The following is a 288,358-nucleotide window of genomic DNA, read 5'->3' as shown; positions in this document are numbered from 1 at the left end:
ATAAATATGTCTCCAGTGTAAAGGTCTTTCTAGACTTACCTGAAAGAAGGAAACTTTATCAGTAGTACTTACTTAAATTTCTGAAGAAACAAAGTCCTCCATTAAAATAATTTCTCTCAGGTCTAATCCTATTCTCTTAGGAAAGTATACAAAAGGTCAGGGATAAAAGCTAGTGCTCCAGAAAATAGATTAAAAGTAGTAACCAAATTTAGGATTAAAAATGCCTTGAGTCTAGTTATGGTTAATGTCTTCCCTTAAGGGCTCAAGCAGTTGGTGTTTAACAACCTGCTCTCTGTGGGAAAGAAGGAAATGTCTACTCATGACATTTTAAAGTTTAAGTTGCATTCTTAACGTTTTCTCCATCACTTTCTTAAGTTGGGCAATCAATAATACAATAGTTCAATCCATGATTTGTAGCATTTGCCAATTTCAGAGCCATAAATACACTGAAAATTTAACAATCAGGTTAGAGTTGATGTTAGCACACCCTTGGAACCAAAATTTGAGTGGAAAATACCTCATATTTATTAAGATTAATTCTTCCCCTACCCTCTAAAGAGACTCCAGGGACCTACCCAAGAACAGTACCCTATTTTCTCACTTCCTAAAGAGATTAGGTAGGTATTGATCAAGGAGTGGGGGTTCTGTTAATCATTTTAGGTCAGCAGCTCCCACTTGGGAAAAACTCTTGTAGCAAGTGATCACAGAAGGATGAGTGATTTTAAGAGAATAATTTCCCAAGAGGTTTCCCTCCCAAATCAAGTGACTGTTCTTCTATTAAACAAAATAAAATATTAACCCCAAACTGTTTTATCTTTCATATCATGGCATTGTCCATGTTACAGGTTCCTATAAATGTTAGTTCAAAATGTTTTGTGTTAAAGATATGTCCAAGGGCATGAGGGAGTTCTGCCAATTTGTACACCTCTCTATAAGTTAGAAATGCTTGCATTTTGAGTAATATTAAAGATTTGAAAGATGTTCCTGGAATTCATGTGCTTATAATACAGAGTAAAGTATTATTTTTTTTCTTTGACACTAGCTTTGAGACCATGAGGAAATCATTTAAGCTCTTATTGAATCAGGGAACTAAGGAGGTAAATTTACAGGGGAGTTGCCAATCTACATTGGTGAAGGGAATTCCCACAGTGGGAGTTCTCTATGCTGATAAAATCACAGGTTTTGATATATAACAACTGATGGCTTACTATCAGTTTTGAAATATGACTTCTCAGGAAATAAATTCTTAAAGAGACATCCCTGGAAGAGAAAGAAGATAATGTTCTTAGTTGTGATTTTCTTGAATTAGATTCTATAATGACAGTTCCCTTTTCTCAACCTTAACTGTAACTACAGAATTTTTTTAAAAAATATGAAATGAAAGAAGAATATCAGAAAAAAACCCAACTACTTTATTGAATGTCATCTGAGATATACTGATAGTATATTTAAGGAATTATTTACATACACCGACTTCATCCAAAACTTGCAACCAGGCAGACAAAATGAGAGGAATACCACAGAGCCGAATGCTGAGGAAGTTGGTTTTTATATAAGGTCCTTTGAACTAAGCAGTACAATTCACTAATCCCTGCTACCTGAGAGATACTTAACGTGCAATGTCTGGGGAGAAAAAGAAAGCTTGGAGAATTATAAAGATAAGAGTCACAGAGAACACACTGCAGACTATAAACAAGGTCTGGAATAGTCACATAATATAAAGGAAGCTACTAGTGAAAAAAGAGTGTGAAAGTATTCCTTTGGAGCTATTCGGAAGAGTAGAAGCTATGAGTATTAAAATATGATCAACTTCTATAGCCTTTTTTCCCAAACATAAGAGGTAAAGAAAAAAATATAAAGTCTATCCAGTTAATTTTGGTAATAATGGCTAGAGCATAAAACTTAGAGTTAGAAACACCTGGAATCCACATACTGACTTTGGAACTTTCTAGTTGTGTGACTCTAGGAGACTCCCTTAATCGCATTGTCTCAGTTTCCTCATCTGTGAAATGGTAATAATAACAGTACCTACATTCCAGACATTTCAGATTACAATTGCAATTAAATTACATAAAAATGTAAAACATTTCCTAACTTTGAAGTACTAGATAAATGTTGGCTGCTATTATTAATAATTATACAGTATGAAATATTTAAATTCAAGTCTGACAATTAACCTCGATGATATAGGATTCATGTAAACTCCTTGAGAACAGGGAATATGTCATTTTTTGTGTATGTAACTTTAGAATCTAGTACATGTATATAGGACTACAGGAACTTAATAAAAGTTTCCTTCTCAAATGATCTCTAATATATCTTGTATATATTTTATTTATGCACAGTTGTTCGCATATTGTTTACCTCATTAAACTGACCTTTTTGAGAGCAGGTGTCTATGTCTTTCTTTTTTACTCTTAGCATTGGCATACAGTAAGCACTTAAAAAATGGGAGTTGATTGGCTGACTGGTTGATTGATTGATTGAGATGAGGGTTATCAGGAAGGCAAGGTGGAAAGAAAAGGTGGAAACATACCACTGCAAAGGAGATAAATGTTTACCTTGACCTTTCAAGAATTAACATTTGATTTCCTAGTTTGTAATGTTCTGTTTTTTCATCACTTCAGCATTAATGAACTGAACAAGGTAAGTAGCCTAGAAAAAGAGATGGATATACTTTACAGCTAGATAAGAGAAAATGTGAGCAGATTTCTGGAAAGCTTTCTGAAAAAGCGGACGCTATGTGATTCCATAGCTGGGATTCTTATTAACACCTGGTATCAGAAAGCACTCATGTACTACAACATATTGGAGTCCTTCCTCAACTGGCAATTGGTTTGACTTCCTATCTTTCCCACAATAGCTGATTGCCTATTTCTTGTATTCCTGATAGAATAGAGATCCCGGAGAAATGGAAAAATCCCACAATTTTGTTCTACATGTGACTGGAAGCAATTGGAATCTTCTGTGAAATGACGAGTAAATATAGAACATTGACCTGTGATTGAAAACTAGTCCCAGAATACAATTATTTAGGCTCACCTGAAAATGTGGCTCTGAGTTTCCCTTTCTCTGGAATCTGTACCATCAAAGAAAAATACTTAAGGAAAGAAATAGCACCCTCTCATGTTGTTTCAATTAAATCCACCAAATATGTGGGATACCTTGCTAGGTTTGATGAAAAATGACTGCCACTGTCTTCAAGAAGTTTGTAGTCTATTATGAGGATAAGTTATATGCTTACCAAACTACAACACATATTAAAAATATAATTAAATAGACAGAAAAGATCAGTGTTACAAGATTCATGAAGGGAGGAATTAATTTTGGTTAGGAACCAGGATAAATAATTGGGGATGTTGCCCCCAAAAAGATTAAAGAAGGATCCATGTGCACAAAAAAATATAGCAGTTCTTTTTGTAGGGGAGAACTAGAAATTAAGAGAAATGGCCAAAATTGGATATATGAATGTAATGGAATACTGCTGTATCATAAGAAATTTTGAAAAAGACTTTTCAGATAAACCTGGGAAGATTTATTTGAAATGATACAAAGAAGACTTGGCTGAACAAAGTATGGCATATGGATATAATGAAATGTTGCTCTTCCATAAGAAATGATGGAAGGGAAGTTTCAGAGAAACCTAGGAAGACTTCTACAGATTGATGCAATATTAAACAAGTAGAACCAGAACAATTTACCTGACAACAAAAATATTGTAAAGACAAACAAGTTTCAGGGAATAAGAACTCTTATCAATGCCAGAACAGCCATGATCAAGAAGACTGATGAAGACACATGCTAATCACCTCTTGACAAAGAGGTGATAGACTCAAGACATAGAAGGAGATATTTATTACAAAAGTTTTGCTTTTTTTCTTTTTTTCCTAGTGGGGAAGAAATGTGGGGAGAAGATAAATGCTTATTAATTGAAAAAGAAAAAATACAAAAGAAAAGTATCACTTGAGATGAGTTTTATACAAAGTTTTTGCTTTATTAATGCAGTAGTTTTCTGTTTTACATGTACATGTACTATTTGCTGAGCTGGACTGTAATGTTCTTGTAGACAAAGATTTTATTCTATATTGCCTAATGTAATTCTAGTTAGTCAGCAAGGTGACCAGCATTTCTTAAGTGCTTATTATATGCCCAGCTCTGGACTAAGTGCTAAGGATGCAGCAAAAGGCAATAAACAGGTGTTGCCCTCAGAGAACTGACATTCTAACGGGGAAGAGAATGTGCAAACAGCTAAGTACATATAAGAGAATATGTGTGTGTGTATATGTGTATATGTATGTATACATATGTACATACACATATATATACACATATTTAAATACATACACAATGTGCGTCTATATGTATGTAGCCTGTATATATGTGTGTTTATGTGGATATATATATACATATATATGTGTGTATATGTGTATATATATATATATATATATATATATATATATATATATATATATATATATATATATATAGTGTGAGTGTGTGTATGTGTGTGTGTATGTATCAAAAGGAGGTAATCTCAAAAATCTCAAAAGGAATAATTGATGAGCACACATAAAAGGACATTTGTAGAAGGTAAAATCTGAACTGAATTTTGAAGAAAGTTAGAATATTTCAGTAAGCACTCATTTCTTAATTTTATTTCAAGGAAATGCTAACCATACTTACATATTTACCTTGGTATTGCCAAGCTTGGTGTAGACATCCCTCTAACTCACAGATGGGTTTGTTTGAGGCCTGTCAGTTACCCTCAATCTGTTTAGCCTATTCGCGGAGATGGTTTTACTGGACTGTGGCTACTGTACATGCTACGGCTTCTTGGAACCACCCTTGAGAGTTGAGTGAAAGGTTGATATCAAAGGTGGATAAGCAGCCCTGAAAAGGGCTTGTCAAGTCCAAACACCAGAAGTGTTAGTCCTTTCCACACATCCAGTAGAATGAAGAGATGAGAATAACTTGTTCCAATGGCCTTGAAGGTGGCTAAAGCAGGCTCTGCAGAACACTTAGAGCTTGGTCAGACATCGAAAATGCCAAGGTCATCCACTACACCACAGACTATTGTCAGTCAACTTGACTTTCATCTTGCCACTGGATTCCAGTGACTCCAGAAAAGAGAATGAGGCTAATGACTTTGTGCAACTCTGATTCACTTAAATCTAACATACAGGCAAGTCAAGACATTGTGTTGTCCTTGTTCTTCTTTGAAAACGAGGGATGAACCACAGTGTCCTTAGGATTATTTAGAAGGAATTTTGAAAACTGCTTTTTAATTTTATTCTGCCTATATTTTATTTTGCCTGTCTTACATTGTGTAATTAACCCTAGGAAACAAAGGCACACTAAGTTTAAGGGAAGGTACTCTCTCCAGAAAGGTAGAAGCAGTTGCCATGACTAGAAAACAGACACTGAAGTTAGATACTCCTTTGAAGTTAATAGAAAAGAGTCTTATCAGTACAAAAGCCCATGCAAGGACAGTCCAGCTGCTTAGTAAAGAACAGTACTCCCAGGAGAATTGTAAATAAACATTAAAATCTCCAACCAGAAGTTCAATCTAAGAGGAGATTACTAAAATAGGATCAATGTTTCCATATTGTCAGAGCACTTGGAGTAACACTGTGGCAGACTTTGTGAATAGCATTATTAAATAGCCGAATTATTAGTGTGGCTACCACACCAGTGATGATGTCTGCACCTGGTGACTTTTCTGCCCCTTGCATATGTTTTCTGTGGTTTTCTCTAGTTTCCTACTGAGGAGATAAAAAAAAAAAAAAAAACAACTATGAGAAATTTTCATTTGTTTTTGCATATCTACTCAGGCAGAGTCACGAGCCAGGAATTCAATCTGCATCAACTAAACAAAAACACTGATAATTTTCCTATAAGAAGAGTAAGCACCTTATTTACCTCATAGCTGAGAAGGTCATCCAGTTCCTTTTTAGTTTGCGCCCCTCATGAAGGCATCAGAGATCAGGGACTGGGTTCATCCTTAATCTGGACGTGGGGCTGAGATGCTATGTTGTAGTGAGTGTGGGCACAAATGGTTCCCTTAACCAAAGGCTCTATAGTTCCATTTTCCTACAATGCTTTTTGTGCCAGCAAATCATGTGACTCTCTATCTGCCTCTGACTGAAAAATTGATTGTGTTATTCCTGTTGCACCTCCTAATGGAATCACTCATTGGATCACTGGATTTGGACTCAGCATATCCACTTTAAAGTTCAGAGGTACACTAAAGCTATTTTGACTCAAGAGGAGATTGTTAAATGTTCAATATGAGTATTTTCACTTCAGAAATAGGCAAAACTACCATTCAGTGTTTGACTTATTGTTCTGTTGATTGTCCAAGGTTCTAGCCTTAAGAAAGTAACAGAAATATTAATGATGCAGATTAAATTTAAAAGTGTGTTGTGTGAACATTTTTTCAGAAGGACTTTGCCATTGTCCCCTCACAAAAGAATTTTCCTTCATGAGGGAATTTCTTTTGAACTGCTGTTTTCTCTGATGACTCCTTTTCTTTGCTTTTACCATCTTGAGGATTGCTTTTACCATCTCCAAACATTTTTAACAGTTGTTAAACATTTGCAAGCACACCACTGAAGTCAAAAAGTCAACATTTATTAATTGCGTGACCTTGAGCAAGACGTTTAACATGACTAGACCCAGTTTCCTCATTTGTAAAAGGAGGTCCCTTCAGGCTCTGAAATTCTATGAGTCTCACAGAAATGACAGTAATACTACTATGGTGAATTTCTCCTCTCATTTGAATGGGAATTTCTTAGGTTTGCCCCGCATTGATTTTTAGGATATTGTTGTATACTTTGGGATTAAGGATACTACTGATAAAGTACAATATGATGCCCCTGCCTATAACTAATAATTTGATGATGGTGATGGTGGTGAGTGGTGATGTTACCTGCAAAGTCAAATCCATTGTTCATATCATAAGGGGGTAATGGCAAAGTAACGGAACGCCAAACAGGATAAGGGACAGAAGAGACTCTGTCTGCCCTGGAACTTCCTTGGTAACTACGAAGGCATGGCAGGAACACTGAAAAGTTGACCAATTGGACTCTCATACCATTGATTAGATCAGCATCCTATCTCATGTGGTACAATTGCTTCAGTGAATCTAAGAAATTGATCCAGTTAGAACCATCGAAATATCAGCTTGACACAAAGGACAATTGAATGTATGTTACTCTTTCACATTCTGTTACCCCAAGAAGGAAAAATAAATCAGATCAAATCAGAAGTATCATACCTCACTTATTAGAAATCTTTCAGGGTCAATTATGCTAACAACTAAGGTGGACAAATGCAAATGAACATCAAATAGCCTGAAGATATGAATTTTTAAATTGTGAACTAGCCAAATCAAAACATAAACAAAGAACAAAATTGAAAACAGGGTTTTTTTAGTTATCGGCAGGAGCATCTTAGTGTTCATTATCAGTAGTATCCTTAATCCTAAAGTATACAACAATATCTAAAGATCAATGAAGGGCAACCTTAAGAAATTCACTGATATTAGATGAAATGTGAGTGGAAATTGAGGAGTTAATAAATTTTAAGAGAGAAAAGCTACAGAATCTGAAGGCATTAAAATCTATACTTAGCACAAATTGCAGAAATGCTACTTAATAATGAAATGGATGACTTAAAATAATGTCAAGGACTTGAACAAGCATATTTAGACAGGAATCTTGAAAAGCCTTTTGTGAATTTTATGACATAAGCTCAGCTAATATGTAAAGAGGTAATAATTATAAAGCACTTAGCACAGTACCTGGCACATAGTAGGTGCAATATAGATCTTTACTCCCCTTCCCTTCCCTACAATATACCAACTATACTGAAATAATGAACTAAAAACAAACAATTCACATAACCCTGATTTCTTCTATAATCTTCATTCACAAATGTGTTCTCTCATAATATTTGATAGAACAAAGACATGTCATATCCCACATATAACAGTATGTGCTATAGCTATTGACATGATAAAGACCACAGGAAGAAAAGGTAGAGCTATCTAGTAATACTCTAAGAAACAGGTGTCAAATACTGCCATTACAGCAATGGCTTAAGAAAGCTAATGAAGATTTGTGGAAGACTACACCAGCATCTAGCTAGTGTACATAGTATAGTACTTGAACAACACACACATCTTCTACTTAAATGTGACACAAAAGAAACCTGTGAAATAGAATTCCATAAACAATGACATACTGGAAGTTTTGATGTCCTTTATCAACAAGATAAAATGAGAACAAAAAGAATAAAATATTACATAAAATCAAAACAGTGCAAGAGGGAGAAAAAGCAGTTTAACAACCATCATAAATTACATTGTACAGGCCTGAGAAATAAAGAAATTAGAGGGGAGAGAACGGCTAAAGATGGAGAATGTGGAAAATACCTGAAATTATATAGAATCCAAAGAAGTTCAACATAATGAACACAAAAGTTGAGTCTAATGTGAAACAGAAAACTTGTTTACTGTTACTATAATAAATGAAAGAATGGTTACATTGAGAAAGGTGACCGATATGCTAGCTTCCCCCCCAAACTGAAAAGCAGCAGAACTAGGTAAGCTCTACAATTACTAACTCAAATAATTAACTTCCCATCGGCACACAAATTACTCGTAAAGCATTTTGCCAGCTTCTCTGATACAAGTTCATACCACATTTTCTTGAGAGAAGGCATTGTTTATTTATTGCCAGAACATAGGAAGACCTATGACCCCTCCAGATATTGGCCAGTTATGCATTTATGTGCCTTATACAAAGCATTGACAATTTGTTACACAGAAAAAAAATCTACAAAACTGATAAGAAAACAGTACATTTGCTGAGTAACAAAATAAAAGATGTTCTAAGAAGTCCAAGTGGTATCAATAGCAAATATTGTGGGTAAAGCTCAAATTTAGACTTTTCTAGCAGGTTTTAATGTTTTTTTTTCCTTTTGTAAGTGCAACATGCTGTACTGAAACATAAATTCCATTATAACTGCTTTAATAATGGAATAATTAAAGCACATAATGCAAAAATTTTAAAGGATATAAAATACAACTTGATTGCACTCAATGAATTGAAACTTTAGGGGGCTTATTATAAGGACTTGGAGCTCAGGAAAAATTCCTAACAACATTGTCAGGCTGCTAATCCTTTCAGAGATCACACTACCAGATGTATAAAGCAATATGGAGCAGGAGTAATGCTGAGCTGAGGAGTATGAAGGATGACCAGCTGTGGCCACAAGACCTGCAAGAGCTCCAGGAGGATCCCTGAACTCCCACTACTTCCCCTCCCATGATGTTAAAATTGAGACAATTTTCTAGGGAAACTTTAACTAGTAAAAGTTTCTCAAGACATCTCTAAAACTGGGCGGTTCTATGATATCAGTTCCCTGAGAATTTTAAGGAAAATGGATAACCTAACAAATATGATGAAAACTGGTTCAACCCTAGAGCTTTTACTTTGTAGTAGAACAGATCAGAGGGTACCAATGAGAAAGAAAACAATATTCTGTAAAGGTCATGATAGTGGCTAAAGCAAAAATGGAATTAACTGGTACTGTATATCCACATCTTAAATGGACCTTGACTGCAGTAAAGGTCAATCTCTTACCTTTAGATAGAGGAAGGAGGCCTATACAATTTGTCAGTGGGTGGAACCGTACCAAACTTATGCCTCAAAGGCAGATGCTTTGACTTAGTATGAAGAACATTGTTGGGCAAAAGTGGTTGTATCATCCTTACTTAAGGGAATCGTATGGCTCCCCACCCACTGCAACATGTTATCAGAACCTACATATCCATATGTATGTGAACACAACTTTCAGTCTGTGCTGCTCTTATAAGGACATCAGTCTAGTTATTCAGTCCTCTTGGGCAGGGGTCCCTTAGGCTAGAGGAAGAGGCAAAGCAGAAGGGCTGGGACTTGAGGTCCTATTCAAGAAGCACACTAATGGTGGAGAGCCCCAGGAATGGGTACAATCAGATATACCCTTTCTTATTAACAATGGAAACCTTTTGTGCCCTACATATGATGGGTAATTCTATATGAAGGGTAATATTACCAACAGCAACCGGGGTTCAATAACATGAAAGTAATCATTTCTCAAATATAGTCTACCAAGTAGTCACTTTAGGGCTTTTATGACTTCAGAAGCCACTTAATCTGACCACCACTTAGTGCTTGTCAAATACTTTATTTGGACTGGTCCTTATGAACAGAGACTTCCAGGAGTTTAAACCCCATTAGATCATATAGGCCCAAATCAAGAGACTTCTAGACAGCCTCATTTAAATTTCCCAAGACTTTAAGCTGTTCCACTCCCCCATTCAAAAGAGGCAGATGTACTATTAACTCAAAAGATAAGGGTCAGGGGCAAACTTTTGTGGGCCAGGATGCTAATAGAACTGGGGTAGCTTGGGTTAGCCCCACATTTCCATACTACCAACCTTGGCAGTTGTGAGCCAAGATGCTTTGGAGTAAACCTATGTATGTTTGAGTTTATTTTGTCCCAGGTGTATTGTCATGGAACCAAACTGTGGGTCCTTTAATAGAGATATATGTCAAGACAGGGACAGGACTCTGGTGGGAAATTCCTGAAAAGGAAAGTCACTTTTGAGGGATCAACAATCTACTTTGATCAAACACATATATCATGTACTTAGTTCAAGGGGAAAAGTCAGCACCCTGAATTTCAGAGAAAATACAGAGAAGCAAAGATCAACAAACAAGGCTTCCAACTGTCTGACCATAAGCAATACATACATCATAGATCAATGGACAGATCCAACTGTCTGACCATTACATACATATATAGTTACCAGAGAGAAAAGAACCAACATCTGAGTTTTCAAAGCCAGGGGCTCCTTAGCTGCTTCTCAGAGTCTCATCTGGCACACAAACCTTCTTCCAAAAACTAAGCCCCAAAGTAAAACCTCATCCCAGAGTGTTTATACACTTTTCAGAGCTAGAGGGCATCACAGCCCTTGAGAATGAGTGCCTCATTAGAAATCAACAAAAAGTATGGGCTTCCTGCAAAACAAATCTCCCCTAATAAAATGTCCTAATTGGCCTATTAGTGGGTGGGGAAGATCTTTAACTCTCGTAATTACCATTACATAGGACCAAAGACCAGCAGTGACACAGTGACTTTGACAATGACATTCAATCTACAGAAAGTAGCTTGAACATCACCAAACAGGAGATAGTAGATATGGCAGTAGCACCCTGGCTTCCAGGCCCTGGTCAATTTAATGAGTGGATCTAAAGCAGTCAATTGGATAAAACGGAAGTAGAGTAGGTAGACACCAGGGAAAGACACCAATAAGGGTTAGACTATTTTGGCCCTTCGTTGCCATTTTGATGGTGCACATTCAGCTTTGCTATAACTATGAAGGGGTGTGAGCTGTGCTTTGAAACTGATATTTAGGATCATTGAAACTAAGGTCATTTGAAGCCGTAGATGAGAGACTGGCTTATTATAGCCTAAGATATGTGGGGCCTATATATTCTTACACCACCAACTTGTGAGCCAAGATACTATGGAACAAGCCTGTTGTATTTCAAGCTAAATTCAGTCCAAGGTAGATTCACATGGAATCCAGAAGTACAACCAAAGATCAAGGAACCTATGGAGACATCTCTAGAACTCTGACAGGAAACTCCTGGGTCCCCAGGAAAATTCTGTGTGGACTGCTTTTATCTCTATGTGAAGAATATTTATTTGCTTTTATCTCTTTATGGTCTATTTTTTTTCCTGGGAATGATTGGATATTTTTACTAAAATAATTGCATTTCTTAACCTTCAGGCTTCATGTGACCATTGCACTGAATGTGGAACCATAACAGAAACTTCTTGATTTGATATTTATTGGACAATCCACCTAAAGGGAACATAATATTCATCCCTTTTTCATTGGTTGTCACAAAGCCTATGACTCAGTTCAGCATTTATGGCTTAGTCATATATTGCAAGTATATAAAATAATGAGAATGCTGAAGCACTTGAAGTTCAAGTGGAAAATTTCATATTATTTAAGGCATGCTACCCACATCATGTAATTAAAAACAAGTTATATAAAATAGGGTATCTTCGGTGAAAACATTTTAAGTTTATTATGGTTCTGTCTAGCCATAAGCCAATTATCGCCACTCCTAAATAGAATTGTGTCTGGCTTTTAAGTCAAAGAGGGAGTCATAGTAAAACATTGATTTATTGATTAATGTACATGTACATGTACATCAAGTGTTATGGTTACACCAAAAACATGAAATAACTCCTTCATCTAGTGGGATTTTTCTCCAATGATATAAGTTTCCTTTGAACTTGATAAGTGCAAAATTAGTTTTTAAAAATGTATTTCTTTTTAATTTTCAACATTTACCTTCTCTCCCTCCACTCCCCCCACTTCATGACAGCATGCAATCTGATATAGGCTCTTTATATACATTCATAATAAACATATTTTCACATTAGTCATGCTATAAAGAATTATAACCAATGGGAGGAACCACAAGAAAGAAGAAAGATACAAACAAAAAGATAGCAAATAATATGCTGTGATATGCACTCAGATTTCATAGTTTTTTCTCTGGAAGTGGATAGCATTTTCCATCATAAGTCTTTTGGAGTTGTCTTAGATCCTTGCATTGCTAAGAAGCGTTAAATCTATCAGTTAGTCATCGCACACTGTGGCTGTTATTTTGTACAATGTTCTTCTAATTCTGCTCACTTCATTCAACATCAGTTCCTATAAGTCTTTGCAGGTTTTTCTGAAGCCTGACTGCTCATCATTTCTTATGGAACAATAGTATTCCATTACATTCATTTGCCACAATTTGCTCAGCCATTCCTCAATTCATGAAAATCCCCTCAATTTCCAATTCTTGGTCACCACAAAAAGAGTTGCTATAAATATTTTTGTACATGTTCATTCCTCATATTTATGATCTGTTTGGGATACAGACCTAGAAGTGGTGCTGCTGGGTCAAAAAGTATGCAGTTTTATTGCCCTTTGGGAATAGTTCCAAATTGTTCTCCAGAATGGTTGGATTAGTTCACAACTTCATCAACAATGCATTAGCGTTCCAATTTTCCCACATCTTCTCCAATATTTATCATTTTCTTGTTTTGTCATGTTGGTCAATCTGATAGGTGTGAGGCGGTACCTCAGAGTTTTTTTGATTTGCATTTCTCTAACCAATAGTGATTTATAGCATTTTTTATGTGATTATAGATAGCATTATTTCTTCCTCTGAAAATTGTTTGGTCATATCCTTTGTATCAATTGGGGAATGACTTGTACTCTTATAAATTTGATTCAGTTCTCTATATATTTTAGAAATGAAATCTTTATCAGAGATGCTGGTTGTAAAAATTGTTTTCTAACTTCCTACTTCCCTTCTAATCTTGGTTGCATTGGCTTTGTTTGTGCAAACTTTTTCAATTTAATGTAATCGAAATTATCCATTTTGTATTTCATATTGTTCTTTATCTCGTTTGGTCATTAATTCTTCCCTTCTCCAAATATCTGATAGGTAAACTATTTCTTGCTCTCTTGGTTTGGTTACAGTATCAGACTCTATATCTAAATCATGCACCTATTTTGACTTTATCTTGGTGTATGGTATAAGATGTTGGTCTATGCCTAGTTTCTACCATACTGTTTTCCAGTTTTCCCAGCAGTTTTTGTTAAGTAGTTTGTTAAGAGTTCTTATCCCAGAAGCTGTAGTCTTCGGATTTATCAAACCATAGATTGTTATAATCATTGACTACTGTGTCTTGTGTACCTAAGCTATTTCACTGATCCACCACTCTTTCTTAGCCAGTATCATGTAGTTTTGATGATTGCTGCTTTATAATATAATTTAAGATTTGGTTTGACAGAGTCACCTCTTTTACATTTCTTTTCATTAAGTCCCTTGATATTCTGGAATTTTGTTCTTCTAGATGAATTTATTATTTTCCTAGCTTTATAAAGTATTTTTTTGGTGGTAGATTGGCATGGCACTGAATAAGTAAATTAATTTGGGTAGAATTGTCATTTTTATTATATTAGCTCAGTCTTCCTCTGAACAACTGATATTTTTCCAATTATTTAGATGTGACTTTATTTGTGTGAAAAGTATTTTGTAATTGCATTCATATAGTTCTTGAATTTGCTTTGGCAGACAGACTCCCAAATAATTTAAAATGTCTATAGTAACTTTAAATGAAATTTCTTTCTATCTCTTGTTGTTCAGCTTTGTTAGTAATTTATAGAAATGCCAATGATTTGTGTGGGTTTACTTTACATCCTGAAACTTTGCCAAAGTTGTTTATTATTTCAAGTAGATTTTTACTTGATTTTCTAGGATTCTTTAAGTATGCCATCCTGTTATAGGCAATGGGTGATAGCTTTATGTCTTTGTCTATTCTAATTCCTTCAATTTCTTTTTCTTCCCTTACTGCTAAAGCTAACATTTCTAATACAATATTGAATGACAGTGATGATAATGGACATCCTTGTTTCACCCCCAATCCTATTGGAAATGTTTCTGGCTTATCTCCATTAAAAATAATGCTTGCTGATGGTTTTAAATAGATGCTACTTATTTTAAGGAAGACTCCATTGATTCCTATGCTCTCTAATGTTTTTAATAGGAATGGGTGCTGTATTTTGTCAAAACATTTTCTGCACCTATTGCAATTCTTAATGCACACCAAGGAAAGGTAGAGACTGAAGTCTTGTAGTTTTAAACCAGAGGTTAAATGGAAACAATGGACATAGGCAATATTTTATCTTCATTAGACACATCAAGTCTAAAGCCATAAATGAGAAAGCTATTATTCAATGTGTTAAAAGACTTGCTGACATCCCAAAATCAAAGGTGAATGGGAAGAACTCATTTATAGCATAATATCTATGCAATGTCAATCTTCATATAAATATTCAAAATACTAAAGTGAACCATAATAGAATTGGAAAGTATCCTAATAAAAATCTATACTATATGTATAAAATACAGAACCCATAATCCTCCCTAGCCAAAAACAAGAAAGAGGATTAATATAGATTCTGAGAGTGCATGCTACGTGAATGAAAAACCTATAGAAATGCTTTTGGAATAAGCAATCATAATTTTGTCAAGCAACAATAAAGACTCAGAACAGATGCTCCCAACTACAATCCATGGTTGTATGATTAATATTCTCTATCTCTCCCTCCTCCCTCATTCCCTTTTCTATGCTCCCTGCCTTCATTCACCATCCCCATACCACCATCTTCCTCTCTACCACTTTTCACTTGTCTCTGCCTTTATGGGCTTTTTGTTCCCTCAACCTGTGTGTTTGCTGCTTTGTTGCCCTCTACAGATAATTTTTATTTCTTACACATACTCGGAAAACTGGGTCTTCCTGTCTCCATTTTATAATTTCATAACTTAATTATCAATTCAATTATACAAGTCTAATACAACGATTGTTGCTGAGTCCAAAGGGTTGGAGCCCTATGCCTCACTCCCTTTCCATTAATGAGTCCATCACACCTGAATTGGTGTATATGGTCTAACTGCCCATTTTCAGTCCCAGGGAGTTTGGTCTTTAATAAGAGGCTCTCTTTTCTCATTGCCTTTAGCTTCTTAGGGCCTCACTACTGTATCCTAGGGGAAAAATGCTTTAAACTTAGGTTCTCACTCATGACCAAGGTCTCTCCAAAAAAGGAAGTAGAAAAGTGCTCAATATGTAATATGAATCAGTTATGGAACAGGAATTTATTGGCTAAGCAAAAAATGTTAAATTCAAAGCACTGAAAATCTACATTTCATAGAGATGAACTTAACCAAGTAGTGTTAATAACTTATCTTATGTTCTCCTGGGAATTTGACACCTAAGACTCATCTAAACAAGTCCTTTTGCAGGGAACTAAAATAGGCATTTTACATTTCACCTGTGTTCTGTACTATACCCATCATGATAGATATCTTCTGCCAAGCCATGCCAGTGACTGGGTTCATGCTCTTCTTGTGGTCATCTGTTCCAAGAGCACTAAAACAGTTGCCGGGGCTTCCTCCCCTTCCCATTAGTCAGATCAGAGAAACCAAGACCCATAAACCTATTGAACCCCAAGGTGACCTTCAAACTGATGTGCTCCCATGTTGGAATCACTAGTCATTCACCTAAAATCGAGAAATAGCAAAGTATCAGGCTCATATGGAAGAATATATCCTTTAATCATCATGTATTTCACGGAACAGAGTGACTCAAGTACAGGGAATGAGATGAAGAATGGTCAGTGGAGCAGTCAGAACATACACAATGTTTATTGATTAAGTTCGTTTTCTTCTGTGGACATGGTTCATGGAGCACCAAAATGATTAAGGAAGTAAAAGTACAATATTGCAAAAGTAATTGTAAATAATAACAATGAAAAAGCTTGGAATACTGAAGGAATTACCAAAATATGAGAAGAAACTTAATGTGAGCATATGCTGTTGGAAAAATGATGCAAATAAGTTTGCTCAATACAGGTTTATCACAAACCTTCAATTTTCAAAAATAGTAATAATACTTGCAAAGCACAACAAAGTGAGATATATGTGTATAGACCTCAAAATGTCCTTGAGAACTCAACAAATAAACTCTACTGGGAACATTGTCATAATCCTGAGGGGAAGATGTAGCAAGCTTCACTCTGGGGAAGTGAGGTTAGAGTATACTTGCTAGATAAAAGCACTTTTTAAATCATACAGCACTACCCCTATAAACCTAAATTATTAAGAATAAGTAAGTATCTATTCTATTTCACTAAAAATTTGTAATTACTGAAAGGTAGCCCACACCAAGTTTTAGGTTATGGTTATAAGTCAGTGTGTCAGTACCTATATTCATCTGTACAATGAAAACAATACTTCAATAAGTAGCAAGAGTAATTGATATATTTTGAGGCTAGGAATTTGAGAGCAGGGATTTCCCTGGGATAATGGTTTAGATAGATAGATAGATAGATAGATAGATAGATAGATAGATAGATAGATAGATAGATAGACAGATAGATAGACAGACAGACAGACAGATAGATAGATAGATAGATAGATAGATAGACAGATAGATAGATAGATGATAGATAGATAGATGATAGATCTATATATTTATCTACAGCCATCTAGATAAATCTATACTTCTCTATAGGTTTATTTATATTTGTACCTACTTCTGTGTATCTATATCTACTCTAATTGAGATCTATCTCTCTATACATCTACAAAATATCCATTTAGATACATCTCTATGTGTCTTTCCATCTATCTAAAGTTAATATAGCTCTTTCTCAATCTCTTTGTCTCTCTCTGTCTCTGTCTCTGTCTGTCTCTGTCTCTGTCTCTCCCTCCCTCCCTCCCTCCCTCCCTCCCTCCCTCCCTCCCTCCCTCCCTCCCTCCCTCCCTCCCTCCCTCCCTCCCTCCCTCTCTCTCTCTCTCTCTCTCTCTCTCTCTCTCTCTCTCTCTCTCTCTCTCTCTCCGAGCCAGGACTTTGACTTTAAGTTCATTGGTGTAAAGAACCATTGGTGTAAAGAACTCCTAGTGTGGAAACTTTCTTTTATGATCTTAGAAATTCATCTATAAAATATTCCTAAACAGTTCCTGGGAGAACTGAGAGGTTAAGTGACTTGCTCATCATTATATAACTATTATGTGTCAGAAATAGGGCTTGGCAGACAGCTGGTCTTCCTGCCTCTAAGACCAACCCTTTACCCAGCATGGGGACATGCTGTCTCTCTACATGTTTACAAATACAAAATAATGATATCATCTCAGCATTTTATTAAAATTCTACAGAAACCCAAGGTGCACAGTGCCATTCAAAGCACCTTCAACAGATATTTTCTCTATTTTTAGTAGTTTGCAGGCAGTTTTTAATGTGTAGTGTTAAGATACCTTTCATCTTTATAAAAGCCTGACATTGCAATAGAGAAAACAGCCTGAAACTAAAGTAAATAATTAAAAGAAATATCTTTTATCTCTCTCCTTTCTCTGTTAGTGTACAAATCTTTATATATCAAAATAGCATGGTAACCTTCCAGTAAACACAAAATGAATAAAATATATAAGATATCTTGTTTAAATGTAGCTTTGTAGGAAACAATGAATCCTAACGTAAGATAAGATATTCAATTTTTTTGTTATGAATTTTTTAAACCTTTTTAGCGATTATTTTATCGCAGCTTCATATGACATTCAAAATTTTTTCTAATGCCTTTGCTATGATATTGCTGTGCAGATACCTGAATTATGTCACATCTACAGATCACATGAGTTTGTTTCCATGGCAACAGACAGCATAGGTAATGGTTCTGAATTTATTTAGATTCATATAATGTGTGTCTGAACAAAAATAAGTGTTAAAACTAGAACTTTTTAAGCTTAAAAACACTTCATATTTAGCAAACATAAGAATCATATTTTCAGATAAAAGAATTGTATATTCAAATGTGTTTATAGTGAGGTCTTTGGAATAGTTATGAATTAAAAGACAATGTACAGACAATATGTGCCATGTATTTTAACATTTCTGATCCATAAACTATTCCCTTAAAAGATAATATAAATTCAAATGCCTCAAAATGTATTAATTCAGATTGATTGAGAAAGAGAGTCTGAATTACAGAGTGTGTTAGAAGTAACTATAATCTTACAATTCTCATACTAGTTAGACTAATTAAGGAGGGTATTATCCAGTAGAAACCATCATTTTATCTGATTAAATGAACAGAATAGAGTGATTTGAAACACGTTTGGAGGTAGAGAGGGAGATGTGCTCAGGATACCCTTAATCAATTCATTCACTCTATTAGCCCAGTTGAGGGACTCACAAGAGTTGGGAAACAAAGATTATCAGTATTAATATACTAATAAAAGTGAAAATATGTGTCTATACTTTCTTAACTCTTTGTAAAGTCTGAAGAAGTTCCTTTTAACGCAATTAGAGAACAATTAGTTACTGATTAAGACGAGTCCATGCCACTGTTGTCAAATGCAAAGAGAAATGGATCTCCAACCAAAGCATGACTTAGAAAACAACAACAACAACAACAAAAAAAAAAAAACAACTCAAAAACATCTAGGTAGTATTGTATTTCTATATATTTCATTAAACATTTCCAAATTACATTTTAATTCACTTTTTCTCCCTCTTGGTAGTTGTGCCAACCGCTTGTGGCCAGGGCCTCCAGTTTCACACTTCTGGATCACATCCTTTAAAAACAGGACACATTTTGAAGAGAGACATATTTGAAGCAGCTGATGAATAGTTATGGAATGTGAGCCTTGGCAGTCTAAATGAGAACCATCTGTGGAAAAACAATTCAGCTCTTTGTTTTTTCAGTTTACTACTATTTATTTTTAACATTTTTTTATTTGGAGTTTAAAATTCTCTCCCTTCTTCTAGCCTCCCCCATTCACTGAGAAAACAAGCAATATGGTATGAATTATATGTGTGAAATCATGAAAAAGATATTTTCAGATTAGCCACCCCACCACAAGAAAGCAACAAAAATAAAGAAAGAAAATTGTACTTCAATTGGCATTTAGAGTTCATCAATTCTATTTCTGGAGGTGGATAGCATTTTTCAAGAGTCCTTCACAATTGTCTTGGATCATTATATTGACCAAAGTAATTGAGTCTTTCACAGTTGATCATCACTACCATGTTTCTGTCACTGTGTAGAATGATTTCCTGGTTCAACTCACTTTACTTTGCATCAGTTCACATAAGTCTTTTTTAGGTTTTTCTGAAACCATCTTGTTCAACATTCTTTACAGTACAATAGTATTCCATCCCAGGCATATACCACACAGCTTGTTCAGTCATTCCCCAACTGATGGACATACCCTCAATTTCTAATTTTTGCCACCATAAAGAGCTGATAGAAATATTTTTTACACATATAGGTCCTTTTCCTTTTTCTTTGATCTCTTTGGAATAGTAGTCGTATTTCTGGGTCAAAGGGTATGCACAGTTTTATAATCCTTTTGACGCAGTTCAAACTGTTCTCCAGACTGGTTGGACCAGTTCAGAATTCTACCAATAGAGCATTAATGTGCCTATTTTCCCACATACCTTCCAAGACTTGTCAGATTTATCAGAGAAACTTGGTGGATTCTTGTTTCTAATCCATTCTGTTATCTACTCCCATTTTATGGATGAGTTCATCTCATTCACATTCACAGTTATAATTACTAACTATATATTTCCTCCATCCTATTTTCTTCTGTTTCTCCTTCTCTCTCTCACTTTTTACCCTGTCATTCCTCAAAAGTTATTTTACTTCTGATCAGTTTTTGCCTTTTATAACCTTCCTTCTTTCTTTTATCCCTTTCCCTTCCTAATTCCTTTTTATATAAGATAGATTTTTATTCCCCAACTTACATGTGTGTAAATATATATGTATTCGCACATACACATGTGCATATATATGTATATACACATATATGCACATGTGTATATGCATAAATGTACACACACACACACACACACATATATATATATATATATATATATATATATATATATTTCCATCTTTAAAACAATTCTAATGAGAGTGAGGTTTGAGCATTGTCTGCCACCATTCTCCTGCATTCCATTCTAATATAAAATTACTTCCTAGTGTGCTTCTTTTATATGAGATAATTTCCCCTATTCTTCTTCCCCCTTCTTCCAATGCATCCCTTTCTTATTTTTTCGTCTCTTTGGAGATCATCTCAACATAATCAATTCACACGCATGCCCTCTTATCTATGTAGACTCCTTCTCATTGTCTTAATAAGAATGATAAAGTTCTTACGAGTTATATGCATCATCCATTTACTACAGGAATGTAAACAGTTTAACCTTATTGAGTTTCTTATGAGTTTCATATTTACTTTTATGTGCTCCTCTTGAGTCTTGTGTTTGAATGTCAGATTTCCTATTTAACTCTGGCCTTTTCATCAGGAATGCTTAAAAGTCTTCTATTTCATGAAAAAGCCTGTATTTTTCTCTTAAAGGGTTGCACTCAGTTTTGGTGAATAGATTATTCTTGAGTATAATCCTAGCTGCTTTGCCTTCTGAAACATCATATGCCAAACCCTCTGCCCCTTTACCATAAAAGCTACTAAAACTTGTGTACTTCTGACTATGGCTACATAATATTTGAATTGTTTATTTCTGGCTGTTTGAAATATTTTCTCCATGATCAGGGAAGTCTGAAATTTGGCTATAATGCTTCTGTGTATTTTCTTTTGGACATCTCTTTCAGGAGATAATTACTAAATTCTTTTAATTTCCATTTGGCCTTCTGAATCTAAGATATCGGGATAATTTTATAATTTCTTGAAATATGATGTCTAGAATATTTTTTTTATCATGGCTTTCAGGTAGATAAAGAATTTTAAATTATCTCTCCTTGATCAATTTTCCTGTTTTTTAGTTGTTTTTTGATGAACTATTTCACATTTTCATCTATATTTTTTGTTCTTTTGACTTTATTTTATTGTTTCTTGATATTATGTAGAGCCATTGGCTTCTACTTGCCCAATTCTAATTCTTAAGGAACTATTTTCTTTAGTGAGATTTTATATTTCTTTTTCCATTTGTCTATTCTGATTTTAGTGATTTTTTGTGCTTCTTCTATGATTGGAACAATTCTGCTTTTAAAATATTATTTTCTTCAATATTTTTGTTTTTTTTTTAAACTGAGTTGTTAATTCTCTTTTCATAATTTTTCCTCTATCATTTTTATTTCTTTTCCCTATTTTTCTCTACCAGTTTTATCTCTTTCTTTAACTCTTCCATGAATTCTTGTTGGGCTTCTGTCAAATTGGCATTTTTTTCTTTGAGGCTTTACTTGCATTGTTTTCACACTGCTATCTTCATCTGTGTATCTTGCTCTTTCCATCTACTGCAGTAGTTTTTTATGGTCAAGTTCTTTTTTTGTTGTTGCTCACTTTTCCAGCTGTTGAGAGCTCTGTTCATCTAGGGGTGGGAGGCACTGTTTCAAACTTCAGAGTTTTTTGTTCTGCTGTTTATAGAGCTGATTCTGAGGTCTGCAAGCTTTTGGTGCTTCCAAGCCACAATCCAGGGTAAGTGTCATCACTGCTTTCCTGGTCTACACTCTGGTATTTACCTAGGAAGGGCCCCTGATCCCCTGCAGACACAAGTACTAGTTTTTCTCAGCATTGAGCCTATGACCAGGTACCTAGCTTTCCTACAGCAGTGAGTTTCTATTGTTCCTCTATCTTGGAACTGTGACCAGTTCCCCTGCTCCCTTCTGATTGACCACAAGCACTCCTCTACAGCCTGCAATTACAACCCAGAACTACATATTGGCAATAGAGTTCCTAAATTGTACCAAGCCCTGTAGCCACCGCTGGTAAAAAAAAATCTCTTGTAATCTCTTTATGACCAGTTGTCCAACCCTCTTACTCTCTCTGGCCTGAGAGTTCCTGCTGCTGCTACTACTTTTACTGTCCCATCCAAAGCCCACCTCTGGCAATGCTTCTGTGTGTGTGTGCCAGGCCAGCTTCCACCCCTATGTCACAGACCTCTCCTGATCAGCTTTTAATTTGTCTTAGGCTGAATGAATGTTTCATCATGTTGGCTCTGCTGCTCAATTTCAGGCATTACTTTACAGTTGTTTGGAGGGGAATGTAAGAGAGTTTGACTGGGTTACTGCCTCTACTCTACCTTATCGACTCTTCCTGAGAATCCAGTGATTTCTTTTTCCTTCTTCCTCCAATAACCATGGCACTTTGAAGCAGAGATCCTGGTCTAGCAGGAGACATAAAACAGGAAGCAGACTCAGATGAAAATTGGTAGAGATAGTTCCAAGGAATAGGACAGATCCCTAACAGTGGGAAGAAAAAAATCCAAAAATGGTTTCAAGAGAGGATCATCCGTGGTAGTCATAGTTCTGGAGTCTAGTTTCAAAGAAGAGTGTGTCCAGGTAGACCCCAGAGTAACGTGTCCAAAAACAAAGTCATATCCAAAATGTGCAACTTGAGGACATCATGAGAAGAGAATGGATTCCAGGGCCCTGCAATGTCAGAGGTATGAGTTGCCTGGGCCAAATGTGTTCCCTATATGTGTACCTCATTACCAGTATACTTCATATATGTGCCCCCACTTTCCACTAACAACATTTTCAGGTTTGGGAAATGAACTCTACATTTATGGAAGAGGGATATTATATAGCTATCATCCTTATTGTTTGTCGTTGTTGTTCAGTTGTTTTAGTCCTGTCCAGTTCTTCATAGTCACATTTGGGGTTTTCTTGGTGAAGATAGTAGAGTAGTTTGCTATTTGGTTCTCCAGTTTATTTTATAGATGAGGAAACTGAGGTACACAAGGTTAAGTGATTTACCCAAAGTCACACAACTAAGAAGTATCTGAGGTCAGATTTGAACTCAGATTTTCTTTTTTTTAAATTTTTAATTAATTTTATTTATCGTCAGTATTCTACAATAACTACCGTATAACTTAGATTATTATTGTTCTCTCCCTCCCTATACATTTTCACTATAGTCATGTTGTGTAGAAGAATTAAAATGAATGGGAGAAATCATATAACAAACAAAAACAAAATACACACAAAAAAATGATCTGCTACATTCTGCGATTGAATTCCATAGTTCTTTCTCTGGATGTGGATGGCATTTTGGTTAGAAGACCATTGGGAATTTTTTTTAGGTCCTTGAATTGCTACAAAGTTCCAGGTCTATCAGAAAAAACTCTCACACACTGTGGTGATTGCTGCGCACAAAGTTCTCCTGGTTCTGCTCCTTTCACTCAGTATTAGATCACATAAATACTTCCAGGCCTCTCTGAAGTCTTCTTGTTCATCATTTCTTATGGCACAATAGTATTCCATTACATTCATATACCATAATTTATTCAGCCATTCCCCAATTGATGGGCATTCCCTTGATTTCCAGTTTTTGGCAGCTACAAAGAGTGCTGCTATAAATATTTTTGTACATGTGGGACCCTTTCCCATTTTTATGATCTCTTGGGGATACAGTCCTAGAAGAGACAATGCTGGGTCAAAGGTTATTCATATTTTTGTAACCCTTTGGGCATAGCTCCAAACTGTTCTACAGAATGGTTGGATCAGCTCACAATTCCACCAACAATGTATTAGTGTTCCAACTTTCCCACATCCTCTCCAACATTTATCATCTTCCTGTTCTGTCATGTTTGCAAATCTGATAGATGTGATGTGGTATCTCAGAGTTGTTTTGATTTTCATCTCTCTAATCAAAAGTGATTTAGAGCATTTTTTCATATAACTATAGATATCTTTAATTTCTTCCTCTTGAAATTGCCTGTTCATATCCTTTGAACACTTATGAATTGGGGAATGACTTGTGTTATTGTACATTTGACTCAGTTCTCTATATATTTTGGAAATGAGAACTTTATCACCAACACTGGCTGCAAAAATTCCTTCCCAGTTTTCTATATCCCTCTGAATTTTGGTTGCATTGGGTTTGGCTGTACAAAAACTTTTCAGTTTAATGTGATCGAAATTATCCATCTTGCACTTCATAATGCTTTCTATCTCTTCTTTAGTCAAAAATTCTTCCCTTCTCCATAAATCTGATAAATACATTAGTCCTTGCTTCACCACTTTGTTCGTAGTATCAATCTTTATACCTAGATCATGTACCTATTTGGATTTTATTCCTGTGTTTGGGGTCAGGCATTGGTCTATGCCTAGTTTCCGCCACACTTTTATCCAGTTTTCCCAGCAATTTTTGCCAAACAGTGAGTTCTTATCCCAGAAGCTGGGGTCCTTGGGTTTATCAAACAAGAGATTGCTATATGCTTTGTCTACTGTGTTTTGAATACCTGGTGTATTCCACTTGTCTACCCTTCTCTTTCCTAGCCAGTACCAAGTGGTTTTGATAATTGCTGCTGTATAATACAATTTGAGATCTGGTAGAGCTAGGCCACCTTCCCTACCATTTTCTTACATTAGTCCCCCTGATATTCTGGACGTTTTGTTCTTCCAGATGGATTTTGATGCTATTTTTCCAGTTCTAGAAAATAATTATTGTTTAATGGGTATGGCACTAAATAATTAAATTAATTTAGGTAAAATTGTCATTTTTATTATATTAGTTGTATTCTGAGTGGCCTACCCACAAGCAACTGATGTTTTCCCACTTAGTTAGATCTGACTTTATTTGTGCAAAAAGTGTCTTGTAATTGTGTTTATATGATCCCTGGGTTTGTTTTGGCAGGTAAACTCCCAAGTATTTTATAGTGTCTACCCTAGCTTTAAATGGGATCTCTCTTTCTATCTCTTGCTGCTGGGCTTTATTGCTAATATAAAGAAATGCAGAAAATTTGTGTGGGTTTATTTTGTAACCTACAACTTTTCCAAAGTTGTTTATTATTTCAAGGAGTTTTTTACTTGAATCTCTGGGATTTTCTAAGTATATCATCATATCATTTGCAACGAGTGGTGATTTAGTTTCTTCTTTGCCTGCTCTAATTTCTTTATCTTGTCTAATTGCTATAGCTAACATTTCTAGTACCATGTTGAATAATAGTGGTGATAATGGACATCCTTGTTTCACCCCTGATCTTGTTGGAAATGCATCTAGCTTGTCTCTATTGCATATGATGCTTGTTGATAGTTTTAGGTAGATACTGCTTATTATATTATGGAAAGTTCCCTTTATTCCTTTGTTCTCCAGTGCTTTTAATAAGAATGGGTGTTGTATTTTGTCGAAAGCTTTTTCTGCCTCTATTGAGATAATCATATGGTTTTCGTTAGTTTTATTGTTGATATGATCAATAATTCTAACAGTTTTCCTAATATTGAACCAGCCCTGCATTCCTGCTATGAATCTTACCTAATCATAATGTATTATTCTCGTGATAAGATGCTGTATTTGTTTCGCTAAAATCTTTTTTAAAATTTTTGTATCTATAGTCATTAGAGAAATTAGTCTATAATTTTCTTTATCTGTTTTGTCTCTTCCTGGTTTAGATGTCAAAACCATACTTGTATCATAAAAGGAATTTGGGAGGACTCTTTCTTCCTCAATTTTCAAAAATAGTGTGTATAGTATTGGAATTAACTGTTCTTTAAATGTTTGATGGAATTCACTTACAAATCCATCTGGCCCTGGAGATTTTTTCCTAGGGAGTTCATTGATGGCTTGTTCAATTTCTTCTTCTGAGATGGGGTTGTTTAAGTATCCAAATTCTTCTTTTAACATAGGCAATTTATATTTTTTAAAATACTCATCTATCTCATTTCGATTGTCAAATTTGTGGGCATAAAATTGGGCAAAGTAATTTCTAATTATTATTTTAATTTCCTCCTCATTGGAGGTGAGCTCACCCTCTTCATTTTTGATATTGGTAATTTGGTTTTCTTCTTTTTTTTAATCAAATTGACCAAAGATTTATCAATTTTATTAGTTTTTTCATAAAACCGACTTTTGGTTTTATTTATTAGTTCAATAGTTTTCTTAATTTCAATTTTTTTGATCTCTCCTTTGGTTTTCAGCATTTCTAATTTGGTATTTATTTGGAGATTTTCAATTTGCTCTTTTTCTAGCTTTTACAGCTGCATACTCAAGTAATTTATCTCCTCTTTCTCTATTTTATTCATGTAGGCATTCAAAGATATAAAGCTTCCTCTGAGAACTGCTTTTGCAGTGTCCCATAAGATTTGGTAGGCTGTCTCATTATTGTCATTCTCTTGAATGTAGTTGATTGTTTCTATGATTTGTTGTTTTACCCACTCCTTCTTTAGGTTTAGATTACTTAGTGTCCAATTGATTTTTTGTTTATCTTTCCATGGCCTTTTTTTACATATAATTTTTATTGAATTATGATCTGAGCAGGATGCATTGACTATTTCTGCCTTTCTTCACTGTATAACCTAGAATATGGTTAATTTTTGTATATGTGCCGTGTACTTCTGAGAAAAAGGTATATTCCTTTCTCTCCCCATTCAATTTTCTCTGGAAATCTATCATACTTATCTTATCCATTTATTTTCTCATTTATTTTAAGGTTAGATTTATCAAATTCAGAAAGGGGGAAGTTGAGGTCTCCTACTAATATGGCTTTGCTGTCTATTTCTTCCTGCAACTCCCCCAACCTCTCCTCTAAGAATTTGGATGCTCTACCACTTGGAGCATACATGTTTAGTAATGATATTGCTTCATCATCCATAGTGCCTTTTAGCAGGATATAGTTTCCTTCCTTATTTCTTTTGATTAGATCTATTTCTGCTTTTGCTTTGTCTGAGATTAGGATTGCTACCACTGATTTTTTTACATCAGCTGAAGCACAATTTATTCTGCTCGAGCTGTTGACCTTTACCTTGTGTGTATCCCCCCTTTTCAAATGTATTTCTTGTAAACAACATATTGTTGGATTTTGGCTTTTAATCCATTCTGCTATTCATCTCCATTTTATGGGAGAGTTCATTCCATTCACATTCACAGTTATGATTACAATCTGTATCTTTCCCTCCATCCTCTTTCCCACCATTTGTGCTTTCAGTTCTCCCATCTCCCTTCCCCTCCTCAATAGAGTTTTCACTTTTGACCACCACCTCCCAAAGTCTTCCCTTCCTTCTTTCAGTCCCCCTCCCTTTTACTCCCCTTTACCCTTACTACTTCCCCCCTTTCATCTTCCCCTCTCCTTTCTACTCCGTTCCCCTCCTACTGCCTATAGAGCTAGTTAGATTTATATACTTAATTAAGTTTATTGTTCTCTCCTTGAACCACATCAGATGAGACTACCTCTCAAACAATGCTCATCTCCCTCCCCTCTTTCCCTCTATTATAATATAGTTTTGCACTTCTTCCTGTGATGTAATTTGTCATTTTCTGCTTCCTCCTTTTTGCCTCTCCTCTTACAATCCCTTTGCATGCTTGAATCACATTTTTATCATCACATCATTTACATTATATCCTTTCTCTCTATCTTTGTATATCCCTTTTATAATAGATGTACATTTCTCAAGATTAATAAGCATCATCTTCCCTTATAGGGATGTAAATAGTTTGCTCAAATTGAGCAACAAGTTTTTCTTTTCCCCTGTTTACTGTTTTATTCCTCTCTTGAGATCTGCCCTTGAAGACTGAATTTTCTATGGAGTTCTGGCCTTTTTGTCAGCAAGGTCTGGAAATCCCTTATTTTGTTGAATGTCCATCTTCTTGCCTGAAATGTTATGTTGAACTTTGTTGGGTAATTGATCCTTCCAGGTAGCCTCCACTACAGTAAGAAGAATCCCTCTTAGCTATTTCCTAGCCTCAAATGCTATGAGACTGTTTGCCCCCTCATCTGTTCCCACTGATCCAAGATTTTTCTGGGGAAATATTTTATGGTTCTTTTGAGGTCAATAAGGGGGGTGGGGAGAGAGCATTTACCTATCACTCAGCCATTTTGGATCCTGAAAGACCTAGTAGGTGACTTACAGACATTTAATCTGTGTGCTGAAAGTCTCAGGAGCAGTTGCAGCTGATACCTGGGGCTTAGCTGCTGTCACTCACTTGGCTTTGCTGGTTTCCTGTCCTGGGCTGCCACTCTGCCTCTCCCCTGTGCTGCTGCTGCCTGAGGTCGCCGTAGGGGTTTCCTGCTCATCTGAGCTGCTGCCGGACATGCTGCTATGTGTGCTGTGGGCTCACACCAGTGGAATAGATCCTTCCTATCTATCTTCCAGTCTGTCCTGGTCTATGAATCTACCTCAGTCTGTCTCCTATTGGATTCTGCACCTCCAAAATTTAGTCAGATGCTCTTTTTAGAGGTATCTGAAGGAGTTTGTCTAAGAGCTTAAGTGAGTTGTTGCTGTCACTCTGCCATCTTGGCTCTGCCCCCTTGAACTCAGATTTTCCTGACTCCTAGCTAACTAGATGCCTAGTTATGCCCACCATGCCTTGACAACCACTAAAATATCAAAAAGACAAATGTACAAATCAGACTTCATTTGTATAATAGCCTGACAATTTTGAGATAGATTACAGCAAAACTCCAATCTAGATAGATTGGTTGCTCCCACTGAGTCATATTCTCCAGAACAAGAATTCTAGCTTAGCTTTTTTCCCCTGCAAGTACCTGGAAATGTGATAAAGAGATCCAATATTGTAGGACTCCCATATGATCTATTCAGTTAGCATTACTTTGATATTCTTCCTAGGTTTTTCTAAATAGTTAATGTGTTAGAGCAGAAAGGCTGAATTTGAAGTACCCAGCTTCGAATAATTACTATCAAGTGTGCCACCATAAACATACCCTCTAAATCTCAATTTATTGATCTGTATGACAGAATGGAGAGAATGCTGGACTCAGTCAGGAAGAAATGAGTTTGAATCCTGCCTCAGACATTAATTAGCTCTGTGATGCAAGAAAATTTTCTTAACCTCTTGCAATTTCCATTTACTCATTTATAAAGTGGAGATAACAGGTTTGCTGTGAGGATCAAATATAATAATACATATAAAGTGCTTTGCAACCCTTGAAATGCTATATAAATGCTAATCATCATCATCATTATGATACCTGAAATGCCTCCCTCACATCAGTTTTGTGAAGATCAAATGAGATAATATAAAGTACTTTATCAACCTTAATACACATTTATAAACATAAGCTATTAAACAAAATTCCAGTAAAGGAAATGGCATTAAAACAAATGAGAGACCATACTGCCCTTGACGTTTAGGGGATTTTATTTTTGGGGGGTTGGGATGGCTGTTTTATGAATTTTGTTGCTAAAGTGATGATTCATTGAAACCACAAATGCTACTTATCCCAGAGCAGGATACAAAAATTGACTATGTATGTATTCTAAATTAAAATTGATTTTAGCAGTTTGCCATCCACCCACTATTCTGTTGCAAATTAGCACCTTTTCATTTGTTTTATTTTTAATTTATGGAATAAAATAAGCATTTCTGAAGCTTTCTTTTAGCTTCAGGTGTAGTATTATTTATAGCCTTATTTCAGCCCTCCACCATGATTTATGTATCTATCCCATTCCTTTTTCTCTATGTCTTTATTAAGTCCATTCTCAAGTTCTCCAATCATTTGATACATCAGCATACCTCTAGTCTAGGACACAGTTTGGATTCTACTGTTTCTCCTTGGCCCACTCTAAGCCTTGTCTCTGTCATTAATACCAAGCTCAAGTAAAGTTATTTCCCTCAACTGTCCTCATTCATGTTTTTGAGAAATGTAGAAGAGTAGCAAGAAGATAGAAAGACCATCAGACTTACCTGCTTTCTTCTGTAGGAAGTCTTTTCAGGTCCTCTACAGGTTGCCACTGCAATAAAATTTAAAGTTACCTAGTATCTACTAATGTATGTATATATATATATATGTGTGTATATATATATATATATGTGTGTATATATATATATATATATATATATATATATATATATATATATATATATATATATATATATATATATATATATAGTGTAGTATATATGTGTGTGGGTGTGTGTAATCCATCCTGAATATTTCTAAATATGTACATATTATTTGCTTCAATAGGATATAATTTCCTTGGTGGAAGAAACTGGTTCCCCTCCCCCCAAAATTTTTTTTTGTTTGTATTCCTAGCATTTAATAAAGGCTGTGTCAATACATCAGGGTCCAAATTAACTGAAACAAAGGCAGCTAGGTGGTTCAGTGGTTAGAACGTTAGACCTGGATTTAAGAAAGTGTAAGTTCAAATCCAACCTGAAACAATTACTAGCTGTGTAACACCGTGCAAGTCATTTAATCTCTTTCTATCTCAGTTTCTTCATCTGAAAACTAGGGTTAAGAACAACACCTACTTTCCAGGGTTGTTGCTAGGATAGAATAAAATGTTTGTAAAGAGCTTTATAAATTTAAATGCCAGCTTTATTATTAACAAAGTAAAATAGTCAAATTTATTTACATACAATAAACATTAGAATGTTTTATATCTTTAAAAACTTCTAACATGCAATATCTTTCTTTTGCTTCAAACATTTGCTTTACATGTTTTGACACTGAATTCATAAGATTTTGACAATATACTTTAATATTTTATAGTGAAACTATAGTTTTTATCACATTGATGTTGTTGTGTTCGTCCTTCATTGTCAAAGAAGACCATGCTCTCAGAGAAATGATAACATGACTTGACCTTGACTTTGTTTTGAGTGAGGGAGGACTGTGCAAGGTCATCAGCCTCACTTCTCCTTCAGAGCTATCTGAATTTAATGATCAGATATTCATCAGGATGACTGGAGATGACCCAGGATACATCACATTGATATTTGGCACACTTTCAAAAACAGTTCATTTTTCTAAGGTTAGACTTGACTATAGTTCAAAGTTTCCAAAAGGTTTTTAAATTAGTAGAATTCCCCAAACATTAAAACATTTATCTCTATTTATGGGGTAAATTTCTTTACCTTTTTTGACATATGACATTGTAACATGTGGCATGATACAGGGTCTTATCATATTTTTTCAACATCCATCTGAAAAATTCTATAATTTTTAAATAATTCAGCTTCTCAACATATCAATAAATTTATCAGACTTCAAAATTTTCGCAATGGGTGCAAAGCTTTCTGATCCATTTAAAAGTTTAAAAAAATCTGCAAATATTGTTTGTAAACATTTTGTCATCTGTTGGAAATATTCTGATCTTACAAGTAGGAGATTTTTCTTTCAAAAATATTTTTACATAGTTTTGAGTGGAAAAAAAAGATTTCATAAGTAAAAATTCCACTTTTCCAATCTTTGTATTGTTTTGTTCTTACAAGTGTGTATTTTTTCTTCTTCACAGTTAACACATTATTCTTTAATGCTCTTCTCTTTCCTACAACTTTAAGATTATGCCATGATTTAGAGTAATTTTTGACAGTGCTGTCCTTCACATTTAGAACTATGACTGGTACTGATTCTTAAATGTTTCTTTAAAGTTTGACTTTCCTATATCAACGGCTTATACAATATAGTCATTGAAGTATACTCCTTAAGAATTATGACATTTGAGGGACAGCTAGGTGATGTAGTGGTTAGAGCACTTGTCCTGGAGTCAGGAGAACATGAGTTCAATTTTGGTCTCAGACCCTTAATACTTACTAGATGTGTGACCCTGGACAAGTCTCTTAACCTCAGTTGCCTCACACCCCCCCCCAAAAAAAAGAAAAAGAAATATGACTTTGCATTTGAGGTGGGAATAATATCCATTCTTCAAAAGAAGTAGTCATAACCTCGGTAATGATCTGTTTAATGCGCATTTGTGTTTATGTGTGTGTCTGTATAACGTGTAATAGATTCAGGGTTTCACATACCCCATTTTCCTGGCATTCTTCATGTGTGGAAATGATCATTTTTGTTGATCATTGGAACAAAAATTCATTGAATTATTTTTAATTGTGAAGATGATCTAGAAAATTTCTAAAAAACTCTATTCATTCGACATTTATTAAGCAATTGCTATTATCTAGCACACAAAGATTCTGTTATGATAAGAAAAGGAGTAATATGTAGCATTCATGCACATTTTGTCTGATATGTGTTATAATACAATTTTCCCCAGTGGATAATTCTTAAAAGAACTTCATAGATATGAAAATCTCTCTATGCTTTCTGATTTAATCTCATGATTTTCTTTCTGAAAAACCTGTGACTGCCCTCCAGATAGGATTGAAATGATTCAAATCTTATTGAAATATCTGCCCCCATTTGAATCCAGCTTACAGCCCTTTTGTCATCCCCTACTCTGTCAATTCTTATTATTCTGAGATTCTACATATTACTAATAAATATTGATTCTTTCTCATTGTCCCGTGTGATAGGTATAATAACCCTACTTCCTGCATCGTTTCCCTTTCCCATCTCACATCAAATGTGACTATCAAAAAGTCAATCACTATTCTCTGCTTTTTCTTTTTAATCTTTCTATGATGCTTAAAAATATAATTAAAAATGAAAAGCCTATCAAAGGAGAACATTACTTATCAGATTTGCAAATACATGATATATCAAATATGAATAGGTCCACAAAATTTGTCTTGCCACCCTTACCATTTTTCTTGTCTTTATCCAGGAAGCCTCAGCAGGCTAAGAAAATAAACTCGTTCTACAGTTCACATTCTCACTTACCCTCTGCCTGCTCCTTTCTCTTCCCAGATAGATTTCCATCAAAAGGCAACAAAAAGAAATGCAGAGGGGTAAGATAAGTGAAAGAATTCCTACCACTTATTTGGTCAAATCTAATTTCTTTTAGACTTGAAGACACACTGAACTGAAATGTTCATAAACACATGTGGATCTGTCTGTTTGCCTGATTATCTTGTACTATAGCCTCTCTATATAGTAACATATGTGTTATTTGACTAAAGACTGATAGACACACAGATGTGAAATAGATTAGACAGATAGAAGAAAGAATTAGTCAGTACAGTTCTCTTACCAATGGTGAGCCATTTGGCCATTGAATTTTTATTTAAATCTTCATAGTAGTAGGAATGTCCACTGGATCGACACCCTTGGTGAGAAGATGGGGGAACTCTGAATGTTACATTTCCTTTGTAATTTATAGAGACTGAATCTCAGTGAGTAGAAGGGAGCTATCCATTTCTGCTGGCCCTTCAAGAAGGGGGGTCAATTGCAGAGTCATAGCTTTTCTTTTTTACCCTTTCTTCCTTTTCTTGATAAAACCTGAGAGAATAGAAAACCAAGACTAGAACAGGTCAAGGGTAGGGCATGAGCAATAGTTTCCTTCTTAAGGGTCAAAGATTACCTTGTCCCAAGTAATTGGGAAGGTGAGTTTCTGGACCTGAGTTATGGAGAGGCAGTGTTGAAAGTTTCTGAAAAATCTAGTCTGTTAGAGAGAACAGGAGTGGGATATGTCTTATGCAGAAGTTTTACTGTTTGCTCCATGATCAAATGGCACATTTGAGAGTTGTGGGATACATACTTTTCTAGAGGGAGAAAGTGGGGTTCAGTATCAATGTCTTGGTAAGAAAAGAATCATTTATGTGGTCCCTAAGGCTGAAAGGGTTGCAAGGGACTACACAAAATTATAGGGGCTTTGTCTTGATTTACTCAGAGTACTCAGATCAAAGGAGAGGGCAATTTCTCCTTCTGTAATGTAGAGGAATGTAATCTACTTGAAAGTAGGTATTATCTAACTTTTGTGTGCTCAAAACTTAATACAGTTGCTGGAACATAGTAGAACATTGATAACTATTGATTTGGTAAGTGATTGCAACCCTTTTCCTTCTAGAAGCAATCTAAGCCTCAATAGAATGTGGAGAAGGGTCTCTTCTGTAGTAACATGAAATTTCTTCCTATTCCATAGGTAAACTAAATCATGGAGTGGTGTTTTAAATCTGAGGAACTCTTTAGGACCCTGGGGGAAGGTAGAACTCACAAGAAAGTGAAAAGAACTATTTTTGGGTTACTGTGAGTTCTTTATGAGTTTTCTTTATTTTCTGTGTCATGAAATGAAGACAATCTTGTATGACCCCACACTGAACAGTGAATAGAATGCTGGGGCATAGTAATAGTACTAGCATGTTTCTCCAAGGGTTGTTGTGAGGATCAAATTAGATAATAATGATTGTAAAGCACTTAATACAGTGCCTGGAACATCTTAGACTCTGTATTAATGTTGGTTATTTTTATCAATTATTATTACCTTGAAGGCTATTAAGAGAACTCAGGATCATATTACCAAAATCTTTGGACATTTAGATATGAACTATATTAAAACAATATGCCTATATTTGCCAGAAAAATTCTAGTTTGGGGAAAAATGAACCAAAGAAATATGATTTTAGGGGGTTTTCTGAGATTGAAACTAGCCTATGTAAGTCCACATTCTGGAGCATTGGGAAGTTGTCAGTTATTACTATAATCCTAGTTTTTTTTTTTTTTTTAAAGTGGAACCCAAGAAGAGAAAGGCTTACATAAGATTTATGTACCATAGAACCATCTGCACATATAGTAGCTAGTTAGCCATAAAATATCACCCATTTCCATGTGTATATGTGTATATATGTGTGTGTTCACACATGCATGTATGGGCATATATGTGTGTATACATGTCTGTGTGTATGTATGTATATATGTGTATATACCTATATTTTTGTATATAGATATACAGATATATGTATATAAGTATAAGGCTCACAATATGTTTTCCCTAAAATATATTTATGTATATATATTATATATATATACATATATATATAAAATACATACAAATAAAGAAACTAAGACTCAAGAATGTGAAGTGAATTGTCTGTGGTCACAGATGGTTGCACTGTTGCATCAATTAGCGCAGATTCCAGTTCAGATCTCCTGATTTCAGATCCAACGCTCTTACCACTGTACAACATTGAATGAAAAGAAGTGTGAACTTAGGAAAATGTTAGCTAAAACTGTCTTCCTGCTGTGAAACGCAAAAGCTGTGAAATTCAAACATTAAGAAATGTGACAACACTTATTTAATGTAGGTTATCAAAGCAGAAATTTATTGAGTTCTTTTCCAGATAACAGGGAGCAAGCCCCTGCAGAGTGAGATACACAATAGACAAATATTGTTAAGTAAGAGATAGGAGAGAATGGTACAGAGCCAGAGAGAGGAATATGAAGGACAGGCAGGCCCATGAGTATCAGGGGTGGGAACAGCCCAGAGATACCCTAATATTAATATTAAGTGACCCTTATCAAGTTTCTATGAATTGTGAAAATATGTAAGTTTTTTTTTCTATTTACTCACACTTCCCCAAGATGTCATGAACACAACTCGGACTCAAACCCAGGACTTCTGCTTCTAAGTCCAAACCTCTCAGGATTGGAGGCAACTAGGTGGCGCAGTGGATAGAGTGCTGGGTCTGGAATAAGGAAGACCTGAGTTCAAATTGACCTCAGACACTTACTGGCTGTGTAACCCTGGGCAAGTTGTTTTAATCTCTTTTGACCTTAATCCACTGGAGAAGGAAATGACAAAGCCTCCAGTATTCTTGCCAAGAAAGCCCCATGAACAGTACTGATATGCTATGGTCCACAGGATCATGGAGAGTTGGACATGATTCAACAGCAATCAATCCCACCTCAGGATTATTCCTGAGGGAAGAAATAGTTTTCTCCACTTGGATAACCTAACTTGTCAGTGCAGTGTGGGATAGACAGGTAGCAAAAGTGACATGGGGGCTTTTCTCAAAAGTTTTGCTAGAACTCTAGGTAAAATGTCTGTGTGTGTGTGTGTGTGTGTGTGTGTGTGTGTGTACAACATTCTCCTAATCAATCACTAAACACTTAATGTTTGTTGTGGATCAGGTCCTGAGGATAATTAGCAGGTAGCATTTAATAGTTCCAAAGGACTTTATAAGTATTACCTCATTTGATCATCAGAGCACCACTGGGAAGTAGGTACTAATTATTATTCCCCTTTTACAGATAGGGAAATGAAGGCATGCAGAGGTCAAGTGACTTGCCCAGGGTCACACACCCAGTAAGTGTCTTGGACTAGATTTGAACTCAGGTCTTCCTGACTCCATGTCTCATGTTAGATGTCATCATTCCACAAAGCTGTTGGAGGATGCAAAGATAAAAACGAATATTCCCAGCTCTCAAAGAGCTTATACTCTATCACAGCTTACATTTAAACACACAAATAAAAAGAAAACACATAGATAATTTTAGGAAGAGAGCATTAGCAACTGGGGTGATGTGGAAAGGTTTAACATAGAGGGAGGGATGACCAACACATTGCCAGACACATAATAGTTGCTTAATAAATGTTTATTGATTGGCTCAGTGATTGACTAGTAAAAAATGAAGAACAACCTGTACTCTTGAGGAAAAGTGAAACTTTGGGATGATCACTTCTATTCCTAGATGTTTCCCACGCTTTCAGTATAATAATTTGATATTTTATGAGGAATTGAAGTCAAACCTATAGTATCCAGGTTTCATTCTTTCTTTTTCTCCTTTTCTTTAAAAATTCAGAAATTTGTCCTCCAGGTCTTTCTTCTTCTTCATGATCTTTCAAAAATCACTGATAGTCACTCAGCAATCATATTCAATGGTTCTTTCCTTCCAGGAGGACATCCTTCAACAAGTCATTCCACCTGACCTCATCATCAAGAACAAGTAGGTCCTGTCTTACTAATTCCCTACTCATCTCAGGTAAGTATCATGATGCAGTGCACAGAGTGCCAGTCCTGGAGTCGGGAAGACTCATCTTACTGGGTTCAAATCTGACCTCAGACACGTAAGTGTCTGTGTTACCCTGGGCTAGTCACTTAGCCCTATTTGCCCTGGTTTCCTCCAAAGTAAAATGAGCTGGAGAAGGAAATAGCAAACCACTTCAGTATATTTGCCAAGAATGGGGGCATGAACAGGACATGACTGAATGGCAGGAAATCATCTCAGGTAGCAAGATTCTATTGACCATTTTTGTTCCAGCCATTTGAATGTGAAGATATTCTCCTTGGCAGAGAAAACAAAGGCAAAGAAAAGGGATAAGAGTACCTGCCTTTTTGAAATCTATCATCATTTTCTTCTTTTCCTATTTTCTCTCATAGAGTTGTGTGCCAGTGAAAACCAGTTTGATGAAGATGGCCCCACTTCACCCTCTTCCACCCCATTTCAGTCTCTTGCTAGAATGGTACTAAGGTTAAAACTCTTACTTCTTTTTTCATCATTCCTACCTCCCTGTTCCACATTCCTTCCTCCTTATTAGGTAATTTAGAAAATACCTTTATTCTGTTGGTTCTATCGATGACTGAGGAGTCTATCGTTGGTATCATACTGGCTTAGTTATCTCAAATAATACTTAATGTTGAGCCCTGAGGTTCTCTGGGCCTTTGACTGGAGAGCAGATATCTTCTCCCACCCTTTTCCCCCTCCCACCCTAGGTGTGTTGCCCACTTACAGCATAGAGGCCTCACACTGAGACTTTACCTGCTAGTAGCTGTTTTCCTGTTTCTCTTGTGAGCAGCGATCAAGTTTGTTGAAGCTATCTCTGTGTGAGATCTCACTTTTCATCCAGACTACCCAGTACGATAAGAGTTTAAAAATCAATCTCATCTCTGTAACTTAGCTCTAAGTTTTCAGCTGTCCTTCCTCAGTTTTTCTTCTGTGCCAAATTCTTCAACTTTCCAACTTCCTGTCACAGATCAAGACTACCTTTTATCTTTGTGTTATTTTTCTGCTTTGTTTTCCCATTGAAACCAGTCTTGTGTTTTGTTTCTTCTTTTAGTTGTAAAGGAAAGCCTCATTCTCAAGATGATCTGGAGAGTGGAAAAACATTCCTTATGTCCCTTTACTTTTATCATGATAGCTGGCATATATACAGGCATAACTTGTTTTATAGAACTTCACAGAGGTTGTGTGAATTTACAGATTGAAGGTTTGAGGCAACTTTGCAATGAAGCAAATCTATCAGCACCATTTTTTATTCCCCAACAGAACGTGCTCACATCATGTCTCTGTGTCACATTTTGGTAATTCTTGGAATATTTTGAGCTTTTTCATTACTATTATTTTTATATGGTGATCTTTGATCTATTATAATTGTTTTGAGGCTCCACAGATGTGCCATATGCTACGGTGAACTTAAATGATAAATGGTGTGTGTGTTCTGTTTACTCCAACTATCATCCATTTTTATCTTCTATCTCCCTCTTTTCTGGCCTCCCTAATCTCCTGAGACATAATAATATTGAAATTAGGCCAAGTAGTAACCCTGCCGTGACCTAAGTGTTAAAGTGAAATGAAGTCAATTAATTGGCAAATTTCACTGTTGTCTTATTTTAAGAAATTGCCACAAAATCCCAGTCTTCAGCAGCCACCATCCTGGTCAGTCAGCAGTCCACAGAACTGAGGCAAGACCCTCTATGCACCAAAATATTACATCTAGCTCAAGGCTCAGATAATGATTAGCACTTTTGTCAATAAAACATTTTTATTTAAGGCATGTACTTTTTTTAGACATAATGTTATTGTATCTTTAATAGACTACAGTACGGTGTAAAGATAACTTTTATGTATACTGGGAAACCAAAAAAAATCATGTGATGTATTTTATTGTGTCATTTGATTTATTGTAGGAGTCTAGAATTGAACTTTCATTATCTCCGAGGTATGCCTTCATGGTACTTACTCTATGGCAGCGTGCTAAGTGCTTTAAAATTATTTCATTTGATCATTACAACAACTCTGAAAGGTAGGTGCTATTATTACCCTCATTTTACAGATGAGGAAACTGAGGCAAGCAGAGGTTAAATGACTTGAGTCACACAGATAGCAGGTGCCTGAGGCCAGATTTGAACACAGGTCTTCCTGAGTCTGGTGCTCTATCTACTGCGTTACCTATCTGTCACATCACATTTGAATGGACTCATTAAGCGATGGCTATAACACAGACCACACATTCTATGGACCTTCATGCAAAACTCTTTCTGCTCCCCTCATTGGCTGGAAATGAAAATAATCTTAATTCTTTTTGTTTCTTCACACCATCTCCCCTGCAGTATTGCTGCTGCCAAATGGTGTTATTCTCCAATCCCAGAGGGGATATCTCTCTTCACCTAGCTGACATTTTCTCATCTCATTGGCACTAACTTAGAATGGTATGACCTTAACCAGGATGCCCAGCTTCTTCTCTTTCTTCTCTTACCCCTAGAATGTTTTATTCTTGGTCCATGAAAGCATATGTCACCCACAGAAGGTAAAGTCCCTATGGTGTGGGTGTAATGGCACACTACCATCGCTGATCCTATGCAGGGCAGGTATAAGAGTTCCATCCTATCTTCTGGTAATGCTTTCTCTTGGTTGCCAACTTCATAGATGCCATTCAATGGGTGTCACAGCCTGGAATGCTGTAATGCCACAGATCCTCCTTATGGCCCACCAAGCCAATGACATAATGTAGCCACTCTCTTATCTCTTGGCTTCATTATTCTATCCTTTCTACTTCCTTCCTCCTCACCTTCTTGTCCCTCTGCAGCCACTGCTTCATGCTTTTGTCATATACCTTTGACCCATAGCATTCTGGGAAAGTGAGTTTCTACCATTGCTATGTCTGCTCCAAAATACCCTGCATGTACCTCCTGAATGCCCCCTCTCCTTCATCAAAGGAAGGAGAAAATGTAGGAATGGTTCCCCACATACTCTGGGCTATATTGTTTAAACATTAATTTGTTTTTTTTTTTGATTGCTTTATAATGGAATGGTTGGCTGTGGCAATGGACTAGAGAGATATTGGTTGGTTAGTTGCTGTCCTTCGCTTTTGAAGAGGACCAAAATGATATCACCATGATAAAGTCAAGTTTAAGAGTGTCTGACTGTGTCTGATCAGACCAATACATGCTCAAAATGCTCTACCACAGGTTGGGCACAGATAGTCCATATGAATTTTTGGAGTGGATACTTCAAATTTGCACATCCTACATGTACTTTGTAATATCTCAGTTCTGCTTTGCTCATAGAGCACAGCACCTTTTCTGATGTGAGCATGTCATGCTGAGAGGTCCTGTGCCAGTGTCTCCCATGTTTCACAAATCCAAAGTTCTTCAGAGAGACCTTGAGAATGTCCTTGTATCGCTCCTTCTGATCACCATGTGATTGCCTGCCTCATGTGAGTTCTCCACAAAATAGTGCTTTTGGCAAGCATATATTTTGCATTCAAACAAGGTGGCCCGCCCATCAGAGTGGCACTCCCTGAAGCATAGTTTGAATGCTTGACAGTTCAGCTCAAGCAAGGACTTCACTGTCTGGTACCTTATCCTGCCAGATGGTCCTTAGAATCTTCCTAAGACAGTACAAATGGAAATGGTTCAGTTTCCTGACTGATGCACCCATTGCCAGAGCTAGTTCAGTGTTTGGGAAGCTCCAAAAAAAAGTTTGGGAGAGAAGAGATATTAGACTGACTACTAAACTGAAGGTCTACAGAGCTGTTGTGCTGGACCTCATTGTAGTATGCCTGTGAAACATGGACAGAGGGATATAGGGAGGATAAGTAGTTGGGAGTTGATGGTTATGGGTGGGAGTTTCAGAATATGAGATTCTGCATCAATATGTAGAGAACTGTAGAAAGAAGGAAGCCAGGAGACAGAGCCAAGATGACGGAGTAAGAGCAACTACTCACCTAAGCTCTTAGACAAACTCTTTAAGATACCTCTAAAAAGAGAATCTGACTGAATTTTGGAGGTGCAGACTCCAATAAGAGACAGATTGTGACAGATTCAAAGACCAGGACATACTGGAAGGTCCACAGGAAGGATCTATTCTGCAGGGGGGAGGCCACAGAGCACAGCACAGCGCCTCCAACTCAGCAAAGCAGGAGGGCCCCAGGGAAACCTGAGACAGCAGCAGTGGAACTGGAGGAGTGGCAGCCCAGGGTGAGAGATCAGCAGAGCTGAATGACATCTCCTGAGCATCAGATATCAGCCGCAGCAGCTCCTGAGACTTTCAGCCTGCAGATTAAACATCTGTAAGTCACTTACTTGAACTTCCAGGATCCAAGATGGTGGAGTGATCAGTAAATGCTCTCTCTTCCCCCCTCGATGATCTTGAAAGAATCATAAAATATTTCCCCAGAAAAATCCTGAATCGGCAGAAGCAGCAGAGGGGGCAAATAGTCTTATACACCTGAGGCTAGGAAAATAGCTAAGGGGGATTCCTCCTACAGTGGCAGAGGTGAACCAGAAGGAGAGGGGCCCCAGCACAGTGGAAACTCCCACTAGGACCTAGACAAGCCTCAGTGCTAGGAGAGTAGTCCCAGCAGGGGTGGAAACTCACCCTGGGATCTAGGTGTGCCTCAGCACTCCAGGGGAAATGGGAAGACAATAGGGCAGCTGGGATCACTATCCCCTGAGCTTGCTTTTGCCTCAGTTCAGCTGAGGAGATCTCCTGTGACCAGACCACCACTCCCCCACACTTAACAAGCTAACCCCAGGGCAGATTGGGGAAGCACAAAACAAAAAGATAAAAAGACACTTGTTCTTAGATTATTCACAAAAGTCAGCTCAACACCAAGTTCTGCAGCTTCTACCAAGCATGAAAAAACTGTAGAATCTTTCTGTGGGGACAAGGATCAAAACACAAATACCAAAAAGGTCAATAGTGAGACTGTACTTCCATCTGAAACTTCAGAAGGGACTATGAAGATGCACAAATAGCTCTCCTGGAACAGCTGAAGAAGGAAATAGAAGAAAAACCGGCCAATGATTTTAAAAGTATAAAAAAAGAATTCACTGATGAGAACACCTCTTTAAAAAGGAAAATTGAACAAATGGAAAAGAAAGTACAAAAATTAACTGGAGAAAATAACTCCTTAAGACGAAAAATTGGACAGATGGAAAAGGAGATGCAAAAGTTAACTGAAGAAAACAATTTGATAAAAATTAGAACTGAGCAAGTAGAAACTAATGGCTCTGTGAGCCAGCAAGAATCAGTCAAACAAAATCTAAAGAATGAAAAGATAGAAGAAAATGTAAAATATCTAACTGGAAAAACAACTGACCTGGAAAATAGATCCAGGAGAGAAAATTTAAGAATTATTGACCTGCCAGAAAGTCATGATGAAAAAAAGAGTCTGGACAATATCTTCTAGGAAATCATCAAGGAAAACTTCCCAGAAGTGTTAGATCCAGAGGGCAAAATAGTCATTGAAAGAATCCACCTTTCACTTCCCAAAAGGGATCCCAAACTCAAAACCCCAAGAAATATTGTTGCCAAATTCCAGAACTATGAAATTAAAGAGAAAATACTACAGGTGGCCAGAAAGAAACAATTCAAATATCAAGGATTGCACAGGACCTTGCAGCTTCTACGTTTAACGATCAAAGGAATTTGAATCTGATATTCCATAAGGCAAAGGAGCTAGGACTACAACCAAGGATCAACTACCCTGCAAAGTTCAGCATAATATTTCAGGCAAGGAGATGGTCATTCAATAAAGTAAGGGATTTCCAGATCTTCCTGACAAAAACGTCAGAACTTAATAGAAAATTCTATCTTCAAATAAGGCCTCAAGAGAGGCATAAAAAGGGAAATGGGGGGGGGGGAACAAAACTTGTTACTCAATTTGAGCAAACTGTTTACTTCCCTAAAAGGGAAGATGATACCTGTTAATCTTGAGATTTGTACATCTATTATAGAATATAAAAGGGATATACATAGAGGGAAATGTGTATAAAGTAAATGATATCATGTTACAAATATGATTTAAGTGTGCAAAGGGATTGTAACAGGAGGTTTGAAAAGGAGGAAGCATAAAATGATAAATTACATTACAGGAAGAAGCACAAAATTATAATAGAGGGAAAGAGGGGATGGAGAAAGGTTTGTTTGAGAGGTACTCTCATCTGATTTAGTTCAAAGAGGGACAATAAACTTAACTATATAATTCCAACTAGCTCTATAGGCAATAGGAGGGGAAGTGGAAAAAAGGGGAGGGGAAGCTAAAAGGGAGGGAAGAAACAGTAAGGGTAAAGGGTAGTAAAAGGGAGGGGGGCTAAAAGAAAGAAAGAAAGGCTGCAGGAGGAGGTGGTGAAAAGTGAAAACTATTTAGGAGGGGAAGGGAGACGAGAAAGCTAAAAGCACAAATGGTGGGAAGGAGGATGGAGGGAAATACACAAATTGTAATCATAACTGTGAATGGGAATGGAATTAACTCTTCCATAAAATGGAGATGGATAGCAGAATGGATTAAAAGCCATAATTCACCAATATGTTGTTTACAAGAAAGACATTTGAAATGGGGGGATACATACAGGGTAAAGGTCAAAGGTTGAAGCAGAATATATTGTGCTTCAGCTGATGTAAAAAAAGCAGGGGTGCCAATCCTAATCTCAGACAAAGTGAAAGCAGAAACAGATCTAATCAAAAGAGGTACGGAAAGAAACTGTCGTGCTAAAAGGCACCATAGACAGTGAAGCAGTATCATTCCTAAACATGCTTGCTCCAAGTGATATAGCATCCAGATTCTTAGAGGAGAGGCTGAGGGAGCTGAAGGAAGGAATAGACAGCAAAACTATACTAGTGGGAGACCTCAACCTCCCCCTCTCTGAACTTGATAAATCTAACCTCAAAATAAACAAGAAAGAGGTTCAGGAGGTAAATAAAACTTTGGATAAGGTGGATATGATAGATCTCTGGAGAAAACTGAATGGGAATAGAAAGGAATATAACTTTTTCTCAGCAGTACATGGCACATATAAAAAAATTGACCATGTACTAGAACATAAAAACCTCACAATCCAGTGCAGAAAGGCAGAGATAATCAATGCATCTTTCTCAGATCATAATGCAATAAAAATTATATTTACTAAAAGACCATGGAAAGATAAATCATTTGGAAACTAAATAATCTAATCCTAAAGAAGGAGTGGGTTAAAGAAGAAATCATAGAAACAATCAATAACTTCATTCAAGGGAATGACAATAATGAGACAACCTACCAAATCTTATGGGATACTGCAAAAGCAGTTCTTAGGGAAAGTATTATATCTTTAATGCCTACATAAATAAAATAGAGAAAGAGGAGATCAATGACTTGGGCATGCAGCTGAAAAAGCTAGAAAAAGAGCAAATTGAAAATACCCAAGTAAATACCAAATTAGAAATACTGAAAACCAAAGGAGAGATTAATAAAATTGAAACTAAGAAAACTATTGAATTAATAAATAAAACCAACAGTTGGTTTTATGAAAAAACTAACAAAATTGATAAACCTTTGGTCAATTTGATTAAAAAAAAAAGAAGAAAATCAAATTACCAATATCAAAAATGAAAGGGGTGAACTCACCTCCAGTGAGGAGGAAATTAAAACCATAATTACAAATTATTTTGCCCAACTTTATGCCCATAAATTCGACAATATAAATGAGATGGATGAGTATTTTAAAAAATGCAAATTGCCCAGATTAACAGAGGAAGAACTTGAATGCTTAAACAACCCCATCTCAGAAAAAGAAATTGAACAAGCCATCAGTGAACTCCCTAGCAAAAAATCTCGAGGGCCAGACAAATTTACAAGTGAATTCTACCAAATATTTAAAGAATAATTAATTCCAATACTATACAGACTATTTTTGAAAACTGAGGGAGGAGTCCTCCCAAATTCATTTTATGATACAATTATGATTCTAATACCTAAACCAGAAAAGAGACAAAAAAGAGAAAGAAAATTATAGACCAATGTCTCTAATGAATATAGATGCAAAAATTTTAAATAAGATTTTAGCAAAATGAATACATCATCTTATCATGAGAATAATACATTATGATCAGGTAGGATTCGTACTAGGAATGCAGAGCTGGTTCAATATTAGGAAAACTATTAGCATTATCGATCATGTCAATAACAAAACTAACAAAAACCACATGATTATCTCAATAGAGACAGAAAAATCTTTCCACAAAATACAACACCCATTCCTATTAAAACCACTGAAGAACATAGGAATAAAGGGAAGTTTCCATAAAATAATAAGCAGTATCTACCTAAAACCATTTGCAAGCATTATATGCAATGGAGATAAGCTAGATGCATTTCCAATAAGATTAGGGGTGAAACAAGGATGTCCATTATCACCACTATTATTCAATATGTTACTAGAAATGTTAGCTGTAGCAATTAGACAAGATAAAGAAACTGAAGGAATAAGAATAGGCAAAGAAGAAATTAAATTATCACTCTTTGCAGATGATATGATGATATACTTAGAGAATCCCAGAGGTTCAAGTAAAAAACTACTTGAAATAATAAACTTTGGCAAAGTTTCAGCTTACAAAATAAACCCTCACAAGCCTTCTGCATTCCTATATATTAAAAAAAAAGTCCAACAGCACAAGATAGAAAGAGAAATCCCATGTAATGATAGGGTAGACACTATAAAATATTTGGGAGCTTACCTGCCAAAACAAACCCAGGGACTATATGAACACAATTAGAAGACACTTTTTGCACAAATGAAGTCAGATCTAAGTAAGTGGGAGAACATGTAGGCTGAGACAATATAATAAAAATGACAATTCTACCTAAATTAATTTACTTATTTAGTGCCTTACCAATTAAACTATCAGATAATTATTTTCTTGAGCTGGATAAACTAATATCAGAATTCATCTGGAAGAACAAAACATCCAGAATATCAAGGGGACTAATGTAAGAAAATGGTAGGGAAGGTGGCCTAGCTCTATCAGATCTCAAACTGTATTATACAGCAGTAATTATCAAAACCACTTGCTACTGGCTAAGAAACAGAAGGGTAGACAAGTGGAATATGCTAGGTACTCAAGACACAGTAGACAATGCATATAGCAATCTCCTATTTGATAAACCCAAGGACCCCAGTTTCTGGGATAAGAACTCACTGTTTGACAAAAATTGCTGGGATAACTGGATAAAAGTGTGGTGGAAACTAGGCCTAGACCAATGCCTGACACCATACACAAGAATAAAATCCAAATAGGTGCACGATCTAGGTATAAAGATTGATACTATGGTCAAATTTCTGGAAATAGTGTATTTATCTGATTTATGGAGAAGGGAAGAATTTTTTACTAAAGAAGAGATAGAAAGTATTATGAAGTGCAAGATGGATGATTTTGATTACATTAAACTGAAAAGTTTTTGCACAATCAAACCCAATGCAACCAAAATTCAGAGGGATGTAAAAAACTGGGAAAGAATTTTTACAGCTAATGTCATTGATAAAGTCCTCATTTCTAGAATATATAGAGAACTGAGTCAAATGTACAAAAATACAAGTTATGCCCCAATTGATAAATGTTCAAAGGTTGTGAACAGGCAATTTTCAGAGGAAGAAATTAAAGATATCTATAATCACATGAAAAAATACTCTAAGTCACTTTTGATTAGAGAGGTTCAAATCAAAACAACTCTGAGGTACCACATCACACTGATTAGATTGGCAAATATGACAGAAAAGGAAAATGATAAATGTTGGAGAGGATGTGGGAGAGTTGGAACACTAATTCATTGTTGGTGGAGCTGTGAGCTCATCCAACCATTCTGGAGAGTGGTTTGTAACTATGCCCAAAGGGCTACAAAAATGTGCATACCCTTTGACCCAGCAATATCGCTTCTAGGACTGTATTCCCAAGAAATCATTAAAATGGGAAAGGGTTCCACATGTACAAAAACATTTATAGCAGCACTCTTTGTAGCTGCCAAAAACTGGAAATCAAAGGAATGTCCATCAATTGGGGAATGGCTGAATAAATTATGGTATATGAATGTAATGGAATACTATTGCACCATAAGAAATGATGAACAAGAAGACTTCAGAGAGGCCTGGAAAGATTTATGTGATCTAATGCTGAGCAAAAGGAGCAGAACCAAGAGAACTTTGTGCACAGCAACGACCACAGTGTGTGAGAGTTTTTTCTGGTAGACTTGGATCTTCATAGCAATGTAAGGACATTAAAAACATGTCCATGTCCCAATGGTCTTCTAAGGCAAAATGCCTTCCACATTCAGAGAAAGAACTATGGAATTCAGTCACAGAATGTAACAGATCATTTTGTGTGTGTGTGTGTGTGTGTGTGTGTGTGTGTGTGTGTATCATGTTTTGGTTTGTTTTATGATTTCTCCCATTTAATTTAGTGCTTCTACACAGCATGACTATAATGAAAATATACTCAATAGGAATGTATGTATAGATCCTATATAGAATTGTATGCCATCTTGGGGAGGGACGGGAATGGTGGGAGGTAAGTAGCGGGGAAAATATCTAAGTTTTATGGTAGTAATTGTAGAGCATTAAAAATAAATAAAATGAAGAAAAAAAAAAGAAGGAAGCCAGGTATCAAGGAACACTTTAAGAAGAACACTCATCAGAATGAGAAGGCAGCTTAAAAAGTGGAGACCAGATATGAATTCTATGTCTTTGCCTCCATCATCTTTCTTCGGGAAAGCCCTAGTTAGGTATGGACATGTGTCTTCCAATGTACAGATACAGATATATGGCAAGGACTGTACACAATTATAAAATGTCAGAGGCTATCATTAGGTGAAGGAACATCAAATATGGAATCAGAAGGCTTGATTTACGATATTGGCTCCATTATTTGCAGACCTTGGAGAAATCATTTAAACTTTCTAGGTCTCAGTTTACTCTGTTAAAAGAAGAAAATGGAGATGATCTATGAAGTCCTTCCAAGGCTAGATCCTATAAACTAAGGACTAGAGGGAATATTTGAGATGATTAACTCAGCAATAACTAGAGGGATTACAGGATGCATCCAAGTTCTCACAGGTAAGTGATGCAGAGATGAGACTAGTTTTCTAGACTTCCAGTCCATTGTTACCTCTGTGACTTTGGTATGCTCCACATTGTACCTTCAAAGTCAATAAACATTAATCGAGGCAAAAATGAAGTCTTGATTTCTTTAGTTCTAAATTGAAACAACATAAAAATTTTCATCAAGAATCAGCAGCATCAAGAATCAGTCATGATAATTGTTTAACCAATTCCCAATTATAGATTGTACTCATATGAAATTGCATGTCACCAGAAGCAAGCTCGGGCTACAATAATACTTTTCCATGGTGCATGGTAAAATTCATTAAAGCTCATCCAATTTCTCTATAATTTGTAAAGTAAAGCAAACAGTCCTGATTTCTCCCATTGTTTTTCTAGCTAGCATGTAATGCCATCTTTCTACAAGAAATAGATATTTCATTTCCCATATTAAGTGATTAAGCTATGTGACTCTCACCTTCTGCCAGTTTCTACCCTTCAGTTTTCCCTTGTATTATCATGTCATATCTTACAAGATGAAACCAAATGCTAAAGTATGTATGGAGTGTTGTAGCTTTAATATCATCTTTATTTTTGGAGAATTAACTTTATACTAGAAATATGTTATCGTAAAGTAAAAAATGCAAAAAATGATAATTGTATTACTTTTAATCCATGAAATGTAAAAATCATGTCTTTTCAAAACCTTCAGTCTAAAAATAGTTTATCTTTTGTCTTTGTAATCCTGCCAAAATGTGTGCTTTTTAGCCTTGAGAATGGTGAATTTTAAAAATATATTTTGAATACAATTTAACCAGAGACATCAGGGAAAGGCAAACTAAATACTCCATGCAACCTAGATTGCAATGTCCAATCTTGAACATAACAGGAACTAAAAGGACAGTGTTGGAGTAGAGATCCATCAGTGAAAATGCGTTCAGTGAGAATTTGTTTCAAATCTTTCCCCAGACACTTACTAAATGTGTGACTGTTGGGCAAGAAACAATCTTTCTGTGTCTCATTTTCTTCATGTGTAACGTGACAAAATTAGACTTGATGTCCTCAAAGGTCCAGGTCCCTCTTAGCTCTAAATCTATGATCCTGGGCAAGTCATTTAACCTCTATATGCCTCAGGCAGCTTCCTAAGACTTATCCATGGGATGGGGACTCCTATCCCTAGAGTAAAAAGACCATCCATCCCTAGAGTGATGGGTGGGAGGGAAAATGTTTTGCACTACAATTCTATTGGAATCAATCACCTTGGAGTAAAGGCGATTCAAAGTGCAGAGGGCTGTATATGAAGAGCACCAGCTTTACCCAACCTGACAAGATCATTAGTGCAATTTAAGACATTGGGATAAAGTGAGGCTGGTGCTACCAAATTCAATGTGGCTGAAAAGTTCCTTCTAAAGCTCCTGTCACTGAGAAGCAAGATGGAATCAGCATTTGCACAGGAATGTTGAAGGGTGTCAGAAAGTAAGAAAATGACAATCAATGAGTGATGTTATATGCCAAGACAGGAGTATTTGGGCAGAATAAGTGGGAAATTTTTCTACTAAGGTCTGATCTTTTCAACAAGTGTGCTTGGAAGTCCTGTATTTCATTGAAATTCCATTGTTTTCACTGATATATACTCAGCTTTGTTGAATAGATGACTGTTGGTTTTAATCCTAGCTCCTTTCACCTTTGGAATATCGTATTTCAAGTCTTCTGATTCCTTAGTGTAGAAGCTGTTAATCCTGTGTTATCCTGATTGTGTTTCCAAAGTACTTGAATTGTTTCTTTCTGACCACTTGCAATATTTTCTCCTTGGCCTGGGAACTCTGGAATTTGGCTACAATATTCCTAGGAGTTTTCTTTTTGAGGTCTCCTTCAGGAGGTGATCAGTGGATTATTTACATTTCTCTTTTACCTTCTGATTCTAGAATATCAGGGCAGTATCCTTGATAATGATGTCTACCTCTTTTGCGGGTCTCCTTTAGTAAGCTATTGACTCCTTTTTACATGGTTTTCTTGCATTGCCTCGGACCTATAACTCCCATAGTTCAGTGTCCTACTCCCTTTCTTTCCTTCTCTGTGTTACATTCTTCAACAACTACATCCAATTCCCTGACAAAGGTTTGGATTCTCCATTGCTTTTTCATTTTCCTCTTACAGTACTTCTATTCTTTAAAAGACCTTTTCATACCCTCTAATAAGTTAGAGTGTAGTGATGCATTCTTCTAACTCTTTCATTTTTGTCCTCTACAATGAAGAAGAACCTTTTCATTATTCTTTTTATTTATTTAATTTTTAATTTATGGAATAAAACAAACTTTTCCATAACACAGTATAATTTTTAAAAAGATGATTTTACATGAAACTGTGGAAGAACCTGCATTTCAAATACTTGTAATAATTACTCCCAGAAGGAGGGTATGAATGGGGGCCTAGAATATTATCCTTTCCTTTTATACCTGCTAAACTTAGATCCTTATTTAAGCACCAAAAGCCTTTATGACTCGTACTGCTACTTTGGCAATCTGATGGTGTCCACTTTCAAAATTATTTTACTCTTTGATCTATTTCATGAATTGCAGTTATAAGAAAATAAAGTGACTCAGAAAATATCAACCTATAAGAAGAAGGATTGCATAGTAGAAAGGGAGCTAGCCTCAAAGTCAGGAAGACCTGGGTTCAGGTCTTGCCTCTAACACATACTGAAGTTGTGACCTTAGGCAAAACATTTAATAGCTCATTGCCCTAAGCAATGCTCTAAGACTGTAAATTACTGAGGGAAGTCCAACCTGCAATGATAAATAATTTCTTAATCCAGGAGTTCTTAAAACCAATAAAATCACAGGTTCCATCATTTTCTGAGTTTCAGTTTCCTTATTTATAAAATTAATATGATAATAAAGTACCTGCCTCATTTGGGTATAAGGACAGTTAGTTGGCTAAAAACATACAATTACCAAAAATATATATGCATATGTAAATCACTTTATAAGCCTTCAAGTGCCATATAAATATTAACTATTGTTACTGTTATTGTCTCTGCCCCTATCTTATTGCAAACTCTTGGTACCAACTGTGTATCTTCTTCTTCTATGGAAGTGCAGACTCGAAGTATCGCTTAAGTAAGGCTTTTTGATAATGGGCTTTCCTACTATTTTTGAAGGTTTTCATCTTTTCTTTCATAATGGATTACTCAATCAGATGTTTTGGAACTATAATTAGCAACTGTCTACCATGACCCTGTTAATAATGGCTGTCCTAAGTGATTGTCTTAATTATAAAACAATAGATTTTTGAGAGTTGGAGGGAATCTCAGCAGTCACCTAGATGTAACCCATATCTTAAGGGAATCCCCATCAAAAGATAATCACCACATGGTCAAGCAGTTTCTTCTTGAATATGTCCAACAAAGGGGGAATCTACCACTTTTCAAAATAGTATATTCCACTTTGATAGAGTTCATTATAGGAGTCCCCTCCCCGACATCATCCCTAATTTGACTCTGCATCTTCTCTCATTGCATCTGGCCCTTCTCTGCAAGATGAAATAGAACACATTTAATTATTATTTCACTTGACAACTCTTCAAATTTGTGAAGACAGTTCTTATGTCCCTCCCAAATACTATTTTCTTTTCTAAACCAGACATTCTCAGTTTCTTCAATCAATTCTTAAAACAATCAACACCCTTTGACATCATGGTTACCATCTTCTGGTCACTTTCCAGCTTATCACCTTCTTTATTAAACCATGGCATGCAGATTTGAACAAAATACTCCAGCTGTGGACTGACCAGAGCAGAATACAGAAGGATCATTATCTGCTCATTCTTGAAAACTATACTGATCAGTGCAGTCTAAGATCACATTAGGGTATTTGTTTGTTTAACAAACACATTATATTGTTGACTCATATTGAGTTTGCAACCGACTAGTCTACTTTCAGATTTTCCTGAGGCAAATTGCTGTCTGGAGGTAGACTGAACAAGTCAGTCTTCTTAAAAGATAAAAAATAGTATTTAAAAAAATAACTTATTCTTTTTTATTTCTCCATAGGAAGGTTGGTTGTGTTTTTTATATGTATATAACATGTATCGCATTATGAGGAACAAAGGAGTTGGGGTCTTAAGAATTTCAATTTATAATAATTTTGTGTATTCCAAGGACATTTTTCAGTTATTTTGTTGCATACCATAGAAATGGATTTCAGGAATGTGATGAGACTCCAAGAAGTCCAGTGTAATTGAAAAATATTTAATTCTTGCAGATGTAATCACAGATTATAATGAATTTTTAAATTTGAGAAAATTGTTCTGCATACATATTTATATACATTTCTTTGTGAGAAATGTAACATCTTACAAAAGGAAAATAAACAATTCAAAACTTTAATTAAACATTTTCATTTAGAGAACCTCTTAGGTTCTTGAAGTCAATTATATCTATCTGGCATTAACATGAAGCTCAGAACAAAATTCTGAACTTTTATGCTTAACTAAAAAACAATATTTTTGAGCCAGGATACACTGTAACTAGTTTAGAAAAAAATGCAGAGTACTTCTGTTAAAATGAGTATTTGTCTTCTTTTGAGTAATTTGAAAATACATTGTTTGGGGATTTCTGAGATTTTGTTTTGTTATGTTTTTGTTTGAGGTGAATGATTTGTCTCATTATGAGATAAATACACACACATATTTACATCCGTAGATTCTAATTGAGCCTTGTTTGCCTATTTGTAGTTTCCTATGCAGTTTTATGAAAAGCCCTCAGCTCAGGAAAGGGAAACATCTGATTGGAGATGTCAATTTTTACTAAATGAGAAGCAATTTCAGTTGGCAGGATGATTCATTTGCAAAGCACAGAAAGCAGCAGAACCTATAACATTTCAAAGAGACATTTCCCTTGAAAGTAAGACATATTATTTCCTTTCACATTAGGCCTCAGGAGAGCAACAGTGAGCATCTCTTAATTTAGATGAGACAAATGTTATTTTTCAAATAGACTCATTCAAGAAACTCTTCCGACTGGGCATTATTTTCCTCATCACTGGCTTGTTTTCCATAGCATATATATGTACACAGGTGAAATCCAAACCAAAGTATTGCTTCAGATATGAATGGGTGATAATATATACATAAGTCATGAGCATTCAGCTGGCAATGGAGGGTCAGCTACCTTGTATAATTTAGGCTTTCCAACGTGCCTTGATTTTTGTTTGAAAGATTCTCTGTGCAGAGCATATTAATAAAATGATATAGCATTTATATCAAGCTTTGCATTTTCCAAGGGCCCTGAAGCATTAGCTAATTCACAAGCTGCCCTTAGCAGGAAGTATTATCCTTATTATCCTCAATTTAAAGATAATGAAATTCTGGTACATGGAAGGTAAATGATCAAGGTGATACAATGTGTCAAGCAAAGATTCTACTTTAGAGTTTCTAACTCTTAGCACTGAATCACCCATTATCCAAAGTATTTTAATTAAATGTTGCCTATTATGAATACAATATACATAGAAAATGAAGCAGAAAAATGACAAATGCTTGAAACAATTTTTTATCTTTAATGGAATTTCCAAACATTACCATAAGTGAGAAAACATTAACATTTAAAATGTAGACACATAAAGTAGCAATGTTGTCTGTGGCAATGAACTGCAGAAATACACTCCAAGTTGTATGGCTGGTTGTGCCTCTGATGTGCTTGGAGGTTTTAGAAAAGCAGATGTATTTTTATTTTATTCACCTAGATTTCAGCAGTCTTCCAAAGGAGTCCATGACATGAAAAAAATATATCAAGACTTATTGGTCATATTACCTGAAGATTTTCTCGAAGAATTACTACCAAAGCAAATGGCAGTTTTGCCCCAAATATTGTCATAATGGTAGCTTGCATATCTAAGAATTTTATCATTTAGCTCTAATCTTTTATTTTCTTAAAAATCATTTATGCTTTTTTGTTTTTGTAATAGTCATATCCAATTTTTAAGGGCAACTAAGTGGTACAGTGGATAGAGCACCAGTGCAAGAGTCAGGAGAACCTGAATTCAAGTCCCACCTCAGATACTTGACACTCACTAGCTGTGTGACCTTGACAAGTCACTTAACCCCAACTGCCTCATCCTGGGTCATCTCCAGTCATCCTGATGAATATCTGGTCACTGGATTCAAATGGCTCTGGAGGAGAAGTGAGGCTGGTGACCTGCACAACCCTTCCTCACTCAAAAACAAAGTCAAGTGCAAGTCATGTCATCATTTCTCTGATGGTATGGTCTTCTTAGACAATGAAGGACCAACACATATCCAAATTTTATTCCTCCCCCCAAAAATAATCCCTGTAAGTCATTAGTCACAAATTTAAAAACAATGTAACCAAAACCGATGAACAGAGTAATTACAGCTAACAGCAAATACAATAATCCACAACATTAGAACTCCATTTCTTTGTGCGTATATGTGGTTTTCGCTCTTAGAGTTTATTTTTTTCTATTTATATTTGATTTTTAATTTATGAAATAACACAAAACATTTCCATAACATAGTAGAATAAAAAGATGATTGCATCTGAAACTGCAAAACCATTATATAGAGTTTGCTCTTTCTTTTAAATATACAATAAAATTGTCATGCAACTTTCTTTTCTTCCTTCTTCCTCCCTCCCCCAGAGATGGCTACCATTAGGCACAAATTTGTATATAAATGTAAAATCATTCTATACATATTTCTATTTATCAGTTTTTCTATGGATGCAGATAGCATCTTCCTTAATAGATTCTTTGTAGTTAATTTGGATATTCATAATAGTCAAAATGACTTAATTGCTCAAAATTGTTTTTAAAACATTATTTCTGTAATTATATACAATGTTTTCTTGGTTCTGCTCATTTCACTTCTCATTATTTCATTCAAGTCTATCCATATTGTTCTAAAATCAATGAGCTCATTATTTCTTATACCACAGCAGTATTCCATCACTATCATATATCTTTGGAGAAGAGAGAGAGAGAGAGAGAGAGAGAGAGAGAGAGAGAGAGAGAGAGAGAGATTATGAATACTTTAGAACATATAAGTTATTTTCCTTTTTCCCTAATCATTTTAGGAAGTAGATTTAGTAGCGTTTCATTTCCTTGTGGATAAGGTGTTTCCTCATCTGTTCTCTGAAACCAATATTGATCATTGCCTTTTATCCAATTTCTGCTGTTTCTTAATGTTGTTTTTATTCACATTATTGCAGTCATCATCCATGTTATTCACCTGATTCTGCTTTCTTTGTACTATATCAACTGATACAAATCTCCCATTTTTCTCTGAATTGCTCATGTCCATCATTTCTCAGGGCATAACACTATTTTTTTTTTAATTTTAGAAGACGATGGCATGGTAAATAAGAAATCAGCTAGGAAGAACTAGATTAAAGTCTTATCTCTCTAAATACTAGTTTTGTGACTCTGGGCACACTTACATGCTCTGGGCACCTGTGTAAGACTAAGTTAGAGAGAGATGCCAACTTAAATTGGTAAAAGGAATGTAACTATCACTGAAATCACAAGTCCAGTTCCTATACTACTTTCATGTAAAACAATATGTTGTCTTTCCCCAAATGGGGCCCCTGTTTTCTTTTGAGTTTCTGCTGTTCCAGAAAATAAATGCTACTATGAATGTTTGAGTAAACATGGAATCCTAATCTTTTCAAGATACCTTTTTTGAACCTTTCCTAGGTACCAAAAAATCTTTATCTACTCTTTTAGATCCTTTGTCCACAGGATTTTAGTTAGAAGGGGATTAAAGAACAATCACATCCTATTTATTTTACATATAATGAAATTGAATTCTAGTGAGGTTATGAGATTTTTCATAGATTAGTTAAAGTTAGTTAAAGGCACAGCTGGTGCTTAAACCAGGTTTCCCAACTCTCAGTCTTGTGTTCTCTGGAGAAAAAACTTCTACTTAAAAAAAAATACATTTCTACCTTTAAAAAAAGTCTTTGATGCTTCATCCTTTCCTTTGTATCTTCATGTAATCCTTGTTTGAGCACGATTTATTTTGCTTTCCTCTATAACTACTTTTGAAAATTCAACAAAAGACATAACTAGCTTCATGGTATCTAGAGAGTTTTCAGAAAAATATAAAAGATTAGGTCCTCATGTTTATCATGTTTATTATTAGCAGCATTTTTTGTGGTAGCAAAAACTCAAAATTGGGGCCCAATTTTTCATTTCAGAAGTAATTTTCTAGATAATTAGAATTAATGCATAGTTTTGTTTCTATAGTTAGATCTCTCCTTTAAGAAAATAAAATCCTTTCTCTGTGTGCATACATATACACATGTAGACACATATTGGTGTAATGCACAATTATGCACATTTAAATTTTAGCCACCTCATTATTAGCTCAATGTTGGTCACCAGATGATGATTTATTGTGTTTTGGGGGCCACAGCAGGTCATAAAACTATCTACTAATAGTTGGAAAATTTTGCCATCAGCATTGGTAGCAAGATTATTTAAAGGATCGTAGGATTTAAACATGTAAGGGATCATATGTATGGAGTTGGAACTGAAAAGATAAACCAGTCTATCCTCCTTATTTTGCAGATGAGGAAGCTGAGGCCCAAGAACGTTAAGGAGCTTGAACAAACAACATGAATGAAAACATGGATTTTTAAAAGCATTACAAAGGTACCCCTGCATTCAATAAGCACTTCTTAAACATCTTCCATGATTCAAGCACTTTTCTGATTGTTGGAGAAAGAAAGAAAGAAAGAAAGAAAGGAAGAAAGAAAGAAAGAAAGAAAGAAAGAAAGAAAGAAAGAAAGAAAGAAAGAAAGAGAGAGAGAGAAAGAGAGAGAGAGAGGAAGAGAGAGGGAAGAAAGAGAGGGAGGAAAGGGAGGAAAGGAAGGAAAGTGAAAAGGAGGGAGGAAGATGAGAAGGAAAGGATGAAGGAAAGGGAAAAAAGAAAGGAAACAGTAAAAGGAAGAAAGGAAGAAGGAAAGAAGGAAGGAAGAGAAAGGAAGAAAAAAAGAAAAGTTATCTTTTTCTTAAGGAGATTACATTCTATTGTAATGCATGCACATATACACATACACACATATGTGACTATATATGCATCATTTCACACAGTACACACGTGAATATGTGCACATTTACCAAGTTTATATGCAGAGATTAGTGTATACAGCACCAGCAATATTCCAAAATGCAGTTATACATGGTTGGAAAGGGAAGAGAAAAAGGAAGACATACAGCAACCCCTCTACGTCATATAGTATTGGTAAGACATTCACTGATGTGGATGTTTTGTTTTGTAATCTTCTCTCTTGTATCTGAGTGGCTTTTCTTTATTTGACTTTTCCTTTTCTATGACAGAAATGGTTGATTATCTGTCCTCTAAGCTGAAGTGCACTAAATGTGTGCTCACAATGCTGATAAAAAGCAATAATTCTGACCATTTTTTTATTTTGTGCAATGATTCTTACTTAGCCATCTTTTTTGTTTGTTCATTTGTTTACAGTTGCTGTTGAACTGGACATCACAGCTTTGATGAACACTAAGACTCATGTTTAAACTTAATATCCAGGGGAACTGTGCAGATAGAGTGCAAGGCCTGGAGTCAGGAAGATGAGCCTTACTGAGTTCAAATCTGGCCTCAGACACTTATTTAGTGTGTGACCTTGGGCAAGTCACCTAATCCCATTTGCCTCAGTTTCCTCATCTGTAAAATGACCTGGAGAAGGAAATGATAAACCATTCCAGCATCTTTGCCAAGGAAACACCAAATGGGTCTCAAAGAATCAGACAGAGCTAAACAACAACCTTACTCCCCATAGTGGCTCCCCCCATGCCTCTTTCCCATCCATCACAATGTCTCTGCCCTCAAGGAACATACAATCCAACTGGAAAATAAAACACGTGTAAAATAATCAAAGAGAATGTTTCTGACTTCAGACTACACCTTTTGCCAAAGGAGCTTAGAGAGAGGAGAGATGATGGTTCTAAATAATTTTCATTTTATTACAAAAAAAATAATAATAAATCAGATTCAGACTAGAATTCAAATACTATGCAACAAGCCAAGTGAGAGAGGGTTGATGAAACTTCTATAATGACAATGTACGTAAACACAGACTTGAACAGTGATTAACTTCAGGAGTTATTCTCCACTCACCAGATAAGGTCTCCCAAACCTTATCATCCCTCCTCAAAATTCCCTAGGTTCTTCATTTCCTCTATACTCTCAACTGAAAACTTTGCCTCATAATTTACTCAAAAATTGAGATCTCTCACAAAGAGCTCCCTCTTCTCCCTATCTCCTCATTTCATATTACCCACATGTCTTCTGTCACTATTTTCTCCTTTACTCTGACTCACGCAAAGAGGTGGTCCAATTGTTTGCCAAGGAAAATCCATCTATCTGCATGATTCAGTTTCATTCCATGTTCTCTAGCAGATTATCACCTTTACCACCCCTACTCTGTCACTCATTTCCAATCTTGCCCATTGGCAAAATCCTACAAACTACATACTGACCACATTTTGTGTACAAGTATGCTCATATCTCCCTTTTTCTAAGAAATCCCTTATTTTATTTATACATCCCTGCTCGCCATTATCCTTTATCCCTCCAACTTTTTGTGGCTAAATTTATTGAGAAAGCCATAAAAAATAGGTGATTCTATTTTCTTTCCTCTCACTCTCTATACAACTCTTTACAATATGGCATCTGACCTCATCATTCAACTAAAAGAGCTCTTTTCATAGTTACTAGCCATCTCTTAATTGCTCAATATTATGTCCTTTCCTCAGTCCTCACTCTTCTTGAACTCTGTTTGGTCTTTCACATTGTCATTCACCTTTTCCTTGATCTTCTCTTTGTGGATTTTTGGTACACTAATCTCTCCTGTTTATCTTCTTAACTATCTGACCACTCCTCAGTCTCCTTAGCTGAATCTTCATCCAGGTCATACCAGCTAACAATAGACATCCTATAAGACTCTTTTCTTAACCTTATTCTCTACTTCTATACTATTTCACTTAATCAGCTCCCATTGATTCAATTGTCATTCATGCTGATCTACTTATTCAGTCCCAATGTCTCTACTGACCTTCACTCTCACATATCCAACTGCCTGTTGGACATCTCCCAGTGGATGTCCTATAGATATCTTAAACTCAATATGTCCACAAATAAATTACCTTTTTCCTCAAACTCTTTCCTCTTCCTAGTTTCCCTATTACTGTTGAGCATACCATCATCCTTCCACTCACTCAGGCTTGCAATGTAGGGTATAATTCTCAATTTCTCTCTCTGTTCCTCATAACCAATCTATTGCCAAAGCCTGTTGATTATACTTGCATAACAGTTTTTGAATGTGTCCTCTTGTCTCCATTGATATTGACACTACCCTGGGGTAAGCCCACATCACTTTATACCCAAACTATTTCAAAACATGCTAGTGGGTCCCTCTGCCCCAAGTTACTTCCCATTCTAGCCCATCCTTCACTCAGTTGTCAAGTAATTTTCTTAAAGTGAAAATCTGACTATCTCTCTGTGTCTCTGTCTCTGTCTATGTCTGTTTCACTCGTCTCTCTCTCTGTGTCTCTCTCTGTCTCTCTCTCTCTCTCTCTGTGTCTCTCTCTTTCTTTGTCTCTCTCTCTCTCTCTGTGTCTCTCTGTCTCTCTTTCTCTCTGTCTCTGTCTCTGTCTGTCTCTCTCATACACACACAGACACAGACACAGACACAGACACACACACACACACACACACACACACACCAGTCAATAAACTCCAGTGGTTCCCCTGTCATTTCCAGGATAAAATATTAAATCCAGTATTTGGCATTGAAAACCCTTTATAACCTTGCCCTCTCTTACCTTTCCAGTCTTCTTGCATAATTGATATAAGGGAGCAATGGTTAAAGATCAAGTGAATGGGACACTCATAGAGAAGAAGACACACAGCTTAATCAAAATGGAAACAAAAGTTTCATGCAGAAATAAAATTTGTAAGATCTCAGGATTTGAACTTGGAAGGGGCCTCAGATGAGGCGGTGGAGGAGACTTAGAGTCCAAGTTTACAAAGGCAGTAAATATAAGTACTAAGATACAAACTCACCTATTCTTACTCCAAAGTGTTCTTTCTTTGTCCTGTATTCCAAAGAAAATTAATGGAGTTCGAGTGAGATCTCATAAGAAAATGTTTGAGAAGTACCAGTGGTCAAAACGCCACTTTGAGTAACAAAGTGAGCAAAAATCGGCATGGTGCTGACAATGAAGTACTATTCATTCCCATATTGTGCAACACACCTGTTTTGTGGGAAGTTCTGAAATCATTCTTTACCTTAGAGAAAAGCCTTCATTTCCAGGACATTGGACATAGTGGAGCCCTGGTTGAATGCCCTGACTAAGTCATTGGCATGAAAATCATAAGTGGAATCTCAGCCTCTCAAGCTATAAAGTAGCAAAAGCAACCCAACTTCCCTGCATCAGATATTGCCTTGACAATGACTCTTACTTGGTCGTCTTTCATCACCGGTGGATATAGTCTGACTCAAATTGTAGACCTGAGAACAATGAAGTGAAACTAAGGAATCTTGGTAATTTCAATCCCTAGCACACCCTCATGCAGCCTCTTCTCTTGAGAACTCCCGTAAGTAGTAATCTTTGCTTGAAACATATACTTGTCTTCCCATTGATCTTAATCCAGGCTGATTTCTGTTCATTCTCTTTTTTGACTGTTTTGCTCAAATTAGTAATTGTTTTCTGTATCATACTGTAGTTGACTCAATTTAAACTCTCATTTTTCACTATATTTGTTCGTACCCCAATGACCATGTGGAGTTACAACCACTTTACTAGCAAACATGAGTCTTATTACTCCGTCTGTCATTAAGTGTGATTGAAAGTGTCAAAAAAAATCAAACCTTTATTAAGTGTGCACAGCACTAAACTAAGTACTAAAGTATATACCAAGCTTGGATAAGATAAATAAGTCCCTTATTCCCATGAGATGACCTAGTAAATCAAATAACTATTCTCCATGATATTACATGGTAACTTCACTAGAAAGATGCAAAACAAATTGCTGTGGGAGATTGGAGGGGGGAATGTCACTCACAACAGAGAAAATGGGGAGGCTTCATGGAGGAAATGACATTAGGCTTTAAACGATTAATAAGAATTGAATTGGCAATAATGGGAGCAGGGTGGGGAGAGAAGATATTCAGACCTAAGGAATGAACAAAAAGACATGGAGCCTGGTTGCAGGAAGACATAGATAAGGAAAAGAACAACAAAAAGCGGTATTGGGGCAGTTACGTGGCACAGAGGATAGAGCACTAGCCCTGAAGTCAGGAGGACCTGAATTCAAATCCAGCCTCAGACACATGACATTTAGTAGCTGTTTGACCTTGGGTAAGTCACTTAACCCCAATTATCTCATTCCCTCTCCCCTCAAAAAATAAAAACAAAACAAAGAATAATACATTTCTCCTAGAACATGGAGTATATGAATGGAAGTAGTATGGAATAAGGCCAGAAAACTGTATGGTACCCAATTATGAAGGGCATAAGGTATCAGACAAAGAAAGGAGTGTGAACTTTATTTGGTAGGTAAGTAAGTGAGACACTGAAAAGATTTGCTAAAAGGTGTATCAGGACTAGATCTATGAATAAAAAAATTCATTCTGGCAGTAGAGAGAAAGTAAAGGTAGAAGGATTGGTTAAAAGGCTATCACAGTAGTCTAGGAACTGTTAATGCGACCCATACTAGGACAGTGGCATTTGTAATAGGGAGAAAGGGATAAATGCTGAAGATGGGCAGTTACAAATATAAAACAACCAAGTGACTTTAAAGTCAAGATTAAAATGTTCCAATCCATTAGAACTGAGAAAACATGTAGTCTAGAATATCAGATCTGGCACACTTGTTTTCCCTGGCTTTCCTATACACAGACAGACTTTCCAGTAAAAACAATAGCTAGTAGTAATAGATTCTGTGTGGTTTTGGCCTTAATCCTAACTGTCCATATCACTTCTTCGGGGAAAAGGCATTAGCAGCTCACAGGGGATAGTGTTCACCCTGACTTGGATGCCTCCTTTTGGTTGATGTGTCAGCAACCAGCCAATTTAAAACCTCTCTTCGCTTGATATGAAGGGCAAAACTGTACAAAAACAAACTTATAAAGAACAATTACAAGGAGGGAGTGAAAGGAATATAATATTCAGCAAGGAGAGGTCATAGATTTAGAGCTAGAGGGAAATTTAGAGTTCATCTACTCCAATGTCCCCATTTTACAGATATGGAAACTGAACAGAGTGCTAAAGGGACTTCCCAACATCCCAGATACGATAACTCAGAGAGCTAGCATTTGAGCCTAGGTCCTCTGCCTTCTGAGCTTTTCATTTCACTGCATCAAGCTGCCTCCCTTCTTGGAAAACATCAGGTAAGAATCGTTGTTTCATCAGAATTCATTGTGTCAAAGGGCTAAGAGAATATAGCTTCAATAATTATAGAATGGTTAACAGATTTATATGCTACACATCAACATGCTTTTATTAAGCTTCTACTGTGTTCTAGGTCTTGTTCTAAGTACTGGGGATACAAAGAAAGGTAATGCACAGACCTTGTTTTCAAGAAGTCAAGGTCAATGAAGGATGAAAGAAAACAACCATTGGATTTGACAATTAGGTCACTAGAGATCTTTGATAAAGTAGTATCAGTAAAGTAACAGCCTTGACTTATTCCATCCCCCTTATGATCAGAGGGCTAGACAGCAGGGTACTAAACTCATCTCAGTGCCTTCCTGTTTAAAAGGCAGAAGCTGAACTCTTAATCTCACTCTACTCTGTTTCTCAGTCCTGCCAGTTTTTGCTTTTGTTTTTGTTAAACTCGTGCCTACCCCCATCCTGCTTCCTTTTGTGAGCTCTCTCCCCCATTAGACTATAAGCTTCTTGAGGGTGGAGATTGTCTTTATTTTTATTGTTTGTATCCCCAGCACTTAGTACAGTGCCTGGCACATAGTAGGCACTTAATAAATGTTTAATGAATTAGATGGGATCAAAATCTAGATTATCATGAGTTAAGGAGTAGGTAGATAATGAGAAAGTAAGGACTAGGGAGTATAAGCTATTCTTCATGGAAAGGTAAATACTTTTTAATACAGAGATATATGATCCATAGGTTTCATGAAGATTTGGAGCAATTAAACTACTGATCAAGACTCGAGACGAAATAATATTTTAGGGGGAAATTTGTTCCAAAATTCCACTTTCAATAGAATTATTTTTCCTGACTTGTTGTGTTTGTCCTTTGTTGCTGAAGAAGACCATGCCATCAGAGAAATGATGACATGACTTGCACTTGACTTTGTTTTGAGTGAGGGAGGGCTGTGCAGGTCACCAGCCTCACTTCTCTTCCAGAACCATCTGAATCCAGTGACCAGATATTCATCAGGATGACTGGAGATGGCCCAGGATGCAATGGGAGACCTTGGCCCTTTTAGGCCAAGGTCCATTCAGATAACTCACTTAGGGTGAGATAATGCCCATTCAGTGAATAGGTCTTTCCTTTCCCAAAACCTTAAACCTTATTGCATTCTGAAGGCCATAGATTGGACAGCGCTAGGCCCATGCCCAAGCTCCACTTAAGAACTGTTTTCTGGATCCTCCTGGCTTAAGAGTGATTATCAATAGTAACTGTTGCTGTTTCCCCCCAACCTGGTATGGTTATTTTTCTTTGACTCATTAAAAGGGCCCTCCCCTGACTATTTTTCCTGACTAGTGAAAATTTTAGCTTGTAGGGGGTCTCAGTGTTGGTATTTGTCTTTCTCCCTGATGTCACACTGGGGCTCAGGGCCTCCTACTGACTTGCTGAAGTAGGACCTGATGCTGGTTTGCCAGGATACTTCAAGTACTGGACTATGGTCCCCTTTTACGTGAGTGAGACAGAACTTTCGTGCCAATCTTCTAAGTTTCTTGGGCTAGAAAATTTTTTCACGCTGTCTTTTTGCTGGTTCTTCCATTCTAGAATTCTTTTGGGGGTGTTATTTTATATTGGTTTGGAGATGAATATGGGAGAATTCAGGTTATTCTCTACTTGCTCTGCCATCTTGGCTCCTGGAAGTAGATCTATGGGATTTGTAGTCGTAAAACTGACAGGATGGAGAAGGTCTCACTTTCTCAATCAGGAGGACAAGAGTTAAAGACTCCAATGAATTGGGAAGAAGGGATCCCTAAACTTCTAGTTGAGATTTGGCTAAAGTTGATGATTCTCTGATGAATTTGAGCATTTTTTCTAAGGAAATAAATTGTCTACAGCTAGGGAAGATGTAATAAATCTCTACAGATTAAAAAAGCAAAGAAAACATATTGAACCTTAGTACAACATAAAGAAGTACAAGGGTAATTGATTAAAGTAGGAGCTTGGGGTTGAGGAACCAAATCTCCCTGGATAATACAAACAATGAAACAAAGATCTGGAGAAACTGGGTCACAAGTTTTTAAAATATATCTTTCTTTTTTTCTGTTTTCCTTTCTTTTGTACTCCCAAAGCAGCTACATGGAGTCATATGCTGAGTCCTAAGACTCTCTCACATCCATCCTCAGCTCTCCCTTCACACATCTACCACTGTAGTTCAAATTTCATTATCTCTCATTGAGACTATCGCAATGATTTCTCCATGTCCCACTCATCACAGTCAAGTTGGTCTTCTCTAATCAATCCTTCACAAAGATGCAAAAAATATTTTTAATGCACAGATTTGACTACATTGTTTTCATTTTCAAACCCATTCAGTGCCTTGCCAATTTTCCAAAGGAATAAAAAGAGAAAACCATCACACTGGTATTTATTAGTCCTCCATAGTTCTGTACTAACTTTTGGTAGTTCAAGCCTGGCTTTTCACTATTTCACTCATTCATTCACTGCATTCTAGTTAAACTGAACTATTTCTTGCTCCCCAATCTTTTCCACACATCTCTTATATATCCCATACACATGCACACCACTACCATCACCACAACCATCACTATCATATGATCATAAGGACCATGAATGCAGAGACTATATAGTTATTTCATCTTTTTATCCCCAGCGTGTTTTCCTGCATGCAGTAAATGCTTAATAATAATTGACATTCATATAATATTTTAAAGTTTGCAAGTACCTATTTATAAACATGCATATATGTGTATGCATGTATGCATGTATCTTTCACATAGGCCTCACACATCTTTGAGAACCATAACAGTAACTTTGTGAATTGAAGAAGCTGGGTCACACTGTGGATAAAGCACTGGAGTTGGGAAGACCTGAGTACAAATCCAACTTTAGACACATATTAGCTGTGTGACTTAACTTCTTTATGCCTCAGTTTCCTCACATGTCAAATGAAGAAAATAATAGCACCAACTCCCTAGGATTATTGTGAGCATAAAATGAGATCATATTTGTCAAACACTACATGAAAGCTAAGTATTATTATTATTCAGTTAGGTACTGAAGATATTATCAGCATTTTATAATTAAGTCCCAGAGAGTTAAAGAGCTAATTCTCCCGCTCATTCCTTTTAGCTAGTGCTCTTTAAATACATAGTTATATGATAGATAATACCTCAACACCACAAAAAAGGTGAAATAAATCAAAACTCAATGCAAAACTCATTTATATCCCACTGGGATTTATTGAAGGACATGTTACAGTTGGTCAAATCTCAGGTGAATAATGAGTATAAGGCTAAAGAAAGCTGCCAAAGCCTTCTCTGGTGCTTCTCCAAAGCAATACAAACTGTGGTATCCACATGAGGCCTGCAGTGTGTGTTCTCTGTAGCAATGAGACTCTAATTTCAATTGTTCTTTCTCGTGGAAAAAAATGTCCATTTTTCATCTAGTTCCTTATCAGCAAGCCCTTGTTTTTTTTCTGTTTTTGTTTGTGTGGTTGTTATTGTAATTGTTGTTGATTAACCTTGAAGATTTAAGCTTATTAATTGTCCAAGGCACACATTTCTGTTGCTCATCCATTTTCTTCTGGACTTTCAGGGTCACTTGACTATGACACAGACCCTTAGCAACGTCACATATGCATGCCTATTATCAAGGAGCACATTTAGGGAATTCAGTTAAGAGCTAGTCTTATAATAACTCAGTGATATATACAGTCAGTGACCTTTGGAGGTGATAGTTATATTAGGGCTAACAGATTTTTCAGCTTACACCCGAATACTTATCCTGACAAAAAATATTTGAAGCATTGCTTTTTTGCGAGTCTGGGGAGATATTGTGAGAGCAAGGACTTTTGCCAAAGTTACAAGGAAAAAAAAAATTTTAACTTCTATCTTGCAGATTTATGAAGATACAAGTGGTTAGAAAGTATAATAAATAAAACACTGGAGGTGGAGAAAGGAAGAACTGAGATAAAATTCTGCTTCAGACACTTACTAGCTATGTCACTAACAAGTGACTTAACCTCTCTGTGTCTGACTTTCTTTATCTGCAAAGAAAGGAAAAAAATAGACTATGGGTGGGTGGAGGAAATCAAATGATAGAATATGGAAAGTACTTTGCAAACTTAAAAGTGCTATGTAAATGCCAGCTACTTGTTATTATCATTATTCAAAGAAAATTCTAACCCAACATTCAAGTCAAAAGAATTCCAATAAACTTTTATTGTTCAGTTGTGTCCCAACTCTTCATGACCCCATTTGGGGTTTTCTCAACAAAAATACTGGAGTGGCTCATCATTTCTTTCTCCAGCTCATTTTAAAGATGAGGAAACTGAGGCAAACAGAGTTAAGTGACTTGCACAGTGTTACACAGTTAGTGAGCATGTGACTCCAGATTTGAACTCAGAAAGATGAGTCTTCTTGACTCTAAACCCAACACTCTACCCACTGTGCCACCTAGCTGCCCCATAATAAACCTAACTTAATACAAATGCGTCTGCTTTGAGTTAAACAGCTCATGGTTTCAGTTAGGAGTATTGTGTGTTAAGCAGATTATATTTGGCCCCTGCAATCTTCCATGGAGACAGAATGTAATAGGGTTTTAAAGGTTTGGGTTACTACAATGTTTGTAAATTGTGAGCACACCTGTTGGTATAAGCACATGTGCAGAATTTTGGACATGGAGCATTAGTTAAAGCATATTGCAGGGTCTTCATTTTATTAAAAAAATATTTGTTAAAATAGTCATAGCTTCTCAGTGATTCAGCTCTCCAGAGTGACCCTCCATGACCATGGACAAGGCTAGACATGCAGATCCAACAATCCATGCCCAATATACACTCTGATTCTCATGTACTTAACATATTACTTTCATAATAATAACAATTCAATATTCCAGTTGATAAACCTAATACTCAATGAGCAAAAAGTGCAATTAGCAAAACTTTTTGGAACATCATATTATTGGACAGAATGCTCAGCCATGCTAGGTAAGGATGACACTTGCTACCACAATGGTAGTTTGAGCTTTGCCAAACTACTATCAATCTACCTCTTTAGGGGCATAGATGTTTGAAGGGCCAAATGGGCATATCTTGTATATCACCTTTCAGATCCCTTTAACAATTGTGACTAAAACTCAAGGGGCTGCTGTAGTTTAGGTTAGCAGTATTACCAAAAGACCCAACCAAATCCCTCATTAGTCATACCATATGGGAAACTGTGATCAGCAGCATTGACTGCAATGACTTGAGTCACCAGTGCCTTAGCTTTAGTGAAAGCAGTTAGTTCAGTTGATTGCCCTATTTCCGCTTAACTCTCTTCCTTGTAATAGCATACAGTGCACATGGACATTGAGCAAGATGGGGAAAAAAACCATCAATAATTCCCCAAAGGTTTGCAACATTTTTAAAGAATCAGGACTGTGGGAAAACTTTAATTTTGTTAATTATAGTGTTGAAAATAGCCTTATTTGATCATACCACACTGAGGGACTTCACAATATGTCTGAATCTTCACACCTTTCTCAGGTGTGTTGTCCATATTCATTTAAGGAGAGTATTGTGTAGTTGATCAAAATATTGCTGTACTAAAGGGAAATCATCAGATGTTGGCACAATCTCACCAGTTCATGGTAATAATCATGGCGGACATCCACAGGAGCTGGGATGGTGTTCAGATTCTGGGGCAACTAGACCATGGCACATGGTTCAGCTGTCTATATTTTCCTAGGGTAGAATTTAAAAAGTCCACTGTTGTTCATCCCATGTGAACATAAACTGTTGTTGTTTCTGTTGGTCATCCAACAACATCATGAGGATGATGTCTTGACTTGCACATGAATTGGATATAATTGAAGCAGAGTTGTGTTCTCTTCTTCAGAGTCATTAAAGTCCAGTGGCAAGACATAAGTCAAGATGACTGGTGATCTCTGCCAAGGGGATGCTAAAAAAGGCATTTGCTAGATCAAATACAATATACTATTGTCCACTTTGGTGGTCAATCTCTAATGTAGTAATAATGTCTGGAACTGCAGGATGTATTGGAGAATCACAGCTCTCCAGATCCTATCAGGTTGTTTTGCAGGCCACATTGGACTATTAAAAAGGCTCTGATTGTAAATACGCTATTTACTTTAGTCAATTTCAAAATTGCTTCTGATATTTCTTGATTCCCTTTTTGGCCACTTGTAGTGTCTAATTTCACCACCCTCCTTGATGGTGGAAGGGAAGAGGGTGTCTATTTGGCAAAAGTCCAAAGAATTACTTTTATAATTGTTATTTTTAGCTAGAATTCCCTCACAGTAGTTTATAAGGCTGATCCCCAAAGTAAATTTATTCCCAGATGTTCTCAAGAATTGGTGTATATGTTCTTGCGGGTGATGAGCATGCAGTGTTACAAAACTTGGTTCTTTTGGTCAGAGTTTCAGTACTCTCAGCCTAGGGCACAGTGACCCTGACACAACTGTTCAAAGGATGTGAAAGAGACTCATATAGGGGAATATTGACAATGGTTTTCTTTTCTCATTGTATAAACCCCCACCCTGACTTAATGGTATGTTTACCCAGAGCACTGGAACTCTCTGTCCAGTAGCTCCTTTAAGTACTGAGCTATTATTAATTGCACTCTTTTTGCTCATTGAATATGAGATTTATTGACATGACTATTGTGTTAATTGTTGTGCTACTTGGCCCCACTGGGGACATGAGAACCAACATATAGATTGGGTGCACCATGCGGCATGTGAGGAACCACATACAGTTGTTGCATATGCATATCTGTGCCTCTCCATGGTCATGAGGGAGCACCCTGGAAAGTTGGACCACTGAGAGGCAATGGTTCTTGTGATTTACAGAGTTTTGGTAATGATACCAAGACCGTTCAGTGTTCTTTAACTATTGTTCTATTATACTTGCATTTTATGTTCTTTTCCCTTATGTTGTTCATGTGCATATATTGTTGATGTGCTTTATGCTTAAAAGTTACAAATGTCATGGCAACCAAAGCCCTTAGATCTCTGTTACATCATACCTCCAAGGATCCCTAAATGTATTGGAGAAAGAGTGGGCCTGAAAATTGTATAGGTCAACCATATATTAAAAGTGCTGAACTTAGAATCAAGATATGGTTACAATTTTGCTTTCTACACTTGCTAGACATGTGATACAGTTTTCTGAGTGACTATTTTCATTAACCAGAACTCTGTTTTTGGTGCTGTGGTCAATCTCTCATATTACTAATATATTTCTAACTGTAGAAATGAAGTTAAATGATGGATCAAGCAAGTGCTCTCAATTTTCACCACCACCACATCACTGTAACTAGTATTACTATTATACTTTTACATATAGAACTTGTGAGCACAGTTCCAATTTGAAAACCGTCCTTTTCTAAGTAAATGTTGAAGATGAGAAATTGAAGTACCTAATAGTATCCACTTGTGTTGCAGCAGTTCTGAGGAAAGAGGCATACAAAGTCAGACTAATCAGTGCAACCTTTATTCAGGGATTTACTTATAGAAAACCCCAGTAATAGCACCTTGACATATCACACAGCTTCCCTTAATAAATAATTATCAATCTGATTTAATTTCTTATCCTCTGTTTGCCTCAGTTTCTTAGTCTTTAAAATAGGGATAATGTTATAGCATTGTGAAGTTATTGTGAAGATAAATAGAATTTACAAAGCACCTTAATAAACCCTGAAGTGAACAGGAAACTGGAACAGAAAAACCTGGATTCACATCTTATTTCAGATGTCAAGTAACTGGGGAGGTGGGCAAGATGGTGGAGTAGAGAAAGCAACATAGTGAAATTTTCCAAATATTCCCCTCCAAACAACTTTAAAATAATGCTTCAACTGAATTCTGGAGCATCAGAGTGAACAAAAGGTTAGGGTGAGACATTTTCCCAGCCCAAGATAATTGAGTTGGTTTGTGGAAGAGGCCTGTGACATTGGGGTGGGGACCAGCCTGGAATACAGAAATGACAGTACTAGCAATAAGCCATTGAGGTGGCTGCAGCATTGATATCAGCTGCTACGGGTGCTCTTAGCCTAGAGCTGATAAGGAGGTAAGACAACTGGGATTACATTGAGCTAACATTGTGTATAAGGCTTAGTTACATTGCTCATATGCAGTTCTAAATCACAGTTCCAGGGCAGAGAGGAATGCTCGTGGTCCCACACAAAGAAAAGAATTATTGAAAAAGCAGAATTGGACAAAAAGAAAAAGAGATTCAAAAGCTCACTGAAGAAAACAATTTCTTAGGAATTAGAATTGGACAGGTAGAAATTTATGCCTCCATTAGACATCAAGAAAGAATAAAACAAAGTCAGAAGAATGAAAAAAGTCGAAGAAAATGTGAAATATTTCATCAGAAAAACAACTAACTTGGAAAATGGATAGAGGAGAGATAGGTTATGAATTATTAGACAATCTGAAAGCTATGATCAAAGAAAGAGCCAAGATATCATATTTCAAAAAATTATAAAGGGAAACTACCCTGATATCTTAGAACCAAAGGGTAAAATAAAGATCAAAAGACTATACAAATTACCTCCTGAGAACTCCAAATGACATTTCTAAGAATATTATACCCAAATTACAGAGCTCCCAGATCAAGGAGAAAATATCGCCAGCAGCCAGAAAGAAACCATTCAAATACTATGGAGTCAGAGTCAGAATCACACAAGATTTGTCAGCTTCCATGTAAAAAAAAAAAAGTGGAAGGCTCAGAATATGATATTCTAGAAAGCAAACGATCTAAGTCTACAACCAAGAACAATCTATTCAGCACAACTGAGGGTAATCCTTTGGAGAGAAATGAATATTTGATGAAATAGGACTTTCAAACATTTCTGATGAAAAGAACAGAATTGAATAGAAAATCTGAATTTCAAATATAAGAATCAAGAGAAGTATAAAAAGGTAAATGTGAAAAACAGACCATAAGGGACTCAATAAGATTAAAATGCTTATATTTCTATATGGAAAGATGATGCCTATAACTTCTAAGAACTTTACAATTATTAGGACAATTTGAAGGAGTTTATATGTACAGAGTGAATGAGTGTGAGTCAATTACGTTGGAATGATCTCAAAAAATAAATGAAAGGATGAGAAACAGGGAGGCATTAGGAGAAGTTGAAAGAGAGAAAAGGAATGATTAAAATTATCTCAAAAAGAAGACATGTGCAAGGAAGAGCTTTTACAGTGGAGGGGAAAATAGGAGGGTGGGCAATGCTTAAATGTCACTTCTCTAAATTGGTTCAGAGATTGAAGAATATATACACACACACATACACGCACAAACTCAGGTATAGCAATCTAACTTACCAGAGAAGTAGGAGAAGAGGATAAGAAAAAGTGAGAAGAGTGATAAAATGCAGAGATAGATTAAGGGATGCAGTACTCAGAAGAAAAGCAGACTTTTGAGAAGGGACAGGGTAAAAGGGAGAGAGAAGGATAAGCAGAAGAAAAAAAGGATTGAGGGAAATACATGCATATTAAGCAGAGCTACGAATGTGAATGAGATGAACTGACCTATAAACCAAGCAGAAGAATGGATTAGAAACGAGAATGAAACAATATGTTGTTTACAAGAGACACACTTGAAACAGAAAGACACACACAGAATTAAATTAAGAGGCTGGAGCACAATTTATTATGCTTCAGCTGAAGTAAAAAAGCCAAGGGTAGTAGTCATGATCTCAGATAAATCAATAATAAAATTAAACTAATTAAAAGTGATAATCAGAGAAAATATATTTTGCTAAAAAGTACCATAGATAACTAAATAATATAAAACAAACTTTATAGTAAACTTTTCTGATAAAGGCTTCATTTCTTAACTGTATGGGGAACTGAGCCAAATTTATAAAAAAAAATAAGATCCATCTCCCAATTGATAAATGGTCAAAGAAGATGAACAGGTAGCTTTCAGAAGAAGAAATCAAAGCTACCTATAGCCATATGGGGGAAAAATGTTCTAAGTCACTATTAATTAGAGAAATGCAAATTAAAATAACTCAGAGTTACTACTTCATATGTATCAGAAATGACAAATGCTAGAGGGGATGTGGAAAAGCTAGTATAATAATGCATGACCTTTTGACACAATTGTGAACTGGTCCAATCATTGTGGAAAACAAATTGGAACTATTCCCCAAAGGCTATAAACGGTGCATACCTTTTGACCAAGCAATAGCACTACTATATGTATGTGTGTGTGTGTGTATGTATGTATGTATGTATGTATATGCATATAAAAATATTTATCATAGCTGAGTTTGTGGAGGCAAAAAATTGGAAATTGAGGGGATCCTCATCAATTAGAAAATGACTGAACAAGTTGTGATATATGATTGTGTTGAAATACTATTGTGCAATAAGAAATGACAAAGTGAAATACAGAACCAGGAGATCATTTGCGTACAGTAACAGAAATATTATGAAGATAAACTGAGAATGACTTAGGCACTCTGATCAATACAATGATCAAAAACAGTTCTAAAGGACTCTAGATGGAAAATGCTATCCACCTCTAGAGAGAGAACTGATGAATTCTGAGTACAAATTGAAGCATAATTTTCAAATTCCATTTTTCTTGCTTTTTTGTGTCATGATCAATTTTAAAATATGTTTTGCATGATTTCACATGTATAATTACTTGCTTTTTCAGTGGGTGAGGGAGGAAGAAAATTTGGTACTCTAAATTAAAAATGAATTTTAAAAACAAGTAAATAATAAATGTAATTTAAAAAATAAACTCTGAAATAGACTCTGTGTGATCCTAGGAAAGACACTTAACCTCTCTGTACCTCAATTTTCTCACATATAAGAAGAGTTAGATTTAATGACCTCTAAGACCCCTTACAACTATAAATCTATGATCCTATTCTTTCTCCAGTACACAACATCTCCATGACTTAGTAGATGCCTTTTGAGGGTGGCAATAGCTGAAAAAGTCATCACTCTGTGACAGAACTGATGGCACTCAGATATTAGACAAATAATCATTAATTGGACTTATGCACAAAGATCTTTCAGACTAATAGGGTTTACTTGATGTGTTCAATTTACATAGCTTTGGAGAAGTCTATATTCACCCATATAGCATGTGACATCCAAATTATAATACAGAGGTCAGTTTTCACATACCATGTTTTGTTTCTTTGAGTAGATCATATAGCTATTTATTCATCATGTCATATATATTTTTAAAAAAAGAGGTCTATGGGAAATTTACGATCTTAAAGGATAAATCATGGCATATATAGAACTCTTGCACAAAAATAAAAGGAAGATAAAGAGAAACAATATCAGTTAGGCAGTGTGTGCCCAATTGAAAGAAATTTTTCATTAGTTCCTGAAGCAGATTACTGAACAGACATGAATGTAGCATGTTGTTTTAATGGAGTATGTGCATTCTCTGGCTATCTTATGGAAAGCATCTTTCTGTTTGAAAGTACTTCAATAATTTAATGGATGTCTAAACACTCCATCCAGTGGCATAAATAGTCACAGCCTAATGTCGTTTTACTTTGTGTCATTTCCCCCCACATCTTCCAACAAACCCTCCAGATAAGATTTACTCAACATGCTATGAACCTTCCTCATGTCTTTTTGACATTCTATGAGCATCAGTGTAGCAGCAGCTAGGTTGACTAATTATGATTCCTTAGGCTCACTCTCATTATGACCATCCCACTTTTTTCTCCAAGTATACATTTACTGGATGATATATTTTATACTACATTTTGTCCATAAGCTACTAGTGGCATTATACTGTAGCCTACTATTTGCCCTTTGGACTTATCAAATATTTCATTCTTTAGAAGCTGTGGTATTATCATAATTCTTTCAGACATGGGTTTTTATAGCACAGAGTAGCTTGGGGTCATTGAAAGTGCTGTGGAATTTCCCAAATATAAATCTATTTGTTTTCTTTCTTCAATTCAATTCTGGGTCCATTTCATTTTCCAACTCGTGTTTCTATTAGGATGCATGTACTATTGGACCAACTCAGTATATGTCCACTCAGTTTAACACAGAGACTGGCATATAGTAGGTTTTTTTTTAAATGCTAGTTGACTGACTGCTCATCCAAATGCATGACATAGTCTCAACAACAGGCATCCTCCATCTGTTCAGTTTTCCTTTTGTGGATTGTTAAGAATGGTAGTATATTCATTGAGAAGACATTAGATTATTCTGAAGTTTAATGTAAAATGAAAACAGGAATAGCTGAAGGACCTCATCACCTTTAAGAAATTATTATTATTTCTTCTATCTGGATCCTGTGCAGGAAAACCTGCATACTATGATGAGCACTTTTGAAGAACATGCCTCTGTCTGATCAGAGGATCATTGAACAAAGTTGTCTCTGGGGTTGAATCTATTCTCTGTTTTCACATAAGCTTGGGAAACACATCATAGAATAACATCTATCAAAGATGCACTTTGCTTTACTGAGCTAAATGCTTTTTAAAAAATCAAAAAAAAAAAAAAACAATTAGTACAAGAGGGTCTTGAATGTACCTATCAGTTGAATGGTCCAGTGAGAGGTTGTTAAAAATCATTGTGAAAACATGCTTGTTCCCTTCTTATATTTTCATCAGGGATATTATCAATATATCAGCCTTATACAAATTTCATAGAGTTCAGAAAGTGGATAAATGAGTGAGCAATCTGTGGTATTATTCCAATTGTCTTCCACCCCCCCCCCAATATTTTCCATTATTTTCAAGGCGTTTGATACTTTTACTTCTTGCAGATATCTTACGAAACTTTCTCAGTGCAGTAAAAATTGTGTAATCATCAACATGGGTTTATTCTATGTGTTCTTTAATCTAGCTGCATTTCTCAATGTTATCTTACTGAAGGCCATTTCCATTTTCTCATGTACTATAACCAGAACGTAAGAATGCAAATGTGGTCTGTCTGTCATCAATATTGAAAAAAAAATGAATCATTTCAGAGGAGCTGAAAAATTACTCCCATTTTGTCTATTTGCCTTCTTTCAATTTAATCTATATATCCTTTGGGGAGTGAATGATATGATTTGCTGGAGCCAACTTAAACCAGCTGGTGAGAACTAATTTTAAATTTTCAGTATGAGCATTTACACCTCAAAAATTGTGAACAGCTACAAATCAAGACTTAATTTATTGTTTTGTTGACTGTCTAGACTTAAGAAAATGTTACTATTACAGAATAAACTTTAAAGTAAATGTGTATACATTTTATTATTTTTTATTTCCTCTAACTATTATTAATTTTGACCTTTCTTGATCATTTCACTTATCTGTCTGATTGTAGACTTCTTATTTAGGAATGTACCTTACAACCATTTTTGTCTCCTATGATATAATAAACTTAAATTTTTGTAATGTTTCATATCCACCAAATCCAATGTCTTCCAACCCTCTTCTTAAAAATATTAATAATCGCTATGGAGCTTATTAGGTAGCTAGGTGTTATATTGGACAGCACATTGGGCTTGGAATCAGGAATACTCATCTTCATGAATTCAAATATGGCCTCAGACACTTACTAGCTATGTGACCTTGGGCAAGTCTTTTAAGCCTATTTGTCTCAGTCTTTAAAATGAGCTGGAGAAGGAAATAGCAAACCACTCTATTATCTTTGCCAAGTAAAGCTCAAAAAGAGTCTCATAAAGAGTTGGATATGACTTGAATGATTCAACAATAAAGAAATGAGACTTAATAATAGTTTATCAGCTTTGTTGCTATTAATTTCATAATCCTGGTTCACATTTTCCAGCACATAGTCTGTCTTTCCTTTGCCTACCCTGACACTGAAGTCATACTTCAGAATAAAGTTTGATTTGATTCAGAGTATGCTGTCAAGTCCTTTGTAGAATTCTTTTACTTTTTATTCCACCTACAATAGAGGTTGGCAATAATTGGCAATAATTTTCATGTAAGTCTTTTAGCTTATGCTCACTAGGAGCACTGAAAGAATAGCTGACTTAGCATCTCATGTAATAATGTTTCTTTTTGTCTTTAGGAGCTTGATGAAACCAACTCTACCACTTCTTTATTTGTCTAAGAAGTTTTGAGGTATCCTCTCACTCAGCTACAACTTCTAAAAGCCTTCTGGTTTCACAAGAATTTTTTTGAGCTCTTTCAGTTAATATAACAATCTGTTGTACGCTGAATAGAAATCTCACACTTAGGATGTCAACAATCAAATTAATGTCTTTACATGATATAAATACTCTGCAAATATGAGGGTGCTCCACTCCTTTTTTATAGGTCTATAACTAGCTGCAGAAACAGAAGTGAAATGCACAGAATGGTTCAAAAGATGGGAGGGAAGGCATGTATCCATACAACTAGAAAAGGGTATTAAGGACCTTTAAGAATTGTGGTAGGAAGGGAAATCCAGAATAATCTTTAAGTCAATTCTAACTTCAGTAAAAAGGGCATTTTATCTATGTAATAATCTTGAATAGGTCCATAATATATTCTGCTTCTTCCATTCTCCATTCTTAGAATTCTTTGCTTCATTAAAAGATCAGTTCATGTGCCTGTGGGTTCCCAAGAGAGGATTTTTCTGACCTGCCTAGCCAGTTACCTCATTAAATCAGTACACACACACACACACACACGTATGTATATATGTACATATGCATATGTATGTACGCTTACCTACTCCTAAGTTGTAGCCATTCAGTAGAACACAAACTCTTTGAGTCAGGTTTTCTTTTTTCTTTTTCTTTTTTTTTTTTGGTCTATGCTTTCAATTCCCTGGAATAATGCACAATATTTTAGGCATTTGATAAAAACTTGTTCAACTGGATTTGAATTGAAACCCTAAATAAATGACAAGATTTCAAGAAACTTCCTAGTTGCATGAAATGAGTTTAGGATAGTTGGTCTGGATAAATTAAATCTCAGAACACTGAAAAACTTGAAGATACAATTGTTCAACCACTGATATAGCTGCGCATATTGGAAAAGGGCAGTTTCAGAAAAAACAAAACAAAACAAAAAACTAGGAAAACCTGTACAAAGTGATGAAAGCAGAACCAGGATAACAATTTGTACATTAGCCACATCTGTAAAGATGAATAATCTGAAAGACCTAAGAATTCTGATCAATGCAATGATCACAATACTAAAATACCAATGATGAAACACGGTACTAATTGTTTGACAGTGAGAATTGACACAAGGTGCAGAACGAGTTACACATTTTTTTACATAACCAATATAAAGAATTGTTTTACTTGAATATATATATATATATATATATATATGAATATATATATATATATATATATTTGTTACAAGGATTTTTTATTTTCTTTTTTTTTCATTTGATAGGGAGAGGAAAGAAGGAATGAAAAAAATTGCTTTCTTATTTTAGTACTGATCTTAATACAGAAAGACTTTGGTTTGAATCTCAGGCCAGTTGTGTGACTCTGGACAAGTTATTTAATCTCTCTGAGTCTCTAATTTCCTTTATCTATTGGAATTATAATATTTGCAATATCTGTTTCATAGGTTTATGCTTTAATTTTGAACATTAATGAAACTTTATAGAATTGTGAAAAGTCTGACAAATGTTAAAGAATGGAAGGACAGATGTCTCAGTTTAATGACATTTAAATTCTTAGAAAATAAATTCTTAGAAAAAATAAGCTATGTTATTTAAGGGCTAGTTTGTAATCACCTAGGAAAGGAAGTGCTGATAATTACAAGTCAGCTTGGATTCACCAGTAATAAGTCATGCCAATCTAGGCTCATTTCCTTCTTTAACAGGGTACCCTTCACTGGTAGATCAGAGGAATATACTTCTTATCCTCAAAAAGACATTTGGCAGTCTTTCACAATTTCCTTATGGATAAAATAGGAAGAAGTGGAATATATAGTAAAATAGTTCTTTGAATTTGCAACTGGGTTAATGAACAGATGAAATGAGTGTTTATTAATGTGTCAGGCTCACTTGGGGGGAGTTTTCTAATGGACTGCACACAAAGTTTGATCGCTGTTCTTATTGGTAACATTTTAATCAGTGGCTTGGAGGATGGTATGGAGAAATCACAGGTCTAGACCAAAAATTAAAGGCAAGATATTCCTAATGAGGAGAGCAATTCAAAAACCTCACTGCCTTGACACTTAACACTGGGGCTCTTTGGTGTGCCACCAGACACTGTAATAACATGAGGAAAATTACTGAATGGATCCCTGAGAACAAGATAGTGGCTAAAGCTCTATGTCCTGTCAAAGTGTGAGGGCTGGAGGAGGGGCTGCTGAATGAGTATGTTACAGACTAGTGTTCTCTGCCCTTAACTAAAAAGGCTGTTGTGTTTAGGCTTGCTTTGAAGGCAAGTAGAATTGTCTATCTTTGACACACAATTCTCCTTTTAAGTAGTATTTTAATAATGGAGACTGAAGAATATGTCTAACCCTCCGTCTTATTCAGCACATGACCTGGAAGTCCCTTAAAACTGTTTTTACCAAAGTAATTTCTTTCATCAAAAAGTTGATTTTTACTTGGTACTGGCTAAGAAACAGAGAGGTAGACAAGTGGAATAGACTTGGCACTCAAGATGCAGTAGGCAAGGAATATAGCAACCTTCTGTTTGATAAACCCAAGGACCCCAGCTTCTGGGATAAGAACTCATTGTTTGACAAAAATTGCTGGGAGAACTGGATAACAGTGTGGCGGAAATTAGGCATAGACCCATACCTGACACCGTACACAAGAATAAAGTCCAAATGGGTACATGATTTAGGTATAAAGATTGATACCATGAATAAACTGGAGAAGCAAGGAATAGTGTATTTATCAGATCTATGGATAAGGGAAGAATTCTTTCCTAAAGGAGAGATAGAAAGCATTATGAAATGCAAAATGGATAACTTTGATTACATTAAACTGAGAAGTTTTTGCACGAGCAAACCCAATTCAACCAAAATCCGGAGGGATGTAGTAAATTGGGAAAGAATTTTTACAGCTAAGCTTGGGGATAAAGGCCTCATTTCTAGAATATATAGAGAACTGACCCATATGTATAATCATACAAGTCATTCCCCAATTGATAAATGGTCAAAGGATATGAACAGGCAATTTTCAGAAGAAGAAATTAAAGCTATCTATAATCATATGAAAAAATGCTCTAAATCACTATTGGTTAGAGAGATGCAAATCAAAACAACTCTGAGGTACCACATCACACCTATAAGATTGGCAAACATGACAGAACAAGAAAATGATAAATGCTGGAGAGGATGTGGGAGAGTTGGAACACTATTTCATTGTTGGTGGAGCTGCGAGCGCATCCAACCATTCTGGAGAGCAATTTGGAACTATGCCCAAAGGGCTACAAAAATGTGCATACCCTTTGACCCAGCAATACCGCTACTAGGACTATATCCCCAAGAGATCATAAAAATGGGAAAGGGTCCCACATGTACAAAAATATTTATAGCAGCACTCTATGTAGTTGCCAAAAACTGGAAGTCAAGGGGATGCCCATCAATTGGGGAATGGCTGAATAAATTATGGTATATGAATGTAATGGAGTACTATTGTGCCATAAGAAATGATGAACAAGAAGACTTCAGAGAGGCCTGGAAGGACTTATATGACCTGATGCTGAGTGAAAGGAGCAGAACCAGGAGAACTTTGTGCACAGCAACGACCACCGTGTGTGAGAGTTTTTTCTGGTAGACTTAGATTTTTGTAATAACACAAGAACTTCTTACAAAAAAAAAAAAAAAATCCCAATGGTGGTTCTCAAGGCAAAATGACTTCCACACTCAGAGAGAGAAATATGGAAGTCACTCACATAATGTAACAGATCATGTTTGTGTATGTGTATGTGTTTGTGTATCATGTTCTGATTTGTTATACGATTTCTTTCATTTATCTTAGTCTGACTACATAGCATGACTATAGTGAAAATATACTCAATAGGAAAGTATATGTAGAATCTATACAGAATTGTATGCAGTCGTGGGGAGGGAAGGAGGGAGTGGGGGGTAGGTGGGGGGGGTAAAATCACAATTGTATGGCAGTGATTGTTAAACATTAAAAAATAAAAAAATAAAAAAAATAAAAAATAAAAAGTTGATTTTTGTGTAGGAAAGGTATTTGTGAGGAAAAAATTTTCCCTGAAACCAGAATGATGACAAAAACAATAGAGTCCCTTCCTTTAATGCCTAGACCAGTGTTACTATTCCAAAATGTCTTTACAACTTTTGAAATGATCAGACCAAAAAACTCTGGAATTTTTTTGTTGCTTTGGTTTGAGTTTTGATTTTGAACATTAGTGAAACTTCACATAGAACAGGAGACTGATTTGAACTTTGAAAATCTCTGACAGCAAAGGAACTTAGAGATAAATGCTAATGTTAACTCTCTGGGTCTATAACATTTCTTCACAAGGTTGTTTGCACTCCCTCATCCAGTGACCATGTAGAGTTTGAATGACTTCATTAGCCTACATGAGACTAATTTGTCACTTTAAATGTGACTAATAAAAAAACAGTCATTTTTTAAAATGAAGATTAAAGTGGGTTGCCCAGTAAAGGTGGGAAAACATGTGGCCTTGATCATCATTCACTCCAAACTTATGGTTTCTAAATTTAAGACCAACTCATAGCACCATCACATTCTGTTTATGGTGGCAAAACACGATTTCTTAGTTTACTTTCTCTGAGTGACCTGATATTCTTCCCTTCCTGATGACTCTTCTGACTCTTTTTTTAGCCTAGTAACTTAAAAGGATCTCTGAAAGAAAAGATTTAGTGATTGGAAATAGAATGAACTGCATTTTGAACAATTTGTTATCAAGTTCTTCCAGTTTGGGCTCTAATACTTGTATATTTTTTCTATTTTCATGGCCACTACCATAATTCAGAACCTAATCACTTCATTTTTGTAATTCTATGGTATTTTCTGAGCAACTTTCCCAGCTTCTGCCTTCTACCTTCTCAATAATAACTTTAAACTCCACATTGATCCTAAAGGTACTATGGTATAGTGGGTCAAAGCTCCAGCTATGGAGTTACCTGGGTTTAACTGCATTAGAATATAATGGTATCTGAAAGTAGAAACTGGTTTTTGTTCATTTGTTTTCTATCTTTGACCTCCCTCTCCCAGCACCAGTCACAGGGCTTTACACATTGATCTGGACCTGTAAATTGAATAGTGTAGGGGAGTCCTTGATGAGTAATCACCCTTTACCAAAGCACTTTTCTGCAATGATTTTAGAAAGGTTTCCTTGCACACAGCAGGTACTTAATCAATACTTGCCCAAAGGCTCATTGCATCATCAGTTTAAGATTGAAAGGGAACTTAGCCTCTTTGCAGTTCCTCAAACAAGATACTCTGTCCCTGACACAGACCATTTTCGGTGGCTGTCTCCCATGCCTCTAATACTCTCATCTCCATTTCCTATCCTCCTTGGCTTCCTTCATGTCCAAACTAAAATTCTACCTTCAAGAAATAGTTCCTGATCTTCCCTAATGCTCTACCTTCCCTCTGTGATTATCTTCCATTGATCTTCTTTGTACACAGTTATTTGGATGTTATCTCTCCATACTCCATTAGGTTGGGAACTCCTTGAAATCAAGGACTGATTTTTTTTTTTTTTGCCTTCCTAATGATGGATGTTTGATAAATACTTCTTGACTTGACTAGAAGTTGTATTGACTTAAATTGAAATCCCAACTGTCATTTACTATCCATGTGACCTTGATCTGCCTCACTGCTTACTTGCCCCTGTGACTATTGGCTTGTATATTAGGACAATCTGGTCCCAAGGTTGTTCTCTTTATCCATCTTTATCCACTTTATCCATTCTCTCTTAATGCCAGATGTTCTGCCTCTAAAACTAGCAGGCTTTCTACAGTGCAATGTTTGCTCCCAAAGGCATCTTACATCATTGTTTGTTTTCATAGTTAATACTCAGAAGCTGCCCATAAGTTGAAGTGCAGTTTTAGGTTCCTTGTATGAATGAGCACAGAATGGCTTAGTACTGGAAGGGTCCTTAGTTATCTTGTGTTAGGTTTATGTATGACATTAATTTTGGTTGGAATTTTGAAGGGGGTTATGAGAGTAACTAATAAAAATAAAACTTGGAGAAACCCTAAAATTCCTCAAATTAGTATGGTAGAAATTGCCATGACAATTACAGGTGAGATTTTTATAGCTCCTCAAATTTTTTAAGTTCTTTCCATACATTATATTTAAAGTCCGCTTTTATCCCAGAGGTATCACAGTGTAGTAGTTAAAAGCACAAGCTATGGAGCTAGAATACTTAGGTTAGCAAGAAAGTTTGCTCTTATAACATCATCATGGATTGTACAAGGCTAAAGAATTAGATTTCAGAGAAAGTTCATTGAAAGCAGTCTAACCAGCAGCCTCATTCCTGCATCTTAGATGTTCACTGACCAGTTCTGGGATTCTTTCCCTCACCTCCCAATGCTTTCCTCTTTTACTGAAGAGTAACATTGCCTAACAGCACTCAACTCAACCTTAATGTCATATTGTTAGGGTTGGTCAGTCATTTTTCAGTTATGTCCAACTCTTCATTAACAGATCTGGAAGTGACTCCAGTTCAAGGGAGAAAAATCATTCAATCCTATCATAGTGTCACTTTCTATTCACTTATCAATCACATACAGCCAAGTAAAAATATACTAATTCATTAAGGACATTCCTGCTATACACTAAACAAATGTGCAGATTGAAGATTATTTCCAATATAGCTTACACCTTAAAAGTTTCTTTGATGGGAGTAAAATTGAAAAACACATAAATTAGTTTGGTTGAATTGGATTCCTTGTTCCTATAGAGGATATCCAGTGATTCTACTGGCGGACTTGCATCACTCTGAATCTATCCTGTACTCAGAGTTGGCCATGTAAATTCCCCCCCTTTTGAACCCATAGAGCACTTAACATGGATGTCCTTCACTTGGTACTTATATACCATCCAACAGTGTCATTTATCTTTGCATGCTCACACCTGCGGTATTGCCCTAAATAGATGATTTTTGTTATTTAGTTGTTTCAGTTGTGTGCAACTCTCAATGACCCCATTTTGGAGTTTTCTTGGCAAAGATATTGGAGTGGTTTGCCACTTCCTTTCCAGTTCATTTTACAGATGAGGAACTGAGGCAAACAATGTTAAATGATTTGCCCAGAGTCACATAACTAGTAAGTGTATGAGGCCAGATTTCAACTATGGAAGACGAGGCTTCCTGACTGCAGGCATAGGGCTCTCCACTATGCCATCTTCATGGTTAAAAAATATGTTAAGGACCTCTAAAGGCAAAAAACAATTTATTATGCTTTTTATCCCCTTCTGCATCTGGAGTGGTCCAGTCCATAAAAAGAAAAAAAATTAAATAAATGGTTGTTTATTAAATAGAGTGGGAGATGGTAACACCCTATACCCTTTCATTCATTCACAGCTTATTATTGTGAAGATGCAGGCAGCTGGCTGGCAAAAAGGAAAGGTTGCCAGACCTGGAATCAGGAAGACTCATCTTCCTGAGTTCAAATCTAGCCTCAAAGACTTACTAATTTTGTGACCCTGGGCAAGTCACTTAACTCTGCTTGCCTAAGCTTCCTCATCTATAAAATAAGCTGGAGAAAAACACAAAGCTCTCTATTATGTTTGTCAAGAAAACCCCTAAAAAGGTCACAAAACATTGGGCAAGCCTGAAAATCAAGTGAACAAAATTGTCAAGATGTAACGCAGGGCTTTTCTGAAGAAAAGGTTTTGATGAAGGAAATATTGGTGGCAGAGTAATGCCATTAGGTACCTCTGGGAAGGCTGATACTCTACTGACAGAGAATAAGAGCCTACAATATAGAAAGGGGAGACAGAGGATACTTAAGACAACCTTCATTACTTCCTAGCTTTGCCCTGAGGTGACATACCCACTTCCAACCTAATTCTAAGGTTTGGTTTCTCCTTTGCTGAATGAGTTTATCTAGTGCAAGATACAAAACTTTATTTCTAGGCAAAGAATAATACAATTCCTCAAAAGATTGTCTGCTTTTATTTAGGGGTTCTGTGTAGAGATTAATTTAGTTCACGGTAGACATCCCTTTTCAGGGTTGTTTCTGGTTATAAGTTACTTGTTCATAACAGAAGTTGGCTCTGATTCCCAGATATCCATTATTAATCAAAATTGCCATTCTGAAATTTCACATATTGCTACATGTTGCTTAGAGATGTCCTGGGGAACAAGTTCCCTTGGAGGTGAGAAAATTGCTTACCTCTAATTCTCTCTCTAGTGAGGTATCATTGGTAGAATAAACTAGTGTTGATGTAGTTAACTTTGTTCTGAATTGGATTCGTATTTCTTAGTAATTTGATTTGTCTTTTCTCTCTCTTGCTCATCTGAATGTGTGTGTGTGTGTGTGTATGTATATGTGTGTGTGCCTGCAAAGAGTCCTCCTAGCCCTTGAGCAGACTTCCTATGGATGCTCTTCTCCTGAAGAGTTAGGGTTTAAAATTTTCAGATATGTGTAATTTGGCTCCCAGGGGATTGATAGAAAGGTGGTACTCATTTTCTCATGAGAGAAAAAGTTTCACATCATTGGTCACTAGTAACTCTGAATTTGAAGAAAAATATTCCTCTGAATGTCACAAGCTGAGTCCTCAGGGAGGTACTAAAGGTAAATTGAGAGGAGAGGAAAATTTTCATTAGACATATGATTAAATATTACTAGAGGTTAATTAATTCCCTTCCCCTCAATAATGATTTTGAGGAGAATATGCCACCTCTTCCCTTCACTGACACTGGGAAAGACCAAGGCTACTGCTCTAAGAATTTTCTCTGAAACCTGGAGTGGGCATCTAATCCATTCTTAAGTCCTCATGCTGAATGTCTAAGTGTTTCTGTACTTTTCCATATTTTAAAAGAGCCTCTATGGGATATGATTTAATAATCTCCTTCAGCAATATATTCTAATATCTTACAACCCTTTTTCTCAGGAAACATTCCCTTAGATTTAACATAAATGCCTCCTGCTACAATTTCAGATAATTTCTTTTTTTTCCCCACAAGTAGATTCAAAAAATTACTCTCCATATTTTTTGTGTAATAAATCTTCGCATTTCCTTTTTTTGAAGACTTCCAAGTTATTCTTTGCTTCTTTTGAATGTGGACTAAATAGTTCCTATTCTTTTAATGTCTTTATTTCTTCTATTTTTCTTTTTTCAAAATAATGTGGTACTGTTTCAACTGTTACAGTCTAAGCAACTGTTTAATTGGTTTGCAATAATAATGGTAATGTTTAATTTATTTTAATGATATCTTTGTTTTTAATACTGCAAAACTTGTCCCCTTTCCACTCCTACATAGTCATTCTATATTAGAAAAAATTATTAAGAGAAAAAAATCAGCAAAATTAACTAGTACACACAAAAAATGTTAATAAGGCAATGCCCCACACCCACAGACCTCTGCCACTTCTCCAAAAGAGTGGAGTAAGGTGCCTTTGTCCCTCTCTTCTTTGGAGCCAAACTTGTTCTTTGTAATTTTGCAACATTCATTTCGTTTGTTTTTTGGTTGTTCCTTCCATTTACATTTTGTAGTTAATGAATGTGTTATTTTTCTTTGCTTCTGTTTACTTCACTTCATTTGTTTTTTCCTTGCCTCTCTATAATAAACAAATTTATTGTTTCTTACTATAGAGCAATATTTCATTACATTCATGTACCATAATTTAGTCAGTCATTCCCAATTGATGGGCACTTACCTTGTTTTCCGTTCTTTGCTACCATAAAAAGTACTACTAAAATATTTTGGTGAATGTGGGTACTTTTTTTTTTAATCTGTGACCTTCTTAGGGTATAAGCTTAGCAGCAGAATCTCTGGATCAAAGTATATGAACATTTCACACATTTTTCTTATCTAACTCCAAATTGTTTTCCTAGGACCAGTAGATTTACTAAGCTATTCCATTTTTGTACCTTTTGTCAGTCTGAATGATTTATGCAAGAGTGAAATTCAGGTGAGCTTCTGTGACATGGGGATGAGTGCCTTTGTCAGTTCTGATGGCATATCTCTGTATTTCTTCCCTAATGGGTTACAAGTAGAGAATCAGCCAGGCTGAGTGTGGTTTCTTTTCCCAGTGTTTCTTTCCCAGGTATCCATAGTCTTTTTAGCACCCATATTTCTGTTTCCAAATGATGAGGGATGGTTTTCCAGGAAGTTTTGAATCTCTGATGAGTAATCTTTTTCAAAGTCAATTATACTTGCACTACTAATAAAGTGCTAATATTGAAACTGTTGGTTGCACAAATCCAAGAGTCAGCCCACTCTCATGTCAAAATCAATAACACTAAGGGATCAGTTGGTCACTACTGGAATATCCCACTGAATAAGTCATAGCAAGAAATGTGAATTAGAGGAAGTCCTAAAAGATTGGTAGACTGGAAAGAGTGCTAGAGTTGGAGTCACTAGACCAGAGCTCAAATCTAGCTCTGTTATTTTTATTAGGCATAGTGGATAGACTGCTTGACTTAGAATCAGAAAAATCTAAGTTCAGATCTGACTTCAACTAATTTCTAGTTATGTTACTCTGAGCAAGTCATTTAGCCTATATCTACTTTAGTTTCCTCATCTGTAAAACATGTCTAATAATAACCCAGGATTATTGAGGATAAAATGAAATATTTATCAGTCACTTGCAAACCTTAAAATACTACATGTCTCAGCTAATTCTCTTATGACAATAATATCTACTCCTCTGCTGCTGCTACTACTACTACTACTACTACTACTACTACTACTACTACTACTACTACCACCACCACAACTACTAGTACCATTAGTTGTTTGATTTTGGAGTAATTGTCTTGAACTCTCTGGCCCTCAGTTCTCACAAGTGTAAAATTATGGGACTGGACTAAATGATCTCCAATGTTTGTCTCTTCTAATTCTAGAGTTTTGAGTCTATCAAAGAACACTGTCTAACAACAAAATATTCTCTATTTATCCTAATTGATATAATGCACAATTATCCAGTACCATCTATCAAGAAGTTGTTCAGTTACAAAGATCTTGTTCTCCTATTCAGTATTTTGAGCATTTTCTTCAAGTATTATCTATTGCTCTGTACTTTAAGGGCAACAAAGATGAAAAGTATGCTATGTAATATTTGACCTACTTTAATCTATACTACTCAGCTGATCACTAACATTGTAAAAAAGTCGAACTATTATTTTAAAAATATATAGAATTTATAGCAATATTTAATGACAAGAAAATACCTAGAAATAATCCAAGAAGAAGCAATTGGTTATTGTAAAGCAACTTAAATTATTTAACTCTTTATCTAACATATTTGTCTTATAAAATTGAGTATATCATCATATATGTAAATTTAGTTTCAAGATAGGTTGGTTCCTTAAAAATTATCAGATTGGTCAGTCATACATCCAGAGAAAGTGTGAATTTAAAAAAAATTATTTTAATAGTAATTTTAACAAAAATTCAATGAATTTAAAAATAATTTATCATAGTGTCAAATATCAGTACAACCAATTAAATTTGCTTTAAAACTATTTACATTTAAATGAACACATTTATTGATTGCTTTCTCTAAGTCTCTATCAGGTTTCTTTCTCTGTCTATTCATTCCCATTCATTCTTCCTTCTGCAAACAGTTAATATGGGGATACGGAGAGTAAGTGGACATGCAATTTTATTGACAAACTCAGTTGAGAAAGTCTCTTCTCCCCAGGTAGATATGATCTTCTCTGCAGTATACTATCTCAAAGAGCTGCCTAGAAGACAAAGAGGTTAAATGCCCATGGTCACATGGACAATCTGTATCAGATTCATGGTTTGATACTGCCATGGAGCTGCCAGCTCTCTATCAACCACAATATGACCCATTTCCCAACTGCTATACAACTTTTGGCCTTATCTGGAACTCTCCAACATGCCTTCTTTCCCCAGGATATTTACCAATAAGGAAACTTACCATTATAATGAAAGATTAAATCTGCCTGGTACTCACCTCCCATTAGTCCTCTCTGCCCTTCTGATTTGGAACCTGTGACTAGAGAGTATGGCCATGGCTCTAAGATCTCTTTTTAAAAGAGGTAATGAAGAAAAGATTTTCTCCTCATTTCCTACAACCTATACTGCCTTTAAACTTTTCTGGAACTCTCCATCATGCCTCACTTGGGGTACTTTGGCCCCACCCCAAGACTCTGCTTTTTTTTCCTTTTTTGTGTTGTTCTCCTTCATTAGATCATGAGCTTCTTGAGGGTAAGGACTGTCTTTTGCCACTTTTTGTATCCCCAGTACTTCTCACAGTGCCTGGTACATAGTAGGTGCTTAATAAATGTTTATTGACTAACTGAAATGCTGTTTCTCATGCAAACAACAGGTACTTAAATGTTTTTTGAAATGACTTACTGGATGGTTCATGGATACTTTAATCTTCTGGTTCTTTTTTCATTCTTCTTTTGGACAATTACAATTGTTTGGAAGACTTTCCTGATGCTATATGCTATATATTCCTTTTTTCAATTTCCACCAAATTCTTATAATTCTATCCTCTGGAGCCAGATAGAACAACTCTAATCATATTTTTTTCACATGAGAACTTGTTAAACATGTCAAATAAAAACTATACCGCCACTCAAATATCTCTTTTCCTGGTTAGATACTTCCAGTTCTTTTAGGCACAGTAGATAAAGTGCCAGGTCTGAAGTGAAGAAGACCTAAGTTCAAATCTGGCCTCAGACACATAGTAGCTGTGTGACCCTGGGTAAGTCACTTAACCACTTTTTGCCTCAGTTCTCTCATTTGTAAAATGGGGATAATAAATGCACCTATCTTGTAGGATTGTTGCAGAGATCAAATAAGATAATAATTTTAAAGCACTTAGTAGTGTCTAGCACATACTAAGCACATACAGATGTTAGTTATGGTGATGATGACGTTGATGTACTCAAGATTTTCACCATCCTGAAGAACTTCCTCTCAACATTCTCTAGGTTATCAATGTCTTTACTGAACTGTGGAATCTGGAACTCAATACAATGCTCTAGAAGTTGTCTAAGCAAGGTAGAATACAAGATGAACTACCATTTTCTTTTCTCCTGGAAGCTATGCAACTAAAGATAGCATCGAGTTTTGTTTTTTTAATGGACTAATGTATTTTTACTGTCAACTCATCTTGAACATGTAGTCCACTAAAATCCACAGAACTTTTTCAAAAAACTTGTATCTAATCAAGTTTATTTCGCCCTCTGCTTGGAAAGTTCATTTTTTAACCCAAATGTGAGATTTTTTCATTTTCCCCTATTGAAGGTTAGACCAAGTTGAAAAAGGATCCCTTGTGAATAGTGAGGTCTTCCAAGCCCACATGTTTAGAGTATCAGTTACACCATGCTGCATGCAGCATGTCCTAACATATAACAGTCCTTTGATTTCCTTGATTAGTTGTTCAATATCATTATTTGTTTATTTATCTCCTTGTGCTTTACTGAATTTTTCTTCTTTTAATTCCATGATCATTATGTTTATTATTGAATTTAATGTTTAATTTGTTTCTTCCATTGCATCAATCAGTATTTCAACTTACATATATGAAGAAGTGCCATTACTCAGATTTATAACATCTGTAAAACATCTTGAAAGTTTTAAAGTGCTTTATAAATGTTAGTTATTTTTATTGTAGATTTTCTCTAATATGTCAAAATTCTTAAAAAACTATGTTACTTTTCACACTCTCTTTCTACATCCTTTCTCTCCTCCAACACAGCTGTCATTCCAGCACAAGCCCTCATAACTGGACCATTACAATAGCCTTCTGGTTGATATCCCTGATATGTCTCTACTTAAGTCTACCCTCTATTCAGCTGCCAAAGTGATCTTCCTAAAATTTAGGTCTTAGCATGTCACTGCCTCACTCAATAAATTCTATTTGCTACCTGTTACCTTCAAGAACAAATAGAAGTCCTACTTGGCTTTTAAAGTCATTCACAGTCTAGTTCCCACCTATCTTTCCAGTATTATTATATTTTACTTCTCTTCATTTATTCTTTGGTCCAGTGACACTGGACTTCTTGTTGTTCCTCAGAAACAACATTCCATTTCTAGATTGTATCTTTTCACTTGCTGTCTCTCATTCTCTAACATTCTCCCTCCTCATTTTTCCTTTGGGTCTGCTGGCTTCCTTTAATACCCAACTCAAATCTCACCTTCTGCAAAAAGGCTCTCCTGGTTCCCCACACTACTATTGCCTTACCTTTAAGATTATCTCTAATTAAACCCATATACATCTTGAATGTACACTGTCATCTTCCTCAATAAATGGGTAGAGACTGATTTTTGTCTTTCTTTGTATTCCCAGCACTTAGCACAGTGCCTCACACATAGGAGCCTTAATAAGTGCTTGCTGACCAACACACTCTTCTGATTCTGTTGATTCCATGTATTTTTTTCCCCATTTCACTACAATTTTACACATTTAGGTCTACTGTTAGCTTCAAAGGAAAAACGAAGAGGGTGAGTTTGTTCCAGAGGACAAAAAACATAGCTGAGCAAATTTTCTGAACAACAATCTGTTCTGAATGACTGCAAGAATCAACCTGGTGAATTTAAAAGAATATTGAGCTATTGTTGTTCCTGGTACATAGCCTGGGATATTAATGGAGAATTTAAGCTATTTAAAATTTAGGTAGCTTAATCATTGCCTAAAAAGTTATTTAACTTGATTGCCAAATGAATAGTAACAATGGACAATGGAGAAGGTCATGGTGGGTGAGAACATATAACCAATGAGGAGATGCCATCAGGGGATATATGCATGATTAAAGGAAGAGCAGTTTGGTTGGATACATACCATGAGCAAAGGAAAACAAGAAAACAGAATCTTAGTATCCTCATAATGTTAAGAGAAGCAAAGGAAAATTTCCCTAAAATGGGGTAGTTCCACTATGGTAGATTTATGGGAAAACATGGAAAAGAATTACATAGGATGGATAGGCATAATTGAAGAGAATGACCAAATCAGTGAGAGCCACGACCATTTGAGTATAATAGTTAAGACAAAACTGATATATAGAGGCCCTACAAAGTAGAAAAATCTGAAAGGACCTGTGTGTAGAATAAAGATTACTCAAAAAAATGGTCAAAATGGAAAGTTCAATGAGTTTGTCAAGAACTGCAGTGGTAATTTAAATGGGAAGGTCTTTCCCATTCATTAATAGACCCATGTGACCTGACTGGGTCACATGGAAGTCTGACTCACATGAAGCCTTTGATGAGAGGAGTTTACTGAACAAGTGGAACAGGAAGTGTGGAAGAGGAAGAAGAGGAGCTAGAGCAGAGCTGAGAGAAAATTTGGTCAGAGTGCAGTCAGAACTGAAGGATGCAGGCAAGCAGACAGCTGCCTATTGTGAGTGAGAGAGCTTGTCTGTGATTTTGTTTAAGGAAGCCTGCTTATGATTTGTTTAAGGAAGCTGGTTTGTTGAAAGCCCATCAGGGGGAAGGCTTGGGGCTGGTGTTGCCCTCTGCATTGTTATTGTATTTAGAGTATGATGGATTTGGTTTTCTGATGTCTGAATAAATGTTTTGGTGCTGTGTTCCATGTGGAGGGTGTGTTGTATTTTGTGATTCAGAAATGTACCAGGATATTCATGGCTGCCACAGGCACTGTGAATATTGTGTTGGCACTACAAATGGCAATGAGGTTGGAATAAAGAAATATCAGACCTCTATTTGGCAACAGAAAGGTAAAGGAGACAGAGGAAGAAATGAATATCCCAGGGTGGGAGGATTTCCCTATTCTTCCCTAGCAAGAAAGTGGGCTAAAAACACAGGGCTCTGTGAGACCTGGGAATCAAGGCTACAGAAGGGAGCACCCAGATATTTAGAAATATATTTGTAAGGAACACCAATAGAACCAGGGAAAGAACTAGCAGGGATATATAGGAGAGGCTGGCCCTTACTAACAAGTTATCTCTTTATGTGTAAAATTAGAGACAGCCTGCTGGAAGAAAAAGCTAATATGGAAAGGGAGTTTGATCCTTGGCTTCAGAAGCCTTTTACATGGCAGCACTCAAACTCTTCTTTAGAAGAGCAAGTTAGAAAGTCTCAGGTGGCAGAAGAAAAAGCTGTTGTTAGTTTAGCTCACAAAAAGAAGCAAAAAAGTAACAAGAGGAAGTTGAATGAAGCACTTGCACAGGCTGGACTTGATTGGGGTCCAAATACACACCAGAATCAGGGAGGCCCCCCAGTGTTTGGGGTGGTAATTGAGGATTTTACTCAGCAGGAGGTCACAGATAATTTGAGGCAGTTCACTCAGAGAATGGGAGAATCATTGATATCTTGGATGATGAAAAACAGTAAAGCAGATGAATTTCCTCAAGAGAGAGGAGTAAATGACCAGTGGATTAAAAGTCAATAGATTGACAAGAAAAGAATTATTTACAGCTTTATTGAGAGCAGGGGTAGACTTTGGAAGAACAGATGGTATTCCAACTAATGAATTATACAAAAAGTATCAACAGAAGGAACTTGATATTGGACTGAGCAGGAAAGTAGATCCTCCTACAGATGCCCCTACAAATCATCCTGAAATATTGTATCCAAGTTCATCATAACTGCTGGGAGAATGAAAAGTTGGCCATGTCCCAGCTCAGATTAAAGAAAGTATACTTCTAGCCAGAATGATGAGCCCAAAACTGCAAATTAGGAAACTTCAGTGAATGTGGCTATGATAGTGGGTTCATGGATTCCAGAACCATGACTGACTCTGTTTCTGATTATTGTCCCTTGTTTCCTTTTGGTATTTTGTCTGTTCATGCTGTTTGTCAGATTTGCTTTCTACAGGTCTAATACCCTCCACCTGTAGTTGTCTGATCAATTAAGCCAGATGTCAACCCCTGTCCATGACTATGATGTGTCACACCTGGACCTGGCATCAACCAAGCTTCAGAAGCCAACTAAAGAACTGACCCCTTGAATGGGACCTCTTGGGGCAGAACAGTTCTATGTCCAATTTCAGCAGGAAATAGCTATGGAAGAAGAGACCTTCACCCCTTACCCCAAGATTTTGTGCTCTATTTGTTTGAGACAGAAGTGATGAAGTGCTTTAGCTCAAATCCCACCCTAATATATTGTTTTATATGCTTATTTTCTGTTAGCCCTGTTTAAGTTCTATTGATAGCAGTTGCCCCAAAAACCTGACTTATGTAATGAATATAAAAGATCCTGAGGCCCCATGTAATGGTAATTTAAATGGGAAGATCTTTCCCATTCATTAATAGACCCATATGTTCTGCCTGGGTCACATGAAAGTCTGAGTCACATGGAGCCTGTGGTGGGAGGAGTTTGTTGAACAAGTGTGACAGGAAGGGTAGAATAGGAAGAGGCAGAGCTAGAGAAAAACTGAAGGAAAATTTAGTCAGAGAGCAGTCAGAATTGAAGGATGCAGGCAAGCAGGAAACTAGCTAGCATGAGTGAGAGAGCTTATTTATGGTTTTGTTTAAGGAAACCTGTTTGTGATTTGTTTAAGGGAGCTAACTGGTTTGTGGAAAGTTTAGCAGAAGGGAAGGCTTAGGACTGGTATTGCCCTCTGTATCATTATTGGGTATGCATTGTGAAGGATTTGGCTTTCTGGTGTCTGAATAAGTGTTTTGGTTCTGCGTTCCATGTGGAGAGTCTGTTGTATTTTGCAATTCAGAGTTGTGCTGGAATATTCATGGCCTTTGTAGGAGAAGTGAATATTGTATTGGTGTTACAAGAGGAGAGCACTTAAGAGATCTTTGTAATTGCTGTTCTTTATTGTGTGAGCCATTTTTACATAGCTCATTTTACTTGCATTGTTCTCAAAAAATGATATTTTTCAGTAAAAACAATTATATCCAAGTATGAAGCACCTTATTCTTAGTATTCCTAGTTTTCTCAGGCCTCTATGATGTTAATTCTATATCCCTAAGCCTAGAGTGAATTAACATCTTTATGAAATGACCCAAAACCTTAAAGCATAAAACCTCAAATTTTGATTGAAATTTCGTTTATCACATCAGAAATTTTCAAAGGGACAAATGGGCCATTCATCCTGGCACACTATGTCTCATAGTAGCAAGAAAGAATGGATTGGTATTTTTAAGGATATTATGATTGTTCTTTCACACTTTGTAACATAAAAATATTTCCTTCACTTTAGTATGCTTCTATCATCTATAATTGATTTAAACTTTTTCTTTTTGCAAATCTAATTTCATCCTACACTACCTGTTGAGTTAAGAAGTTATGCTAGGACTACTAACAACTCTGTAAAATGGCATATTTTCTTTCCTTAAATGCAATTCTTTCAAGGATAGTCAGGGGCCTGTGTGAGGGTTGGGTGTATAAGGGGAAGAAGAAAGCTCATCACTCTCTTTTAGGTGGCCCTAACTTTGGAATGTGGGTATTGTCAAAAATTTTCAACCACTTTTTCTCTTCCCAACTTGCAGTGCCTGTGTTTGAGTCACTGCATCCTTAAGCAGCATTACTATCTTCTACCACACCATGTCCCTCCACTCCTCTCCTCTACTGTCCTACAGGAAGGTCTTCATAAACTTGCATGGAAGGAAAACAATGGGGAAAGAGTCACATAATCACCTGAGTAAAAACCTTGCCTCCACCAGACAGCCAAAATGATCTACCTGTATTTACTTTGAAGAACCTGTAGTCACACAGTTTGACTATCTCTGCTTCCGGGAATCTTATCAAATATGAGTCATAAGTAATATTCTCTCTTATTTAGATCTGGAACCCTCAGTCATCATTCATCCTTTTTATAATTTTCCATTTACAAATTAATGAAGCACTTAAACCAAAATACTTATGATCAAAACTATATAGCTAGAAAATTCAAAAGTAATTTAGTAGTTCTAAACTTAACTTTAAAGATCTAAGGAAAAATTAAATATTAAACATTCATCCCCTCAGTCAGAAAAAGAAGGGAGAGAGGAGAGCATTACTTTTCCATATGCATGAGTTCTCCAACAGGAGAGTTCATCAATAATTAGGCATGTCTCTTACTCTGGCCTCAGTTATCCTGTCCAACCAAGGTGAGTGAAGGACTTAGAAGCAATAGTGGGGTTTTATCAATTCTTAAAACTAGCTATACCAATTACCCCATTTCTAGTCTGTTACTTTAGCCTCCATTCCACCTCCTTGTTCTTGCTCAAGACCTCCTCCCAACCATCTATCTCCATGTAGAGGTACCTCTTACCAAAACTTTTTGTCAGACAAAATTAAAAACAAAATCCACTATATTAGTTATAATCTCTTCAGATATTCACACAGCTAGACAACAAAACCTTAAATGATGACTACAAAAAGATCAGCAGATGTTTTCCAATTTTATCATTTTAAAATTATATCAGTAAACTTACATATGTACATAATTTGTAGCTTTAATTATTTTGGACATGGTGATTATATGTATCCTTTAAGTAATCAACTTTAAAGTCTAAAAGATGATAATCATGGTCATTAGTCAGTCTGGTATCCTATTCTTTTTCTCCTTTCTACTGGAGAGTTGCTTAATTTGTTTCAGGATTTTAGGTTATTTGACAAAGAAATGGGAGAGGTGGGGGAGTGAGAGAATATAACATTTCTTAAATGCATTAAAAGGGCAAGAAGACAGCACAATGGATATAGTGCTGCATCTGGAGTCAGGGAGACTCCACTTCCTGAGTTCAAATTGGCCTAGACACCTACTAGGGGGGCAAGTCACTTCATCTTGTTTGTCTCAGTTTCCTCACCTGTAAAATGAGTTGGAGAAGAAAACTGAAAACAATTCCTGTATCTTTGCCAGGAAAACCCCAAAATGGGGGCACAAAGAATCAGACACAACTGAAACCACTTTGTGAATATAAATGCAAACAAAAATGGAGTCCCTACCCTCAGGTTGCTTACAATCTAAGAAGGGAAGACATCACATAAAAGATATCTGGGAATCAGGAAGGGGAGATGATACTCATGTGAGGACAAGATGGAAAAATCAGAAGAGTCAGGAAAGGCTTTTAAAAATTAGTTTATAAATACCTCAGTAGTTATACATGAATTTTTAAGTAGCATTACAATGCACCTAGCCAGAAAGTGAATGGGTTTCTGGATCTGAGTGAGCTCTTTTAAGTTTGTAATTAGAAAGGAAGATGTGATGTACTACAAAGACTCGATGAGAATAGTCTTCCCCCAATGACAAAATTAGCTGTTTTTCTTCCTTAGTGTATTAAATTAGTCAAGATGGCAAGAAGTAAAGGCTTAAGAAAATATATTAAGGAAACAAATGGACAGTTTTCAATAATAAGGTGAAGCATTATGGGATGTATTTTTGTTCCATTAACACATTCTATAGCAATTCTATCCATATGTGGAATAAATACAAAAGAAAGTCTTTAGATACATACAGTACCTTCTCAACTATTGCAAAATAAATCCCCACCTGAAAAAAAAAAGATTGAGACTCTGCCTTCCTTGAAAGTTGTGTAAACATTCTATGACCTCTATATAGGTCCATTCATGTTGTTTTTCACTATGAAAAGGCAAGGAATTTCATTCCAAGAAAAGAAATCTGTGGATTCCATCTAGAACTCCAACAGATCAACCTCTTACAGAATTTTCTAACTGAAAAGAGATTTTCTATTAAAGTCATTTTCTACACCCTAGCAGAAAATGAAAAGAAAACATCAAGGTTCTTTCATTGAATAAATACAGATGGTAAAGGAAAAAGGAGAAAGTTCAAGTCAATTTTAGGATTAAATTGTCGCTAAACTGTTACTTTCTGTTAGTGAACTGGCTTTACCACTGAATTATCAGTTGGAAGCATTAAAAATATCAAGATTAGAATAACAATACATTTATTAAATTAAAGGCAAATGAAATCATATAATAACAAGGCCTGCTATGTGAGGAACAAAGGACTTTATCTCAAAATTAATTTCATCATTCATTTTTATTTGAGTAGTCCATTAATATGGCATATCAAAGATGAATTATAGGGGTAATTTGTAAACATGCTCTGTGTTTCCAGAAAACACATAATTAGATAAGAGCAAAAAATCCCAGCAAAAACAAACAAAACAAAACAAAACAAAAATTGTCAATCTATATTGAGGTATCCTTGCCAGAAAAGCTTTGGAAACCTGTCATGTATTTATTGGCCCTGGTTGCCAACTTGATCTGATTTTTCTCTTGTTGAAACTGCTTCATTAATTTAATGTGCAAGAAATAAATATTTGATGTGCAATTAGTTGGAGATTATTATGGCCATAATGGAACCTTTCCAAATAAACAGCTGCTCAGCACTTTACATGCATGAAAAACAAGGCTCAAAATGGAAAACTGAATATAACTCCAATACGATAGGGGGAGGGGGAAGGAAGGACGAAGGGATAGTTAAGAAACATTGAATTGTTGAGTAAGATCTGCTCATTTCATAGTTTGGGGTTCTTCAGAATAGTATACCAGGCAAAGTCATCATGCTTACTATTAAAACACCATTTTATTTCTACATTTCAGTACTTAGAAAGACTCGATATTTCATCAATTTGGGCTTTCCTACTCCCAGTACTATATTTAACCAGCATAATCTCAACACTGTCTTCCTACATTATACCACAACCTCCTCTTCATCCCCTTTAAGGAATTTGCAGTACTCCAGAATTACATGAGATATACACAAGCATCTGTAAACAAATATCATAAGCAACACAAACTTAAAAATAAAATTTAACTAAATAGCATGATGCACATGTGGATATGTGATACATGGTATTCACACTAGAAGTACATGCAACTATCAGTGAATATAACTAGTATAACATATAACATCCAATCCATAATATATATCATGTGACAAATATTAAAAACTAAGAATACAAATCTAAATGAGGTACAAATCACATAACAAAATTAGATTTCAGGAGTCGTGTATAGATTACGTGTAGATAAATACAACACTACAATAGTACATCCATTACAGTGCATACTAATAATTCATTGTATGAAACACATAATAGTCTATGTTGAGATTGCCTGCACTGAAACAATTAACACAGCATAATTGCTCTAGAGCTAGAAGATGCCTCAGAATCATTTAGTCTAAATGACATTTTACAAATAAAGAAACTGAGGCCCAAAGGAGGATAAATGGATTGCTCAAGATCATACAGGTAGTAGGCGTCAGAGGTGAAGTTTGAATCTAGGTCTTCTGACTTCAGAGTCAATCCTCTTCTCCTTAATGGGTAACTGCTTTTCTCATTTTATTGAAGAAAAATTATGTAAGCTTTATCACTAGCCTAGGGGTTGGCCTTTCTGCTGAGATCTTTAGAATTTTAGGATGGACCAGACTGGCTGTGAACATCCACATACATTTCAGAATGCAGCTCCCACCCAGAGTATGTGAATGACTCAAGCTCTTGATCACTCTTGCCAGTTTATATGAGTATCTTCTGTTCCCTAAGTGTCTGCTCCATTCCTTAAGTATTAGACAAGAAAGGAAGGATCTCTGTGTTCAGTCCATTTTCCCTCTTGAACATAGAACTTTTGAGGTCAAGACATACTCAGTTGATTTCCCTGTACTCCTAACATGCAGTAACAACCAACTTCTTCCATATTTGAGTTACCATTTTCTATTGAACATGTTTGACCTAAGTTTCACATTCTTTATCTACTGCTACTGGAGGCAAAAAAGCCTGTTTTTTATTCGCCCAAGTGTCCTCTCTTGGTCAAAATATCTAAATCATCATGGAGATCTGCCATGGCTATAAAAAAAATGTCTTGAAAATCACATAAGTGTGGGGTCAATTACAGATTGATATAGTCCTCTATTGCAAAGTCCCCACTTCTACTATTATTTCAGCAGTAAGATTTCTTCTAAGTAATAAAGCTTAAATCCCTCAACATCGTTGTCTTTAGATTAATGGCTTATATTATCTCTCACTTTTTTCTCCCAAATTATATTAAGAAACTCCTTTATGCTTTGAATTTTCCATTACACTCAGCACAGTGTTAAGTATATAATGAGGATTCAATAAGTATTTAATCAATTAATGGATGTGTAGATGATTGGATGGATAGATGGATGGTTATATGAATAGATAGGTGGGCATCATCCTGGTACCTAAAAATGGCATGGATATTAAATTTTATCTATAGAATATCTACTTTTGCTAGATGTTCTTAAACAAATGATCTTTCCTCAGATGTCTAACAACATTTTGTACGTTTTCTTGTATGCCACTCTATTTTGTGTAATTCTATGTGATGGTTCTGTATATTTCCTCTACTAGAGAATAAGCCCTGTAAGGGCAAGTACTGGATCTTAATCTTTTTTGTACCAGACCTCCTTCCCTACCACTGTCTGATACAGCAAAACACTGAATAAACTATGCTGAATTGAATTAAAACATTTTCAATATATCACTTCTTCTGGAGTACTCCTAAGATTTAAGCTTGCCTAGTAGTTAGTCTGTGGATAGGAAAAGTTAGTCTATTACTGATATAAAGCACTTTGGCTTCATGGGAAAAAAAACAAAACTAATTCTTTGTTTTATTCAGAAGCACATTTATGTTCAATTCTTAGAAGAAAAAAATGTGAATTTATAACTGATTATGATGTTTGCTGCCTGCGAGAATGATATGACATTGAAATGTGTTTCTCAAATCAGTTGCACTCAGAGATATCTGCAGAAAAATGGGTTTTGCGGGGCAGGGGTGAGGGGATGTTAGTTAAACATGGAAAGGTGACAAGCAGAAATCAGTTGCCTAGATATTGGGGGTTGTAAAGAGAAAAACACAGATAAGATTTCTTTTATTTCAGGAGGGATGATTAGAAGAGGCAGTGAACAGTACTTGACTTCTATTCCTATAGAATTCTGTAAATACCATTAATAATGGACTGCTTCAGGGCAAAGACAAATCATAGATTTGATGATGTAGTGTTAAATTAGGTTAAGATTTACATCCAGTAATTAGGTAATGGTAATTCTACTATACTCTGTCTTAGTAAAACAACATCTGGAATTTCATATTTAGGGTTAACATATTTTAGGAAGGACATTGATGAACTGGACAGTAAAAGCAATGAGGATATTGAAGTACATCCTTTTCATGCAATAGGAAGTATAAGCATGCATAGCATGTAACCTAGGTATACCAACACAACTGATCACATGCACACCTGTGATGTGGGGATATGTCGAAAGAATCGGGAATATAAAGAATGGGAAAGGAAAGACAGGGGTGAGGATTGGGGAAAATAGGATAGCTATTTTCAAATATTGAAAGGTTCATGTGTGGGAAAATAGATTTTTTCCATTTGATCCTAGGAACAGTTCTTGGAACAATGGGTGAAGCCACAAAAAGGCAAATTTTGGAATAATATCAGGTAAAACTTCCAAACAATTAGAGCCATTAAAAAGTAGAATACTTCAGCAGGAAATAATCAGTTCTACTTCACTGGAGCTCTTCAAGCAAAGGCTGAATAATCATTTTAAGGGCATGTCATTGGGTATTCTTTTTTCCTATGGTTCTAAATGGTCAATGAAAATGACATAGTGGGTAGAAAAGTGAATTTGGACTCAGTAGGACTTGAGTTCAAATTCCAACTCAGATCCTTATTAGTTGTGTGAACTTGACCAAGTCACTAAATTTTTCTGAGAGCTAGTTTTCTCATCTGTTCTAATAACACCTATCTACTAGGATTGTTGTGACAGTTGAATGAGATAGTTGGTGTAAAAAGCTTTGCAAATTTGAGAACTCTACATAAATATTAGCATCTCAATGCTGAAATTCAGTGATGCTAAAACAATCTCGTTTGCAATTCAAGGTTCATAAATTAAATCACCAATGGAAAATATTCACAACAACCTTGTAATCTCATTGTAAATCCTACAAACTAGTATAAACTTCCAGTAATTTCCTAAAATCTCATAGAAAATCATGGTTGATAATAGAAATCTAGAAATCCCCTGCTTCTTAGAACTGTGCTAAGATATTGGATTATTATATTCTATTATATTCTATCACTAGTGATTCTACCTTAGCTTCTGCTGTAAAAGGAAAGGACAAACCACTACAGTAACCTAAAACGGGGTCATGAAGAGTTGGAGTTGACTAAAAATGACTGAGCAACAACAAACCTTAGTTACTAAGAAATCTAATATTATGCACAGTAAATTATATTTCTCCACTTTTCCCTAGCCCATATTAATTATTTGCTATAGAAAGATGGCATTTTTTTTAACTTGTTACCATACATCTTTCATAATGTAGCAGGAGAGTTGCTGTTAGATGCTAAAATTATCTGCTGGCATGGGGTAGCAAGGAATTGAGGTCAGAGTATTTATTCCTGAAGTTCAGTAGCTACCCAACTGGAGTCAGACAGAGCTGAAAGCATGTGGGGAATTAGGTCATCAGGCAATGGGTATCCCTTGTATAGCAGGAATTAGCTGGCATTTGATACATGAGAAAAAACCTGAATGATAGAAAATGGAACAAGGATATTCTAGCCTGGTAGAGTCTGGGTAATGGATGGTCCAACAAATTGAAGGTAAGTCATGAGAATTTCGGTCAAGATCAGAGGGATAGTATCTAGAGTCATATAGAAATTTCATTTATGAATGAAATCGGGTCTTATCATTGGGGATTCAGAAAAAAGGAAAGGGACTAAAACCAACCACACCAGAACAACAACAACAAAAAGCCATACATATAGGGATTATGTGGCAACAGTTAGCATTAGGATTTCTGAAATGAAGGCAAGCAAGGAAGGAGTAACTTTGAGAATTGTATTGCGAAGGCAATATTTACAGCACTGATGGTGACTAAGAACATGCTGGCGTAGTTCTGAATTGCAAAGTATAACAGACTCTCTGTACAGAAGGCTGGACAAAAACATTCATTCAGACATCAGAAAGCCAAATTCATCATAGTAACCAAGAAGTCAATACACATTAGCTTTGCAGGGCGCAATACCTTTCTCAAGTCTTCCCTCCCTCTCCCAGGACCTTCCCACAAGCAAACACTCACAAGACTAGCTATATTCATCTGTGTCCTCTCTGTCTTCCACCCTAACTGTTCTCACCATCTTCCTCCCAGCTCTGCTCCACCCTTCCTGTTGCACCTGTTCAGCAAGCTTCTCTTATCACATGTGACTTAGGCTTCCAAGTGATTTAAGCAGGTCACATAGGTCTATTAATGGGTGGAAAAGATATTCAGATTAAACAAAAATATATTAACAAGTTTGCTAGATTTCAGGAGTAATGGGGTACTTGGCTCAAGCTCCACCCTGAGATATTGTTTTATATGCTTATTTTCTGTTATCCCTGTTAAAGTTGTGTTGATACCAGTTGTTCACTGACCTATGTAATGAAATGAAAGATCTTGGGGCACAATGCAATGGTAATTTAAATAGGAAGATCTTTCTCATCCATGAATAGACCAATGTGGCATATCTGGGTCACATGGAAGTCTGAGTCACATGGAGTCTGTGGTGGGAGAAGTTGGCTGAACTAGTGGAGCAGGAAGGGGTGGAGTAGGAAGTGAGTCAAAGCAGTCAGAGCTAGGAAAGAAAGAGCAGGCAGCAATTAGCATGAGGGGGAGAGCCTGTTTGTGTTTTTGTTTAAGGGAGCTGGTTTGTGGGAAGCCTGACAGAGGGAAGGCTTAGGGATGGTAGTGCTCCCTGCATTGTTATTGTGTATAGATTTCTTTGATGCTACAATGGATTTGGTTTTCTTGTTGGGATTAGACTTTCTGATGCTTGAATAAATGTTTTAGTTCTATCTTCCCTGTAGAGGGTTTGTTATATTTTGTAATTCAAAACTGTGCTGGCATATTCGTAGCCTCCATAGGCACTGTGAATATCACATTAGCAATACAAGAATAGAAATAAGGGTATGAAAAGAGAACAATTTACACCATATCAATGAGAAATAGGTCTGCTCCATAGGGAAAGATAAAAATACCATTCAATCAGTGATCATCTATCTAGCACCTATCATGTACAAGGCACTGTGAAAGTTTCTGGAGATTCAAAGACAAAAGTTTAACAGTCCTTACTTTCAAAAAGTTTATATTCTATCAAGATAGACAAACATACATATAAAAGGATATGCAAAATACTTATGAAATACATGCAAAGTGATTTTTTAAAGAGAAGGCACCAGCCGATGTGGGGATGAGGAAAATCTTCATACATAAGCTAATCTTAAGCGAAAAATAGGATTCTAGGAGGAAAAGATGGCGAGGAAGTGCCAAGAATTAAAGTGAATTCTAAATCTTACCCAAAACATGAACCTCGTATACAACATCCCTGATAAGTGTCCATTGAGCCTTTGATTGAAAATTTACATTAAGATTCAGCTTGCTATTTCTTAAGGATGCTCACTGCATTTTCCATAGGAGAGATATCATTTATTTTTCCAATTCATCTGCCTTAATCTGGAAAATCCAGTGAGAAAAATCCAGTAGCAGGTGCCTCACTTGACCACCTATCGCCCATAAGTCCATTAAGGATTAGTGAGCAGTTGTTTCCACTAAGCAGCACCTTAATGTTATGCTAGCCAACCCATGATACTTCTTGTATTTTTTTTTCCTAAATGAATTCATTTGTTTCTTGTGACATTTTTACTTTCATTCCTGAAGGTTTTTATTAGCCAAAGAAGAGTTTAATTTTGGCCATCTCAAAAGAAACCTGTCACCCCACCTGGTGTTTGTGTATTACCACGTGTATTACCATCGTGTATTACCATAATGTCATGATAACAGTGGTAGGGCACTTAAGAATGCTTTTCAGAATTTATGTAGTGATTTATCAGTGCTAGTGCATTCAGAATCAACAAGAGCTGCAAACACTTGCCTCGAGAGTTTATCAAATAAATTGTTTTTATTATCATTGGTCATAAAACTTCTAGCCTTTTTTCTAGTTATATTTCAAGTACATTACTTTGATGAAATCATTTTTTCTTATGTAGAACAACAACAAAAATTGCTTTCTATTTTAGTCAGTTAACAAAACAAAGTACTGAAAACTTGAGATTTTTTTTCTTTCAGAATTTGGCTGAGATCACTCACAGCCCTGAAATAACTGATGTTTCTTAGACTCTTACTTTCTGATAGTTGAGTCAGATACCAAATGATTTCCTCTGTTGGCCTAAATTGTACTTATATTTCCTTACTGATAAGCCTACAAGTCTATTTATATATCTAAAATAAAGTGGCTAGCCATTTTCTATCTAGTAAGTAAGAGATATGTATTGGTTCATAGACTGCTAGACATGTATGAAAACTTAGAAGTCACTGTGTGTAACACTGACATCATGCAACTGATGAAACTGAAATCAAGAGAAGTCATTTGACTTTTCCAAATGTCTATTGAGTAAAACAATAGAGCTTTGAACTCAGGTTTCCACATACACAATTGAATGCTCTGTCCATTACATAGCCTGCCTTCTACATCTCTAAAATTCATCTTTAGTGAACAAAAGTATTTTTCAAAGTTACCAAACTACTCATAAAAGCTTATCCAAAAAATCAAAGGTATTATGCAGATTATATTTTAAAAATACCTCTACTCAGGCATGCGAATACATGGTCAAAATTATATTAGGTGAAGCTATGGGAACAGCATTTTTATGGAATCTAAAATATTTCAATGATTTCTATTAAAGTATGGTAGCATTTAATTTTTTAATGTCAACTTGTAAACTGTGAGTTGTCAATAACTGATGCAGTCTTGTGGCATAATGGAAGGACCATAAGACTCTGATACATAATACTTTAGTTCAAATTTGGGGTTTCCAACTTACTAGCAATGTGCATTTTAATTATCTTTGGCTCTTTACTTCACACCTTAAAAAGCTCAGTGAGAAGCATACTTAATGTTCAAGGTAAAGTAGCTATGTTATTGTTATTTAGTCATTTTCCAGTCATGTATGACTCTTGGTGACCTTAATTTGGGTTTTTTCTTTGGCAAAGATACTGGCGATCTTCCATTTCCTTCTCTGACCCATTTTCTAGTTGAGGAAACTGAGACAAACAGGGTTAAGTGACTTGCCCAGGGTCATACAGCTACTAAGTGTTGGAGGCTGGATTTGAACTCAGGTCTTCTTGACTCTAGGTCCTTACTCTATCCATTGCACCACCTTGCTGCCCCAGGGTAGATATAAGAAAGTTATTTATTCTGCCACTACAAAATAAATGCTTAAAGCATGAAAGGCTCATAAATGCCTATTAAGAAAGACTTAAAATATGATACTGGAATCTATAACTATTATTCTGTTTAACAAGAGTTTGATATTTATATAATTAAACCATAGGATACTTAGTAGGACTATTTAAAAGGAATTTGACTTTCACCTTAGCTCTCAAGTACAAAAGCTAAAGAGACTCACTCAAGGACCATGTCTTTAGGACAGCTAGAACATGGCTTAGACTCATATTTCTAACTATGATCACATTCTACTAGAAGGAAATAGTTGCAGAAGACTCCTTTCTGCTAATCAGATCTGGCTAAGGGTCCCAGAGCATCTTAAATTCTCAAATTCTTGTGGGTGACTCCAAGATTGAAAATACTTGTCTCAGGATCACTGTTGGTTCACCGATCTTCTGGGAAATAAACACAAACAGAAGAAGCAAGCAGATCCCTGATACCTTGACTCAGGATCGCCTAAGCATACACATGATCTAATTACCATGTAGAATCCCCACATCCTTGGCAGAGAGGAAGAGATAGGGTATCAAAGGACAAAGTCACTTCTGTTGACTACTCAAAAGGTGGTGCTTCTTGGCTCAATGCCCTATCCTCCAACATAAGTAGCCTTTTCACTGCTGCCATGGAGTCCAAGGAACAAATGGGATAGTACTTTTCCCTTTCAAAATGCATGTCCTTCAGTGCTAAGTCAAATGAATCACTGGAAATGGTTGGGCAAATTGAGTTCAGCTCCATGCATGAGCTATGGTCCTAGTAGACGCATATTAATTCTTCCTTAAAGCAGTTCAGCGTTGAAGGCAACATGGTACAGTGGAAAGTGCAAGACTTTTAGAGTTTGTGGACCTGCATGTGAACCCTGGCTAAGCAAGCCATGTCCCTTCTCTCAGATTCCATTTGCTCATATGAAAAGAAAATGAGGGGACCATAAGAGACCTTAGAGGATATCTTTTCCAACATCCCTGTTACACAGATGAGGAAACTGAGGTCAAAGAGGTTAAATACCTTGAATTTTAATTATATAGGTAGTGAATGCCATCATTCACATTTGAACCCAAGACCTCTGACTTCAGACCCAGTGCTCTTTTCTAATATATCATACTGCCCCTCATATTGAGCTTGTTGTCCACTAAAACCAGCAGAGAATTAGCCTACTGGTATTACCACCCTCCATTTAAGTTTCTCAATCACATAGCCAGGGACATTTAAGGCAATGAGGGTAGACAATAGGCAGAAAGAGTGGTGAACCTGGTGAACCTGGTATTCTACCTTTGGTTAGTTTTCCAAAGAATTTCTTCTAACCAAAGACAGAGGTATAACATCTCTCCATATTATATACAACTGGCCAAGACATTAACCTGGACCCCTCTAGGCTATAACATGAATCTGTTATGTGTTTCAGCTGAGGAATGAGCCAAGGAAGAATAAACATTTCTGAGTTCCCCCTGTTTTCATTCCTTAAGTGTCTCTGATGACTCTCCAATGACAGACTGTATGTTTGCTTGAGAATAACTATGTCTAATGTGGTATTTTTCTTATTTCAAAGACTTCCTGTTATGCTCCAGGCCAGGTTTCAATGTGTTAAGTTTGACAAAGGATCAAGGTAATAAAAAAGAGATCTTTATTTTATTTGTCTTAAGGTTATTTTAATATGTTTGTGAGAAAGGAAGTTTAGATCAGTCAAAGCACTTTCTGAGTTTCATAAAGGGTAAAACATGCATAAAGTTTTCATGAATGGAGCCAGAGGGAGGATGAAGGATGGAAATGTATCCTTACTAATATCCTTTTGAAACTGTATAAACATAAATATGAAGCAGTATAATATCTTCAAGGAAGTTTGGAAGTTTGATCGTACTGCCACTCCAGAAGTCATAGGTTAGCCCTTGGGGTTAAGGTAGTAAATGGCTCTATTGAAATAGAAATGTTATGTGGGAGGGGAAATACATTCATCTACTGACATCATTAAAACTATGGCTTAAATTATTTTATCACCTAGCTGACTTGTCTACTAGTAGAGCTGAAACAGAATAGAACATAAGACAGGTTCATAGGATCATAATTGAGAGGTAGAAGAGACATAAGAAATTGTAGACCACACCCCTTTCCTTTACAAATGAGGGGGTTGTGATAGCTACATTTTACACTTTACAAAATAAAGCCCAGAAATGAGTGACATGTCCATATATGGACTTGACACAAATATATGAACATGTAGTGTGTAATGAACTCATGATTCAAATTCAAGTCTTCTGACTTTAAACTCAATATTGTTTCCAAAGTACCATGCACCAAGTTGGTTTCTGATGAAGAAAGGGGACTAAGAAACATCCAAAACTTGTGATTCTGTATGGGCAGTGCGATAACAGTGGATAGAACACCAGACCTGGAATTAGGAAGATTCCTTGTGAGTTCAAATCTGGCCTCAGACACTTATGAGCTGGGTGACCCTGGGCAAGTCATTTAACCTTCTTTGCCTCAGTTCCCCATCTGTAAAATGAGCTGGAGAAGGAAATGGCAAAACCACTCTAGTATTTTTGCCAAGAAAACTCCAAATGGGGTCACAAAGAATGAGAAATGAGTGAAACAACTGAACAATGACAACAATGTGTGAGTTTTTACAGTGTAGAACAAATCTAATCATTTTCTTGGGAATCATGCAGAAAGGAGGAAGTATAAATATAATTTTGTCTAATCAATAAATCAATCAACAAGCACATATGTTGCCTACTACATGTGAAGCAATGTGTGCTTGGGAAACAAAAATAAAAATGAAACAATCTCTGAGCTGAAGGGGCTCTAGACTGACCTTCAGAGTGACTGACATCCCCAGGGAGATGAATGAACAGATGGGAAAATGATTGGACCAATACCAAGCCTTAAGGATGTAATATGGAGAAAAGAGGAATCATCCTGGAGAAAACTGGATGAGTAAGTCCTTAGAAAATCAAATGTGAATGTGGAAAGGATGTTCCCCAGAAAGCAAGGTCAGAAACATTGAAAGAGGAGTGATTGGTTGAAATGAAGTAGAGAAGTCAAGGAGACTTAGGATGAAAAGTTTTTGCTCCAAAACATCACTGAGAGAAGTTTCTTTCAAGTAGCTAGAACAGACATCATTTTCTAAGTGTGAGAGAATATATGCACAGAAAACGTGAAGAGGATGTGATTATGAAGCAAATAGAGACAGGGTACAAGCAAAGTTTTCTTTGTTTACCCATATTTTGCAATGCGTTTCTATGAATTGTGATGAATTTACCTTTAGTACAACTTGTCTTGTGATGCAGTAAAAAGTTACATAATCTAAAGCAATACATATAGTCCTTTTACTAGTAAATCCATACAACTGTATAAAGGTGACACTGATTTAGCAGATTCTTACAGGAAAAAATAATAAAGATATCAATAAAAAGGGATCCAGGATCTAAAAATCCCAAATACCCAGTCAAAGTGTTCACAAGATTGGATGCCAGGTGACATGGTGGTACTTTAAATCAGTAAACAGTTTCTCCCATGCATGCCAACAATGTCTATTTTGCAAGCAAGTCTGTGGATTAAAGATTTGCTGTGAATATATTCACAGGTGTGTTGCTGAATGGCTAAATTCTACAGTAATAATTATCATTGCTTTCCAGGAAGTTAGTCAGAACTAAGAATCTGCACTAAAATCATATTCTAAAAGGAAAAGGCTAGGAAGAGGCTACATCTATTTCAGCAAGAATATCTAGCTCAAAAATACTGTCACAAACATGATTTGATTTAAGGAACCAAAGAAACATTTTTGTGGTTTAAAAAATGATGTTTAAGTGCTTGGTGAGTAAAGAAAACACATTACAAAAAAGTAAGAACTATGTTTGTGGTCCCCAACTGGTCCATCACTGAATTATACATGGTTAATCAAGAGGAAGTAACTGCTCCTCCTGCCTGCACACTGCAGCTGGATAGCAAATTAAACAGAGAACAGAGAGGATGTATTTAGAAGCAACTCATGTCCAGATACTCAGAGAATCACCACCAACATCGCTTTTCCCCTTTCACTATCAATGATTTCAGGTTCTGGGGAAAGCAAAAACAAACAAATTAACCAAAAAAAAAAAAAACTAGCAAAAAGGATTGGAACTCAGTGACTAATAAAAATCTTTCTAACATAATACACTTCTGGGAATTCATCTTGTGTGACACCATATATAAGAAAGTTTACTGAATTTCTGCTACTGGCATCATGCTCCTGACTGTATCAAAGATACAAGAGCATTTTTGGGGGGCTCTGGTTGTATCTACTCCTTCAGACTGTCCCTTTGAAACTAAAATCCACTTAGGATGACTTATATGTTCCTGTAGGGAATTACCTAATAAAATTATCTTCACCTACGGGTATCTCGTCTATAATGTAACGTCAGTAATATTGATCACCTTAAGGGATCTTTCTTATGTGAAAGACCATTCATGAAAATTAGCACTGCTCCACTCACTCTAACAAAGACACTCTAGAATGTGATCATGTTGAGGGAGTGTGGCAAAGGGGAAAAAGGACTAGGTTTAAAACTAGAAAATTAGGGTTAAAAATTTGACTCTGCTATTAGTTGCCTGACTGTTAGGTCTTCTCTGAGCCTTGTTGTTGCTTGGAAGGAGAGGTGAACTAGATAATTTCAAAGGTCCTTTCCAGGTCTAAATCTTACAATCCTAAGCACAAAGAGGAACCTCTGGTAGGAAGAGATGGTACTCACAATGATTTCTTCAAAATGATTAGAGCCTCAGCAACTATGCCTTTTATCCAGAGCAATAATATGGGTTGGACAGTTCTTCCCTTTGGGGTAAAGGGGAGATACTTCCAACTTGAGTCAATTCATAAAATATCATCCTTATGCTTAATTGTCCTCCACAACCTATGCCACAGAATGTGATTCCATTCCCTTGACAGATCCTTAACCACCTGTAATGATAAGTAAAATTAGGATCCTTTTCTGTTTTTCTTTTAGCATAATTAAGTGCTTGATTGAATCTTGTCTTTATCAATCAAGAGTCTTTACTAGGAGTAAAGTACAGAAACCGAGTTTCCATAACTAGAAACAGTTTATATATTTGTATTGTTAATGGGATTAAAGATCTTCCCCACCCATTAATGGGGCTGTCCATTAAGGGGAGTTTTATTAGAGAAGATCTGTAAGAATAACTACAGCTTTGTTAATGAGACACTGGTTCTCAAGGGTAGGGATGCCCTCTGGCTCTAAAAGAGGTATAAACACTCTGAGGGTGAGGTATTTCTTTGGGGATTGTTTTTGTAAGAGTGTTTGTTTGGCCAGATTATGCTCATCCTTTCTTGCTGTTGACTAAGAAGACCATGGCATCACAGAAATGATGACATGCCTTGCACTTGACTTTGTTTTGAGTGAGGGAGGGCTGTGCAGGTCACCAACCTCACTTCTCCTCCAGAGCCATCTGAATCCAGTGACCAGATATTCATCAGGATGACTGGAGATGACCCAGGATGCTCTGGGAGACCTTGACCCCTTTAGGTCAAGGGACTGTTTAAGAGGTAGCCAGGGGATGGCTCCTTTAATGAGGCCAAGAAAAAAGAAGGACATCTGGCTGGGAGGGAAAAAACAACAGTTACTATTGATAATCATTCTAAAGCTAGGAGGATCCAGAGGAGCCCTTAGGCAGGGACTCATTGACATCCCAGCTTGGCCAGATGAGGACTCTAGGAAGTCGCTGAGGAGTCCCTCCCAGCTTCAAGAACTCAGATGCCATGATTCCTTCTCTGGAAACTATGGTCAAGCAGTTGGGGTCCAATTGTCTGTCAAATTCAGGCAGAGAAAGCTATGTCTCTTGATCTTTTGATTTCTCTATATTTTCTTTGAAATTCAGGGTGCTGACTCCCTGAACTAACTGAATGATATATGTACTTGGTTAAAGGAATAATACATATGCTTGATTAAAGTGATTGTTAACCCCTTGAAAGTTGTTTTCCTTTCATGAATGCAGGTGTAAGAACCTATAATAGCACGCCCTCCTGTGCATGTTGGGGTGCTGACTGCTACAGCACCACTTTCAAGATCTTGTCATCACAGTGCCCCTCTTCAGGGGCCTGCAGTCCCCACCTATGGGGGTACTGGCAAGATTCTCTGTAGGACTGGCTCCCTTGTCTAGCATAAATAGCACCATCTAGGTTCAGACCACACTTTACGTTGCTTCCTCTATCACCCAACCAGATCAATTTTTCTTTTGCGTTTTTTATCTCAGACAAAGAATTCTTACTTAAGGTTTTGTTTGTAAACCCCAGAAATAAAGGGAGCAATGGCAGAAAAGTAGCAGAGAAAGCTGTTGTAGCATGAGATATGCATTCAGTCCAACCCTTTTAAGATGGTTAAGACATCTAGTAAGTAGGAAAAGAAAGTAATGGTGAAGGTAGGAATATTATTTATAAGAGGATTTTAAAGCTTTTTTATACGCAAAATAAAATTAGGCTAAACACTTTAAACAATCCAACCTAAATGCCCCTTTTATGGGTTTTAATTATTTCTACTTGAGTGCTATTTTTAATTTCCTAAGTCATTTTTAAAAGTCCCCTGGGGTAAAAAAAAAAAAATTAAACACTTTAAAATAAGGTGAAAGCTTTGGGTCTTCCTGAAAAGCAGCATCGACCCTGTCAACTCTATCTTGCTTAGCAACAATTGCCTCCCCGGTAACAGAGAATGCCATATTTTGGGTTTACATTTTCAAAGCAAGAAGTAAATGAAGAATCCACTTGCAATAACTTTATTGGATTAGCAAGATAGAGTGTTGGGCTATGTCTGGAGCTGTTATGTTTATAATGTGTTTATATTTCCTTTTTACTATTCAAGAAGCTACCAATTTGGGAAGTTTTCTCATTTCTTTCTTTCCTGCCCAGATTGTAAAGATTGTCTTTCCTCCCTTGTTTTCAGAGAAAGGTTTACTGTCTCTGCAAATTGAGAAATGTTTTTATCTTCAGTTCCTTTGATTTCTGCAGCAACCTCAAGAACACCCCTCTTAATTTTTTCTTCGTTAGATTCATTATCCAACGACTCCTCATCTAACTTCCTGGAGAGCTTTAAGTCCCAGTTTTTATTTCCAATTTGCAATCCTAGTTCTATATTTCATAAGTCTGTGCTTTCTGCATTCAACTACTGTAAAATGATTTCCTATTGCCTAGTTTGGGGGCATAGATTTGTAGCAATTTAGCTCTCTCATTCCTTTTTTTTTTTTATCTGTTCTTCCCAGAAGGCAGTTTGCTGACTTTTTGAGAGTTTGGTCTATTACCTCGAGTGTGATGTGCTTTGCATAAGATTATTTCTATCATTGTTCTGGAAGCTAATGCTGCTCAGGCATGAGTTTCCATGTAGGAGGAGAGTGTGAGGTTTGTCACATTTCCATTTCAGATCTTTTCAGCATATTGGGAGAGAAAGGGAGAGTGTGCTGCTGTGCCTCAGGTGGTACCAAGAACAATTTTTTATATGAAGACGAGATTGTCCTAATTATGTTCCACAGCCAGAGTGAAGAAAAGTTCTCATGTGAATATTAATGAATCTGCTGGCACTGGGGTTGTATGCAGGAATGTTGCACTAATGGGGGCCTAGAAAGAGTTATGACTCACATAAAATGCATGTGTATAGAGTGTTTGCCCATTTGAATGTCCTTTATTTCACAAATTATTTCCCATAAAAAGAATCTATTGAGGTGGGGTGATGGAGTGGAATAGACAATGGATTAACTTTCTATCCATAAACATTTTGGCTGCTTGAGTAACATATCCATCAGTGTCAAATGTGCCAGAAATAGTATAATAATGAGTTAAAACCACTGTTGGCTGGCTTAATTGATTGATGTCAGCCAGACAGTGATAGGACCAGCAAGAATTTTAGAGGTTACTAAATATCATTTCTTCTTCCCTTTCCCCTTTCATATACTCTATATGAGAATGCTAACTGCCATTGTTAACCCAGTAATTCAGAAACAAAATACTGAATCTTCACAGTCTCCCATTTCACAACTGAAGCAAATAAGGGCTGAGTAGAGTAGAAGAACTTCCTTCTCATGCTAAGGTGTGTCCAGAAGGGGCAATTCCTCCCAAATGGTCTAGAGAGGTTTGAGTCTTGGAAGACATACAGCTCAGGTAAGAAAAAGCAAACTACAGAATGAGATATGTGAATTTCCTTTCAAAGAATATCTAAATATCAAGAATGATTTACTATTCTGTTCTTAAGTTACTTAGAGAGAAGGAGATGCTCTCACATTAGGTTTTCATTCCTCTCAAGAAAATCATTTCTCAGATGAAGAAGAATGAAACATGCCAGAAGAATAGAGCACACACTAATTATCATCATTAGATCATTGATTTAGAGCTGCAAGGGATCTTAAATATCATTTAGTAAAGCTCTCTTATTTTATAGATGAAGAAAACAAAGTAAAGGGAGGTTGAGTGATTTTCCCAAGATGGCTTAGGTGCTAGGTGAAAAAGTCAGGATTTGAACCCAGATTCTCCAACTCTCAATCCATTCCACTTTCTGTTGTATTCCTCTATATTCTCAGAGGACAGAATGAAGTAACATTGAAGTGATTGAGAGCTATCAAAGCAGAGGCTATTTTTTAAAATTTCTTTACATGTAGCTTTTGAGAAATCGGCCATTTCCCCTATGTCTTCCTCTCATTTTATGAATAAGGAAACTAGAGTTAGGGGAGTAAAGTGACTCTCAAGGTCAAGTTGTTTCCATGATAGGATTTGAATTCAGGTCCTCTAATGTGGTTCTTGCCATGATACTACACTGGCTATTCCAAAGTTCATTAGTTTGAAAGTTTCTTTCAATGAGGAAGTTTAAATCCTGTCCCTGACTGCCCATATTACTTGACTTTTATCCATGACTTCCATAAATTTGCCAAAGAGGGTCCACCCAATGTGTTGGAGGTTTTGTTTCTTCCTTGCATTTCAAAGAAACAAATAGAGAACCCTAGCTGTCCATCTGTCATCCCTTGCCTTCACCATGTGACCAATCCTTCTTTCTGTCATACATTTCCTTAATGATTTTATTCTATTTTTATTCTTGAAAATTCCTTCTCATTTTTATCATTTTGGAGCTTGTTCACATTCATCATGTGCTTCTTCATTGCCCTTTTTATAATATTTATCTTCAGTCCTTTGAGGACTGCTATATTCCATGTTTATACCATTGGTAGTATGCTGCTTTTGAAAAGATGGGCTTTTGTTCCTTGGAGAAAAAACAACAACTTGCGGCTTATTTGGGGAGCTTTGCCATTTCCTAAAACAATTAGCTTTATTCCCTTCTTTTTTTAAAAAAATGTTCCACCCAACTTAACATATATTTGTACTTTCTATCCAAAGATAAACATGTAGTTGGAAATAACTAATGCACTTTCAAATCTGAACTATTAACATTCTCTATTCACTGGTCTTTTCTTGTGTAAATGATCAGGTCAAACTCATCTGAGAAGTTGCAGATCTGTTCTAGGAGTCTTTGTTCTGTTATACAACTTTAATGCAACCAGAATAATAACATCCATGACCAGAAGCATTTGGAGGACATCACTATCACATCCCTTTAGATCTGTACTGTTTCTTCCATCAAAATGACAAATATCTTACGTGGGCCTATATATGCTTATTTTATACCTTACCTGATATCTAGGATCGAAAACTCATCTAGCAGAATTATTTCTGTTGATATCTTTCACGGAATCCTGAATGATTTTAACATATGGATTGGAAACAAATTTTTGGAAGAACATCTTTAAGGTGTCATTTTACTTTATTGAATCAAGTATTTTTTCATAATAAAAAGTATATTGGGATCTTGGATAATGGTAAAGATATAGTAAAGAATTATCATTTGCAAAAGCATGCTTTTTTCCTTATTAATGCCATCACTGTGGAGGTCCTCTGTGTGTAGATTAATCTCATAAAAATTTTTTTATAGATGGGAAATTAGATAGATAAGTAAGTAGAAGTTGACATTTTTTTTTTCCAGAGTCGAACAAGGGTTGAGCTTTATTACAGGGTCTAGTTACAAGTGCAGGAGGGTCTTCCTTAGGAGGAAGAGGGGGAGATTTCCTAAGGAGGCTAAGCTTAAGGGATTGGAAGTAGAAGTACAAGCGGGGAGAGAGGGGGAGGGGAGAGAGGAAAGAAGAGAAGCAGAGCCTACTGTCCTCTTGGCTCCACACTGCTAAGAGAGCGAAGTTGACATTTTCTTGGGCACCTTTTTCACTATTAATAAGGACATACTTTTTTTTTTAATTTTACAGGGCTATGGTGTTTTTCGCTCCTTCGGATACCTTGTGAATTGATTCATCTCTATCCTTACAATTGTGTTGTCTCTAGCATGGATCTCTTCTTTATATTCTTGTATAATTTGGCTGCTTTTCCTGTCTTCCCTTTAAGGTTATTTCTACTTCCCTGTGAACGCATCTGGGACTGCTTTAGTGCTACTGTCATGATTATGTTCTCCTTAATGAGCAAAACAACTTGTTATAAAAAAAATCTTCATAGATCTTTTCCACTTTTTGCCTGTTTGCTGTCCTTCCATTGTTATCCTTAAATGATCTCATGATGATTTGTCCTAAATGGTCTCTTGAAAAGCTTCCTCTAAACCCTCCTGTGCTTTTCTGTTCCATGAGCCAATACTACCTGTAACCATTAATCACCCTTCTATATAGGATGATACATTGGTGGTGTCTTTGATTTTCATCTCTCTCTCCATTTGGCAAGTAAGTCTGCTGATTAAGGTGATTTTAAGGTTTTTTTGATGTATCTTGTGGAAATTGATTTATGTCAGTTAAGCTTCTGTTGAAAATCATTACGAATGGTGTCGATGTCCCCTTGTCTATCCATTATCCATTTTTCATATCAATTACTTATTTAAAGAGGTCAAGATGTAGTTGTTTCAATTCTGTGACCTATTTTTACTCATTTTTTTCTTTTAGCTTTTTGCTATTTCTGACTAGTATGACTGTATACAAAGAGCTGAATGATGGATAGCTCCTGTATCAATAAATCTTTCCCTATATGTCAATACAAATTATTTTCATTTTTGTAAGTTATTTTGCATTTTCCTTTCCTAGTGCATAATTTCTCAAAGAAAGTGCTCATGATGTAAAGGTGGGAAGTTTTTTGTATTCTATGAGCTTTAGGTTTCTCCAATTTCTTTTTTCTGACTTGTGCGTTGATTTTTTCTCACTACTCATATCTATTCCCACCTTCACATTGAAGGCACCAAGCAGCAAATTTTGTGTTAATTTAATTTGAGGGATTTTATTGAGCTGTTCATTGAATTTGCCTGCCTCTTCATCCTCTACAACCTATATGGGAATACAAGCTAAAATAATTTTTCTAGTAACCTCTTCATACATATTTAACATGAATACTTTAATATGAGATAGCTAAAATAAAAATAAATAAATACAATATGTTTCTTATTACATTGGAGGCACATGATAAAATCAAAATCCAACACTAAAATCTAGCCATGATACAGAAGTGATCCTAGATTCTCAAGTGATATGCCAAAGTAATATAAACTCTAATGTGTTCTATCTTATTGGAAACATGTTAGCAGAAGACCAAGTCTGCTTTCTGAGGGTATTCTAGCTAAAATTGTAGAGAGGTTCATCACCAATGGAAGAGCCACAAACAAATGGGTCTCAGTTCTATGCATCATCCTTCCACTTTTTGAGTCACAGTGAAAATCTATGTTGAATATTGTTCAGTTAATACAGATAGAAATAGACAAAGACATTTTTAAATTGTCTTTACATTTCTTCTCTAAGTTTTAGCACATCTGGCACTACTAAATACAACCATTCTGTACTTTTGTACTTATTTACCATCACCCACTTTTTCTTCTGTAAGGGGGCTCAAAAACTGGGAGGCAAGGTGCTGACCATAGACCAAAAGCAAAAACTTGACTCAGGTCAGTGGAGGACAATGATCTTTCCTCTTTTGCCTAATTTTTATTTTAAATTAAAAACACATATACATGAAGCCCAAGATAGTCTTAGGAATTTCTACCCTAATGTCAGGTAATTGTCAGAGACAAAGGACTATAATTTAACTCCAGACACAGAGAGTTCAAAAGGCTGAATAATTTTAGCTTTGGACACTCTGTTTTTGATCCTTATGGATGTTGCTACTTATAGAGCTAAATATAAAGAGCTAGCTCCTTAACCTTACTGAAAAGGGTCTTTCCAGTCATTCAAATATAAGACAGAAGCTAAGGTGGACAACAGACACCCTGAGGAAATGAAACCCAGAAACTCAGAGCAGGTAGAAATCCATCAGTCACAAAATCAGGGGAGCATCATCCTGAAGAACCATGCAAGACTATTAGTAAGCAACTCCTAGCAGAGACTACCCAGCAAACCCAGCAAAGATAAGGTCTGAGAGAAATAGGATGATCTCACAAAACAATATAAATGGATGTGTAGCATGAGTTGTACATTCATTCCCTATGTATGAACCTCCACATGCCATCCCTACATACATCTACTCTTTCCAGTGACAGTGAATCTCTGGGAGAATATACTCCAGGTTTATGCTTAAAATATTCTAATGATACTTTTCATACTATCCAATTTCATTAGATGCATTTGCTTATAATTTTATGTTTTGAGTAGAAAAAATAAAAATATCAGCTGGCACTTGGGAGAGATAATTTGAGAGCAGATGCAAACCCATAAAATACCTTGAAGCTAGGGTAGCTTTTTCTGGGGACTCTGTAGGTTAGATTGTGTTGCCTCAGATAATACACTTTGGGAAGTCAATCAGGATCCAATTTTAGTGACCCTAGTACTGAAAAAACTCACTGGAGAAAGTTTTATTTTTTTCGGGTTGTGATAAAAGAACAGCATTTTCATGTATATATCAATATACATGTATACATATGTACCTATATACACACACACACATATATATATATACATATACATGTACTGTATGTTGGTTACATATGGATAAGCAGGCTCAATTAATTACTTTAAAATAACCATAACATGCTATTTTGGTATACTTAAATATTGACATTGTACAGTGTGAATGAAATTTATGCTAAAATAAGCAATATAGATGTGGAATCTTTAGGAAACTGATACATCGCAATATGCCTAGAACTTCTGGGAAGGCTATTAATTAAGAGTGCCACATAAGCAAAGGTGTATTTGTTAGCATTTAATATGTGGCTCTCTAGGATAGAAAAATATGCACAACACACTTTTAAGTTCTTAAGTCTAGAGAATCAACAAAGCAATAATTCAGGCCCTGATTTCTAGTGCTGGCCAATTTAGGAGGTGTAAATTCTCATACTGAAAATTTAACAATTAGCTCTTACAATATATTTAAGCTAACTCCAGCAAACACTTGCATATCACTTAAGAAGTGGAGCACTATAAGCATCTTACATGATGTCATAGATACTCTAAAGAGACATAAGGTATTTTAGAAAAACACAGACTAAACAATAAACATTTTCTGTATATTATACATAGACATGACTGTTCTAATATCCCCAGTTTTGGACATTTTGGGAGCATAGGAAACATATCACCAAGACTGTTACTAAAGGCGAGAAGATACATACATACACACCACTTATCAGAAAGAGAGTACTCAAAGGATGTCACAATTGATCTCAGGAAAAGAGATATCTGTGGTATCAGAACCTAAGCTAAAAAGTTCTTGCAAAGAGAACTTGCATCACTCTAGGGAGGAGCCATTTGAGTATGAGGTAAGGAAATGGAGTTGCCTGATTTAAAGCCTAAAGGGAACATAGGGTAGATTGGAATCATTTGGTCTCACACTTAATCTAAAGGCAATGGACTCTGTGCTAGAATGCTTAAAAAAACTGAAAATATACTTAGTCAAGTCAAATGTTCAGTTCTTTAGTATATACCAGCATGAAGAGGAAAAGGTATCTGATTTTATGATGCATGTGAACAGACTGCTTCAGAGACTGGCAGTCAAAGGAGTAGTAGAAGTGGAAGATCTGGCTTTTGTGGGACAATACAGAGCTATAAATGTACCTGACTGATGTTGCAGGGGCAAAATAGCAGATTGGATATGACCACCCTTGGAGAGAGTGGAAGTCAGACACTGAGAGCACCTTGGTGAATGAAGATATGTAGCAACAAAAACTAAATTAGACTGACTCTAGGATAATAATAACAATTATTGTTATTTGTCATAACTATATTTTAATTTAAATTTGTCCCACAAATGCATACTTAAGTGTGTCAATTGCACAAACATCAGATATAATATATATAATACATATAATTATCATTAATTTGATTATTTAGTATTGATTGTTGGTGGAATTATTGTGTGTTATATATATGCTAATATTCAATGTCACTATTACTATATGTTTGTATGCCATCTTCTTACATGCTACATGTGTAATATGAGCAGCTGTTGTTGTTTGTATTTCATTCTGAAGAGAACCAAGACATCAGGAAGTTGGTGCCATGATTTGCAAGTGAATTGGATTAAAGGGAAGGAGGGCTATGCAAAGTCATCAACCTCACTTTCTCCTTTAGGGTTATCTGTGTCCAGTGGCAAGATATAGATCCCTCAGTCAAACTGAATATTGCATGAGACATAATTTTGGTTATCGTATATGCTGACATTATGTACAATGCATTACATTTGCTTCCTGTACTATGACTAACCCTATGTAATTCTAATACGAATATAATGAATTGGGTAACTGACTACGTCTTGTTCTAAAGTTGCCAACAACTACGTATTGCGCTAATTTCTTTAACTATGTAATGTGTCATTTTCTATACAATGCATTGTATGTTCAGATATTTTGTTGCACATGATATCGTTTTCAGGGACTTCTAATCCCTCAATTGGGAGAGAATGTAGGGAGACTCACAACCTGAAAAGTTTGCTTCTGGTCGTTTAAAAATTACAAAAACAGGAATGGGAGCCAGGTTGGTAGAAGTTAATGACTTTGTTCTTTCATTTTGCTTTTCTTCTGGCTCAAGTTTATTTGCATGATGAGCTCAACAGGGTCTTGGAAATTTGTAACCCAAAATCACATATTTGCCTGGCATATAGGACTATAATTTAGCCTTACACACAGGGAATTCAAAAGTCATACAGTTTTAGCTATTCTGCTTGCCTTTTGGCCATCCACAGGAGGTACTGACTCGTAGCCTTGGGGTGAAGCCCAAAAGATAGTGACAGGAATAAAACCAAAAATCAAAACTTGAAAGCCATAAGACCAGCAGATAAAAAATGACCACAAGACCAGTAGAACAATACCCAAGACAATCAAAAAAAATATTGGAGGGTATTTTTGGTGGAGACTACAAGCCAGAGATTATATACACAATACCCAAAGGGGGAACATTTTGATTGGTAGAAATACAATAACATGACCAAAAAATTCTGGTAGCCCTGAGTCAGTCAAGGTATGAATTGTTGCACCATGTATTCGCTTTATCAATATAGAACAATTTATAATTCCAGTTTAGGTGGCACAGTGGATAGAGCACCAGTCCTGAAATGAAGATAGCCTGAGTTCAAATCTGCCCTCAGACCATTAGCTGTGTGACCTTGGACAAATCACTTAACCCTAAAAGAAAAAAATCCACAAGTAGACTGTTACATGTGCATGCACAAGACACATGTGTTTCTTTTGTATATTTATTCTTACCACTTATGATGGGTATATTTATGAGATAGTGTGCCGCAGGTTAACAGGAGAAACTGTTTCTTTGCTGCTTTTCTTACTACTCTAATTAGTCAATTGCCCTAACTTTAAAGCAAATGAGTCTCTGACTAGTAGCTGACTAGAAAAAATAAATACATTGTTATGAGCTAAGTAGACAAACAGAATACCTTGAACCTAGGGGACCTGCATGTGCATGAGGATGCCGGAGGTGCTACATTCTTGCTTCTGTACCTATCTTTAAGGATGCAAGTTCATAGGTGAGTTCCTTGTTCATTCATTTCACTCTCTTAAGAAAGTCAATTTGTTTTCCCTCCTCAAAGAAATTTTCTTTTTATTTTTGGCATTCTTTTTTGGTGCTTTAAATAATATTTTATTTTTTCTTACAGTTACATATCCAGAAAAATTTTAGCATTCATTTTTATAAGATTTTGAGTTTCAAATTTTCTTCCCCCCACATTTATCCCTTCTGAAAATGGTAGGCAGTTTGATATAGTTTATACAAATTCTATCATGCAAAACACATTTCTAGAACCATCACAGTTGTGGAAGAAGAAACATCAAAAGAAAAAAGAAAAACATGAAAAAGAATGAAGTAAGTAAAAAAAAAACAAAAACATGCTTCAATCAGCATTCAGAGTCCATCAGTTCTCCATTTGAATATGGATAGTATTTTCCTTCTTGAATACTTTGTACCTGTCCTGGATCATTGTGTTGCTGAGAAAAACTGAGTCATTCATAGCTGATCATCACATGATGTCATTGATACTGTGTATAGCATTTTCCTGGCCCTGCTCATTTCACTTTGCGTCAATTTGTACAAGTGTAAGGGTAATTTAAATGGGAAGATCTTTCCCACTTATTTATAGGCTCATGAAACCTGCTTAAGTTACATGGAAGTTACATGAGTTTGAGTTACATGAAGCCTGTGTGTTTGCTGAATGGTTGGAGCAGGAAGAGGCAGAGTTAGAGCAGAGTTGGGAGGAAATTGGTCAGAGTCTAGTCAGAGCTAGGAAGGATTCAGGCAAGCAGGCAGTTGGATAGCATGAGAGAAAGAGCTTGTTTGTGACTTTGTTTAAGAGGGCCAGCTTGTGATTTTTTTGTGGGAAGTCTGTCAGGGGGAAGGTTTGGGGATGGTGTTGTCCTCTGCATTGTTATTGTGTATAGATTTTTGTTATTGTGATGGATTTGGCTTTCTGGTGTTGAGATTTGGCTTTCTGAATAAATGTTTTGGTTCCTTTTTCCACAGAGAGAGTCTGTTGTATTTCACATTTCAGGATTGCTCTAGGATATTCATGGTCACCATATGTGCTGTAAATATCATGTTGGTATTATAACAAGTCTTTCAAGGTTTTTCTGAAGTGTGCCTGTTCCTCATTTCTTATTTCACAACTGTATTCCATTACATTCATATATCCCTGCTTCTTCAGTCATTCCCCGATTGATGGACATCCTCTCAATTTCCAATATTTTGCCACCACAAATAGGGCTGCTATAACATTTTTGCATAAGAAATTGATATGACACAAATCAATAACAAGAATCATTCCCCAATACAAAAATGGTTGAATGATGTTAACAAACATCTTTGAAGTAAAGAAACACTGTCAACAGCTCGCCTTTTTCTCCAAAAATGAGACATAGACATAGTATAATCATAATAATTATGGAATTCAAATTAAAGCAAGTCTGAAGTATTACCTTCTAATAATCAAATTGACAGATTGATAGTAAATTGATTATCAAATTGTCATAAAATGGAATAATTTAATGTTTAAGGCTCTGTTTGAAGATAGGCACTCTAATCCAATTTTGATGAAGTTGTAAATTCCAACCATTCTGGAAAACTTTTGGAATTATACAAGAAAAATGATTAATCTATTCTGATGCTTTCTTTGGTCTACTAATTTCACTACTGGGATAATTTCCCTAAGAAATTTAATGACAGCAAAATAAAATATATACTTGCACTCAAATATTCGTAGAAGCAAAAATGTTAGAAATAAATCATTTTTCCTATAGTTTTAAATGGCTAAATCAACTTAATATATGAAGGTAATGGAATAATCTTAGTAAATAATACAAATTAAATATTCGAAGAAACACAGGAAAACCTATATGAAGTGACAGAGAGGAAAGAAAGCAAAATCAGGGGTCCATTATGCACAACAGATTATAAAACAAAGAAAAACAAACAGTAACAAATACCAGGTCAAATACATTACTAAAGTGAAAGATCCATACCTTTCTTTTCCCGTAACAAACAAACTCAAACTGCAAAAGTATTATGTTCCTGGTATATGTCCAATCTTTTAAGTGGTTTTGCTCTGAGTACCTGAATAGGTCTTAGCATAAAAGGGCCAGGGTCTCCCATTGCATCCTGGGCCATCTCCAGTCATCCTGATGAATATCACTGGAACCAGATGGCTCTGGAGGAGAAGGTAAGGCTGGTGACCTTGCACAGTCCTCCCTCATTCAAATCAAGGTCAACTGCAAGTCATGTCATCATTTCTCTAATGTCACGGTCTTCTTCAAAAAAGAAGGGCAAACACATGCTTTTGATTATTTTGTTTGTGATTGAGGGGGTAACAAAATATATTATATAAAAAACAAAATATATCCATTAGAAATGAATGTTGTGTGCTTTAGCTTTAACAAATTATTTTAAATGGTGTATAATATTTTAATACTATTGCCATTTAATGCATCTTCATTACAAAAATGTGGTGTTTGTGCATATTATTCTTTTGAAAATTTCTGGGGTCTGAACTCTGCATCATATCATACAAGTACTCTCAAATTTATTTGAATTTTTCACAAATTTTCTGCCCTTAGTGAACAATAGTATTCCATTTCATTGATATACCACAAGTTGTTCACACATTCCACTAACTCTTGGGCACATAGATTGTTTCCAATTTTTTCCTCTTAGATGTAGTGCTATTATGAATATTGCTTTTTAGAGATTTGGTTTTTCTTCCTTTAAATAACCACTTTGGAGTATAAACTTAGTAGTTTACCTTTGAGCCAAAGGGTATGAGTAATTTTGCAATTTCCAGATTGCTTTCCAGAATTATCGGATGAATTCACATATCCACCAGTAGTAAATTAGAGTGTCAACCTTCCCATGGCTTTGAAAATTTGAATTTTTCTATCTTTTGCTCTCTTTACTTCTTTTTAAAGAAGACACTTGTGAAGTCAAGTCAACATGTATTTATTAACTGCTTAATTATGTTGTAGGCACCATGCTGACACAAGCAGAAAGAAAGATATTCCCACCTCTCAAGGACCTTATGATTTAATGGGAAGAGACAATATACAAAAGAGAGTGAAAAGGGGTGTGAGGGTACCTGGCACAGGGACATGGTAGAGAAAATCCTGTGGAAATGAGTCACCAGTACAGTCTGGAGAGGAATGAAGATATATATGGTAGATAAAGATACTAGATGAAACCAGCCAATTAGAGGGAAAGGCATCTGAGAGGTACGAGGAACCCTGAAATGTGAAAAGTTGTCTGATGGTGAGGTGAGTTTCCAGGACAAAAGGGTTTCCATGGCATCAGAGAAAGTCCTGTGGAGATGAAACTACAGTGCAGCATGAAGAGAAATGTGATCATTAAAAAACGTTACTATTTCCAAAATTTAATCTAACTTTCTTCTCCAATTCAATCCTAGTACCAGTTAATTGGCTATCTGTTCAAGATATATGTTCTGATGGATAAGCTCCTTGTACTGTTCATTCAGCAGCATATCATAGTATGGACAACAAGCATTCTTCTTCCACTTGGTTTTTTCCGTACAGCTACTTAATAGAAACCTTCTTGGATGATTAAGAATTTCATTAAGCAAGCTTCCATTATTTCAGCACAATATCACTTGAAAATAAAGCTTACAGAACACCTCAGCCTCCACAGAAGATACATTTTCCATTTGAAATTGGTGCTGCATGCCCACCATGCCAGTGGTAAACATCTTTGGACCATGTCAACTTTGAGATCACTTCTCACTTTGAAATCCTATGATTTTGGTGGGGGGGAGAACAAACCAAAAACTTGACATATTTTTTATTGTAATTGTGTTCTTACCGTGTGCAGAAAGCCACTGTCCTGAAAGCCTTCCATTGATCTGCCTATATTATTGTTTAAATCTTAAAATTTGTGGGATTCTTTTGTTTTTATATCACATATATTTCACAGTGAATTTCTTTCTCCAGTACCTCCCAGAGATCTATCCTCCATAATAGAGAATAAAATGAAGGGGAGAAAAAGTTCAGCAAAACCAATCAACATAAACATGTCAATACTCTTACATTACATGTGGTGTCCTATACTCCAAGAACCCCATCTTTGTAGAGATACAGGAAAAAGGTGTCTTCTCATAGATCTTCCTTGTATCCTAAGTGTTATTTTACTCTCAAATGAATAACAGTTCTTCCTAAAAGCACTTTTATTCAGCTATATTTGGGACAACTTCAAATGATATTATGGGCTACCCCAAGAAGGAAGAAAGGAAGGAATGGAGGAAGGAAGGAAGGAAGGAAGGAAGGAAGGAAGGAAGGAAGGAAGGAAGGAAGGAAGGAAGGAAGGAAGGAAGGAAGGAAGGAGGGAAACAAGAATTTATTAAGAGCCTATTTAGGTACTGTACTACACACTTTACAAATATTACCTCATTTGATAGATCTACCCTTGTGAAAAGATTTTATGTGATTAAAAATGGATCCCATTAAGCATGGTTATTTATCTAATATTTAACTATCCACATTATATACTAACATAATTTGATCCTTTGATGAATTCTTTTAAATAAAGGCAGAATTGCAACTAGGATGGTACTACTGATGTTTTGTACCAAAGGAAATTGTGGTCTTTGGAAGTATATTTTCTCCTCCTTCTTCATCACATTTTCATACTTCACTGTCATTTGCCAACCATGTGCCATGACTCCCCAAATCCTCAGAAGGCCACCTCTGCTTTCTTATCTGTCTTCAGGCTGCCATCCCTCATGCTAATTCAATGCTACTAGGTTATTCTTGGCAATCCTTAGGTTGAAGGAGATATCTGCTTTTGCACGTTTTCTCCATTATCCCATCTTTCTACCCTGATTAAGAGTACTGTTTCCTTTTTTTGCCCTAGTCCTTCTTGACCTTCTCCCTGTTGGTAGGGTTTTGGGGGTAAAACTGACTGTGGGTATGGTGTGGGCTCACTAGGGGACAAGCCACCTTTTTCCTAGTACAACTATGCCCATCGTTGCCTCTCTCCCACTAAGGCTATCTATGGAGCAATGAAGGTGAAGTCCAGCATGAGATCCCAAGACCTTTCCAAGTTCTATGCAAATATTTATGAAATGTAGAAAGATATTTGTCTGCTCAGCATAGATTGGCATCCAAGGGTCTATTGCCTCGTATAATCTTATGTCCTGAAGTCTGAGGTACACCTTCAAGGTCTCTTCCATAGTCACCATCCCTATCTTTACACCAGGTGCTAGAATTATGGTTCTGGATGTGGGTACTCCCTCCAATGTCACAGGTGGAAACTCATTCATGTTTTCTTATTTTATACAACTGTTATCTACAACTTCCTATATAAATTCTCCATTGCATGTGTATGGGGCAGGAAAGAGTTCCATTCAACATACTAATATCATTTCTCTGGCTCTCTTGACACCGCATGGAATGACATGGTACATGTACACTATCTGTCTCTTATACTTCACTATTGCTGTATGACTGCTCCAAATCTTCAAAGTCTTGTGTCCTATTTTTTCTTTAATATGGAAAAATGTACCTCTGAAACCATTGTGGGTTTGGGTGAGGAAAAAGGAGGAAATATGGATGAAAAAGTCAAGGTTGATTCCACCAAATACTTACTGAACTTCCACAAGTACAAGGAATGCTATGTCCCAGAAGACATTTATTGGTGCAGATACAGCCACAAAGCCTGTGTCTTGTTGTCTCATAAAAATCAAGACAAAAAAAAGACCTAGATTATATTAGACTTAGCCCATTTCCGTACTCCATGTGCTCTTCCTCTGATCCAATAATAAGCTTTCTCATAATAGTCAGTCCTACACTGAAATTAAAGATGTAAGAAAAATGAAATTACTGAAATAAAGTCAAATACAGATTGTTTAAACAAATAAAACAAAGACTTCCTATAATATAATACACAGTCTTGCATAGATTACATTGACTCCAAACACGAAAAGCAAAATTAAGATTTCTTTAAAAGTTTATGAAATTCACTAATAAGACTTTCTGAATAAGATAAACATCCTACTTGAAAATTTCTGGGGTAAATAAGTTCATTCCCCACTGTGAGTTAATAATCAACTACCTGGAACTGGGGAGTGGGAAGAATTGTAGAAGAAACTTATGGCTATAATTTTGGCATGTGAAAGTATAAATAAAAATTTAATTAAAAATAATTAACCACCTGTAATATAGTAAGTAATCTTAGGCCATATGTGAACTAATGGTGATACTATTCAAAATAATTTACCTAAAATCATACCTTTTAAGTCACTGAAATACCTTCAAAGATATCTTATTTTTAATGAAAAATTAAATATTTTTTCTGTAGTTCTAGATAATAGGCATTCCAATTTATTTTTCTACCAATAGAAAATCTTTCTCCTGTGATGAGTTTGGGGAATCCATCTTCATTCTCTGTGATGAATATAGAACCCTAATTATTTGTAATTCCCATAATTAACCCTGTGCATAGTCTGCAAATTATGTTTTAGAAGCTGTGATTAGGGATCTTGAGAAAATAAGGGGGTTGGACCAGATAATCTCTAGGGTACCTTCCAGTTCCAACATTCTGAGTCTTATGAATAAGTGACCTGTGTAAGCTAATTCAATTCAAGTGCTCAAAGAGAAATATCATTACAATCATTTGGATAAAAAGGGTAATTAAATTAAACAAATAGAAAAGAGATTGTCAAGTATATCTTCATAATAGGTATGATTGTCATGAATGACAAAACTTGGAGACATTGACACTGAAGGAAAGATAGCACAAACACATTAAGCTTAATATCATTGTAATGAGAAGGGAGAAATATGGGTTGAAATGGATGTTTATTCTTTCCAGAGAAGTTGTTTACAACAAGGATTGATGTAAAATTTAGGAACTATGTAAAATATACAACACTTTATTTGCCCAATAATTTTAAAGGAGGAATTGTACGTTAGGGAGTAGTGTGCAAAAGTCTGTAAAGGTAGACTCAGGTCAAAATTGTAAGGGCTGTAAATGCCAAGTCAAAAAGTGTGTTTTATTCTAGAACATAATTTCTTAAACTTTTCTGAATCATAGACCCTTTTGGCAGTCTGATTAAGACAATGGACCCCTTCTCAGAATGTTTTTAATTATATAAAATAAAATATAAAGAATAATAAAATAAACCATTTATAATGAAATAATGATAAAAAATAGTTTTTTGAAATGAATTCATGACCTCAAGGTTAAGAATCCCTGTTCGAGAGGCAAAAAAGAATCATTGATGGTTCCCGAGCAGAAGGATTATAGTCAGTATTGTGCTTAAGGAAGATTACTTTGGTAACTATATAGAGTTTGGATTGGATAAGGGAGAAACATAGAGCTTGCAGTATTCCAGGTGTGTGGACATGAAGGTCTAGGATAATTTAAGCCAAGAGAGGGGGATTTATATGAAAGATGTGGAATTGACAAGACTCAGAAACAATGGATATGGAGAGTATAGGAGAATGTTTACGACCACGGTGAATTTGAAAACCTGGGTGACTACAAAGATAAAGAAAACTTTAACAGGTAGAAGGAAGGTGGGAAGAGGAGTGAGGCTGTGGTGTGAGATGATAGGTTTCATTTTGGACATAATGAGTATGAAATTGGAAACAGTCTTATGGGCATTCCATAAATATCTGCTTTGTGAAAGGCATGGTGCAAAGAAAAATTAAATAAAAACAAATTCCTGACCTCAAGAGCTTACATTCTGCTTAATCAACATTAGCAAATGCTATAAGACCTTAGCCTGAAAGGGCCAGGGTCTCACATTGCATCCTGGGCCATCTGCAGTCATCCTGACGAATATCAGGACCCAGATGGCTCAGGAGAAGAAAGTGAGGTTGGTGACTTTGCACAGCCCTCCCTCACTCAAATCAAAGTCAACTGCAAGTCATGTTATCATCTTAATGTCATGGTCCCCTTCCAGAACAAAGGACAAACACAACAACAACTCTGATATCAATGTCTTTCTAGCAGTTGTTCAAGAATAAGGCTTAATGGCCTATTGAATTTAAGATGCAGCCTAACAGAAATTTTAAACCATATTGCTTAAGTTTGGAGCAAGACACCTATACCTGATTCATTTCCAAACAAGTTGAACTCCAATGCCACCTTTTTCCCAGAAGCCTTCACTTATCTACACAGTCATTAACCTTTTCCCACCTCAAATCTCACTCGTTACTTTGTTTTTCCAGTCCCTAAACCATTTTTATCATGTATTACATTACATTATAAACAGTTGTGTGCTGGTAAATGTTTAATAATCAGATTTCCAGAAATAAAAATAAAAATACGCCAGATTTACTTTTAAGTTTAATCTGCATTATTATCTAAAGTGTTTCTTTCTCCCAGTGACTAGTACAACGTAACACAATCTGAAGGCAATTGCTTTATAATTGTTTGCCCCACTGACTTTAAGTAAATTATTTCACTACTTTACCACAGTGAATTCTAGTGTTTAAGGAAACATAGAACTTAGAATTAAATGTAAGGTACCTGATTGCCCATCTAGTCCACTATCTACTTTTAAAAAAAGGTTATTTGTACTTAACAAATGCCAAATAAAATAAACATTCCCACATATAATATACAACAGATAATGAGGATTGTACATGAAATTAAGAATCTGTTCTGTTCAGCTTGATTTTCCTTCATATAACAAATTCAATATGTTGTTTTCAAAGTTTTCCTTCCCATCTGCTTCATTGTTAACAAACTGCCTTCATTTTACAGATGAAGTAAGTGATTGGTTAAGATCACAAAGCTAAGAAGTAGCAGAGGCCATATTTGAATCCAGGTCTTTTCATTCTCCTAAATCTTTTTTTTTTTTATAACATTATTTTGATGTGCCTAAAGAAAGTGCTAAAACATTTCATGGAAATCTAAACTAATAGCTACTTTACTGACATCTCCATTCAGTATTTGCCCAATGGTCTTAGAAATTTGCTTCTTTTAAAAAGGTTGCTTTTGGGGTGGGGATCTATATGTACATTCTTATTAAACATATTTTTACATTAGTCATGTTAATTAGAAGAATTAAAATGAATGGGAGAAACCATGAGTAAAACCAAAGCAAAACAAATCCTAACAAGAGAGAAATAGTCTGCTTCATTCTGTGTTCCTCTTTTACAATTCTTTCTCTGGATGTGGATGGCATTTTGCATCAAAAGTCCTTTGGGAATGTTTTAGGTCCTTGCATTGCTGTGAAGAGCCAAATCTATCAGAAACAGTCCTCTTACGCTGTGGCTGTTCCTGTATATAATGTTCTCCTCGTTCTGCTCCTTTCACTCAGTATCAGTTCATATAAGACTTTCCAGGTTTTCCTGCAGTCCACCTGTTCATCATTTCTTATAGCATAATAGTATTCCATTACATTCATATACCACAACTTGTTCAGCCATTCCCCAATTGATGGTCATTCCCTTGATTTCCAGTTCTTGGCCACCACAAAGAGAGCTGCTATAAAAATTTTGTACATGTGGGTCCTTTTCCCATTTTTATGATCTCGTTGGGATACAGTCCTAGAAGTAATATTGCTGGGTCAAAGGGTATACTCAGTTTTATAGCCCTTTGTGCCTAGTTGCAAATTGCTCTCCAGAATGGTTGGGTCAGCTCACAGCTCCACCAGCAATGAATTAGTGTTCCAACTCTCTCACATCTTCTCCAACATTTATCATCTTCCTGTTTGTCATGTTAGCCAGTCTGATACATGTGATGTTGTTTTGATTTGCATCTCTCAAATGAATGGTGATTTAGAGCATTTTTAAAAGGTTTTTGCTTTTTAATTCTTTATTTGACTAACAAAAAAACAAACAAAAAAGAACTACTTTCAGATGAAAGATAGAACATAAAAAAGAGGATTGTATGTGAAAAGACAAACATGTCCTGGAAACAAAGTAGATCAAATGTAAATGGCTAAAAACATTTTGGTATATTAATGGAATAGATTATTACTATGACTATGATAGATTATTACTATTATTATTATTACTATTCTATGATAAAGAAGAGCATGAAAGGCTGATGAATTGATGCAAAGTATGGTAAGAACAGTCAAGAAAGCAATATACAAAATCATCATCACAAAAGAATCAAAAATAAATTTTGAAAAATTACAAAGAACAATTCTGGTCCAAAAGAAGGAACATAAGAAATTTTCCATTTTACACACACACACACACACACACACACACACACACACACACACACACACACACACACACACCCTTCTTTGTGGAGCTGGTAGGTATACAAGTATGGAATATATACTATCAGATTTCTTTTGAATTAATATACTGATCAATTTTGCTGATTTTCATCTTCTATTTTTCTTTTCTTTTTAATTTGTTATGTGCGATCACTTTTATTATGGTTTTTTTAATATATAATTTATTTATTTTCCACTTCTTAACATTCACTTCCACAAGAATATGAATTCAAAATTATCTCCCCATCTCTCCTCACCCCAGGACAGCATGCACCCCATGCACCCCTTCCTCTAGTCTGTCCTACCTTCTACCCACCCTTCTTCCATTCCCCTTCCCCCCCATTTTCCTTTAGGGCAAAATTCTATACTCCATTGCCTGTATAGCTTAATTTTCAGTTGCATACAAAAACAATTTTTAACATTCATTCTTAAAGCTTTGAGTTCCATAGTCTGTCCCTCCCTCCCACCCACTGAGAAAACAAGTAATTCAATATTGGTCATATATATGTAACAATGAAAAGCATTTCTATAATATTTATGTTGTAAAAGACTAACCACATTTCCCTCTGTCCTATTCCACTCTTTATTTATTCCATTCTCTCCTGTGGCCTGTCCTGCCACAATAGTGTTTGCTTCTGATAATCCCTTTCCCCAATTTGCTGTCCCTTCTATTATCTTCCCTCTCCTATCCCCTTGCCCCTTGCCTTCCTGCAAGGTAAAATAGATTTTCATATCAAATTGAGTGTGTGTTATTCCCTCCTTAAGCCAAATCCCACGAGAGTAAGGCTAAATTATTTTCTTTCATCTCCCCTCCCCCACATTGTAGCAGCTCATTCTTCCCTCATGCATATGAAAAGATTTGCTACATTCTACCTCTCCCTGGCTCTTACTCCTAGTACATTCCATTCAACAATAATTTTTTTAGGTGATTTCCCTTCATATTCAGCTCACCCTGTGCACTCTGTTAGTATGTGTATATGTAAATACACATACATACATACATACACCCTTGTACATATGCATACCTACACATATATAATATACACATACATACATACCCATACACACCTACACACATACACACACACACACACACACATATATATATATATATATATGTATATATATTCTCTTTAACTACTCTAATACTGAACAGGATTTCATGAGTTACAAATAACACCTTTCCATGTAGATGTATAACAGTATAAACAGCTCAACTTTAATGAGTTCCTCAAGTCTTCTCTTTTCTGTTTACCTTTCCATGTTTCTCTTGATTCTTGTACTTGAAAGTCACATTTTCTATTCAGCTCTGGTCTTTTCAACAAGCATGGTTGGAAGTCCTCTAATTAAAATTCCATTTTCCCCCTAAAGTATTATACTCAGTTTTGCTGGGTAGGTGATTCTTGGTTGTAATTCTAGCTCCTTTGACCTCTGGAATATCAGATTCCAAGATTTTCGATCCCTTAATGTAGAAGTTGCTAAATCCTGTGTTATCCTGATTATATTTCCACAATACTTGAATTGTTTCTTTCTGGCTGCTTGCAATATTTTCTTCTTGACCTGGGAACTCTGGAATTTGGCTACAATATTCTTAGAAGTCTTCCTTTGGGGATCTCTTTCAGGAGGTGATTGGTGAATTCTTTCCATTTCTATTTTACCCTCTGGTTCTAGAATATCAGGGCAGTTTTCCTTATTTATTTTCCCTTTTGGGGGCATTTTCTCTGCCTGTCATTTGATTTTTGAGTCCTTTGTCAAGTGGAGGGTATACTCTAGGGACCTGTTCCCCTAAAGTGACACAATCAAAGAAAAGGAGTTTAGTCCTCTCCTGGCTTGCTCTCTGGTCTGGGAAAAACACTCTTTTCTGCCCAGGATCTGTGAGTAAGATTCCCTTTGCAGAGTCTCCATCAGCTCCACTATGCTAGTCCTCTTCCTCACCCCAGGACCACCACTCAGAACTGAGAGCCAGATCAGCAGCTTGATTCCCCCAGGGTCTTTAGGCTGAGGGCTCCAAAAGTGGACTCTGCTGCCATAGTGGCTGATGCCAGCCTGGGACCAGGACTGGGGCCAGACCACACACCCTTCTTACGCAAGTGAAAGAGCTTTCTCACTGACTTTTGAAGCTGTCTTTGGTATTTGTGGGTTGAGAAATCTGGGAACCACAGCTGCTACTCATGATTCCATGCCCTCAAGCCTGCTCCTGTCCTGTCACTGCCATGCTGTGTAGCCCAGGCTGGACTGAGCTCCACTCCCAGCCCAGTGTGAGAGACCTTTCTTGTTAGCCTTCTAGGCTGTCTTGGGCTGGAAATTTCTTTCACTCTGTCCTTTGCAATGGCTTTGCAATGGGGAGAGGATATGGAGAAATTTTAGGTTATGTTAAAAAAATTCAATAAAATATTAATATTGTAGCTTACTTTTAAAAGTACCTAATAAACTGAACATTTTTTAGAGCTATCTTACTTTTTTGTGTTTTATTTTGAACTTCCTTCAGTTCTCTTCCATATATCTTTAAAAAAATACTTCAAAAACCCTTTTAATTTTCCTTTTATTTTGTGAAGGGGCTGCCCTAATGCCAGGTCTCCACACACACTCTCACTTTGAACAGAAAAAGAAAAATACAATCCTTGTATCAAATAAGTAGAGTCAAAAGTATAGTCAAGTAAAAAAAAAATACATACATTTACCATAGCCCAAAATTTGTTTCATTCTGTCCTTGAATCTATCATTCTTCTATCAGGGGGTAAGTAGCCTGCTTTCTCCTCTGCCCTCTAGTGTCATGGATGGTTACTCCCCTGATCAGCGTTCTTAAGTCTTTCAAAGTTGTTTTTCTTTATAGTATTGTCATTGTAATTGCACAAATTACTCCAGTTTTGCTCACTTCACTTTGCTTCAGTTTACAAAAATCTTCCCAGGTTTCTCTAAAACCATTCATTTTGTCATTTTTTATTACACAATATTATTCCATTATATTCATATACCAAATTTTGTTCAGTTTTTCCTGAATTGATGGATACTCCCTATGTTTTCAGTTTTTTTCTACAATGAAACATGTTGCTACAAACATTTTTTGTAAATGTAAATTTTTTTTCCGCTTCTTAATAGCTTTGCAATGTAAGTCTATGAGCAATATTGCTAGGTCAAGAAATTTGCTTCTAAAAAAAGGAATAGCAATAAACAGAACTTTAGAAATAAAGCATATGCTGAATAACAGGGTCCTATTTTACCAAACTTGTAGAAAACTTAAATTATCTTCATTGCATATGAATAAACGTACAATAGCCAAAAACAGATGCTGGCCTGACCTTTTTTTATAGAAGTCTCGTAGTTACTTGAGTTACCATCTGGCACCCATTTGAGTTGGTCACTTGGGAACAATAAATAACCGATATATCTTTGCACCAGGTGCTGCCATTTATCAGGTAGCCACCTTGGAGTTAAACCAGTGAAAACTAAACTTAAAAGTGTCAGAAACTCTGTAATAACAGGATTATTAAAAAAGCTTGTTCTTAAATCACTATTAATAGATTGAAGAATATACTTTTTAATTTTAATTACTGTGAGATCCAATAATCTTCTAACATCAAAATAGAAAATCCATTTCATCCTTGATACAGTGGAAAGAATATTAGACTAGAAAGCAGAGAAAACTAAGTTCTAGTCTCAACTCTATCATACATTAACTGTGTGACCTTAGGCAAGCCACTTACCCTCTCTGAGGAGACAGAGCTTTCTATCGGTAAAGTCAAAGAATTAGATTTAAATGACCTCAAAGGTCCCTAAAAGCCCTAAAACTTTATGGTTATTAAGAAAGAATTTTTCAGAAGTTTTGAAAGATATCAAGAATCCTTTATAAAATTTTTTACTCAGATTTTTAGCCTTTATTAGTTATCACTTAATTTTAATCGTTTGACAAAACTCCATGAGTTTTGTGCCAATTCCTTCTAATAATTGTATGACTAAGTAAGCATACTGTTAAATATTCTAATCATATAAGCTCCCTGAGGGCAAAAACTATTTCATTTTTGTCTTTGTATTCCCAGTACTTAGCACACTGTATGGTAAATTTTTATAGATTTTTATTTTACTCCTCTTCCCAACTTCCTTCTATCTATTGAAGTTACCATTATCTTTCTGTTCACCAGGTTTTCAAACTGACCATAGTTCTAACATTATCCCATACTCCCCATATTGATTGTTTCTGAGTCTTGTATAATGGTAATTTAAATGGGAAGATCTTTTCCATTCATTAATAAGACCATGTAGCCTGCTTAAATCACATGGAAGCCTAAGTCACATATGATGAGAGGAGCTTGCTGAATAGGGGAAACAGGAAAAGTGGAGCAGAACTGGGAGGAAGTTGGTGAGATGAGTTAGGATGGAGGGAGGAGAGGACACAGGCAAGCAGGCATAGTTAGTCTGGTGAGTGTTTGTTTATGGGAAAGGCCCAGCAGTTGGGGAGGGGTGTGAAGAAGGGAGGCAAGGGGATGACTTTGTCCCCTGCAGTGATAATGTGTTTTGACTTTTTGGTTACTATGATGAATTTCACTTTCTTGTGTTGGGATTCAACTTTCTGGTATCTGGAGAATCTGATATACTTTGTGATTCAGAACTACATTGGCATATTCGCAGTCACCTTCAGTACTGAGAATACATTTGGTATGATGAACAGGATTGTAGGGTATAAAATCTCTATTTGGAGGCAGAAAGGCTTTAGAGGAAGAAATGGATATACCATGAAGGGAGAATTTACCTTATTCCTCCCTAGTAAGGGAATGGTCTAATAACACTGGATTATGTGAAAACAGGGAGCCAAGGTTACAGGAGGGAGAATGTAGAGATTTGGAAAGTTGTTTGCAGGAATACCAATAAAATCAGGGAAAGAATTGGGAGGAGTGTGTAGGAGATGCTGGATCTTATTAACGGATTATTGTATTATGTGTGAAATCACAGATGAGTTGCTAAAGGAAAAGAATTCAAATGGAAAAAGAATTAGTTGGTTTACATGGGAATTCTCAGTGTTTGGGCTCTCCTTTAAAAAAGCAAGCTGGTGGGTCTCAAGTGGAAGAAAAGGTTGTTCATTTAGCTCAGAAGAAGAAGAGGAAGATTGGCAAAACAAGTATGACTCTTGTATAGACCCAATCTAGTTGCCACAGGTGGTGACTGCAAGGAGAGTGCATCAGCAGAAAATGTAATTAAGTCAAATGTAGAAAATGAAACAATGTTGCAGGGAGAGACTTCTATGACTGAAGCCCCCATACTAAGGCAAAAATAAGAGAACCAAGGGGCAACACAGCATATAGGGAGATGATTGTGGATTTTACCTAGCAGGATGTCACAGATATTTTGAGATGGTTCACCCAAATGATGGGAAAATCGTTAGTATCTAGGATAGTGAGAAAGAGTGATGAAGGGGTCAGAGGAGTATCTATAAATGGCATTGATTGCTTGAAATTTATAGGTATTACTCAGAATCCTTTTGTACAGAAAGTTTTCAGGAATTACAATATGCAAGGAGGTAACAATACGACTAATCTGTTAGCTTTGGCTGCAGAAGGCTGCAATAAGTAGTATCCTATTGACTCTTTATGGCCTAGTGGAGACAGACCAGACTGTATAAGAAAGTTAAAGGAGGATGTAATGAAGACCGCCATAATGTTCAGAGATGCAGATGCATACTATGATACCCCCTTAGAAGTTTCCCATAGAAATATAATAGTGAAGACAGCTCCTTCTGCTTACAAGCACCTAGTTTTCACTCTAATAATTGGGGAAATAGGGAACCCTCTTTCAGAGATGCTGGACAAGATTTCACAGTTAAATGACTTAGGGGACTGGGGAAAAGACAAATTTCCTCAACAGAGAACAAATAGCCAGCGGATCCAAAGTCAGAACAAATTGACAAGAAAAGAATTGTTTACTGCTCTGTTGAGAGCAGGGGTAGATTTTAGAGGCATAGATGTATTCCAACTAATGAACTATACAGAATGTACTGAGAAAAGGACCTCGATACCAGATAAAATAGAGAAGTGAGAATTGCCTCTACAGATCCTCCTGAACCATTGTATCCAAGTTTGTCACACCTTCAGGGAGAATAGGAAATTGGCTGAGCCCCAGATAAGATTAAAGAAGTACACAGGCCCCATAACAATTTGACCATATATTAGAAAAATGGATCAAATACTTTAACTAGGGTATTAATAGATACTGGGGCAGAGGTCTCTCTTTTGTATGGAAACCCTGATAAATTTAAACATGGAACTCCTATCACCATCGCAGAACTGAGAAGGGCTGAAATATCAGTCAGATAAGTCAAACTAATAATGAAAATTGGACAATTAACTAAGAAAGAATATACCATGGTAATTGTACCCATTCCTGAATACATCATTAAAATAGATATATTGAGAGGTATGAATCTAAATTTCCCTGAGGAGAGATATGAATTTGCAGTAAGGAATATAGGAATTAATACAGTTTTATTGTGACCCCGATCACTTTACCTGAACCTTCTGAAATATTCACTTTAAAGCAGTATCATGTGCCAGGTGGGCAAGATGAAATTACCAATACTATAAAGGAATATGTTGAGGCAGGAGTGTTAGTCCCTACAACCACTCAATGGAATAATCCTCTCTGACCAGTATGGAAGTCAAATGGGACATGGAGGATGACAGTGGATTATAGACAAATAAGGTGACTCCTCCCTTGTATGTTTCTGTTCCAGATACCATTATCTTAATAGAAAGGATCCAGAAATGTGATGGGACTTAATACTTAGTTATTGATTTAGTGAATGTTTTATTTACTGTCTCAATAGATTCTAAACAATGGGGCCAATTTGTTTTTATTTGGCAGGACCAAAAACATACTTTTACACATTTGCCACAAAGATAGCTGCCTAGCCCACCATTTGTCATAGAGTTGTTGCTGAACATTTAGACAAATTAGAGCTGATATATAGCTTACACAGATGATATTATGATACAGGGCATATATGCAAAAGAAGTGAAGAAGAGTTTGACACTTAATCGAGCACATGAAAAACAAAAGTTGGAAAATTAACCCTGAAAAGATTCAAGGGCCAGCTCAAACTGTAAAATATTTTGGTATACAGTAGAATACAAGGTTGTGAGAGATTCTCCTGCAAGCTAACAAAAGATTCAGGATTTTACTATTCCCACCAATAAGAAAGAGGTCCAAAAGTTTATAGGATTGTTTGGATATTGGTGACATCATATACCACAATCTAGGCCAAGTTTTTAAACCCTTACATAAAATTACTGGGAAAAATACGAATTTGATTGGGAACTTGGGCAGAGTAAAGCTTTTGAAGAAGCAAAGGCTGCTGTATGATTGGCCCTAGATTTATGCCCTACTCATAGTGGCCTGGTGGAGTTACAAGTGACTGTACAGGATAAATATGCAAACTGGAGTTTATGGCAAAAGCAACAAAGCCAAAATGTGCCCTTAGGATTCTGGTCTAGGAAACTCCTTTCATCTGGAGCTCAATATACCCCTTTGGAAAAGCAGTTGTTATCTGCATATTGGGCTTTGTTAAAGACTGAAAAACTGACTTTAGGCCACCAGGTAATATTAAGGCCACAAATCCCAATTATGACCTGGGATATGAGCACCCCAGCTTCTCACAGAATTGGACATGAGTAAGAGGCTAGTATGATTAAATGGAAATGGTATATTCAAAATAGATCTAAAACAGGCAAAAGTGGAGTTTCTGCTTTACATGAATCTATAGAAAACATAGATACTGAGGGAAATAACATACCCCCTGAACCAAAGCAACAGTTGGTATAGTCCCTGGTAAAATGGAATGAGGGATATGACGGATTAGCTGAAGAACAAAAGAGACATGCACGGTTTATTGATGGCACAGCAAAATATTTGGGCCATAAAACACATTGGAAAGTGGTAGCCTATAAGCCATGTAGTAGGAGGACTTTGAAAAGTACTGGGATAGGTGAAAATAGTCAATATGCTTAACTTATGGCAGTACATCAAACTTTCAAAACAGGACAAGTGTCATATATTCATTGATTCATGGGCAGTAGCTAATGGGTTAGTTACATGGATATCCATGTGAAAAAATCAAAATTGGAAAATTCATGGCAAATAAGTCTGGGGAAAAAAATTATGGAAAGATATATGTAACATGTCTTTCATTACTAATTTGTCAGTTTTTCGTGTAGATGCTCACATGGCCCTCACAATGGCAGAAAGTGAGGACAATGTATATGCTGATTGACTAACAAAAATTGCTACTTAACATATTGCAGCTATTTTGACACCAACTTGTTAAAGCAAGTAGCAGAAGAATAGTACATATGTTAATTGGAAAAGGAACTGACTGTTTCTCAGGTAGTAACTGGAGAAGTTAGGGAGAAGTAAAGGGAAAAGTAGCATCCCAAAAATGGCAAATAGATTATATTGGACCTCTACCCCAAGATAAAGGATGCAAATTTATATGTACTTGTGTTGCCACCTATTCAGGTATACTAGTGGCTTGTCCCTATAAGAATGTAACCCAGAAAAACACCTGTAAACTTTAGATATCATAAGTATATATTATGGAACCCCAATGCAGTTTCAAAGCAACAGTGGGTCACATTTCAAAAGTAATGAAATGAAGAAATATTGTGCATTAAACAACATAGAATGGATATATCATATTCCATATTATCCACAAGCAACTGGGTTAGTTGAAAGAATGAATGGATTGTTGAAAGAACAATTAAGGAAGTTAAGTTCTAATGATTTTTATCAACATTGGAAAGATACTTTGTTCATTGCTTTACATAATTTGAATAATAGACCACAGGGAGGAAATACACCTCTAGCCAGCATGATGACCCCAAATATTCAAATTAGAAAACAACAAACACATGAGATTCCAAATATTGAGTATTGGACTGTGAGGCCAGATGTTCCAGAACTGTATCCAGGGACACCCAGTTCGGCAAGATATGATTTACATTGTTTAGAGGACTTTTGGTTGGATAGCAAAGAAATAAGAAAAATCTCTACTGGAATACATATATATATATATATGAATCCCTAAAAGTAATTTTTCATGGATATTACCTAAATCAGGATTAGCAGCTAGAGGAATACATGTATTGGCTGGAGTGGTAGATTCTAATTATTAAGGAGAAATTATTGTCACATTCAAAAATTTAGGTGAAGAATCCATACGGTTTTGTAAAAATGATAGAAGAGTTCAAGTCTTTATTATTTCTTGTGAAACAATAGCCGTTGTGAAAACTGACCTTCCTTCCAAAATAACTAGTGGGAGAACTAAAGGGTTGGGTTCTGCTGATAGAATAAAATTAGGAGCTAAAGTATGAGTAAAACAGAAGCCAGACAATGTTCCAAAGGCTGTGGAAATTATAGCACATGGGAAAGATAACACCATAACTGTTGTTTATTCAGGAGAAGATCATTACCAAATTGTACCCCTAACTCACATATTCCACCATGCATGAGTCTACGATAGTGGGTTCATGGACTCCAGAAGCAAGGCTGAACCTACTACCCTGCTTCTGGTTATTGTCTCCTTGTTTCTTTTTGGCTTTTTGTCTGTTAAACTTGTTTGCTAGATTTGTTTCCTGCAGGCTTAGTACCCTCCCCCTGCAGATGCCTGATCTCTTAAGCCAGATGTCGTACCCTGTCCACAACTGTGACGTGTCACCCCTGGACCTGGCATCAGCCAAGCTCCGGATGCCAGCTAAAGAAATGACGTCTTGAATGGGGCCTCTTGGGGCAGAGAGAGCTCTACATCCAATTTCAGCAGGAAGTAGGTATAGAAGAAGAGACTTTCATCTCTTACTCCAAGATTTTAGGCTCCATTCGTTTGAGGGGGTAATGATGAGGTGCCTATGCTCAAGCCCCACTCTAAGATATTGATTTATGTGCTTATTCTGTGTGATTCCCGTTATATTGATGTTTTTAGTGGCCTGAAATTTTAAATTCCAGATATCCCACCAATAATTAAAAGTACTCTAGTGACATTCATATGCACAAAAGAGCACTTAAATGAATTTAAAATGCCATGAAAGTTTAACCAGGAAAATTCTCTTCAAAGAATACCAATTGAGGTTGACAATATAGCCCATGCTACTATGAATTACATCTAGAAGGGAACCTACAAGTGACTCTAAGGCCAGGGTAAAAAATAAAAACCACCATGCTAAAGATATATTTAATTAAAGCAGTATTAGAATGGCTACTTAGGAATATTCAGTTAAAACAGATTTTTGCGCACAATAAGCTTAAGTAATTTTATAAATCTCTATTTCTAGTTGACCATGAAAACTATTCCTTTGTCAGGTCTGAGATAAAGGTTTTTCATTTCAGCCTTCCTGTAAAGCAATTTTCCCAGCATGCCACGCAAATGGCAAAAATTTTATGTTTATTAGCTAGAAGGATAATTATAATTAGGAAAACAGTATTAGCAGTATTAAAATATCAGAATTACAAATTAGTTATCACTTTGCATTTGTAGTGAATGTATCATTATTTGGATTATCTCATTATTTTAATTAGAACCAATTACTCCTACTGGAATAGTCACAGCATGTAACATTTATATATTTTAGGAATAAATTAAAATGCTGTCATCCAATAACACATCAGCAGAGTCTTGATTTTGCATTCATCAGCAGATCAAACTTTCCATTAAAGTCTCGAAGGAATTCTGAGTCCATGTGTGTGCATAATAAGGGCAAAGGTCAATATCTGTCAAGTAGACTTCTGAGGAGTTAGAATTTAAAGTGGTAGTTACATCCATAATTTTAGTTTTAAATTAAAATTTTATGTTTTTCCTCTTACCCAAAATAGTCCAATAATTTCTACCCTCATCCAGTAAAATCTTCTTTGTGGCATGATGATAATTCTGAGTTCTCCAAAGCTATGCTGCCAGAGCATGATTTTTGGTAGGTCCTATCAGACTGGAAGGATTTTGAGAATGGACCTAGTGTGTCTATTCTCTGAGTACCAGACTTAAGTTTGAAATACATCATCAGATGCCTGATAACCAGGTGATAATTGCTTTTGGTAACAGCAGTTTATGAAGACTATCTGCCAGGGTTTAGAGGGGATGCAATCTGTGGTGGTGGAAGGAAGACTCACCCTAAGAAAAATGTAGATCTTTTACAGTACTAAGATAAGAAGAAACTTATACCACTGCTATAATGCCATGTCTTGAGTAAAAACAACTACCAGAAAAGTATGAGAACTTGATTCATTGATGGTCTGTCTTTGACCTTTCGTTAATAATGAATGCTCTATAAGATTATGTTTCAAAATAAATATTCTTCCCTAGGTAAATTGACTTTTATTTATGTTTCTTCAAATTAATAAAAATGTAAAAGCACCCAGCATAGCACCTAGCACAAAGTAAACAATTTGTAAGTATTTGTTGATTGATTCTTTAGTAAGATTCATGATTATTCTATTTCTGTGGTTATTCTAGCAATATCAAACACTTTTGAGATCTTGGCTTATAAATTTTAAAGTATCAAAGTTTTAAGGTGATAAATGAAAAGTTGAAAACTCCTTGTACTTGACTTACAAGTATTATATAGTTTTGAGGGGGACTTAAGGAAAATTCTACTTCATTTGTCATGTTTCTAAGCCCACTTCCAATTCTACTTGCAAGATTTATTTAATCTCTGAGTTCTATTCAGTGTGTTGTGTAGTTAATTCAATGCTCCACTTAACCATGATTGCTTTCTCCCATGTAATTTTCAGTTCTGCAGCTGAATTTTTATTTTGACTCATTACTTTCACCATTCACCAATATTCCAACTATACACCTAGCCAAATTCCAGCTCAAATCTTTCCCTCCCTGTCTTTTCCTGGGAGAAAAATATCTGTGATAACATTGAGCATAAGGTTTTCTACTCTTGACTCATTTTCTTCAGAAGTCTATCATTTATTTCAAAGAATCATCTCAATTTGAAACAAAATTTAAAATGGCAATAGACATGCCTAGTATGGGTTTTAACATCTGGTCAATATCTTTCTTTTCCTCCTCTCCCTCCTTCATTCCCTTCTTTCTTTTTTTCCTTTCCAGTCTTCCTTCCTTTCTCTTCTTTTTTCTCCTTTCTTCCTTTCTTCTTTCCTTTCTTCCCTTCATTCCCCTCCTTTTATCCTTTCCATTTTTCTCTCTTTATTTGCTTCCCTCCTTCTTTCTTTCCTTTCATTTCTTTCTCCTCTATCCTTTCTTTCCTTCCTTCTTTTGTTTCTCTTTTTTCCTTTCTTTCTTTTCCTTCCTTCCTTCCTTCCTTCCTTCCTTCCTTCCTTCCTTCCTTCCTTCCTTCCTTCTTTCTTTCTTTCTTTCCTTCAACTTCAAATTCTACATCTGTAGTCCTGTGTTCTATGACTAGTAGTCTCCCTCTTTCAGGAAATCAGACCTAATGACAATACCCATCATGAATATGCTGGCATATTGTTCCATGATATTTATTACATACGTATATACATGTATTTATTTCACAAGGGCACTGTTGGAATAACTGGAACTATAGGGCATGGCTTTAGCTTTTTATCTTGACTTTTGTGTCACTAATGTTTATAATTTATTTTGTTTCTTTTCCAGTATCTTACTAGTGATTTTTTTTCACATTTCCATCGGACTTATTAAATCATAGTAATTGTAGCAAGCAATTAATTTCTATTAAGCCTATTCCCCAAACACCAAGCACATATATATATATATATATATACACACACACACATTGTTTACTCCTTTCCATCAGGGAAGTTGCCACTACTTTCCATCAATATTGTCCATTGAGATGGTTTGCCAAAAGAGTGTGGAAAGATGCACAATACCATAAATCTCTATTTCACTTGACTAAAACTTTTCTCCAGGTCTCAATGTGGAACAGGTCCAACTTTTAATCTCATACATTATCTTTGAACCATGGTATTGATTTGCATATCTTGAACTGGGCTGGAAGACTGTCATCTCATTGACACCACATGTTCAGATGGCTTTGGAGACAATATTTTCTAATCTATTATCTAGCACTGCTAGACAGTACTGATAATGTAATACATTTCTGACTTTTATTACCCCAGACTGACTAAATCCAATCTCTGTCACTGTCTCTGTGATTCTGTCTCTGTCTCTGTCTCCGTCTCTGTCTCTCTCTCTCTCTCTCTCTTTCTCACACACACACACACACACACACACACACACACACACACACACATCACCTGTCTCTCTTTTCCTGCCTCTCTCTCCTCTTCATATGTATGGATTTCTTAGAAAATTGATGCAGCTGGCCTATCTCTCTCTGCCAGCTTTAATACACAAGTGATAGATTGTTTCATAATCCATTGGTACTTGTTGGGAAATAGCACAACCATTCAGTCACAGAAGCTTGACTCCCTCATAGACTTTACTGATTGTTCATATGCTGCCAGATGAGAAACCTCAACTGGAGAGTTGGTGAGAACTCATCTCAAAACCAGTGGCCAGGTTAAACAGTTTGAATAATACTAGATTCTGTTACAGAGAACTTTGTATAATAGTGATGATCAAGTCTTTGGGACCTAATGGACAATTTTTTCCCACCTTGGATAGACAGACAGAAAGAAAGATACAGATTTATTAAACATTTACTATGTGTCAAATACTGTGTTTAACTCTAAGATACAAATATAACCAAACAAGATAATCCCTGCCCTCATCAATGAGAGCTCAGGGAACTAAATACAGGAATCTGAAATAGGGGAAATGAGGTAGCATGATGGGAAGATACCCAGGATTTCTCCATGGGCTTCTTCCCCCCCAAATTCTACTATAGGCTTTATTAAAAAAACAAAATAAAACTAAAACCTCATTGGATAGACACCCTGAACAAACAATTCACTCTTCCTCAGGGCTGACCAATCCCAAATACCTTTGCCATTTTAGAACTGGACAGGGTCTGGAAGGGACTTTTAGAGGAGTGTGTGGATTGGGATTTGGGAGGGTGGGAGGGAAATTGGGGAACTCTTGGAGGGATTGTGAAGTGGGGAGTTTGGGAAGGTGGAAGGAGAAGATACTAAAGATAGGGTAAAAAGAAAGACTGAGAAAGAAAATAGGGAGTAAAAATAAGATGGAGTTAAACTCATAAATAGTAATTATAACTTTCAACATGAATGATGTTTGTAGCAGCTCTCTTTGTGGTGACAAAGAACTGGAAATTGCAGGGATCCCCATCAGCTGGGGAATGGCTGAACAAATTCTGGTGTATGGTTGTGATGCAATACTACTGTGCTATAAGAAATGATGAATTCAATGATCTTAGAAAGGCATAGACAAAGTTGCATGGTTTTCAACAAAATGGAAGAAAAGAATACACAGGTGTTAAGTGTTGATACTTTTGCTATTGGTTGTGTGACATTTGTAAGTTACGTACTATGAGTTGTGCCCTTGTACCTTGCCCTCTATCACATCTACCTACCTATACCATTTTTGGATTTATGCCCATTTATCCCATTAAATGCTCCTCTCAGTATCCCATTGATATCGGTTTTTAAAGCAGAGTACTAAAAGAAGGTTGCAAGCACCATTAAAAAAATCAAAGTAGATATTTTAAATGATTAATTATTTAATATTAATAATTTAATTGTTAATTATTATTTTTATAAAACTGTCAGAATCCTACCTTCTCATTTTAGAATGGGCTTGTCCCTCTTTACCTCTCAGGATCAGGTAAACATGCCTCAGGTTTCCTTCAAAACTCAGCAAAAGTGTCACTACCTCACCTTCCAAAATTTTTTTCATATATATATATATATATATATATATATATATATATATATATATATATATATATATATATATATAATATATGCATTATACATGTATGTATATATGTATAGCTTTATGCTTATATATACACTTATTCCTGTGGAAACTATATTTCCAAAAACTTATTCTGGCCATGTCTTGGTGACTATGAAAGGCTCCACTCTGCCTGTTTTTATGGACAGAAAATTCCAACTAAGGATTACAGGACTTGGAGTTAAGACCTGAGTTCAAATCTAGCCTCAAACACTTGCTAGCTCTATATCCCTAGGCAAGTCACTAAACCTCTTCCTGTCTCAGATCTTCTTCTATAAAATCGGCTTAATAATAACACCTACCTCACACCCTGTGAGAATGAAATAATATAATATTTATAAAGCATTTATCCCATCTGATTCCCATTTCAATATCACATTTATATCTATTTTATTTATAAGCAGGGTTAAAGGTAGATTGTAAGCACCATTAAAAAAAGGCACAGTGCTTGGAAGCAAGTAGGCACTTGTTAAATGCTTATTTCCATCTGCTTCTCCTTCTCCGAAACATAGGCCTTACATGGACCCAAAAGAAGAGACTTCTGGACAGTCTACTTCATATTATCCTAGGCTGTGACCTTTCCAGAACCTACTTAAAAAAAGTAGACTTTGGGGTGACTCAGTAAGTGAGGGTCTTTAGGATACAATGTTGAGGAATGTAGATTCTTCAATACCTCAAGTGTTCAATTTCTCTCTAAGCTTCCTTTTTAGACTATGGTAAGGCAGATGTCAATAGGTATTTTGGGACTGTGTCTGGAGTCCTCTGAGTTTTCCCCACCTACTGTATTTCCCCGAATTTGACTGAGCAGGCTAGGCTCTGTATTTTCTGATTTCCCATTCATTTTCCCTCATATGAACCATCATCTAAACTAGGGTCTCTTCCACTTTGGACTCATTTGGCCCAGATAAAATTATGTCATGAATATAGTTGTATACCTCAAAACTCCCAGAAAGGATGGCCCCTTTCACATCTCTGACCTCCATAATGTAACAGTTGAGGAAAAGTTCAGGTAGCACTGAAAGTATGATAAATTATATTGAACTCTTTCCAGATGAAAGCAAACTACTTCTGACTAAACTTACTGCATGCGTATGGGGAAAAAAAAAAACACCTAGAAATTCTTTCTACTAATCCCAGGCCACTAATTCTGGGCTTGGGTGACCTATTCTACAACTGAAAAGGTTGGGAACAGCTGTAGAAATGGGCCTGATAGCTTTGTTCAGCTCCCTTTCATTCACTGTAAGCTGCCAGGTGACATCTGCCTTCCCACAGGTAATACAGGGTTGTTGTAAGGAGAATAATTATAAAGAAGTATCCCAGTACTTCCTTGACTTCCATCACTAGAGAAGAAATATCTTTCATTTCCCTGGGGACTCAATATTGTTGGTATTAATTGGATAGAATAGTTTAGGTGATTCTGAAGGTTTCTCTTTGGTCCTACCCAGAATAACATGCCTAGAAGTTGCTGAAAAGACCTTCACGGATACTAACCATATAATACTCCAACCATCCATGGTCTACCTTCTGTAACATCCCTTGAATGATCCAAATGGGCCATGGACTTTAGATCAGAACTGTTGAATACAAAGCACATGCAGCCCAGAACATTCATGAGTGGGGCCAAAACAGATTAAAATTTGACTGAAAAATATTCAATTAACTAAATGTGAACATAGTACATGGCCCACAGGAATCCTTATATAGCCTCAGTGGCCCTACTAATATTGAGCTTGCCACCATTGTTTAGAAAACACCTCAGGTGAGGTGGGGCTATATGGGCCTAGTGCCCTGGTGCTGAATTTTCTTGGTATGCTTTTAGGAACACTTCCATGGAATGATCACCAATTGCTTTCCTATCAACCATATGTGTCAGGAGCCATACCCAAAGCTCTCTCCCAGAGAGGATATTATTGCCCTCTCTCTCCCTATCAGGGAGGGAAGTAGTCTTTGTGCTTCCTACCCCCATTCTTAGCAAATATATTTACACTGACAAACAATATTTGCCCAAGCCACAACTAATTCTGCTAAAATGTCACCAATTAACCAGTCCACATCTGTATGGTTTTGTAGCTGCAGAGATGTATAGCTAAACTCCGAAACCATCAAAGTGGGGCTTCACCCAGAAGGGTAGGATCTAACTATCCCTGAGATAGGCTGGGTAAAGGCTGTAGAAGATCATGATGGGAGTGGATTGCTTCAAAAGTTCAAATCCATCAAACCTATTTTCTTTAGGAACTTCACATTCTCCCTTGCAGATCCTGATGGAGAGTTTGGTGAACGAGAAATTCTTCTTTATGGGATCAGGGGCAAATAACTCCCTCTCTCTCAGTCACCTAACAAGGGACAAAGAGTACTCTCTATCTAGAGGATCTAATAAATTTCATTTTCTCTGTAAAAGTAAATTCTCAGTTCATCTTGCCTATGGAAAACAGCTGTGGAGAGTAGCTCAGCACTGATTTCTTTAGATCAGGGGTACGGAACTTACAGCCTTGAGGTCACATATGACCTTCTAAGTCCTTGGGTGCAGCCTTTTGACTGAGTCCAAGTTTTAAAGAACAAATCCTTTTGTAAGGGATTTGTTCTGTGAATTTTGGATTCAATCAAACGGTCACACTTGAGGGCCCAGAGGGCTACTTATGACCTTGAGGCCAGAGGTTCTCCTCCCCTGCTTTAAACTGTGCCCTCATGAATCACTTCTCCAGGGATATAGTAAATTTCTGTTTGGACTTCTTCAGCAACCACACCAGGTATCTGGAGGAGAAAGTCTGCCTAGTTCCTGTTCCCTGGAGGCAAGAAATCATGACAAGTTAAGCCTTTCGTACTATAGGTAGGAGTTCCCAAATCTCTACCTTATATCTGCTTTCCTTCTTAAGTTTTATGATTTTCATTTCAGCAGGAACCTGATCCTCTGGTTCAGAGACTTTAGGGTGGCTTCCAGGCTGGGGCTAATCAGTACCCACTCCCATCAAGAGATATCCTTTCATTTTCATGGAGATTAGCTTCACTAGTTATTCACTTTGTAGACCCTAAAAACCAAAAGTTCTGGCTCTTGTTGCTGAATGGGATGGCCTAGTATACTTTCAGTCTTATAATGTCAATTCAATTTATGCAGAGCAGTCAACAATAACCAGGGAATACTGACTTGGTGTTTTTTTTACCCTCTTCTGCAGCTTTCTCCACTGGCCACTGAGCTAATGCCTCTGTCTGAGGCGGGGTGGTGGGAAGGCCTGTTACCCATCCCATAGAAAGAACAACACATACACAATTAGAGAGGTTTTTGCAACTATGAACCATGTCCAATCATCCCTATTTACCTCACTGTCCTTCCACATTTGTAGAGTTCTTCCCTCAACTCAACCATGTTGTGAGCAGTGTTGCCATCTCTTTTCAAACCAACCTGCCAGAATTAGCCAAATGCAAGAACTGTCTTTAACAACACTCTTTTAGTTCATGTTTGATATTAGGATGAAATAAGGTACTTTTAAGTCATTGAATAGTTAACAAAAGAAAGTTTACTTTGCCCTAAGACAGCATGGCTATGCAACAAAGACACAGTGGCATTTACTTTATGTGGACATGGTTATCTGGACTTATATGGAAACACCTCTGGTCATCAGCACAGAATATAGTGAAGGACATAGTGAGTCCTGTGGTCCCAAAAAATACAAGTCTGAGAGGTCCTGATCACTAGTGACTGGAACTTTTTATACCTTTGGGTAACTAGAAAGCTGTGTGGGGAAGCCAGGGCCAATCAGGTCCTTAGAATAGCTTTGTCTCTTTTCTGTGAAAATTAATTACCAAGAATTAGGGAAGCAGGATGGACCTGGGCATCCTATGTTCTAGGTGGAATGAATCAAGAGAACATTGGTAAATATTAGTCTTATAACACTAGCATAAAGTAATTAACAAGTACATAATGAATGATTTCATGTAAGAATACAATTCCATTTTTATTGATTCCATATGGGAAAATAATTTCATATTTGTTGCCCTTCAGTTTCACAGTTTCCACTTACTTACCATGCCCATCTCCTAAAGAAAGATGTAAAACGGAGAAACTCATAGGCTTATTAGCTTAAATATCTGAAATTACTCTATTTCCAGATTCTGTTCTCTTCCTATCCCAAGGAATGCAGACATGGCACATGAGTACACATCTATATATAGCAGGGAGGTGATGTTTCTCCCACTTTTACAGTCTCTGCCTGAGTATAGAAGACCATTGGAGCAAATCAGGTCCATAATGTAGATAAAAATGAACTGAATCCTTTATCAATTTTCAAATTTTTGCATGTTTAACAAAAGCATGAGAATACCTTAGTAGCACGGTCTTCACAAATGAGACAATTGTGGTTATTATTCAAATAAAATTGGTTTTCTAATAGAAACTGAGTGAAACACCATGAAAATGCAAGCCTGATCACTCAGAAGGAACAAACAGAACTACTTTTCCCAACATTTCATTTTTTACATGTTACATTTTTATATGCTCTTGACACATATTGACATGTATGTCTTAAGATGCGAATGAAATCTTATAATAGGAAATGGCTCCTGAATGTGTCAAAAATTATCTTCCTAATGATATCATGGAACTTGGCAAAGTTCTTTTGTGTGGGCTGCTGTGTGCAATGTAAATGTGAGGTTTGTTTCTTCTGCAATCAAGATAAAGTAGAAAAATGTGGACATTTCCAAATTCCTTATGATCTAGCTGAACCAGTTGTAATGGCTTAAGCTTTAATAATTTAAAAATGTTTTTAGGACAGACTACATAATGTTCTTAGGGATTACTTTGAACATTTCAAAATGTGAAAAGGGAACATGCTAGTTTTCAGAGCCCTAATGATGTTGGTCTAAGCTTTGCTTTGGTCCAAGAGTCTTCATTTTGAACCCAAGAATCAGAAAATAAACCAAAAACAATTCCAGGGAATTTTAACTTTATAATTGATATCAACCTGGATTTTAGGAATTCATTGGATTTTTGAAAAACAATCTATTACTTTTCTTGGAAGTTGTCAGTATTGAAGTTCATCTGGAATTTGTCTAGCCCAACCAAAAAAAAAAATGTTTGTGAGATGATTCTTCAGCTTGCTTTTGTTGGTCTCGTTACCTAAAAGAGATGAGTTTAATGCATACATTAAATGTACTCTTCAATCTCCCCCATCCTTCTTCATCCAACTTTCCTTTTAGAGTCTCAGCAGCATTTTATAAAGTCAGAATACAAAAGTAAAGACTACTGAACTCAGCATCAGGAAGACTTTAATCTCAATTTTCTCTCATATACTTATTAATTTTGTGATCTTAAGCAAATTGCTCAAATTTTCTCAGCCTCAGTCTCTTATCTGTAAAAGGAGGTTAGAATAATTGACTTGTAGATTCCCTTATAGTTATTAATTTTTAATTCTATAACCATATCTGATTTGTGATCGAGATAAATAAAATACTTCATGGGACTATATCTTGTCTTTAAAATATGCTTTTGAAAAATCTAGGTCTATCGGATCAGACTTCATATTCTTCTGCCATCTCATGAAATCTAATATCACATCATCATTTCCTGTTAAGGTTCCAGTAGTTTCTACTTTATCAACATGCCCTTTCATATTGGTCAAAATCAGACATTATCAGTGCAACATGTAGATGATAGTGTTGATAACTATTATCTATACATATAAGTCAAGTCAACAAGCATTTGGTATATGTGCCAGGTACTACACTAAGTCCTGAAAATACAAATCAATAATCTATCAAAAAGCATTTATTAAGCATCTTCTATATGCCAAAAACTATATTATGTACTAGAGATGTGAAACAATAATTGATCAGCAAATATTTATTAAGCACCTACTATGTGCTAGGCAATAGGGATACAAATGCCATGGATGAAACATATAAAAAAAAAAGCAAAAATATTACCTGCCCTTATGGAACTTGCATTCAAATTAACATGTAAATAAATAAGTGTACATAGAGTAGATGGAAAGTAATCTTCAAAGGGAAGGTTCTAACAACTAGGCAATGAGAGAAGGCCTCCTTCAGAAAATGACATTTCAGCTAAATCTTGAAGGAAGTCAGGGATGCTAAGGGTGGAGATCAGGAAGGAGAGTCTTCTAGGCAGAGAGATAGAGTGGTATATATAAACGGCAAAAATTAGGCAAACATAGCTAAATCTGAGTGAAGTAAAGTATAGAAAGATTGGAAAGGTAGGAAGAAGTCAAGTTGTCAAGAGTTTCAAAAGTCAAACAGAGAACTTTATATTTGATTCAGGAAGTAATAATGAGCTACTGCAACTTATTGAGTAGGAAGTAACATGAATCGTTAAGAAACTGACTGAAAAATGGTGCCTGTTGATCCACACCCTTTATGCTTTGTTTATAGGACACCTTTGCCAAAAAAGACTGTTTTATGGAGAATTCACATGGGGCAGGCGATCACATGGTGGCCAGAAGAAATGATACAAGGACACTCTCAAGGTCTCTTTCAAGAACTTTGGATTTGACTGTGTAACATGGGAGACACTGGCACAGGACTGCTCAGCATGGCATAGCCACATCAGTAAGGGTACTGTGCTCTGAGCAAAGAAGAATTGAGATAAAATAAACGCAGGATGCACAATTTTGGGATATCCACCCCAAATATTCATAAGGACTATCTGTGACCAACCTGTGCTAGAGCATTCTGAGCTCATATTAGTCTGATTAGCCACAGTCAGACAGACTGAAATTTCACTTCATCATGCTGATGTCATTTTGGTCCTCGAAGACAAAGGACAACAACCAATCATGTTTATAAGGCAATTGCCTATATACAATAAAAAATGTGGCCCAGATTACATGGTGACATTTTTTTTTTTAATAATGGGAAAATATAAAATGGTCAAAGGCTCTCTGATTGTCAGAAATAGTAACAAGGGTCCTCTTAGTCTGAATGATTGTTTATAAAAGAATCCCCATAGATCTGTTAGGTGCAAATCTTTACTTGGGAAAACTATCAGGGTTATATTTTCTTTGATGTTCAAATAAATTGGCCTTCAAAATAAACTGTACTAGGTTTCCAGGTATGGAAGTGGGACTCATCAATCTGTAGCTACCAAGTTCCCTCAGAAAGGATTCACAATAACACTCTCCCAGCTAGCCTTCTGTCTTATTTTGCCCAACAATTCCCAAGCTCCCTCAAAATTCTTGAGTGAAGAATTCATCTCTCCATGATTTTTAATATATCTGTTTATATTTTTAAATTTATGTTTTATATCTGTATTTTACTTAGTTTTTTTTTTTAACATTATTTGCCCATCATTAGAATCCTATTTCTTCTGTATCCTCATGGGAATATGGAGGTGGCCCAGGGTTTGTAGAAGGTGTTACAGTGGAATACAAGCTCTGGTAGCCATTAGTTACAAAATTGGAATAGCTTCAGATACTGGCCTATGTCCGGCCTAGAGGCCGATGGGCAACCCGAGTCTTACTTTTCCTGGTCTTCGGCGGCCAAACCGGATAAACGTACGAGAGAAGAGACTTTCCAGAGTCGAACAAGGGTTAGGCTTCATTCAGGGTCCTGGTTACATGTGCAGGGCGAATTCTTCCTCAGGAGAGAGGAATCCTCCTCCTCCCAAGGAGGCAAAGATCGTACAGCAAGAGAATGGGAGTGGGAGAGGGGAGGGACCTTCTGCCCTCTAAGGGCCCCTCAGCGCTAAGAGCCTTCTGGCTTTCCTGACCCTACTTAAGCTCTCCTGCCGCATAGTTTGCACCTGAGTACCGTGCCTGCTCTCAGCCCTTAGCTAGACAACAACAGGTGTGCTCAGACCATGGATTAATCTCAAGGGTGGGATGCTCTCCCCAGCAAGTTTCCCAAGGGGAAGAGGCGGAAATGCATGAGATAGCCCGGGTCTCAAGCCTCAATTCCCAGCTGTTCCCTGGGGGGCCTCATGAGAACTCTGAGGTTTTAGAAGTCCTCACTTTTACCTGCCCGAAACTATCCACATGAAACTGAGCTTACACCCCCAACAGGCCTAGGGATGGACAATTTGTGTATTGTCTGAGGAGTAGCCTTGTCATGCCTACAGAACAGAGGTTCTTAATCTTTTTTGTGTCATGGACTCTTTTGGCAGTCTGGTAAACCTATAAACAACCCTTCCCAGAAAGATTTTTTTTTTTAAATATAAAGCAAAATTCATAATATCACAAAGGAAACAATATTGAAATGCATATATATGTATATATATAAATATGTATGAACTCATGTGTGTGTATATACACACATACATATACATGTATACATACACATACATATATATTTATACACACGTACATATATGTATGTATATACCCACACACTCTTCAAATACCCCAGGTTAAGACCCCTTATGAGTCTGGAGTCTCTAGTCTAGATTGCAGAGTAATAAATCCATATGGGTAAAGGATGACTAGGGAGGAATCAGTAGGAAAAGAGGCACCTTCTCTCTGATAACTCTTAGCATGTAGTTAAAGGCTGATACACCATTGCCAACCCAAGTTGTTTGCTGAAATCTTGAAGCTTAGGAATCAAATCAGAGCTGTATTTAAGTCAGAAAACTCTATATTCATTTTAACTAACTAATGATTTGTCTACAGCAACATGTAAGGGACATCTACTGAGTTTATAGATGGGTATATAATTCAAATAAGTTGAGAGAGTTCCGACACCACAAAAATTACATACCCTTGAAGTAATGAAGTATTTTATTTATATCTATCACAAATCAGGCATACCTGATTCATAATGTTCACTATATTTCCCCATTATTTATTTTAATAATTCTGAGTTATTGGTTTCAAATGACAATATTGGAGTGAGACTCCCTAACAGCTTTCATTACAAGGTACATACCAAATAATTAATCAAGACTCTTTGCCATCTTATCATTCCTGAATACTTTTTTTGGGGGGGGGGTATTATGATGATCAAATGATTCTTTATCTGACTTCCTGTTTTCTTTAAACAATTTTTTTTGGAAACTGGTTTTATATTTTCCTACAAGACAGACCATTAATTCTCTTTTTTTGAGTCGCCTAATTTCCAGTTTGCATCTGATATGTCCCACTTGTTTAATTTATGGGAATATACTTAAGTATTTTTGAACAATCATAAAATCTTGGCTGAAAAGCCAATTTGGCTTTATTTTTGGGAAACATCAACATTTAGAAAGAAAATGATATATATATGTGATTATGAATAGATAATGCATTCATAAATCAGGTTTTAATATCCAGTAAGTATCTATATATTAATTTGGGAAATTTTGTTTCTACTGTACTTGGAGAATTTTTTTTTAAATGAAACCTCCACAGCATCAAAGTGTACTTAAATTTCAGCTTTGATCTTTTTCACCTTTTGTGTCTCTTCATTGATTTTGAAAAACATCAAATATCAAGATGGAATATTCCAATGTATGAGAAGATACAAGGATGTTTTCTTTTCTGCACATCTTCCTCCAGAATTACTTGATTTTTATTCTTCTCTCTAGCCTTGTTGCTTCTCTCCAGTTTTGTATTTCATGGGAGGTGAGGGGGTGTGGAGGATGGGCAAAAGGAAATATGACCCTAACTTAAACTGTATGAAAAACATTATGATATGCAAAGACTGAGAAATATACTTCAATATTCTGCATCACACCAGTCTTATAAGCACACTGTGTCCACCTTTGATCACCTCTAAACAACCATGTATCTCTGTTTAAAAATTCTAATGTTTAAATGTACTTTTAAATATTCAGGAAGGAAAAAAATGATGTAGATGTTTTAAGAATTAGGGCAGCAAGGTGGCCTAATGGATAGAGTACCAGGTCCAAAGTCAGAAAGAATTGAATTCAAATCTGGTTTCAGACACTTACCAGTTCTGTGACCTTTGTTTGCCTTGGTTTCCTCACCTGTAAAATGAAGATTTACAACCTCCCTTCCAGAGGTGATGTAAGTATTAAATGATATAATTATTGTGAAGTGCTTAACACGGTGTCAAGTACATAGTAAGCAGCTTATTAGCTATAATGATAATAACTATTATTATTTATTAATATCAAATCTCTGGTAAAGAATAAGAAACAAACAATAAATAAAGCAAAACTTAAAGTTGCCTTCTTTCTACTAGTTAGTATATAATGTTAACCAGTCTGATGCAGGCTAACTTTCCACATATGTAGCAGAAGAATGGGGAGTGATCAATAGAAAAACTGAATCTTCTCTCTGCTAATTGTTAGTAGGTAGTTAAAGTCTGGAAGACCACTGCCAACCCAAACTTCATTTATCCTTAAGCCAAAGGAATGAAACCTGGAGTCGTACATAAGACATAAAAAGTGTTTAACTCACTTTAACCAACTAAATTCAATAAGCGTTTATTCAGCTATTACTATGTGCCAGAGAGGATAAAGAGGTTCTGGTAAAATATATCCCTGATGTTATGGAGTTTTTAGTCAAGCAAGAATATTAAGATCATTTCTGTCTTTGAAATACTTGAGTATTTGGCGTGAAGTTTGAAAAGCCCTGGGCTCGTGTTCCATCTCAGGTTCATTTGTTAACTCTTTTGGCCTCTGTTTCTTATCCTATAAATTAAGGATAATAAGGGTTATGCTGTTGTTCATCCAGTGACATCTGACTTGCCCATGAATTGAATTTAAATGATGCAGAGTTGCACAAAATCTTCATTCTCACTCTCTTTTCCAGAATTACCAAAGTCTATTGGCAAGATAAAAGTCAGCACCACTGGGGATGGCCTGGGATGCAGTGGATGATCTTGGCATTTTCAATGTTTGATTGAGTCTGCACACCCCATAGCATCTGCTTCAGCTGCCTTCAAGGCCATTGGAATAAACTGGTCTCATCCACTCATTCCACAAAGAGAAATCTTAACATATTTTGGGTAGATATACCCCTAACTAACTAACTAGCTAACTCACAGGTTTGAGGCCTCTTGGTTACCCTCCATCTGGTTTGGCCTGTCTGCCAAGATGGTTTTTACCAGGGTGTGGCTGCTGTGCATGCTGGGTGACAGGTAGATACCAAAGGTAAATGAGCACCCCTGAAAAGGTCTTGACAAGACTCACATCAGAGGTGCTCGTCCTCCCTGAACACCTCATACACTACTTATCTCACAGATAACATGAGCACTTTGTAAATCTTAAGGCATTACATATGTGTGAGTTTCTATTTAGTAAAACAAAAATTTTCTCTTACTGTGTTCTTGACTAGACTAAAACCACTCCTTGAAAAAGGGATTTGAGGACAAGTAACCCCATCCTAGTCAATAACTTGAGGTCTCTAAAACAGTGAACAGTAGGATGCATGTCTTGTTGAACCCTGTTGAATGATCTAAAAGTTATGCCCAATTAAAAAAGAAGGGAGGTTTTTAATGATAACTTGAAACTCCATGGACATTTGGGGAAATATCTAGCTCAACATAATCATGAAAATGCATCAGAACCGACTTCCATAAATCAAGGATATAATTCTTGACAGGGACAAAAAACACACAAACATTTTGGTAAATGGGATGGGATTAACATTACTTTACTTTGGCCAAGTCAGACCTATTTCAATTCCTGACATGATGCCGAAGAAGGACCAAGCCTCTCAGAATCAGACACAGAAAAGCTTTGTCTACTCCAGTGTCTCCTCTGACCACCAAAGAAACATTCCTGTCATTCCCATTGCCCAGAAGGGGTCAAGAAAATAAAGAACGCCTATCTGCCAGGATTGTTTGGTTGTTGTCCTTCGTTCTTGAAGAGGACCAAAATGACATCATTATGATTTAGTCAAGCTTAAATGTGTCCAACTGTGGCTGATTAGACCAATATGAGCTCAGAATGCTCTACCACAGATTGGGCACAGACAATTCGTGTGAACATGTGGAGTGGATACTCTAAATTTGTGCATCCTACATTTCCTTTGAGCTGTTTCACTTCTGTTTTGCTCCTAGAGCACAGCACCCTTTCTGATGTGGACATACCATGCTGAGCAGTCCTGTGCCCGTGTCTCCTCTGTCACAATCAATTCAAAAATTCTTGAGAGAGACCTTGAGAGCATCCTTGTATCACCTCTTCTGACCACCATGTGATCACCTGCCCCATGTGAGTACTCTATAAAACAGTCATAATAGTCAAAAGACTATTTTTAGGGAGATCTGCCAAGAACAGCCCTAAGAGAATCTGAGTTCAGAAAGTTTGGTTGTCATTACGCCTTGACCTCTACTTCCAATCTTTTTAGGCTATAAGCAATTTTCTTCCTTCTTCCTTTTTGCTAAAATCTCTACTGTAGAGGTTCTTAAGCCATTTGACATCTCAGAATCATCTTTATAAATGCAAAAAAATAAAATACATTGGGTTACGAAGGAAATAAACTACATTAAAAGTTACCAATTAAAAAAATTAAAATTTACTTTTGAAAATAAGTTCATAGACTCCAGGTTAAGAATTCTTGCTCTATAGCTTGTTGCTAAGCATTCTCTGATAGCCTGGAAAAACACTACTTCTGCATTCTCAGCCCTGTATCAGATATGAGGTTTCATGTGGGTAACTCCCTTTTCAAGAGTCAAGTCAGTTTTGAATCAAGGACATTAAAGTCCTTTTAGCAACCCAGTCACGGCAGTAAAGCCTGGGGATGTGCTAGGTAGAAGGTAGGAACATCTGTACCCCAGAGACTGTGCTGGCTTATAGCTGCTACTGAATTTTAGAGGTCATAGTGTAATAATAGGGAAGGTTAGACATTGTGGATTTTTTTATTTGAAAGAAAAGAGTTAGCAGTGGGATCAGTGCAATCAGTTAAAGAGAAGTAGAGTGTGTTTAGGAGTTAGAGTAAGTTCAAGGGAAGCACACTATGTTTAAAATAATTAGCGCATATGAAAGTTATACAGGGTACTTTACTCCCTCACAGAGCACTTTGCAACATGCTAATATGTTTGATAAGCAAATTTTTATATAAAAAGCATAACTGACTGAGCCTTGTGTGAAGCCTTGCCAATTGTGTTCAAACCAACAACAGAAGCTGCAAAAGATAAGGCAGAGGCATCATGTTATAAGGGAAAGGGCACTTGATAAACTGAAAGTCACGATGTCAGGCGCCAAATGCCCACAGTCAGACTCCCTTCTCTAGGAAGTAAATGTAGACAGATAGTCACTATAAAAGGACAACAAATGTTGTGTATTACACTTATCAAAAAATGCAAAGAAACTTAAGACAAAGAAGTACCAAACCTTTGTCCTTCATTTAGTCGTTCAAAAATGCTGATGTGTAAGTTATTGTGCTGGGGAATGAATCTCTTAGAAAACACGTTTTCTGAGGGGAAGAAAAGTAATAACTAATGCTTATTGTTGATTTTTATCTTGATCGTTGAAGTCAGATTAAGGGCACTCCTAGTGACTAGTAACACTTCCATGACTTATAGAGAGACAGACGGATAGATAGACGAAAGACAGACAGACAGATAGATAGACTGACAGACAGATAGATAGATATTTAAATAGATAGATATTTAGATAGATAGATAGATATTTAGATAGATAGATAGATAGATAGATAGATAGATAGATAGATAGATAGATAGATAGATAGATAGATAGAGGGATAAAAGAATAAATAAGTAAAATGTTCATACCTCTGATTATGTCACCACCCATAAATGTACTACCTCCATGTTCAAGAATTCTGAAATTCCCTTATCCCAACCATAATTTATTGACTTTTCACCTCCCCCTCTGCCTTTTTTTACATAACCCTATTCTATATCCACTCCATGACCTTCAAACCCTTGACCCCCTCAAATCTCTCCCAGTCCACATAGCCTCAGTTGGGCCTCACTGCTCCTAAGCAATCTTTCTGTGTCTCCCTTATCAATTCACTATCCCACTCTCCACAGTAAATCTTCCAAACCACTTCATTGCTTTTCAAATCTCTTACATTCCTCTCTTCCCCCACTCTCTCAGTTGAGAATTTTGAATCATTATTTACATAAAAAATTGAGGCCATTTGCCATGAACTTCTTCTTCTTCTCTCTCTTCCTCATCTATTATTCAGATGCCTTCTGTCACTTTCTTCTTTACCCATCTCACAGGACAAATGGCCTTACTCCTTACCAAGGTTTACCACTGTACTTTTCAAATGATCCCATTCCATTCTATCTCCTCCAACAGATAACCCCCTCTGTCATCTTCATTTCCTACTGCTTAAAAACAGGACCATGGCCCCTCTATACTGAAATAACCCTTACTTGATCCTTCCACCCCTACTAACAATCATCCTGTATCTCTTCTGCCCTTTGTAGCTAAATTCTTTGAAAAGCCCATCTACAATGAATGTTTCCACTTTGCCTTTCACTCTCTCCTTAACCCCTTATGATCCAATTTTCAACCTTATCCTTCCATCAAAACCGTTTTTTCCAGAGTTACTAATGAACTCCTAGTTGCCATATCCAATGAACTTTTTTTTCCTCAGTCCTCATTCTTCTTGATCTTTTGTATTGTTAACATACTTTTTGCTTAATTTGAAGATATTTCCCAAACATTTAATAGGCCCATGTGACCTGCTTAAGTCACATGGAAGCCTAAGTCACATGGGTTTGAGTCACATAAAGCCTATGGTGGGAAGAACTTACTGAAAGGGTAGAAGAAGAAGGGGTGGAGCAGGAAGAGGCAGAGCTAGAGCAGAGCTGAGAGGAAGTTGGTCACACTAGTCAGAGCTGGGAAGAACAGAGAAAGCAGCACCTAGCACGAGTGGAAGAGCTTGTTTGTGGCTTATTTAAGGGAGCTGGTTTGTGGGGAGCCTAACAGAGGGAAGGCTTGGGGATGGTAGTACCCCCTGCATTGTTATTGTGTATAGATTTCTTGGTTACTATGACGGATTTGGCTTTCTGGTGTTTGAATAAATGTTTTGATTCTGTCTTCCATGTGGACAGTCTGTTGTATTTTGTGATTCAGAATTGTGCTGACATATTCATGGACACCGTAGGAACTGTGAATATCACATTGGCACTATACCTTTGTGCAGCCTTTGTAAATGTTGAGCAATCTCTGCTCCCTGATACTCTCTTCTCTGTAGGTTTTCAGACATCACTCTTTCCTGGTTTTCCTCTTACGTATCCATCTACTCTTTTTCTGTCTCTTTTGTTGGATCCTCCTCCAGATCATCTCCTCTAACCATAGGAATCCTTCAGAATTCTGCCCTGGGATTTCTTCTTTTTTCTCTCCATACTACTTCACTCACTAATCTCATCAGATCCCATGGATTTAATTATTATATCTATGCTGATGATTCTCAGATCTGACCTTCCTACTCCAATTTTTCTGTTGGCCTCTAATCACATATCTCCTACCACCTTTCAGACTTCTTGAACTGGATGTCTAGGAGACATCATAAACCCAATATGTCCAAAGCAGAACTCATTATCTTTTTCCCTTAAGCCCTCCCTACCTCCTTCTTTCCCTATTGTGTTTGTCCTTCATTCTTGAAGAGGACCATACCATCAAGATGATGACATGACTTGTAGTTGACTTTGATTTGAGTGAGGGAGGGCTGATTTTCCCTATTACTGTAGAGGGCAACACCATCCTCAGGTATATAGCCTAGAAGTCACCTAGATTCCTCATTATCTGGCATCCCCTATGTTCAAACTGTTGCCAAAATTTGTTGATTTTACTTTTGCAGCATCTCTTAAATATGTCTCCTCTCCTTTTACACTGACAATTCTCAGTACAGTTCCTCATCACTTTACAACTTGAGTAATGAAATAGCTGCTAGTAGGTATGCCTTCCTTAAGTCTTTCCTCATTTCATTCCATCTTCCATTTAACTACTAAAGTAATTTTCCTAAAATTCAGGTCAGATCATGTCACCCACCTTATTCAATAAACTCCAGTTGCTTCCTATTATCTCCAAGAGCAAACAAAAAATACTCTGGTATTCAAAGCTCTTCATAACCTAATTCCCTCTTACTTTTCCAATCTTTTTATATCTTACTCCCCAAAATATATTCTTCAATACAGTGACACTGACTTCCTGGCTGTTTTAAGAACAAGACTCTCCATCTCTGACATCCAGGCATTCTCTCTGGCTGTGACTCATGACCCTCCTCTGTTCCAACTATTGACCACCCTGACTTCCTTTAATCAAATTCTACAATCAAATCCTACCTTGTACAGTGTGCCTTTCTCAATTCCTCTTAATTCCAGTGTTTTCCTTCTTTTAATTATTTCCCATTTATCCTGTATGAAGCTTGTCTTGTATTATATTTGTTTGCATGTTGGCTTCTCCAATAGATTATAAGCTCCTTGAAGGCTGGGATGGTCTTTTGTCTCTTTTTGTATCTTCAGCGGTTAGGACAGTGCCTGGCACATAGCAAAGGCTTTTTAAATTGTAGATTGATTGATTAATGATAATTTGTAGCTTTAAAGTGTTGTCTGGGACCCTGAGAGATCAGGTGATGTGCCCATGGTCACACAGCTAGTAAACATTAGAGGCAGAATTTGATTGTAGGTCTTTGTGACTCTGAGACTGGCCTTCTACCTACTATTACAGACTCCCATTGACATTTTAAAAGCCTTCCAGGCTTTGTTTTATTTAAGGTTCTCACGAATCTGATGGCATTCTTATTCTCTTTTACAAATGATGAAACTGAGGATCAAAGAGGCAAGCCCATGATCTCATAGCGACTAAGAATTAGAAACAGGATTTATGAGCATTTGCATGCTTTATTTATTTACCTATTTAATTTGCTAAACAGGTGGACATTTGTACTTATTTTCCTAAGTGTTTTGACTTTAAAAGGCAGGTATTAGTACCAGTTTTCAAGTTTTGTAAAAGAATAAATAGAAACTTTATCATTCTGTTTATTCTTGATAACAAAAAAATTATGCTGATAAAAATATCAGAATTGTTTCTAAGCAAAAGGAAACAATCTTGTTTTAATTTAATCAGTCTTTATATTGCTTCCAAGTGTTAGTAATTTACTAAACTATAAGTTTCTCTCTTTCTTTGGACAAATATTTTATAGCTTTCTGATTTATACAGTATGCTGGTTATTTTTTCTTTTTTTTGAAAAAATCTAGATTGTGTTTGAAATTTCCAGTTATGAAAAACAGGAATGAAAACCAGATATCTTGAAGGTATTTACATGCTAGACCATGTTAGAAACCAGTTTCCCTTACATCTAGTTCATTATCTATTCCCACTGAACACAGGATTCACTACACAATTCCTTTAACCAGTTTCTAAGTACATAAAGCACATGATTCAAGTATAAGGATCAAAGTGGAATCATGGTAGATGGTAAAGAGCATTGAGTGTTCGCCTAGGGTTCTGATCTACTACCAACTAGCTGCCTAACCTTGGGCAAAATACTTCACTTTTCTGGGCCATCTGTTTCTCTGTCTATAAAATGAGAAGAGTGGGCTAATTGAGTTATAAATTATTATTGAACACTATGATTTCAAAAATCTATTTGCAGAAAATATTTTGACTATATAAAGCAATGCATATATACTCAGTGCAGGCACCTAACATGAGCAATTGAATTCTAGAAGGCTTTTTTGTTTTTGATATTAGACATCATTCAGGCAGTCAATCAATAAGTATTTCTGTTTTCAGACATCTGGATGGTTTGTTATGAATGGAGCCATGTGTAATTTCTTAAATAGACAAATGACCCAAGTAGGGCAGCATGGGGTAATGGATAAAAAACTGGCCTGAGAGATAAGAAGATCTGAGACCAAATCCCATGCCTGACACATATGATCCTGACAAGACCCGTTACCTCTAAGTGCCCACCAGCTCCAAGATCCACCGCAAGCATCTCTCAAAGACAAGTTGCCACTAGTAGGCAGTCATTAATCAGTTACTATACATAAGGGAGTGTGTTAAGTGCTGAACATATAAAGAAAGGCAAAACCACAGAGTCTGACCTCAAGGAGCTCACATTATAATGGGGGAGACAACAAGCATATAATTTGGCATATGCAAGGAGATAATCTCTGAAGGAAGGTACTGGGGCTGGATAGACTAGGCAAGGCCTTTTGTAGATAGTAGGATTAGAGTTGAGGCTTGAAGAAAGCCAGAATAGAATAAGTGAGTTGCACACACCAACAATCACATGCCTGGAGACACACACACACACACACACACACACACACACACACACACACACACACACACATACACACGCTGCCTCAGATCAGGAGAAAAGTTTGCCCCAAATAATCTTCTATTCCCTTTTGTTTCATTGCTTTGATGTGTGATTACAAATGTGAGTCTACTGTCATTTCAAATGATTAGATGTTATTCTTATGTAAATACATATTAATGTGGAAGATGAACTTATTTAGTTGTTTATGATCCACCTTATGAAAATATTTAAAGTACTTGAGTATTTATATTTCAGGGAAAAGCAAATAAAAATATTTGCATGAAAGCATTCATCAACTTGCACTTTGAGCTCACTTATACAAAAGACTAAAGCTAAAATACTGCTTTTTCGTAGAAAAATATTTGCATAAAAATTTAGACATAGGAATATTTACTTTATATTAGATGTGTCCGTAAGGAGAATAGAGAGTTTAAACTAGTCATGATACTTTACAATGATATTTGCTATCAAAAGTTGACCTTTTATAAATACCAGTAGACATATCCACTCTTCTAAGAGACATTTTTTTAGAGATTTTTTCATTACAGAATTTTTATTTTACAAATTACTTGGTGGTTAGCTTGCAAGGCAGTAACCACACTAGCACATTTGGGGACAGGCATTGCACTATTTGAAGTTCTGTCCCATGAGAAGATATCTCAGGTTACTTACCTGTTTGGTTTTTAAGGAACTATAGACCAGTTCATTGCGGGACCAGTTCATAGAAGTTCCCTAACCCTAGCATTAAGGGGGATCTAGAAAGGTTTCTTGTAGAAAGTGGAATTTTAGCTGAGATTTTAAAAATGTCAGGGAAGTCAAGAGGTGGAGATAAGGAAGGAGAGAGTACCAGACGTGGGAGATGACCAGTGAAAAGGCTTAGAGTCAGGACATGGAGTGCTGTGTGAGAGAATAGCAAGGAGGCACTTGTCATTGGATCTCAGAGTAAGTGGAAGGGAGTAAGATATGAGAAGACCAGAAAGGGAGAAAAGGGCTAGATTATGAAGTACTTTAAATGCCAAATAGAGGATTTTATATTTGACCCTGGAAGAAATAGGGAATCACTAAAATTTATTGAATGGGGGTGGGGGTAGGAGTGTCATGGGCAGATCTGTGTTTTAAGAAAACCACATTTAAAACTCAGTGGAGGATAGACTGGAGTGGACTGAGACTTGAGTTAGGACGACTCACCAGAAGGCTCTTGCAATAGCACAGGTGTCAGGTAATGAGGTCCTGCAGCAGTATCAGAGGAGTGAAGGGGTTACATATAAGAGATAATGCAAAGTAGAATTAGCAGAACTTGGCAACAGACTGAATTTGGAGTGTGTAAAAGAATGAGGATTCAAAGATGATAACTAGGTTGTGGGCCTAGGTGACTGGGGAAGGGCTTGGGGAAAGGGAAGAAATAATGAACTTTACTTTGCAAATTTTTCAGGACATCCAGCTTCAGATATCCAATAAACATCTAGAGATCTGAGACTGATGTCAGAAGAAAGGTTAGGACTGAATAAGAAGATATGAGAATCATCTGCATAGAGATCATCAATAAGTGAACACATGAAAACTGATGAAATCACCAAGCCAAATAATACATAAGGAAAAGAGAAGGAGAACAGAGACAGAGCTTTAGGGACACACACAGGTAGCGGGTATGGATTGGATGAAGATCTAGCAAAGGAGACAGAACGAGTGGTCAAATAGGTAGGAGGAGAACCAAGAGACAACAATGCCATGGAAACTAGAGAAGAGGGAGAATCAAGGAGATCATAGGTAACTTTGGAGAGTAGTTTTCGCTGATAACAAGAGCAGAAGTCAAATGGCAGAGAGTTAAGAAGAGGGGAGAGGAAGGGAAATGGAAACAGTCCATAGTAGAAGGAGTTAAGCCTTAAAAGGAAGGAGAGATATATGAAGATAGATGGTGGGAGTCCAAGGAGAGGAGGGAGAAGAATGGTCAGATTAAGCAAGAGATTTTTGAGGATGGGACCATTATGTCCTTTATTCTCTAAACATGGCCATGTTTGTAGTTAATAGAGGAATGATGGAGGATAAGAATGATAGAGTATTGTGCTGGAGAAGGCAGAATGGAAATGAGATCACTTGTACATTTAGAAGATGTGCCCCAGTACACCCAGTCAGATGACATAGGTTCATATTTTTATTGTGTTATTTATGATTTGTGTGACCTTAGAATAGTCACTTCATTTCTAAGGACTTAGTATTCTCATCAGTACAGTGAGGGGTTTGGACTTGGTCCTTTCCTGGCCCTATCTATAGCCTTTCTAGATCTAAATCCTACGATCTTGTGGATATGTATAGCATTTCCAGTTTAACCTGAAAGACATTATTCCAATGTGGGTCATCTACTGTAATCTTGAGTTTAAGATGAAGAAATGGTCTCATTTCAGAATTATTCTGGATCTGGAGAAAGAGCCAAGAACAGTTCTGGTCTTAACGCAAATGAATATTGAGTTGAATTTCATAGATTTTGCTGAAAGGAATCTCAGAAGTCATCTGGTCTCATTTTACAAATGAGAAAACTGTAGTCCAAAGAGATTAAATGATTAAAAGAAAAGGCAGAGCTGGGTTTGAATATAGGTCTTCTGTCTTCAAAGCCAGGTCTTTTTTTTCTACTGTAACATACTTATTGTATTGAATTGAATTTGGTCTGAAGAAATGTGAAACTTTAGGTTACAAAGTCTAGGTTATTCAGGGTCAAACTGGTCTTCCTGGCCTTACCTACATCCATGTTTTAGTTTTCCTTAAAGTAGTATGGCCTCATGAGAATTTACAGAACATCTGATTCCATAAAAATTCAATGCTGCCTGATACCAAAGGTTCACTTAATGCAAACATAATTATGCAAATAAAACTGCTTTTTAAAATGAAACTGCTTTTAAACTTATCACTCTGAACTCAGGAGCTCATATATTGCAAGAAAGACCTTCTAACTACTTCAACAAATGGTATAAATAAAATTATAAAATAATCAGCCCAGTGTTGCAAACAACATGTTTCAGGCACTAATGGGAAACCTTTTGAGGTTCAACCATTGTTAATTATCATTTGAGACTCTAATCTCTGCAATAGATAGATTGAGGTGAAATGTTAATAGCTTTATGTTTTATAAAGTTACTACTTACAAAATGGAATACTCTTATGAAATTGGCAGATAGGCTGGCAAGAAAGCTACTCTCTTTAAACTTCATTACATTTTCTCACTTGATCAATAATTTAGCTCTTTAATATGATCTTTCTGTTCCATGCAATGCAAATATGCATAGATTTTTTTCTTCATTTCATTGTTTTAAGAGCATTAGGGTCCATCAAAAGCCTAGGCATAGATTTCTGATTCCATGAACCTCAACTTCTTTCCCACTAGCGTATTTTATAGCTACAGCAGTTATTGGGGGTTGCCATTACCAGATGTAAAAATATGTCCCATTATCAGGAAGTGTTTCCAGGTTTAAGTTAAAAGCCTGAGTCTCCTAATTTTAGTTTATATAAGGAAGTTTGTCTTCTGACAATATTATAGATTGCTCTTGCCAGGGAAATCACGAAACAGCCTTAGCATCTAATTTTCTTCCTCCTCTTCCCTCCTCTTCTTACCCCTTTCCCTCCAGCTCCCTTTGAATGATGTACATAGTAAAATAAAGTGCAAATGACACAACTAGGCAGGGTCTGGGGTCTGAATAGAAGAATTCAGGAGAAAATAGCCAGTGAAGATTTTCTTCCTATACATTGGCTACATAGTATATCTACATAATACAATAAAAGAATAATGGATTGAATATTGGATTCTCTGTTTTTAGAAATTTTGAAAGCTTTAATTCTTAGTAGATTCTTCTCTTCCTTCGGAATAAACTTATGCAAATTTTCTACATTAGATTTAATAATAGACAATGTTGGGAAAGTTTTCAGACTGAGTTCCTTTAGAGTCCAGGGAGAATCTCACCTGCCAGCAGATCTGCATATTTTGTTGTTCAGTCATTCAGTGGTGTCTGACTCTTCATGACTTCATGGACCACATCAAGCCAGGTGCTTATATCCTATTGTTCAAATTCTGTCCATCTTCATGTACATTGTATCCAAGATGCTATCTATGCATCTCGTCAAAGACCCCGAAGATAGAAAAGATTGAAGGTAGATGTGCCTGACTGGAGATCAAATAAAGTGAGAGGTCAGACTAAAATGACAAGAGGTTTATTAGCATGAAGATTGTTCTGGATGGTAGCAGTTTCAGTTTCTTAGGGTGCAGATTCCGTTTTTAGCACTTTTTAGGTTCAGAGTACGGAAGAAAGAAAATGAGGAGACATATGCAAGCCTTGGGATCCTCGTAGTTGATAATGATCAGGTTTGGTCCTCTGGGAAAACGCATTTCTCTGTGGTGGTCTTATCAGATTTCTACTGTTGGCAATAAATCTCTAAGATGGTGGAGGCCTACTTAAAGATAAAATCAGTCTTGCTCATTCTGTGTTGCCAAGAAAAAGAGTAATACAACAGACACTAAAGGTCTATTTCTTTGGCTTTAGAGATTACTTTTTCTGGGAAGATATGTCCCCCAGACTCATAGTATCCATGGTCAGTCATCCTCTTCCACCCTAATATAATAGTTTAGCTTTAAGTTTTACAAAGCACTTTACATGTTATATCATTTGATCAATTTGAATTTCAACTTTGCTTCCTAAGTACTTCATAATTTGTCTTCAAAGACCTTTGACTGCCATTATCTATGTTTCCCCTGAAATTCAATTTGTAATTGAATAATAGTATCAATTTATTACTTAATCAACTAACATTTATTAAGCACATCCATCATATGTATTACATACATCAGGTATGACACTGTGCTAGTATATGAGCCAAACTTGGAGTCAGGAAGAATTGTGTTCTGTAAAAATACACACACACACACACACACACACACACACACACTTGTGTATATATATATATAAATATATATACATTTGTAATGTACTTATGCAAGTGGATAGTATATGTTGATAAATTGATATTGATATGTATATATAGCTAACTGAATTGATCTATTTATCTATGTTGGGAGAAGCAGTATAATACATCAGAAAGTATATTGGTTCTGGGTTAGATGTCAGAGGATGTGCTTTGCTTCTTTGGGCAAAACATTGCTCTCTAGACCTCAGTTTCCTCATACAGAAATTGAGGAGGAGATGGCATCTGTGGTTTTTTCCTGCTCTAAAACTCTGATCCTATGATCTGGATTCTCTCAAGAAATAATTATTATGAAAATCTAACTCAGTCAATCATTGGATAAACATTTATTAAGCACTTATTGTGTGCTGGGTACTGTGCTAAACTCTGGGCGTACAAAAAGAGCAAAAGAAAGTCCCTGCCCTCAAGGAGTTCATAGTGTAATGGGAGGGAAAACATGCAAACAAATATGTACAATGCAAGCCATACACAAGATATACAGGAAATAATTAAAAGAGGGAGAGTGTCAGAAGTAAGAGGAGTTGAAGGCTTTCTCTAGATGATAGGATTTTAGTTGGGACTTACCTTTAAGTAAGTCCAAGGAGGAGAGTAGTTGGTGCAGAAGAGGGAGAGCATTCCAAGCATAGGTGGCAGCCAGAGAGAATGCCCAGAGTTGAGGGTTGGAGTGTCTTCTTCATGGAACATCAGGAGGCCACTGTCACTAGATTGAAGAGTACATATTGGGGAGGAAGGTTTAAGAAAATTGGAAAGGTAGGAGGGGGCTACGTTATGAAGGGCTTTGAATGACAGAGAATGCTGCATTTGTTCCTGGAGGCAATAGGAAGCCACAGGAGTTTATTGGGGGGGGGGGGGTGAAGAGGATAGGGAGTGACACGATCAACTCAACTGGAAAATTTTAGGAAATTTAGGAAACTTTTAAGAATGTTTTAGGAAAATCACTTTAGTGGCTGAATGGAGGTTGGATTAGAGTGGGGAGACTTGAGGCAGGAAGACCCACCTGCAGTTATTGCAGTAATCAAGTCAGCTCTAGAGTGGTGACAATGTAAGAGGAGAGAAGGAGACATGTTCAAGAGATGCTGCAAAGGTAGACCTTGGAAACAGCTTGGGAAGGGTGGTGAGATAGGTAGTGAGAAGTCCAGGATGACTTCTATATTGAGAGTCTGAAGGACTGGGAAGAAAGTGTTATCCTCTACAATAATAGGGAAGGTAGGAGGAGGGAAGGTTGGGGGAAAGATAATGAGTTTTACTTATATGCTTTTTATTTATTTTTCCCTAACACTAATGACAGAATCCTGCACAACAAAAGGTGGTATTTGGGGGTGAAGAGAGGGAGCTGAATGTATTCTACAGAAAGCAAAGCTTTTACAACTTCATATATATGTAACTTGAAAATGTAGTTCTTTGTAGGGGCAAGGAAAACTGTAGTAGACCATAATAACTTTAAATATAACTGAATGATTACCAACAATTTTTCTCTAAGATGTAAATTATTCAGAGTTTATTAATCATCAACCAAAATGTTATCACTTTCTCTATTTGAATCTTGGTATATTTAATTCTCTTTTATATAAATCAATGATTCTGAAATTTACATTCTACATTTCCCTCTCAAAATCAACATTTCCCTTGATGTATCTCTTTGGATGGTTTGTGCATTTGAGTATACAGATGAGACTTCAGTTGAGTCCCCTGCTGATGGAAAATTCCATCTCTGCTAGATTAAAGGTCTTGACTACATGGGATGCATCGAAACCTCTAAGCCATTCTCATATTTTCAAAAGTCACAGGTACAGATTAATAAGAACATTTCTAAAAGACACATTGCCTTAGAACTGGTCAATCTTCAACTTGACAACAGTGACATTTAGTTCTGTGAAGTTTTAAAAGTCATTCTCTCTCTCCTGAAGTCATGCTTTTGGAAATGGAATTGGGATTACATGGTAAGAAAAACAATTTATGAAAGCTCTTTCTTCCTTGTCTTTCTTCTTCTTTCTCTTCCTTCCCCCAATTGGAAACTCTACAATTGTCTGATATGGTTGAAAAAGAAAGGATATTTGTCAACTTGTACCCATATAAGTAATACTTTGAAACAAAATAGTTGTTTTTGAGTGGGTACCTGTGTTTCAAGTGAAGGAAAAAGTCAAGTCAATTAAATTTAACAAAAGATTATTAAGTGCCTACTCAGTGGGAGGTTCTAGGTCAGGGGCTGAGGATATTAAGGAGACAAATTGTGCTCTCATGAGACTTACATTTTAATGGAGGAAATACAGCATATACAGATAGGTAAATACAAATAAGAGAGCAATAGATTTCCAGGAGCACGTGGCAATTGGACTATGACTTGATATAAAATAAGAAATCTTAAGTGATAGAAATAAGATCCACAGAGTAATTTCTAGATATGTGGTGATAGGCACAACCTTGGGAAATGGAAAGACTGCTTAAGGGAATGACTGCTCAATTTAGCTAGAATGAAGAAATAAGGCTAGGTAGGGGTAGCCAAATTACTGAGGGCTTTAAATGCCAAGCTGAGGAGTTTTGCTTTTTTTTTTTTTTTTTATTGCAACAAGAAGCCACTAACCTTCTCTGAGAAAGGGTGGGGCTGGTTAAACCTTCATTTAAGGGGACAGCGGGGAGGAGAGATCTCCTTATCCTGGAATCCAGTTACCTCCTTCCTAATTTCAAGCACATACTCTATCCATTGTACCACCTACCTGTCATGACACAGAACATTGTTTTGACTTCTTTGCAGACGATATATTAGAGAGGGGAGAAACTCGAAGCAGAAAGACCAATTATACGTATATTCTACAACTCCAGGTGACAGAAGGTAAGGACCTGAATGTGGTCTAGTGAGAGAAGAAGAGACTGTTTAATAAAAACATTAAAATGGAAATACAGTGAAATATTATGATCACCAGAATGTCAGGGAGTAGTAACCTCTCATATTTGTATGTTGCTTTAAAGTTTACACAATGCTTCCCTTATAAAAACCCCGTGAGGTAACCAGTACGCATATTAATATCCTCATTATAATTAGAGAAATTAGGGCTCAAACAGGTTATGAAAACAATGGTTTGCTAAGTATCTGCAATGTGTTGGTACCATGACTGGAGCAAGGGATACAAAAACAAAAATCAGAGACAGTCAAATCTTAATGGAAGTTTTATAAAAGAGGCAAACTCCTTCACATTGTTCTATGTCTTCCTGATGTCTCTATAAAGAAAGCAAAAACAACAAAAAGAGAATAGAGTGTTTCCCTTTCTCAAACAGAATTAAACTGAGTCATTCCGTTTCTACCTAAATAGACACACCCTAGAGTTCACAATTTAGGTATCACCCATCCTATTCAGTGGGGGAAAAAATAAAGCAAAATAAAGCTCAAAACTGTGAGAAAAGAAGAAGAAATACCCAAATCTACTTTTAAACTGGTTGTTCATTTTGTATAGACCAACTTTCCTTTTAATGAAATTGTTCAAGGTGGCTGATGTAGCCAGATGCAGGATTCTAATTGCAGGTCCTTTCAACCATCCAATCCATCCTACAGTTCAACAACCATGTACTCCTTGTGTGCAGAGCACTTTATTAGGTGCTAAGTGTGGAATGAAGAGACAAAGTTTAATAAGCCAGGGTGGGTCTCTAACTTACCGAAGTTTGCTTATTGTCAAATAAAAGAGAAAAGATAAATTCAGATAGTGATCATATACATGTAATAAACATATTTGGAGGGGTTCTTAACCTAGGGTAGATTACCTCATTTATGAATGTATATAAATTCTGAGAAGGGGGGTCATAGGTTTCACCAAACTACCATGTTGATATATAACTCACACAAACAAATGTTTAAGCCTTTCATTCATTAGAATTCATTTTAAGTTCTGTATAAGATATGTGGGGCAGGAGCAGTAGGCTAAATAATTTTGGGAACCTTTGCCTTAGTTACTACATTACTACTGGGGTAAGAAATTAGAAAGTGATATTAACAGTCTGACCTTTTAGTTCTCTCTGCCAATCAAGGCCTAAAAGATGGTTTAAATACCATTTATAAAAGAACATAGATAAATTTGAATGAAGGAAAGAGTTAGGATGTTGCTCCCACAACACCTACCAAATAAAGTACAAATTGCTTCATCTAGAATTCAAACTATTTTCCAGATATATTTCTTATTTTCTCACTGTCATGTCTGTGCTCATGTCCTTCCACCTGGCTAGAAAATCTTCTTTTCCTTTCCACTTGTGAAATACTAGTATATCAAGATTAAGGCCAAATGACACTTCTCTGTGAAACTTTCTTAAATCCTAGTAAAGTGATCTTTTTCCTTTCAACTTTCAAATATTTTGATTTATGCTCCTCTTACTCATTTGGTAAGATATCTGTTTATATGCCTAATATCTTTCTTGTAAAAGTATAAGCTCCTTGAACATGAGACATATCTTGAGACTCATCATTTCATTCCCTTAGTGCAGAGGTTCCCAAAGTGGACGGATACCACCATCTAGGGCCCTGGAATGATGGCAGTGAGGGAATAGCCTAGGGTACAATTGAGGGGCAGTGTTGAATAAAAATAAGGGGGCAGTGGAAGTATAAGGAAAGAAGAGAAGAAAATTTGTTTCATCTGTTGTGTAACAGAGCTGAAGTTGTGGTGATTACATTATTTCCCAAATAAACACACAAAATGGGAGTTATAACCAATCAGTGGTCAAGTCTGACAACGTCTTAATAAGCAAGTATTGGCAGGCAAGTGTATAGCACATTATCAGGAAGTCCAGCATTGGCAGGGATGTGTGTATGTAATGACTTGATTACAAAATGATACTATATGGTTATGATACAATATCATGTCATCAAAATTTCAATGCACAAAAAATTCAAATATTAATACATTATTAAATTTAAGATTTGTCATTAAATATATACACATATATGTGTATATGTATATATATATATATAGATATATACATACACACACTTTTTGAAATGACACAACTTAAGAAAAATTTAAATGGTTAAAAAAAAAGTAAATTTCCAGGGGGGCAGTGAGTAATTTTTTTTTAAAGGGGACAGTAGGTCAAATAATTTTAGGAGCCTCTGCCTTAGTGACTAGCACAATGTCTTGCACTTAATTGGTATCTAATAAATGTTTGTTGATTGAGTGAATGAACAGATGACTATTAACTAAATTTGAGAGAAGTAATTCAGACAAGCAATTGAATTAGTTAAATATAAAGTTGAGGAGAGAGGGAGGCTGTCAGACCCAGAGTTGGTTGGCAATGGAATAGCCCCAAGGCAGGAAGTCTGGGCTTAGACACCAGGAAAGTCCATAATGTCAGTCAAAGACTAGAGTCTAAACCTGAGATGTAACTAAGGATCTGTTACTCTTAGGATGGATGCATGAAGACTTCAGTCTGAAATTAGATCGCTTACTGGAGCATCAGCTACAGACCAAGTTCAAGACATGAGGTATCTATCTAAGTAGAAGTAGGGCTGAGGTCCAGTCCAGGCAGACAATCTGTATCAGGAAGATTTGCAACAGATGTAGGAGACCAATTTATTTATGGTTTCTGGAAAGGAATTTTACTCAGCAGGAGAATTAGGGTACGAATCAGGAAATTTAATTAGGGAAATACTGGAGTACTAAAAAAGTAACCTAGATATTGGAGAAATAGACATTTGAGGGGGCCTTAGTTGTAGGAAAGAGACCCATTAGTAGGAAACTGAGCTAAAGAAGAAAGAGAAGTGTTTCATCTATGATGAACCCATGAGCTATTAACCTAGGCCCTCTTATATTCCTATTGCCAATAGATAGAATTGGTGACAGACTCTGGGCCATAGATGTCAGGCTATAAATGTGAAATAAATGCGTCTAAAACTCTGCAGTTAAAGAATTGTAGGGTCAGAGAGTTCAGGCAGGTCAATAAAGCTTTTCATTCTGAAGCATAATAAATCTCAGGTTAACTATCAATTTCCTAGTTTGTGATATTTATTCATATGTTTAGAAATGTAACATGTGATCCAGAGAAATTAATTATTTCCTTTTAGGTAATATGTCAACAAACCTGAAGACTGTCATTAGGTCAATGGTGCTACTTTCATTATGGTGTGATTCATTTAGGTTCTCCAGTGGGTGGGAATTAATTTATGCTTATAGAGTACATTTTTCAATGATCAATTTTGCTTCCTTTTATAAAATGAAAAGTTTTATTTAAATAATGGTATAAATCATTAATCATTTCTTAAAAGGAAGCTCTTTTTTAACCCTCCAATTCTAGTTATTCAAATCTAATGATTTTCTATTCATCCTTGTTTGTCCACAGTTTGCTTGTTGTGTCCCCCATGAGACTCAAGGGCAGGGACTAGCTTATGCCTTTGTTTGTGTCCCTAGTGCCTGGGACACAGTAGACATTTAATAAATGCTTATTGCCTGACTAATTACTATCTTTGTTTTATAAATTTTAATCTTTGATATAGAGTCATGTCAACAGGCTTTGGGACACGGATTATAGTAAGAATTTAGGAAATACAACTAACTCCTAAGTATGGATTGACACTCATTAACCCTCAATTTTTACTAAATTGCTTAATTTAACTCCCAGAAGACCCAAATAGAGTCCACTTAGATGATTTTCCTGAGGTCAGAGATCTACTGGGCTCTCAGAGCTTTGGCTAGTGTTTTTGGTTCTAGAATAGTTTCAGAGTGGTGTGACATGGAAACAATAACCACAGCTGCTTCAGACAGTGTCAGCATGGTTTCTATTTGTTGTTGTTTAATCATTTAGGCTTGTCCAACTCTTTGTGACCCATTTAGTTTTTTTTCTTTAGTTCTTTATTTTTTTATTTCTAAAATTTAAATATAAAATAAGAAAAGAAAAAGAAACATTTTACAAACTTCACTCAAACTCAAATACAAAATGAGAAAAAAAAGCATTGTACAACAACATAAGAGAAGATTCAAAATACAGAGCAATAAATTTCCATTTCAAGGAAGCTTATATAATAAGTACTACACATTATGTCAGAGCTGTCCACCTCTGCTTCCTTGTATGTTTTCTTTTGTTTGGGGTTTTCTTGACAGAGATACTGAAGTAGTTTGTCATTTGCTTCTCCAGCTCATTTTATATATGAAGAGACTGAGGCAAAATGGGTTAAGCGACTTGCCCAGAGTCATACAACTAATAAGTGTTTGAGGCTTAATTTGAACTCAGGTCTTTCTGACTCAAGGTCTGGCACTCTATCCATTGCATCACCTAGATGCCTGTTTATTTTATCATAAAGCCTTCTACTACTCTCCAGTGCTTAGGAAGGGAATGGGACCTCTCATTACATTGTTCCCTGGTACGTGACTGCCCCAGTGTTCTAGGTCTAAATTGTTCCTTTGCCACTAGCTGCTTTTAGAAAATTCTCTTAACCTTTTCAGAAAGAATAAATCTTTCTAAGACCATGGGCTGTTGGGTACAACCATTTGCCCATAGTATCTATGACTGTTCCTTTCCTGCCATAAATAGAGGTTATACTGTCATAGTCATTCTATTCCTTCTTCCCAAATGATCTTCTCAGTTGGCTCTCAGTTACTTTGTACATATGCATGCATGCATGTATGTACATAAGCACATACACATGGATATATACACACTACATACATACATATATACACATACATTACGTGCATAGATGCATGCATATACATACGTATACACACTATATATACATTTATACACATAGCTATACATGCATATATATATATACTACAAATACATATATATACACATATACATGCATACACTTATACATGAGTAAACACTATATATACACACATATATACACACACATACATGCATACATATACACACTATATACACATAACTACACACATACACATGCATACATATATGCAGTATGCATACATATATGCACATGCATATACATGCACAAATGCCTGCATGTACATGCATATACATACTATATATACACATGTATGCATGCACGCACACATATAGGTATATACATGCTATATACATACATGTACACAGGCATACACATGGATGCACACATACACATACATACACATGCATACATACATATGTATACATACTTGTATATATGCACATGTGTATACATGATATATATCTGCACACATATACATGTATGCACACACATACATACTATATACGCACTTATATGCATACACATATACACATATGAATAAACACTAAATATACATATATGCACATATACACACATACACACATGTATACACACTATATACATATATGCACATACATGGATACACACATACATATGCATATGTATGCATACCACATATACATACATACTTACACATATACATGCATACATACGCATATGCATACACATATACACACTATATAAACATATACATGCATACATATGTATACATACATATACACACTATATATACAAACATATATACATGTACATATACAAACATATATACATATGCATATATGTATACATGTATATATCTCCATTGATATGGGAATCCCTACTTATTAATGAAGATGAAGGGTGAGGTAGGGTTGGTGAAACCAGTCTTCTCTAGGCCACTTCTAGATTCTTCAAGCCTCAGGTCTTCTTCAGGACTCATTAACCAGCAAATTGCTTTGAGTTCTCCTGGGTTCTGTCTTCAAGAGGGAAGATAGATGCGGCAAACCCGTCTTCGAGGTGCTGAAGGTAAAAGACTGAGAAGGCATGAGAGGAGCTAGAAGACTCCATTATGCCTTTATCCCCAGCTTGCTATGCTAGAGATGGGGAGGGGAACTTTTCCTTGGGTGAGATCCAGGATTCTCCCTCTTTCATGGTTAAGCTGAATTACCTTGCTTTCATTGGAAAGGCTCTTTCACTCTGTATTGTCTGATACAGATGTTCCTATGTATATCTTCTCTAATTTCTATTTTACTACCAACTTGAACAAGTATGTTTTCTTGAATAAGTGTGTGTTCATTCCTGAACTGGCATGTGGTGAGAAAAGAGGTCAAACCTTGTATATTATGTGTGGGGTCCTCTTTCCCCTTAATAATTGAAACAGTAATCAGACATTAGTTTGAACATAATCACATTCCCTAGACTGAAAATATTTAAGAGAGCAGATAGATATAATTTTAATCTCTCTCTGTCTCTGTGTCTCTGTCTCTGTCTCTCTGTCTCTCTCTGTCTCTCTCTCTCTGTCTCTCTGTCTCTGTCTCTGTCTCTGTCTCTCTCTCTCTGTCTCTCTGTCTCTCTGTCTCTCTCTCTCTCTCTCTCTCTCTTTCTCGTGACCTCTGCCCTTGATCTCTTGCTTCTCCTCCTGGCATGGATTAAAGTCTCCTTTGGAAAACAGAACGGGGAGAAGAGGCTACAGTCTTCTATTCTGCCTCCTTTCAAACCATAAAACAATGCCCCCACATTAGTTGTGAGCCCCTAAGCTCACATGTTTGTCTTTCTACATATGGAAGACCTGATTGTATAGAAGAATTGAAGAATTCATTATAATTCTTTTGTTTTTAATTCTTTTGTTTTTTGAAGGGGAGAAGGCAGGGCAATTGGGGTTAAGTGACTTGCCCAAGATCACACAGCTAGTAAGTGTCAAAGGTGTGAGTCTGGATTTGAACTCACGACTCCAGAACTTGTACCTTATTCACTGCACCACCTAGCTGCTCTAAATGAGGTTTTTGATTATTTATTTATTATTATTTTTTGGAGGTAATCAGAGTTAAGTGACTTGTCCAGGGTCACACAGCTAGGACATTTCTGAGGCTGTATTTGAAATCAGGCCCTTCTGTTTCTAGGGCAGGTGCTATATCCATTGTGCCACCTAGCCGTCCCTTCATTTTAAAACAAAGCCAGTGAGCTAACATCAGTTTTTTTTCTTTTATATATGACTTCCACAAACTTTTTTTTTTCATTTAACAAGAATTTTTTCTCTCTCTTCTTCTCCTTAACTGAAAAGAAAAAGAAAGCCATTGAAACAAACATGAATAGTAAAACATATCCCCACATTGGCTACTATGTAAGATTCCTTGAAGAGTCTATTTGCTCTTTATTTTCCTTCTGAATTTTTCAAATACGTTTTTAAAACAATGCATTCAGTTACTCCTTGCTCCTCTTACAATGCTACCATCCACAACTCTCCCTCCCTCTCTCCTTCTGATTAGAAGTATCTAATCTAACATAAGGACAAAGGAATACCTTTATTGTTAACTGGGGACAGATGAAAGCAGGCTTACCTTTCCAGAGGGCTATGCAGCTTCAAAAAAGCCGTCTGATTATGGATTACATTTCCCATGGGACTTGGGACCTCTGAGGGAAAGCTTTATGGTTGTTTCTAGACCTTCAATTCTCCTAGTGGAACAATGTGCCTGTAACACAAGATACATGCATCATAAAGGTGACAGAAAGGTATATATGGATTAGGTTTTGTTCTATCTTTCTAACCATCTCTGTTACCCTTATGGCATAATAACCCTTTATTGAAAGCATATAGTTCAACAAGAACCGAAGTCTCAGAAACCTCCAACAGGCTTTCATGTTTGTCCTGCAGGGCTACAGAAAATGTAATACCAAATCAGTGTTACACAACACACTGGGAAATATGTTTGCCCTTGTCCAAACCCTATTATAGCCTCAACAGAAGTACCTTAATACTTATTTGTACTTTAAAAAAATAAGCATTACATTAAAAGAATATCTCCTTATTTAAGTTTCTTTTCATGACAAATTCCAGTTGCATTTATGAGAATACTTCTAAATATCACGTAAATTAGATTTGTATCTTGCATCTTGGATGCAGCACTGCTGCCTTGGCTCTGAAAATATTTTTTCTGAAAATACATGTACCAATAATCAAATATGACTGTTAACTTGATTGTTTCCACTAGAGATCTACATCTGTGTCCAAGTCTGGGGTTGGGTCTTTATATGTCCCCACCATAGAATAAATGTTAGCTTTAGATAGCATGTCACTATTGGCAAAGAATTGTAGATACGTTGTCCTGTTGAATCTTCGCAACAACCCTGTGAGGTAGGTGTTATTGTCATTTCCATTTAAAGAGGAGGAAACTGAGGCTAAAAATGTTAAGTGACTTAGCTTTGATCAAACATCTAATAAGTATCTGAGTCACTATTTGAACTCAGGTCTTTCTGACTCTAAGGCTCAGAACTCTATACAAAACAGAGTAAATGCATAAATTGTATATAGGGTATAAAAATTAAGGTGCTATCAAAAAATTTGCCGAATACTTCTTAAGCCTCATAAACATACCCTTCTTGAGGAGTTCTTAATTTAGTGTCCATGAATTTATATTAAAAAGTATTTTGATAACTATATTTCAATAGAATTTATTTCTTAAAATGTTCTTTTACATATTCTATTTTATGCATTTAAAAATTTTATTCTGAGAAGTGACTTCATCAGGATCGCAAAAGGGTCCATGATACAGGAAAGCTTAAGAACTCTAGCCCTAGTCTAACTAGTTTCTAACTAACTAGTAAGACCCTTTCAATTAGCTTGCCTTCATGGAATCAACTGTTTCCTTCCAGTGCTTTGGAGGCTATCTACTGTCTCAGAGAATGTTTTGTTTTATTTTGTTTTCCTCCCGAGCACACATACTAGCCTTGGTTCTATTCTAATTTTCAAATCACTGGTTTTAGCCTAATGTTTTGTTTGGACATTTTTGCCATTGAGATACTACAGTGAAGTGGAAAGAACACTGCATTTGGGGTCAGAAAACCTGAATTTGAATGGTCATTCTGCTAGTTACTACTCAAGTGACTTTAGGGAAACCACAGAGATTCAGCTTTGTCATTTGCAAAAAGTTTTTTAGACCATGAGTAAAAAAATTGTTCGTCCTTCATTACCATCGAAGAAATGATGACATGACTTGAACTTGACTTTGTTTTGAGTGAGGGAGGGCTATGCAGGTCACCAGCCTCACTTCTCCTCCAGAGCCCTCTGAATCCAGTGACCAGATATTCATCAGGATGACTGGAAATAACCCAGGATGAGACAATTGGGGTCAAATGATTTGCCCACGGTCACACAGCTAGTGAGTGTCAAGTGTCTGAGGTAAGATTTGAACTCAGGTCCTCCTGACTGCTGCACTGGTGCTCTATCCACTGCACCACCTACCTGCCCCTTCCTTTAGACCATAAACTGGTCAGTTAGACATACAGATATGTCACATACAAATCTCTAATCCCAGACTTCTTTATTATGTTGCCATTCTCTTCTTTAAGTAAAGGGAAATGACAGAACATACATAAATCAAGCAAATGATAAAAAAAGGACAAATTTTTTAAAAATTCCTTTTCTTTACAAGATTTTAGTATTATATCAGTACTTTCCAAAAGTATAGTTTTTACAATTCTACTTAGTCAATAAGTATTTATTGAGTGCTTATTATGTGACAGGCACTATGGGAAGAGTTGTACATACAAAGAAAACAAAATAATAAGAACAAAACAAACAAAAGCCCCAGCAGTTCCCATCCCCAGTGATTATATATTTTAATTGGGGACAATAGGTGAATAAATGCACATTACATGTGTACATATGTATATAAAGTGTACGTAAAAATGCACACGCACATGTATCTATATGTAAACAGTTACATATATATCTATATCAGAGATTCTGGGTCACAATGCCTTGTGCTTTGCTGTTCTTCATAGCATGGTGTTTCACTTCCTGACAAATAGAGGGAGAAGAAATCCTTTCATTCCAGCGTCAGATTGTATATCCTCGTACTTAAAGATCACTGAAGATGGTGACTGCAGTCATGAAATTAAAAGCCACTTTCTCCTTGGAAGGAAAGCTGTGGCAAATTTGGACAGTATACTAAAAAGCAGAGATATCACCTTATCAATAAAGTTCCATATAATGAAAGCTATGTTTTTTCAAGTAGCAACATATGGCTGTGAGTAGGATCATAAGGAAAGCTGAGAGCTGCAGAATTGATGCTTTGAATTGTGGTGCTAGAAGAGACTTTTGAGAGTTCCTTGGACAGCAAGGAGATCAAATCAGTCAATACTTAAAGAAATTAATTCAGGCTGTTCACTGGAAGATCAATTACTGAAACTAAAGTATAATACTTTGGCCACATAATGAGAAAATATGACTCATTGGGAAAGATCCTGATGTTAGGAACAATTTGAAGCAAAAGGAAAAAGGGAACAGCAGAGGATGAAATGGATGATAGATAGCATCATGGAAACAATGAACATGAACTTAGACAAACTTTAAGAGAAATTCAAGGACAGAAGGCCCTGGTGGCAATGGTCCCTGGGATCACAGAGTCAGACACAATTGAATGACTGAACCATAATAAGATATATAATAATAAGTCAACAGATAATGAACTAATTTACCATGCTTCACAAGAGTAACTAAAGTGTTATTCAATTACTTTCTCTTATTTTACACTTAGTTTCTTGGGAAGTTTTGGGTTTAATTGAAATTCCAGTAAAATCACTAATAAAAATTAAAATAAAATTTATTTTATAAAAATAAGGGTAGGACAAAGAGAAAATGAAGAAATTTTGTAGACTCAATTACTTTACTACTAAAGTCATACCCTGATACTTCATATGTGGTACCTAAGGAGATAGCTAAAAGGATCATTTATTAAGTGCTTACTAAATGTGAGATACTGTACTAAGTAATGGAGATATAAATTCAAGACAGTAAAACAGCTCTTACTCTCACCTAAGTTTCATTGTAATTGAAAGAAAATAGCACATAAAGGGAGCGGAAAAGCTAGAGGAGAGGAGGTAAAGGAAAAGAGAAGGTACACACAGAGATATGATAGATGGGTAAGTCTAGAAAGTGGAAAACAGAGGCAGGAGAAAGAGTGAAGGAATAAATATGGACATTTCCTCAAATGGAAGAATAGTCACCCTTCTTTAGACAGGATAGTATTTGTTGATGTTTCTCTAAAATTAACTGTGTGAAAATGGATATCAGTATGGAGCACTATTAGGATGATGGAGACTCACATAGATATAAATTTAAGAAACAAAATTGTTCATATTGGAAAAGAGAAGATAGGGCAACTTCTGTATTGTATCTGAAAACTGTCACATGGAAAATGAATTAGACTTTCAGTATCTGGTCTTGTAGGGCAAACCTACAAGCAATGTTTGTAAGTATCAGAAGGTCAGATTTTTTTTACAATGAGAATTGTCCAAAAGTGAAATAAACTGCTTAGAATGATTTGGGGTCTCCTTTATCAGAGCTCTTCAAGTGAAGGCTGGAAAATAATTTGTTGGGAAAGGTTGTAGAGGATATTACTGTTCAGGCATGAGATTAGATGATCTCTGAGGGCTGTCCCAATGTTAAGAATCTCTGACACTGTGCAACTGGGCTTCTTGCTTGCCTTTCTTGAACCTTATACTATATTGCATACTATATTGCAAACTAAAATTGCATTAATAGAACCCAAGTCACATTCTTATTTCATATTAAGTATGTGGTCAGCTAAACCCTAAAGGTCTTTTTCATATAAATTAATGGAAAACCAGTTCTCTCCTATCTTGTATTTTTGTAATTTATTTTTCAACCAAAGTGTAAAACTTTAAACGTTGAATGTCATTTTGACTTTGTCACATGATTTCCCCATATTAATTTCTTTGTTCTTCCCAGTTTTATGTCACTTGCAAATTCAAGAAGCATACCTTTGATGTTTTCCTCTGAGACACCGATGATTACATTGAATAGGAGAGAACCAACATCAGCCCTTTGGTATGGCATTAGAGATCTTCTCCATTTTGACAACAATCCATTAATCAAAACTCTTTTGGTATAGTGGTTGAACAAGCTACGACTAAATGTACTGTCATCCCTACCACATTTTTTAATCTTGTCTACCAAGATGTCACAAGAGACTTTGTCAAAAGCTTTGTTTAAACCAACATAAAATGTATTCAAGACATGCCTCTTATATATCAATCAAGCAGAGACCATTTTACTTCTATCTTTGTGCACCTAGCTCTTCATGTAGTGCCTTAGACAAGTGCTTAAATTTTTTAAATTAAATTTAAACAAAATAGAAAGGAGAAAAAAAATTAATCACAAATGATGAGTAATTTGTGTCTCTTTCATTAGAATGTAGACATTTTATAGGTTAGTATTCTTTCCCTCTTTGCATTTGTATCCCCAGGGTCCTAGCACAGTGCTTGGCACTAAGTAGATCTTAACAAATGCCTGCTAATTGATTACACATAGCAATTACATGAGATATTGTTCCTTTACTACCCCAAAAAGTATTTCAGAATTGTGATGGTCTTATAAATTCTATTGCAGATCAACTGGTAATACAAAAGATGCAAGAAATAATTCCAGCATCAAGAAATCCAGCAGATACCTATAAAAGATTTTAATAGTAGTATTTATCAAGATTATGGAGATATGTCAATGGTAAGAACAGATTCACAATAGAAGCAAATAAATAAATATAAAAGTGAAGTGGAAAATTGAAATGTTAAATGTGTGATATAATTAACTATTTTTTATACACATGTTGGCTCTTTGAATATAGTTCTCATTAAAATTCATCATTAAAAATTTTTTTAGTTCCCCCCCCAACAATATTCTATTGATATTCAGGGATTATTCAGGAAGAGAAAGATAATGGCTATCTAGTTTGGAGTACTTGTCTTCATTCTAAACATTCCATCTGTCTAACTATATTTACACTGTGTAAGACACCTGTTTTTATTTCCATGGGACCAATCCAGCTCAAAAGTCACAGCTGGTGGCAGTCTGAATGGATGCTGGATACTAGTTCTTTAGCAAGGACAGACGGTTTTCAAAAACACCCTCCTAGTTTTCTTTAGCATTTCCTTCAAAGAGTTTGGAGGGACACACACAAGTGACTTAGGCACACAACCAACTTGTGGCAATATATGAATTAAGATGAGCTTGTGACAATTGGTATTTGAGATGAGTTGGTTAAAAAAAAGTAAAATCAATGGCAGGTATATTAATTGTATAGATGCAATGCAATGAGATCTAAACTTGAACACATAGACATGAGCTCAAATTGCTGCTTGGATGGACTCATGGACAAGTCATTTATTCTTTAATACCTTCAGTTTCCTTAAACTGAAGAATGAAATCTTGCATTCACTGAAGTGGAAAGTCACTTTCAGTTCTAAATCCATTGGCAGTCCCATCTTTTTAATTCCTATTTATATCTGTCATGTCCTTCTTATCTGTCATATGGACTACTGAAATGATTCCCTAAAATTTCTAATCTCTCCATCTTCCAACCTACCCCAAATATAATCTGATAGTTTCCTTCTTGTGTATACCTGTGATCATTCAACTATTCAAAAAACCTTTATAGTTTTCCATTGCCTACCAAAGTATACATATTTCAAATTGGCATTCAAAACTCTAAAGTGACTCTTACCTTTCCAGCTTTCACCCATAGTCCCCATTTTAACATGATTTATGCTTTAGCATAAATAAACTAAAAAACTCACCTTTCCTGTGCTTTTCCATATCATTTGTTCAGATTATTTCATTTAACTGGAATACTCTCCCTGTGATCTCTCATCTATGAAAATCTTAGGAATCTTTTTTTAAATTTTATTTTCAGTTCCAAATTTTCTCCTCTCCACCCCTTTTCTACTCATTCATAAGGCAAGAAATACAATATTCTTCACACAAATGAAGTCATCCAAAAATGTATTTATGCATTAGCTATATTCAGAAAAACAAAAAGAAAAAAAATGCTTCAATCTGTATTCTGAACCAATTTTTTCTCTATCTGGAGATGGATAGCATTTTTCACCACGAATTGTTTGGAATTGTGATGGATTATCATATTGATTAGATTTTTATGAAGTCTTTCACAGTTGATTATCATTATATCATTGGTATGTTTATATAAACTGTTTTCCTAGTTCTACTTCTACTTTGTAACAGCTACAAATAATTCTTCTCAGCCTAACCTTAGCAATCTCTCAGGAATCAATTAAAATGTGAAAATCATGGATTTCACAAGTTATTAATTTAGGGCAACAAAAAATATCCTTCCATGAGATATTTGGTAATGTTAAATAAAAGGACAATGAAGATAAATTCAGTGTTTCATAATAACTCTTGCAGAGTGTGAGCATGTAAATTTTAAGTAGAAATACACAAAATCCTTCTAATCAAACCAGCAGAACTTGTGCAACTCCAATAGGATGATGAAAATTCTATTGAAAAATATGATTTGGCATTAAGAATAGAAAAAAGTCGATGACTTGTAGACTATACAGATGTCTCATACATCTAGATCATGGATATTTTCTTTGAGAAAAGCATTGGAAGACAATGAATGCAAAGTGGAAAATATCTATTATTGAGGTTCATAGTGCACATGATGAGGTGAAAAGTGTGTTTTTGGTGGGGTTGCCTTGAAAAAATTCACTTAGGCTGTTGTCTCCAAATCAAGTAAAGGCATTTATTCCTGGTAACACACCAAGCAAGCTTCTCCTTAAGGAAGATCACTGCCCCTTAAGGCAGCTGAAGCTTAAGGGAGGTCCAAACTTAAGGGAGGGCAGCTTTTTAAGGGAGACAGTCATGCCTTAAAGAAGACAATAGCTCCTTAAAAGACTGTATACTTTCCCCTCTCTACCCCCTCTCCCCAGCCAGAAGGATTATTAGAGGAAAACCTGCCATGGGCAGGGAGATGAGGTAATCAGGGACAGGAAGGTGAAGTAACCAGGGGCATGTAGGCAAAGGGGCAGAAGCTCATGCATATCTAGGTAATCATTATTTCACTGTTTAACCTATTTGAGGAGACAGGAAAGGGGGAAAGAAGAAGGGGGGAAGAACCCATTTCATCAGTATTTCTATGATCAACCTACTTGAATCTCATTATCTCCTAAAGTGACTTCAAGTGATACTTGAAATAATGAGCATCTTCTTGACCAATCTATTTGATTCTTATCATCTCTGACCTCAAGAAGTAGGCACACAAATTCATTTGGGAAAAAGAAAAAGGGTCATGCATTACTCATCATTTACAATCATTGAATATGAATATGACAGTGTCTTAAAGGACAGGATTATAGTACTTTGTACATGGTAACTGCTTAAGAATTGTTTTGCCAAATCAGAAGTCAATTCAGAATTGTTAGTATGTAGTCAGACTATTTATTGACTAGTATCTTCTTTCTTTCATTGGAGCAGTGGGGAACTATTATTTTAAAATGTTGCATATCTTTTCAAAAGGCAATGGTTTGCTTAGCTATTTTAAAAATTTTCTTATATTTTACATTTTCTTATATCTTTTGATTCTTTAGATTTTGTTTGACTGATTTTTGATGTCTCATCGAGTCATTAGCTTCTACTTGCCTAATTCTAATTTTTATCAAATTGTTTTCTTGAGTTCACTTTTGTATCTCCTTTTCCATCTGTCCAATTATTCCTTTTAAGGAATTATTTTCTCCAGTTAATTTTTGTACTTCCTTTTCCATTTGTCCAATTTTCCTTTTAAAGGAAATGTTCTCTTCAGTGAATTCTTTTTTCATACTTTTAAAATCTTTGGCCAGCTTTTCTTCTATTTCTCTAATTTGGCTTTTAAAATCCTTCTTCAGTTCTTCCAAGAGTGCTCTTTGTGCTTGCAACCAGTTCATAGTCCCTTCTGAAGTTTCAGATGGGAGTACAGTCTCAATGCTGACCTCTTTGGTATTCATGTTTTGGTCCTTGTCCCTATAGAAAGATTCCATGGTCTTTTCTTTCCTGCTTTGCTTCTTACTCATGATGATGAGGCTTTGTGTGTTGGGGGCTCTGGTTCTTTCAACTAGAAGCTAAAGTGCTACTGCTTACCTGGTGCTGAGCTGGCTGGTGTGAGAAAGTAGAGGCCAAGTGAAGTCTTTTTGTTTATCCCCAGATTTACCCTGGAGCTACCTTGTTAAGTGTAGAGGAGGGATGGTCTGGCCACAGGACATCTCCTCTGATAAGCTAGAGCAAAGACACGCTCAGCAGTTGGTGATTCCAGCTGCTGTAATGTCTTCCCATTTCCCCTGGGGTGCTGAGGCATGTCTAGGGTCCTGGTATTGGTGGTTGCAGGGCTCCACCCCACTGGGGTTCCAGATCTCCTCCTAGTTCACTGAGGTGGGGCTGCCTGGGGCTCCAGCCCTGCATTGGTTCCCTTCTACCATAGCCAGAGGGATCCTCTTTAGTGATTTTCCTAGCCTCATGTGCTACAAGACTGTTTGTCCTTTCTGCTGATCCCACTGTTCCAGAATTTTTCTGGGGAAATATTTTATGGTTCTTTCAAGGTCAACAAGGGGAGGCAGAGAGAGCATTTACTGATTATTCCACTATTTTGGCTCCCAGAAGTTCAAGTAGGTGACTTACAAACATTTAATCTGCGGGCTGATAGTCTCAAGAGCAGCCGCTGCAGATACCTGGGGCTCCACAGTTCTCACTCACTTGGTTCCACTGGACTCCTATCCGGGCTGATATGCCCAAGATTCTGCAGTGCAGCTGCTGCCTTTGATCACCCAGGGCTTCCTGCTCAGTGCGGCAGGAACATGCTGTGTTGTGCACTGTGTGCTCCTCCACCCCCATGCAGCAGAACTTCCCCATGGACCTTTCAATCTGTCCTGGGCTGTGAATCTGCCACAGTCTGTCTGTCTCCTATTGGATTCTGCCCCTCCAAAATTTGGTCAGATTCTTTTTTTAGAGGTATCTGAAGGAGTTTGTCTAAGAACTTAGGTGAGTAGTTGCTTTCACTCTGCCATCTTGGCTCTGCCCAAAATTTTCTCATAAGAAAATATAGGGGAAAGTAAACGATTGAAATGACTATGATATGAAATTTTAAAAAATTAACTAAAAATATTGACTGGCAAGAGCAAACATCAAGATGAACATCTAGTTAAAAGAAACTGACAAATATGAGAAGTCACAATTATACTAGATCTGAAACAGCTTGTTTAAATAAGCTACAGGCATCTCAACCTGGAAAAGGCATAACTACATAACAAATTCTTTTTTTCTTACATTTTTAATTCATACCTTATTTTTAACATTTTTAAAAATTTTGAGTTTCAGATTTTCTTCATCTCCCAACCCTCCCCCCACTCCTTCACTGAGAAGGCAATATATCAACTGTACGGATGAAATCATGCAAAACATATTTCTATATTAACCATATTGCCAAAAAAAACGAAGAAAAATAAAGCGAGAAAATTATACTTTGATTCACGCTCAGAGTTCATCATTTCTCTCTGGAGGTAGATAGCATTTTTTCATCATGGGTCCTTTGAAATTGTCTTGAATCGTTGTCTTGATTAAAGTAAAATATTGCTGCTACAATGTTCTCCTAGTTCTGTTCACTTCCCTTTGTATCAGTTTATATAAGTCTTCCCAAGTTTTTTCTGAAACCATTCTACTCATCATTTCTTTTAGCACAATAGTACCACCACAATTCATATGGCACAACTTATTCAATCATTCCCCAGTTGATGGGCATCCTTTCAGTTTCCAATTCTTTGCCACTACAAAAAGAGCTGCTGTGAAGATTTTTGTATATATAAGACCTTTTCCTTTTCCTTTAGTCTCTTTGAGGTATGGACCTAGTAGTGGCATTGCTGGGTCAAAGTATATGCACCGTATTATAGCTCTCCAGGCAGAGTGGGACATGTTATTACAATATGAAAATGTCTGCAGATGGCTTGAAGAAGTCTGTAGGTTTGAGGCTATTAGAAGCCACTGAAGATTTCTGAGATCTTTCAAATATCAAAGAGGGGAAATCAGATGTTTATATTATCCACTGTTCAAATGATCTTGTCAGGCTGACCAGCTAATAAAACAACTTATTCCAAACTCATAACATCCTTCATAATTCTGCAACTTCTTCCAACTTCCCTGTTTCTTTTGATGGCACTATCATCTTTTAAGCCACCTAGCTAGTTGATTCTTCCTAGTTGTCAATTCCTGGCAATTCTATTTCCAATTTATCTCTTAAACAGTTTCCTCTCTTTCCATTTATTTCCACCAGCCTGGTTCAGGTCCTCCTTTACTTCCCTTCTTGACCAATTAACAACCTTTGCATTGCTTTCCCTACCTCTGTTCTCTCCTATTGCCAATCCATTCTTCAAACAGCTGCCAAAATAAGTTTTCTAATGTATAGGTCTAACCATATAATACTCCTGTTAAAATGCTACAAGGACTTCCTATTGCCTACAGGACAAAAATGCAAACTCTTTATTCTAACATTTAAAGCTGCAATCTACTTACTTTTCCTGTTTTATTTCACATGCTTTCCCTTTATACACTCTAGATTCCTATCAAACTGGACTTTTAGCATTTCCCCAATCTCATGCTGCCCTCTCCTGCCTCCATGCATTTACACAGGCTGTTTCCTTTGCTTGGGATTCATTCCCTTCACATCTTTGCCTATTGCAATCCTTTTCTTCCTTGAAGACTAAGTAACCACGGCTTCCATAAAGCCTTCCCTGGTGCACCCAGCTAAAAATGATCTCTTTCTATTCATTTTCTTATCACTCTTTTTGTATTTCTCCTTTGCCCTTACCATATTATATTTTATCAATTACTTGTCTGTATGTCCCTTATTAGACTGTAACATTTCTGCAGGCAGAGAGAATATCACTTTTCATCTTTGCCTCCTCAACATCTAGTATAGTATCTCGCAGACTTCAATATTTTCAAAGAATCTAGACTCTCACTGATGGGGTTATTATTCCCCTGATCACCACAGATGACAATCTTTGTGTACTTCTGCATACAACCTGTTCAATTCTTGTCCATGTTTTCCCATAGATTGTCTATAAGGAATCCACCTATAAGGTCAGATGTCTTTTTTTTTTTGCAGACATCAGAGTAGAAGTTGGAGTCATTGCCTTTTGGTCCCTTAACTATAACCTCATTAGCTTAAAGAATTAGTACCCTAAATTGCCATGGACATCTGATAGGCCCATAAGTAAGTACTCTCTGAGGCTTTAAGAACTGAAATCAAACACTTCATTGCATGATTTAAGCTGATGATGATGATGATGATGATGATGATGATGATGATGATGATGATTAATAAATGTATCATTTTATTGGATCATTCTCAGGTATATGTTGGAATAAAAGAACTCAGGTTCTTTCTAAGCTTAATATTCTACATTAAGAGTATACATACATATATATATATGACACAGCACATAAACATTTTATGGGGTTATGTAATTTGAAAAAATATCTATCAATCATTTTTGTGAGAATTTTTGAAACCTATTACCCTGGAGTAGTAATTTGTTATAACTCCTGGTCAAAAAGAGGGGAGGGGACTTGCTTTATTTTCGGTCTATATCTAGAGCAGAGGTGTCAAAACTTGGTGCAGGGCAGAAAACTCTTCAATCCAGCCCAACTATAGTAAAATGTAACTGGAAAAAGTTGAACAAAAGAAAAAAAATACAACATAGATAACTGTAATTTGTGGTTTTCTAAATCAACATGCTTATGTTGAGATGTGTTTCTATCTGAGTTTAACATCACTGATAGAGAATTATGTATTTACATATGTATTTAAATACATACCCACAAATTATATTTAGGATCTCATCCTACATTGGATTTATTTCTGTACTTTGGAAATCTTTTGCAGGACTTCACAAGAATCACTTTTTCCCCTGCTTTGTACAATTTAACTACGTTTTTCCGTCATGTCATATTTATGAAACTAATGAGTGGTATTTTATTTAGTAGATTTTTTTGGAGGGATGGGACCTTGAATGGTCATTTCATTCACCCCACCCTAAGGTCTTAACTAGCTTATTACTGTTCATATGGAAAAAAAGAAGACAACTCTTGCCCTGGGACTCTCAAAGTCTAGTCTAGAAGCAGAGTAAGTCAATTCACTTCTCTCAAATAAGAGAAAGAATTCATCAACTCCTATTCCCCACTTTCAGAGCAGTTTAAAACATAAATACAGCCCTGTTCTTTATTTATTCAGAAACAAAAAGAAAATATACATGGACCTACATCAAACTGCTATGCAAATGAGACTCACTGGATGTGGACCCTTGTTTGTTTAAAAGAAGACTCCTGAATAAACTAGCAGAATTTCAAGGAAACATCTATTTGCAGGATTATTACAACAGACAAGCATGCCTCAGTCTACACTATACATTTGCAAAAAATCTATTTTGTGTACTTAGAGCACACATTATTTCTGTAAAAAATTAAACAATAGAATAAATTCAGTTAGGTTAATTCTGAGACCAGAATAGAAATTATAGATATGCACAGAGCTACTACAGATTATAAATACGAGCATTCATTATTCCATGATCTACCAGATGCAAAGATTATCGCAAAAAGACTTTGATGATCCCAACTCACATCATCCTGGCAGAATCTATCAGTATATTGTGCAGCATGGAAGAGACCATCTAGAAGATGGTGTGTTTAAAGTCATTATAAGCAGATGGTTATAACATCTCATTAAGATAACCACATTTTATTCACAACAATGATTTAAAATGAAAGTTCCTGATGACAGATACAATATTTGTAAGCTATGTTCTTGGTTTTAGGTTCTACATATGTAAGAACTGCCAGGTTTTGAAGAGACATTCCACTAACTAGAACCTGGTTAAAGCATACATATAGCAATTTTCCTGCTCTTCATTCATTTAGTGAGTTTAAAAGGTAATACAGAGAAACTAAGTTTCATAATAGAACAGTACTTCCTCTCTTGAAGGAATATATCATATTTATATTATATATACTATATATATGTATATATAATAGTATAGTATAATAATAGTGTATGTGTGATTATTCTTATTATTATAGTACTTCCCCTACCAGTGCTCTCAAGGACAGAATTCCTGCTTATGAATAGTAGCAAAACAAAACAAATTAACAACAACAAAAAGAAGCAAATAGAGGGTCAGTGATTTTAGTGAAGCACTAAACTTTCAATTTAAGGACTAGGGGCTATATTAATCCTCCTAGCTAAGATCTATTCCATTCAATTCAATTAAACAAATATTTATTAAATGCCTTTTGTGCAAGGTCCCAGGTATACAAACACAAGAACAAAGATCCCATTTTTCATTCTTCTGTTTATATCCCCAGTGATCAACATAATGGCTTTCACATAATAGGTTTTTAATGTTTACTGAATTTGGTGAATTGAGATGAAACTTGTTCACAAGCAAATAAGCACAATTTGAGAAAGCACTTTAGGGGGACCCAGACAAGATGGTATAAAAGCAAGCACCCTGACATACAGAGGAGGGCCTGCTATCACAGGTTCTTAGAACTGCTTTTTTAAAAGGAAAGCAGCTTTTGAGGGGTCAACAATCACTTTAATCAAGCACATGTATCATGCACTTAATTTAGGGGATAAAGTCAGCACCCTGAACTTCAGAGAAAATACAAACTGAGAAACAAAGATCAACCAACAGACAGGGCTTCTAACTGACAGATCAATAGATAGATAACTGTCTGCTATGTACACAGTTACCAGACAGAGAAGTACCAACATCTGGGTTTTCAAAGTGGGGGTGGCTCCTTAGCAGCTGTCCAGAGTGTTGTCTGGTCAAACAAACACTTCCAATGAGTAAGCTCCCAAAGTAAAACCTTATTTCAGAGTATTTATATGCTTTTTAGAGCCAGAGGCCATCACAACCCTTGAGAACCAGTGCCTCATTAGAAAATTAACTAAAGGTATGGGCCTCCCCTAATCAAGGTTCCTTTATTGGACAGACTCATTAACGGGTGGGGAAGATCTTCAACTCTCATAATTGCCATTACAGATGGCAGAATAGAAGCAGAGATCTGCCCTAGCTCTCTCCCCAAGCCCATCAAAATATATGAAAAACTGACTCTAAACAAATTCTAGAGCAGTAAAAGTCATAAAATGACAGAATGAAACATATTTCCAGCCCAAGACAATCTGGAAGGCTTACAGGAAGGGTCTACTGCACCAGGCTCAGAGTGGAGCACAATTCAGTATGGGACACATCAGCATAGATGGGACTGGAGCAGGCCTCAGGACTAGTACCTGCTGCTTCTGGAGTTGTCAGTCTACAAACAGTAGGAGAATTGAACAACTGGTCTGGGTTGCAGTCCTGCGGTGAGGAGGAGCACTGGTGTGGCAGAGCTCATGGCAGCTGTGAAGAGGTAATCCTACTTGCAGTTCGAGGACAGAAAAGAGTGTTTGTGGTTGCTCACATATCAAAGTGCAGGCCAGGAGAGGAGGAAACACTTCTCCTTTGATCGTACCACTTTGGAGGAACTGAGAATTTACAGGTCCCTAGAGATATCTCCAAAAGCAGCTGCAAAAAAACCCTGAAACTTGAGGCAGTACATCCTCCACTTAAGAAAAAGATCAAAAGTCAAGGAACTGGGTGGGAAATGACCAGAAAGGTGAAAAAAAATAAGATTATAGAAGGTTACTTCCTCGGTGGAAAGGTATTTTCTTATGACAAGGATGATCAAAACATACAACCAGAGGAAGACAGAAAGTTCAAGGCTCCTACATCCAAAGCCTCCAAGAAAAATATGAAATGATTTCAGGAAGAGCTCAATAAGGATTTTGAAAATCAAGCAAGAGAAGTGGAGGAAAAATTTGGAAAAGGAATGAGAGTGATGCAAGAAAATCATGAAAAAGTAAACAGCTTGCTAAAGGACACCCAAAAAAATGCTGAAGAAAATAACACTTTTAAAAAGAGACTAACCCAAATGGCAAGAGGTCAAAAAAGCCAATGAAGAGAAGAATGCCTTGAAAAGAAGAATTGGCCAGATAGAAAAGAAGATCCAAAAGCTCACTGAAGAAAATAATTCCTTGAACATTAGAATGGAACAAATGGAAGCTAATGACTTCATGAAAAATCAAGGAATTATAAAACAAAACTGAAAGAATGAAAAAATAGAAGACAATGTAAAGCATCTCATTGGAAAAAGTGACCTGGAAAATAGATCCAGGAGAGATTATTTAAAAATTATTGGTCTACCTGAAAACCATGATCAAAAAGGAGCCTAGACATCATCTTCCAAGAAATTATCAGGGAAAACTGCCCAGATATTCTAGACCCAGAGGGTAAAATAGAAATGAAAAGAATCCACTGATCACCTCCTGAAAGAGATCCCAAAAGGAAAACTCCTAGGAATACTGTAGCCAAATTCCAGAGTCCCCAGGTCAAGGAGAAAATATTATAAGCAGCCAGAAAGAAATAATTCAAGTAATGTGGAAACACAATCAGGATAACATAGGATTTAGGAGCTTCTACACTAAGGGATCAGAGGGCTTGGAAGATATTCCCAAGGTCAAAGGAGGTAGCTACCCAGCAAAATTGAGTATAATCCTTCAGGGAAAAGAAATGGAATTTCAATGAAATAGAGTGCTTCCAAGCATTCTTGTTGAAAAGATCAGACTTGAATAGAAAAATTTGACTTTCAAATACAAGAATCAAGAGAAATATAAAAAGGTAAACAAGAAAGAGAAGCCATAAGTGACTCATTAAAGTTGAACTGTTTACATTCATACATGGATATTTATAACTCATGAGACCTTTCTCAGTATTAGGGTAGAGGGAATATGCGTGTGTGTCTGTGTGTGTGTGTGTGTGTGTGTGTGTATTATATATGTGTAGGTATATGTGTAGATATATATATATATGTGGATATATGTATGTATATATACACACATGTATATACATACACACACAAATATACACAGAGGGCACAGGGTGAGCTGAATATGAAGGGAGGGTACTTATAAAATAAATTAACTGTTGAGAGGAATGTACTGAGAGAAAGAGAAGGGGAGAGGTAGAGGTAGAATACAACGTATCACCTCACATAAAAGAAGCAAGAAAGAACTTTTACAATGGAGGGTAAGAGGGGGGAGGTAAGAGGGAATAAGTGAGCCTTGCTCTCATTGGATTTGGCTTAGGGAGGGAATAATACACATTCAACTGGGAATGGAAATCTATCTTACTCTACAGGAAGGCAGGGGGGAAGGTGATAGGAGAGGGACGAAAATAGAAGGGACTGCAGATTGGGGGAAGGGTAATCAGAAGCAAACACTATTGTGGGGGGACAGGTCAAGGGAGAGAACGGAATAAATGGATGGCAGGACAGGATAGTGGGAAATGTGGTTAGTCTTTCTCAAAATAACTGTTATGGAAGCGTGCATGGCTACACATGTATGATATACATTGAATTGCTTGCTTTCACAATGTGGGTGAGTGGGGAGGGAAGGAAGGGAGAGAATGTGGAACTCAAAGCTTTAAAAATGAATGTTAAAAATTGTTTTTGCATGCAACTGGGAAATAAGTTGTACAGGCAATGGGGAATTGTCCTACAAGGAAAATAGAGAGGAGAGGGATGGGAGAAGAGGGTGATAGAAGGGAGGGCAGATTGGGGAAAGGGGTGGTTGGGGTGCATGCTGTCCTGGGGTGGGGGAAGAGGAGAGAGGGGGTGAAAATACAGAATTCAAAATCATATATATATATATATATATATATATATATATATATACACACATATGTAAACAAACTTTTTCTGTAAAGAAAGCACTGTAACTGTTGAGTATTGAATTTGAAGCCAGATGATATGGGTTCAGATTGCAGGTCAGCCACTTAATACTTGCAGAAACTTGAACAAATCATTTTACCTCACTGGACCTCAGTTTCTTTATCAGTAAAATGAGGGATTTGGTCTAGACAACAAAGATCCTGTTCAGCCTTACATCTATAATCCTATGAACTGGGATCAGAGAGAGGCTCGTGGGAGAAGTGGCACCTGAGCCAATTGATGGAGGAGGGTAAGGATTCATAAAAGTGTAGATAAAAAAGTAGTATGTTTTGAATATACAAGACTGACTGTAGAAATGCATGGAGGCAGAAGATGAAATGTTGAATGCAGGGGATAGCCAGAAATCCATTTTGACTTAAATATAGTATAGGAAAAGCATAATATGAATAAAGATGTAAAGGAAGGTTGTGGCCAGATTTCAGAGGGTCTTATAAGCCAGGCTTTTTTCCATCTAGAAAAAGACAGTCACTGAAGATTTTTGATCACAGGAAGGACATTATTGTGGATAAGTTCAAAGAATTTCTCAGGTCTCTTTAAAATTTCCACCAGTAACAGAAAGATGAGAGCAACACCCCATAGAGAATATACAGAACAGTGACAAAAATCTTATAAATGGTTTATTAAAAATATCACCAACCTAAAATATTCACCTTAGGCCTGGCCTATTTTTAATAGGTGCTGAAGTTGCTTATTACAATGAGGCAGTACAGTTTTTGAACTGTATTTAGAAGCAGAAGACTTGGATACAAATCCCATATCTGCTCACCGTGTGACAGAGTACAACAATTAAACCTCTCTTGGCTTAAGCTTTCTTGTCTAAAAACAGTGAGCGCTGAAGTAGATAATCTCTAAGGTCCCTTCAAGCTCTAAATCTTGTGATGATGCTTTTATCAGGAACACAAAAGATTTGCTGCATATTCCAAACTGGAAAAGATCTCTCCCCGCCTTAATTCCTCCCAAATCTATTCTGTGTCATCACAATTTCTAGTCACCCTACCCTTCCTTCTTTTGCCACTACATTCAGACTGCTTTGACCTCCCTTCAACAACTGAACCTATATTTAATCTGTTCAGTTTTGTCCTCTGCCTTCCAATATCTTGCCCATTTACCACCTCCTCATTCCAAATCCCTATCTGCATTTTTTCCCCACTCTTGCTGCTGTGACAGTGAATGCTAAGAAATCACATGATCATCCTGTCTTGGTTCTACAAATTTATATTTCAATCACCCTTTCACTCTTCCCTAATTTACACTTTATCAAATTGTGCACCACATCAGTTACAAATCATCCCTTCTCTCAAGCTGCATGTAACCCTTTCCCGCTCCCTTTGAGCAGTGGGTTTTGTTTCATACTTGATCAAGAAAATTGAAGACATGGTCCTTATTCTTCCCAATTCTGCACCTTAATTTACTCAACATCTTCCCCTGGTTTTTCCTCCTGCATTTGTCTTGAGGAGATTGCCCTTTCTAGCAAGCTCCCTTGATCACATCCCCTCCCATCTCAGAGCTGCTCTTTAGTTTACCATTGCTAGGCCCCATCGGCAGTCTCTTTAAACACTAGCTAGGTCTTTTCTTTTTTCCTACTTAATTTCCAGATTGCCCCCATCTTTAAAATCACTTGACCCTACCATCCTCTAAGGCAGTCATATCTCTCCTTTTTTTGCACAACCAAATTTCTAGAAAACGCTACCTTTAGTTAACGTTAACTAAATTGAAATTTGTCCTATTCACAGATAAACACCAAGATAAAACTGCAAAATAATGTGGTTGAAAAAGCATTGAATAAGAACTTTTAGAACTTTGGAGAGAAGAATTTCAGCTGTTTGGTCAGATTGGAAACCCCTAAATGGCAAATAGCTAAAAAGTGATGAGGGGATGAGGAAGTAGAAGCAAACAATACAGAGAGATGTTCCCCCCCGCTCCCCCACAGTATTTTTCAGGCTTTTTTTTTTTTGTTTTTCCGTTGTGTCTAACTCTTCCTGACACCATTTGGAGTTTTCTTGGCAAAGACACCATAAAGGTTTGCCATTTCCTTTCCCCGTTCATTTTACAGATGAGGAAAAACTGAGGCAAACAGGGTTAGGTGACTGGCCCAGGGCCACGGAGCTAGTAATTGTCTGAAGCCAGATTTGAGCTCAAGAAGATGAGTCTTCTCGATTCCAGCTAGCTGCCCTCTGGATGATGTGCCCAAAGTCAAAAAAGCATTAATATAGTTCTACTTGGAAAGGCTTCAAATAACGATGTTTATGTCTGTTATTCAGACAAGTCTAGATACACTTGGGGAAGCTAATCTTTGGAAGGCTAGTTATCAACTGATGAATTCTTTAAGCCACAGCGACTCCTAAAGATTGTTATGGAGGGGTCCCACATGTACAAAAGTATTTATAGCAGCCCTCTTTGTGGTGGTCAAAAACTGGAAATCAAGGCAATGCCCATTGATTGGGGAATGGCTGAACAAATTGTGGTATACAAATGTAATGGAATACTATCGTGCTATAAGAAATGATGAACAGGAAGACTTCGTAGAGGCCTGGAAAGAGTTATATGATCTGATGCTAAGCAAAAGGAGCAGAACCAGGAGAACTTTATACACAGCAACAACCACAGTGTGCAAGGACTTCTTCTGGTAGACTTGGAACTTCACTGCAATGCAAGGACTTAAAAAATTTTCCAATGGTCTTTTAAGGCAAAATGCCTTCCATACCCAAAGAAAGAACTTTGGAACTCAATCACAGAATATAGCACATCATTTTCTTTTGTTTTATGTTCTGGTTTGTTATAGGATTTCTCCCATTCATTTTAATTCTTCTACATAACATGACTATAGTGAAAATGTATTTAATAGGAATGTATGTATAGAACCTATGTAAAATTGTATGCCATCTTGGGCAGAGAGGGGTGAGGGAGGGGAAAAATAATCTAAGTTATATGGTAGTGATTGCAGAACACTGAAAAAAATAAAATTAATATTAAAAAAAAAGATTGTTATGGAGGGACTGTGGTATGCACTGGCAAGTGGCTAAATCAATGAAATTATATATCTTCAAAATATTTAACCATAAAATGAAGGCTAAATAGGTAGCATAGTTGATGCAGTCAGCTTTAAAGTCAAGAAGACCTGGGGCCAAATCTCACCTCTGACACATAATGGCAATGTGATTTTGGTTAGTGCCCCCATGAAACTCTCTCAGACTATAAATTGCAGAAAAATTGCTGATCTTGATTGGTAGAGGGAGTTTCTTCTCCTGGACTTATTAATCAGATCCAGACCAAAAAGACTAGAAATCATGGATACTATCCAATTGTAATTTCTATCAACATAAAGTGTATAACAAATTTACTTAGAAGTAATATTGATGATTCTTATTTGTTCAGTTATTGAAAGTGATTTTAAAAATTGAAAAATGAAATGCCGGCAAAGTGAACTTCAAAGGTTATTTATTCATAGGTGATTATGATATATTGAATGGTCAAACTGTAAGACTAGTTTATGTAGGGATTAAAATTTCTCTAAGACAACAAAATATCTAATATTGGTAGAGTAATAATACGCATTGGTCGAGGGACTTTGTTGACTGGAAGTTCCCTAGGACCATAATTTCACTGGTCAGGATTACCAAAACAATAAGTAGGATTTCAATTTTTTTTCAAGAATTAAGAATTGGATTTGCAGTCATGAAGCCATGAGACCTGTGGGTTAAGTCCTAGGTCTACTATATGACTTCAGTTTAATCATATATAAAATCTACTAGATTACCTTCAACTTAACTTCCAGTATGATTTCAAAAGATTCTTATGATCTCTTGAAGACTCCTGTGATCTTTTGAAATCTACATATATTTACATTCTTGAATGTATTTCTTCTTCCTTTTGAGGACTACTTAACTTTAAAACCAATTCAATTTTTCCATGAAAGTGACAAGTTACCATGGTTACAGAGTGAAGAATGTTACTGAAAAGCAATAAAAGACAAACTAATGACATTTTAAATGACAGATTTGAAGACATTAGGAAACTGCTCCAACAGGGAACCAGGAACCTACCAAACTTCCAATTATAGCAAAATGATATGATATGATATATCATCATACAGTAAATCATAACCCTAGGGTCTAGGTCAGAAGTAATTGATGTGTATTTAGATTTGTGTTTGTCCCAAAAGGTTTTGTGTTCCAAATCTAGCTAATGAGTAAGATTCTAATAAAAGATGAATGTTGCCCATCTACATGTATCTGAGACTACTCACAGATGCAATGAGAAATTAAGACATGCCTATGACATACCTCATACAAGAATTTGGTGTGGTACCTCAGAACAATGTCTACACGTGACACTCCAATGTTTTACGGCATATTCCCCTTCACAAAAAAAACAGATGCAAACTGCTATGCCTTTTTATACTAAAATGTCCACTAATGAAAGTGCAATCAAGCCTTTTTCAAAAAAAAGCAAAATCTACCATAATGATAAAAGATTGAATTTTTCAATAAGCATTAATAACAGCATAAAAAGATCTTAAACAGTTCCAAACATATATAAATTTAATTAAATTACAATCAAAGCCAGAAAAAAAATCACCAAGAATAGGCAAAGCTGGAGCAATGTTATGTAGCATGCTTAACAGAAAGATGGGTGGAATACTTCTAGCCTGAAAATGTGTTATTTCAGTATTTTAAAAGTCACAAAATTAACTTAAGGAGGAATTCCAAATGGTATGAAAATAAATGTATAACAATTAAAGACAAGCAATTCAGCTGTTTTGTTTTCTGTCTCCTTATAATTAAGAGTTCATGCCTGACAAAGCATCATAAAACCAGATTTTAGAAACTGTACGAGTGAATTCATATAAACCAAAGCAAAAGTTTTTGCTACAAAATTCCTTGGCACTGTGAAATGATTCAACATATGATTTTATCAGTAAAAATGATATTAAAGGAAGCATTACCACCTGCTTTGCCACCACACCCTAAGGACCATTGGACTTTTTCATCTTACTTGAAGCTGAAACCATCAATGATGTCTCCTTCATTAGAACACCAGAAATGTAGGCAGATCATTAGAACTATAGGTGATAGGATTCTCTACATCTAAAAGCCTATGATAGTGGAACCTTATGATGTTCTAGAAATCTCCAGAACTGTTTTGGAATTTGGAACAAGAAAAAATGAAGAGATTTGTCTTCTAAGGAATCTTTCCAGGAACTCATTTATCTTTTTCCTGATGCTTAGATGACATGTTTCTAAACCAGCAGCAATCCATGGCAATTATTACCAGATGCAAAACTCACTGAAATGGTCCTTACTTTTAAAAATCTATAAGCTTTACTTACTTTCCTGAGTCTTGCTTCTGCTATTTAGTGATCCCTGACCTTTGATATTTGAGCCTCTAAGTTCTACTGTTGAGGTTGTTAAGGCCATAACAATTCAGTGTAGATAATTTCCTCTATTAGCAATATGATTTTAGTTGGGAAACAAGGGAAAGGACATTTATGGAGGAAAAAGAAAGAACAAGTCAGTTCTAAGGTCACCTCTGGAATTTCTATTTGTTTCCTCTTCCCTTAGGCTCCTGACCTGATCCCTTACCTTAACTCAAACTAACTCAACAGTATATAAGAAATGGAACCAATCCTTAAGAGTTTTTCCCCTTGGTTTTACAGGCCCTCTCATGAGATTATTGGTCTCAATTCCTTTGCCACACTCCTGTAGTGAGCCCTGAAGAGTCCCTCTTGAAAGGAACAGTACATTCTGAAAGAGTATTTCTTTGAGCTAACCTAAGCTAGTACTGTACTTATGAGGGCAGGTGGACAGGAGACACAGTACAGTTCACATGACACCAATGAGTATTGTTTTACTACCATTTCCTTAGGGGGGGCTAAAATACTCATTCTTCATTTTTAACAATCCATTGTCTATTCCAGAATATGGGATCATAAGATCAAAGCTTTAGAGCTGGAAGGGAAAATAAACATTTTTAAATCCAGTTTTATTGATGAGAAAACTGAAGTTCAGAGAAGATAAGTGACATGCCCAGTGTCACACACTACTAAGAATCTGAAGTGAGAGTCAAACCATGTTTCCTAAAATGCAGTAAGCATTCATTTTTATAAAAGATTAGTGTTCTTCAAAAATGCCTGTCATTTGAGTGTGCTCTTTTTAATGATATTTACAAGTCCTAATTTTAAAAATGATATTTTGTTCTCTTTACAACTGACACAGAAAACTTTGACAGATGATGGAATTTTTCAGGTTTAATTAGAATCTATTCCAGAAGTCTTTTAAGTTCAGTTTCACATAATAAACTTTAAGTATTCTGTTCAAACCAATTTTCTTTTAGTAAAAACTTGGTAGCGTCATCAAATCCATTTTGATACAATGATTCCATTTTCCTCTGGCTTGGTGGGAAAAGAGCTTGATTTAGTCTTATCAGATTGGCCATAGACAACTATAATGAAAAGAAACAAATTTTAATTATAAGACATGAGACACTGAACACAGATATGAATTTGTCAGTAGAAACTTGCCTCCTACAGATTAATTAGATAACAAAAATGCAGAATTTGTAATAAAAACAATACAATACAATCTAATATTTTACTTATTAATACTCATGAGGATTTTTACCTGATCTAATATATCTTATATACTTTATTATTGCAATCATTTTAAACAAAGGACCTAATTCAAAACTGATTGTGAAACTGGCCTAAAAAAAATGGGAAAAAATAAAAATAATGAATGAATGAAAAGATAATAAGGTTTGTCAGGAGAGTGTTCAAAAGTATAAACAGAGAGCATTCAGTATTTTTTATTCTGTTTGTTATAAAGTAAATATTTTGAAGCAATATCCTAATTATTTATCTAACATATTCAAAATATAAACACTTTTTAAAATTAAAAATGGCTATGGAGGTTGTTAAATTTAGTGCATACTCCTTGGAGAATTAATCATTCAAATTTTCTGAATAACTAAAAAATTGCTTACCATGATATCTTGGTTTGCAATATTAATGTACAGGTCCAGCTGTCCTTTGTCTTCTGGGGAGATATCTAATCGACCACTAAAAGGTGAAACGGTCACTGTTCGCCCCATAGGCAGGATAGGAAGGCCATTAGTAAGACCTCCGTCAACCCATTTCTATTAAAAAAAGTAACCCTTTCAATTCCATAACAACGTCACACCACATAGAGTAAACATACAATGACTTCTTAAAAAGAAATTTCCAACTAAATAAAAGGCAGTTTTGGAATATCATTAATATTTATGTAAGAAATAATCTAATTTGGGATATATTTCATAAAGTAAAACAAATCCCTGTACAAACATTACTTCTCCACCATAATAAAAAAATCTAAAGAAAACTAGGATTTAGGGGACAGAGAATGGACTTGGGATTTCGATGACAGAGGAACTCCCTCTATGCAATCAGTATATGTCAGAGAACATAAACACAAGTCTTTTTTCTGAGATGTGCTCTCTATCCACTCTGCTATTCTGACTCTCAAGTTGGGAAACATATCGTAAAATTCCAAAGATTTCAATTTAATTATAATACTTGACTATATTTTAATTTACTTTATTATGTTGACTTCTTTGGGGAACTGGTATTATTTTATTGAAGGTGAATAAAAGCAAAATCTAATACTGGATAAAAAAGCTTCCATAAGAGATACTATTTTCTGTGTGTGCGTGTGCACACATGTCTTTGTGTCTGTACACTTATAAATATGTATATAGAAAGACCTGAAATTAGCAATTTCTACAAGAAAATTATAAACCAATAGAAAAAAATAAAAAAATATTTCATTGGAAATCTTGGAATGCACAAAGAAGTAGGTATGCTTATTAAAATGACATGAACATGAACATAAGGCTAGGACAACGAGAACTCATCATGAGAATTTCTCAGTTTTCAGCACCACTCCCAAACGATACAATGGGGGATGAAAAAGAGAACTATATTGAAGAAGGAAATAAGAATTTCAGAAACAGTGAAAGAGAAAAGGATGATATACACCCATTTCTAGAACTAAGGGAACATGGCAGGGAAATATGTAACACATTCAGAGATAGACTAGTAATAGAAACAAAAGAAAAAGGTGATACTTCTCAGGTATAAACAAAGTTACAATTTAATTCTCATTTTAGGTATTGTATTGGCTCTGCTGATTTCAGAGAAAGTACACTTTCAATTATCAAAAGCTATAGAAGTCAGTAGAAATTTCCATCAGGTGATCTACCACAGAAATTATTGAGAAACTTATAGTCATTTTTAACTATAAAAATTGTTTTTTAAAGTTTTTCCCTTAATCACAGGTAAAAACAATTTTTAACAGTAATTTTTTTTAAAAATGCTGAGTTACAAAGGCTCTCCCTTTCTTCCCACTCCTTCCCATTCCAAGAAAATAGGTGAACTGATATAGGTTATACACATGTTAATAATATTCACTAATATATTTCTGGCTAGATGTATGATTACTCATCATGATAATAATGGGGTACAAACTCTGGGGACCCCCTTGAACTCTCCATCAATTTTCCCACTTGATCTGGCTTTCCCTTGAGGCCATGTACCTTTCATTATCACTTTGTTCAGTAGTCTCCAGCTACTTCCTGTCCTTGATTCTACAGTCTTCCATTTTCTGTAACCTCTAGAGGGCCCCACCTACTTCCCACCCCAGCCCTCCATTGTCTGTTACCTCCCCATTGCCTCCAGTTGTTTCCCACTCTTGATCACATCAAAATTTCACTCTCTTGGTTCTGACTTCTAGTCACCCCAATCACATCAAGATCCTCCTTAGACTCCTCCTCAAGACCCTCCCTATACCCTTTATACCCTTCCTCCCATCACGCCAGACTACTAGACCACCCCCAGCTCCCTCTCACAGTCTTTCTTTATGTAAGATCCTTCTTGTCTCCATGAAAGTGCTCAGATTCTATCTGGCCTCCTGGCATTAGTGGCACAAATGCTCAGATTCCTTAAGAGTCTTGCTAATGGTTGGGCTTCTTAAGAGCCAACCCAATATGGCATATCTTAAATAAACTTTTGTTTTTCTTTGGTTGTAAGAAGGCTTACATTGAACTCATTTGAGTAGGACCCAGGGTGTCAGTATTTGGGGTCCCAAATACCCCAAACCTCAAAATTATGGTTCCCTGACCAGGAATACTGCCAATCTCAAGTTCTTCTCCAGCCAAGACTAGAAAGTATGTAAACCTCCTCCATCTCCCTATCTCCTTCTTGCTCTCCAAGTACCTTGGAGGTGCTTTCTGGGCCTGACCTCTCAGGTTGCAGTAGGTCACAGGGCTAGAAGGCTGTCTTATACAGGTTCTTGGTCCAGTCGTTATGCTGGAGGCCATGAACCTGGTCATACTTTCTGAAGTATGGAGGACAAGAAAACATACTGTTGAGATTTGGGGTGTTTGGGACTCCAAAATACCAACATCCCAGGTCCTACCTGAGTGAATTCGATTCAACTCTTCTTACAGCCAGAGAAAAACAAAGTTTATTTAAGATCTGCCATATTGGGTTGACTCTTAAGAAGCCTCACCATTTCCGGTGCTTGTATTAACAATCATCAGTGCCTACGCTCCCACCATGATGAACCCTGATGAGGTCAAAGAAAAAAACATTTTATGAAGAAATAGAGACCCTTATCATCAATGTGCCAAAAGAGGGCAAGCTAGAGTAGGTTCAGACTACCAGACTTGGCAGGGAGTCCCAGGGAGGAATGGAGTTGGAAAAAAGCAACAGCAATGGTCATTTACTGCTGAAGACTTGTGCATCGCATGACTGTCTTATTGCCAACACTGTTTTCCATTTACCTAAACGCAATAAAACTTCATGGATGCACCCTCGCAGCAAACACTGGCATCTAATAGACTATGTGACTGTAAGGAGAAGAGACAGACAAGATGTCAGAGGGACAAAGGTAATGTGTGGTGCAGAGTGCTGAACTGATCATAGACTTATTCTTTCCAAGCTAAATATTCACATTCATCCAAAGTGCTGCCCCCAAAGCACAATGACTACCAGAAGAATTAATATCAACAAATTAGAACTCTTCTCTGAGTGTGAACAGTTTGTTGCTAACTTGGAGGGAAAGTTGAGCCAACACATAGTTGGCAACAGTGGAACAGAAAAGGAATGGGCAGCTTTCAGAGATTTGGTGTGCAGCACTACATTTGCTCATCAGGTCAGAACACTCACAAACACTAAGACTGGTTCGATGAAAATGAGGGAGCAATTCAGAAGCTGCTAAACAAAAAATGAGAACTCCACAGCATATACCAGCAGGAAAGTTCATCCATCTCTAAGAAGGTGGCATTTAATTCCATCAAAAGAAAAGTACAAGGAAAGCTTAGAGAGAAGCAGGATTCCTGGCTCAGTAAGAAGGCAGATGAAATTCAGTTTTATGCTGATAGTAACAATCCAAAGTACTTTGATGATTCCCTGAAAGCTATTTATGAACCAAAAACCTATGGTATATCACAACTATTCAGTGCTGATGGAGCCACACTGATTAGTGATAAGGATGTGATCCTAGAGAGATGGGCTGAACACTTCCATAATGTTCTCAACAGACCATCATCAATCAATGCAGAGGCCATTGACCATTTACTTCAGGTTGAAGTCAATCCCTCCTTGGCTGAACTTCCAACTGAAGAAGAGGTTTTAAGGGCCATTAGGCTTTTTTCATGTGGCAAAGCACCTGGTGCTGATTCTATTCCAGCTGAGATTTACAAGGCAAGGGGACCGTTGCTCATACAAAAGGTGACTGAAATTTTCCAGATTATATGGCAAGAAGAAGTTATCCCCCAGGAGTTCAAGGATGCCTCCACCGTCCATCTCTATAAAGGTAAAGGGAATAGATTGTCCTGCAGCAATCGTGAGGAGTCTCTCTCTTAGTCACTGCTGGAAAAATTTTTGCTAGAGTCCTCCTTAATAGACTGATCCTTCACCTGGAAGATGGTCATCTACCTGAGAGCTAGCATGGCTTTAGAAAGGGCTGAGGAACAGTCGATATGGTATTTGCTGCCTGACAACTCCAGGAGAAATGCCAGGAGAACAGAGGTGTGTACACAATGTTTGTAAATCTGATCAAGGCCTTTGAGGGCTTAAGGAAAATTATGTCAAAATTTGGTTGTCTGGAGAAGTTCATCAGTATTGTATGTTAATTTCATGATGGCATGTTTGCCCAGGTTCTGGAGAGTGGATAATGCTCTTGTGCCTTCCCAGTCACCAATGGAGTGAAACAGGGCTGTATGCTTGTTCCCATGCTTTTTAGCATGATGTTTTCAGCCATGTTGTCAAATACTTTCAATGAGGATCAACATGGCATAAAGGTCAACTACCATACTGATTGTAAGTTCTTTAATTTGAAAAGGCTACAAGCCAAGACCAAAGTGAAGGGAGTGTTGGTGCATGATTTTCTGTTTGCAGATGATTGTGTACTTAATGCAGCCTCTGGAGCTGAGACGGAACAAAGTACAGATCAATTATCTGCTGCCTGTGCTAATTTTGGCCTAATAATTAACCATCAACCACCACCACATCATCCATATGTGGAAGCATCGGTTACAACAAATGGAGAAGTTTTGAATGCTGTGAATAAGTTCACTTACCTTGGTAGTGTACTTTGCAGCGATGTATTACACACTGAGGTTGACACATGCATTGCCAGAGCTAGCTCAGTGTTTGGGAGGCTCTGAAGAAAAGTCTGGGAGAGAAGAGGTATTAGACTGACCACGAAACTGAAGGTCTACAGAGCCATTGTGCTGACTTCACTGTTGTATGCCTGTGAAACATGGACAGTCTACCACCACCATGCCAAGAAACTGAATTGCTTCCATTTGAACTATCTTAGGAAGATTCTGAAGATCACCTGTCAGGATAAGGTACCAGACACTGAGGTCCTTGCTCAAGCTGAACTGCCAAGCATTCAAATTATGCTTCAGAAAGCGCAACTCCCATGGGCTGGCCATGCTGTTTGAATGCAAAATGTATGTTTGCCAAAAAGACCATAAAATATTATGGAGAATTCACATGGGGCAGGCAATCACATGGTGGTCAGAAGAAGTGATACAAGTATACTCTCAAAGTCTCTCTCAAGAATTTTGGATTTGACTGTGCAATATGGGGAGACACTAGCATGGGACCGCTCAGCATGGCATGCCCACACCAGAAAGGGTGCTGTGCTCTATGAGCAAAGCAGAATTGAGACAGCACAAAGGAAAAGTAGGATGAGCAATCCACCCCAAATATTTACAGGGACTATCTGTGCCCAACCTGTGGTAGAGCATTCTGAGTTCCTATTGGTCTGATCAAGTCACAGTCAGACATATTGAAACTTCACTTTATCATGGTGATATCATTTTGGTCCTCTTTGAAAACAAAGGACAATAACCATTAACAAGCAAGCCAGATAAAATCTTGAGTTAGACTGAATCTGAGTGCCTTCATGGAGACAAGAAGGACCTTATATGTAGAAAGAATGTGGGAGGGTGTTGGGGGTGATCTAATAGTCTGAGGTGATGGGAGGAGGGGTTTAGGAGGGTCTTGAGAAGAAGTCTAAGGAGGATCTTGATGGGACTGGAGTGACTAGAGTTCAGAACCAAGAGAGTGGGATTCTGATGTGATCAAGGGTGGGAAACAGCTAGAGGCAATGGGGAAGTAACAGACAATGGAGAGCTAGGGTGGGAAGTAGGTTTGGTACCCCTAGGTTACAGACAATGGAGGGCTATAGAATCAAGGATGGGAAGTAGTCAGAGGAAACTGGACACAGCAATAATGAAAAGTTTATGGCCTCAAGGGAATACCAGATCAAGTGAGAAGATTCATGGAGATTTCAAGGAGGTTCCCAGAATCTGTACCCCATCAATAGTAGAAAAATCTCCAGTAAACTAGGAGTTAATTCATCTTGATTCTTAAGATGGTCTTCTTCTTATGGCTTTTAAAGTTTTCCTAAGCAGGAAGAAAGTGCAATACAGCTGTGAGAGAGCTTTATTTTACTTAATCACCAAGAATAGTAAATAATACCCCTAAATAACTGACATGACTTCTATATTCAGCCTAGTTTCAGAGTCCATGTAGAGTATTATATTGGGGGAATATATAAAACTTACTTTTCTAGACCTTTTCCATGGACGAAGGGCCAATTTGTATTGTAACTAAGCTCAGTGAAAGCATGACTATAATTAAATAGTCACAAATTCCCTTCACAAAGACCATTCCCTGAAGGAACATGTATAAAAAAAATGTGTTCACATTTTCTGCCTACCTTTCAGGGACAGTCTAGTCAATCAGGAAATAAGCATAGTAGGCTAGGCCAGAGGGGCTAATACAAAAAGTCAAATGAGTTTGGTGTCTTAAGGGGACTAAAATTTTCCCCTAAGACTACTAAGCAATATTCATACATATTCATTATTAAATCAAACTTAACAGGCATAAAAGAAAACCTGTCTTGGCAATTGTTTGGTAGGGAAACAAAAATTCTCCATTATCTCCTAATTGTCACTTGAGGGGTAGAGGTTATTGTGTGTCAAAATCCCTGAAACACCACAGCATTAAAAACTGGTCAAAATATATCTCATGTCGAAGGGCCAGAATTATGTTTTTCTAAGTAGAAAGAAAAAGACTGACAGAGTATTTGGTTAAGGCTGAAGTAGGAATATTTTCCACCTTCAAGTCACTAAATTGATTTGTGATTTGAAATCATAGGATAACATATTTAATAATCAGACTCATGACTATCTCATTTTATGAATCAAGAAACTAAGAAAGGTAAAATACCATTTTCCAATAGTAAAAGTTTAACCATGTCAGTCCCCTATTCAAACTATAATGACTTTCAATTAACTTTTGAATCAAATATCAAGTCCTCTGCCTGCCATTTAAAGCCTTTCATAACCTACGTCCAGTCTACCTTTTAAATCTTATTATACAATACTACCTTTTATAGACACCACAGTCTGACCAAACTAGCCTTATTGTTCTTTAAACACAATACTTCATTTCCTATCTTTGTGGCTTTGCATTTGTTGTTACCAATTCCTGGAATGTATGTTCTTATCACTTCTGTCTCAGAGTCTCTCCTTTTCTTCAAGGCTCAGCTCAGGTGTCATTTTCTACATGAAGACACTAATGATTCCCTCAGCTGTTAGTGCCTTCCCTTCAGAAACCACCTTATGTATCTATTTTCTATATATGTATTGTGTATGCATATGCATAGGTACACAGAGGCATAATTGCAATGTTAATAAGAGTTAAAGATCTTCCCCACACATAGATGGGCCTACCCATTAAGGGAAGCTAGATTAGGGGAGGCCCACATCTTTTCTTAATTTCTAATGAGGCAATGGGTTTTCAAGAGTTGTGATGCCCTCTGGCTCTGAAAAGTGTATAAATACTCTGAGGTAAGGTTTTACTTTGGGGCTTACTCATTGGAGGGGTAGCCAGGTGGTGCAATGGATAGAACACCAGTGAAGGAGTCAGGAGGACCTAAGTTCAAATCTCAGTTCAGACACTTGACACTCACTAGCTGTGTGTCCTTGGGCAAGTCACTTAACCCCAATTGCCTCATCCTGGGTCATCTCCAGTCATCCTGATGAATATCTGGTCACTGGATTCAGATGGCTCTGGAGGAGAAGTGAGGGCTGGTGACCTGCACAGCCCTCCTTCACTCAAAAAACAAAGTCAAGTGCAAGTCATGTCATCATTTCTCTGATGGCATGGTCTTCTTCGGCAATGAAGGACGAACACACACATACTCATTGGAAGTGTTTGTTTGGCCAGATGAGACTTATGGTCAGACAGTTGGAAGCCCTGTCTGTTGATCTTTACTTCTCTGTTTATATTTTCTCTGAAGTTCAGGGTACTGACTTTTTCTTCTGAATTAAGTGAATGATATATGTGTTTGATTAAAGTGATTGCTGACCCCTCAAAAGCTGCTTTCCTTTTAGAAAAGTAGATTTAAGAACTGGTACAGCAGACCCTCCTCTGTATGTTGGGTTCCTTATTAATACAATAGTATATTCATGTGTGGATGGCATGTTACATGTATTCCTGCATATACATTAGAGGAATGTATACACCCACCTTATATTCCCTATTCCCTGCTTTCAAAGAGATAGCTAGGGAAGTTACACACACACACACACACACACACACACACACACACACACACACCCCTACATATATACATACATACACAAACACACACATATGAACATAAACGAAATATTTCACTTTCCTCTTTGTAAATCTAATGCTTATAAATAAATTGAATAAATTATATTAACTTAATAGATGCTTATTGAATGATCAAATGCCTAAGGTCTTAAGACAGTAAGAAATTATAGGGTCAGAATTCAATATGCAAAGTTTTCTAACTTTTGAAATGATTTGGGAACTACTGTATAGATGTAGACTAAAAAATATTGAAAAAACAAGCCCCATAAGATCTGGTTGAAACTTGTTATTGCATTTTAAATTTGCTTACTAGATTGCAGTACCAATAGCAATACCAGTACCAATAGCAGTACCAATACTAATAAAAGGGCTCTGAAATCATCACATTTGATATTCAGAGTAGAACTTGTGAATATTGATGCAAAAAGTGGCTTTCATTAAGGAAACAGAAAGAAGACCTCATGTCACACCTTTAAATTATATTTAACTTCTTCAATGAAAATATGGGTGAAAATATTTCATCAAATAGAAAAGCATTTCAATTTATTAGAATTTAAGAAGTTAATGGTTACTGTCACAGGAAATTGGTGCATCTATTAAACTGTGACTTGATATTATTTGTAAGTAGTATTCTAACTTCTTATTATTATATTATTACATGATTGAGGGAAATATATAGTTGATACATTTTAATAAATTAAATGAACAATGCTTATTCACAACCTATGATACAACAATCCTTAGTGGCCTGACGGAATGAATTGGGTATATCCGACATAATTATTTATAGAGACTTACAAAATTGCTGGGTACAATAATTTATAAATTTAAAAATTAAATTTAAGAAAATTTTAAAATTCATCACTTATACTCTCTAGATTTATAGCTTAAAGCTTTTTGCTACTTGTTATCTACAAGAAGGCTGAAAACACTAAAAATTATTTCAACATAACATTCCCATGCTTTATCAACAAGGACAATATTCCACTTTACAGACTGATGTACATCTATGTTCAAAAACTTAATTATGCAATATGACTCCACTAAATATGCCTCCTTTAGAACTGATTTTTTAAAAATTTAGCAATTATTTCAAAACTACCAAATGCGTATGTGCCAAAGTAAAAGAATATCATATTTCATATGCAGTTCTGTGATAGCAGCACTATAGGTCATCAATTAGTATCACTATGTTTGTACTTTTCTAGAAGTATCAGTATAACTAAAAAATATTCTATATTAAATCAGTCTGCCCTTGATCATAGAGAGTATTGGTATTAAAAAGGTGGACTTTGGCCCTGAAAAGAGGTTTATCAAGGTCACAAAAAGTTTTTCAAGAACCATTTAATGAAGAAAAAGAAGCTCCTAATTATTTAATATTTGTCATTTTGGTGTATTAAAGCATATTTTGCAGAAATTTTTGATGTCATATGATGAAAGAAAATTAATTGTAGAATGTCCTAAAGAGAGATGTGCTTAGCACACATGTGACTGTTATTACTATCTAAATATATCTATACACCTAACTATATTATGAAGCTATATTAATAATAGAGGGTTTTTTTTTAGTACTTTCAGGTTTACAACATGTGTTCCTCATAAAAGACCAATAAAGTAGATTCCTTAGCTGTAATTATTCCTAAATTTCAGATGAAAAAACTAAGAGACTTACACCAAATCAAACGATAATGAACTCTGGAGCTAGGACTTGAATCCAACACTTCTGCTTCTAAGTTTTGTTCTTATGCTATGTGCACTGCTACACTTGAGTTTTGGTAAAGTCAAACTAGGTATATGTATGTAACATAAATATAAAAGTAGCTTGTATTTAAGTGGCTACTATGATTACCTTTATAATCTTATTTCATGTCTTAACATCTTATGATTGGCAATACTGATAATTCAGAGGATAAAAAACAAATTAAATTTCGTGATTGCCTTTGTGAGAAAAATCTTGTTTGATCTTAAGATGTGAATTACAGCTACCTTGTTGGAGAACATTTAAAGTTATGTTTTTATCTACTTATTTGGTCAAAGGCTTTTAAAAAATTAACTCAGAAGAATCTTAATTTCTCTGAACATCTTAGTTAATTAAGCTTTTTGGTTAATACCTTTTATGAAGGTACTGCTTGAATTAGAAATTATTTATGAAAGCCTCTCTGCAAACAAAACCAATGCAGTCAAAATTAGGAGGAAAGAATGAAACTGGGGGAAAAATTGCAGCAAATTTCTCTGATTAAGGCTTTATTTTCCAAATATATGGGGAACTGAGCCAAATTTATAAAAGTATTAGCTATTCCCTAGTTAGTAAATAGTCAAAAGGATATGAACAGGCAGTTTTCAGAGGAAAAAATAAAAGCTATTAACAGTCACATAAAAAATGCTCTGAATCATTATTTATTAGAGAAATACAAATTAAAACAACTCTGAGGTACCACCTAAAACCTATCAGATTGACTAATATGACAGAAAAGGAAAATGGTACATCCTGGAGAGGATGTGGAAAAATAGTTACACTAATGCACTTTTGCTGGAATTGTGAACTGGTCCAACCATTCTGGAGAACAATTTGGAATTAGACCAAAGTGCTATCAAATGGGAAAAGGACCCACATGTACAAAAATGTTTATAGCAGTTCTTTTGTGGTAGCAAAGAATTAGAAATTAAAGGGATATTCATCAGTTAGGTATGGCTGAACAAATGGTGGTATATGAAGGAATACTACTCTGCTATAAGAAATAAGCAATACTGTTTTAGAAAAACTTGTAAAGACTTAGATGAATGCATGCAAAGTGAAGCGGACAGAGCCAGAACACTGCAGCAGCAATATTGTAAAGATGATTAACTGTGAAAGACAGCTACTCTGATCAAGGCAAGGATGCAAGACAATTTCAAAGGACCCACGACTGAAAATGCTATTCACCTCCTGAGAACTGATGAACTCTGAGTGCAAACTGAAGCACTTTTTTCACTTTTATTTCTCTTGCCATTTTTTTTTTTTTGGCAACATGGCTAATATGGAAGAAAACTGGGAAAGTGAGTAGGATATAAAGGACTTTAATGCCAAACAGAACATTTTGTATTTGGCCCTAGAGGACATAGAAAGCTACAGGAATTTATTGAGTAGAGTAGTGACATGCTCAGACCTGTGATTTAAGAAAATCATTTTGGTGGCTGAATGAAGGATGGATTGGATTGGAGTGAGACTTGAGGCATGCAGACCCACCAGCAGATTAATGCAATACTCCAGGCATGAAGTGATGAAAGTCTGCACCAGAATGGAGATGATGTCAGAGGAAAAAATAGGCCTTGGTAACAACTTGGATGTGGGGGTAAGAGAGTAGTGGAGGAGAGGAACAGTGAGACATTGAGGACAACTCCTAGGTTGTGAGCCAGGTTGTATACAAGTGAAACAAAGTCAGAAATAGACTCTTCTGACGTTAGGTCCCCAAGTTCCAACCCAGGTCTTTGCAAGCTCCAAATTCTTGGGTGGTGGTGGAGGTTCTGGTCCACAGGTGACACTAATTTTAGGTTTGTTTTTTTTTTTTTTTTAAATATCTTAATGCTTCAAAAATCAATGAAAGATTATTGGGAAATATAGGTTATGTCTAAATGAAAATCTTCAAAGCATTCAATATGTATAAAAATAGGTAAGGTATTAAGTGGTCAAGATACAATTAAGGTAGGATTTGTCTTTCCTACTGCCTCTTTTATCACTTCATATGAGTGCATCTTTAGAGCCTTGCAGAATGGTCTTACATCCATACATTTTACTTCACTTTATTTACTTTATTTTGCTATTAATCAAATCTGGGAAATAGTTTTGGGGTTAATTTTTTTTGTTTGGTGGAGAGTGGCACTTTTACATGGGAATAACTACCTAAAAATAATATTGAATATTTTGAACGTTTCCCTCAATTGTTTTAATGTATAAATATTTTTTAAAAAATATACAACACATAATGTAAAATTGTTCTTAAGGCCAAATTTTTTCTGAAAATGTAAAGAATGATCCAAGAAAACAACTTGGTATAGAAATTTCACTAAAATATGAGCAGTGATCAAGCTTTTACAATTACTTTTATAGTAATTACCCAGGGAACATAGCAGTTAAAAGTCTTGGTTGGTGGCCATATAAATTACACAAAGGTCTCTAAGGTATTCTGTCAATTCAATCAGAAGTATGCATATATTCTCCTTATTTCAGACTTCATTAAATAAAAAAGGAAAGTCAAATTCTTTAAGAAATGCCACTGAAATGATCTAGTATGTGGGGGAGGGGAGATCTCTATATGGTGAGAGGGGCATGGGCTAACTGGCTATTTTTTTTCTTTACTTTTTTTAAACTTTTATTTATTCTTAGTTTTCAAATTCACTTCCATAAGGTTCTGAGTTTTCAATTTTCTCGTCTTCCCACCCCATACCTCTCCCCAAGAAGGTGTACAAGTGATATAGCCTCTACATATACATTTATATTAAACATATTTTCACATTAGTCATACTGTAAAGCAATATTAGAACCAATGGAAGGAAACACAAGAAAGAAGAAACAAAGCAACAAAAGGAAAAAAAAGAGCATACAGTATGCTTTGATCTGCATTCAGAATCCGTAGTTCTTTTTCTGGATGTGGATAGTATTTTTCATCATGAGTCTTTTGGACTCGCATTGTTGAGAAGAGCTAAGTCTATCAAAGTTAGTCATCAGACAATGTAGTTGTTACTGAGTACAATGTTTCCCTGGTTCTGCTCATTTCACTCAGCATCAGTTCATGTAAGGCTTTTCGGGTTTTTCTTAAGTCTACCTGCTCATCATTCCTTATAGCACAATAGTATTCCATTACACTCATATACCACAACTTGTTTATCCATTCCCCTGTCAATGGGCATCCCCTCAATTTCCAATTCTTTGCCACCATAAAAAGAACTTCTATAAATATTTTTGTACATGTGGGTCCTTTTCCCATCTGCATGAACTCTTTGGGACACAAAGCTAGAAATGGTATTGCTGAATCAAAAGGTATGCATGGTTTTACAGCCCTTTGGACACTGTTCCAAATTGTTCTCCAGGATGGTTGGATCAGTTCAAGACTCCACCAACACTATATTAGTGTTCCAGTTTTCTCACATCTTCTCCAACATTTATCATTCTTTTACTTTTTTGTATGTGTCTCTGACAGTAAATATTTTTTAATTTATTTTAAGTTTTCAACATTCATTTCCACAAAATTTTGAGTTTCAAATTTTCTCCCCATCTCTCCCCTCTGCTCACCCTAAAATGCGAAGCATTCTGATTGACCCACCCTCCGTTCTAACACCCCTCCCTTCCCTTATCCCCATCTTCTTTATTGGCCTGTAGGGCAAGATAAATTTCTATACACCATTACTTGCATAATTGCTATACAATTTTTTCAAAGTTCAAAAGACTAGAAAGGAGGGGGGGGGGGTGGAGTCAAGATGGCAGAATAATAGCAGAGACTTTCTAGAGCGCTGTCGCCAAGTCCAGCCAAATACCTGTAAAAAATGCCTCTAAACAAATTCTGTAGCTGCAGAACCCACAGAATGACAGAGTGAAGCAAATCTACAGCCCAAGACAGCCTAGAAAGTCTCTGGAAAGTGTCTATCATGCCACGCTGGGAGCAGAGCACAGGTCAGTGTGGGCTGCGAGTATACAAAGGGGATATGAGCAGGCCTTGGGGAGAGTGAATCTCTTGTACCTGTGGTGGTTTCCAGACTTCATGACCCCAAAATGCTGAGGATAAATTGGAAGGTCAGTGTTTTTGCCTGTGGGACCAGTGCAGGAGAGTGGAGTGGTCTGCCCTCAGCCCCAGGGTGGCTGAGGGGGAAAGGGGGTGCAGGAACCCAGAAGCCACAGCAGCAGCAGGGGCAGCTGCAGCCACTGTTTCTAGAGCTCTAGGCCCACAGATTGTAGGGGGATCATGAAGGGGGATTGTAGGACTGACAGTACACCCCCAGACCCACTGGAAGCAGAGAACTACCTTGATAAAGAGCTCAAAAGTCAAGTAAATGGCTGGGGAAATGAGCAAAAACCAGAAAAAGAATCAGACTGTAGAATCTCATTTTGATGGCAAGGAAGACCAAAGCATGCAAAAAGAAGAGAACAAAGTCAAAGCTCCTTCATTCAAAGGTTCCAATAAAAATATGAATTGTTCTCAAGCCACGGAAAAGCTCAAAAAGGAGTTTGAAAATCAAGTAAGAGAAGCAGAGCAAAAACTGAGAAGAGCGATGCAAGAAAATTATGAAAAACAAATCAACTGTTTGCTAAAGGAGACCCAAAAAATGCTGAAGAAAACAACACCTTTAAAAATAGACTAACCAAAATGGCAAAAGAGATTCAAAAAGCCAATAACAAGAAGAATGCCCTAAAAAGCAGAATTGTCCAGATGGAAAAGGAGATCCAAAAACTCACTGAAGAAAATAATTTCTTAAAGATTAGAATGGAGCAGATGGAAGCTAATGAGTTTATGAAAAATCAAGAAATTATAAAACAAAACCAAAAGAATGAAAAAATAGAAGACAATGTGAAATATCTCATTGGAAAAACAACTGACCTGGAAAACAGATCCAGGAGAGACAATTTAAAAATTATGGGACCACCTGAAAGCCATGATCACAAAAAGAGCTCAGACATCATCTTTCATGAAGTTATCACGGAAAACTGCCATGATATTCTAGAACCAGAGCGTAAAATAAATATTGAAAGAATATACCAATCACCTCCTGAAAGAGATCTGAAAAAAAAATCTCCTAGGAATATTGTAGCCAAATTCCAGAGTTTCCAGGTCAAGGAGAAAATATTGTAAGCAGTCAGAAAGAAACAATTCAAGTATTGTGGAAATACAATCAGGATAATACAAGATTTAGCAGCTTCTACATTTAGGGACTGAAGAGTTTGGAATATGATATTCCAGAAGTCAAAAGAGCTAGGATTAAAACCAAGAATCACCTACCCAGCAAAATTGAGTATAATACTTAAGGGGAAAAAATGATCATTTAATGAAATAGAGGACTTTCAAGAATTCTTGATGGAAAGACCAGATCTGAATAGAAAATTTGACTTTCCAACACAAGAATCAAGAGAAGCATGGAAAGGTAAACAGGAAAGAGAAATCCTAAGGGACTTACTAAAATTGAAGTGTCTACATTCCTACATGGAAAGATAATATTTGTTACTCTTGAGACTTTTCTCAGAATTTGGGTAGCTGAAGAGATTATATACCTATAGACAGAGGGCACAGGGTGAGACGAATAGGAAGGGATCATATCTAAAAAAATAAAATTAAGGGGTGAGAGAAGAATATATTGGGAAGGGAAAGGGGGAAATGGAATGGGGCAAATTATCTCTCATAAAAGAGGCAAGAAAAAGTTTTTTCAATGGAGGGGAAAAGGGGGGAGATGAAAAGGAAAAAGTGAAGCTTACACTCATCACATGTGGCCTAAGAAGGGAATAACATGCATATTATAATATGGGTATAAGTGGGATTAGGGGGGATGACAGAAGGGAGGACAAATGGGAGGAGGGAGTAATTAGAAGTTACTTTTGGGGAGGGAAAAAGTCAAAAGAGAGAATAGAAGAAATGGGGAGCAGAATAAGATAGAGGGAAATATAGTTAATGTTTCACAACATGACTTTTATGGAAGTCCTTTGCAATAACTACACATGTATAACTTATACTGAATTGTTTGCCTTCTCAGTGGGGATGGGTGGGGAGGGAGGAAGGGAGAGAAATTGGAACTTAAAGTTTTAAAAAGGAATGTTAAAATTTGTTTTTACATGCAACTGCGAAATAAGAAATACAGGAAATACGGTACAGAAATCTACCTTGCCCTACAAGAAAATAGAGGAGATGGGGATAATGGAAGGGAGGGATGTGATAGAAGGGAGGGCAGATTGGGGGAAGGGGTAAACAGAATGCATAGTATCTTGGGATGAGGGGAGGGGAGAGATGGGGAGAAAATGTGGAACTCAAAATCTTGTGGAAATGAATGCTGAAAACTAAAAATAAATAAATAAATTTTAAAAAAAGACCAGAAAATAGATCCAAGGAATTTTTCTCAAAATTTCTAAAATATTAAATAAACAGTATTTGCCAGTTTTTATGTCCCTCTCCCCATCCTTCCCCCTGAAAGTTCCTAGACCACCCATTCTCACAAAGAAGCAGCAGCAGGTGAATGTCTAAGATAGGGATTTTTAACCGTCCTTGTCATGGATTCCACTGTCAATATGGTAAAGTCTATAGCATTTTATTGTCTATATTTATGCTTGAAGAACATGTTAAATTTCAGCTAGAGTTTACGGCCTTAATCATTTTTGAGTCATGGACTCCTTTGGCATTTTAATGAAACTTATGGACCCATTTGCATAATAAATGCATGAAATAAAATACATAGAATTACAAAGGAAACTTCAATTGTATTGAAATAGTCAATTATCAATAAGTCATTAATAACAGCAAGAAGTTCAAAGACCCCACATTAAAAACACCATGAGTTAGGAGGTTAACAAAAATAAAAATGTAATTTTTTCCCATCCAAGTTAAGAGATTCCCTGAAATCCATCCTCAGATCAGGATCTTATTCTCATATTAAGACTGGATCATTCTTGGCTTCCTCTCACTATGTTCTACCTTTGCTACTATTCAGAGGTTGCTGAAGGATTTGGAAAAAATCATATTGATAGGGTCCATTACAAATTTATTTCACATAAACTCAACTAGACTCCTACTACAAGAAGGTAATCCTTTCAAGCCTCCCTAATCAGTTTACTGACTCACCAAAGCATCTATTTCAAAAATTTCTATTCCTCAATTAGTTTCCCATGGCATTCCCTCCTCACACCCTCTCAGCTGAGGACTTCAATTCATACTTAACGAAAAAAAAAACAAAAAAACAAAGCCACTCATCAAGAGCTCCTTTAACTCTACTGCTTTTCATCTCACATAAATCATATAACACAAATTGATTTCTCTACCATCTCCTCCTTCATCCCTTTCTAACAGGAAGAGGCAGTAACTTCAAATTGGCAAGGCAAACCCTTTTAGATCTACCTTTGATCCCATCAAGTCCTATATTCTCTAGTAGGGTGTCCTCACTACAATTTCCCCTCTCTCTCTCTAATTTTCAATCTCTCCATAACTACTAGCTGCTTTTCTGTTACCTACACGTACATCTATGTCTCTTGTTCTTAAAAAAAGAAATGATCCTCTCTTGATCAAATTATCCCTGCTAGCTAACAGCCTATATGTCTCCTCGACAAAACTGCTTTAGAAAGCTGTCTACATTTGGTACTCCACCTCCTCTCCTCTCCTCAAACCCCTACAGTTTAGCTTCCCACCACATCATTCAATTGAAACCACTCTGCCTAAAGTTACCATGATCTTAAAATGGCTTTTTCTCAATCTAATGTTTTTTTCTTAATCTTTATCCTTCTTGTCCAAAATAGAACTCATTATTTTTCCTCTCAAGTCCTCTTTCCCTCTTTCCAACTTCCTTATTACTGTCAAAATTCCCACCATCTATCCAGACTCACAACCTATGTGTCATATTCAATTCCTCACTTCACATAACCAATCTGTTGCCACATCTTGTTATTTCTACTTTACATGGATCTCTCTCTCCACTCATACAGCTGTCACTCTGGGGCAGGTCCTTATTACCTCATTACTGGACTACTGTAATAGCCTTCTGGTCGTCTCCTTGCCTCAAGTCTCTCCTCACTAAAAATGCAGGTCTGGGAATATCATGCCCCTACTCAATAAATTTTAGTGGCTCCCTCTTACCTCCAGAATCACATATAAAACCCTCCAGTCTCTGAAGCTCTTCCTACTTTTCCAGTCTTTTGACACTTTAGTCCCTACCACATATTCTACAATCTAGTGATACTGGCTTTCTTCCTATTCAATGCACATGGTCTTTCCCAATCTCTTCTCTTTTCCTTCAAAGCACCTTCTCTATAGGAATACCTTCTATTTAGCACTGTAAATGTAGTATACATAAAACTGTTTGCAAGTGGTCCCTGACATTAAAATAGGTAGGGAGTAGGTAAAGTTATCCCTTCCATAACTTGGGTGTTAGGGGTGGGGCAAAGCCCCCCCTGCCCTGAGAAATCTGGAAAAACATTGTAAAATTTTTTGGCTCTCTCTTCATATCAGAGAAGTCGGAATTATTATTTACTCAACAATAAAATTTGTTGATATTACACAATACTATGCATTACTTTATAATTTCTGAGCTTCTAAACTTTTTCTGTGTTGCCTACTGGCCTTCATGTGTTGTCTGTGACTTCTGTATTCAGAGTCATTAGTACAGTGCCTGGCTTACATAGTAAGAACTTAATATATGCTATTGCGATAAAGCATTTATTATGTGCCAGGTACTGAGTTTAAGTGCTAGGTATACAAATAGAAGCAAGCAAAAGCAAAAACAGTCCCTGACCACAAGAAGTTTAAATTCAATGAAATCAAACAGTGAAAATAACACATAAACATGATGGGAGGAGGGAGAACATGCAAAATCACAGTTTCTTATAATAGAAAGTGAGATCTGCTTCCAGCAAAGATAAGGCAAAAATTCACTCATCAGGGTCCAGTCAGTCAGTCAGTCAGTTCTTGGGTCAGAGTCCAAGGTTTGAGCTGGGGGGTAAATGAAGATGACAACAGAATGTAGATGGGATGGTCTGGATTCTAGATTCCTTTTTATGGTCTAGATACCTTTTATTAAAAGATTTGTTCTGGGGGGACGAGCCAAGATGGTGGAGTAAAAAGACACACACATGCTAGCTCTAAGCCCACAGCACATAAATTATCTGTAAAGAAGAACTCCCAACAAATTCTGGAGCAGCAGAAGCCACAGAACAACGGAGTGGAGGAGATATCTGTTCCAGAGAGCTCTGAAAAACTGACCTGAAGAGTCCCTCGTGCACCAGACCAGGAAAGGAGCCCAGCCCTGCCTTGGCTATGGGGTACTGAGAGGAGCAGATCCCAGCAGGCTTCAGGGATGGAATCTCCGGCACCCACAGGTGACAAAGGTCGGTGAGAGAGTCTTTTTGGGTGGCCGAGAAGGGAGTGGGGTGTCCCTGTGGCTCGGGCCCCCTCGGGAGGCAGCAGTGGAGGCACAGCGGCAGACAGGGGCTCCCAAAGCAGGAAGAAGCTTGGATCCATTGTTGAAGGTCTCCACATAAACCCCCTGAGGGAACTGAGCCCCAAGTGGTGGCCCTGCCCCCATCTGAGCACCTAAACTTAATCTCACACTGAATAGCAGCCCTGCCCCCGCCAAAAGCCCTGAGGCTGGGAAGCAGCATTTGAATCTCAGACCCCAAGCACTGACTGGGCGGATCTGGAGGCCAGGTGGGTGTGAAGAGGAGGCTCAGAAGTCAAGTCACTGGCTGGGAAAATGCCCAGAAAAGGGAAAAAAAATAAGACCATAGAAGGTTACTTTCTTGGTGAACAGATATCTCCTCCCATCCTTTCAGATGAGGAAGAAAAATGCTTACCATCAGGGAAAGACATAGAAGTCAAGGCTTCTGTATCCCAAACATCCAAAATAAATATTCAGTGGGCTCAGGCCATGGAAGAGCTCAAAAAGGATTTTGAAAATCAAGTAAGAGAGATGGAGGAAAAACTGAGAAGAGAAATGAGAGAGATACAAGAAAAGCATGAAAAGCAGGTCAACACCTTGCTAAAGGAGGCCCAAAAAAATGCTGAAGAAAATAACACCTTGAAAAATAGGCTAACTCAATTGGCAAAAAAGGGTCAAAAAGCCAATGAGGAGAAGAATGCTTTAAAAAGCAGAATTAGCCAAATGGAAAAGGAGGTTCAAAAGCTCACTGAAGAAAATAGTTCTTTCAAAATTAGAATGGAAGAGATGGAGGCTAATGACTTTATGAGAAACCAAGAAATCATAAAACAAAACCAAAAGAATTCAAAAATAGAAGATAACGTGAAATATTTCATTGGAAAAACAACTGACCTGGAAAAGAGGTCCAGGAGAGACAATTTAAAAATTATGGGACTACCTGAAAGCCATGATCAAAAAAAGAGTCTAGACATCATCTTTCATGAAATTATCAAGGAAAACTGCCATGATATTCTAGAATCAGAGGGCAAAATAAGTTTTCAAGGAATCCACAGATCACCGCCTGAAAGAGATCCAAAAAGAGAAACTCCCAGGAACATTGTGGCCAAATTCCAGAGTTCCCTGGTCAAGGAGAAAATATTGCAAGCAGCTAGAAAGAAACAATTCAAGTATTGTGGGAATACAATCAGGATAACACAAGATCTAGCAGCTTCTACATTAAGGGATTGAAGGGCATGGAATAGGATATTCCAGAAGTCAAAGGAACTAGGACTAAAACCAAGAATCACCTACCCAGCAAAACAGGGCAAAAAATGGTCTTTCAATGAAATTGAGGACTTTCAAGCATTCTTGATGAAAAGACCAGAGCTGAAAAGAAAATTTGACTTTCAAACACAAGAATGAAGAGAAGCATGAAAAGGTAAACAGCAAAGAGAAGTCATAAGGGACTTACTAAAGTTGAACTGTCTACATTCCTACATGGAAAGGCAATATTTGTAACTCTTGAAACTTTTCAGTATCTGGGTAGTGGGTGGGATTACACACACACACACACACACACACACACACACACACACAGAGTGAATTGAATAGGATGGGATCATATCTTAAAAAAATGAAAGTGGTGAGAGAGAAATATATTGGGAGGAGAAAGGGAGAAATGGAATGGGGCAAATTATCTCTCATAAAAGAGGCAAGCATAAGCCTTTTTAGTGGAGGGAAAAAGAGGGGAGGTGAGAGAAAAACATGAAGCTTACTCTCATCACATTCCACTAAAGGAAGGAATAAAATGCACACTCATTTTGGTATGAAAACCTATCTTACAATACAGGAAAGTGGGGGAGAAGGGGTTAAGCAGGGTGGGGGAGATGATGGAAGGGAGGGCAATGGGAGGAGGGAGCAATTTGAAGTCAACATTGGGGAGGGACAGAATCCAAAGAGAGAATAGAAGCAATGGGGGGCAGGATAGGATGGAGGGAAATATAGTTAGTCTTACAAAACACGACTATTATGGAAGTCATTTGCTAAACTACACAAATATGGCCTATATTGAATTGCTTGCCTTCCAAAGGGAATGGGTGGGGAGGGAGGGATGAAGAGAGGTTGGAACTCACAGTTTTAGGAACAACTGTTGAGTATTGTTCTTGCATACAACTAGGAAATAAGAAATACAGGCAATGGGGTATAGAAAGTTACCTGGCCCTACAGGACAAAAGAGAAGATGGGGACAAGGGAAGGGAGGGATGATAGAAGAGAGGGTAGATTGGTGACAGGGGCAATTAGAATGCTCGGTGTTCTGGGGTGAGGGGAGGGGACAAATGGGGGGAAAATTTGGAATCCAAAATTTTGTGAAAAGGAATGTTAAAAGTTAAATAAATTAATTTAAAAAAATTTTAGAAAAAGAAATTAAAATTAAAAAAAAAATTTTGTTCTGTAAAATTTGGATTCAATCAAAAGGCCCTACTTAAGTTTCTGGGAAGTTACAATGTGACCTCAAGACCATAGGTTTCTCAACCCTGATCTAGAAATAGCAGCCAGAAATTAGAACAAATCAGTGGTAATTTATTAGAAGAGGGCAAAGTAATTAATTACAGGGATTGTTCTTCCTGGAGAAGAAAGAAGTAAAGAATTAAAATGGAAGAATGGAGTCAAGTTATGTTGGTAGAAGATACTGCAAAATCACACTTAAGAGGCAGCCAGGCAGGAGCTGAGAAGTTTAGGACCATGAATGCCTGCAGGAGAGCACTTCTTTACTGAGTACTTCAAGAGGTACTCAATAAATTCTTGCTGAACGAATGAAACAACTGTCTTTCAAAAGACACCAAGGGATGCAACCTTTCCAGCACATATTGGTACAGAAACCTAAAGGAAAAATGCATGTTTATTGCAATACAGCTTAAGGAATGTGAGCAAGTAATTTTCAGTCCTTGAAGCATAACTGTTTCAAAACATTTAGCATTCCCCTTGAATTATAAGGCAGTAAGATGTTAGTTGAATGAATAAATGAAGAAATAAAGGCTATCTTAATGCCATTCCCTTAAATTTTAGAAAATGTTTTGATAAAGATCAGGGAATTCAGAAAAGGCTTGATTTTCATGATAACCACTTAATAGAAATAATCTTTACGTTCAACAAAAACACTAGCAGACACTTGTGATGTAAGATAAATACTTTCTCCCATTAAAATGTAAGCTCTTTGAAAATAAAAACTGTTTTATTCTTTGTACTTGTATCCCTAGCTCTCATTAGGGCATACATGGTCCCTAGGTCAATAAGGTGGTTGCCATCTCCCTTTCTTATGGACTGCCAGACAGACACACGTATAAATAACTAGGATGAATAAAATAACATGGAGTGCATTTGGAGAGCATGGAAGGGAATGACAAACTTAAACGTGTATTAGCAAGATGGAAGATTGTGTGAAGATGGCAGAATAAGGAAAGAAATTACCTGGTTTTCCCAAATTTCCCCTGAAATAACTTTAAAAAATGCCTCAAAGTGAATTTTAGAATCACAGAATTGAAAGTTTGAGGTAAAACAGTTCTCCAGTCCAAGACAATTTGGGAAGATGCTAGGAAAGATCTGATCTACTGGGGTGGTAGGAGCAGCTGTGTAATGACTGTATCAAGGGCTTCAGGTGGGGGTTCAGTGGCTGATCAGGGAAGATTGGGGGGCCTCCACTAGCATTTAATGGTCCAGGTTGTGACTTTGGACAAGAAGGACACAGTAGTGATTGGGGTTGCAGAAGGGTGGGGTCTTGCCAGTTGTGCTCACCTGCCAAAGAAGCAGAATCCCTGATTCTAGTTCCAGGACAGAGGGGTGAGCTGCATTCTGGATTTCTAGGCTTGGAGTGAGAATGTTTGCAGTGGCAACTGTGCTATGAGCCCTGGTTGCAACTCAGGGGCAGAGAAGGGTACCTGAGAGGTCACTCATACACTGAGGAATAAAACAGAGGAACAGTGATGACCGCACTTGGCCTTGGATCATAGCAAATGGAAGAACCAAAAAAGTCAAAGACCCCCAAACGGAGCTCTGAAAACATTACAAAAACCTACAATGTTACCCCCCACACCCTGGGAACAGAGCTCCCATATAAAACATAAAGTTAACAGTCAAGAAATAAGACATTAAAAATGAGGAAAAATGAGTAAACAACATAGAAAGAATAAATTGACCATAAATAGTTATTATGGTTATAGAGAAAGTCAGGATTCAAACACAGAAGAAGACAATGAAGTTAAAACAGCTACGTTTAAAGCTTCAATGAACAATGTAAAATGGTCACAAGCCAAAAGTATTCTTAGAAGGGCTTATAAAAGACTTTTAAAATCAAAGAAGAGAGGTAGAGGAAAAATTGGGAAAAGAAACAACAGTAATGCAAGAAAATCAAGAAAGTCATGAAAATAAAGTCAACGAATTGGAAAAAGAGATCCAAAAATTTATTGAAGAAAATTTCTCATTAAAAATTAGAATTAGCCATGGGGAAGCTAATGATTTTATGAGACATCAAGAAATAATGAAACAAAACAAAAAAAAAAGAATGAAAAAATGGAAGAGAACATAAAATAACCCACTGAAAAAACAAGTGACCTCAACAACTGAACAACAGTGTTATCATTACTAAGGTAGTTAGAAAGAGTATACATCCATCAAGGGTTTGAAGTGAGTTAATTATGATGGGATAATCCTAAAAAATAAAATTAGGTAGGGCAAGGTAAAATGAAGTAAATCATCTCATGAGTGGAAGAATTTTTACAGAGGAGGGGAGAATTTTTACAGGGGAGGGGAGAATTATTATCAGGGAAGGATGGGCAGTGTGGGAACCTTACTCTCATCAGAATTCAGTTAAAAAGAGAATAACATATACATCCAGTTGGATATAAAAGTCTTCTTAACTTACAGAGAAATAGGAGGGGCAAGAGGAATAGCATAAGGGAGGGACTCTTAGAAGATTAAGAAATAGGAGGTCAAGGGAATAAGATGAGAGATAAACAGCGGGGAAAAACAGGATGGAGGGAAATAACAACTAGTAATTATAACTGAGTGTTAGTTGGATAAACTCACCTATAAAATGGAAATGGATAGGAGAATGGTTCAAAAACCAGAAAAACATGTTGCTCAGAAGAAACACATTTAAAGATGAGAGACACATAAAGTAAAAGTAAAGGTCTGGTGTAGAATTTGTTTTGCCTCAGCTGATGTGAAAAAAAAAGTAGGGGACAGCAGTCATGATCTCAGACAAAGTTAAAGCTAAAATAAATCTAAAGGGAAACTACATTATGTTAAAAGGTAGCACAGATAAAATGAGGTAATATCAATACTAAATATATACACACTAAATTTAAATTAAATTAAAAGCAGCAATCAGCAGCAATCTCTAAGTTCTTACATCAGTAAAACGCAGATCAATGAATTGGGTATACCAAAAAAAAAACTAGAAAAAGAGCAAATTGAAAATCTTTAATTAAATGGTGAATTGGAAATCCTGAAAATTAAAAATGCGATTAATAAAACTGAATGTAAGAAAACCCTTGAAATAATCAATAAAACTAGGAATTGGTTTTATTAAAAAAAATTTAAAAATAAGCCATTAGTAATATGATTTTTTTTGAAAAAGAGAGAAAATCAAATCACTAGTATCAAAAATTAAAAGGATAATACACTACTAAAGGAAAAGAAATTAAAGCACTTCTTAGGAGTTGTTTTGCCCAAATACATGCTAATAAATTTAACAATTTAGATGAAATGGAAGAATGCTTACAAAAATATAAAGTTACAGAAGAGGAGATAGAATATCTAAATAAATCTATTTTAGAAAAAGAAATTGAACAGGCCATAAAGGAGCTTCTTAAGAAGAATGCATAAGGATCAGATGGATTTACATATGAATTCTACCAAACATTTAAAGCTCAACTATTCTAACATTAAATAAATTATTTAGACTAATAGGCAAAGGAGTCTAATCAAACTCCTTTCACGAAAAAAAAAATGGTATTGTTACCTAAATCAGGAAAGCAAAAACAGAAAAAAAAAAATAATAGACCAAGTTCAATGAATCTTGATGCAAAAATTCTAAATAAAACACTAGCTAGAAGACTATAGTAACATATCACAATGATTGTGACAAAATCTGATTTATTGCAGGAATGCAGGACTGACTCCATATAAGGAAGATTGTTAGCGTAATTGATTATATCAATAACAGAATCAAGAAAAGTCATATGATTATATCAATAGATTATTCACTGCTGTACCAGAAATGCTAACAATGGTAATAAGAGAAGAAAAAGAAATTGAAGGCATCAGAATGGGCAGTGAGGGAAAAAAAATATCTTTTTGCAGGTTATATGATGGTAAAATCCTAGAGATTCAACTAAAAACTGGTTGAAAAAATAATTTTGGTAAGGTGTCAGGATATAAAATAAATGCACATAAATTTTTCATCTTTTCTATATATAACCAACAAAGAGCTTCAAGAAAGATAGTAAGAGATACTTCATTTAAAATACCCATAGACAATATTAAAAAGTTGGGAGTATACATGCCAAGACAAACTCAGGAACTATATGAACATAATTATAAAACACTTTTTATACAAATAAAGTCAAAATTTAAATAACTGGAAAAAATATCAATTGTTAACAGGTGGGCAAGCCAATGTAGTAAAAATGATAATTCTATCTAATCTATTTATTCAGTGCCATCCCAATTAAACTACCAAAAAATATTTTATTGAGCTAAAAAAATGATAATAAATTTCATTTGGAAGAACAAAAGGTCAAGAATTTCAAAGGAATTAGTGGAAAAAAAGGTAAAGGAAGGTTTAGCAATACCAGATCTTATATTATATAAGGTGGTATTTTTCAAACTATCTGATACTAGCTAAGAAATAGAATGAGAGATCAGTGAGATAGAGAAGGCAGAGTTACCTAGTGTTTGATAAATGTAAAGATCTAAACTTTTGTGATAAAAACTCACTATTTGGCAAAAATTCCTCAGCAGCCTGGCAGAAACTAGGTATAAACTAATATCATACACCATTTGCCAAGGCAAGGTAATGGATACACAACCTAGACATAAAGAGAGTATTAGAAGAATATGGAACTTATTACCTATCAGATCTATGGATAGAAGGATTTATGAACAAACAAAAGATAGAAAGCACTGAGGGATGTAAAATGGATAATTGTGATTACATTAAATTAAAACATTTTGTACAAATAAAACTAATGTAGCCAAGATTAGAAAGTAAGCAGAAAACTGGGGAGAGGGTAGGAATTTATAGACAGTTTCTTGGTTCAAGGTCTCACATCTCAAATATATAGAGAACTGAGTCAAATTTATAAGACTATGACTCATTCCCTTATTGATAAATGGTCAAAGGATAGGAACAGGGAGATTTTGGAAGAAACTATTAAAGCTATATGTAGTCATACAAAAAAAAAAAACCTCTAAATCATTATTATGATGATGATGATGCAATACTACTGCGCTGCAAGAAATAATGAGCAGGTTGATTTTTGAACAACACGAAAAGACTTGAATGAAATAATGTTGAATTAAATGTGCAGAACTACAAGAATGTTGTACATAGTAACAATAATATTCAAAGAGTAAATGTGAATGACTACACTACTCTGAATAATATGAATATTCAAATACTCTATGAAGAACTTATAAAAGAAAATGTTATCTATGTCCAGAGAAAGAACTGATATATGGATACATGTATTGTGTAGTTCCACACATATATCTATGTCAAATGTTGGCCTTTTCTAATATAGGGTTGAGAGGAATGAAGGGAGACAATTTGGAACTAAAAAATGTAACTAATTAATTTTAAATAAATATATGTATATATGCATACATACACATATATTCACATGATAGTGGCTTGCTATCACCTCCAAATTCAAATACCAAATCCACTAGTATTCCAAGTCCTTCACAACCTAGTATCCTGTCCTTCCTATCTTTTTTTTGTTTTATTAATTTGTTTTCAGTTTTCAACAATCACTTCCATATGTCTTAAATTTTCTCTTCTTCTCTCCTCCCTTCTTCCCCAAGACGGCATGAAATTTTATATGGGTTTTACACCTTTCCTGTCTTCTTACATCTTATGTCCCTACTGACACTTGGTTCAGTAATATCCAAGCAAATATTTCAAGCAAAGATTCACTGATTACTTCTCTACTAGTCATATACACTAATAAGTCTATCCCTGACCTACCTATACTTAATGAATATAACTCCTGAGATTCTCCCAAAATTGAGGAATGGTATGCAGACTACCACAATGCGCTTTATCTGATTCATGGTGATTTTATGAATGAAGTATATTGCTAACTATAAAGCATATGTAAATGAGGTGGCATAATATTTCATTTCTTTTTTATTGTTTGTTAAGTAGTATCCTCACAATTTATCGGTTAGTTAGGTGGTACCGCGAATAAAGTGCTGGCCTGGAGTCAGGATAACTCCTATCTGAGTTCAAAACCAGCCTTATACACTTACTAGCTGTGTGACTCTGAACAAATTATTTTAACCCTGTTTGGCTCTGTTTCCTCATCTGTAAAATGAGCTGGAGAAGGAAATGGTAAATAACTCTAGTATCTTCGCTGAGAAAACCCACAAGGGGTCATGAAAAGTCAGACACAAAAGAGAAACAATTAAGTAACAACCATAAAAAATCCTCATAATTCATCTATAAATTCTTGTTGCAAAATTAATAAGTTTACAATTTATACTTGTTAAAATATACAAGGTTAAAAGTGTTTACTATAAAATCATATCTACAATCGTCAGTGCTCTAAGGTTAGTATGCTGGTATTGCACTGCAGCCTTTTAAAGTCGTTCTAGTAACACTTCTTTGAAAATTTGGCTTTGAAATGCTATCAAGGAGCAGAGTGGATAGCAAGTACGATGATCTGCTTTTCTTGTTCATGTATGGCTTCTGGCCTTTTTTAATCCTGTGTCTTTGAGATAAAAATCTTACAGATATTATCCAAAGATTTCACTTCTATACTCACAGCCCTTCTTCATATAAAGAAAATGTGTCATGAAATAGACAGTTAACAGAGTTACCAGTCAAAAGCAGTACAGAAAAAGCCCTAGATGGGCTTCAAGTAACTTTCTTGTGAAGGAAATATACCTGACAAAGTAAGTTACACTGATAGGATAATAATTTCCAGGGTAAGATAAGCTGTGTAGACTTATATTCACTACCAGAGTTCTACGTTATCTGGTGCTGTGTGATGTGAAGTTAACAGTGACTTTCTGAAGATCATGACAGTAAAGTTAGTTTAACAAGTCATCCAAGAAGCAGCTTAGGTAAGTCTGGATAGGCTCATCACCAGAAAGTCAGCAACCCATTTATAAACTTGTTGGCCACAGCAACTCATAAAATCATCTAAGATAAAAAGGGGTTACAATTTGCATTAGAAGAGAACACATGCATCTAGATTAAACCACAGAACTTTCTGAAATATTAAAGAAATTATAAGATAAGAGGAAGCGTGCAAGAGTGGAAAGAGTATTGTCTTTGAGTCAAGAAACTCTTGGGTTCAAATCTTCCTTCTGATACTTATTATGTGGCTATGGGCTAATTATTTAACCTCTTTCAGCCTGCTTCTTCATCTGTAAATGACAATAATAACTACAGTATTTACCTCAGGGAAGTAAGTGCTGATGAGAATCACGAGATAATGTTTTATAAAGCACTTTGCAAACCTTAGAATAGCATTTAATGGTATGACAATGATTACAGAAATGTTATTGATGACAATGTATTTCAAAATACATATCATAGCTGATTTCATGCAGTAATTTGAGAATATCCATATCAGGGAGATTTATCAAGAGGAAATAAATAACTAGGACACTGAACTCTATACTATTATCTCTTCTTGAGTCCCTGTGACATTGCCAATTGGGATCACTCTCACCATCCACTTAGCTTCACTCCTAATCACCAACTGGAAAAAAAAAAATCATACAACTATTCTAATTGGGTCTACTACCAATTTATATTGCACAACCTTAACTGAGTCCTCAAAGCTCCTAGGCAATCTTTCTACATCTCCCTTATCAACTCATTCTCCCACTCACCAGAGCAGCTTTTATAGAACTTTTTATCCCTCCTCAAACCTCCTATGGCTTCTTCTTCCACCAATCTCTCAACTGAGAACTTGGCCTTATATTTTGTATAGAAAAAAGTTGAGGCCATTCTCCACAGGCTTCTTATCCCTCTTTTTTATCTTGTATCACTCTGATTCCTTCTATCCCTATCTCCTCCTGGTCTCATATGAAGAGGTAGTCCTACTCCTTATCAAAGTTCCCTGTGTAAGAGTAACAGCAAGCAAAGCAGGATATTTTGCTGCTGTACTGCATTAAGTTTTAGCCAATCAAGTGCCTTTGACTTAATCAATCAAGAACTTTTGATTGGAAACTGCATATATACATATATATTGTATTGCTTGGAGAGAGAGAAGAGCAGTAGCAGAGCTGAGAGAGTGAGTAGGCTAGGGAAACTTGCTTGTGGGGAGGCCTAACAGAAAGAAAGTTTATAATGTCAGTTCTCTGTCTGTTGGTTTGTGTTAATTCCTCAGACAGAAGTCCTGTCTATTGCCCTGTGTTATTTTCTCAGACCTGTCTGTTGGTCTTTATGAATGGACTGAAACGATGGCACTGGTAATGTGTATAAATATTGTTATAGCCTTGTTAAGCCTCGTTTTCCTAGAAACAGAAGCTGTGGGTAGGAGTCCCTGAAGCCTGCTGTCCAGCAAAAGTAGGAAGAGTTTGGAGTGGAACAGGTCTCATAAGGTGAGACAAGGAACAAGAGCAGAGAGCTGCCTGTGTCTGAAACTAGGCAAGAGCTGGGAGCAGTTGGCCCAAAGAGGAGGAGCTACGCAGTTGGAAATCAGCCTTGAGTTAAGATGAGAGAGGACTTTATATGGATACTGTGTATTGATTAAGAAAATTGTTCTTATAGTGACCTAGGGGTGGATGGTGCAGTATTTTCTGCTACCCCTTAACATACATCGTACTATGGAAGATCCTAGCCTGGGACCCCCTGACTTTGGGGATGCCATGTATAGGCTATGCACCATGTAACATACTGAGTGTTAAGAATACATATATGTATTTTATATTTTGCTTAAAGATATTGCTATGAATGTTATGCTTTATTGAACATGTTTAGTTTATTGCTGCATAAACAGTCCATTATACTATATGATTAGATCCTTCAAATCATTCACAGCAGCAGTCCTCAGGTGTGCTGCCATGATTGGCATTACAATAAGTGATCTTGATCCATCCTGTCTCCTTCAACAAATTACCCTCTTATCATTCCCATTCTCACTTATCTTCACTTTCTTCTCTACTACCTATAAACCTCCTTCCTCCCTCCAATCTTCACTTGATTCTTTCAAACCTGCTAACTATTGTCTTATACCTTTTCTTCCTTTTGTGGCTAAACTCCTCAAAAAGGCCATAGATTCCTACTCTTTCAACCCTCTCACTTTTTTTTTTTAATCACATATAAACCAGCTTCTAACTTCATCATTCCACTGAACCTGCTCTGTCTGAAGTTAGCAATGATCTCTTAATTGACGAATCTAATGACCTATTCTCAGTCCTCATCCTTACTGACCTATCTGCCACTTCTGATCACCCTCTCCTCCTTCATACATTTTTCTCTCTAGGTTTCTTTCTTTTGTTTTAAGATATTATTCTCTCCTGGTTCTTTTCCTATCTACCTGACTACTCCTCAGTTTCCTTTGCTAGATCTTTATCCAGGTTATGTGCTCTAACCATAGAAGTGCCTGATGGCCCTGTCCTGGGTCTTCCCTATACTATTTTACTTGGTGGTCTCTCATGAGGTCACATGGATTGCAATACCATCTCTATGCTGATCATTCTCAAATCAACTTATCTGCCCTAACCTCTTGTTGACCTCTATTCTTACATCTCCAACTGCCCTTCAGAGTTTTTGAGCTGGTTATCCTGTAGACATCTTAAACTCAACATAATGAAAACTGAACTTTCTTTTTATACTCCAAAGCATCCCACCCACCTCCACTGTCCAAATTTTCCAGTCTTAATGTAGAGGGCACCACCACCTTCTTCATCTCTCAGGCTAGTAACCTAGGGGTCATCCTCACCCACACTGTCTCTCACTTCCCCACCCCTTCACATATTCAATCTGTTCCAAAGCCTGTCAATTTCATCTTTGAAACATCTATCAAAAATACCCTCTTCTGTCTTCTGATACTGACACACCCTGGTAGAGGTCCTCATCACCTCCCACTTGGACTACTGCAATAGGCTATTTGTTTGTCTGCCTACCTCAAGTCTCTCACTACTCCAATCCAACTCAGCCAACAAAGTGATTTTTCTAAAGCATAAGTCTGATCATGTTACCCTCTATGCTCCACATTCAATAAACTTTAGTGGCTCCCTATCACACCTCCAGGATCAAATACGAAATCCTCTGGCATTCAAAGTCTTTTATAACATAGCTCTTCACCCTCAGCCCCATCTTTCCAGTCTTCTTACCCTTAATTCCTTGCCATATACCCTTTGATCCAATGATACTGGCCTCCTTTCTGTTCCATGACTAAGATGGTCCATCTCTTGGCTCCTGATATTTTCTCTGGCTGGCTCCTATTCCTAGAATACTCTCTCTTCTCCTCTGTCTCCTGGCTTCATTCAAGTCCCAACTAAAATTCCATCTTCCACAGGAACCCCTTTCTAAAACCTCTTAATTCTTTTGCCCCTCCCCATAAATTATTTCCTAGTTATCTTGTACATAGCTTGTTTGAACATATTCTATTTCTTGTCTTCCCCCATTAGACTATAAAGGCAAAGGACTCTCTCCTTGAGGACAGAGGCTATCTGATTGATTCTTTTTATATCCTCAGAGTTTAGCACAATGCATGGCACATAGTAGACACTTAGTAAATGCTTATTGAGTGGCTGATGTACTGCTAGACCAGCTGACTTTAGGGGAAAACACTGATTCTAAAGGTAGACAATATTGTAATTTGGGGATTACAATGCAATTATAGAAAAGTCACAAATTTTCTGAATGTAGGGCCAGATTTAAGAATAATTAGAACAGATATCTGCTTATATGACATGATTTGAAAGCAACCAAAACAGTCCCTCACTAAAAATGACTCTTCCACAAGCCTTACTCCAGTGCTGGAAAACCCACTAGCAGAGATAAATTTCTTTAGGTTCAAATTCTCATTTATTGGTGTCCTCTGTTAAAACTGAAATAGAACTAAAGGGCTAAAACATATGAAGTCACTTAGGTAGAGATGATTTGTCAGATTTTAGGGCAATAGCTAAAGAAGAGCTACATGGGAAAAAAGCAGGAGAGTTCTGATAAATGGCAGAAATTGAAGCAGGGATATTTTTGCCTTAGAGAAGTACCCGAAGGTACCAAAAGGAAGAAAGGCACAAGCAAAGCCTCCAAAGATAAACTTTGCCATAGTTTTACTTGAAGCCAAGCAACATGGGAAAAGAGTAAGGAAGAAATATGGGAGAAAAATACTTCTCCATGACTGTGGCTCCTAGACAGATTTCATTAACTAAATTAAAAAATTAACCCTGTATATTTTATTTTTTGAGATTTGAGGAAATGACAAGTAGTACAATATTAAACCCTGAACACAAAATAAATATGAGGTTTTTTTTTTCCTGGTAGTTCTAAAACAGGCCAATGAATATATGAATTAGTGAAGTCATGAGTTTGGAAAGGAAGAGATAAAAATACAAATTTATAAGTTTCCTAAGCAAATTTGGTCTAGAATTTAGAAAAAAGGTTAACATTATTAGATTATTCTTCTTTAATACATCCTTCTAGAACACCCATTAGTGAAAAAATCTTTACATTATTGTTAAAGACAACCTTTGAGAACCAATTTACCTGAACTAAGGAGAAAAAAAAAATCTGACAATTTAGTAGTAGTTCTGAGCTAAAACATAAATATCTAAAATCTCAAAAGCTAGTCTTTCTTCTCAGTTATACATTAATCCAAGACAATTCCAAAAGACTCATGCTGGAAAGTGCTCTCCACATCCAGAGACATAACTAAGGAGTTTAAATGCTGATGGAAGCATACTATTTTCACTTTTGTTTTTTCTCCCTGGTGATTTTTCCCTTTTGTTCTGATTCTTCTTTCACAACATGACTAATGTGAAAATATGATTAATATGATTATATACATGTATAATTTGTATCAGATATCTTGCTATCTTGGGTAGGAAGGAGGGGAGCTTTGGAAGGAGAAGAAAATTTTAGAACTCAAAATCTCATAAAAATAAATTTTGAAAACTAAAACAATAAAATCTATTATGGACAAAAGAAGAGAAAAGCTAGTATTTAAATATCAGACTTGTAATGTAGAGATTTAGGACAAGAAGAAAGTTAGGTAAGAGTAAGGATCTAGGATCAGTAGTTAATTGCTAATAACCCTAGAGGTCAAAAATAAGCAAAGAAATTTCTGAAAGATAAGGATGTTACATAGTTGGAGGAAAAAAATAAATAGATTATCATGTATGACTTACACACACACAAAAATACCAAAATAAAACCAAACCTGCAGTCTCCCCTGAGTAAATGCACTATAGTTCTTTTACTGTTGGTGGAACAGAGCCAGAAGTCAACACATTCATGGTGTTTCTAAAGGCAAAGACTAGTTAGATTAGATCTTAGACACTTACAATATCCAGAAATAGTCAAATAGCAATCTCCAAGTTGGAGAAAATAAGTGAGAAGTGTAGAGTCAGCAACCTGGAGTTAATCCAGGGGCTAAGAAGTCAAACATCTTAGGGGCAAACAGTAACAATCACTGGGAGATAAAATCAAGTAAAGTTCTAAAATACAATAAAATGTACAAATAAACATTTGATGAGAGGTCACTAAGGCCAGTCATTGCTAGGTTCAGAGGATACAAATACAAAAGAGACAATTACTGCTCTCAAGGAGCTTATATCCTACTGTGATTATTTATTCATAGATAAATATAGGATATATACAAAATAACCGCAATGCAGGAATGCACTGACCACGTGGGAATCAGAAAAAAAAAAAAAAAAAAACTTCTTAGGCAGCTGCCATGCAGTTGAACTATGACGGATTTTAGGGCTTCCAAGAACAAAACTGAGAGAGAGTCATTTCCAGGCATGCAGGAGAGTAAGTGCAAAGGCAGGAGGAGACAATGTTGTACAGGGAGAACAACAAGTGGGTTAGTTTGACTGGAACATAGAGCGCAGTGGTTAAGGAGTGTAATTAATGTGTAAGGCTGGAAAGATGGGTTTTTTCCCAGGTTGTGAAGGGCTTTAAATGCTAGAAGAATTATGAGCAGGCATTATAAGACTTAGGTTTTAAGAAAATCACTTTGGCAGCTGTGTGAAAAGATGGATTACAGTGGGAAGAAACCCAAGGCAGAAAGATCAATTAAGAGGACAGTGGGCCTTAATTAGGATACTTGGGATGTGGAGAAAAAGGAATGGATGGAAGATATGTTGAGGAGGTAGAAATCACATGAATTAGCGAATGATTAGTTGGACTGTTTGTAAAAGTAGGACAAACATTCGGGCAGAAATTTGTGCCTGGGATACAACATACATGGTACAGCCTTATGACTGGATTATATCTAAACAACTAACTGGGAACATTGTTAGAAAAAAGCAGGGACATGAAGATGACAAAAATAAGAAAGGTCCTTTGGCAGGGGTCTCCTGATTAGAAACATACACTGGGGACCAGAAACAGCAGTACTGTAAAATATGGGATTATTTAGCACAATCTTAGGAAGTACTTTCTCATACCCAAGTGGAACTGTAGATGCATGCTTCCCTGCTGTAGTCTCCTCAATGAATCCTCTTAATTTCATTTCCTTGTTTTTCATCATTGAGCTTTATTGTTCCCTTTCCTCAATTTTCATTCCTACTACTCCCTTCTAAACATTTTTCTATTCTTGCACTGTTCTTTGCTTAACTAAAGCAATCCAGTTAGAAAAAAACAGAAAAGGAAATAAGAATAGAAATGACACAATCTAGGTGAATTTCATTCATTACCAACTTATTCTTCACACCAGAGTATGAAATCTGACTTCTATGTAGCACTCTCAAATATGAACAACACAGACTAAAGTCAGTTTCTTAAAAATATAATTTCTGGCTCACCAATTGACTTTTTAGGTCAAGTCAACCAAAGAAACCCCAAAAGACCATCAATATGACATGATAAAGAGGATATTATGAAACTCTCTGAAAAAAACTATTTCTTCAGAAACTGCTGTTTGTCATTTTTTATTAATAGAACCAGTTCAACCATAGGTGATGTATTGATTTGGGTGAACTGGATTTAAGTGAGGCAGAGTTGCACAGAAGTGCCTTACTCTTTCTTCCAGAGTCATCAAAGTCCCATGGCAAGACAAAAGTCAGGAGGACTGGCAATGGCTCTGGATGCAGTAGATGACCTTGGTGTCTTTGATGTCTGACCAAGCTCTAAGTACTCCACAGTGCCTGCTTCAGTTGCCTTCATGGCCATTGGAATAAAGTGTTCTCATTTGCCCCTTCCACTGGGAAACGTTTTCATATGCTTGAAGCAGACAACCCCTAACGCAGCTCATGCTGGTTTAACCCATTTGCCAAAGTGGTTTCACTCTGGTGTGGCTGATGTAGATGCTATGACTTCTTGTGTTCACAGGTGAGAGTTAGGGGACAGGTGGACACCTAAGTTAGATGAACAGCCCTGAAAAAGTCTTGGGCAAGCCTTCACACCTAAAGTGCTAGTTCTCCTGGGACTCCCCATTTTTTCAAAAATACCATTTCTTGATAGCACAAAAATGTACTCTATATCTCCTTTATAAATATTATGTTACAATTAAACAATATATGTGATTTGTGTTGATTTTTTTATCTCCAGTATTGCTAATGAATTTGAAGCAAGTAATCCATATTTTACTAACCCACCTTCTTATGACAAATTACACATATTTTTCAAATGACCAGGAAGAGTCAAGGCAGAAAGAATTTGAAGTACAAACTATTCCTATGGAATATAGTAATACAAAATAACCTCTTTAATGATCAAACTCAAAATACTGATTTCATGAGAATCAACTAAGTTAAGCTTTAAGATGTTTAAAGCATTGATGTTTGCAAACTGCAACTACAAAAATGGGAAAAAATGATATCCAGACATTAATTTTGTAATTGCTTTTAGGCAATCTATTTATGCATTTAAAAAACATGTCTATCTCAGGCAATCACTAACTTCAAATAAAATCTTTTAAGTTAACATTTCTTTAAATCTTCACACAAAAATGTACAATGCCACCTTCTTAGGATTTGAATTTTCTTCTCTTTAAGTAAGCACACCCATTTATGAACTAATTCACAGAATATTTTTTATACCTTCAGGACAATTCTACAATTGAATGCTTGAGGAAAAATTGGTTAATATGAGGAATATCTTTAAATATGTAAAAACATTACCTCTCCTTTATATTCCACTGCTTTCAGGCCTGCATAAACTGGTACAAAACTGCTAGCCAAGAGAACCTGGATGTATGATAAAGAAAGATAAAGTATTTATTTTCCTTTCCTATAAAGCTTCTATTATTCAGTGAGTATGGTTGCATTTCTTTGGAACAGGTTGTGTAGAAAAAATACTATATTTTGAGAAATGTGTAATTAAAATAAATGTGATGTTTTCTGAATACTTACAAATAATCAAGAGGTATACACAAATCAATTCTCTTTGAATCAACCAACTCTGTTTAAGTAAAAATAGTGTAAAAATAATTTTTCAAATCTAAAGTTAAAGGCCAAGTATGCACAGATGGAAACAAACTATCTGCTACATTTGGTCTGTACTGTGCATTCATTTTAAAACGTACAATTATCTATTGCAATAGAAACTCCCTCCACCACCTAATCTGTTTTCTACACTGGATTTTAACCTGCAGTCTGAGATAGTGTAATCTAATCCATGACATCAGTATTGTTAGGGGAACAGGTTCCTGTAACTTGGCCAGTTTACATTATAAAGTGGCCACTACATACGCAAAAAGAATTTTGACTACCATCTAGATAGTTGAAAAGGGTTATGGTCTGGGAAGTGAAATGTAGACAAGGCATTTTTCTAGCAATTTATATTTAATGTACTATGTATTTTCAAAAGAGTAGTATCCTCATTGTTTGATTCTCAGGATTTCCTATTAGAATTTATTTAACCCAAAATATACTTAAAGCATTTTTTCTATAAGGAAGTATATTCCAAATTCCAACTTGTGAACTATCAAATTGGCACTTAAAATTTGCTACCTTGTATTCCTATTTATCATCTTTATGTATATATCCTCTTCCTAACTATATCATTACTGTGACTTTTTTGGTTCAAACCTCTGACTTCAGTGGTATATGGAATGCTAGATGAGGAAACTCCTAATAATGCAGATAGGAACTGCTCTGCAGTTTATAATCTTAGAGAATTTGCAGGGATTAAGTAACTTGCTCAGGGTTATACTTCCAGTATGTATCTGAACTTGAGCTCAGCTCTTCCTGACCACGTGCCTGTCTAACCACTATATCATGCTAACTCTCTAGAGTATTATTAATAATTATTAACTAATAATAATTATTAATAATTCCTTTAACATGACCCTGTGAGGAAATATTCTTTTTTTCCTCGGAGCTAAGCAAGTGTCCCTGTCTCTACATTCTGAAAACAGAAGCAAGACTCCCTTGTTTGCCCTCCTAGTAGCACTTTCAAGAGTTGCCAACTTTTGAGTGGGAAGAATGAAAGATTCCTGTAGAGTTTCCTTTATAGGGCACTGCAGAGTCAGAGGGAGGACAAGGACGGCAGTTTTCATGGAGGCTCCTCTTATACTGGCAAGTACTTCAGAATGTTAAAAGTTCCACCACTAGCAAGTTCTGCTATTAATATTTTTAATTGCCGGGAGCATGGGGAACAGCCAATCATCTGGGCAAGTTGTTTATAAGGCAGATGTTTATAAGGGTAGAGGCTGTCAGAATATAGTTATTTTATAATTTTAGACAATTTGGATACTAACCTATATTACATGTGTACTGTGATAATGAAAACACTTTAATTTAAAGCGACATTTCCACCGTGATAGCATTCACATTTTTTTGCAGCACTGCAAGTTTAGTGCCAAATGCTATAGCAATCTAATGTAAGATTGGTAAATCTGACATAAAATGAAGCAAAGTCTTTACAGAGTTTTGCATCTAAAAGTTTCAACATTAATTTTTAAATATAATGGCACTGGTATGACACTACATTAGTTACACTAATTTAAAAAATAAACAAAGCATGTATTACATGTAAGTCATCTGTCTAAAATTTACAAAATAATTCAGTGGTAGGCAGGGATCAAATATGGGTATAGCCAATGTGAACTATACCTATCCTACTTAAGGCAATAGCACAGGTTCTCTTTTTGCTGTTACTTTAATTGAATTTTCCCTATTTTGAATTGGTTACTCCTTTACAAAAACCTGACCTCAAGCACACTTTTATGGCCAGTAACAGGTAATTGCTACATTCCCCTTTAGAAGTGATTGAAGAAATATGTGGGTAGCAAAGACATTAGAATGAAATTATATCCTTAGAGATTTAAATACTAAAGAAGCCATGCAAATATTTTATCTCATTATACTAATAAGAAATTTACAATTTGAAAAAAAGAGAACCTTCATTCCTAAAAACTGGAAATACATTTTTTCATGCCCTATTATATTGTGAAGTTCATGAGATAATGTTTGAAAATTGCTTTGAAGTACTCAGATGAAAAGTGCTATCTAATTACTTTAAAAAAAATAGATATCAAGGCTAAGAATTCACATAAGTGATATGAAAAGTACAATGAACTGAAAAATACTTGTCACTTCTCCAAATCAAACAGTGTATTTGTTTTGTCACAGCTTACTATTTTTTCATAAGTACTTAAGATCTGCTCATCGAAGTAAATTTAACAGGAAAATTAGCTTTAAAAAAAAATCAAGAACTAAGTTTTCTTTTATCAACCATAGTCAGCATAACATAATAAGACTGTATCTAAAGAATTTTCCAGAGCAAAATTAATAGTCTTAGTAAATTCCAAGGCCATAATGAATTGAATCTACGTACATATTTTTAAAGAGCCTAAAATACTCATTTGCCTCCAAGAAACTTGCCTTCCTACTTAGAAATAAAAGCTTCCTGATGGTAGAGAAGGGTATTTGGTCTTAGTATCATGGATTTAGAAATAGAAGGAACCTTAGAGACTAAACTCCACCTTTTACAGAAAAAAAATCAATAAAGTGATACTCAGAGTAACTTTGACAAAGTAACACAGGTACTAAGTGATACAACCACAGTACGAATCCATGGTATACAAGGAGTTAGCACAGTAATTTGCATGTATTAGCTCATTACGTTTTGCAGATAGATATTCATCATACATATAAATGTTGAACTGAATAACAAAAGTCCAGTTTGACTATAATTATCCAAAACTACTATTCCTTTAATATACTGAAAAAAAAAGTGTTCCCTTTTACTCTCTTAATTTTAGAATTAATAAAATGAAAAGGTATCTATAAAACTTCATCTTAAGGCTTCATTTACATTTGAAGTTTACCGTGGAGTTTAACGAGTCAGGTTGCTTTATACAAAACTTGATGGTGCAGCTGCAACTCTATACTATACTAAGTCATATTTCACCTACAAAAGGACAAATATTAGAAGATCTTGCCTCAATAGCAATATGGGAAATAAAATTCAGTAGATCACCCAAATAGATTTACATGCTTTAACTAGATATAGGTTGACTCTTTTTCAGGCACATACTCTGAAAATAACTGCAGGAACGAACCAATGACCAGCCAGGTCATTTCATCAATGTCATTACACACAAAAACTTGTCACCATTGACAAATGCATAAGTTTATATGAACTGGATACTTGAAGTAGACAGGATCACATATAAATGTTGGAGGTGACCACTACCTCTCTCTCATTCTATCACTTGCAGAGTAAAACTGAGGTGTCAATCAGCATCAAGTTACATATATACAGTTTTCACTGACTATTGGTACATCTCCAGGTATTCTGATCAAAATGTGACAGGAGAAGAAGGAAAGGTGGATAACACATGTTCTTCTTTCCCTTCCATTCAGTTCAATCAGCATTAAAAAGTTGCAGACAGGGGCAGAGCCAAGATGGCAAAGTAGAAAGACGCACATACTCTAGCTTTTTCCCCACAGCCCATAAAATACCTGGAAAGAATGACTCTCAACAGATTCTAGAGCAACAGAAGTCACAGAACAACAGAGTGGAGGAGATTTCCAGCCCAGGGTGACCTGGAAGGCCTATGGGAAAGGTGTGTTGCACTGGATGCAGAGCAGAGCACAGCCCAGCCTTGGCCCAAGACCAGAGCAGCCCTCGGAGGCAGAATCCCCAGCAACAGCAGAGGTTCTCAGATCCCTCAACCCACAGGTGTCAAAGATACTTCAAAGGTCAGCGAGAGGGCTTTTTCAACTGGGCAAGAAGGGAGCAGGGTCCTCCCCTACCTTGGCCCCAGGAGGTGGGGAGGCAACAGCTGCAATGGGCAGCAGTCAGCATACACTGTTGGAGCCCTCAGCTTAAAGCTCTTGGGGGAATTGAGCAGTTGATATGAATCTTAGTCCTGAGCATAATGCTGGGGTAAGGAGGGGTGCTAGCATGGCAGAGCTTGAAACCACTGAGGAGTAAATTCCTCTCCCTTGATTGTGCCACCTTGGAGGAACTGAGATCTTATAGGTCCCCAGAGTATACCCTACTCTTGACAAAGGACCCAAAAGTCAAATAACTGGTTGGGAAAATGCCCAAAAAAAGTGAAAAAAATAAGACTATAGAAGGTTACTTTCTTGGTCAACAGGTATTTTCTCCCATCCTTTCAGATGAGGAAGAACAACGTTTACCATCAGGGGAAGATGCAAAAGTCAAGGTTTCAGCATCCCAAACATCCAAAATAAATATGTAATGTTCTCAGGCCATGAAAGAGCTCAAAAAGGATTTTGAAAATCAAGTAAGAGAGGTGGAGAAAAAAATTGGGAAGAGAAATGAGAGCTATGCAAGAAAATCATGAAAAGCGAGTGAACAGTTTGCTAAAGCAGACCCAAAAAAATGCTGAAGAAAATGACACCTTTAAAAATATGCAAACTCAACTGGCAAAAGAGGTCCAAAAAGCCAATGAGGAGAAGAATGCTTTAAAAAGCAGAATTAGCCAAATGGAAAAGGAGGTTCAAAAGCTCATTGAAGAAAATAGTTCTTTAAAAATTAGAAAGGAACAAATGGAAGCTAATGACTTTATAAGAAACCAAGAAATTACAAAACAAAACCAAAAGAATGAAAAAATGGAAGATAATGTGAAATATCTCATTGGAAAAACAACCAACCTGGTTAATAGATCCAGGAGAGACGATGTAAAAATTATGGGACTACTGAAAGCCATGATCAAAAAACAGAGCCTAGACATCATCTTTCATGAAATTATCAAGGAAAACTGCCCTGTTATTTTAGAACCAGACAGCAAAATAAATATTGAAAGAATCCACCAATCACCTCCAAAAAGAGAAACTCCTAGGAACATTGTAGCCAAATTTCAGAGCTCCCAGGTCAAGGAGAAAATATTGTAAGCAGTCAGAAAGAATCAAATTGAGTATTGTGGAAATACAATCAGGATAACACAAGATCTAGCATCTTCTACATTAAGGGATCAAAGATCGTGGAATATGATATTCCAGAAGTGAAAGGAACTAGGATTAAAACCAAGAATCATCTACCCAGAAAAACTGAATATAATATTTCAGGGGAAAAAAAATGGTCATTCAATGACATAGAGGACTTTCAAGCATTCTTGATGAAAAGACCAGAGCTGAAAAGAAAATTTAACTTTCAAACACAAGAATCAAAAGAAACATAAAAGGTAAACAGGAAAGAGAAATCACAAGGGCCTTACTAAAGTTGAATTGTTTACATTTCTACATGGAAAGATAATATTTTAATTCTTGAAATTTTTCTCAGTATCTGAGTAGTTGGAGGGATAACACACATACACACACACACATATGTAGAAAGAGAGACAGAGAGGGAGAGCACAGAGTGAGTTGAACAGAAAGGATCATATCTAAAATTAAGGGGTAAGAGGGGAATATATTGGAAGTAAAAAGGGAGAAATGGAATGGGACAAATTATCTCTCATAAAAGAGGCAAGAAAAAGCTTTTTCAATGGAGGGGAAAGGGGAGAGGGTGAGAGGGAAAAAGTGAAGTTTACTCTCATCACATTTAGCTCAAGGAAAGAATAACATGTACACTCAATTTGGTATGAAAACCTATCTTACACTACAGGAAAATAGGGGAGAAGGAGATAAGCAGGGGGTGGGGGGAAGATGAAAGGGAGGGCAAATCAGAAGAGGGAGCAATTAGAAGTAAACACTCTTGGAGAGGGACAAGGCAAAAAAAGAGAATAGAAGAAATGGGGGGGCAGGATAGGATGGAGGGAAATATAGTTAATCTTTCACAACTTGGCTATTATGGAAGTCATTTGCAAAACTACACATATATAGCCTATGCTGAATTGCTTGCCTTCTCAGTGGGGATGGGTGGGGAGGGAGGAAGGAAGAGAAGTTGGAACTCAAAGTTTTAGGAACAAATGTTTATGCATGCAACTGGGAAATAAGAAATACAGGTAATGGGATATAGAAATTTATCTTGCCCTACAGACCAAGAGAGAAGATGGAGATAAAGGAAGGGAGGGGTGTGAGAAGGGAGGGCACATTGGTGGAAGGGGCAATCAGAATGCTTAGCATTTTGGGGTGGGCAGAGGGGAGAGACGGGGAAAAAAGTTGGAACTCAAAATTTTGTGGAACTGAATGCTGAAAACTTAAAATAAATAAATTTAAAAAATGTTTCAGGCAGGAGTCAGAGGACAGAAAATATATAATACTTCTCAGAATCAACTTTCTTTAAGTAATTATTGTTCAATCATTCAATTTTAACCAATTCTTCATGACCCCATGAACCATGGCATGCCAAGCCCTTCTGGCCTCTACTATCTCCTGAAGTCTTTCCAAGTTCATGTGCATGACTTTCATGATACCATCTACTCGTCTCATCTTCTGCTATGCATTTCTCTCTTTTGTTTTCAATCTTTCTTAGTATCCAATGAGTCCTGTTTTCTCATTAGGTGGCCAAAGTATTTAAGCTTCAATATTTGTTTTTCCAACAAAGTAATAGTGGACACTATCAAACACTTAGACTACTATTTATACATATACTTACACCTCAAGATCAACTTAATAATTATAAGGGTAGGGGGCCTTCAAGATGGGCCCTGGATATCTCCAAATGGGTCAGTGTAACAAGTATTGAACTCTCCTACTAAGGGTAAGGTGATGGGGATACAAAGGTAAAATGGCAGTCCTTGGCTTCAAGGTACTTATGCTCTATTAGAAGGGATGCAACATGCACACAAGGCAAGTAAAACAAAAAGTTGGTTGAAAAGAAGAGATGAAGCCCAAGTATTCCTGGAATATTTGAACTGGGAAGAGAGTACTTACAACTGGAGGGATTAAGGGAAATTAAAAATGGAAGAAGCCATACCTGAGCTAAATTGAGAAGAAGGTAAGAATTCAGAAAGACATTCCAACTTGAGGAAGGAATAAATGCAAAAAAGTTTGATAGAATTATGCATCTAGAGCTGCCTGAACTCTTCTAATTCACAATATTAAAGTATGCAAAATTTTAACAATCCTTCCAGTCTATGGTAGGATCAGACTTCCTTTGTTTCACACAGTAGAGATTAGTTTTCCCTAAAAAGCAACGAACATGTCCCTGGAACTTGGTTGGCCCCTGCCTCAATTGAAGCAGCCTCATGGTAACCCAAGGCATTAAAAGTCCCACACACAATGCAGAAGGGTCCTTCTGACTTCGTAGATTTCTGTAGACCCCAAGAGTTACCATGTTCTTCACTAAATTCTACTCTGATAATGAGATGTGTTTCCATATGAAGAAAAAGGAGACCAGGTCTAGAGAAGATAAATGCCACTGAATCCTTGGTTGCATATCCTTGCTGTGGAGTGGAGGACAAATTTGAGTTTTCTGAGGCTCTCCTATAGACCCTGTTCTACAAAAAGTTTCCTTTTATACTCAGAATGTACCTAATGCCTAAATATAATTATGTTCCTGCTATATACTCAGAGTCATAGAATTATAGAGCTGCCTCTATCTTTAAATGTGAATGAAATATTTTTGTATAAATGCATGAAAGTTGTGTCAAAATAATATACTTGTTAATCCTAAAATCACTTCTAAAGAATACACTAAATGATTAAAAAAATTTACCTTCTCTAGTTATATTTTGCATAAGACTAATTAATATTAAATCTAAATTAATGTTAGTCAGAATTCCCTAAGAACATACTGATGAAAAGCAGCCCAGAAGCATGCCTGAGATTTAAAACTGACTACAATTAGAATAAAGGGTATTTCCTCAGCATTCTTAGTGCTGGGTAGAATAATTTACAAAAAATTCAAACTAAAGGGAAAAAAATAGTAGTTTAAGGATCCAAAGGGAAGGAGGCGCTAGCTGAGAGAAACCTGCCATAATATGATTTGCCCCAGCATGGGATCTCCTTTTCGTGTTCCCAGAGGCTTGAGGCTTCTCCTTTGTGTTGATTAGTATTGATCTAATTTAATATATCTGATTCAAAGTTGTAAGTCATATCTTAAACCTACTATAATGAGACTAACTGCATCCAAAATCAAGAGATGCTTAAATGAATCTCAAGCTGATGAGATTATATAGGGAGGAAGACATTATGAAGTTGGGTACCTTCTGGTGCTCTTCACCTACTCCAGACATAAGTCTAATCTATCTTGCTTGACCTCTTAAATTTAAAAAAACAAACTTAGCTAAAAGGTAGTTCCATAAAACCTACATGTCCTTCACCTCACATTCTAAGTGGTCCTGAACTTCAGGGAGCTTAGTAAAAAAAAAAAAAGGTGAATGCTGGGTGAAGGGGGCGGGGTAAAGAGAATATTATGAGGTACAGGAAATATTTCAAATCATGGAGAATGTCAAATATGGAAGGGCTCTTGTAGATCATATGCAAGTAAAGATGAACTGAATGAACCTAATTCATGAAAATGAAATCACAAATAAAAAAATCCAAATTTTCATTTTAGAATCTTACAAATATTTATTAAGCACCAATCTATACACTGAGAATAAAAAAATCCAACAAAGACCTTGCTTTCAGGTATTAATCTAACAGACAATAAGAGAGAGAGTAAGAAAAGATGTTGTGCACAAATAATTAGGATGCAAAAGAGGTGTGAAATGTACAAGGAGAAATCGTGTTAATATGAGGGAGCCAAGAAAAATTTCATAAAAGGACAGGACTTAAAATGGGCCTTAAAGGAAAGATTTAAATAAGCATATGTAGGGATTGGAGAATCACATTTTAGGCAAAGCAAGAAGGAAGAAAAAGGAAGGAGAGAAGATGAGGTACAAGATGCAAAGCAAAGAGTTTGCTTTCTCAGACTCATTTGACTGAAACAAAACAAGTGAAGTGAAATGGTGTAAAATAATGTTAAAAATATATATTGGAGTCAAACTATGTAGGGCCTTGAATGCAAAGAATTTATATTTGTTTCAATAGATATTGGGAAGCCACTGACCGTTTTTAGTATTAAGTTGGCATTTCTATACTTTAGAAACATTACTTAGGTAGTGTTGTGAAGAATTAAAGAGGAGAAAGCTTGGTGGCAAGAAGTCTAGCGAGTAAATTATTACATATGGTAAACAGCTATATATAGTAGTCTGGGTGAGAACAGATGAAGGCCCAAACTAGGATGTCTAAAAGAGTGGAAAGGAAGGGATAGTTGTAAGCCATGATGCTGAGTAGAACATGGTCAATATAGACAGCTCTCATTTTACTAAGTGGGTCCTTCTGCACACCTCTACATAAAGTGATTTTTACATACTGTGAATTTTCACTTACCCACCCAGTTTAACAAAGGTATACACAAAATGATATCCCTTCAAGCAAATCATAAGCTGTACTAAAATGCAGACATAATAAATACTATACCATGGTAACAGGCAAAATTATTAAATGAAAGATAAAGTTAATAATAAAACTTGCATAGTACTTCTGCAGTAAAGTTAACACAGGTATGCAGTATGTTGTCCCTTTTCTACCCATTGTACCTAGTCTTAATGATTGGTAGTTAGCAGCACAACTTTTTTACGAAGCTACTGGGAAATGTTTGGACAGTGGCGCTCTTTTTTCCCCTCATATATCTGACAATAGCAAGCAATATTATCCTCAACTAGTCTTTGAACTTTTAAAAATCTTGAAGCATTTGGATCCTTCTTTTCAGTAAGAGAAAAAAGAATTCACTCAAATGATGCAATGTTTCTGCCAACTGTTTCATTGTGAACCTTTTTGGTTCAGCCTCAGGTTCTAAAGCTTCCCTTTCTTCTAAAATCTTTGGAGCTAGAAGTTCAATCAGATTCTCATGCAGAATCCTCATTTGGATTTCAATTCTTTATCTTAAGTCAAATTTGCCTAATGTGAACTTATGTAAAGCAAGAACTGTCTATAAATGAATGTGGGGGGAAGGGGAAGGAAAGAGAAAGAAGTGTCAAAGATGATCGAGTCCAAGAATATAAATCTAAAAATGCAGTAAAAATAGTGTAAGGGGAAGACATAGGCTTCATGGATGAGATGAGTTTAGTTTTTGACATATGGAGTCTAAGGTTCCAGCAGAATATCCAGGAGGTGATAACTATCACCACTGGAGATACAGGATCAGGAATATGGAAAATAAAGAGTTGCAAAAATTGACTAGGGAGTCTCCTGTAAAAGGGGGAGGTGCATAATTGAAGTTATAGGAACAAATAAACTCACAGAAGAAGCCATAAAGGAGAAACAAGAACAATTCTTGGGAAGCAATATTGTTTAAGGGAAAGAAGGAAGATGAGGAACTGACAGAGACCTAGAATAGATGGTTAGAGAATTAGGAGAAATATGAGAAAGCAGTGTCATGGAAGCCAAAAATGAAGATAATCACAGAGAATGGCACTGGTAAATAGGAGTAAATGTAACAGAGAAGTCAAGAAGAACAAGGAAAGAAAAAAAAGGTAACTGAATCTAGCAATAATGGCTTCATTTATGACTGGAGAGAACTACTTCTGTAGAATAGCACAGGTGGAAGCCAAATTTCAAGGGATCAAGAAGCAAGTATTTGAGGGAGAGAGTATAAACAGAGATCATGCTTTCTAGCTATATGGCAGGAGGGAGAGAGAGAGAGAAAGAGGAAGGGGATAGAAAGGGAAGAGAGAAAGATGGGAGAGAAAGGAGGGAAGAGAGAGAAGGAAGTGGAGAGAGAGAAGGAAGTGGAGAGAGAGAGGATGAGGAGAGAGGAGAGAAAGAGAAGGAGAAGGGAAGAGAGAGAGGAGAGACAGAGACAGAGACAGAGACAGACAGAGAGAGAAGGTAGCTTAGTCAAGTGAAAATGTTTAGGATAGAGAAATCTCAGTATATTATCAGGTAAAAGAGTAAGGAAATATTAGAAAGGATAAAATTAAAGATTACATGGAGGAGCACAAGTGAGTAAGATTATGGAGATGTGAGAGGAAGGGACTCAGAGTATAAGTAGAGAGATAAATTTTGCTAAGGAGGAAGCCTATCTCTTCCTCAGGTTGGAAGGCAGATGATGGGAAAGGTCACTGAGATATTTAGGTAATAAAATTGAGCAAGTTCACATGAAATGGCCTCAAATGCAGCAAATGGAAACAGAAGTCATCTTCTAAGAGCAAAGGTAAGTTTATGAAGTTAGGGACCTTAAGGGGAAGACAGGATTTCGAATTGCTTTTGTAGCAATTCTGTATCACAGATAGCCAGAGTTGGAAGGAATCTCAGTGGCCATGTAGACCAAATGATGCCTAAAAGAGAATCACCTCTCCAACACACTTGAAAAGTGGTTCCCCAGTGTATACCTAAGGAGCAGCAATGAAGGGAAACCAGTTGCTTGGTGAGGCAGTCTATTTCACTTTTAGCCAGTTCTAATTGTAAGTTGTTTTTTTTTTCTTATGATAGACCCAAATGTATCTTTTTTTGTAACTTCTTGCCAGGAAGAATAGTTCTTATCTCTATGCCCTCTGACAGCTGCAGAATGTCTAGAATAGAGAGGCAGTCAACAGATTAGAAAAAGGACTACTGTACAGCAGTGAAGGTTCAGATAAATTAATTTGCAGTGAGCCAAGTAACAATAATTTCATGACTTCCTAAAGCAGCACAATACCCCTCAATAGTATGGAAGGAGAGAAGTAAATAAGTGCTACCTAAAGTAAAAAGTAAGGTAGGAATGCCATTAAGGGTAAAAGGTTAAAGATGGAAGAAAAGGAATAATTAAAATGATTGACCTTAGGGTCAAAATTGGGAAGAAAGGAATTAGGATCAGGGTAGCTGATAGACTGCAAGAACTGATGATGATATGGGACAGAAAGTGAAAGGACAAGACATTGTAATCAGGGACAAAAATTTCAGACTTCAGGATCTTACAGGTAAAACAATTTTGAGTGGTGGTAAGGTCTAAGATATAACTGCTCTAGTGGGTAATTAAAGCAGAATGGAAACCACAAAATTTAAGAAGTTCAGTGAACCACAAACAATTGTTTACTGAAGTCTCTGAAGATGCAGGACAGTAGGAGAGCAGGAAGTGTACAGTGGAAAGATAATGAGATTCAAACCACATACCACACCCCCTAGATTTTAGTCCCAGCTTCTACCATTTCCTGTGGGTGACCATGGGTTAGTCCCCTGTCTCCATCAATCTAAGTTTTCCTCATCTGTAAAGTAAAAGCACTGTAGTTCACACTGTGAGGTCCTTCAAGCTCTAAATCTGTTGGTCCTTACTGTTACTCCAGGGATCAAGTCATCTACTTGAATGACACAAATTTTAAGGAGAAAAGACTGATTACTAATGATAGGAATCAGAGTAGGGCCACTGAAGAGTGAGTTAAGAGGACTGACTCCACTTTCAAGTCCTGTGGACCACACAGCATGAGAGAGAAGTGGGGAACTCAGCAGAAAGCCAAGTGTTAGTTAATGTGACCCTGTAGGACTTGGTCTATAAGAGAAAGTGATCCAGAATAAAGGAGAATTTGTTAGTAACAGAATAAAGGTTCCAAAAAAGCATAGAAGAGGAATCCGGGGGAATTTAATGGCTTAATGATTGTGAGGGTAAGCATGCAGGCAGCAGGATAGGTTTGACTGGTCATCAGGACAACTAAGAAAATAACAAGTCAGAAAAACAATATGGTACAAACGTAAGAGTGCTGAATTTGGAGTCAGAAAAAACATGGATTCAAATCCTACCTTTGACACCCAACATATTTCAACTGTAGTTTCCATATCAGTAAAACGGGTACAACATTTATTGTACTTCTCTCACAAGGTTGTTGTGTGGATAAAATTAAATGGTGCACATAAAAAAGCTTTTGAAACATTAGAACACCACATAAATGTCGGCTGTGATAGTAATGATGACTGATGATGGAATATCAAAACAAATGTCCAACTATGACAAAAATACATGCAAATAGTATTCTTTTGGAATATTAAGACTTTCCAAGATCACGAAAGATCATTTTACAGATGAAGAAACTGAGGCCAGTTGGGCTAGATGGTCTCCAAGGCTCTTTTCAGTTCTATGGTTGGGCTATAATTTATGGTGAATGACAAACTAATAGCATCTTTAGTTTTTACAGGTTATAAAGCTAGAGATATACATGTATTCATATGTATATGGCTCATTAATTGGCTGGCAAACTATTAACCTATTTGGATTCTATATCCAAAATCTGTAATGCTTTGGACCTGGGATGAGCTTCAACATACCTTTATACTATAAAGGAAACAATCTGCTAGAGAAATTAATGGTATGAATAAGATTACAAGTGTTTGTTTTCAGGTACTTTAGAAGTATTCATTTACATAAAAATTATTACCATGCTAATAAGTCCCAAAGGAATTCGATTCAGCAGCGCTTCACTAGCCTGGTGCAAATTCTCTATGAGATCCAAAGATCCTTTTTTTTAAGCGAAAGGAATCATAAATAATAATAATAATCCTCATTTTATAATTATAAAAATTGAGGTCACAGAATTTAAGTGACTTGACCAAAATCATACAAGTGAATTACAGAATTAGTACTTGAAAGCTGGTATCCTCTCAGTCCAGTGCTCTTTCTATAAATTAAAGCACCTTGCTTCCCTTCTTTGCCTATTGTTCAAAAGGAAGGAAGGAAGGAAGCAAGGAAGGAAGGAAGGAAGGAAGGGAGGAAGGAAAAATCATGATCTCATCAGTGCAATTCTATAAGGGAAAATTTAAAAAATGCTTTCTTTTTCTTCCCCATCCTGTAGAATATTTTTAAACATTCTATAGGGTTCAGTGGAGCTGGTCAGCAGACAATGAGAAGACTTCTTTTCTAATCATACATTTCCTCATTGATACCTCTTTTGCCACATTAGCATAGGTCATTACTGAAACTATGTTTTAATCTGCATGCTTCTCCCTAATAATAACAAGTATTACATGCCAAGGCACTGTGCAAGACACTTTACAAATATTATATCTTTTGTTCCTCATAATTACCAGGGGAAATTGGTATTATTATTATTTCCATTTTATAGACAAGGAAACTGAGATAAACAGAGTTTAAGGGCTTTGCCAGAGTCATACAGCTTGCAAGTGCCTAAGGCTGGATTTGAACTTAGGTCTTCCTCACTCAAGGCCCAGTGCTTTAACCACTGTGCCACCTAGCTGACTGTTGCAACTAATCCACCTTTCCATTGCTATTTGGCTCACCCACAATTTTAATTCTTTAGAGATTTTACTTGTCTAAGATTTGCAAACAAAAAGCATCACAAGGAAAAAAATTTTTAAATATATGCCAGGGAACAGCTTGAGAGAGTTAAAAGCACTGCACTGTTTTCTAAGCCATTAAATTCATATACCACAACTTGTTTGGACATTCCCCAATTAAAGGTCATCCAATTTGTTTCTAGTTCTTTGCTAATATAAAAAGTGCTGCTATACATACATATATATGTATATATGTGTATGTATATGTATATATGTATGTATATATGTATGTATGCATGTATATATATGTATGTATGTATGTATATGATTTTTCTTTTCATGTCTGAACTTCTTGAGGTATATGCCTAGCAGTGAAATCTCTGAATTAAAAGTATTTGCATTTCAGTTATGTTCTCATAATTGCAAATTGTTTGATCAATTCACAGCTCCACCAATAGACCATGTCTTTACACAACCTCTCCAACACTGACCAGTGCCATGTTGTGTAATTTTTGCCAATCTATTGACTTGAAGTCTCAAACAAGTAGCTAGGTGGCTCAATAGATAGAGCACTGGGCCTGGAGTCAGGAAGTTCTGAGGTCAAATTTAGCCTCAGACATCTACTAGCTGTAGGATGCTGGGCAAGTCACTTCACTTTTGCTTGCTTTAATCCACTAGAGAAGAAATGGCAAAGCACTCCAGTATCTTTGCCAAGAAAACCTGATGGACAGTATGGTTCATGGGGTCACAAAGAGTTAAGACAGGACTGAACAAGGTCAAACCTCAGGACTGGCTGGTATTAGCAGTTTGGAACATTGTTTTCATATGTTCGTTAGTAGTTTGCAATTCTTCTGAGAACTGTTTCTTTGACCTACTTTGATCTACTGAGGAATTCTTTTTTCTTCTATGCTTCTGAAATTGCCAATATATGTGCTATGCTTTAGTAATCATTAATCTCATGGAGGAGGCTCAGTAATATTCTGGGAACTGATGAAACTACAACATAAACTGCTAACAACAACAGGAACACCAACATCCACAAGGAACTCTTCCATTTGGCTCTGGTGAAAGATATTCTCCATGACAATGACAAACTGCTTTAGGCAAGCATACATTTTTTGTTTTGTCTGGCTTGACCTCAATAATCAGAGGACTGTAGAACACAGTTATGTAGGTGAGTGAATTATCAAGGAATTGTTTCTATGCTTAGCATATAATTGAGAGATGTATTGCTAGAAGAGACCTTTTAGACTGAACTTTGCTTTGGTAAACCAGTCTTTTTTGTTTGCTTACTTTTTGTAATTAATAATAAAACATCAGGTTTTTGTATTATAAGCACATTTTAGTCAAATGTGTGACTTCAAAGATACGTATAGAGAGTTATTTGTTAAAGCCTGCACATTCCCTTCTCATATCTTCATCAAAGATATCTTCAATATGCATGTTAGATAATTCTAGTAAAGAGTTATAAAAATGAAAAAAGCATATGAGATGTAGGTACTTATGTTCTCATGATCATATTGGGATGGGGGGGACAGGTACATCATCGATATTTTTTTCCATTCTTTTGTTATTTTTCTTTCCTTTGCATGTGTGCATGTTTAATAGATATATTCATATATATCTTCTAATATGATCACCTCAACAGTTTCAAGACTGTGTCTCTTGCAGCATGGATTTTCCTTGTGTATTAGTTTGGTCCAGCCACTCTTCCCTATTTCATCTTTCTAGTGACATTTCTATTTCTTTGAATAGCACACTGAGAACTGGGATATAGGGGACCCAAATACAATAGTTCCTCTGTTGCTGCTACTGAAAATAGATTACTGAAGAAACACTGTCATTTAAAAAAAATACCATCTATTTGTTATTTAGCCCTGTTTCATGCATCAATGTTTTGGGGATGATGTAGTTCACTTAGATTTTATACCAAGCTTCCTCTAGACTATTCTGCTGCTTTAAAAGGCAATACTACTTATAATCTCTCCAATTTTCTTCTATCGTGTTTACAAATTATTTTGTATTTTAAATCTGTGTTGCCCTTGGATACCATTTACCTCCAATTGATAAGATCACATATCTCCTGGCTACTGCATATTCTGGGCTCTTTTGGACTCATCCCTCCTTATAGTGTATTTTATATTGGTTAAACTTTAGAAAGAAATGATAATTTTCTTGTCTTTTTATATTTCCTATTTTTTAGCCTTAGTGGCTTATTTATATAGATCACATTGAAGCTACTGTAGTTCTTCTTACTAATACTTCTTACTTTTTATTTCGAGGTTGATTTTTGGCCTTGCTCTCCCAAGCAGGTAGTCTATCTGTCCACAGTTTATTCTGATATAATTCCAATAAGAGTAACAAGTTGTTTACTTCTATTGGAATATGCTCAAATTCATATTTTGCGATGTAATATATTAACCAAGTTTATTTAGCACCTTCCAACTCTCTTTTGTGTTTGTGCATATTTATATGCATATATAGAGCATTCATTATATAAATTCATTATATAAATAATATACACATTTATATAAAAATAAATGTAAATGAAGAAAGCATTCATTATATATAAGTGATACTCCTCAGTATTCAAAAGTTTTTGTTTTTTTTAACACTTTTCCTACCCTTCTGCACACTTCATGCTGGAGAACCTTGTCAAGTTCTTCATAGAGTTCCTTTATCTCTTCATCCTTCACAACAGATGTTGGTAAATAAGTTACAATTATCTTCATATTTGTCTTTTTACAACTATGAACTGGTGCTTTTTGTTGCCTTTTGGGTGAAAGCTGAAACTAATTCTGCCAACTTTTTTTTTTTACTTTAAAGCAAGCCTGTGAGCCATAATTCTACTTGGCCACAACTCCCTTCTCTCTTCCAATAGCTGGCTCCTTCTACACAGGAGTTGTTTTCACAGCTGATGGCTGTGAGTGCCGTCTAGAAGCAAGACTGTAGGTCTGAGGGATGGTGCCACTGCCAGACTCTTTCATGAATTTGTCTATTGATGCCAGATGGTTAGCAGTGGTTGCTGGAGGTGATGAGGAAGGTAGGCCCCTTTTCTACAGTGACCTCTCCTCTACCTGATACTATCTATAATTGTGGTTTCTGTTTGCTTTGGTTGGTCACTGGGGCCATTTTGACTCATGTAGTGACTCAGAGCTTGTCACAGTTGAAGGTAATATAATAGTCATTGCTGCCTACCTCTTCATTCTTCCTCTTCCACTAGAAAGGGCGTAGGATATTGAGTCAAAGCAGCTAGGTCTGTACCACCACTATATTATCAACATGTCTGTTGCTTGCTCCTTATCTGCAACTGTCACAGCCTCTCTAACCTATCAGTGCCATTGTGGAAGTGGAAGAGGGTTAAGAACTAAGCATATTTTATTTTTCTTTGTTGCATGGGTTTCCATGGCCAAAGAATTCATCATCTAGTAGTCAACCAACTAGTTCATGGTAGTAAAAATACATTTGAAGAATAATTCTGAAATGTGGATTTTTCACCATAACAGAATGGCACTCTCTTCACTTAGCCCAAATAAATGAAGTTTCATATCACAGAATATATAGCAGCTTGCTGTAATTGCAAAAAGTACACAGGTTACCCAAGACACTAAAAGATGGAGTTTGCTTGTTTTCCATTTACAGCCATCATCTCCCTTAACCCATTATCTTAGGAAGCATATTGTTAATTGTAAATTGGCTAGTCAGAGAATTTCCCATGCATATTTAATTCTCATGCTACTAATTTTCAAGCTCACTCAACAGAATCAGAAATGAAGCTGAAAATGATCAGAAATAAATAAGAAAATTACATAGGTTTGGGGAACCACTTCTTACAGGGGAGTCTATAACAAGTTTAAGAAGTATAAAAAGTCATCTAGAATTTCAAAAAATTTTTAATCTCTATAAAATGGACAAATATTTTTTAAAAAATCACTACTCTGGCATATTTCTTACAGAATGACATGCAACTTTCTTACCTTAATAAGGTCTTCCCTGGAGGAAAAATGTGAAACTAAGTAATTTTCTCTGGTTTTTGTGTTAGTGATAGATACATGAAGTCGATTCTCTGCTATCTCATGAGCGTTAGAAGGAAGAATGGTCTCCATGCCTTCTCTAAAGAGAAAACAATAAGCATTATTCACCTTTAATTATTGAACACCTTGTAAATATTTTAAAAGAGAGAGTGCTGAGTATGCCATAGTTTGTACAGAAAGTATTCAATACTTTGTCTTCATATATTCTTAGTTTTACATAAGACATAGTACATAGGAAATAGAAATAAGTACCTTAAACGTGCCATAAAATCATAACCTGGTGTTATGGCACCCAAGTACTGCTTTCTAATTTCTTCAGCAAATTTGTATGTAAATTCATTACATTCCTGAAAAAAAAAAGATATTCACTAGAATTAAACAAAATCTTAACCACAAATCATTTTGGGAAAAGTGTTTGTCAACCAAGTATTAAATATATCAAGGACTTAATTTGCCCTGCAATTAAAAGATAACTGGTGTCAGCTGTTTCTGGCTCAATTATACATGTATAAAATGTGAATTCATTAATTTTTCACTGCAATGAAAATATTTGGGTGTGTATATATCAGTTGGAAACTGATCTGACAAGGAATGAGGGAAGCATACTATAGCTAATGACATGAATACCAATCCTTTAAGTGAGAAATTTTTATGCAATAAATACTTCATGGCCAACTGGCTAAAGGCATCTCTGGTAAATAAGGAGAAGGTAGTTCTATATATAATGCAAGAAGACAGAAATCATGAGAGCCAATCTAAGTTCATAGGTTCACAGATCTAGACTTGGAAGGGACCTCAAAAGTCACCTACAGAGTCCGATTCGATCATTTTACAGATCAGGAAACTGTCCTAAGGAAGCACAAGGCCAAGATAATACAGGTAGAAAACAACAGAGGTGGGGTTCTAATGCAGTTCATTAAGCACTGACTAAACACCTACTATGTACCGGCCAGGAACTAGGCTGGGTTCTTGAGATAGAAGTAAAAACAAAATAGCCAATGCCTTCAAAGAGCTTATATTAAATGAAAAGACCTTTTACCTAGAAAATTAAATTAAATTAAAATTAAATACAAAATAAAGTCCAAATAAAAGAAGTTTGAGGGGGGACGGCCAGGACTAGCAAACAGTAAAGCAGAATAAGTTTCTTATAGCAGATTGTATTTTAATGCAGCTTTGAAATAACCAAGGGAATCTCTATGGCTGACTAGGCACAAGGCAATACCCTGTGAAAAAGCATGGAGATGGGATCAAGGAATATTGTATACAAGGAACCCCAGGCAGACCACATTGCCCCCACACAATAATTAATTCAGTGTTATGTGATTGCATAGTTAGGTAATCACAAAAAGAAAAACAAATCAGTATAACTAGTTGCTCTACAGAATTTTGAATGTCCTAGTTATTTGATGAAATTAACTTGTCAAAAGGAATGCTACAACAGTGCCAGTTTTAGACAAAACATTTTATTTTTAAAATCTAGTTATGTAAACTGGACAAATTTTAATAATGTAGCAAATGAGCAAAATTTTAATTTTTGCTGACAAATCAGGGGAAAGAAGGAAGTATCCCTATATTCACAAATTAAAATTAACATGTTAGAGGATGATGGCAGTTATAAGGTCAGCTGTAGGATAGTTGTTGAAATCAATTAATTTGACCATAGTAATTAGGAGGGATCAGAGGCTCACAGATCTAGAGCTGGAAGGGAGATCAAAGGCCATCTAATCCAAACTCTATTTAATAGATGAAGAAACTAAGGCCCAAGAGGATAAGTGACTTGCTGAAGGTCATACAGCCATTAAGTATTAAAGCCGGGAGTGGAACCCAGGCCTTCTGACTCTACATCCCATGCTCTTTCTAGTTAGTTAAGATGTAGAAGAAAGAGACAGGAATTAAGGACTACTTGTCTATCAAGGAAGCTTAGACTGGACATTATTAAAACCTTTATCAATGGTAAAGTCATTACATATCAAAAAGGCCCCAGTGGCAATCCAAAGAAAACAGAAGCCACAGTCCTAAGTAGAGTTAGGTAGGAGGGAGATCACAGTAGAAAAGGGGCCCATCTTCTTCATCACCACCAGCAAAAAGTGCTGGTCAACCGCCATCAACAGCCCTGGGAGTGGCAATATCCTTTAGACCTTGTCTTGCTTTCAACCCAGTCCTGAGACACTTGAGTGAGCAATTTTTGTGAGGAAGGGGCCAGCAATCCACACCAACTGGCAAACAACTGCTACTCACAGAGCAGGCAAGCCACCCTAGCTGAAACAGCAACATACCCTGAGGGTGAAATAGGAGGTAGTATATGCCAGGCAAGTCAAACCACTACCCTCACTATCAGCTTCTCACCTGAACACCCTAAACCCAATCCATCCTGGCAAGCATGTTCTGTGGAGATGCAGTCTGAAAATCCTTCTTGCAGGTGCTACAGCCAGTTACTGAAGACCCAGAAAAGAAAGTTCTTGTCACCAAGAACTTCTTGGCACTGTGGTCAAATAGTTCTACATCAGAATATAATATGATTTTGTCAGGGGAAATGACTTTAAAGAAGAAGTATTAACATCTGTTTTGTCACTGAAATATTCCATATATTTTCTCCCCCATTAGAATGTGAGCTCCTTGAAAGCAGGAACTGTCTTACTTTTTTAATTTGTACCTCCATTGCTTAGCATAGTGCTTTGAACAAAGTAAAGGCTTCATTCATACATATATTCATATATTCATACATTCATTCATTCATTCATTCATGCAGCTTGACATAATGGCTACTGAGCTGGCCTGGGAATCATAAAGACCTAGACTCAAATCTCTTCTCTGGCATATATTGGCCTAGTAACACTTAAGCTCTCAAGGGAACATTTTAAGATTCTAAGTTACAGAACAACTAGTGATCTACTTGGATAAAGGGAGTTTTCTCACAGGGACTTCTCTACAAAAATGAAATCACAGGTTCCCTTCCATCCTCCCTTTGCCCTACCAAGAAACAAAAAAGTATCATACTTAGTACTCTGGTAGTTGCAGCGAAGAATACAAAGGTCTTTATATATTTGCCTTGCTAAGTGATACCGAATTAAAATCCTGACCAACCCACATGGGAAATGTTGCTTCAGAGTGTACAAAATGGCCAAAGGACCATAGATTTAGAGCTAAAAGGGATCTCAAGGGTCAAATAGCCCAACCCCTCATTCAACTGATGAGGGGACAGAGGCCCAGATAGATTAAATCATTTCTCCATGGTCATATAGGTAGCAGAGCTGGAAGTCAAATCTATGTTCCTTAGTTCCAAATCTAGCACTCTTTCCACTGTATTACGTTGTTAATAGTCTAAGAGTAGCATCTCCAACTGTCTAACTTGGATTGTTTCTACAATACAACAAACACAAAATGGAAGGAGAAGTTTCTGGTACTTGAGAACTTCTGTTTCTGCTGTATTATTCACATAAGCTCTTTTCCTCTGTTGTTGCAATTCCAATTTTATTTTTCATAACTATTTAATTCTGCATTGATGAACATTATGGGGAGGTGAGGGTATGTTTTGGGGCAAAGGACATAATGGCTTTAAAATACTAGCCTCCAATGTTTCCTACTAAATAAGTTCCTTTAAGTAAGAGACTGGGTTTTATAATTGGTATTTATGTAAAGCTTTAAGGCATGCAAAGTCTTTTACATATATAATCTAATCTAATCTTGCTCAGGTTATCTATGGCACAGTGCTGGAGAACATGCTTATTATTTTTTTTAATCTGCATTGACTTGAATGAAAAACTAAATTTCGAATCACTCTCTATTTTAAAATACAATACCCTCTTTTTACATTTTTAGGAGATTAGTTACAAGCAGATAAATGCACTAATACTCGGTTAAATAGTGATGAAAATAACCCTGCAAAGAAAACAGGTGACAATGACAATTTTCCTTACATGGGGGACAGGGGAAAGGGGAGAGGAGTATCAAAGAAAAATAGTAACAAGAACTTGGGAATTAGATCTATAAATCAGACAACAGAACTGAACTGAAGATATTTAGGCTGCATCAAAAGTGACTCTTTGTCACTGAGTCCAAAATAGGGAATTTTGTCCTCATATTTGAAAGTGGAACTTTTTTTTTTTGAAGACAAAAGACATATAGAGGTTGTTCAATTTATGAAGCTTTGAGAAACATGTATCTCTATGTATGCTTATAAAAGAAATTCCCTTTGAGAAAAAACAGAACTGGGATCCAAGAACAAATAATTAAACTAGAATAAAATATTTCCTTCCCTTCAGCTTCTCCCCAATGTAATCATCTTTAAAAAAAAAAAAAAGTCATGCATAGGGGGAAGGGGAAAGGCACAGATTTCAAATGACTCCATTTCAGGCTTTTAATATTTTTTATTTCTCCATCAAGCCTATTTTTCAAATCTAACATTTTGGAGAAGCTGAAAGTAAGTCTTGATATTTTCTCCTAATTTCTCCACAAGGCACCTCTTTTGTTTCTACTTAATTACCTCTATTTTTCCTGGTGCAGTTAACAGAACAGTTGCCACCAAAGATCCTGCAGAAGCTCCAGCAAAGGCCTTGACAACTTTTAGGAATTGTTTGCCATGCTTGCAGAGTGCAGATGCTGCCCCCAAGTGGTAGATCCCCAGAAATCCACAAGCGGCAAAGGACAGGTTGATATGCTTCATTCTTGCTGTGAAAGGAGACACCAAAGTCAGAAAAAGTTCCCCGACATACTGCAGAAAGGTATTCTTTGTATTGGTTTTGAATCGTCTGTTCACATAAATTTGAAGCCAGAAATATTTTCATCAAAACACTTTTTGAAATATAATCCAAAGTTACATGGTAGTGATTGCAGAACACTGAAAATAAATAAAATTTAAAAAAATAAATTTATTAAAAAAATATAATCCAGTGTTCCAAATAGAGGGGCTTCAACTCATTCTAGCTCAAAGTCTGAATGATCTTAAACAACAACAAAAAAATTAATAAAAGATATGGCTGCACTTAACCCAATATTTGTTAAGTAGGTTGTCACCACCTATTTTCTTCTATTTTTTTTTTGAACAAACACTTTGACCAACACAATATTTGGTTTTTCCCTGACCTTTCCAAGAATTGGAAGCCTTTGTAACACTTTGACTAAAAATCGAGTAGTATAAAATGAACAGGGATCAGCCCTAGTTACCATGCACATTCCCTCAACACTGAACTTAAATATATTCTCCTAGCTCCGAGGGGAGGAACCCGCAGCCTGGAGGACCCCGGGGGCTCTCTAGGTCCTCAAGTGGGGCCCTCGGAATCCAAACTTTACAGAACAAACCTCCTTAATAAAAGGCTTTGTTCGGTGAGAACCTAACATCCTCAGAATTCAAATTAAATTTAATGAGCCTGATATATTTTCAAATAAAGCACAGATCACGCAACCTTCACACACACACACACACAAATCCATTATCAGCACTTCACCGTCAAAAATATTCCCTCAAGACATTTGGGCTGACGTCATCATTTAAAGACTAAACGAATCTGCCCACCGCACCTGAAATTCTCCTGCCTAGGACAGGTGACTTTGGAAACTTTCCCGTGGCCTTTTACCCTCCCCTCCCCTCCCCCATTCTGCTTCCTTAAGAAACGGGACAGACCTCATTCACAGGGGGGGAACCCCAAGAGCTGCCCTTCCCGTGGGACCCCCACAGGGGCCCCGGAGAGAATGGATGGAGGGACAAGAGCCCTTATCTCCGAACCTCTCCATTTGGCGGACGTGATTCCGTTCGGCTGAACCCCATTTTAATGTTTTTTTTAAGAGGAGTTGAAGGCCCAGTTCGGCCTTTAGACGCTCCCGCGTGGGGCAGGTGGGGGAGGGGCAGACGCGTGAAAGGCCCTAGAAGGGAACCGAGGGCCGAAGGTCAAGTGCAAGCCTCGGGCGCTGTCCCCGAGGGGGGCCCTGGAAGTCTGATGGGGGCGGTCCTAAGTGAGCGAAAACTTCTGCCTATACCTTGGTCCCCGTTTCATCTCCCCGCCCCGTGCCTTCTCCCTCTTCATCATACCAATTCTGGCCTGGCACACATCCATGTTGAATTATCCCCCCCTTGACCACATAAATTGGATCCGCCCGGTCACTCCACTCCCGCCCTCTCAGCCGCTCCACCACCGCCGGGGGCGGGGGGCTCCGGGGACGTGCGCGCGCACTCGGCCGTCCGCCGGGGACGTTCTCTTTCCCGAGCTCTTGCGGCCTAGGCTGGGGGGATGGGGAGAGGCGACCCCAGGTACCAGAAATGGGGCGGAGGAGTGGGAAAGGACTAGAAGATCAGGGAAGGAGTAACAGCTCCCGCTCTCCCTAGGAAGCCGCCGAGCCCCGCCCCCCAATATGGCTGCTTATGACGTCATCGCGCCGATGCGGACGTCGCCCGAGGCCCCTGCCTAAATCGAAAAGTCTTATTTTTAAAAAGTAAAACTAATCCTGAGAAGGAAAATGAATCCGAGGAAAGGGAGACAGGAGCGGGGCGAAAAGAGCGTAAAGTGAAAGAGAAGCTTTTGGTGGCACTCTCTTAGAACTGCTGCGCATGCGCAAGATCCCCGTTCTTCCTCGAGTGATACCTGTTCCAGGTGCGGACAGTTTAGATCATTTTTATTCCCGCGGATGTTCGACAACCAAGATTCTCAGTGCATCTCACCCTGCAATACTCTGCCTCCTTGTATACGTGCGTCGGGCCCAGGGGTCTGCTGCCGCCCTCCATCCCCGCACCCCCTCCTCCACACTCTCCGTCTTCTCTCCCCTCCCACCCCGCGCCCATCGGCGCTTCTTGCACTTCTGCGGGGGCCCTTCCTCCCACCGTGCGGGGCAGCAGAGGCGGGGGTGGGTGAGGGAAGTCACGACTCTAGTTTCCAGGGATCAGATGCTCTTGATCCCTCTCCGCCTCTTCAAGGCCTTCCTCAAGGTCGTGGTCCCCGCCGCGGCCCCGAGGCCCTGGGAGGCCCCTCGGCCCCAGCGCCGACATTGAAAGGGGCCTCACGCTTCCCTCTCCGTTTGTGCTCGTGCGCTTTAGGAAATCCGAGTGTAATCCCCTGTATTGAGGGTAAAACGTAGAGGAAAACAGGGGAGAGGGAGAGCGAGGAAGGAAGGAAGGACAGAAAGAATGAGAGAGAAAGAGAGGAAGAAAGGCTCCACCGTGGGGCCTGCCCCGGGTTTTTCTAGACATCTTTTATTGTGCTGCAGACCCCGCCCCTCCCAACTTCCAGGTGGTGGCGTTTGCAAAGTTCTTCATCCCCCTTGTGCCATTTAGCGTGCCTTTTCCTGGATGTCTCCAGGGTGTCCTCAGGCTGTTACCAGCACGGCTGAAGCCCTGGCCGACCAAAGGTTTTGTTTTTCAGTTCAGATGTAGCCCTGTTAACGAAGTGCTGCCGGCCTTGAGACGCCCTCGTGCCTGGCCTGGCGCTCGGCCCGTCATGGAGGCTTCAGAGCCCAGGCCCTGCTCCATCAACTCTATGTCTACGCGTAGGCCAGCACGTCCTCTGTGTGCTCGGAACAATGCCCATTCTGTAGATCCCAAATCAGCCGCTAAATGGGTAAATAGAGAAAGAGATAAGGCTAGCCTTCCTCACCTGGGAAACACTAAAAGTGAGGAGATGTGGGCAGTACCTGCTCCTGCTTTAGGGAGATAACGTTGGACTTGCAGGCAGGCTTTCTAGATTCCAGTCTGGACCCTGTGATCTGTCCTTTGGAAAATCCTCAGATTTCTCCTCTAAAATGAAGAGGCCGAATTCTATCTCAGGGCCTTTCTGTCTTATATTCTTCAGTTTGGAGTTGCTGGACCTTCTGTCTCTTCCTCAAAACATTTTCCTTTTAACTTCCTCTGCAGCCTCAGTTTAAAGCTTTGGAGTGATACTGAAATTCCAAGCAATCCAAACGAAAAATTGCCTTGTTGGGATCCAGGAATGGCAGACACTAAGCCTTGGAGGGAGTGATAGCAGGAACAGCTGCTGTGGCACTCCTAGATTTTCAGCAGGTTTGCCCAGACGCCAGATGGAAACCTTGATGTCTAGACTGTCTGGACAAATATCAGACATATGGCAACCTTAATTTAACCATGGAAGAAATGATCTCAAATGGTGGCCACATTTGACATTCTGACATTTTACTCATTCTATTTTGAGTCCTCAAGTAACATTTTCCAAATTTAGATCATAGTCCTCTCCAGACTTTCCCCTTACGTTGCATTTCTGTCTCATTAATTAAACAAAAATCATAGAATACTTTTGAAGGATCCACGTTAGGTGCAGATAGATAAGATACAAGTTGGTTAATTATATGAACTACGTAAAAAACTTGAATTGTGACTTAAGAACAATAAAAATAATAGCTGGTAGTGTATGTATAGCCCTTCAGGGTTTTACCTACAATGCCTCGCTTGATCATCACACAACACTGCAAGGTAAGTTCTGCTATTACTGTTCCAATTGCAAGGATGAGAAAGCTGAATTTCAGCAAAGTTAAGTGATTCAGATCACGTAAAAGGAGCTCCTGCTATTATTACGTTGCTATTAATGTCTTTTAGCAGTTTGCTTTTAAGATCTGTGATACTATACCATTTGGTATGTTTACATCTAATATTGTTTTCTCATTGTTCATAGTACTGTTAAGAACAGGGTAGCTTCCCTATTTGTCTCTCTTGAGTTTATCAACTGTTGTTATTGCCTTACCTGGGATTATGATTTCAACTCCTGCTTTTTTTGGAGTTCAGTGAGATATAATCATTTTTGTTCCATCCCTTGATTTAACTTAGAGAGTATGAGATTTAATTTAGAGAGAGAATATAGAGCATTTTAAGTCTAGCAAGCAAGTTTGCATATTTTGTTCTCTTATCTTAATTTTTTTCTCTGTAATGAAGAACTTAATCCATTGACAGTTATAAATGTTAAATTTGCATTTTTTCCACTGATTATATACACATGTGCAAACATATGTGTTATATATACATATATTTAAGCAATCAACCAATAAGCCCTTATTAAGCAGCTGTTATGTACTAGACATTATAGTATATAATGAAGATACAAAAATACAAGAGTGAAATGGTTTCTGCCACCAAGAAATTTAGATTCTACTAAGGCAGATTTTTGACTGGAGTCTGTAATTTTTTAAAAAATTTGATAGCTATTTCAGTATAATCGGTTTCTTATATAATCTTATGCATTTTATTTTATGGATCTCAGAGCATTACAACATAAGAGATCCATAGATTTCCTCAGAATGCCAAAGGGGTCCATGTCTCAAAAAACACTAAGAAGCTTCATACTTGGGGCACAGTATATTCTCAGACAAATACACAACATATATAGAAAATAAATGGCCAGCAATAAAGGGTGGAGTGGCTGAGTAAGGAGAGAACAGAGAGAAAAGTTTCTTCAAGGAGGTGACAATTCAACTGAGCCTTCAAGTTGCTAGGGATTCCGAGAGGTAAAAGTGAGGATGGAGATAATTCCAGGAATAAGAGACAACCTATGAAAGGTACAGGAGTCAAATACAATATCATGTATGGGGAAATAGCAAGTACAGCTAGGCTAAAGTGTAGAGTAATATATAATCATCCTGAAAAATAGGAGTTGGTACTATGAGGTAATTAAGTATATGAAGTACTTAAAGGCAATGAGCTGTATCAAACTGGATGTTCTATAGCCAGCTTGAACGGTCATCACTTTTCCTTAGCCAAGGAGTAGAAACAGGGAAACTGCCTGTAGATGGCTTCCATTTACTTTTGGGGGTCCTGACTTCAGAGAAACAAGAAGTCATCCAAGAGGAAGGAGGATGTAGACTCCAATATAAAAGCACAAGATACATGGGGCAGTTGGAAGAAAAGAGATGGAGTATAAAACCACAGAGTAGTTACTGAGGTTTAGCAACTAATATCTCCCCAAAACGATTGTCATGAACTTTTCCCCCAGACTCACTCTTCCTTCCAACTTCTGTATTTTCTGCTAAAGGTACCATCATCCTTGCATTCATCCAGTTTCCTGGTGTAGGTATTGTTCTATCTCACTTTCTGTCACCTCACATATTTAATCAGTTGCTAAATATAGTTTTATATTATCTCTATTTTTTTAATGGAGACTGATAGATTTATTAAGCATTATGGTTTGTGAACTGGATATTCATGAGTCTCCTAATTTTAAGAGAGGACGCAAAAAAAGAATACTGAAAATCAAGAGTAAATTTTGGAAGATTTAAATGCAGTTCATAGAAATATAAGGTTGAGAAGTATAATCATTAAATAATCGGTGAATTATTCAACCTACTGTATCATTTAAAAATACCAGGTACATTTACATTAGGGGACTGTATCTTGAAATATGTTCATATGACCCTTTGAAGTTGGTTGAGAAAATAGAGGCTTTCATGAGAAAATCTGTGGCTGCAGGGTGGTTGAAGGAAATACTTGGAGTTGAATGTAACTGTTTACTGATGAGTAGGGACAAAAACTTGGTCTCTTATACCCAAAAGATAACTCTCTAATGGGAAGGTCTGAATCTAAGTCCCCTTCACTAGATAGTGAAAAACACCTTGAAACACCACTTGAGGGAAAGATTGAGGTTAGAGAAAGCCATAAAAAGTGTTAACAACAGATAAATTCATTGTTTGTGAAGATGAAGTAAGAGACCAGTGGTCCCAACAATCTGTTCACTATGTATCACCATTAGCACAGTCTAATCAAAGAAGTAGAATTATCTTCCATAAGTACTGAATAGAATATGAGTGATGAATGCACTTAAAAGAGTTTTGCAGAATTGGTTGGAATTTCAAACAATCGGCATCAAAAAACAAGTTTGTCCCAAATCCTGAAAACATTAAGAATGAATGATCATAATCCGCAGATCACCACAATTTGATACAAAAACATTACCATCAAGATAAAATCAAGGAAACAAGGCTTTTTTTCTATTACAAATGTAGAGTAAATGTCTGCAAATATGTCAACTACACTCTAAGAGGAGAATTTTTCTTTGATTTGAAGGAAGCAGATGGCAAATAAAAAGCATTATTGTGAAACTAGCAATGGTATGAGTCCCTAGTTTCTTTTCATGAGTTAAAAGCAAGATGACAAAGTCTTGGTGAAAGATATTAGTGTTCAGAGAATAGTTGAGACTTTAAAATAGAAATTAGGCAAAAATTTGATAATCGGATACAAAAATTTGTATGTGAGAACTTTCAGGTGAAGAAGAAATGGAAAAGAAGGGTAGAGCAGAGGCCTAGCTAGGTCTTTAAGAAATAAAATAAGCTATCAGCTTGAAACAAAGGAACGACATTGAAACAGCAGCTTGAGAATGCTGAACAGCTTGTTTCCCAGGCAGCACAGAGAATTCCTAAAAAAAAAAAAAAAAACAAATAGATGTTGCTTCAAGGAAAACCAATGCCCAAAGCAGAAATTTGTGCCTAGGACTGAGGCAGACCCCACTTTATATGCAGTGGGGGATGGGGGGAGGGTGTAGAGGGTGAGGAGGATAGCGGATAAACCCAGAAAATGTACATTTGTTGCCTATAACTTTAGCTGCAGAATTCCCTAGGGTAAAAAAAAAAAAGAAAAGAAGCCATAGAACTTTGAAATGTTGGTAGTGAGCCTATAATATCAACCAACTTATGAATACATATAGAAAGATCAGTAGATCACAATAGAATTAGAAGTACTAAACTTACAAACAGAATAAATTTATGATGATTTAATATAACATGGATTTGATATATCCAAAAATTATTTTCAATGGACTAAACATTTTTTTGACAATGGGGACAAATGTAACATCTTTTTCAAACTATTACTGTCTGTTTAAGAAACAGGAAACCATGAAGAGTATTTGAAAGCGTCTTGGGAAAGCAAAAAAATGGAGAGATTTTCTTGATGGAATTGTTTTACTTTTTATTTTTCAAAGAGGAGGAAAATTCTCAAAAACAGACTTTGAAAGATATCTTGAATAAACTAAACGGTGGGACTGTTTTAATAAGCCATCTGCACTAATAGTGGTGATTTGAGGTGACTGTGACCATAGTTTTTCTCACAGCTAAAATATTTTAAATAATAATTTATATCTTTGTGTTTTACACTTAATAAATTGTGTAGCTAGTAATCATAATATTTATTTAGTCCTAGGAGATTAAGACTTTGATTTGTATAGGAAGATGAGCTATTACTTAAGGGAAAAAGTTTCTTTAGTTTATTATGTAATATCTAACAAATTGTGGTTGGACCTCAGAACTAACTGATTAATTAATGAGAAAGAGGTTGTCATTTTTATTTAATTAATGAGAAAATATCCAGATATATTCTGGGCATATCGTAGAATTTGGGATCATGATTATGAATATGATAATGAGGGATAATCAGTAAGTGAATGGGAAGTACTCATTTATTTTTATATACTTATATATGTTGTATGCATATTACAGATGTAATGCATATAACATGTATTAAATACTGCACATTATACATAATATATGTATCCTATATTGTAATGCCAATGGGATACCCATAGCAGCTGCTATGAATATGCATGCATATTTCCAGGATAAATTCACAAACTATAATGAACTCTCTTCCTCAGAGGCAAAACCAAAATATTTATTTGAGACATCATTAGAATACCAGGAGATAAGATTTACCAGGGCACTTATGAATCCAGGGAACACTGACATCTTAAACCTTCTTTCTCTCAGGTCTTCCCATGAAAACAAGTTCCTCGAGATAAATTCCTCCCTTCACTCATTTCCACCTTGCCTCTTGCCTCTCTCTCTCTCTGCTCTGCCTGCTCTCTCCCTCCCTCCCTCCCTCCCTCTCTGTCTCTCTTTCTCTCTGTCTCTGTCTCTCTCTCTCTCTCTCTCTCTCTTTCTCTCTGTCTCTGTCTTTGTCTCTCTGTCTCTCTCTCTCTCTTCTCCTTGGGCAAGCACCTCCCAGTCTGAGCTCTATGTTATTCAGGCTCCATGTGATTACAGACTTCATGTGTTAGACCTATTAATTGCTAGGGAAGATCTTCCTATTCTAGCAACATTACATATATGCATATATGTATATATTTATGTATGTATGTATGTAGATAGACAGATACCATTTATAGAGCACCTACAATGGGCTTGGCATTGTGCTAAGCACTTTACAAATATCTCATTTGATTATCACAACCATCCTGGGAGGTAAGTCCATTATCCCCATTTTATAGTAAAGTGAGTAAAGTGAAGCAGAAGTTGTGACTTGCTAAAAGTTACACTGCTAGAAAGTATGTGAGGTTGGATTTGAACTCATGACTTAACAGTGCTCTCTCCATTGTGCCATAGATTGAAAGCTAAAGTTATCAAATACAGTTCCCCAATTTTTCAGATGAAGAAACTAAAGAACAAGAGGTTAAATGACTTGCCCAAGGTCTTATTAGTAATGACAGCTGTGACTCAAATCAAAGTCCAAATTCATTACCCTTTCTACTGCTGCCTTCCAGAAACATGTTTTCTTTCCCGATAAGAAGTAAACTCCTTGAACTCAGGGACTATTTCACTTTTTTCTTCTTGTCCCCAGTGCCTAACCCAGTCCGTGCACATAGTATGTACACAGTAAATGTTTATTCATTGACTGATAGAAATTGCACTCCCTCTCTGCCTTACATAATGTGCCTAATGTTCTATGGCCAAAAATGTTAGTCACCTATTCACCATTTTTAATGATGAGCCCCTCCATGTTTTATTAGGTTGATCTTCAAATATGAAGTCAACAGGCCATTGCCAATTCCGTACTCAAAACTTGGCAGAACCCGCCAGAGCTAAATGTCTGCTGGCATAGTCTTTGAGAACCCAGGATTTTCATTTTACTATCTAGTAACAAGTCATTTTGTTGTACAATTTTTTTGGGCAAATTTGAATTCACACAGCCATACACTGAAGTCTTCAAGTCAAACAATTTCACTTTCTATGTCAAAAATGAGGAACCCTTGTTACTCTATGAATCACTTCTCTTTGAACTTCCCTAATATGTTTAACAAAAACTGATTCAAGACAATCAAACATGTCAGTTCACCTGAAAGACCATTTAGTCTGACCAAATGTAAAATGTATGGTTCAAAGCAAACACTTATAAACTGTGTTGCATGCAAGGAAAATAGGAATTTTGTTTGGAAAAACAGAAAAAATAAGTATTGTGATATTTTGTTCTACTTTTTAATTTTTTTATTTGATATATCTGTTTATAAATGACTAAATCTATATATATTCATAATAAATATGAAAATAAACCCAAATTTTGAAAGGTCTGCGATATATATATATAATCTGTATCATCATCTATATCATACATATATGAATATTTTGTTTATAAAGAAAATATTTACCAGCATATTATAGCTAAATTTCCTTTTTATATACCTTGGATTATAGGAAGTGTTTTGATTACTGAGTTGTGTGAAAACAAATTTAAAAAAAACAGATCATAAGAAACAATATTTCACATAGAAAGGATGAAAATATCACTCTCTGAGTGTTTTCAATTTGCTGATGATCATACTTATATTACATAATTTGTAAATTTAAAAAGAAATATGGATATATTATTAACATAATATCATTATATATTATGTTAAGAGACTTTGGACTGTGATTTTACTGATATTTCCCATATTTTCAGTTATAAGAAATGATACATAAGATGGCAGAGGGCATGGAGTCCTTGAAATAAAACATTATTGCTTTGTGTTATATTTTTCATTCTTATTAGTGTTTTATTTTTACTGACATAATGATTTATTTGGGGCCTAGAGGAAGTTCCTGAAGTCCTTAGATCCACGAGCAAATAAAAATTTTAGTGTCTGTTTTCAGATGTGTGTTTTTTCCAGTCTCTGCTAACATATTCCTGGTTTTCTTTTGACAGCTTAGCAAGCCATTTATTCCTTAAAATAAGATAACTAACTTTGTTTCAGGATAGTAATTATTAGATCTCTTTACTGAGTATAGCTCAGTAATTTGAATATTTTAGTAAAATTTATATAGTTTTATATATATTTTATATATTTATATAGTAAAATTTGTAAGTTATTTGTCAATATCTTATTGAAGAATAGCAATAGAGAGTGTGCATATGAATGTGGGTATGTGTATACACATATATAAATGCAGTATGTGCCTTAAGGACACTGCCCTTGGGAAAATAAAAGATTCTGCTGCTCATTTTACTTGCTGCCTGGAAACCTAGAGGCTTTGACCATATTAAAGACAGTTTTTTTTCTTGTCATTTTGGTAGTGAGGATGGAGCAGTGTGCTTGAAAGAATTACCAACCTTGGGAGGGGGTTGGGGGAAGAAAAGAGAAAAGAGTCCCTAAAAGCAGAGATAACAATGAATCTGGATGTTGCCCCTTGGACAAAGGATTAGCTGCCTAATGATGGTATTGGGGGAAAAGAGACTTGGTGAACTTAGAGCTGGAGTTGTTTCCCCCACAAGCAGTTGCCATGGTGGCCTCAAGCTTATCTCCATATTGCGCCATTTTCTGAGGCAGATTCAAGGAAGCATTTCTCAATGGGGGAAGAGATGGGGACTGGACTGCACACCTGAAGGGAGGAGCTGGGAAAGAGTGATTCCACACACAGAAGGGGAGGGGCAGGGCCATCCAAGAGAGGTACATAGGTTTTGTCTTCAGCCAAACACCTGTCCAGAAGCCATTGTTTTGTATTTGTGTGTATAAATACACATGTGTGGATATTTATGTTTTAAGTACGATTACTGGCATTTATATGGTGCTTTAAAGTTTGCAAAGCACTTTACAAGTATCTCTTTTTGTCCACCCAACAGTCTTGTTTTTGTACTATTATTACTACGATTTCACAAATAAAAAAAATTGATAATGATGGAGATTAAGTGATTTGTCCACAAGATCATATGGATATAGAAGTGTCTGAGGCAGGCAATAACTTAGGTCTTCTGATTGAAGGTCCAGTGCACTCTATAAATACAATATACGTATAAATAAATGTTCTATACATATGTACTTGTATATATAGATATATACGTATATGTACACATGCAAATATCACAGCTTACATAAAGGTGACATAAAAGACAGGTCTATAATAGTAAGTGGTTTAGACATATAGTGAAAATGAGAGATGGAGATGCAGAACATCAATTACTGTACTGATGTTCTCAAAATATTAAAAGGAAGATCTCTAGCTTGTGAGGTAGATCATCTATGGAGGATTTTTAGAAGGGCTTAGTAGATAGTCATGCAGCATTAGAAAATTATGATGAATTGTATGCTCTGAACCACCATAAGAGGTGCATTGATGATTTGAGAGGTAGAAGGGACGTTAGAGGTCATTTTGTTCAACATTTTATTTTGCAAATAAGGAAACTGAGTGCCATAAGGGGGGGATGGCTTACTGAAGGTCACACAGGTTGTAAATAGAACAGCTAGACCAGGGGTGGGGGACCTTTTCATATTTATTAATATTTAGCTATAATTAAATAAGGTCACATTCAAGAAACTTCAATTAGATATGCTTAACAACATATATTATTTTTTAAACTCTACTATATATTTAATAATTTAAAAACATGAAAACTGCTAATTTTAAAGTTAACTAACCTGTCAGTGACTGTTGTTTCTGCTTTTGTTGGAAAGCATTTGAATATTTTGTTACAGCATGGAGGTCCACATTTTCAGTTAATTGTCTAGATGGACCTCAGTCATTTGTGACCTTAAGGGTATCTGGATTTAGGAAAATGTAGATTTGCAGCAATAAGTGGTTGAAAAGTAAAAAAGCATTTTTCAGGCATATTGCTTAAGGTATAGGTATTCTAATGTGTTTTTTTATATTTCAACTGGATCTTTCTTAGCATCTAACAGTAACATTGAAATGTCATTTACTGAAAGCTCAATCAATTCCATCTGGAGTTCTTTAGGTGCCTTGGTGATATCAACTAGGTGAAGCTGAAATATTAATTTGAATGTGATGTCATGATTCTCAAAGTCAGTGAACCTTTCATTGTATTCTTCAACTAATGGTCTATAATATCTGCAAATTCTTCAAATGATTCACATATGTCATACTGCGTATCAATCATCTTTGCTAACTGAGGAGAATCTTCATCAAAAGTTTCTTTTTGAAGAAGAAATGTCTTGAAAAAGAGCTTGGATTTTTTTTTTTTTTTGCCACATATCAGATAGAGACTTAGTGTTACCTTACATTGCTCTCATTTCTCTTTCCAATTTTTTCTCCACCTCTCTTACTTGATTTTCAAAATCCTTTTTGAGCTCTTCCATGGCCTGAGACCATTGCATATTTATTTTGGAGGCTTTGGAAGCCTTGACTTCCTCTGATGGTATGCATTGTTCTTCCTCATCCAAAAAGATGGAATAAAATACCTGTTCACCAAGAAAGTAACCTTCTGTGGTCTTATTTTTTCCGTTTTTTAGGCATTTTCCCAGCCAGTTATTTGCCTTTTGAGTTCTTTGTCAAGAGGAGGGTACAATCTGGGGACCTGTAAATTCTCAGTTCCTCCAAAGTGGCAAAATCAAGAGAGAGGACTTTACTCCTCTCCTGGTCTGCACACTGGTCCAAGAGCAATCAAAAACTTTTATGCCCAGAATCTATGAGTAGAATTCCCTCTCCACAGCCACCTCCAGTTCCACCACACCAGTGCTCCTCTCCTTACCCCAGGGCCTGATTCAGGGCTGAGATTCATGTGAGCTGCTTAATTCCCCCAGGGGCTTTAGGCAAAAGGCTCCAAAAATGGATGCTGCTGCTGCAGTGGCTGCTGCTGGCAGTCCAGACCACGTTCCCTTCTCACCCAAGTGAAAAAGCTTTCTCACTGACCTTTGAAGCTGTCTGTGGCTTTTGTGGGCTGAGCTACCTAGGGACTGCTGCTGCTGGTGACTCCTTGAAGTCTGTTCTGAGTCCTGTCCCTGCCATGCAGCCTTAGTGTTACTACACAAAGTAATATTTGTTTTGATCTGACATGATTTCTGACAAAATTGCAACCTTTCTATAGAAATCTTTCAATAATTCACATTGCTGATTCTGTTCTTCATAAAATTTGACTATATGTTCTTACAGAGATATAATTTTGGCTAACACCTGTCCCTGCGACAGCCACCACACTTAAGAATGATATGGCAAATTCACCACCTCACTGTTCAATTTTAGTATGTTATGAAACTAATGATGATGTGCATTTGCACCAATATGGTTAACAACATTTATAACTTGTTGCAAAAACAGTAGCTTTAGCACAGAGATTTTGCTGATGCAAGATACAATGAAAAGAAATGCGAACATCTATATCTGTTAGTATTATTTTTAATCTGTGCAAAAAACCTTTCATGTTTTCCTGTCATGGGAGATACACGATCTATATGTATGCTCACTAAATTTACCAAATTCAGTCGAATTTCACAACATTTATCTTGAAAGCTGTTGAAGATATCTATTCTCCATGTTCTTTTGCAAGTGTCCAAAGCAAGTAACTGTTCATAGCGAAGAAAATCTTCTGTTATGACTGGAATGATGTATAAAACTTGAACCAAGTTAGTAGTATCAACTGACTCATGAAAAGCAATTGAATAATACATATTTTCCTTTTGAGGTATTGCATGAAGTTGTTCTGTGAAGTTGAAGGCTAATTCATGCTACTGATCAGTTATGGTTCTCCTTGAAAGAGGCAGTTGTTTGTACTTTAAAATATTATTGGGGTTTTAAGCATCCTACAGCTTCAACAATGTATTCTTTCATAATTTCTACATCACTGAATGGCTTCCCTTTTTCTCCTGTGTATATAAAGCTTCTTTATAAGTTGCTTCAGTGGCATTATTTCTAAGTCTTATTGCTGCTTGAAAGAATTGTCTTTGCTTTTGTTTTTCATCTTTAACTTCTACAATACAACCTTTCATGCCTCTCCCTCTAATTTAAAATATTTTTGGTCCTTATGGTGTTATAATGCTGATGAGCATTGAATTTCTGTAAAGTCTATATTGTAGTATCACAAAGCAAGCAAATCATGTTATCTTTAGCAAATAAAAGATAATATTGCAATTTCTAATCCTCATTAAAAAATTTTTCTTTCTTCAGTGTTCTCTTAGTCTAATGATCTGTTAATAAAAGAGATTTAAAGAATACTATTGAGCTGTGAAACTATTGACAGATTCTACTTCAAACAGAAATACAATGCACTGTTGTCAAAAGCTGACAACAAACTGGCATACTCAACCCCCTTAAACTCTCACCAACCAGTCTTGTGTGGTAGTGGCCTCAGTCAGGGCAGGGGAAGTTAAACCTAAATAATGAGCATAGCAGCTGTCCATTTAGCCTGTGTGGCTTACCAGTGTTTTAATTTTGCCAGTCAATTTGGGAGGATTATTTTGTTGAAACTTACTTTATTCTTTAGATTTCAAATATGTTCATTTAAAAAGATAAGAATATAGAAGATAAACAAAAATGTATTAATAAAAATAAAAGAATTTGTCCTGTAAATTTTTGATTCAGTCAAAAGGCCACACTTAAGGACCTAGAAGGCCACATGTGGACTTAAGGCTGCAGGTTCCCCTCCCCTGAGCTAGACTATGCAGCCAGTTCCTTAGATTTCAAAGTAAGCATTTTTCCACTGCACCAAAGCTGTGGCCAATAGATCTTGGGGTACACAATATTAAGAGATGTAGAAAAAATATATATAAACTATACCTCTACCACACTAATTATATATAGCATTTCATTAGAAACGGTAAAAATCTTATATCTTTGCCTTAGGTACAAAATAACTCATTTTGATCATGATATATGCTAATGTGTTGTTCATTAATAAATATTAATTGAACATTCACTATGACCATGATTGTACTTGAAGTTTAGCTACAGAGATGAAATCAAAGAAAAGATATGTTCTCTACCTTCACATAGATACATCAAAAGAATCACAGAATGCTATTGCTAGAAAGGACCTTTGAAATCATTTAGTCCACCCTGATCATTTTACAGATGAGGGAACTGAACACAATATAACATGTGGTTTGCCCAGGGCTGATGACAATAAGACTATCATTTCTCTCATTCTAGATTCTATGCTTCATTAAAGCAGCCAGATTTTGTTATTTGGCTTTTCAGCTGCCTTGTCACATTGCTGACATATTAAACCTAAACCATATTAAACTAAAACCCTGAAGTTCTTTTCAAGTGTATTATTGTCTAATCATGTCTTTTCCCCATCCTATAGTTGTAAAGCTGACTTCTTAAACCATAAGAATATAATATTATGAGACAGTTTGTCAATTACCTACCCAAAATCCACATATACTATGTTTGCAGCAATCTTCTGATTTACCACCAAAAAATGGACCACTTTAGCATGATGTGCAATTAATCCATGATGGTTTTTAGTGGTTACTGCTTGCCTTTCTACATGCTGACAAACTGTCTTTTCAATAATGCTTAATTTCAGTTTTACCTGGAATTAAAGTCAATCTGATAACCCTATAGTTGGAAAAATCATCTCCCTTCTCCATTATTAAGAACAAATCAATAGGGGAGGTAGGTGGCACAGAGTATAGAACATTGACTCTGTAGTCAAGAGGACCTGAGTTCAAATGTGACTTCATACTCTCACTGGTTATATGCTCCTCAGCAAGTCACTTGATCCTTATTGCCTCCCCCTCCTCCACACAAAAAGAACAAAGTATGTTCTATTTTAATACTCTGATGGGTTGATAATTTCTTCTGTGTGAGTCACAGATACAGAGTTTAATCTGTCTTCCTATTACTAGCCCTATCTCTGATCATATTCTTTCACCTTGGACATTTTCAGACTTGCCTGCGTTGCTCCCCCAGCACCTGTGCCATACTGACTTGACCACTCTGTTGTTTCACTATATTTTTGCCAATATGTAAACTTAACTAACACCAACTATAAGATCTTACTCTCTTAGTTGGAGCTTACTGTACACAGAGGAGAAAGAAAACAGAGACAGAGAATCTGAGAGGAGAGGGCCAGGTAAGCCTTTTTCATAAACAGTAGCAAGTGTTCAGGACATTTTTGTTGTCGCTGATGATGTTTGTCCACCTGAAACATCCTTAAAAAAATAAAGGTTGACATTTCTTCCTTTCTACTTCTTCAATCTCGCTGGTTTAAACAAAGTTGTAAGTATCAATATTTGACCTGCTAAGTGACCAAAAAAGATGGCAACCAAGAAACAATGTGTTACTATGTTATCTTCATCATTATTCACTATCTGACATTTTTTCACATGCTACCAAAGTACATCATAATTAGGAATGAAAGGATTTAGAACAGAAAGGGACCTTAGAGATCATCAATTCAGATGAGGAAACTGAGGTATGTTTAGTTCACATGGGAACAAGTGGCAAAATTGGGATTCAAACCCAGGTCTCTTGACTCCAAATCATTCCTCCTATCATTACACAATTTTGTAAAGGAAATAGTTATTAGGTCATTAGAATATCCTTTAAAATTTATTGATTTCTTTCATTTTTGTAATGCTTACATTTCCAAATATAACTGTCCCATTTCTCTCATCAGAGAATCATCCTGGTAATAAAAAAAATGGATAAATTAAAAAGAAAGGGGGGAAAAACAGTTTATCAAAACTAATCAATACATCGACATAAAGCTGATAGTGTATACAATATTCTACACCTATAGCCTTCCGCTTGTGCAAAGAAAAGAAGTACATTTTCATATCTCTCTTTAAGTGCCAACCTTACTCATTTTAATTACATGATGTTCAGTTTTGATGACTGCTGCTATTCTTTTCATTTACATTGCTGTTATTATGTATAATGTTTACTTATTTTTTACTTCATCCTATATTATTTCATATGCCTTCCCTGTATTCTTCATATTTCTCTGTATTCTTCATATTCATTATTTCTTACAGTACAGTAATATTCCATTACATTCTTATGTCACAATTTGTTGGTCCATTCTGCATTCAATGGGCAGCTCTTTTGCTTCTAGTTCTTATAGCAGACTTTAAAAAACCTGTTAAAACATTAAACCAGTAAAATGTGATTGCATATCCTTTAGCCTCAGCTGATTTGCCATAAAATTCAATTCAATTCCATTTAATTCAACTCAACAAATATTAATTAAGTACTCCCTATGTACAAAGTACTATGCTAACTACTGAGGATCCAAGTAAATTCAACACAAAGTCCTGCTATCAGGAAACTTGAAATCTAACAGGATTCAGTCAACTAGAATTTATTAAGCATCTACTATGTGCCAGGCACGTATACTCTAAGTGCTGGGATATAATAAAGGCAAAAACAGTTCCTGTCCTCAAGGAGTTCACAGACTAATGGGGGAGATGATATGCGAGCAGCTACATCCAAACAAGCTACATACAGGATTAATTGGGGGTAGTCTCAGAGGGAAGGCATCAGAATAAAAGAGGATTAGGAAAAACTTATTTGAGGAAAAGATATATACATAAATAATTATCATTTAAGAGAAAGTGAGATGAGTTTGAAGATCAACATACTATAGACAAGGACCCTGAACAAAGTTCCTGGAAAGCTAGATCAGATACCAGCTACTTTGTGGGTCAATATTTATTCACCATGATATATTTCTTATTAGACAAACGATAGGCTGCTAGTTCAAAGTAAAGCAAAACAACAATAACAAAAAAAACTCTTTTAATCTTACAACATAGCGAGATAAGTCATGAGAGAGCACTCAGACATACAAGCTTGCAATGTTTCCCGGGAAGAACACATGCAGAGAATTTGTGTGGCCAGAAAACTTGAGTGATGAATACATATGTAGGCAAACTCATGGTCAATGCACATGTGAAGGAGGGATAAATGACCCCTCTGCTGTTGTTGATGCCCTGATGTCCTCTGTCATCAAGCTCTGCTGGCCTCTGGGGAATGCTCTCTGAGGACCCTTTTTCTCCAGTGAGCTAGTGTCCTCAGCTTTTCTGTGCTGCGTCTCTCTCTCTTAAATAGTTTCGAATTACTTTTTTGCTGGTCTCTGCTGCCATCATCTGATCTTTGTTTGCTGTGCAGCCTCCTTGGGTCATCTACAACAGCCACATCCTGGATTGGAGTTTATATGCCATGCTTTCTCTTCTGCAAGTGGGCTAAACTCATTCGGTCATAAATCAGGGCTATTGCAGCTGACAAAACCCAGTAGAAGCCTTTAGGCTAAGATTGTCCTTTTTTCCACTGCCTCTGGGAGTGCCTCAGATTAAATTTTTATCTGAATTATGGTCCAGCATTGCCTTTAACTACTGTTATGCCTCTTGGTTTCTAGTTTGTGCACTTTCAAATCATTCCAAGGTCTACTTAGCAAAACTGCATAGGAGTTTTTACACTCCTTTTACACATAAAATTTGCTATTCAAAGCAATCAGAAACAAGATGAAAACAGCACTAGTGGAGCTTAGCAGAGCTGTCAAAGCTAACAACATCTGCCTGGTTTTCTACTAACAACCAAAATGTTATAGCTAAATCTATGAGAAGTATTCAGAGAGAGAAAGATAGCTCATTTTTTACCTGAAGGGCAGTGGGACAGTCAGAGAAAGTTTTAAGGAGGAGGTAGAATCTGAGTTGGGTCTGGAAGGAAGGACTAGACATCAACAGAAGGAAATCTGGGGAAGGGATACATAAAGGACATGAACCTTGAAAATGTTGGACTGCAATTCAGCAAAGATGTGGGACTTGAGAAATAGATTTTGGCATTATAGATTCTGAAAACTGGATCAAACCTTAGAGGTCACACCATATCTGAAGAAGAATCTTCCCTAGAAAGGAACAACTAGTGGTCATCAGGACTTTGCTTGAAGACCTCTATCAAGAAAAAGTCCACTATCCCCTAAGGCTCCCTATTCGTGTAATATTCTAATGGTTAGAAAAATTTTCCTTACAATAAGCCTATAGATGTCTCTCTGTAAATTTAGGTTATTCACATAGAAGTAGTAAAATTAAAGTTATGCGATTGATTAAATTCACCAAGGGAGAATGATTGTAGGAAGAAAAATAAGTAAAATAGATAAGAAGCAAAGCATAAGTTTTATCTAAGAAGCTATGAATGATTGGAATTGGGTTATAGCAAGTAACAAAACTTAGGGACCAACTGTGTATGAACTCCTGTTACACGTGAATCCCCTATACTGGAAGAAGAGAAAATGAAAGGTAAGGAAAAATGTATTAGTTGACTTAATTGTCTATGATGTGCATACATATGTGTGTGTGTGCGTGTATTCAAAACACTGAACCTATAAAATGATCTTTTATGCCAGAAGAATAAAAGAAATACCTCCCCCGCAGGATAAGGTGATCACCTGAAATCTCATCAGCAAGAAGAATCAGCATACTCTGTACTTTCTCAACTCGCTGTAATAGTAATTTAAATGGAAAGATCTTTTTCGTTAATTAATAGGCCCATATGATCTGTTTAAATAGCCTGGAAGCTTGGGTCACATGTGGTGGGAGGAGCTTGCTGAAGAGGCAGAACAGGAAGGGTGGAGCAGAACCAGGAGGAAGTGAGTGAGTAGGGTTAGGTCAGAGGGGGAAGAATGGAGACCAACTGATACAGGTCAACCAACACGTTATGACAGTTGACAGTGAGGAGGCTCTGGCTGGGGGAAGGGAGGTTTGAGAATGGCTTTGCCCTCTGCGGTGATCATGTGTATTAGTTTCTTGGTCACCATGACGGATTTTGCTTTCTGGTTCTGGGATTTGGTTTTCCGGTGCTTAAATAAATGTTTTTCTTCTGCCTTGTATATAGAGAGTCTTTTATGTTTTGTGATTGAGAACTATGCTGGCATTCATAGTCACTACCAGTACTGTGAATATTGTCTTGGTGATACACTCACCTTCAGTTCTCTCTCCTCTCTGATTGGACTGGAGGGAGGAGCACCAAACTCTTTCCAAAGCCATCCTTTATAGATGGCTCACACTCTTCTTAGTAATTCGATTTTCTGTTAGCTTCCCTGCTTGGCTTTAACTCCAGGGAACATGTCCCTGCATCAGGTAACTAGGTACCTACTCTTTGCTACTCCGCCCATTTTTCAGCTTCCTTTTCCATGATGTTTTCCCCTATTAGATCATAAGCTCCTTGAGCGCAGACTGTTTCTTTTTCTTATTTATATCAGCATAGTGACTTCCACATAATAGATACTTAGTAAATGTTTATTGAATTGATTTGAGGTTCAATGCCATTTAAAAAAAATAATCCTCACAACTCTTTGAACAGTCAGATTTCACATGTTCTTCCCCACTTTATATTCTCTATTTTCTGTCATAAGGAAGGAAGCTTCCTAAGCTTCTTAAGACCTTAAGGAGTGGCTTTCTAACTCATAAATTGGCTTGCTATGCTACCCTTGCTTCTTAGAGGCAGTCAGTTGGCACAGTGGACTCCAGGCCTGGAGTCAGGGAGATCTGAATTCAAATCTGGCCTTAGACACTTACTAGTTGTAAGACCCTGGGTAAGTCACTTAATATCTACCTCCCAGCATTGTTTTAAGGATCAAATGAGAATAATCATAAAACACTTGGCACAGTGCCTGGAACATAGTAAAGACTGTAGAAATGTTAGTTGTTGTTATCATAATATAATACTTTAGTCACTGTATACAAAGCCATCAGTCTGACCCTGTTTACTCAACCATAGAAGTACACTGTTGCTTAAAGTCTCGGGGGACCTTCTGTGAAACTGAGAGCTGACTGTCTCAGTATTAGTATTGCAAATGCCATTTACACAAAATTCCAAGAAAATATGCTTGCTTTCAAAGATAACTATAGTTTATCTTTTTTCCCCAACATAAAAGAGACTCTGTAGTATCTGAATAGAATACTAATGTTTTATTTGAAGATAAAAGTTTAATAGTGGTTGGACTTTATTTTTCCCATGTTATTTCTGATTTTATTGAAATAGCCAAAAGTGAGACTGGTCTGAGTCAATCTAAAAGGAGTATCAGTGTGGATATATATATGTATGTATGTATGTATGTATATGTATACGTACATACATACACATACATACATGTATATATACACACATACATATATTTGCATATGAATATATACATAAACCCATATGCATACATATACATATATACATGCACAGTATACATGTATATGTATATAGTATATGTATATAAAATTGTGTGTGTATGTGTGCGTACATACGCATACCTGTACTCTTCAGAGTCCAGGACTGGTCCATAGTCAACTCTCTTTTACTCTTTTTATTCTTTTCTCTTCCTTTTCTTTCACAGAATGGTGGTGGTAGAAGAGCAAGAGGCAGTAGTTTTCCTGCCAAAGCTGAGGATGGCTCCATTCTTCTCCTGCCTCATCATCCTTAAACAGGAGAAATTCAAGAGAAAAGTAATCATAAAATGAATTACAATCTGGGCACCTGAAGACTAGCAGAGGAATCAAATGATCCTAGATATATACTTCCCCCTTCACAGAAGTCTTCAACCTTGAGACTAAAGAGTAGAGTTATGAGATAGATTGAAACTGTGCTTTCCCTTCTAGCATTGTAGTTTGAAGGAGCCTGAGTCAAAATAGGGAGATAAATTGGAAGGAAAAAAAAAAGAAGGGAAGAAAAAGAAAGAAATAATTTAAGGAAATTCAAAAAATTTGTTATTTGGTTAACAATGAGGGAAAAGAGAGGGGCAAGAGACCCAATAGAAATAGGCTAGTATTTAAGTAGAATAAACGACACTAAGCCCAAGGACAAAAAAAAATCTTGAAGTATGAAAGGGATAAAAATACAAAATAAATGTAGAAAAAGAAAAACTTGACAATCAAATCTTTGAATATGAGGATTAAAGATTAAATAATATAATAAAACAAAAGTGAGTAGTAACAAGACTAAAGAACAATCAGTTGTATATAAGAAACACATCTGAAAAATAAAGATATGTAGAGAATGAAAATGAGAGGCATGAATAAAATATCCAGTTCATTAGGTGAATTAATAAGAGTCAGAACTCTAATAATGCTATCAAAAGTAACAAAAAATGAAAATTGATAATATTAAGAGATAAACAGGCATACTGTATTATATTTACAAGAACAATAGATTAATAGAATCAAGAACCAATATTATTATTATTAAACATATATTCACTAAAAGACCTAGGATCTAAATTCATAAAGGCAAAGTTAATTGAGTTGTAAGATATAGATAGTAATACAATAATTGTGGGTGTCTCTAACATTCCCTTCTTTGAGTTGGACAAATCCAACAGAAAAATATATCCATAAAGACAAAAAGGAATTGAATAAACTGTTTGAAAAATCTAGAGCTGAAAGAATTATGGAATATTTCTTAGGACCCCTTTCAATTATAAACTACGTGCTAGGTGTCAGAGAAATTGTGAATCAGCGTAAAAAAACAAATACTAAACACATTTTTTTTTACAAGCAATAATATAACCAATGCAATAAGTAGTAATTAGGAAAGAAAACAGGCAAAATACATATTTAAGTGGAGACTTAATAATAATAATCATAATATCTTAAATAAATAATATCTTAAAGTATCTGTCAAGGAATACTATAGAAATAATACCAATGATAGAGAATTATGATAATAAAACATTATATAAAATTTTCTGAAAAGTAGCCAAAGCAATTCTTTTAGGAAAGAAAAGGTCTTGAGGAACAATAAATTTTAAAATTCTCCAAAAGATTGAATTTAGATTTTAGACCTTTTAGTGAATGCGAGTTTAATTATAATAATGTTCTTTGATTTTCTTAATGACTTCTTCCTTTAAGTATAATGTAGTATGCCTATTTATCTCTCATATTATGGATTTTAATTTTTATTTTTTATAATAGAATTATTATTGTTTGGTTTTTATGGAGTCGCTTAGTCAACTGAATATTTTATTTATGGCTCTTATTTTCATTCTCTACATGTCTTTATTTTTAAGCTGTGTTTCTTATATACAACTTATTGTTGTGTTTTGATATGAAAAGATAAGTTAACATTAGCTGAAGGAACCGTGGTTAGCATGGGGAGGAGAATACTTAAGACTGGTTGTGATAGCTTTCTTTATGAATATTAAGGATGATTGTGTGGTAGAAGGATTAGACCTGTTTAGCTTATCGTTTCTATATCAACTGTATATTCTAGTCAGTCAGTCAACAAGTTGGTAAGCATTTATTAAGTACCTGCTATGAACCAGGCATCCTGCTATATGCTGGATATACAAAAAAAAAAAAAAAAAAAAAAGGTAAAAGACAATCCTTATTTCCAAAGCTCATAGACTACAAAAAAGCCTTTTCTAAGTTACTTTTAACAGTCCTCAATGTCACATACAGATAGGTACTTAATATTTTTAATGATAATGACAATTTTTTTGTTTAAATTGCTTGCATTACTCCTTAAAGAAATTTATGATATAGTAAGCCCAAACATCAAATGACAGAACTTGAAAAGATACTTATGGTCATTAGCAAGTGAAAGTTATCTGCTAGATCC

General features: G+C 36.3%; 1 protein-coding gene and 1 long non-coding RNA gene across 23 annotated transcripts; one reads left to right on the top strand and one right to left on the bottom strand.

The window, feature by feature from the left end:
- Positions 1-170,684: 170,684 nt before the first annotated feature.
- Positions 170,685-267,027, bottom strand: PNPLA4 (patatin like domain 4, phospholipase and triacylglycerol lipase). 22 transcript variants are annotated; one of them, XR_011968109.1, is made up of 9 exons: positions 265,938-266,186; positions 264,396-264,580; positions 260,165-260,259; positions 259,856-259,991; positions 258,503-258,568; positions 241,449-241,514; positions 180,324-180,455; positions 172,799-172,933; positions 170,685-170,784 (listed from the first exon to the last, which is right to left on the bottom strand). XR_011968109.1 is itself a non-coding variant. In XM_072614448.1 (8 exons), the coding sequence occupies exons 1-7, from the start codon at positions 265,960-265,962 to the stop codon at positions 180,363-180,365; spliced, it is 666 nt and encodes a 221-aa protein (XP_072470549.1). In that variant the 5' UTR covers positions 265,963-266,186; the 3' UTR covers positions 179,954-180,038; positions 180,324-180,362. The 22 variants fall into 22 exon arrangements, 21 of the variants coding, with proteins under 21 accessions (XP_072470549.1, XP_072470532.1, XP_072470534.1 ...); XM_072614448.1 differs by lacking the exons at positions 170,685-170,784; positions 172,799-172,933 and adding an exon at positions 179,954-180,038; XM_072614431.1 differs by lacking the exons at positions 170,685-170,784; positions 172,799-172,933; positions 180,324-180,455; positions 265,938-266,186 and adding exons at positions 203,889-204,097; positions 204,638-204,790; positions 266,724-267,027.
- Positions 266,376-286,377, top strand: LOC140506837 (uncharacterized). The gene is made up of 2 exons (XR_011968110.1): positions 266,376-266,496; positions 286,140-286,377. It is a non-coding gene; the product is annotated as an uncharacterized lncRNA (long non-coding RNA).
- Positions 286,378-288,358: the final 1,981 nt, after the last annotated feature.

This window comes from Notamacropus eugenii, chromosome 5, assembly GCF_028372415.1.
Source record: "Notamacropus eugenii isolate mMacEug1 chromosome 5, mMacEug1.pri_v2, whole genome shotgun sequence".
In the NCBI taxonomy this organism is placed as follows: domain Eukaryota; kingdom Metazoa; phylum Chordata; class Mammalia; order Diprotodontia; family Macropodidae; genus Notamacropus; species Notamacropus eugenii.
The sequence above is the reverse complement of the archived record's forward strand: the minus strand, read 5'-3'. Positions and strand labels throughout refer to the sequence as shown.

What these genes read in the sequence shown, in the direction of transcription:
- PNPLA4 (XM_072614428.1), bottom strand. Translation starts at nt 265,962, where the DNA reads ATGGATGTGTGCCAGGCCAGAATTG. An exon ending in GATTTTATGGCACGTTTAAG is followed by an intron (nt 259,992 to 260,164) that starts GTACTTATTTCT and finishes TTTTCTCTTTAG; the next exon opens with AGAAGGCATGGAGACCATTC. An exon ending in AGCATGAAGTGTGCAGAAGG is followed by an intron (nt 241,515 to 258,502) that starts GTAGGAAAAGTG and finishes TCATACATCCAG; the next exon opens with GTTCTCTTGGCTAGCAGTTT.